This window comes from Balearica regulorum, chromosome 5 (genome assembly GCF_011004875.1).
Source record: "Balearica regulorum gibbericeps isolate bBalReg1 chromosome 5, bBalReg1.pri, whole genome shotgun sequence".
NCBI classification, from domain to species: Eukaryota; Metazoa; Chordata; class Aves; order Gruiformes; family Gruidae; genus Balearica; species Balearica regulorum.
Genome location: NC_046188.1, coordinates 68931051 through 69191823, shown reverse-complemented (window position 1 = coordinate 69191823; position 260773 = coordinate 68931051). Strand labels below are relative to the sequence as shown.

At 46.6% G+C, this 260773-nt stretch overlaps 21 protein-coding genes and 2 long non-coding RNA genes across 30 annotated transcripts; 16 read left to right on the top strand and 7 right to left on the bottom strand.

The window, feature by feature from the left end:
* Positions 1-537: 537 nt before the first annotated feature.
* Positions 538-2032, top strand: LOC104631912 (mas-related G-protein coupled receptor member H-like). 2 transcript variants are annotated; one of them, XM_075755448.1, is made up of 3 exons: positions 538-657; positions 933-1723; positions 1823-2032. In XM_075755448.1, exons 2-3 carry the CDS (start codon positions 959-961, stop codon positions 1874-1876), a joined length of 819 nt encoding a protein of 272 aa, XP_075611563.1. In that variant the 5' UTR covers positions 538-657; positions 933-958; the 3' UTR covers positions 1877-2032. The 2 variants fall into 2 exon arrangements, with proteins under 2 accessions (XP_075611563.1, XP_075611562.1); XM_075755447.1 differs by having other exon boundaries at positions 933-2032.
* Positions 2033-4744: 2712 nt separating this feature from the next.
* Positions 4745-6889, bottom strand: LOC104637655 (mas-related G-protein coupled receptor member H). 2 transcript variants are annotated; one of them, XM_075755445.1, is made up of 3 exons: positions 6646-6885; positions 5883-6306; positions 4745-5656 (listed from the first exon to the last, which is right to left on the bottom strand). In XM_075755445.1, exons 2-3 carry the CDS (start codon positions 6266-6268, stop codon positions 5209-5211), a joined length of 834 nt encoding a protein of 277 aa, XP_075611560.1. In that variant the 5' UTR covers positions 6269-6306; positions 6646-6885; the 3' UTR covers positions 4745-5208. The 2 variants fall into 2 exon arrangements, with proteins under 2 accessions (XP_075611560.1, XP_075611561.1); XM_075755446.1 differs by having other exon boundaries at positions 5182-6306; positions 6646-6889.
* Positions 6890-12902: 6013 nt separating this feature from the next.
* Positions 12903-14080, top strand: LOC104643788 (proto-oncogene Mas). Its single transcript, XM_010313212.2, has one exon. It carries the CDS (start codon positions 13001-13003, stop codon positions 13979-13981), a length of 981 nt encoding a protein of 326 aa, XP_010311514.2. The 5' UTR covers positions 12903-13000; the 3' UTR covers positions 13982-14080.
* A 1894-nt stretch (positions 14081-15974) lies between these two features.
* LOC104643798 (proto-oncogene Mas-like) lies at positions 15975-19413 on the top strand. 2 transcript variants are annotated; one of them, XM_075755443.1, is made up of 2 exons: positions 15975-16322; positions 16863-19413. In XM_075755443.1, exon 2 carries the CDS (start codon positions 16901-16903, stop codon positions 17867-17869), a length of 969 nt encoding a protein of 322 aa, XP_075611558.1. In that variant the 5' UTR covers positions 15975-16322; positions 16863-16900; the 3' UTR covers positions 17870-19413. The 2 variants fall into 2 exon arrangements, with proteins under 2 accessions (XP_075611558.1, XP_075611557.1); XM_075755442.1 differs by having other exon boundaries at positions 15977-16307.
* A 2829-nt stretch (positions 19414-22242) lies between these two features.
* On the bottom strand, positions 22243-23403 carry LOC104643807 (proto-oncogene Mas). Its single transcript, XM_010313235.2, has one exon. It carries the CDS (start codon positions 23212-23214, stop codon positions 22243-22245), a length of 972 nt encoding a protein of 323 aa, XP_010311537.2. The 5' UTR covers positions 23215-23403.
* Positions 23404-26510: 3107 nt separating this feature from the next.
* LOC104631739 (proto-oncogene Mas) lies at positions 26511-27683 on the top strand. The gene has a single exon (XM_010308815.2). It carries the CDS (start codon positions 26697-26699, stop codon positions 27681-27683), a length of 987 nt encoding a protein of 328 aa, XP_010307117.2. The 5' UTR covers positions 26511-26696.
* Positions 27684-32939: 5256 nt separating this feature from the next.
* On the bottom strand, positions 32940-34146 carry LOC142601945 (proto-oncogene Mas-like). The gene has a single exon (XM_075753093.1). The coding sequence runs from the start codon at positions 34125-34127 to the stop codon at positions 33171-33173; it is 957 nt and encodes a 318-aa protein (XP_075609208.1). The 5' UTR covers positions 34128-34146; the 3' UTR covers positions 32940-33170.
* Positions 34147-38713: 4567 nt separating this feature from the next.
* LOC104642702 (proto-oncogene Mas-like) lies at positions 38714-43253 on the bottom strand. The gene is made up of 2 exons (XM_075753092.1): positions 43128-43253; positions 38714-39965 (listed from the first exon to the last, which is right to left on the bottom strand). Exon 2 carries the CDS (start codon positions 39942-39944, stop codon positions 38988-38990), a length of 957 nt encoding a protein of 318 aa, XP_075609207.1. The 5' UTR covers positions 39945-39965; positions 43128-43253; the 3' UTR covers positions 38714-38987.
* A 6559-nt stretch (positions 43254-49812) lies between these two features.
* On the top strand, positions 49813-50769 carry LOC104641045 (olfactory receptor 4S2). The gene has a single exon (XM_010309591.2). It carries the CDS (start codon positions 49834-49836, stop codon positions 50767-50769), a length of 936 nt encoding a protein of 311 aa, XP_010307893.2. The 5' UTR covers positions 49813-49833.
* A 3945-nt stretch (positions 50770-54714) lies between these two features.
* On the top strand, positions 54715-55662 carry LOC142601944 (olfactory receptor 4S2-like). Its single transcript, XM_075753091.1, has one exon. It carries the CDS (start codon positions 54724-54726, stop codon positions 55660-55662), a length of 939 nt encoding a protein of 312 aa, XP_075609206.1. The 5' UTR covers positions 54715-54723.
* Positions 55663-60694: 5032 nt separating this feature from the next.
* LOC104641047 (olfactory receptor 4E2) lies at positions 60695-61642 on the top strand. The gene has a single exon (XM_010309592.2). The coding sequence runs from the start codon at positions 60716-60718 to the stop codon at positions 61640-61642; it is 927 nt and encodes a 308-aa protein (XP_010307894.1). The 5' UTR covers positions 60695-60715.
* A 13563-nt stretch (positions 61643-75205) lies between these two features.
* Positions 75206-76213, top strand: LOC104641048 (olfactory receptor 5F1). The gene has a single exon (XM_010309593.2). The coding sequence runs from the start codon at positions 75206-75208 to the stop codon at positions 76211-76213; it is 1008 nt and encodes a 335-aa protein (XP_010307895.2).
* Positions 76214-90553: 14340 nt separating this feature from the next.
* Positions 90554-91489, top strand: LOC104641049 (olfactory receptor 5J3). Its single transcript, XM_010309594.2, has one exon. The coding sequence runs from the start codon at positions 90554-90556 to the stop codon at positions 91487-91489; it is 936 nt and encodes a 311-aa protein (XP_010307896.2).
* Positions 91490-103393: 11904 nt separating this feature from the next.
* LOC104641050 (olfactory receptor 5AR1-like) lies at positions 103394-104350 on the bottom strand. Its single transcript, XM_075753108.1, has one exon. The coding sequence runs from the start codon at positions 104345-104347 to the stop codon at positions 103394-103396; it is 954 nt and encodes a 317-aa protein (XP_075609223.1). The 5' UTR covers positions 104348-104350.
* A 6486-nt stretch (positions 104351-110836) lies between these two features.
* Positions 110837-112061, top strand: LOC104641051 (olfactory receptor 5AS1). The gene has a single exon (XM_010309596.2). It carries the CDS (start codon positions 110849-110851, stop codon positions 111785-111787), a length of 939 nt encoding a protein of 312 aa, XP_010307898.2. The 5' UTR covers positions 110837-110848; the 3' UTR covers positions 111788-112061.
* A 14918-nt stretch (positions 112062-126979) lies between these two features.
* FTH1 (ferritin heavy chain 1) lies at positions 126980-131749 on the top strand. The gene is made up of 4 exons (XM_075755434.1): positions 126980-127250; positions 129181-129327; positions 130317-130442; positions 131410-131749. Exons 1-4 carry the CDS (start codon positions 127140-127142, stop codon positions 131572-131574), a joined length of 549 nt encoding a protein of 182 aa, XP_075611549.1. The 5' UTR covers positions 126980-127139; the 3' UTR covers positions 131575-131749.
* A 707-nt stretch (positions 131750-132456) lies between these two features.
* BEST1 (bestrophin 1) lies at positions 132457-141646 on the bottom strand. Its single transcript, XM_010309673.2, has 9 exons — positions 141495-141646; positions 140509-140603; positions 139873-140106; positions 138660-138814; positions 137511-137588; positions 135776-135928; positions 135262-135342; positions 134593-134744; positions 132457-134487 (listed from the first exon to the last, which is right to left on the bottom strand). Exons 1-9 carry the CDS (start codon positions 141644-141646, stop codon positions 133290-133292), a joined length of 2298 nt encoding a protein of 765 aa, XP_010307975.2. The 3' UTR covers positions 132457-133289.
* On the top strand, positions 136417-139797 carry LOC142602141 (uncharacterized). Its single transcript, XR_012835866.1, has 2 exons — positions 136417-137247; positions 138230-139797. It is a non-coding gene; the product is annotated as an uncharacterized LOC142602141 (long non-coding RNA).
* Positions 141647-145853: 4207 nt separating the features above from the next.
* Positions 145854-148523, top strand: LOC142602140 (uncharacterized). Its single transcript, XR_012835865.1, has 3 exons — positions 145854-146794; positions 147807-147907; positions 148053-148523. It is a non-coding gene; the product is annotated as an uncharacterized LOC142602140 (long non-coding RNA).
* A 483-nt stretch (positions 148524-149006) lies between these two features.
* RAB3IL1 (RAB3A interacting protein like 1) lies at positions 149007-180144 on the top strand. 4 transcript variants are annotated; one of them, XM_075755435.1, is made up of 11 exons: positions 149007-151347; positions 157475-157709; positions 158168-158263; positions 159805-159882; positions 160516-160731; positions 164117-164245; positions 164358-164470; positions 165366-165389; positions 167269-167368; positions 168381-168447; positions 168845-180144. In XM_075755435.1, the coding sequence occupies exons 1-11, from the start codon at positions 151127-151129 to the stop codon at positions 168925-168927; spliced, it is 1362 nt and encodes a 453-aa protein (XP_075611550.1). In that variant the 5' UTR covers positions 149007-151126; the 3' UTR covers positions 168928-180144. The 4 variants fall into 4 exon arrangements, with proteins under 4 accessions (XP_075611550.1, XP_075611553.1, XP_075611551.1 ...); XM_075755437.1 differs by lacking the exon at positions 149007-151347 and adding an exon at positions 153350-153528; XM_075755436.1 differs by lacking the exon at positions 165366-165389 and having other exon boundaries at positions 150221-151347.
* Positions 180145-185378: 5234 nt separating this feature from the next.
* Positions 185379-205598, bottom strand: LOC104632474 (acyl-CoA 6-desaturase). Its single transcript, XM_010298346.2, has 12 exons — positions 205120-205598; positions 198974-199084; positions 197581-197778; positions 197017-197118; positions 195993-196118; positions 194552-194612; positions 194017-194093; positions 193727-193824; positions 191966-192062; positions 191606-191685; positions 190658-190783; positions 185379-189280 (listed from the first exon to the last, which is right to left on the bottom strand). The coding sequence occupies exons 1-12, from the start codon at positions 205324-205326 to the stop codon at positions 189229-189231; spliced, it is 1335 nt and encodes a 444-aa protein (XP_010296648.1). The 5' UTR covers positions 205327-205598; the 3' UTR covers positions 185379-189228.
* Positions 205599-209723: 4125 nt separating this feature from the next.
* LOC104637186 (acyl-CoA (8-3)-desaturase) lies at positions 209724-226915 on the top strand. 2 transcript variants are annotated; one of them, XM_075755441.1, is made up of 12 exons: positions 209724-210529; positions 218360-218470; positions 218755-218952; positions 219765-219866; positions 220037-220165; positions 221634-221694; positions 221819-221895; positions 222998-223095; positions 223433-223529; positions 223823-223902; positions 224330-224455; positions 225241-226915. In XM_075755441.1, exons 1-12 carry the CDS (start codon positions 210407-210409, stop codon positions 225290-225292), a joined length of 1254 nt encoding a protein of 417 aa, XP_075611556.1. In that variant the 5' UTR covers positions 209724-210406; the 3' UTR covers positions 225293-226915. The 2 variants fall into 2 exon arrangements, with proteins under 2 accessions (XP_075611556.1, XP_075611555.1); XM_075755440.1 differs by lacking the exon at positions 209724-210529 and adding an exon at positions 215377-215669.
* LOC104637184 (acyl-CoA (8-3)-desaturase) lies at positions 225250-251239 on the top strand. The gene is made up of 13 exons (XM_010304569.2): positions 225250-225390; positions 236806-237024; positions 240672-240782; positions 241227-241424; positions 242465-242566; positions 242759-242887; positions 244758-244815; positions 245237-245313; positions 245766-245863; positions 246214-246310; positions 247459-247538; positions 247735-247860; positions 248209-251239. The coding sequence occupies exons 1-13, from the start codon at positions 225352-225354 to the stop codon at positions 248258-248260; spliced, it is 1386 nt and encodes a 461-aa protein (XP_010302871.2). The 5' UTR covers positions 225250-225351; the 3' UTR covers positions 248261-251239.
* The last annotated feature ends 9534 nt before the right edge of the window (positions 251240-260773 follow it).

The window sequence follows — 260773 nt, the reverse complement described above, 5'->3', positions numbered from 1 at the left end:
CGGTGGGCACCAGCCCGGCCGGGACGGCACTGCAGCCCCTGGACCAGCCGGAGCGAGACTGAACCAATGGCTCAAACACCAAATTCCCACCCAGGCCTGATGCACGACAAAGATGGAGGGGAGACGGCGGCGATTCACACGCCGGGAGGCTGGAAGGCAAATGTACGCAGTAATGAACAGTCTCAGAAGGATGCCAACATCAGGGCAGGGTGGGAGGAGGAGACTGGAGCACAATAAAACAATTAGGAAGGTGGTAATTACCAGTCTAATGAGATATCAGGTTGAATCCTAAAAGCATCGAGATTCTTTCACAGCAAGATGTAGCTGCTGCAGTAGTCATCCTCTGGGGTATTCTCTCGGGCAAAACATTTCCTTTCCCGCAAGACCAACAGAAATTTGACAGGAGAAGAGGCTCCGTGATGCAGCCTGTGTCTCTGAAACTGCCCAGTGCTCTCTTACCACCTGACCCATGATCTTGCAGAAACGCCCCAAAGAGCAGCTTTATTTGGAGGCGAGACGGGCTGCTTGGGTCTTCTGAGGACGCGGAGACCCCAAGTTCTCCTTATCTGAGAAGGCTGTGGCAAGGAGAGCCGGAGGGAGGGAGCGTGCCCCGCTCGGACGTGCGGGCAGGTCGGCCCCAGGCTGCTGCCTGGACAGGTAGGGGATCGGGACCGGAGCCCAGCCCGGGGACCTGCTCGCGTCTCCCCAGAGCTCCCTGCAGCCCCTCTCACCACTCCCATGTGCATCCTCCCCCGGGGCCCCGCCAACCTCTCCTCATCACTCACCCCCCCAACCCATCACTGGTGACGCATCTGCCTCCCCATCCCTCCCGTCACCCCCCGCGCCCAGTCCTGCTGTGCCACATCACCAAGCCCCCTCTCCCTGACACATTCTTTGGGGTCCCACTAACCCCTTGTCCGCTCTGACCGCAGCCGGGAACCACATCCTACCTCCCGCCATGGACCTGAACCAGACATCCCTGCCACCCACATCACCCACGCCGACCACTGATGGAGACGACTCGTGCAGGATAGAGGTCACCGACGTGGCCACAGACGGTGTCACGCTGCTCGTCTGCCTCTGCGGGCTGGTGGGGAACGGGGCCGTCCTATGGCTCCTCGGCTTCCGCATCCGCAGGAACCCCATCACTGTCTACATCCTCAACCTGGCCGTCGCCGACTTCACCTTCCTCCTCTTCATGGTCACCTCGGCCCTCCTCTACGTGATGCAGAATGTCTCCTGCTCCACTGTTGTGTCCTTGATGTACCTGAGGTCACTTTTCCTGCTCTCGCTGTTCTCCTACAACATGGGTCTGTACCTCCTGACGGCCATCAGCATCGAGAGGTGCGTGTCCATCCTCTGCCCGCTCTGGTACCGCTGCCGCCGTCCCCAGTGCTTGTCGGCCTTGGTGTGTGCCCTGCTCTGGGCCCTCTCCATCACCGTCATTGCTGCAGTGACTTCTCTGTGCCTGCTGCACGAGCACGAGCACTGCCAGATGGCTCTCATCTCCATGTACGTCCTCAACTTCCTCATCTTTGCCCCACCCATGGTCATTTCCAATGTGATCCTGTTCATTAAGGTCCAGTGTGGCTCCAGGCAACGTCAGCCCAAGAGGCTCTACATCGTTATCTTCCTCACCGTCCTCTTCTTTCTCATCTTTGGGGTTCCTCTCAGCATCTGGAATTTCCTGCAGCAGTTCAGCTACACCAACGTGCCCTCCCAGGTTGTTTTCCTGCTCGCCTGCATCAACAGCAGCATCAACCCCTTCATCTATTTCTTGGTGGGGAGCTGCCGGAGGCGCTGCTCCTTGGTGTCCTTCCAGGTTGCCTTCCGGAGGGTCTTCGAAGAGACGGGAGTTACCACGATCTCCAGCTAATAGGCCACTGTGATCACACCAGCCGTGCTGCCCACCCTGGCTTCATGCTCAGCTGCCCACCCTTGCTCCTTCCTGTGGCTGTGTGTTGGGATGCATCCCTTCCCCATTCCCCATTCCCTATCTGCATTCCCTGTCCCCATCCCCATCCCATCCTCAATCCCCATCCCCGTCTCCATCCCCATCCTATCCCCATCCCACCCCTGTCCCCATCCCCATCCCATCCTCGTCCTCATCCCCATCCTCATCCCCATCCTATCCACATCCCATCCCCATCCCCATCCCACCCCTCTCCCCATCCCCATCCCCATCCCATCCTTGTCCTCATCCCCATCCTCATCCCCATCCTATCCACATCCCATCCCCATCCCCATCCCACCCCTGTCCCCATCCCCATCCCCATCCCATCCTCGTCCTCATCCCCATCCTCATCCCCATCCTATCCACATCCCATCCCCATCCCCATCCCACCCCTGTCCCCATCCCCATCCCCATCCCATCCTTGTCCTCATCCCCATCCTCATCCCCATCCCCATCCACATCCCCATCCCATCCACATCCCCATCCCACGCCGGTCCCCATCCCCATCCCATTCCCATCCCCATCCCCATCCCATCCCATTCCCCATTCCATCTCCATCCCCATCCTATCCCCATTCCCATTCCCATCCCCATCCCCATCCCATCCCCTTCCCCATTCCATCTCCATCCTATCCCCATTCCCATTCCCATCCCTATCCCCATTCCCGTTCCCATCCCCATCCCCATCCCATCCCCATCGCTATCTGCATCCCCATCCCCATCCCTATCCCCATCCCTATCCCCATTCCCATTCCCATCCCCATTCCCATCCCCATCCCTATCCCCATTCCCGTTCCCATCCCTATCCCCATCCCCATCCCCATCCCCATTCCTATTCTCAATCCCACCCCATCCCATCCCATCCACAGTCCCAGTCCCACCCCATCCCATCCCCATCCCCATCCCCATCCCTATCCCCATTCCCAGTCCCACCCCATCCCGTCCCTATCCCCATTCCCATCCCCATCCCCATCCCCATCCCATCCCCATCCCCATCCCCATCCCCATTCCCAATCCCACCCCATCCCATCCCCATCCCCAGTCCCACCCCATCCCATCCCCATCCCCATCCCATCCCCATCCCCATTCCCAGTCCCACCCCATCCCCATCCCATCCCCATCCCATCCCCATCCCCATCCCCATCCCCACCCCACCCCATCCCATCCCCATCCCCATCCCCAGTCCCACCCCACCCCATCCCCATCCCCAGTCCCACCCCATCCCATCCCCATCCCCATCCCCAGTCCCACCCCATCCCATCCCCATCCCATCCCCAGTCCCACCCCATCCCGCCGCCCTCTCCCCGGCTGGCAGCGCGGCGCGCTGGGCTTTGCTGCCCCCCAGCGAGGGAAGAGCCGCGCAGCGGGGACACCCCCCGCCGCCCGCCCGGGGGCCGCCTGCCCCTCCCGCCCCAGCGCCTGCGGCAGCGGCTCTGCGGGGCTCCGTGCGGGGGGCTCCGGCGGGCGGGGCCCGACAGCCCCGCTCCTGCGGCCCCGTCTCCCCCCCCCCCCCCCCCCGCGCCGGTTCGGGCGCTGCCTGCGGGAAACCCCGGCAAAGTCTCCGTCCCTCCCGGCGGGGCTGCGCTGCCCTGCCCCGGCCCCGGCCCCGGCCCCGGCCCCGGCCCCGCTCCTCCCGCCCCAATAAACGCCGCTGGCTCCATCCGCCGCTTCTCGTTCCTCTCCGGCCGATCGCGGGGGCGTGGGTGTGTGTGTGGGTGTGTGGGGGGGGTGTTTTAGGGGGCTGGGGCATCGGGGGTGAACCTCTGCGGAGTGGGGGTATCCCCAAGAAACAGCCCCCCCAAACCTTTCGGGGTGTCCCGGGGTGAGCAGCCCGTAGGGAGGCACCGGAGCCTTAGGCGTGGGGCTGGCGGGGGGGTGGTGGGGGGTGCATGGGGGGGGCGGGACGTGGTAGGGTTGGCGTGGGAGGTGCGGGATGTGGTGGGGCTGGCGGGAAGGTGCGGGACACGGTGGGGCTGGCGGGAAGGTGCGGGACACGGTGGGGCTGGCCGGGGGGGTGTGGGGTGTGCTGGGGGTCCGCACTCATCAGGACGGGAGGAGCACCAGCCCCAGCCGTGCCCGTGGGGTGGTGCGGGAGGAGGCTGCACCGAGCAGCCTGGTGTCCCCCAGGGCAGCCTGAGGATGGGCAACGGCCCTTCCTCCTGCCTCTGCGATGGCGCTGGGGGGGAAACTGAGGCCCGACATGATGGCGTTTGGTCCGGAGCCGCCTGACGCACCACTGCTGGCTCCGGCACCATCTTTCTCACACCCACAGCTCTCCCCACCGCTGTGACGGGGGGCTTTGCAACCGGCTGAGACCTTGGCAAAGCCACAGGGAGGTGAGTGACGCCCCGTGGAGCCCGCGGTGACCAAGAGACGTGGCACCCTGCTCCTGGAAGGTGGTGGCTGGGCTGGGGACCACGGACTCCCCCCCTCTCCTTCCTGCTGCACCCTCCTAGCCTGCTGACAAAGGAGAAATGCTCCAGCCTGTGGAAGCTGGGGGAGAGGAAGAATTTCAGAAGGAAGAGTCCTTCACCTGGCTCACGTAATAATAATAAAAAAATATTTGGGGAGATATTTGCTGTGGCATGTATAAAACAGCCTGGGAGCGCCGTTGTACCCCTGGGCCCATCACACCGGGCGTGCTCAGTCCCAGCTGTGGGCAGCTGGCGTCGGTTTTGCTCCGGAAAGCAAAAGTTGGGTGTGCGTCTCCCCTCCCTCCACCCGCCCCCCTGGCCGGCAGCAGGGCCCAGACGAAGCCAACGAGCGTTGGCACAGGGACCGAAGGCAGCTCGGGGTGCACGATGCTGTTTATTGGTGTCAGGCAGCAGTGGGATACAGGAACTGGGTACCGGCGGGAGGGGACGATGGCCCGGGGGGCTCGGCAGAGCCTAGTGAGGGGCAGTGGTGTCCCCCCACCCCGGCGGCATTGCAGGAGGCGGGAGGGGAGCAGAGCTCAGAGGGGCTGCACAGGCTGGGACACGGGATGGGGAGAGGGGCTTAGGACACCGAATGGGTTTTCCCCCCGCCCTGTAGGTGAGTCAGAGTTTCCCAAAGGCAATGCTCATCCCGAAAAGCAGGGGATTTTCAGGAACACGGTCCTCTGGGGCACGTTCCCCTTGGGGGAATAGTGCCGTAGGAGCTGGGCTGGGCTGGCAGGGAGGAGGAAAGCCGTGCTCCCGCACGCTCCCCGCAGAGCATCCCTCCCCGCATGGACCTCGGCGATGTCCCTGCTCTCCTCTTCTGCAGGGGGCAGAATTACTCCGCGAGAGCGTGTCGGCGGGGGAAATGCTGCAGATATTTATTCATCTGGTTACTCAAGGAAACCCTCAGCCACCGTCCCAGGGGCCTTAAGCAGAGAGGTGGAAAGGCTTCAACAGGCTGGGGCCAGCGCGTCCATCGTAGTATCGTTGCTGCATGCCATGTTGTCTTCCGGCCCCTCAAAGACCCTCTGTAGGGCGACCTGGAGGGATACCAAGGGGCAGCGCCTCCGGCAGCTCCCCACCAAGAAATAGATGAAGGGGTTGATGCTGCTGTTGATGCAGGCGAGCAGGAAAACAACCTGGGAGGGCACGTTGGTGTAGCTGAACTGCTGCAGGAAATTCCAGATGCTGAGGGGAAGAGCGAAGAGGAGGAAGAGGAGGACGGTGAGGAAGATAGCGATGTAGAGCCTCTTGGGTTGGTGCTGCTGGGAGCCACACTGGACCTTAATGAAGAGAATTGTGCTAGAAATGACCATGGGTGGGGCAAAGATGAGGAAGTTGAGGACGTACATGGAGATGAGAGCCATCTGGCAGTGCTCGTGCTCGTGCAGCAGGCACAGAGAAGTCACTGCAGCAATGACGGTGATGGAGAGGGCCCAGAGCAGGGCACACACCAAGGCCGACAAGCACTGGGGATGGCGGATGCTGGAGCAGAGGATGGACACGCACCTCTCGATGCTGATGGCCGTCAGGAGGTACAGACCCATGTTGTAGGAGAACAGCGAGAGCAGGAAAAGCAACCTCAGGTACATCAAGGACACAACAGTGGAGCAGGAGACATTCTGCATCACGTAGAGGAGGGCCGAGGTGACCATGAAGAGGAGGAAGGCGAAGTTGGCGATGGCCAGGTTGAGGATGTAGACGGTGATGGGGTTCCTGCGGATGCGGAAGCCGAGGAGCCATAGGATGGCCCCGTTCCCCACCAGCCCGCAGAGGCAGACGAGCAGCGTGACACCGTCTGTGGCCACGTCGGTGACCTCTATCCTGCACGAGTCGTCTCCATCGGCGGTCGGCGTGCGTGGTGCGGGAGGTGGGGACATGTGGTTCCCCTCCATGGATGGATGCTGGGCAGGCGGTGGGACGTGGTTCCCGGCTGTGGTCAGAGCGGACGGGGAGTTAGTGGCTTGGAGAAGCCAGGGCTGAGCCGTGCGGCCTCTCGCCAGCTCCCCGCGCTGGGAAGGCACCAGTGGAGGGCAGGCGGGACGTGCTGGGGAGGGGAGCAGTGGACATTGGGGGGTGGGAGAGGGCAGTGGGAGGGGAGGGAGAGGGAGGTTCACCAGGAGATGCAGAAGGCAAGCGCAGGGCAGGGGAGAGAGGACCTGGGGACAGCACTGCCTGTCCCCGGGGGAAGGTGGGAGCAACGTAGCTGCTGGCAGTGGATGCTGGGGGAGAGGAAGGTGGGGTAGGGATGAAGGAAAACGTTGCACTTAACTGTTAGCTTCGGTGAAGCAGCAGGCAAGGGTTGTCCTTCCAGCTGGCCCGGGCAGATCAGCATCTGTATCTTGGCATCTCACGCTCCCTTGGGATCCATATCCTGATCGGATCCTCCCAGGACAGTTGCATGAAGAAGAAAGTACTCCGGTCACCAGGAGGTCCCTGCTCCCGTCCCACCACCTCCTCTCCGCGCCCTGTCCCCAGCGCGCCCCTCGGCAGTGTGTGCCGCTCCCCCCGCCGCAGTGGGGTCACGGGGGAGCCTGGAATGGTTTTGTAACTCCAGTTACGTCAGAGCTCCTCTTCCTTGTTTTTATTTATCTTGCTCTTTTTTTTTTTTTTTTTTTTTTTTGCCACAAAGGAAGTGCCTTTTGCCAGAAGCTCCACACGAAGAATTTTGTGAATGATTCCTCATTTGCTTCTGATTAGAAACACTCCTCCCCAGACAACCACCCGCTCGCTGACTGCCTTCCCTCTCCTGCCACGTTTCTGCCATGCTTCATTTCCCTCCCACCCAGCGCACGGCTCCCCAGCCCTCAGCATCCCTGGGGGGGCATCGCCCTTCCGGCAGGACAGTGCGATACTGGCCGTGCCAGCGGTGCTGGCGATGCCGGCGGCGCTGGTGATACTGGCGGCACTGGTGATAGTGGCGGCGCTGGTGATGCCGGAGGCACTGGTGATGCTGGCAGCGCTGGCGGGGCGGCTGGGCGCTTCTCAGAAGCAACTCCTCTTCTGGGAATAGCACGGAGATCGTCGCCAAAACCTCCCCCGGGCCCAAGGGAGCACACCTTCAAACCGGAGCCAGGAATTCGCATTTCTTGTCAGCCTAACGCGGGCTTTGACAGCGTTAAAGTTCTTGTCAGTCTAACCTGGGCTTTGGGCTGGGGTGGGATGGACGGGGACAGCCTGGGAGCAGGCACATACGCGTGTGCGTCCGTAGCACCGTGCATCGGCAGCGCCCCGAGGATTTCTGGATGAAACCTCCCACTCATTCGTTCTTCAGGTATCTTAAACCTCCAGAAACGAACTTCTCCGGCTGCCTTACCGAATTGCTGTGTTGCACATACAGCCGATTGCTCACAACTTACACGTTTGTTCTTAAAGAGATTATCGTGTGCTGACTTCAAGGCTCCTTTTTTTCTTTTTTTTTTTTTTTTCTTTGGGTTTTGTCTGTTTATTTGCTTTGTTTTTAAGGCTAAATATAACATTCTGAGTCATAGTGAGTTGCACTGGAGTTGCTTCACGATACCGACCTGCGGGAGCGGGGAGGAAGCCCTCTATTCCCCGGCCACTAATTACCTGGGCAGGCTGGCTGCAACCCAGCTGCCCTCAACCCCACTTCCAGCTCAGCAACGCTTACATCCACCTCCCTCCTACCGCTCAAGCTGGGAAATATCGATAAATATATCACAACTGGCCGGAGCCTGGGAATTCCCTGCTGCACATGGGAAGGACAGCTGAAAACAGCACTGTCTTTTCAAATTGGTACACGGAGTTCATAAAGAAATGGCTATTTTTATTTTTTTTTGCAATCAGATTTAGTGAAGCAGATGGAGACGTTCGTCTGGGGATCATAAGAATCTGTTTTCTGCCTTTTGGTTCTTTTGTTGCTTTGTTTTTGGTTTTTTTTTTTTTTTTTCTGAATCTCTTCGTTTACCTGATAAAGTGCATAGGAAGCAGAAATCTGGTGAGGCCGAATATTTAGTGTGATGGGATTTTCTGTAGTCTTTTTTTTTTTACAATAATGCACAGGTTTTTTGCTAAATTAACTTCAAACCCTCAAAAGCTCCCCAAGTCTCACCCTCTTCCTGCCGTGCATCACCCTCTTCCTCTTTTTCATCACCTTCCTCCATCTCCTCTTCAAAAGACGGCAAAATTAAATCTGAATATCACAACCGGTGACTGTGTTTAACCTGCTCTTACACCTCAGGGAACGATCCTCCACATAAACCCCCAAATTCTTTCATTTTGTGCAATTTAAGCCAATTCTTAATTGCCAGGGTTACATCCTCTGAGCTGGAGGGACCGGCTCCTTTCTCTCGTGACGTAGTGCCTTTGGATTTTTCTTTCCTCCCTGTGCAAATGCGTAAGGATCTGTGCCGTTTCTTTTCAATCAAGGCTGTGCCGTGCGTGCGAACCACAAAGTATTATCAGTAAAAAAAAAAAAAAAATCAGGGGAGGAGTCGTCAGGAGTTTCCTTATCGATATCAGTAGGCACCTTCTCTCCTACGAGCGCAGAGCTCGGTGCTTGCAGGGGCAGAGATGACTCACTAACGCCGATCGGTATGATTTTGCAGCTCACATAGAGTTTTTCCTCCAAACGTCTATTTTTATCCTAAGAAAACAGACCTTAAGCAGGCAGCATCACCCCTCAGTCGCAGAATAAATAAAAGCAGAACCGTATTTGGATGAGTTTCAGTGAGGAAAAAAAAAAAACCCCAAACGCCTGGGAAGTGAGAGCTATGGATGCTGCGATGGGTTCGACGTGGAGCTGGGCACAGCTCCGGTCCCTGCAGGCTCTGCCTTCCCGGGAGGAGGAGGATGGATGGTGAAGCCCACCCTGCAGCCGCAGAAGTCATTTTTAGCTAATCCTACCATTGCTTTAGCATGAAAAAGCTACTTTTGGGTTGATTTTTGCAGGGGTTGAAGGAGAAGCCCCCACCTCCCCAGCAGAGCTGATGGGGTGCGTTGCACGCGGTGACTATTCCCAGCCAGCCCCAGCGCATTTCTCCGGCAGGCGGGGGTTTCCCAAAGGATGCTGCCCACTCCCGCCGCATCCAGAGCAGATGCTGGCAGTGTGCCGGGGGGGAATTTGGAGACTTGTGGTTGGAAGAACATTTGGGGCAAAGGCAGTGAAAACCGGAGATGGCGGCGGTAATTATTGCAAGCTTCGGCAGCGTCGTTACCACTGGGACACTTGGAAGTTCATCACTAAGATTTTTTTTTCTTAGGCTATTTAAACTATCCTGGGTGAACGGCTTGCCCTTTTTCATCGATGATATATTTCTGTTACTACCCTGTTAGAACCGTTTGTAATTTTGTTCTAATTTCTTATAATTGTATGGGTTCCCTTTGATTGCTGGGCAGGTTGGAAGAAGGTGGGAAATTTCTGCTGGGAAATGAGTTCCTCCGCTTGAGCCCTCTCCAGCGTGAGCTGCAGACGGAGGAATGCCCATTAATTAAGTTCAGTTCGCACACATGTTCCTGTGGTTTGGTGTTTTGTCCAGCTGGGATGGTAAAAGACCATCTCCAACTCTGCTTTCTGCTGGGTTTTTTTGTTGGTTTTGGTTGGGTTTTTTTTTTTTCCCCCCGTCCTGGGATCACAGTGATCTAAAAAGGGGATAAAGCAAACCAGAGAGTTTTCCAGGGAGAAGCTGATCAAGTCTTTCCCGCGGTGGTCCTGGGAGGGAATGGGTGATGCGCAGAAGAGATGCTGTGAGGCGATGACCTGTGCTGTCGGGTGAAACCCAGCCCAAAAGAAATGCATTGCTTCTCTGTGGGGGCAACCGGGCAAAACCCCAGCGGTTATGAGAAGAGCTCACTCGTGGGAGTGATTTCTGAGCACTGTGTGACTTCGAAGCAGGCAAAACCCCAAGTTTAAATAAAGCCTGTGAGTTTGTTTCTCGATATCGCCCCCTTCTCCCCGTTTTTACCATAGAGAGAAGAAACGGAAACATTTCAAACGATGCCAAAACGTCAGCGTGAGGGAATTCGTCACCCTTGTCCCCAGCGCGGCTGTCGCCACGTCACTGGGAGCTGTTAACTGCCAGCCCGAGGAAGAAGCAGAGATTTCAGAGGTGAAATAAAGAAACGGACGCTCAGTCCGGTAATCGTCGTCGTCACTGCGCTGGTTGTCCTCGCGTGTGCCAGGACCCCCGGCCAGGAGCTGCCGTCGGGATCCGCGTCGCCCGGCCCCGTGCCTGGCAGGAGGGGGCTTCCCCAAGCAGCAGCCGTCAACATTATTTATCACATTAATAACAACAACTATTATTTATTATTATTTATTTATAGCTTAATTTATCTGTTGTTTGTATTTATTTGTTATTTGCTATTCATATTTATTATTTGTTACTCATTAATTGTTATTTATTGCTTATCATTTATTATTTACTATTTGTTTACTATTTATTATTATCTACCATCTACCCTTTATTATTTACCATCTACATTTTAGTATTTACTCTTTACTATTAGCAGTAATTATTACGTACTATTTGCTATTGACTTATCACATTAACATCATTTAACATGTAACATTATTTACAAACGATCGGGAAACGTAGCCAAACAGCTTCTGGGCACATTTCTCCAGCCCACAGCAGCCTCTGCCTTACGCTTGGCTGGGCTCTCACCGTCCTGCTGAGGGGTTCTATTACTCCCCCCCGCCTTTAATCTCATTTTCTGTTGAACCCTTCCTTTAAATATAAAAAGAAGCGCGACAGTGCGGAGATGCTGAAGAGCTGGGACCGGTCGGGGTGGGTTAAAACATCGCAGCTCTCCTTCGGTCCAGTTTCATTATCGTTTAAATAAATGTAATTTACTATGGAATTTGGAGGAGCCCGGGTTTCACCCCAAATCAGGACCATTAACTGATGTCAGGAGTATTTCTCTTTCTGTTTGATCGAAGTTGCAGGGGAAGCGGAGTACCCCACCAGCACGCCGCACCCCCCCATCCCTCTGCCTGCAGCCAGGCAGGATTTAGGACGGAGGTGCAGGCAGGACTGCAGCCCCGGGCTGGATGGGATGGATGCTCTCCCAGACGTTTGTGTTTGCTTTCCTTTGCTCTGGACGTCTCCGGATGATTTCTTCCGAGCTGCTTGTTTAGATTTGCTGTACAGCAGACAAGGAAGTGGGACAGATGTCCCTGGCCCCAAAAAGGATGACACGGAGGAAGCTCCTGCCCCGCAGACATCACTCGTGAGCAACGGTCCCCTCCGAGGGCTCATCGCCACATCCTGCAACCTCAGCAGGGGTGAGACGTGAGGACGGGGCACGGAGCAGCCGCCCACCCGCTGGCATCAGAGGAGGGCTGGTCCAGCGGTCTGCGTCGTCCCCGGGGCACGGCCGGGTGCGTCACGCCGTCCCGCTTCCCTCCCGTCCTCCCTGCGGCATGGGGCGATGGAGACGTCCAGCTCAGGTCTTGCAAGCGGGGAAGTGACAGCCGGCAGGCAGCGAGCGTTTCCCTGGGTGGGTGGGGAGCTGGTGGCTTCTGTGTGACAGCAAAGAGGAGGCATTCGCACAGATGGGAACCGCAAAACATCTCAGGGACGTTGCCGCCGGGCACAGAAGAGAAGAAGCGAATGAGAAGGAAGACGGTAATTTCATGCTCAACGTGACGGTAGGTTTGCAAACAGGAAGCTTTTGAGGCAACCAGCAGATCAGTCTGCAATGCCTGTCCTGTGAGGGTGACTCTTTGGAAAGCTGCTTCCGCTGCTCTCAGAACTGATGACCAAGCCCTGGCACGTCTGTGTGCCCGCAGCCACCCACCCCTTTGCAGAAACCCACGACTCTGGTCCCAGGGCCCATTTGGTGTCCAGCTGAGGAAGAAACAGAGAGCCTGCGGGAGGAACCTCATCATGGAGTTACCTTGTTCCTGGTGGCCAGATCTCGTCTGGGAAGGTTTTGGCATGGCAGATTTGTAAAATTTCACATGTGAGCCTGACAGAGAAGACTGGAGTTTGCGGCTCTGGGATACCAAGGCTGTGCAAGGACTCTGCCCTCACCGGACACCCCCCGTGCCTGGTGAGAGGGGTCTGGGGCTCACCTCTGCTCCTGTTGCTGGGGCACGCAGCTCTGCTCTTCCTTGATCTTTCCATTCTTCCCATCCACCTCTTCAGCCCCTTTCAGTCCTTAAAGGGTAAATGGTTCTGTATGTCTTTTCTTTCTTCCTCCACCCCTCTTCCAGGTCTCTGTCTTCTGCCACCCTGGGCCCAAGCTTTTCCCTCCTATTCCTATTCCTATTTCTCTTGATCTCTTTTCTCTTCTCTTCTCTTCTCTTCTCTTCTCTTCTCTTCTCTTCTCTTCTCTTCTCTTCTCTTCTCTTCTCTTCTCTTCTCCTCTCCTCTCCTCTCCTCTCCTCTCCTCTCCTCTCCTCTCCTCTCCTCTCCTCTCCTCTCCTCTCCTCTTCTCTTCTTTCTTCTTTTACCTTTTTCCTTTTTTCCTTTTTTCCTTTTTTCCTTTTTTCTTTTTTATCTGCTCAGTTCTTATGTTCTCTGGGTTGCAGATGTTGTAGCTCATAGAGGAGGGGGAAAGACTGAACAACCAGGGGACATTCACAGTACTGGGAACTGAGAGTCACTAATTTTGCCTTCATCTCTTGCCTTTTTCCAGCTGAGCACGAGAGAGAAAGGAGGAAGATGGACCGACATCTCAACAACACGATCCGTGACTGGCGTGCGATGCCCCCAGCGCCTCTGGAGAGCACGGTCTACGGGGATGGACACAATGGGACCAGGTGCTTTGCAGAACACATCCCTGAAATCGTCACTGGTAGCATCACGCTGCTTATTTGCCTGTGTGGGCTGGTGGGGAACGGGGCCATCCTCTGGCTCCTCGGCTTCCGCATCGGGAGGAACCCCTTCACCGCCTACCTCCTGAACCTGGCCGTTGCGGACACCTGCTTTCTCCTCTGCACATCGGCTTTCCTTGTAATATATCATATGCCCATGCTCAGCTGCTTTCAGCCAGAGCTTTTGCGGGTGCTGCCGCTATTTCACTCCATGGTTCTGCTCACGTACAGCACCAGCCTTTATCTCCTCACAGCCATCAGCGTGGAGAGGTGTCTGGGTGTCCTGTGGCCCTTCTGGTGCCGATGCCACCGCCCGAAGCTCCTGTCAGCCGTCACGTGCAGCCTGCTGTGGGCCCTCGCCTGCGTGCTTGCGGGGCTGGTGTACTATGTGTGCGACTTGGGGCACTCTGACCACTGCTGGATGGTTCTCGGAACCTTGTGCTTTCTCAACTTCTTCTTTTTCATTCCCTTTATGGTTCTTTCCAACGTGATACTCTTCATCAAACTTAGGCGTAGCTCTTGGCAACACCATCAAGTGAGGCTGTACACTGTCATCTTCCTCACTGTTTTCTTCTTCCTCCTCTTCGGCATCCCGCTCAGTGTCCAGATCTTCCTCAACTACTTTATCTACATTAATTTTGTCTTTGAGATCTGCCTGTTGCTGGCCTCTGTCAACAGCAGCATGAATCCCATTATTTACGTCCTGGTCGGGAGCTACAGAAAATGCAGGTTCAGGGGATCCGTCAAAGTGGCTCTTCAGAGGGTCTTTGAAGATAGAGCAGATTCCCAAGAGGCGGGTGAGACCCCTGTGATGGGAATTGCTGCCTAAACCCCTATGGCTGCAGACCGGTGCCTGGAGAGGGGCAGCCCTGCCTCTGCACCCTGGGCCAGCACCCGTAGGAGCAGAGCCCTCGCCCAGCTGGGTGAGCGGGACCGGCAGTGGACAGCCGTGTGTCCCCCAGGACACGGCCACGCTTGGTGAGATTTCCAGGGGCAGGGCTGGTTCCCACCTCAAACTTATCGTTAAGTTATTTTAATAAAAGCGTCTTTCATGTAACTTACTGGTGATTGCAGTTTCTTCCCTTGCTGGCTCCGTGGGGTGCCCTTGCTTATTCTCAAAATTACAGTTGTGACAGTCCTCTCACGCTGCCCACGAGTTTATAATGCTGAAACGACGTGGTCCAGAAGGTCCTGCCTCATCTGTTCTGTTCTCCAGGGTTAACACGGTCACACTCCTGGCCCCCGATCTGTACTTCTTCTGCTTCCCAGCATGGAGATGTCCCAGCTCTTCCTGCCTCTTCCCTCTTCTGGGACCTTGGTGCCTGATACAAAGCACTGAGCACTCACTACCTTGATCCTCAAAAGCCCCCAGAGCAGAGGAGGTGATGGTGAGGGACAGAAGCGATGTTTTCAGCTCCCTCCGGCTTGACATCCCTCCTGTACCACGGTCTGGCAGAGAAAACCCATCTCAGCCTGCCTGATGGAGCCGGCAGCGTCAGTCAGCAGCCAAACCTTCATCCTGCCAAGGGGGGTTTAACTGGGGAGGCAGGAAGGGACAGGCACTGCCTGGTGATCAGCACCGTGCCAGGTTGGTCAGAGGACGGACAGCCAGCCAGCTAGGGGCTGACGGCCGCCGGAAAGCGCAATTCTGTGCACTGGGTGGAGGAGCCTGCGGAGCAAACTGCCAGGGCCGACCCAAGAAAAGAGACGGGAATAGAGGATGGGAAAGTTCTCACAGACGATCACTCCAGGAGGTTGAGCTCTGCCTGCCAGATGGTTTTATTAGCTTTCCTGACACACATAAACAACTGCTACCAAAGCCATAATATTTACAGAATGTAGCTTCCTTTGAACACATACAAACTTAACCCCGAAACAAACAAGTAACTGATGTTTGTAAATCTTGTTGGAAGTCAAAAGTTTAGGTGAACATGCTCAGGATGTTGCCCACAAAAGCAGAAGCTGAGAAACGCCTGGGTAACCCTTTTGCAGAGCACAGGGGTAGGTCTGGCAGCGAGCATTGTGTTGCACGGCATCATGCTGGTGGAGCTCGGCGCTTTCCTTATCGTGACCTGTTTGCACTTGAAAGGGTTCGCTTGGTGAGGGGACGTGAGATTCTGTAGTTGGGGACACAAATGCAGCATCGGCGAGGGAGAGAGGAGGTGGTTCTGGTCCTGGGGTCCCCAGGCGTGCCAGTTCCCGGCAGGAGCAGCCCTCGCCCCCAGATCCAACAGGAGCTGTTTGAATTCCACCTTCACCGCAGTCAGTCTGGGTAGGAATCATCTCACTTAACTTCAGTGCTCTAAAAACTACATGGACCTGTCTGAGGAAACCATCGTAGGTTGCTGACTGACTACAAAGGGAGTGTAGAAGACAACTCAGATGAAACCCATCACTTTTAGATGGCTAAAGCCAAGTGAGAAGCACTGATTCTTAGGAAAAAAAAAAATATTTTCCTGAAATCCTAAGTAATCTCTCTGCTCTCTGCCTGTGCTCTGGTTCATGCACAGATCTCATTATTCAGTTAGCTCCTTGATGCACGTAGTAGCATGCTCTTGGAAACTGTGTATTGAAGGTCACGTAGCACTGAAATTGTGGTATACAAGTGGCAAACCTAGATCTGAATCAGAAATAGAGGTTTTTGAGCAACGCAAAGCTTGTAGCGCAGGGCCTTACACCCCTGGAACGATAGGAGAAAAGTTAAGCCAGTTCAGAGACACAAATATTTTAGGAATGGAGTTGCTTTATAATGAAACGAAAGAGGAACCTGACATGGAGACAATTGCTTTTCCCATAGGTCTAGTTTCCGAGACTCTTTTTTGTTAGTCATTTCCTGTACAAAGCCAAGAATAGATTACAACCAGAACCCTGATACTATCAAATGCAATGAAACAGTTCCCTGTTTGCAAGGCTTGAGGACAGGACCTGCTTGGCTAACACAGAGAAAAGTGCTTTGTGGAAGGACCTGAGAAAGACCCCGTGTTGGACGCTGCACAGGCTCACCAAGGCAGGCTTCGGTCCAGTTTTCCAAGTGATAATTCCAGGAAACCTCACGAAGATCTCATCACAGGGGCAGCAGCTGGCGAGTGCGACGTGATGTGAGTCTGCAGAGCGTCTGCTCCAGTGAAGTTATCCAGGCTCTGAGAACAAAGAAGGTCAGACTTTTCTGGGTGGGTCGTCTTTTCAGCCTAATTGATGCCTCCTCTCCTTGGTTTTGAACTTGTTGGTGCATTTGCACCAAATCTGACTGGGCAATAGTGGTCTCTAGGATATTAAGACCTATAAATATTGTGGAAAAAGGTGGTAGGGGAATACTGAAATGAGTGTCCCACTGAAGGAACCCAGCAGCTTAGTAATATCAACTATAATATTAGATACCTGAGAACCCCTATCACATCCACCCCAAACCCACTTGCTCTTTGACATCCCAACGAACAATCCTTTCATCTTATTATTTCCCTTCTCCAGATCTGTTCTTTTCAAAGCCAGGAAGGAGGCATCTCCCTAGCTTTTGCTACACCTCTGTACATGCTCTTGTGCCAGGCATGTTATACCCATCTCCTCACATCTTGTCTTCCATCTCTCCTGTCCCTCGTTTCTCTCTGTGTTCCTCCACGTAGAAGCTGGGACGTGGCTGGAAAGATCTGAAAAGCCTAGTGTGGGGGACAGCAGAGTTGCTGACATGTCTCTACTTCCTTTCATCCCTCCAGCTGTGTGAAGGGGAAGAAGAAGCAGCAGAGGTTTCGCAATGAGCACGTTGTTCCCTCCCAGCACTGCCAGCTGGAGCCAGCCTGGTGGGATGGCATACAACAGGAGTTGGCATCACAGGCTGCTGAAGCATGAGGATGATGACTACAACTGGGCCGACTGTGAAGCTGCTCACTTGAGCACAGTCCCTGTCACGCTGCTCATCTGCCTCTGCGGGTTGGTGGGGAACGGAGCCGTCCTCTGGTTTCTCAGCTCCCATGTCCGCAGGAACCCCATCACCGTCTACGTCCTAAGCCTGGCTGTCACCAACTTCACCTTCCTCCTCTCCATCGCCATTGCCATTGTGATATTTTACAGCTCAGGGAGCTTTTGTCACAGGCTGGGCTCACAGGGTGTGACAGCTGTGTTGAACATCACCATCCTCTTCACTTTCACCGCCAGCGTCTTCCTCCTGACAGCCTTCAGTGCCATGATGTCTCTGTCCATTCTCCTGCTGGCCCGCTGCCGCTGCCACCGCTCCTGGCGCTTGCCAGTGCTCGTGTGTGCCCTGCTCTGGGCCCTCTCCTTCCTGCTCACCATGATCCTCTACTTTTGCCCTGCAGTGCTCATTGTCTTCGTCCTGACCTACCTCTTATGCGTGCTTACCCTGATTTTTTCCGGTCTATCCCTGCTTGCCGGGGTCTTGTGCTGTTCGTGGCAACATCCCCCAAGGAAGCTCTGTGTTGTGGTCCTGCTATCTGTCTTCTGCTTCCCCTTCTTCACTGCTGATTTTGGTTACTGGCTCTTGCTAAGACTGTTTGATTTTTCTGTTTTTGTCTTTGACACCTCTCTCCCATTCGCTTGTGTGAACAGCAGTATCAACCCTGTTATTTACTTCTTGGCTGGGAGCTGTGCAGATAAGTTCACACTCTCTGTTAGGGTTGCTTTCCAGAGGGCTTTTGAAGACATAACAGAGCCCCAAAATAGAAGTGAAACTCCCAGAAATAACACCATGGAAACAGTTGTTTAAATCCCTGCAGCCCCTTTCTGAGAAAAGATGCTCTAGGGATGGAGACATCCCGTGAGCCAGGGTAAGACAGGGACGATGCCTTCGGTGCGGGTCTGCCGGCAGCTGAACGGAATTAGCTGCAGCACAACAAAATGTGCTGGGTGGCACGGGAACTCCTGCCTGGGGTGGAAACTGGACAGCACGACGAAATACCCGTCGAAATCTTTGTTTTAAATCTGTCCTATGCAATAGTTCTGAGCTTTCCCTGTCTCAAAAGTGAGCTTGCTCTACCCTGCGCACTATTAAAACAGAGCCACGGAGGATCTTAGCTCTTGTCAGTGGTTTGGGGTTTTTTTTTTTGCTGTGTCTGCGTACGAGCAGAGCGCGGGTGGATAAGAAAGCTTGGCACAGCAGGGTAGAACAGTTCCTGGGCTAACCCTTGTGTGTGCATCTCCAGCAGTACAGACACGCGTAAGAATATGCAGATACTTCACATCCAGCTTTATTATCAGGCAAGTAGGCATGTATTTGGGGTCACCCCTGGAAGGCTTTCCCTGAAATACAGTGCTTTTGCTGCAAACTGACTTTTGTCTGCACATTACTTCAGTTGTCTGCATACAAGGGTTTTTGACTCGAACTGCCTTTTGTGGTTCCTCCCACTTTTCTCCTGGCTGTCCGGATGGTTGGCTTGAGCAAATGGGATTTCGCAACCACGACCTGAGGTCTGGATCCATTTCTGGTGTGTCTGTTCCTTGTCTAGAAAAACAAGAGGAGTAGGGTTAAAATAAAAAAAACCCCAAAAGCACAGCCCTGCCTGAAGACTCTGTAAAGACCTGATTGTCCATGTGAAAGACAATACAGGGAGAGGGAAGGAAAACAATGGACTTTTAATGGAAAAGACCCTGTTGAGTGCGTGAGGACTGAGTCCCTGTAGCCTGGCTCAGGCATTCCCTGCACAAAAGGGGTAGTGGCAGCGCCTTCTCCGCTTCTCTCTTCCCTCTGTGTCTGTCAGCCCTTGCTATCAAGGAGCTGGGGGATACACCAGATCTCATTTGCCTGTGAATTAAGCCACCACCAACCATTGCTTTTGAGCCGATTTTGTTTTGATTGCTTTGTTTTGATGCCCTGGTGTCTGGGACCTAGAATGGTGTCGGAAGTTTCTCTGCCCTTTGGCTGGTCCCTCAGCCCAGAGCTACATTCCACCGGAGAGTCTGGAATGAAAATTGATCAGTACAGGTGCAGAGCCATGATAACTAAACCCATAAAACTCTCTGGTAAAAACAAGAAGCTCAGATAGGTGGTGGGCTGCAGGCAAGGGAGATCCTGGGAAGCAGGAAAAGCACATAGGAGGATCGTGGTCCTTCTGCACCTGCCTTGGGAGACACTCCCTGGATGATGGGAGCCCTTTTCCGGACAACAGTTTGTAACTCTGGAAGTTTTTACTTTCCAAAGGACAAGTAAGTGGGAGAGAGGGAGAAAAAAAACCCCCTCTCAACCACAGAAGACTCCTGCCCTGTTCTGTAAAACAACTCTGTTAATAAACACTTCTTAGATGTTTAACCTCATCACGTGTCTTCAAAGCGTGACTCACTGCCCATGGGTTATACTCTCACTTCTCTTTCTAAAAGCAGCAGCACGTTAGTTACCCTTGGATTTAAGGCAGTGGGAAAAGGATGGAAAACTTCCCACTGTGTAAGAGGCAGGAAAATGGGTGGGTGAATACAGGCATCCCTGCCACCTGCAAATGCGATGATCTCCTCTCAGGCTGTGTACCTCCTCCCTGCTTTTCCCAGCAGTCTCCCAGTTGCTGGGAAGCCGCGAGGTCCTTTCTTTCTGATCTTTCCACGTCTGACTGTCTCAGCCAGCCGCAGCCCTCCACCCTACGAGGAGATGCTCTCCTGGCTGTTCCTGAGGAAAGCTTTCAGCACATGTGGGCAGCTCCACTGCCATGGTTTGGCTCAACTGGAGGCTTCTTACAGTGAGATATATCTCTGCTAACTGCGAGCATCCCAGAGAGATGTCATCTGCTGCCCAGGTCCCTCCCAGAATGAATAAGGAGGTCTTGGCACTGTCAACAGATGACTCGTCCCATCAACTGCAAGTTACCTACCTTAGGATGAGGAGCATCATGCTCTGGAGGTACTTGTCCTCCTCACAGACAAGTTAGAGGTTTTAGAATGAGAGGAAATGAGCCATTTTCTGACAGAGTTGAGTCAGCCTTGCTCTGTTCACCAGTGACGAGCTGTGCCATGAAGCCCAGTTGTGGTTTATTCAACAAAGTTCGGGGTCAGAGTTACTGTGTTGGAAACAACAAACAAACAAAACCAAAGAAATCCAAATTTAATTTAGGAGTAGTAACAAAATGATGCCTTAGGTAGGTAACTAGAAAAAGATCAATACAATCAGGATTTTGGAGTGTGTGGTTAGTCATTGAAAAGGCTGTGCAGAGGAGTTGTTCAGCTCCTCCTGAGGATGGCCAGGTTCAGGATGGAGGCACTGAAGGGCTTCACTTGATGCTGAAGCTCGGGAACCAAAGGATGGCCCCACTCCCTGCCAGCCCACACAAGCAGATGAGCAGTGTGATGCTCCTAATTTCTATAAAATTAAGTGGCCCATACATCAGGGTATGTTAATTTTCATATTTCAGGCTCTTTTTGGTCATGGACACACAGGTGTGTTCAGTGGAGTTACTATGCAATCTTTGCTGCGAGCAAAGAGAATACAGGAACTAGAGTCTCTGACCTGCCAAGACCATCTGATCTGGGAATCCCCTGCCTTGCCTCATGGCACGGCTCGGAGCCATGTTTGGGGAATGTTCGGGGAGCTGTGCCAGAGCAGGTTCCCGTCTCAGCCTCCGCAGCTGGCATGTGCCGGCAGTGTTTTTCTCTGGCATCAGAGAGGTGATCTTTGGCATCGGACATCCTGAGTTGCACTGTGTTATCTCACTCTTCACCTTGAAGTATTTCCTTTCCAAAATTGGTGCCTTTTCTGGAAACATAGCTTCCCCCATCACCCCTTCCAAGTACGGCAGAAGAGTCTGAACCCTCCTTTTGGGATGCTTTTGTCCCTGTGGACAAAACTTTTGTGGAGATATTGAAAAGTGAAACATGCCTTAAAATCCTCTCTTGGTTTCCTGTAGTGACTGATAGGAGCAGGGCTGGAACAGATTCCCTGCCGCCTTGCAGGGACGCTTCCTGTGCTGTCCGGAGGTGACAACCTCCAGGATACGATGTCTCATCAGCCAGCTGAAGTCTGTTGCAACAAGCCGTGTTCTCCTGAAGCACAGCTGGAAAGCAGCACCTGGCGTGGACTTCTTGGCATGATCATGAGTGCCAGGAACCTGTCACTCTCTCCTAATCCCCCGGCACTATCAAACCCATACTTTTCTCAGAACGATTTAACCCTGGAATTAAACAGCGTGACAAACTCCCATTTAAAGTACAAGAGAATGCTCTTGCTTCTCCCCCAGCTCTGCAGCCCTGCCCGACGCTGGTTTGCTTCTCTTTCCATCAGCTGGGAGTGCAGGGCAAGCTCTGCTGACCGCATCTTTAGCCAGAAGAGCAAGGATGCTCCATGCGATCCATACCCCTCTCCTGCCATCTAGAGGCATCAACCCCGCAGATGTTTGTGAAATCACCACCAGACCCGTGCTGGATGTGTCCCTCCACTCCCCACCCTCTCCGAGCCCGGCGGGTGGGTGAGCAGTGGGGCCCTGAGGCTCCTGCTCCTGCTCGGGGGAATCTGCACAGGTCTGGAGGAGGCAGAGGGGTTCAGTTGGGCTGGGAGGGGGATTTTGGTGGGCGTGAATTGCCAGCAAGGGTGTCCTGCTTGGCTTCCAGGAGTAAGTGGCTCTCCTGGGAGTCCTCGCCCTCCACCTCCCAGCTGGGCAGCAGCAGACATCTAGGCAGGGCCAGCTCAATGTCTTCACCGCGAGGGAATCGGGGTCAGGAGGGGGCTGCAGTACCCCGCGGACGAGCCACACGACTGCTTCCCACGGCAGCAATTGCCTCTACTCCTTGCTCAGCCTTTCACTTCATCATGGGTACAGTGGTGCCGGTGAGATGCCCCCATTGACCCCCTTGGCTTGCGCATTTTTGCAATCCTTTTTGCAAAGCCCTGCCTTGCTTGGACAACAGAGATGGCCAGAGCTCCCCCAGGGCCTAATGTGTCAGACCTTAGATCAGATCCCCCAAAACACCATGAAACTCATCTGCTGAGCCAAAGGAGCCAGAGTTTATTCGCTGGGGTCATTGCAATGGGCAATACAGCCTGGGCACAGGGACCAAGCCTGGCTGAGCAGTATTGCGCTGGGTCTGGGCTATGAGCCCCAGTGCCTCCATCTGCCAGGCTGTTTGCGAGGCTTCGCATCTCCAGGTCTCCTCGCCAGCGGTGTCTTACAGAGTGGTCTCCACCACAGTGTCCCCAGGCACGCGGCTCTCCTCCTCACTCATCGCTTTCTCTTCGAACACTCGTCGGAGGGCGACTTTACCAGAGACTTGGAACCGGCACCGCCGGCAACTCCCCACCAGGAAATAAATGAATGGGTTGACGCTGCTGTTCAGCGATGCCAGCAGGTAAGACATTTGAAGTATAAATAGGCGTATACCAATATGACCAAGAAAAATCGCCACAGTGAGAGGAAACCCAAAGATTAACAGGAAGATCACACTGAGCAGGATAGCAACATAGAGTTTCCCTGGCTGTCGTCTCTGTGAGCCGCATCGGAGTTTGATGAACATGGAAAGATTGGAAAGGAGTGGCAGCAAAGAGAAAATGAGAAAATTCACAATGCTTATACCTTGTAATAGCTGTTTGCAGTTTATATTGAAATAACAACTAACCAAAGCCAAAGAAACAAAAAGTCCAGCGCGAGCCCAGAGCACCCCACACATGATGCCTGACAAGTGCTTTGGGCGGCGACATCGGTACCAGACTGGGAACAAAACAGACAGGCACCTCTCCATGCTCATTGCTGTCAGGAGATACATGCTGGCAAAATACGAAAACAGGAACAGAACCATCAGAATATAATTGGTCATACGATACTGAAATGACAAAATACAATAGACTGTTGAAATAACGTATAATGTAAGATTAACAAGAAGGAAAAGGAGCAGAGAGAAGTCAGCGATGGCCAGGTTCAGGACATAGACAGTGAAGGGGCTCTTCTTCATGTGGAAGCCCAGGAACCACATGACTATCCCATTCCCCACAAGTCCACACAGACAAATACCAATAAAGACACCTGAAATTGTCAACATACTATAATCTTCTAGTATGCACCGAGATTCATTAACTGCCTGAGAGTCTGCATATCCAGAAGATGTGTAGTTCAGAGAGAAGTCTGTTGTGTTGGTCTCCTCCATGGTGAATGACCCTGCTCTGGGTGGCCACCTTCTCCCTCTCTCACCACTTCCTAGGAGACAGGAGGAAGGAGAAGGAAATGAGGGGCATCGGCGCTCCCAGCACTCGCCATCTCTCCTCACGGCCCCACGCCAGCCCCGGGCTGTGCCAGGAAGGACTCCGTCCCCTGCCGTGCCCAGGACAGTCTGCCACCCCTCCAGTCCTGTCCATGGCCAGGAGGCATCTCCCACCTGCCCATCCCTGGTCTCCTACCTCCTGGTGCTCCTGGGAACAGTGCTGCCACAGGAACTCCAGCACACGGGGCCTCCAGGCTCACCAGGAGGAAGGATCTGGTGATGGCTGCCAGGGCCACCCGCTCTGCTTTGGCCTTGCCCTTTGTGCCTGAGGAGCAAACCTTTGACCAGAGATCACATCTCCTCACAATCTCATCACATCGGTGACAGCTTCCCCTCACATGTCCCATGGACGGCGATCTTGTCAGTAGGAGTTGGCCACGTCACCCCCTTCCTCTCCTCCTGCCGTCCTCCGGCTTTGTCCTACAGTGGGAGGGGCTTCTGGCTTTCACTGTGTGTACCTGGTGGTCCAAGACTTCCCCCTGCTCTCCCTGGGGGTACTTTGGCCCCATACAGGGGCTTTGCCATAATGTGCGGCAAAACCTGGAACATACTGCAACTAACTTAGCTATAGCCCCAAAACCATAGGAGACGACGTCTACAGAGCCAAGCTCAAACAAGATCTTCTGCTTGGAGGCAAAGGAAGAGAGAGGACCACCATGCCAATAAGGGATGATGCTGGCTGGCTGGTTCAGGTGCAAAGTGGGAGGTGTGTGACGGGCATATTGTCCCAGACCAGGAAGCTTTGGGGACAGTTTCTCAGCGTAATGTGCTCTCCTGTTACTTTCCAGCAGCACCACTTGACTGCAGGGGGAAAGCTCCATCTGTCAACACAGGAGGGTACATAAATCATTCCCAGGGACAGAGGATGGCAGAAAGGTGGGAGAGATGAGCCAGGGACCCTCAACAGTGGGAAATCACTGATGTGCAGACATGCAACAGCATGAGGGCTTTGCTCAGTGCCTCTAATGACATGCAAATGGTGCTCAAAGACTTCTCCCAAGTTTCTTCTGGGAGATCGAGGCTTTGCTTTAATGCATCAAAGCATGCAACATAATACTTGTGAGAAATTTGATGCTACAAAGCCATAGAAATAATCAATAAAGGGAAATGTTTTTCAGAGTGGAGGCAAAGAAAGAAAAACACGTGCTGTCATTGTAGGACTATGATGAGCTGATTTTTATAGGCCCAAAACTGTGGGAAAGGGGAATAAAGGGACTTAATCTCATGAAACGTTAGTGAACGACATAGCACACCACACTGCCCATGTGAGGCACTCTGATGCTCTCTTCCAGGGTCCCGAAGGCAACAGCAGGTCTTACTTGCCCTGACCCCAACCATTCATCCCCTTCCCATGGGACCAGGGGCTCCAGTTAGGGTCAGACATGAGCAGCCAGGCTTTGCCTGAGCTATACAGGAGTTGCGCCTGTCTGAAGACCTGTCTCCATCCACTTCTCATGGATGGATCTTGAGCCTATGCTCTAGCCTTGTTTCAAGTCTATCTTCGGCCCCAACTCCTGCAGCTCCAGGCTGGACCCCCTGGGGGGAGACTGTGGACCCTTCCATGTTAACTACTTGAAATCAAAGGATATCCTTGGAAGTCATCAATCTTGGGCATGGCAAGCATAGGCAATAACTCCCAAGAACAGGTATTCAAAAGATGGAAAGCACATGAGAGAGGGAGAGAAAATCAGCAATGAAAATGCCTATGAGCTAAAGGATGAGATTGTGCAACAGGAACCACTTGTAGATAAAAGTGCATTTGCAGCACTATGTACCCTACAAAATGTAATCTCAGAGGAGACACATGCACGTGGGGGATGTGATTAGAAGCAGTGGGCAAAGCCCTCGTGCTGTTCTGTATCTGAACACTGGTGATTTCTCACAGCAAGTTGTGACAAGGCCAGTGCTCACTGGCTGCTGTTGAGGGGACTCTGTTGACATCCCAAGTGCAGGGAGTGGGTGTATGATGAGGCCTGGGGGCACAGGGGAAGGGATGGGCATGACCAGGAGTGGTTCTGCACCGGAGGAATGTTGGGAAGAAGGAGCATCAAGGCCATGGGACTGTCAAGGACTTCTGAGTGGTTTCTGCTGGTTCATCCACCTTGTTGATGGTCCCTGGCTCATCTCATTCATTCTCGTCTTTCTGCCTTCCTCTTGCCCTGCCAAATCTCTTCCCCACCATCCTGTTGCTAATGCAGGCTGTAAAGATAGTGGACAGAAGAGAGCTAGGGGAAGTCTTGCACCACTAGCTTCGCACAGCAACACCCAGGAGACCCCAGCACATTGAGCTGAAGCTGGAGGATGGAGATATAGAGATCCTGACCAGAAGACCACTATACATCAGGGAGTAAGTGATCCATAAAACACTCAACCTGCATAGTCCCAGGCCTGTGCTGTGCCACACTGTGCCGTGCTGTGCTATCCCCTGGCCATGGGATAAACCTGGTTGGTTGACCAGAGGAGCCTGCGGGCAGCTCCCACTGCATGCTGGTGATTACACCACCTACATGTCCTTGCCTTTATCTAAGACTGCTGCAATGGTTCTCATGTGAACATCCTTTTTGTCTGACAGTAGAATGAGATGTTTTCTTTTTTAAGAAAATCTTGTAATATCTCAAATGACCATAATGGGGTAACCTCTCCATGGACAGGATCTGCCCTGATCAGAGGTCTGTTTGATGTTGCAAGACCTGGGCTTTCCAGCACCTGAAAGACCATAAGATTATCTGTGCTATCGTCTCCTTCTTCATAGTTTTAGATCTAGCAAATTGTGTTTAAAATGATACTTTACAGAGTCTGGTGCCTTTCTTAATGGGATCATAACAGGTCAGCAAGTCCTGGTGAAAAACTAGGGGAAGGAGAGGAAGGAGGTGACGTGGCCAACTCCTACTGACAAGATCGCCGTCCATGGGACATGTGAGGGGAAGCTGTCACCGATGTGATGAGATTGTGAGGAGATGTGATCTCTGGTCAAAGGTCTGCTCCTCAGGCACAAAGGGCAAGGCCAAAGCAGAGCGGGTGGCCCTGGCAGCCATCACCAGATCCTTCCTCCTGGTGAGCCTGGAGGCCCCGTGTGCTGGAGTTCCTGCGGCAGCACTGTTCCCAGGAGCACCAGGAGGTAGGAGACCAGGGATGGGCAGGTGGGAGATGCCTCCTGGCCATGGACAGGACTGGAGGGGTGGCAGACTGTCCTGGGCACGGCAGGGGACGGAGTCCTTCCTGGCACAGCCCGGGGCTGGCGTGGGGCCGTGAGGAGAGATGGCGAGTACTGGGAGCGCCGATGCCCCTCATTTCCTTCTCCTTCCTCCTCTCTCCTAGGAAGTGGTGAGAGAGGGAGAAGGCGGCCACCCAGAGCAGGGTCATTCACCATGGAGGAGACCAACACAACAGACTTCTCTCTGAACTACACATCTTCTGGCTATATGGACTATGGGGAAAATATCAAATATGAATGCTCAAGACTACCTTACAGACTGATGGTCTTTGCAGGCATCTGTATGGGGATTTCTCTCTGTGGACTTGTGGGGAATGGGATAGTCATGTGGTTCCTGGGCTTCCACATGAAGCAGAACCCTTTCAGTGTCTACATCCTAAATCTAGCTGTTGCTGACTTCTCTCTTCTTCTCCTGTTTTTTCTGCTCACCTTGTCAATTTTGAGCTTAACAGCAGTTTGTTCTTATTTGTATAATTTTATTTCTTTCTACACAGATTTTTTACTTGTAGTTGAATTTCTGTGCCACTTCTTTGACCTTAGCAGCCTGGGTCTTCTGACAGCAATCAGCGTGGAGCGGTGTATCTCTGTCCTCTTCCCAATCTGGTATCGCTGCCATCGCCCAAAGCACTTATCAGGTGTTGTGAGTGGGGTGCTCTGGGCTCTCGCTGGGTTATTTGTTTCTTCGATGTATCTTAGCTTTAACTTTGCTGAAAGCTATGAGACAGTATTTGCAGGTGTAGCCATTGCAATTTGCATGATTTTGTCATCAATGATGCTGATTTCCAACCTGTCCCTGTCCATCAAACTCCGATGTAGCTCACAGAGACGACACCCAGGGAAACTCCATGTTGCTGTCCTTCTCAACGTGATCTTCTTCTTTGCCCTTGGTATTCCTTTCAGTGTAGAAGTTTTCCTCAATCTTCCAAGTTCACATGAATTATTTCCTGAAAATACGTCTTTTCTGCTGGCGTTACTGAACTGCAGCATCAATCCCATCATCTACTTCCTGGTGGGGAGTTGCCGGCAGCGCCGGATCCAAGGCTCCGTGAAAGCTGCCCTCCGCCGAGTGTTTGAAGACAAAGTGATGAGCAAGGAGGAGAGCCATGTGCCTAAGGACACTGTGGTGGAGACCACTGTATAAGGCGCTGCTGGTGAGGAGGCCTGGAGATGCCGAGCCTTGCAGGGGATGAAGGTCCCCATGCAGTCAGTGCCTGACTGCTGCCAGCGAGGGGAACAATGCGGCAGCTCAGCATGTGGGCACATGGCACAGACCCAGCACAGCACTGCTGAGCTTGGCTCAATCCCTGTGCCTGGGCTATATTCTCCATTGCAATGACCCTCTTTGCCCTGTCCCCAGCGAATAAACTCTGGCTCCTTTGGCTCAGCAGATGAGTTTCATGGTGTTTTGGGGGATCTGATCTAAGGTCTGATACATTAGGCCCTGGGGGAGCTCTGGTCATCTCTGTTGTCCAAGCAAGGCAGGGCTTTGCAAAAAGGATTGCAAAAATGCGCAAGCCAACGGGGTCCTGGTGGGTGACGGGGGGGATTAGTGGTGCAGAGAATAAGACATGCAGTAAAATTAAAATTTGGAGAAAGAGAAAGAAACAGAGAAAGAGAAAAAGAGAGAAAGAAAGAAAGAAAATAAAAAGAAAGAAAGAGAGAGACAATGAAGAAGAAAAAGAAATACAGAGAAAAGTGAGCTGTCTTCATGGTGCTGATGGATGAGATTTGGTGAGACAAGAATCTCGCAGATAAAATCCCATTTGCAGCCCTATGTAACCCACAGATGCAATCTCTAAGGTGACATGCCTGAGAAGCTTCATCAGAGGCCGTGGGTGAAGCCGTTGCATGTCTGCACACTGATGATATCCCAATGTGGAGGGTCTCCCTGTCCAGCATCAGGTACATGCAGTGAAAGCCAGAAGCCCCTCACACGGTGGGACAAAGCTGGAGGACGACAGGAGGAGAGGAAGGTGGGATGTGGCCAACTCCTACTGACAAGATCGCCATTCACAAACCTTTCTCTGTTCAATGATTCCTTGTATGATGGAACGCATGGGAGAGACAGCTGGTCTTGTGAATCACAGACTTCTATGGTTGGCTTTTTTGCACTGTTTTGGTGGGGTGTTTAGTTCTGTGGGCTGCTGGGAAATGCGGCAGGCATGCATTTCTTGGGCTTCCACATGAAGAAGAGCCCTTTCATGGTCTACATCCTGAACCTGGCCATCACTGACTTCTCTCTGATCCTCTTTTTTTGTTTACCATTTGCATTACACAGTGCAGGTGGTGGGTTTTTTTGTTTTGTTTGAACTTCCCAGTAGTTTACCTCCCGTTTCTCTTCTGTTACCTTAGCAGCATGTATGTCCTGACAGGAATCTGTGTGGAGTGATGTCTCTCTGTCCTCTTTCCACTCTGGTACTGATGCCACCACCACAACCACCTGGCAGGCATTGTGTGTGTGGTGCTCTGGGCTTTGCCTGGCCTTTTCATTTGCTTAACTTCTATTTGCTGTAATTTTTACCTAGTATCCCTCTGTGGCAACATATTCAGAGGTGCAGACTTTCTGTTCCCTCATATTCTCCACCCTGCCACTGCTGTCAAACTCAATCCTATTCATCAAACTCCAGTGTTGCTTGCTGAGGTGTCCCCCAGGGAGGCTGCACATAATGCTTCTCCTCTTCCTCACCTTTGCTGTTCCTTTAACTGCCAAGCAAGATTTGGAAGGCTTATTCATTGAACATGATGAACCTAACAAACTCTTGCTCCCTTTGGTCAGTGAATGAGTCTTTGTGGTCTTTTGCAGGATCTAAATCTGCTTTTTTGGAGCTAGGTCTAAATCAGAGAAAGAAGAGAAAATGTTCTGATCAGAACATTCAAAGAAATAACAGGGGGTCATAGCCTTTCTTTTTTGTTTGTTTTTCTTTTTACAGGGCAGCACTTTCACTGAAGCCATTTCATGTTAGTTAACAACCCAAATACTTTATTTCCAGCTGAAGCTTCCTTCAACCATAAAAGAGAAAAGTAACAATAGAAGTATGGCTGTTTCTAACAATACTCTTGGGATATAACTGAAGGAGGATTGGTAGGTATAGGCAGTATCTCTGGTGTTGGTGCTGTAAAGATGGCACACGAACACCTACCTTGGGATGCACATCAAAGAGTTGCCGGGATAGCTAGAGGTACAGGTGGAATTGGGGAACAGGGATAGTATAAAGTGTTTGCATGACAATGGATTTGCTTGGACAGGAGAGATGAAGAAGAATATCCCCAGAGTGCTAAATTCTCATGTGTAGTGGGTGAATCACACAGGGGCTGGTCCTGCTCCTTCCGGAATCACTGGAGAAAGTGGAATTAGCTTTTCTAAAACAAACTTGGCTTTTCTGTCCATTGTCAGCACGCACTAACTTGAAGGTTCTTCCTGTGTCTTAAATAAAAAATTATTTATCTGGTCCAGTCCCCATTTTCTGTCTTCATTTTCCCCTTTATTTTCATTATGATTTGCCTTACAGTTAGTGTTGCTTTTGACAGTAATTCAAGTATTATTTCCTCTGCCACACATTGCACAAAGAATATTCCTGGTTCTTCTCAGATCCCTCCTTTTTGTCAGGAACTTCCCATAAAATGGGTGATGCATATATTGCTGCTCTAATGCAAAGCGCAGCTATGATGGAAACACATCCTAAGGAAGCTCCGGAATAGGCATAATGGACTGAGGTAACAAGATGTATTTTAAGATGGAGAAAATCATATTGCCAAATATCTGTGAAATTCACCAATTAAAACCACAGAACAATAAACCCAAAGCAATTAAGTAGGTGCTAATATTCATATAATTACCAGGACAGAAACAATCTATACAAAATAGGAATATCTGTCAGTGAAAAAGGATGTTTTCTATACTGTGTATCTTTTGAAATTTCTTTCCGTTACTCATATCCTCTACTCAGAGAAGATTAGAAGTCATGAGCATCACTGAGTGCCCTAGAACTTGGTCCTTGTTCAGAAGAAATTGGAGTTCATGAGCTCATTCCTCTTTTGGTTTGAGGTGATGTAAAGAGAGACTCTTTGTGAAAGGTCCCAAGAGATCCCAAGGGGACACATCCACCCATATTAGACTTCCAAGTGACTGGTTGTAAATCAAAAAACATTCACATGAAAATTGTGGGGAAAATCACCGGCGAAAGCTGTTGAAGTTGTAGAATTGATCTGCCTTAGCCCCACGGCAGACTCCCTACAGTACCTAGTTCAGGCCCAGGTGCTGAGAGGAAGGATTTTATTTATTTTTTAATAACTAATAACACACCCTTAGCTTATTGCTTTTACAGGTCTGGTTCTCACCCATTCTGTTTCTATATCTTTCACTAGAAGCCCCCGTGGTCATGGTCCCACTCCCTTTTTTTCCCCACACAGGCTGGGATGTGGCAGCTCCAAGCTGGGACCTGGATAGGGACAGACATTACCAGAGAAGAACAGACCTGGGCATAGGAAAGCTCCTAGTTCCTTTTGCCTCTTAAAGCATGGGCGAGAAAGGGGAGAAAAGGGGACAGAAACACCAGCGAGGAAAGCTTCGTAATGAGTCCTTTCCTCTGACAGAGACAGGTTTGAGGCACTGGGAGTGGTGTATTACATCAGACCCTCAAAACATGACAGAAGTCCTCAGTTTTTCTTCCCTCTCCCACTTTTCCCCTGCTCCAGTGTGGATCTTCCTCAGGCGGCAGTTCCTGTCAGGCAATACCCATCTGCTCCAGTGCGGGGTCCTCTGTGGCTGCAGCGTGTCACCCTTCCCCTTAGTTGTTCTCCCCAATATTTCTCACTCTTTTTCCCTCCACCTCTGCCTCTCTGGTGTTTTCTGCCTGTTCTCAAACATATTTTCACAGTGGCGCCACAGTCTTTCCCTTGAAAGACCCAGCTGCAGCCGCCATGTTGCTGGCTGGAACCTGCTGGAACCTGCTGGAACCTTCTGGAACCGGCTGTGCCCAGTGCAGGGCAGTCCCTCAGCTCCCCTCACAGAGAACCCAGTGGCCGGCACCACCAGCAGCTTACCACAGACACCCCGTTCACACGCACACACACATAATTTTTTATATTTAGCAAACTTTGAGTGTTCCCTGCTCTGGTCCCTCTTCTGTGGGACACACACAGAGGGTCTGCAATCTCTAGCGCCCCCTCTGCATCTGCCTGGAAACTGTTAGGCAAGACTGGAGGAGATGAGACACTGAATTTGAGAAACTTCTGAGGTACATTGTAGTTGAAATAGTGTTGTTAATTCTTTCATTCCTCCGTTCCTACCCTTCCCCCAACCTTTACCTAAAGTCAGACAGATCCCTGTGTGTTTCCTGTCTGTTTGTGGCCCAGTTAGGTTCCATCACCTTTTTTCTGTTTGGGATGATTTCCATGCCCCCATTCCTCTTTTCTTTGTTGCCTTTGAAAGGATGGGGTTTCCAGCTCTCCCCCCGCCGCTTGGTTGGTTGCTGGTTGCACCTCTGAGCATCTGCTTCCTCTTGCTGGTTAGGGCAAACGACTACTTCTCATCTTGCTTCAAAACTGTGAAATCAACAGTGCTACAAAGTCATGTGCAACAGCAGTTGCCCATCAGCCCTGAGGGGAATTGGCATTTTAGCATCAATAATTAGAATCATAGAATCACAGAATCATAGAATGGTTTGGGTTGGAAAAGAGCTTAAAAGACCATCTAGTTCCAACCCCTTGCCATGGGCAGGGACACCGTCCACAAGATCATCTCCTCTAGCAGACCATCTCCCCTAGGATCACATAAGCAGAGGAGCACAGCACCCACACAGATCTCTGGGCCTCCAACACATTGTGAGAATGCTTGCTTCCGTATTTCTTTTTGAAACACTATTTTTTTGGGGGGGGTTGGTGGTTTGGGTTTTTTTTCTGGTTTTTGTTTTTTGGGGTTTTTTTGGGTTTTTTTTAAAGAATAAATGTTGGGGGATGAATGGAGGTGGCTTTTACGCTTTATTGCCAAAAATAATTGGTTTTGAAATTAGTTTTGAGAAGGCATTTTTGACAATATGTGAGCTATGAAGTGGCTTTAGAACTGAGAAAGTTGATGGAAAAGGAGATGAAATGTTGGCTCTAGAGTGACAGCTGAGAGAAAAAAGCAAAGACCAGGCAGAGCCATTTTAAAATGCTGTTTATTAAACTTAGCACCCAAATAGTTGTTCTCCCCAATGTTTCTCACTCCTTTTCCCTCCATCTCTGCCTCTCTGGTGTTTTCTGCCCGTTCTCAAACATATTTTCACAGCGGCGCCACAGTCTTTCCCTTGAAAGACCCAGCTGCAGCCGCCATGTTGCTGGCTGGAACCTGCTGGAACCTGCTGGAACAAAATAGAGTGACACAAATAGAGTGACAGTAAGCAAACTATGATACCCACAAAGACAGTTCTCGTGCTTTACCATAGAGGAGTCTCAATAAACAAAAAAGTGCATTTGAATTTGGAGTTAATACATGGGGCTACAACATAGCTTGGTATGGCCCTAAATTACTCATGTATTGACTTTTCCCACTCCTGGGATCTAGGGCTCAATGGTTTAAAGGAATCTTTATGTTGTTCTCTTTTTCCTTCTCACTCTGTTTCAAAAGGCCACTGGGAAAAGGAGAAATTTAAGAGGACATAGTTATTGTGTCATGGGTTTCCCGTTCATCTTTGTCATCTGCTGAATCTTCAAAAGCCCTCTGGAATGCCAGCCTGAGGGTGAACTTGATTCGCCGATCCCTGTAGCTCCCCACAAGGAAGTAAATGACAGGGTTGAGAGTGCTATTCACGCAGGACAGCACAAAGCCAATCTCGGGGGAGTAGAGAAATTTGTAGCCCAAGAAGTCAAGGAGGATCAGGACGCTCAGAGGCACAGCAAAAATGAGGAAGAAGAGGACGGTGAGCATGATGACGGTGAAGAGCCTGCCTGTTCGGAAGTGTTGGGAGCTGCACTTGACTCTAAGGAAGAGGGTCAGGCTGAAGAGCAGCATGAGGGGCGTGCAGAAGAGGAAGTCCAAGGCGCCGATGGTGATCAGCAGAAGCCGGCAGGTCCTGGCAGAGGGGCGAATGGTACACAAAACATAGCCGAGCGTGTTCAGCATCAGGGAGAGAACCCAGAGCAGGCCGGAGATGATGCCGGACAAGTGCTTTGGGCGGTGGCTTCGGCACCAGATTGGACAAAGGACAGACAGGCACCTCTCAATGCTGATGGCGGTCAGGAGATACAAGCCGGTCCCATACATGAAAAGGTCCAGGAAGAGGAATATCCCAAACTGCACCCCCACGTTGAACTGCATCAGGTACTGAACCGTCTCAATGGCGATGCAGAGGAGATACCCAAAGTCGGCAGCGGCCAGGTTCAGGATGTAGACAGTGAAGTGGTTTCTCCGGATGCGGAAGCCAAGGTACCATAGGACCATGCCATTTCCCACCATCCCACAGGCAGCGCTGATGAGGCAGAAGCTCTCCATGAACTTGAGGACAGCATATGATGCCTCTGTCTTTTCCACAGCTCCACTCTGGTGAGTACGATCAGCCTGGCTTACGTTGCTTTGTGGCAAGAGTGTTATGAGCTCCTCAGTCATGATGAAATACCTCAAATCAAATACGTCTCTCCTTTCTGTATCTTTTGGGATTAGAGAAGAGACAGAGGGCATTTAGTGACTGACATTTCTTTTATTCTTATTGTCTCGGGCCAGATAGCTTTCAGGGGGCATGCATGGTTACTTTCTACATGGGTAACAGGTAGCAAGATGCAAAATGTTGAGGGAAAAAATCATGCAGGAATTTGGGGAGGTGGAGATTGGCTAAGTGTGACATCCATGTAGAAGAAGAAAGAATGAGACTGTTCAACAGAGTAAAGAAAAGGAAGCAGAAGAAAACATTGCTACTTACAGACAAAGCAGTAGGACATGGGGAGGATGTGACTTCATAGTGAGAGTGTGTGTGTGCCTGTGTCTGTGTCTCGGTGTGTGTGTACCAGAAAATGGCACAGCAGAGACAAAGATACTGCAAAACATGTGGATGGTGAGGCATTTCTGAGCCCAGTCCTCAAATGCTTACCTTCTGCCCTGTGCGACTGAATTGAGCTCTCGGAGAAGCTGGGATCTGTCAGCAGGTCTAGAGGGTCTTTCTCTTGGTTTCTGATTTATCCCATTGGATCTTCTGGGAAACACTTTCTGTGGAAAAGATGGGGAAGAGGTTTCAGTCTGCAGATTCAATTTGTGTCTTCTGTGATGTAATGAAGCAGGTGCTGTCAGGAAGGAGTGTTTTCACTGTGCAGAGGGGGATGATGGGATGAAGTCAGCAGCAGATGAGAGTGACTTTCTTTTATGTTATGAAGCAATTTCACATTTCTGCCCCACTTCTCTGGTTGCTCTTACAGTAGGTGGGGAGAAAATTACCTGCCAGGGATTCCATTGTCGGCAGTGCTCTGTGAAAGGCTCTTTGTGCAATTGTACTGGGGCCAAATGCTGTTATGCTAAGGCTGTATAAATGAGCGGTTAGTAGAGATTGTGGAAAGCTCTCAGAGGAATGGCAGTCTGTTTTGTTTTGTCTTTCTTGGAAAATCAGACTTGGTTTAGATTTGATTAATCTGAGCGACAGTATCCCTTTCCCCAATGTTTCCTTCAAGATTCACTTCCTTTGCAATGCCTTACCCCAAATCCTGCCAAGACACCAAGAAGAAAAATGTCTTCTCCAATGTGCCTGGGGTGAGGGAGCCAGATCAGACAATGAGGTCTTCATCCCCTGAGCGCTAGGCATCAGTAATCCTTTCTGGATGTGATCAGCCCTCACCCTCTGCCCTGCAATGCTTCTGAGCTTGCTTTCTTTCACAGTATGTGTAAAAATGTGCCTATTTCTTTCTTCTGCTGATAGGTGGAGCCTCTCTAAATTGCACAGGGCTCTTACAACTCCTTGATGACTCATTGTTCACCTCTGACCCCGGAGAGATAAAGTATTTTAAAAGGCTGACCTGAAAGGGACTTTAGAAGGATAGTAAACACAGCAATTTATTCATAGCAATTAACAGAAATACTGCAGACTGCTGTGTGCCACTTATAAAATGGACAGGTGGAAAGGACTGTTAACAATGTGGCTGTGCAAATTTTGAAACGGGCAGGTGTTGGCTTCAGGGGGACACATGTCCCTCAGTCTTCAGGTGTCACACTGTGAAGAAGCAAGGATCTTTCTCTGCCTCTGCAGTCAGGAGTTGCTTTTGAGCAGACCTGATCCGAATTTTGTGATGTTGTGATTACCTGACTTTGTCACCTCTCTTACTTAAAATTAAACAGAGCTTAAGATCGGACTAAGTCCTTTATCTGCAGCTTCTTGCCTATGGACACTTGCTTTGATGTGTTGTCTTTTTCTGGTCTGGGTAGGAATGGGTGACTCTGTTTCCGACAGTTAAGCTTTTAAAGCATACAACCTGTAGGGCCTAAAGTGGGGTTTCCATAACGTATCTTGGGTCTCACCAGCAAGGCCTGCCAAAGCCTGTTTGCACTGTTGTACCTGCTCTGCTCTTCTTTGTGCTTGATCCCAAGTTGCTCTGTGGGCTATAAGACACCACTTGGCTAAGAGCTGGTGTAACACCTAAATAGTGCACATAATAGGTGTCTAGAGGTGCTTGCCCCTCCTTCTGCCCCCAGTTAGCTAACTCTCTTCCAAAGAGAACGTAACCTTCTCTTACTAGCTGCTGCCCCTTCCTTCCTGTGGCATGAAGCCATATCTCCATGAAAGATGCAAGAGAAGGAATATGGCAGCTGATGCTGGGGAGGGCTGCAAGGGGAAGGCTGCTCCTTTGAGGTGTGCGTGAGGTTGGCTGAGGTGAGGGAGAGAAGTGTGCTGGTTGTTGTAGAAGCTCTAATGAAGAATGGGGTGGCTACTTGAAGGGGAGGGTGGGAATAACTACTGGGGGACAGAGTCATGGGAAAGGGAACCAAATCAAGGCACTGGAAAGTCTTTCACTCTCCTGCATGTGGTGAAAACCAGTCCGTTCTGAAGCATCCACATGCCCACACACATCCCTTCCTCCAGGTCTTAACTGCACCGCAGAAATACCAACAGTAATGTGTGTGTCTTCTGCTGAAATCAATGAGAAAATAAAGATTATTTCAGACTCTGGTGTCTAGGGACTCCTCAGAGGAGTGGAGTAATGTTTGCTGCCCTTGGGGAACAGGTGACACCATCCCTTGCAGGCACTGCATGCCGCTGGCACATGGACTGTGTTGAGGAGCACACTCAACACTTATGGCCTGGACTGCCTGTCTCCTTTCAGCTGTCCCCAGGGAAGCAAAAGTGTGGGCTTTTTTCAGGATGCTGGTGGCCCCTGAGCTATGACCCTTCTCATGCGTGACCGCTGATCTTCTGGATGCCCTGGCAAACTTCCAGAGAGATACCAAGCAATTCAGAGGACAAACTTAGTTCAGATGCTGAGGACATTCTCCCTGGCAGGCTGGGCTATCTTGGTGTTAGTTCAGGGTGGGAAAGCCTGCAAATGATCCCCATCTCCTTGTGGATCCTATCACTGGCTTCTTTCTGACCACAGGAGATACACTGCGAATATCTGGCAGATGCCACCCTGAGAATGCTTGTCTTTTACCATGGATGATTGAGGGTTTCTACAATGGTGGTTTATATGCAAGCATCAACTTTTAGATGTCCAAAGTTGGATGTAAAATGTTCACATTAACGTGATGTGTGAAATGTGTTCACATTAAATGCCGCATGCTTTCATGATGGGTATGTTTAAGGACAAACTGTCAGGATGGAAAGTTTTTCACAGTTTATATTCTGTATGTTTTTATCAGTTGATGGCTGCTTCTGAGCACAATAAAGTTTATAAATACAATTTGTTTTCCTTTTAAAAAAAAGGCTTTTGACATTTTTAATAATAATGGAAATGTTTCAGTTCTCCCAATGATAAAATCATTACAGATATTAAAAGGAAAACATTTTAAACATGTTTTCTGATAAATGGATGCTCTCTTCCCCTCATCAGTACAAGTTAGAAGAAAAAAAAAAAAACCTTACTAAATATAATTGATGACATAGACCTAATCTGAACCATGTATATGCACATTGCAGAACAATAGCATTAAAAATTAAAGAATAATCAGAATGGAACTCAAATTTCAGCTTTCAGGAACTGTAAACAGGAAGCAAAAAGCAACTACAGACATTAGGGTGAACCACTATTTTTTTAAATGGTGCTTTTCAAAATTAAGAAAAAGACAAATGAACATAAAAAAGATAACAGACAATAGAAGAATGCAGCTTGCCTTTAGGAAAATATTTGCAGATGAAGATGAAGGAGGAAGATGACGAGGAAATCTGTAAGGGTTCTCGAAGAAAATTACCTGTCTTTCCTTTTTCTATCAATTTAGGTTAAAAGAGCAAATGTTATGTAGTCTGATAGTACAACACTTCAAATAATCACACCTTGCATCTCAAGGGATTGGGTCTAGACAATAATTTGTTGCAAATTGTGGTATTTCTTTACCTTTCTTCTGTTTTCTATTTTTTTCCCTGTCCTTGACTTTATTTCTCTTGGTAGAGGAGATGTTAGAAGCCACGGGTTCTTATCTGTCCTTCTTAGAGGAAGAAATTACAACCCAATGCATGCTGTAGTTAGATGCAGACACTCTGTTCTGGGCTGGAGAAGGCTAAAATAATATGCAACTCCAGCCCTGTATTTCTTTGAAATACAATAAAAAGGAGCATGCAACTCAGTGCGTAAAGTTGTAAGGCAAGTTGGTAGGGGTTGGAGGCCTTTTCCACTACGTCACAACTCTATGGTATGGAAACCACCCTAGTTAATAGAAGAAAGGAGCTTCTAGGGCATGAATCATTTCACTATTTGAAATGCTTACATTAGGAGGCAAAGAATCGTGCACTCTGTAAGCCACAAAAGGTTGCATGTGTTGCTGAGATACAGGTACTTAAAATTAAGTGAGATGATAGATATACTCTCCTTCCAGGAATTCTGTGGGTGATTTCAACAGGAGGAGGACTGGTTCCCATCTCATCTTCAGAGATCTGAGTAAACAGTGACTGAGAATTTATGAATTTGATATTGTTGTGCTCTGAAAGACAGAGATTTATTAAGTGAGCTGCAAACTCTGGGTAGAATTCCTTTGATGAAATGCAGACATCAAGACATTTCACCTTATCAAATTGAAATCATTTAATGGCCACTGAAAAGAAACAGGGACTTTCATTGTGGTCTTAATACAGGTCAGATAAATTCTGTGGTCCAGATGCTTATGTGTTTTCACTGACCACAGATGGAGCATAAAATAACTAGCTAAAGGGTAGAGATCTACCCTGAAGACACTGTAGGTTAGGTGAGATAAACCTTCCCCAATACCTCAGAGTTCTTCAGTTCTGTAAACTATCTGCCCTCAGCTCCAGATCAGTGTTACTGTGGTAGGCACAGCAGGGTATTAGGAGGACATAGTTATTGTGTCATGGGTTTCCCGTTCATCTTTGTCATCTGCTGAATCTTCAAAAGCCCTCTGGAATGCCAGCCTGAGGGTGAACTTGATTCGCCGATCCCTGTAGCTCCCCACAAGGAAGTAAATGACAGGGTTGAGAGTGCTATTCACGCAGGACAGCACAAAGCCAATCTCGGGGGAGTAGAGAAATTTGTAGCCCAAGAAGTCAAGGAGGATCAGGATGCTCAGAGGCACAGCAAAAATGAGGAAGAAGAGGACGGTGAGCATGATGACGGTGAAGAGCCTGCCTGTTCGGAAGTGTTGGGAGCTGCACTTGACTCTAAGGAAGAGGGTCAGGCTGAAGAGCAGCATGAGGGGCGTGCAGAAGAGGAAGTCCAAGGTGCCGATGGTGATCAGCAGAAGCCGGCAGGTCCTGGCAGAGGGGCGAATGGTACACAAAACATAGCCGAGCGTGTTCAGCATCAGGGAGAGAACCCAGAGCAGGCCGGAGATGATGCCGGACAAGTGCTTTGGGCGGTGGCTTCGGCACCAGATTGGACAAAGGACAGACAGGCACCTCTCAATGCTGATGGCGGTCAGGAGATACAAGCCGGTCCCATACATGAAAAGGTCCAGGAAGAGGAATATCCCAAACTGCACCCCCACGTTGAACTGCATCAGGTACTGAACCGTCTCAATGGCGATGCAGAGGAGATACCCAAAGTCGGCAGCGGCCAGGTTCAGGATGTAGACAGTGAAGTGGTTTCTCCGGATGCGGAAGCCAAGGTACCATAGGACCATGCCATTTCCCACCATCCCACAGGCAGCGCTGATGAGGCAGAAGCTCTCCATGAACTTGAGGACAGCATATGATGCCTCTGTCTTTTCCACAGCTCCACTCTGGTTAGTCCCATGAATCTGGCTGGTTGCAGTTGGAAGGAAGATTGAGGCAGTTGAAGTACTCATAATGACTGATTTCAGACAGACCTGTAAGCAGAAATAAGAGAGGTGGTAACTCCTGTGTGACCTTCCCTTGTGGTGACCTGGTGGTGTTTCTGGATTTGTTCTAGCTCTTTGTAGCCAGAGCTTGATTTAGGAAGGGATTGCTGTGTTTGCACTTGGAGCACAGGGCTTTGAGGCATTGTTCAAAACACTGTATTTAAGGCCAAATTCTACACAACATGTAGCAAAAGTGAGATTGCAGTGTATTTCTCCCTTTTAAAAATTCATTTCTTGAGGGTCCTTTTTGCAGTCAGTATTGGGAAACAAATATCTTAAAAAAGCAATTACAGCCTAGATTAATCATCTCTGAAAAGTACCTCTTGTCTGAATAAAGAGATCCCAGTGTTAACAACTCTGGGATAATTGTCTTTGCTTCATGTAGCTAGGATTAGGTGAGACAAATCTTGTCAAAAGTATCTGAAAGTTCTAGGCAATCAGCATACAAGTTTAATCGGCATGAAAGCTGATTGAGTTTTGTCCTATGTATATGCCCAGAAAACATTGTAGAGAGTACTTAAAATAGCTGGTAGTTTTAAAATAAAGTGTAGTTTAATGTGGTTGGTTGTTCTCTTGGGCCATATGTACAGACAACAAACAAATCAGTCTGACAGAGACAGCCCTTAGTAACTTCAGAGAGAAACTGTAAGAAGTGTATGTGGGACAAAATGTCTGACCTTCACAGAACATTGGAATTATGGCTCAAATAATTATTTCACCCCATTCCCTGAGGCAGTTCGCCCTGCTTCTTCCCTATGATACTGGGATCTGAAGGAGAATCTTAAAAAAAAAAGTCTAAAAATAGATTTCACACCTTTTTTTTTTTTTGTCTGAGAAGGTCAAACAGCTATTAATTTTGACATGGGAAGGTAGAGAAGTGTCTTGAAAGACAGCAGGAGATAGTTAAACAGAAGGAGGAACAAGTCAAAAGAGGGAGAGCTGGGAAGATATGAATCATTGAACAGTCTAACCAGCATGAATATTCTGTTCTCTCTTTGTAAAATGCTGCAGCATGCATGGAGACAGATTTCTATAAACAAGTAAAATGTGACAGATTGAATCATTATTGTTTCATCTCAGCACCCCAGACACACTATCTTCAGCGCTGCATGGATAGAAGCAAGGTAAATGCATGATGCAGGTTATTTCCTCGCCCAGCTGATGGCCTGGAGCCGTGGAGACAATCTTGCCTCTTTAATCCATGGAAGGCACGTATGCCAGCAGTGCTTGGTTGGGAATCCAGCTGGGACCATTACACCTAGCTTTCACCATTAAAAATGCAAACATCTCATTTAACTTTGCCTTTAAAGCTGCTATTTGAATTAATGGAGGTTTATGAGCACCTCCAATGGTAATGTATTTTATCCTAAGATAGGTGCCGTAGGTAGGCATGCAGTCACCTGCCTGTCTTTGCTGACTGCAGATACACTGCAGAGTGCCAGCTTCATCGAGACGATTAGTGTGTGGACAGCTCAAGTTAGCTGAGGTGAATTCTACCCTTAACTTCACCAGGGATTGCAGGATGTGAAACCTTTAGGGTTGACTGAAGCTAGGGAACTTCTGGCACTGCACCATACTCTTATATAGGAAGCTGGATGATTCCATCCTCAGCTGTTATGGGACCTTCTAACATTAAGACTTTGGAGACCAGTGGTCTCTAAAAGAAGAATTTTAGTACATACTGAAAGGGACTACAGAAAACAAAAAATATCATCTCCTTCAGAATGCACAGAATCTCTGTTGTAGCACAGTCTCACAACAGGAACAACCCTGAGTTCAAACTCGCCTTCTCTTTCCTTATCTAAGGAGAGCAGATTACTGCCTGACCAACATCATTAGCAAGGCTATCTCTTCCCTGAACATCTGTAGCAAGCAAATTGAAAAGATACAGCCTTATGACTTTGTTCACTTCCTCACCACCTGCTTTTGTGGTGGCAGCAAATTATCAGACCTTGATTCACAGTAGAAAGCAGCTGAAGCACCCTCTAATTCTGTGAATCAAGTCTGCCGTAAGGAGAAAGGGAGACCCAGTGGTTAAGTGGTTTCCTAGACTTTAGGAGATCCAGTGCAGCACTATCCTCTGCCACAAGCTATCTGTGTAACCTGAAGCAAATTTCCAATTGATTTGAAGAGGACATGAACATTTGAGTGTCACTTAAGCTCTGTGTAAGCCCACTCCAGTCTTCTGACCAGGTGCCTGTTTTAGGAAAGTGGCTATTCTACCTCCCTGCTGCAGTCATCTCCAGAAGGCAACTGATCCCATCCTCCAGAAGTACATCTCTCTCCACGGGGCATTCAGGCAATGACAGGTGATTAGCTGTCTAACTTAAGCTTGTCAAGCATATTTCCTGATGTTAAATGACATTGCCCTGTGCCATTGATCATATATGCATAAAGACTGCCAGGTACAGATATGGCTGGAACGGACACTCTCTGGATAAATGACAAAAGATCAGTAATTTTGCCTTCCACTGTAATGGAAGTGAAGGAATCCTTCTCTGACTTCTGCAGACTGTGGAACAGAATACCGAAAAAGTCACCCACAGTTCTCATAAATTTATTGAGAAAGACTGATTTCTTGTTGTCTCCAAGACACATTCATGTCTCCAAGACATAATCAAGATGTGAGTCTACTTCCTTAATGAAACTAATTAATGAAAGTTTGCATCAAACAGCAGCAGACTGAGTCTAGGTGGTATTTTTTCCCTCTTGAGATTAAAACATCCTTCCTGTGGTTTCCATGCTGAGCACCGTGTAGTTCTTGTGGCAGATGTCAGTCTGAACAGCCTAGACACCACAAAGATGTTTTAGACTATGGACACAAAGTTACGATGTTGTATTTTCTTGGCTAATATTAAGTGATCATTTAAATCTCTGAATAGTAGCATCTTATATTACAGAGGTGTATTTAGAGCAATTCAATAGCACTTGTTCACAGAAAAGGGTTCCCAGAATGAAGCTCCGCTTATCTTGAAAATGATCAATACAATCGCTTACATATAGCAGATTTCTAACTAGCAGGAGAAGAAAATATTTGATCTCCTTTCCTCCATTTTGTCCTCCTCTCTTCCTCTCACCACTTCTCAGAAAGAATGACAGAAAGCATTAGGCAGAGTGCAATGGCAAAGATACCGTCTAGGAATTTCTCACCTTTTTGTGGGTTTCTTGGAACTTCAGTGACTGATTTGCAGCAGCTGCCTGGTATGGATCTGCTGGGTAAAATTGTCATGTGAATTTTATGACATATGGTCCGGATAAAATCCTTGTGCCATACTATAGTGCTGGGCTAGTTAGACACTGTTTAAAAAGCCACGGTCTCTTCAACGTGACATCCGACAGCCAGCCAATCACCATCTTGGGGAAATATCTAGTTTGTTCTGTGTGGTCACTTAGATTTGAACCACTTCCCCCTTTCCTCTTTGCACAGAACCTGTCATTGTCATGGCTCTGGAAAAGTTTTTTTACTGTTTCTTCCTTCTTCAGCCAGTCTCGCAATACAAAGAAAGCAAGAACTGTCCGTACAAAATTATACCTTGCCTCTTGCACTGATGCTTTGTTTCCTACTTGTGTCCCTGAGTTGCTCTAGTTTCACGGTCTTTGAAGAGGATGCCTTACTGCTGCTCAGAGTCACATAGATTGGGAAATCGTCAGTGCTCTTCCATAACACCTGCTGATGATTTCACAACCTTCCTCAGCACAACTTCTCATTCCCCAAGGGCCTACTGTCCCTCCCAAAGTGGCCTTAATACACTCATCACCACAAAGTGTCCTCTTCTGACCCACAGCCTCTCTCACCACAAGTTACCACCCTACTTAGACCCTGCTGCTTCACACAACCTTTCCTGGAGGAGGGTCCACCCAAACTCCATAGCCTTACCACACCTCAGCAGCTACCTCAGCTACACAGCCTCTGCTTGTGTTGCCTTCAATACACAATGCCTGCTTCTGGTGTCAGGAGGTCTTTCAATGCAACTTCACACCCCACAGTATTACCTGCCACTTCGTACTGTCTTTCAGCACAGTCCCTCACCACACCTCAGGCACTTCCTATTTCACAAAATCCCTCTAGACAGCCTCCACCCTTGTGTCTTCTGTGTACAGTTTCACACCTTCCCCCCAAATAGTGCCTCAGCCCCATCCTGCCCACCATCAAATTCACACCTCTTCACCATCTCATGTGTCTATCAAGATTGCCCCTTGCCAGCATTCACTAACCACCCACAACACCTCACTCATCTTCTGACTATGCACCATCCTCCATGTGCCTGAGCCACCACCACCATGGTGTCCAGATCCACGTGCCAAAGTTAAGTGGAGTGAAAACGGAGAAAACGCCTTTCTCCTTTCCTGGCAGTAAGCACATCCGTATAGGGAACTATTTTGCAACAGGAGATACCAGCAACTCTTGATTTGGGCTTGCGTATTAAGTCATTTCTGCTAGTCTGTTTGGCTAGGGAAACAAAAGGAGATGAGTGTGACGCTAGCCAAATTGCTGCCATTTGTGTCAGTGCGTACAGAAAGTGGCAGATCTGTCCCAAATAGTTTAGCAGGCCAGATACCCGATGGTTCATCTTTAGCTTCTTCTGTCATTTATTGTTCCTCTTCCTTTCCCAAAGATTTTAAGACCGTTTTAACTTTCTTACCCAATACTCTGTTTCCTATAGTGACTATTGTTACCCTTTATTAACCTGGCTAGGACTCCAGGCTACAGTGTAAGATGATATTTAAGTTAGAGGACTATTTCCACCCAGAGCAGCATTTAACCTCCTCATTAATTTGGGGATTTCCATTTTCACTGCATGGATCATTGGCATTCTGTGTCGGGAGATGGTTACATTACCTTGGTTGTTATTGGGCCATTCTAAATTTCAAGAAATGTCAAACAAACAAAGTAATGGCCAGTGGATGAACAATTTGTTTATTGATAACCATAAGTCAGAAGCTAGAAATACACAGTAGACTTCAGAGCAGTGATGAGTTTGAGTTGAACTGAGGCATGAATTGGTATATCTGTTTGCTTTATCATGTTTCATTTCATAGATTCACCTTTGGCTGCAGAAGTTTTAAGTTAAGAAAGATGAGGCTCTTCTTGACAGCCAGATTGCACAGAATCATAGAATGGTTGGGGTTGAAAGGGACCTTTAAAGGTCATCTAGTGCAACCCCCCCTACCATGGGCAGGGACACCTTTCACTAGATCAGGTTGCTCAAAGCCCTGTCCAACCTGGCCTTGAACATTTCCAATGATGGGGCACAACTTCTCTGGGGAACCTATTCCAGTGCCTCACCACCCTCATCATAAAAAATTTCTTCCTTGTGTCCAATCTACTCTCTTTAATTTTAAAACCATTGCCCCTTGTCCTGTCACTACAGGCCTTATTGAAAAGCCTTTCTTCGGCTTTCTTATGAGCCCCCTTTATATATTGAAAAACCACAAGAAGGTCTCGAGGAGCCTTCTCTTCTTCAGGCTGAAGTCTCTCAGTCTTTCTTCATAGGACAAGTGTTCCAGCCCTCGGATTGTTGTCATGGCCTTCCTCTGGACCCACTCCAACAGGTCCAGGCCCCCGAGCTGAACGCAGTACTCCAGGTGGGGTCACACCAGAGTGGAGTAGAGGGGGAGAATCACCTCCCTCGACCTGCTGGTCACACTTCTTTTTATGGAGCCCAGGATACAGTTGGTTTTCTGGGCTGCAAGCGCACATTGTCAGGTCATGTTCAATTATTCATCCCCCAGTATCCCCAAGTCCTTGTCTGCATTGTTGTTCTCAATCCCTTCATCCTCCAGTCAGTACTGATAGTGGGGATTGCCCCAACCCGGGTGCAGGACCTTGCACTTGGCCTTGCTGAACTTCATGAGGTTCTTATAGGCCCACCTCTCAAGCCTGTCAAGGTCCCTCTGGATGGCATTCCTTCCCTCAAGCGCCTCACCTGCACCACTCAGCTTGGTGTCATCTGCAAGCTTGCTGAGGATGCACTCAATCCCACTGTCTATATCAATGTTGAAGATATTAAATAGTATTGGCCCCAGTATGGACCCTTGAGGGTCACCACTTGTTGCTGGTTTCCATTTGGACATTGAGCCATTGACTGTAACTCTTTGGATGCAGCCTTTACCTGCCCTAAGTAATTTTGTTCAAAATCCAGATGCCTATTTCAGGCCCAATCCCATCTTAAAATCAGGTCTCAGATAGATCAGGTGACTCAATTTCTGGAGAGATTTATTTCTTTCCATAGGAGAAACTAGAGTGACAAAGACTCAACTCAGCTGACTTCCACAGGCATAAAAGAACTGACTTCCTCCCTCGGTTTCCTCATTTGTAAAAGAAGAATTTTCTTAACTTACTCTGTAATTCGCTGACCTTTGCTAAAACATGAAAGTTCTTGCAAGAAGGTTTATTCACTAGGTTGCCAGTGATGAAATTTAATGCGAAATAGGAGTTGAAGGGTCATCAAGAGGTAACTCAGGCCATCTTCCTTCTCTGTGGAAACTTAATTATGACCACTACTGAGAGAAGTGTGCCTAACCTGCCCTTAAAAAGACTACTGTGACAGGTAACTCTTTACCACCCCCAGAGCATGGTGCCTCTCTCCTTACTACAAGAAATCTCTCTAACTTTTTTCTTTAAAGAAGATTTGGGTTTCATGTGTTTTCTTTTTAGCATACACAAAGATTTAAAAATACTGTTTTATTCTTTACAATGCTATAAAGCCAAAGCAGTGGATCTAATGGACCTCTATACTTGGGAAAACCATAAAGCATGGCTTAACAAAGGACTCTGGAAAGGGTTAACATCACATGCTTGTCCAGTTTAATATTCGGCTAATCCATTGGCTGTTATTTCTACTGGAGAAATCCTGAAATGCCTATGTAATATCATTATCACTGACTGATGGCTATTTCTTTAAAATACGTTTGCTTAAACTTTTCAGCCAGGACAGAATTAATTTCTCCTCCTTTGCCCCTTCCTTTTATGCCTTCCCTTCACTAAGGCTCCGCGCCTCCCTCCTCCAGCCCCAAGAGCCTTTCAGGTGGGAGATTTCCTTGGAGAGGGCTACAGCGTGCTACTTAAGCAGTTTTCTTCTCAGCCTTCTGCTGCTGCTGGGTTGTGAATGCATCATTCGGTGCACAAAAGCCAGGCCACACTATCCAGACAGCCCATCAAAGCAGTTCTGATGTAGACAGAAAATACCAAGATATGCTTGTGATGCAGAAAAGCAAGAAATTAAATTAGATAGTATTATACAGTAAAAGGCACCTCCTAAGCAAGTGTTGGAAGCTTTCCAGAAGCTATTCTTCGTTCTTTAAAGAGTCTATGCTCTCAAACATTCCTACCAGGGAAGGCAGATAAAATCATACAGCCCTTGCACAAAAAATTAGATCTACAAACACAAAGGAGGTAAGTTTTCCAGGGTCTCTGGATTCTTTTTTTTTTTTTTTTTTTTTTGTTTTTGTTTCCTTTCTTCTTTCCTTTACCTGATTTCCTTTGCTCTTTTGTTTCCCTTCTTGAACGAATGTAAAAATACAATAAGAATTTTTCCCTAAAGTTATCAACTGTCTATGGCTATCTTTGGCTGGAACCATGCATAGCACTAGTTCTGTAGTCCCACATCAGGTTTTTTTGTTCTTTCGTTTCCCATTAACCACCTGAGATTTTAGGGAAGAATGCTTGCAATAAGGAGATGGTGCAATTTCTCATCCTTTTTTAAATGTTAGCAGTCCACATTGAATTTATTTTATTTTGCAATCAATTGCATTCTATCATATACCTCTAGTCTCTCCCTGAAAAGATACTTTAAGATATAAGACATAACTTGTGGGAATCTTCTACTGAATTAGTCATTCTACTCATCCTCTCAGAGTCAACAGAAAGAAATAGGTACCTCCAGCATGTAATTCATCACATCTTTAACTAGACAACTAACTTAGGTCATGAACAACAACAACAACCAACTTAGGCTGGTCATGAATTGTCCTGCAAAGGCAGAAAAAAGAGTGCATATGACTGGCTCAGGTACAGGTGCCTACATGATATAAGTCAATGAGGTGCAATGCGGCAGATGAATATATTGTAAAATGTGATTTGGCGGTGGTGACAGGGGCCCTACCAAGAGGGACACACAGTAAAGCTCTCTGTTGCGAGTGGCTTGTATCTTTACAATCCTTTCAAAAATATATACTTTGTTTTAACTTAGGAGTTTCCCATCTGCCGTTATTCAGGAATATAGCTTTCCTTGATCATTTATCTCTTGGTCACTCCTTTCTGAACCACTGATTGCCTAAACATGACACTGGGACTGGTGGATTTTTCTTCCAGTTCTGCTCTGGCCCAGGTGTTTCTCTTCCACTGGCTACTGCACAGCCATAAATACGTACCCATTTTGTCCTGTTGTTTTCTGTAGAAAGCTAGGTCAGTGCTAAGTGAAAAGAGGAGAGATGGAAAGGATCACAACTTGGTAAGACCAAGTAGAAATCGATATCCAATTGTTCTCATTGATCTTTTTTCTTGGAGATATATCAGAAAAGGAATTATCCATGTATATTTTACCCCCTTTCTTGAATATCTTTTACCTACTTTAGTACAGCTGTAAGCACAGGAAAAGTCCCTAACTTTCCCAACTTCCTCTCTAGGCTTTACTTTGTGGGTTTGAGAGCAATTTTGGTTTTTCTCCATTTCAGTGTTTCCTGTGGGTGCTTGATCCGTTTTTGCCTGCACAAGAGTTTCTGATTTTGCTGTAATTTTAAATAGGTGTTAGATAATTTGACTTGACTGAATCATTCCACAGATTTGCTCAGATCACCTGCACAAACAGGGAGAACTGCTTGTGTTTTGTTGGGCAGGATTTGCAATGGCAGTTTTTAACAGCAGTTGATTGAGGTACTTTAAGGGTACAAAAAGGATTATTCTCTGAAGTTAATGGTGATGTTAATTTACTTAGGCTCCTCCTAGTCAATGAAAAAAAGAAAGGGTTCTGTAAAGGGCCTTAGTTTAGCTGTTCTGCCTATAGAAAGACTTTGACCACCAGCTAGACTGGCTTCACTAAACAGAAATTAACCTCTGAGAATATCCCCCAGAGCGTATCACAAATCAGTATAACGCAAAATTCATATAATGCTGGGACAGAAGTTCTGAAAAGATCCTTTCATTCTTCCTTTCTCTCAAAGGAACATTGCTGAGATTTAGAGCAAGATAAATGGTAGAGCAAGTCATATGTGAAATTGTTTGCTCTTTTCACCATGATAGATAACTTCTCCAGAACTCATTGTTCAGTCCATGAAGCTGCAAATTTATGTTTCAAAATGTATACACAAGAGATTTCTTTTTCTCAGTGGGTTTCATTTCCCCTCTGAACAACAATTCAAAGATCATTTTTATGTATAAAATAAATCAGCATTCCAAGGAATATTTCCAGGTGTTCTTAAAAGCACTGTTTTTACAAATATTGTTTTCAAGGACTTGGTGTGCACAGAGGGCAAACATGCTTTTAAACATCGGTAGCCGCTATAGAACTTGAGGTGAACACCCTGGCCTAGTCCTTAGCACACCAGCCATAGATCCAGCCCTTCAACATCCTGGAGGACCAGGATGGAGGAACACATCAGAAAGTGCACCTGTCTCGGTGCGGTAACAGGCACAGCTGAAGTCTTGTGCAAGGAGAATTAAATACTTAGGGGGGGAAGAAAAAAACCACAACAAAAAACCCACTTCATAAACTTAATAATCCTATATATTTCTTAATTTGTATGCACTTCTGCTAAAGAATTCATTATTAATAATGAAAAAAACTGATGAATCATTTGTCTTTATTTTTCCATGTGCCTAGGCTGTACATTGCATATCACCACCCAACTGATTAACATGGAGAATGCAAGCTGTGTGAAGGAATTCATTCTTCTGGGCCTCTCAGAGAATCAAAGGGTGCAGAAAATATGTTTTGTGATCTTTCTGTTCTTCTATATGATTATTGTGGCAGGAAATCTGCTTATTGTTATCACTGTAATTAGCAGTCAACGTCTGAACTCCCCCATGTATTTCTTCCTCAGATACCTGTCCTTTGTAGATATCTGTTACTCTTCTGTCACAGCTCCCAAAATGATTGCCAACTTCCTTGTTGAAAATAAAACCATCTCCTTTGTGGGTTGCATAGCACAGCTGTTTGGGGTACATTTCTTTGGCTGCACAGAGATCTTCATCCTCACAGTGATGGCCTACGATCGCTACATTGCCATCTGCAGACCTCTCCACTACACCACCCTCATGACCAGGCGAGTGTGTGGTCAGATGGTGATCGCCTCATGGGTAGGAGGCTTCGTGCACTCTGTAGTACAGACTCTTCTAACCACTCAGCTCCCGTTCTGTGGTCCTAACAAAATTGACCACTACTTCTGTGATGTTCACCCTCTACTACAACTGGCCTGTACCGACACCTACGCTGTGGGCGTCATTGTCGTTGCCAACAGTGGAATGATAACTCTGAGCTGTTTCATCATCCTGGTCATGTCCTACGTTGTCATCCTGGTTTCCTTGAAAAGTCAAACATCCGAAGGGCAGCGCAAGGCCCTTTCCACCTGTGGGTCCCACATCACTGTGGTGATTCTGTTCTTTGGGCCATGCACGTTCATCTACATACGTCCGTCCAGCAATCTGTCGGCGGACAAGAGTGTGGCAGTGTTTTACACTGTCATCACACCTATGCTGAACCCACTCATCTACACACTAAGGAATGAGGAGGTGAAGAGTGCCATGAGAAAACTGTGGAGTAGAACAGTGGGAAGTGAAAATGAAAAGGTGTAGAGCTGTGGTAACATTTCCAAAGGTTGGGAGAAAATCAAGCATCTTTCACTATAATTTCTTTTGTGTAAATTCCTCCAGAACTCCCTTTCAAAGAACGGCTTGCTGTTAGCTCTTGTTGTAATTAGGAAGACACTGAACGTTTATCTTTTGATTTGAAAGACATTCTGAACTCTGTGACAAGCAGGCATTCCCTTTCTATTCTCTTGTCAACTAGCTCAGGCCCAGGCTGGGGGTCCTGAGCACTAACTGAAACACTAGTTTTTAAATAAATACTATCAAAAATACTGAAAATGTTGTTTGGGTAAACATCCCATTACTTAGGTATAAACTTTCAGATGAACTCTATCTGCTCTGTAGTCCCTTCAGCTGGGAAAGAGAGGATTATGGTCACCTGCTGCTAGAAACAGAGGGCCCTTTCTGCTTGCAGTAAATGCCTTTTTATGAGAACCACATTGTGGTATCTTGAATCCATGGGTTAGCAATTAAAAGCCTGATATTAAGTGCTAGTTGGGTCATTTGCTGATGCAGGTAACAGAATGGGAAGCTTCTCCCCTTCCCCTCCTGGTGCAACAAATCCTTTCTGCAGTGTCAAAGTCAGGTTGGACGGGGCTTTGAGCAACCTGATCTAGTGAAAGATGTCCCTGCCCGCGGCGGGTGGTGGTGTTGTTGGACTAGATGGTCTTCAAAGTTTCCTTCCAATCCAAAGTCTTCTATAATTCTATCTACTTTACCTGTCACTGATGCCGTCCTTCCAACCATCCCCTCTATCCTTCAGCTCTGCCTCAGGTTTTTTATTTTAATGTTTAGACTAATGCAGAATCATAGATCTAATGACAGACACCTCGCTGACTGTAAAAATCAAAGTAGTCACCAAGGAATGAATTTCATTCATCAAGGGAATTTCAAGCACAATTTCATTCATCAAGGGAAAAAAGGAATTTTTTAGGAACTATTCCAGTATGCAAGACAACTCCTAGCCCAACAGAGCACATCACACACCCACACAAGGGAAGAAGTGTGTTTTCCATGGGAACAGCTGGTACACCTGCTATTGCAGGAGGGAAGAGAAGAAACATGAGGATGAAAGACCAAACCAGTTGAGTGCCAGTCAAAGCTGTCACAGGGTGATAAGCTATAGCAGCTCAGGGTCTCCACCTGAGGAGCCACAATGAGACAAGAGACCCTAGCCCTTACCTTGCCAGCAGAAAACCACTAAATCAGCTGAGTGAGGAAAGAAAAGACCTGCTTGGTGCCATCCAAAAGTAACTAAAGCACTTTTATTTCTTCATTTACATTCCCTATAAACACCTGCACCTGTGTTACACCTTAACATGACTTAGGTAGGATTCCAGGTTACAAGGTGTTCCCAGCCCAAGCCAGGGCTTATAACCTTATTTGTATATATACACACACAAAATTATATATATACATATAAAAAATAGATTAATTTTTTAATGCTTTGGGGATGAACACCAAGGTTTTTTCTGAAGGTCTTGCTTCTGGGTGCTGCTGGGCAAATATTCAACCATAGCTTATGGAAGGTGTCATTGAAAACAACATTAGGTCCTCTACACTTCAGTAAGAATTCTTATAAAAACTTAATACTTGGGCTAAAGAGTTGCATTTTTGTTTTGCATTTTCTAAGTAAAAATACCTGGTAAGCAGTGAAAACTAACCACAAACCTTTCTAAATGTCTGAAGTAATTTTCTGGTTTACTTCTTGTTTCAAATTTGTACAGCAGATGTCTAAGGGATCACTGTCTCTAGCACAATTGTGATATTTTTTTTGTGCTGTCAACGTACAATGGTAAGAACAAGTTAAGAAATAAGAACGCATATGAGAAATATTAGCTTAGGGCAGAAAAAAGACTGTGTAAGAGAAATCTTTACTTCAGGAATGTTTGATTGCAAAGGTAAAGGTGAATATAAATCTTGCAAAAGGCCAGGTGTGATGTTTATTTGAACCATTTGATGTTTATTTGAGCCAGAAATGCTCCCAGAAGAAATACATGTGCAATAGTAAGTTGTCTATTTATCTGGACAGCATTAAAAAGTCAGCCAGCAAACAAACAAGTAAGCAAGCAAACCCATGTGCAATGTAACAGTCTAGATGACCACACTCTGACATCACTCTCCGGGGACTACCCTAATAGCAACGCAAAGTACAATTTTTACCTCCTTGTCCACTGATGATTTCTGACGAAACTTTGTATGCCTCTGGGATCTCATTACTCCTGATAGTCTTGTGCTTCAGCTGTGTGATTTACTTTAAATATTTCTGCTACAATTTCCCCATCTTGTGAGAGAGAATTGTTCTCGTAGATGCCTTTGGAAGTTGTTTTTTTGCAGAATGAGAAATGCAGGTAGAGGGGCAGGCTGTTCGTTTCAGCCGCTGTAGGTTTCAGGACTGGCAGAGATATGGACTGCTTTCACAACATGTAAGCAGCAACTTGTAGCTGAGATATTCTGATGAAACCATCTAAAGTGGTCAGAGGGGGTCGTCAGAGAAGCAATAGCAACCAAACTCTTGGAGACTGGCAAATATGAACTGTGTAAGTTTTCTGATATTGTTCCTTTGTTTTGTTCAAGCATGACTGAAACCCTACCTTTGAAAATAGGCATTTCTGGTGAGGGACTCTTGTGAGGTCCCTTTTATGAATTAGAAAAAACTCAGTTACAGATTTTTCAGCCTTTGTTTTAGGCTGAAAGGCGGTGTCTTATTTGCTTTTTTCCCCAGCTATATGCCATTTCACAGATTCACAGATCTTTCCAGAAAGATCTGTCAAAACGATGTTGTCAGCGTTACAGAGAAGACTCAGGAGCTGATGACAGCACTTCCTTTGTACTCAGTTTTACATTGTCTGAGCTGGACGTGTCAGGCAACAATGGTGATGACACACACACTTTGGTCTTCCCCATGGTGCTTTCCTTCTGCTATGGAGGGGCATGGAGATAGGGATGGAGACACTAAGAGCCTTTCCTCTGCTGTCCTAGTTGGTTCCTCTGAGCCCCAGGAGGTGAGGCTGAGAGTTCAGGAGAAAGTGTGAGTGTCCTGTGATTGTCAAATAGCATTCAGACCCCAAAAGGCTTGCTGATGTCACAGACAAGGTTATTACACATTTGCCACCTCTGTCTTCGTGTATAAATTGAACAGTAGAGATACTTGTGTCCTGCAAAGGAATGCTGCAAAGGTGAAGTCATGGGTGTTTGTGAGTAAAGGAGGGTCACCATTCATTACCCCAGTGTCACTACAGGTGTATTTATGAGGTGTTCCACACTAAGTCCAGGACCTAGGTGAGGTATACAAACCCCTGCTAATGCACCATTAATGCAAATTAACTCCAGATTAGTTAATTCATGTACTGTAAGAAAGGTGGTCCAAGAAAACACTGGCCAGCTCTTTCTGTGACTGAACTTATTCAGGTCTATCACAGTCAGAGAGATAATAAGGAATAAGATAGTAAGTTCTGTTGCATTCCTTTAGAGTACTGAAGAGGAAAGTACAATCACTGCTTGCACAAGGACCTTCCTCAGGACATGATCAAAGTGTTGAGACTTGAATTACTTGAATTACTGTCTCTTTTGGTCAACTTTTATTTCCAAATCAACATTATAGGGTAAGAGTGGGTCTTGAGGGGACCTGGTAATTAGTCTTCTTTTTTAGAAGAGGCAAAGGTGAGAACTAGGGTTCTTGAGAGTATTATTTCTACCACCCTCCTCAAATAAATAATCTGAGCTTGTTATTATATACATCAGTAATACATTCTGATTCGGATATCACCTGTTATTCCTTGAGGGAAGCCTTGACTTTAAATCGAAACTGTCCCAAAAAGAAAGCAAAGGAAGTATGCTTAATATTTAACATACCAATGGTCAGTATGCATGTGTATTGATAATGTCCCATGTCTAATGCCACAGCTGCTGTCTCTTTTCTGTGCTTCAGGTCCTCTCTACATGGTGTCTATGGAGAACAAAAACAATGTGACGGAGTTCATCCTCCATGGACTGACACAAGATAAGACAGTATCAAAAGTGTTCTTCTCATTATTATTAGTCTTCTATGCCTCTATCATTCTTGGAAACCTGCTTATCATCATTACTATAAATACAAGTGAACAGCTGAACTCTCCCATGTACTTTTTCCTGAGATACTTGTCTTTCGTAGACATCAGTTACTCTACTGTCACAGCTCCCAAACTCATTTATGACCTTCTTGTTGAGAAGAAGACCATCTCTTTTGTGGGCTGCATAGCTCAACTGTTTGTGGGCCATTTCTTTGGGTGCACTGAGATCTTCCTTCTCACAGTGATGGCTTATGATCGTTGCATCGCTATATGCAAGCCGCTTCATTACACAAATATTGTGAACAAGCATGTCTGTGGCTGGCTGGTGGCAGCTTCTTGGGTGGGAGGCTTTGTGCACTCAGTGGTGCAGACCTTGCTGGTCATTCAGCTACCATTTTGTGGACCCAATGAGATTGACCACTATTTCTGTGATGTTCACCCTTTACTGAAGCTGGCCTGCGCTGACACCTACATCATTGGTGTCATTGTGGCTGCCAATAGTGGTGTGATTTCCCTGAGCTGTTTTGTTGTTCTTGTTGTGTCCTATGCTGTTATCTTGGTTTCTTTGAGGACACGCTCTTCCGAAGGGCGCCTCAAAGCACTCTATACATGTACTTCACACATCACTGTTGTAGTTCTATTCTTTGGGCCATGCATTTTCATCTATATGCGTCCTTCCACCACCTTCTCAGCAGACAAGATGGTCTCTGTGTTCTACACCATCATCACGCCTATGCTCAATCCCTTGATCTACACTCTCCGAAATGAAGATGTGAAAAATGCCATGAAAAAGTTGTGGAGGAGAAAAGTGAAGAGGAGTGAGAAATGAAATAACACAGTGCATGTTTGTAAGATGATGTGAGCTTCAGAAACCATGAGGAGGGAAAGAGAAATGTTCAGGAGAGACTTTCCAGTAATGTTGCTCTGTTTTTAAGCACAGGTGTTCAGAATAGGGCTGACACTAAATTCAAGGTTTTATGTAACTCATCTTCTTTGGAAACTGTCAGTCAAAGGGATGTCAGGTTATTGTCAGCTACCAGACCTGAGCATTGGGGGTGGTATTGTGGCATTTACCTTCAGGCACCTCATAGCTGTAGCTTGGGTATTTGTCTAGGCTTCTCCCGGCATTAGGAGAAACAACCAAGTATTTTGAGTATTTGTTCTTTCTTACTAGCTCCTAAAAGCTTTGGTGAGTAGCACCTCCTTACATTTCTGCACAAAGGACTGATGGTGGTACCCAGCTCCCAAGAGTAAACAAACCTTTCAGTAGGGCACAGCATTGGCAGCTTTCATCTAACATATTTTGATGTGCCAACATGAGGTGTCTACAACTGAGCAAGCCGCTGAGGAAAGTCAGCAGGCTTTGGCTGGCTGGCTGGGACTCATTTCATGGTAAAATAGGACCATGAGAGACGTAGGAGGTTGTATGTCTCTTCATGATGGGTAGAGATGGCCGATAGTACTGAAACACCAGCAAATAAATAAACACCTATATGTAAATATTAAAAATGTTTTCCAGGCAGAGCATCCTATTAGCTGGAGTGTGAACTTTCAGTCAGACAACCTGCAGCTACTCTGTAGCCCATTCAGCTGGGAAATGGTGGACTAAGGTGTTTGCAAAATTGATTGTTGCCTGCTGCTGGAAGCAATCATACCATTGGCATTCCCTTTCTGCTTGCGGTAAATGCCTTGTTCTGAATACCACATTGTCATATGCTGAATCCATGAGTTAGCTATTAAAAAGCCGGTACTAGGTGCAAGTTTGATCATTTGCTGATGCCGATAACAGGAGGGGAATATTCTCTCCTTCTCCTGCTAGTGCAATTTCCAGTAATAATAATTACTATTATTACAGCTCAGTGTCAGTACCGTGATTCAAAAGCTCACCAGGCTAAGAGCTAAAAGCTTTGCTGCAATGGTGAGTCGGAATGTTCCTATTTTTATGTATTTGGTACTTTCTGGTGAATGTGCTATTTACTTCAGTTTTGTTCTCCCTCCTGGCCGTGGTTCCTCAAACACTCGCAATCTAAGCTGTCCAGCGACAACAAATGTAAGACATACAAATTAATGCCCAGGACACTGGATGAAATGTCATGTTTTGGCCAGTACTCTGGTGCTATTAGACTAGTATTACCTAAAGGATAGGTATCTCAGTGGAAATACGAGAATTAAATATTTCTCCATACTGAAATACAACCAAGTTCATAGTTGAACACAGAAAACATTCCTCATCTTAATAAGAATATTATTGTTTGGTTGACATTTTCCTCAACCATTTCCAGTACGGAAATGTAGAAATGCCTCTAGAATCTTATGGCTCTGGGCAGTGTTCTTCTACTGCAAATTGACTGACTGTAGTCAAGGCATGAATTTTCTAAAAACGTCTATTGGCACTAATATTTTGAGAAAGGAAGCAGAGGAGCAGGATGTCCTTAAAATAGTTGACAACTCACTCATTTGCCTCAAGGTAATTGGTGACACATGGAAAAGAAATACAAGTCTGTGTTACTTTACAATGGTAGTAAAATTAGAAGTAAAACAACACTACTCAGACAAAGAATTTTTGTATTTTCTCCATATTTCCAGACAGAATAGGAACAGAAAGACAGAGCAATGACTGACAGAACAGGAAGGGTTTATCTTCCCTGCTTTTAGAGCATAAAACCAGGTGTGTAGTCACCAAGATTTCCTTTCTAGAATTCCAGGTTCTTCCTCACTGGAAGGGGCTACTCCTTTCACCTCCTGAAGATGTAGCAGAAATGGCCATAAAATTCAGTAATCACATTTCTTCATTTTCTAGATTGCGTGCTTTCAGAGACTAGTTTCCTGTCTTGATGTTCATGCCATGTGATGGGTTTACCTTGGCTAGCTGCTGGATACCCACCCAGCCCCTCTCTCCCTCACTGTCTGCAACAGGATGGGGGAAGAAAATGAGATAAAAAAAGCCTGTGGGTTGAGATAAAGACAAGGGGATCTCTTACAAATTAACAGCACAGGCAGAACAATATCAGTTCAAGCTGATTTGAACCTGAGCCATAGTTCTCACTGGCATATCACCACTGATATCTTTGGTCTGCCCAGACCTTCCTTTGTCTTGGGGAATGAACATTCATATCACAGAATCATAGAATCGTTTTGGTTGGAACAGACCTTTAAGATCATAAAGTCCAATTGTTAACCTAACACTGCCAGTCCAACCACTAAACCATGTCCCCAAGCACCACATCTTGTGTCTTTTAAACACCTCCAGGGACAGTGACTCCACCACTTCCCTGGTCAGCCTGTTCCAGTGACTGATAACCCTTTTGGTGAAGAAATTTTTTCTGATATCCAATCTAAACCTCCCCTAGTGCAACTTGGGGCCATTTCCTCTTGTCCTATCAGTTTATATCTCATCCTGATGAGGCATTGATCCAGTCTATCCCTGACTGACTGTAGCTTCCCACCAACACTACCTGTCCTAGTTCTGCAGCTTCTCTGATCTCAAGCAACATTTCCTGGTGCCCAGCACTGTCTCAATGTGGGGATTGGTAGTACAACTTTCCATTTATGTTTTTATTACTAGAGACTTGGGTTTTTTTCATACAAAGGGCTTCTGAGAGCTTAGAAGTGCTTGATGTCTAATCCTCTCTTTGTTAACCTTCAGGACTCCATGCACAGAAAGTTATTGAGCAAATTGGTGTGCTGTTGCACACCAAGGGACCCAGCCACCAAAACTGTTTAATAAGACCCTCGGGTAGCTGCTTGGAGTTCGATAATGACACAGTTCTCACAGGTCCAGCTCCACTAGCGGAAAACTATCTTTTGCCTATGTTCAGTACCCAGTACGTTACAGGAGTATTTATATGTTGTACTGGGATGGGATGACTTTAGGGAGAAGGAAGATGCGAGGAACACAGAGGTCAGTTCAGAAAGCAGTAGAAGTGTTGCCTCATTGGATCTTTCTGTCTAAATGATAGACAGAAAACAGGACATTGATACCATCACAGTAAAATTTGCCTGTAACCTGTCAGGGTAAGAAAAATCACTTGAAAACCTCCTGAAACAAGTTTCTGTGCAACAAGAAACTTAAACAACAGAAAGGATATGACAATTACAAGCTGGAGGAAGAAGAGTGGAACAATGCTGTGACCTGTAGGATGAATAACTTGAAACAGATTTGGAGTGAATGATTTAAAATGTTTTCAGATAACAAATGCTGTGGAGTTCAGACTTGAAAGTTCATGCTGTATCAACATTTAGTAACTGGGTACAGTAGTAACCTTTTTTTTCCTCTCCTTTGCTTATGTTCTTTGTATCAGCCATGGCATATTAAAGCACGTGTATGTGGTCGTGTTTGCTTATGTGAAAGGCAGAGAGAAATGCTTGGTAATCTGTTGAAAAACATGCAGGAAAAATTTAAATACTACTGTGACGTTTTGGTCACTTGGATCCTTCATTTAATATTGATTGCATCGTAGGCATCTAGCATGGGGCAGGTATCTGCTCTCCATTTATACTCAAGGACAGATGTACTATCTTCTGTGGTATAAGTCATCTCACTGTAGTGTAATGATCTAAACAAGGTCAACTGAGTCATGCTTTTAAGATATTTATTCCTCTTCATGGATTGTACAGGGAGCCAGAGCTGTTATGCTCAAACTATGACACCTGTTCTGCAGGTCTCTGTCTAGTACAACGGCAGGGATCGCTATAGACAGTTCACCCTCTCTGCAGCTGGGCTAGCTCTGGAAGATCACCAAGCCCTTGGGAGAAGCAGAGAGGGAAAAGTAGGATCATTTCTAAAATAGTGCTGTGATTTGCAGACATATATTCTGAATTATGCATGAAACAAACCTGTTTGATGGAAAACAGTCTTCAAGAACTACCGGAAAGTAGTAGAGAATAGAGCAGGACCTGAGGAAAGTGCTCAGGTGTTAGCAAAAGGCAACAGAGGTGAATATGAAAAACAGACACTGCTTTCTTAGTAGTAATCTCCTCCTTACTGAGTTATAAACTCCTAGGCAGAAATGAGCAGCTAAAGAATTTCCTGGTGTGATTGTAAATGAAAACGAGCATTCCTCTGCTGGTCACATTTTAACTTCCACAAGATAGTGAGTGTATTTGTCTACCGAAGAACTTTAAAAATTAGTAGAGAAACTGTGCAGAGTGTTGCAGCTTCTGCTATGTTAGAAAACACAATTTCTTCAGGAGAGCATGTTCTGTGAACAGCAGGCCTAAGAGAGCACTCAAGCTACTAAACAGCTGCTAGCTCAATGGAGAGGAATACCAGTGAAGAACCTCCCAGACCTGGTTTCTGTGCATGTATTTCTAGTTTCAGAGTGGACAAGCTAAGTGGAGAGCCCTTTCATCAGTTCAGAGGAATGCAATTAGGAGTAGAACATGGAACAGCTCATGGTGGAGCCATATATCGTAGACATAGTGGTTGAGCATGGCAAGCGTTCGCTTTCCATCACGGCACTTTAAACTCCCAGTAGTTAAAAGGACAGTGTAGCATTTTTCCAGCATTTGTGGCATTTGTCCTGTGAAAGTAGAATGTGATTCCTCTCTGAGAGAATGGGAGCACACACTTTGTCACACCAACTAAAATGCAGAAAAATAGTGGTCAGAGTGAGTTCAGCAGTGAGGGTCAGTGTGGAGGGACCAGAAGTCTGAAAAGGGAGTGGGAAGGCAGGAGTACAGTGGTGAACAGTGCTCTTTGCAAACATTGCTCACCGTAAGTTATGATGTGACACTGTGCTTTCTGTAGCAGGCAGAAGAGCAGTAAATGCATCCTGCTTTCATCATCCATGAACCCTGGAGCTGTAGCACATCCCCTTCTCGTCCTGGTCAGCCCATGACTTCACCCCCACACCTGTGGTATGGGAGCCTGAGCTGAAGCGATGGCACTGGGAAACTTCTCCCGGGTGACTGAATTCATCCTCCTGGGCCTTTCTGATACAAGGGAGCTGCAAGTCCTCTTCTTCACTTTCTTCTTCCTGGCCTATGCCATGGTTCTGCTGGGAAACCTTCTCATCATTGTGACAGTCAGGACTGACCCCGAGCTGTCCTCACCCATGTACTTTCTCCTTTGCAATTTGTCCTTCATAGATATCTGCTGCACCACTGTCACCTCTCCCAGGATGCTGGTGGACCTGCTCTCCCGGAGGAAAGCCATTGCGTTTGAAGACTGTATAGCCCAACTGTTTTTTCTGCACTTTGTTGGGGCATCAGAGATGTTCCTCCTGACCGTGATGGCATATGACCGCTACACTGCCATCTGCAAACCCCTGCACTACACAGCTATCATGAGCCGGCAGGTCTGCTGGGTCCTGGTATCTGCCTGCTGGGCAGGGGGCTTCCTCCACTCCATGGTCCAGACGCTCCTCACAATGCAGCTCCCCTTTTGTGGCCCTAACACAATCGACAACTACTTCTGTGACGTGCCTCCTGTCATTCGGCTTGCCTGTACGGACATCTATGTTACCGAGTGGCTCATGGCATCCAACAGCGGCTTAATATCTCTGGTTTGCTTCCTGGTCCTGGTCACATCTTACACGTTCATCCTGGTCACAGTCAGGGTCCGCTTCACTGAAGGGCACTGGAAAGCGCTCTCCACCTGTGCCTCACATGTGATGGTCGTCACCCTCTTCTTTGTACCCTGCATCTTCATCTACCTCCGGCCCTTTTCTACCTTCCCCTCCGACAAGCACATCTGTGTGATCTACACTGTCTTCTCCCCAGTGATGAACCCCCTCATCTATACCCTGAGGAATAACGAGGTGAAGGCGTCCATCTGGAAATTGTGGAAGCGCTGCAGAGTCTTCTGAGACAAGCTAGGTTTGCAGGAAACCTGGGGTTACTTTCCTACAGACTAATGGCAGATTGGGGCATGGGAACAGGGGTGGAATCCAACATGTAGGGCACATCTGAAATCCAAAGGATGTTTAGTTCCAGTTAAGGAATTTACCTAACCTTGGTTTCTTCAGAGCCATAGATTTCTTTGGTACTCTTATCTGTTATGTTGGCTTTAGGTCCCCTTAGTCCACCTATGGATTTTTCACTGCTGCAGGACAGATGAGACATTTTAAAGGTTTTTACTACTCACATAGCTTTGCAATTATAATTGCGGTTTCTGATGACAATTAGAACATCCTTCTCTGCACCCTCAAAGAGAAGTCAGAAGTACAGAGTGACAGCACTATGCTGTGAGCTTTGTGATGCAGTGAGTAAATTAGAAGTTTTGCTTGGGCAGAGCTCAGATGTTTGGGATGAAATTCTAAAGGAAAAGGAATTATGCTGCGGAATATAGTAGAGTCTGAAGAACAACCATTTGAGCACTGGATCTGCACGGGCGGGAAACATTGAGCAGCCTCTGGACCTTGCTTGGAAAGAGTAAACCACCATTACACAACAGAACTTTGTTTATGAAAAAACATAGAGAAATTTTTACGGCATGGATAATTCTTTTCCCCTGAATTACAAATCAGAAAGATCTAAACAACTGTTGTTTTTGTCAGTGTCTTTTTTCCCCCCTGTTGTTTTGTCTTTGCTTTTCTATGTTTGTTTCCGTGATATTCCTCTGTTTCTCATAAAAATGGATGGATTCTTCCCATCACCACAGCCATTTCTCTGCCATGGCAAGTGATTACAACCTGTTCAAAACCATTTCAGATCCTGTCTTAAGATATTACCTACTGTTACCACAAAAATCTGGTTAGAAAGGAGTTCTGGAGCCTGACTCCTCTTTCCACATCATTGGTGAAAAAAAATAATTTCCCCTACTTCAGCTCCGAAACCATTAGGTGTGTGGAAAAAAAGACTGCTGTCCACAGCGCCTGGCTTTCAGCCTCTTGGTTTTCAGACTGCTTCTTATAGGCATTTTCTGAATTATCTGAAATAACAAAGTTAGTTTATATTTAAAACTGGGCTTAAGTTTAGCAAAACATCATTTCAGGACAATGTGGAACTAGAATATTACAGTCTAGGAATCCCAGAATAGTCTCATTCCAGTTTGGGTAAGCTCCAAAAAAGCTTGCATCAGGTAAACAACAGAACTTTTATGTGTATGTATAGACATCGGGAGACCAAAGGTCTATAGGGAAATCTGGTAAGCAACCCAGTCCTTACCAGAGAGGCTTACAAGCAGTTACACAGCAGCTTCTGCTTAGGTCATACAAGAACTGCTGAAATGTACGCTGAGGTTATTTCCCAATTCGGAAAACAAGCAACTCTGCCTGTGTCGAAATCCACTGTTCTAGCAGAATTGAACAGTAGCTATGACAGAATGATTTGTTTTCCGTCATAAAGAAGAAACTGGAAATGGGAAACAGGTCTTTCACCACTAATTTCTAAAACCCGAAGAACACAAATTTCATACTAACCAATGTAACTGCTGAATTCCCTCCCACAAGAAGCAAGAATTAGTTGGGTTTGGTTGGGGTTTTTTTCGACCTTAGTATGTATTATTTGTCAAAGACCTTTCTTACCTTAGCCCAACAGGGTAGCATGGCTATACATGACACAATATTTCAGAATACATCAGAAAGCAATGGGGTCATCTTTACATTCGGTCACTTGGATCCTCCGATTTGAAGGACGAGGTGTGAGTTTTTGCTTTCTAGACTTTAGCTGTCTGTGCTGTAAGGTATGCGACCTCAGACATAATAACTTGTGGTGTTCATCTGATCTTTAGAGATAACAAAGAACATTTGTGGATCCTAGGGTATGAACACATCTATTCTAAGAGATGAACAGTGCCCAAGAAGTGTTTGGGTTTTTTTTTTTGACCATGAAGAAAGGTTAGACTGATGACATCAGATGCACTCACTTCTTAGTGCAGGTTTGGGTGAGATAAATCAATGTGCTTATCCATATTTGGAATAACTTGGGACAGTCTGTTGCTGAAGCTTATAGCTAGAATCGTGCTCAGCTATTTGAACAGAGTATGTCCTATATCTTGCTGTCACCACATTAATGGTATAGCATTCAATACAATATAACACAAGATAATACATTATCAACAACCAGCAGCAGTAAAGAATAACTATCACAAAGTCAAGTATCTACAGAATATAAGCTCTTCAAATTGTGGGAAGAGAGATATATATATATGTATAACTGATAATATTAAAAATAAATGTCGAAAACGTGAAACTTTCTAAACAGCTTCACTTGTGTGGGATCATAATTTTCAAAGAAATAAATCCAGTACTTTTCTCCCTCTCTGACTTGCTATATTGTGCTTTGCCACCAGATGGCAGAGGCAGATGTGCTAAGTGGCTCTAAATGCATACACCCATACTGGTGTTTACAGCTAAGTTAAAGACTGGGGAGATTTTGTTTGTAGGATTTTCTTTAGACATATAAGGATGTGATTTTTTTAACTTTCCAAAAAATAGTCATAATTCTCTCACACAGCGAATTATTAAAATTGTACAAAGGACAGTATGTAAAGGAAGAAGTGACTCACTCCAGCTTCCTATCTGGGCAGTTAGTGACAGTATTTGGGGAAGAAAACTAAAGAAAAGACAATAGAATTTTGTCCTGCAAGGTATTTTTAATAACTGACATTTCCATCTTGCAGTAATTAAGTTTCTGTACTCCTTCAGCAAACTTTATCCTTTATGAGGGTAGTAATTACATCACTAAATCCATCACAAGCTCAGTGTCTGCCAACAAGAGAACACCGTAAGTTTCTTTGTGCTAGAATGACTTGGGATAGGATTCATCCCACCTAAATTAGGGCATCCCACTGTAGCATCTCATTCTGGAGCCTAGGTGGTTCAAGGTCTCTCAATATATTGAGAAAAAGGTTCCTTTAAAGGGAAAAAACAGAGAGGGTTGAGTGTGAAAAAGTTGGTGCCATCTGCCAGTAAGCATGTACAAGCATTGTCTGAGTCTGATCCAGTCATCCAAGCTGCCTCGGTACTCGGCGGAGAGAGGCAGTTCCTGGAAATGGTTCATCCCATCCTCAGGAAGAATCACTCTTCGAAGATGCTAGTTTCTTTCTTTCTGATGAATATAGAGGAGGCCTGATTAAATAGGTCACTTACATAAGCTAAAGTCCAGGGAGGAAATATTCCTGTATATTTACCCCAAGTATTTGACACGTACAAGTATTTGAGACAATTTATCATGGAGACTTAAGTATTGGTATAGTGTGGAAAATGGCGTTATGGCATGGTACAAAACTGTGGGCTTGGAGGGTAAGGTGGGTGGATTTCCAGGGCAGGCATTTTTACACAGGTAGTTGCCTTTTCAAACATGCCTTGTCCACATCTGTTAAGTGCAGTGCATCCCAAATGTTGTGTGTATACAACATGTCTATACAACAAGTAGGATTAATCTCTCTGAAGTTAAGCTAGGCTCCCTTTATAATAGAGGAAAGAAATAAACTATTTCAGGAGAGAAATAATCATATCCCTCTTACAAACTCATCTTAGGGGTCATAAATTGCCCTCTGGATCTGCTTGTATATAACGTTTCACTACAGAGAGAGCTGGTAACCTCGTTTCTGCTAGGGGACATTTTTTGCATCCCACATCTCCTCCATCTTAGTTGCATCAAAACCCTCTGGTTGTGCTGCAGTGGTGATCTGAGATATTTGATCTGCCCAGGGCTGAAGGAAAGCTCTGGAATGCTGTATGGAAAGAGCTGAGTGGCCACAGCATCAGCTACGTGTCTGTCTTTTGTAGCCATCACTGCGGTACCTAATTCCAATTTAAGACTTGGACAATGACGACACGGAAGACTATAACAGTTTTCCTTTGCAGATTGTCCAGACTTTCAGCCTTGTCACTCAGGAGCACAGAGATACCAGCCCATTTGTTATATCCCCAGGACAGATACGCGGGGGAGACTAGATTGAGAATAAACTTGTCCCTTGATCTCAACCTTGTTTTCCGAGCAGGTGAATTGCTGCAAGGGAAGTGGGAGGCTTTCCGCTTTCTCTCCTCTGGTAGAGTTTTGTCTTAAATTAGCCCTCACTCCCACACCAGTAGAAAAAGGAGGAAGATCAGAAGCATTGATGAGTCATTGATCCTCCTGGTCAAGACAGATTTCCAAATATCTCCCATTTTTGTGCAAATGATATTTCTTTTTAATGGTGAATTCCTACTTCTGTAATCTTCCTTTGTATTAGAGAGAAATGTTGAAATATTAAAATGTCCTCTGGGTCAACTAGGGTAAATTTCAATCGAGAAAAATAAAAATGTATACTTTTGATAATTTTGAATCATTTCAGTAAAGTTTTTATTAGACATTTCAGAATATATATTATAGAAATAATACACAATCATGTAATATTTAATAACACTCTATTTTAAATTAGATAAAACTAGACAGGAAAATAGGCATGAACCATGTTTTATCTTACTGAGGCAAATACTTCAGGGTAAGATACCAACTCCCCAAACTTATCTGGCATTTTGAAACTTGGTCTAAAAAGTAATAATGGATCAGAGTCAAACCATGCTAGCTGACTAGCTAGGCACCTGGGTTTAAAGAAGTAAAAATAACTTAAAATATTCATAGATCAGGATTACTTAAGTCATTGGGAGAAATGTCTCATCTGGTGCAAAAAGCTGGACCTAAACAGAGGACAACCAACCAGATTTCCAGCTGATATGACTGACTGTAGCTCCTGCAAAGACCAAGTAGCCATGGTTAGAGGAAATCACCCCATAACACAGAGGCTGGTCACCCAAGGTTGGGGTAAATGTGCTGTATTCCACTGACACTTCCCAGCTCTGGTGAATCACCACCACCTCTCATAAAATCCCTGGGCTAAATAGTACACCATTACAGTAAATCTTCCAGAACTTCTTGTGTTGTAGAGTATTAACACCTCCGCTGAAGATACCAGGGAAAAAACATTTGTGGTAAAAATAACTTTTGCACCAGTGAAGCCTATAAACCAAATCCTCAAAACAGTGTAAGCACAGTTATGGGAAGCAGGTGGAAAAGTCTTCAGCTGCTGTAAATCAATGCAAGTCTAATCAGAGCCCCTGGTCCAGTTATTCAGCTGATGTTAATTTGTTTTGCTTCTTTGTTCAGCAGGTATAAATCAGGAGTAAGCTCACATTTGAGGTAACTAAGTGCTGTCTCCAGGAAGAGGTCAGAGTTTCTGCTAGCAGAGGATTGCAGTCAGAGTAGGTGAGTAATGGCTCCTTGGCCAAGTGTCTCAAAGCTTGGAGGGGGGCTTCTCTGTACCCTAGGAATGCAGTTGCTTGTGTACAGCTAGAACAAACACTGTGGCTCTCTTGTCAGCTAAGGAACCTGTTTTCCAATTTGTAATAAGTATGTAACTTAAAAAAACCACCAACCCGGATCACTCCTATAGTCATTCAGTCTCTTGAGAAGCCTGTGTTAAGCTAAAACTGTTGCTTCAGAATCAGTAGATTTTTGAATTGAGGTGAATGGTCCTGTGTGTTTTTCTAGGTGAAGGTAGGGAAACTAAGACTGGGCAGCAGGATCAGAGACTGGGCTGGGAGACATATCCCTTCTCAGAGGCAGAAGGGATGTAATGAGTTATCTTCACTGTTTCTCTTACTGTGACTCATGAACCTATTCACAAATCCAGGCTTGGATATTTATGGGATATTGAATTAGTCTTAAGCTCTCCTGCTGTATAGTGTCAGCCCCTCTTACCTGTATCCTTGCAGTGCAAGTGTTCTGCAAAGTGCTCATTTCCCCAAAGACACAGAAACTTGGCATGTCCACTCTAAATTGTTTCTCAGTGCTAGTATTGCTTTGTGCTGAACTTGCCACTGGATAGTACAGTCTAAGTAGTAAATCCAGGAATGTTTTTTAAAAGAGGAAGAATCATGACAAGTGCTAAAGAGGGGAAAAGTGAAACTTAAGTTATTGATCTATAAATAATTCTGCATTTATGTCTGCCACACCAATCTTTAAGCATGCAAGATTTATCAACTGTAAAGAATTGGGAATGTAGTTATCTCCCAGGATCAGCTTATGGGAAGGATGTCCCCATATCTGCATGGGGGTGAGGGCAGGCTGAAACAGCAGAGGCAGCTGTGCTGGATGTGCAGGAGTTTATCTTGGCAATTTCTGATCACCTCACTGTTTGTTACTGTCTGAAATGAGGTTTGCCCTAGCCCTGGGTTGGGGTAGCACTTTGTGCCACTGTCTGCACCACTGCCTGCAGAGGACAGGCCAGTCCTCTGGCTGCTTGACTACATCCTGCCCTCAACTGCACTTTTTGCTCTTGCATTGAGCCTTTGGTTCACTTAGACTTGTGCCTTCTCCTTCCCCTCTGTTGTCATGTTTCCCTTCCCTTCCTCTGTCCTGAGCCAGGATCTTCCCACACAGCCAAACCCACCTCACCACTGTGGTTCACTTTCTTCCCCGAACAGCCCAGAGTCTTCCTCAGCTGAGTCTCTTACTCTGCCCATTCAGCCCATCTTGGCACATGCTCCACAGCTGTTTCAGCCACCCAGATGTGTAGGTTCCCTCACCTCCAGGTGCTGGAGCTGGCCTCACAGTGACAGTCAGGTTATTCTTGGCCCTGAGGTTTTTTCAGCATGAAAGGCATTGCAATATAATGAGGCCTGAGTTGATGGTCACTGGTGGGGGCAAGTGGTGTCTCTATGCGATCTGTTGTGGTGTGAATGTGTTCTGGGGTGCATTTTTGGAACAGGGGACTGAACGCTGTATTTCCAGGTATCTAATTAGCAGCCTTCATTTGGGTCTGTGGGTTGGTACACATGGGGAAATGGGATGGAGATGCCCTTGGTCATTGATACAGTAGGGAAAATGGGAGATGAAATGAGGATTTGGGAGCCTTGATTGAACTGTGGGGTGGGGTTTGAGATATGAGCTGCACTGGCAGAGCTGGAGGGGTTGGCTGACAGACTTCTCAGCAGTTACTTTGGCTGCCAACCCTGAAAGGAGTGTTGTGCAGGAGCAGCTTGAGGGTGGTCAAATAGGCTGTGGAGTCTCCATCCTTGAAGATATTGAAAACCTGGCTGGACACAGTCCCGGACAGACTGCTCTAGCTGATCCTACTTGAGCAGAGGCACTAGACTAGATGATTTCAAGAGGTCCCTTCCAACCTCAATGATTTAAAGATTTAGTAATTCTGTAACTTATGTTAAGAGACAGCCCTGAAGATCTGGAACTTCTCGTTACCAAGGAGACGGGGAAAAAAGGGACACAATTGGCAGTTTTGGGAGGGGGCTTTCCTTCCCCTTCCACCCCTTCAGTAACCAGCTTCCACTGCCACTCATTGCATTTATCAGGATCCTGCCATGTTGTGGTTATGGCTGTTTTGCTGCTGTTGGTAATCTGCTCAAGGCAAAGTGTCTGCTCTAACACCCCAGAAGAGGTGGCAAAGAGACCAAAGTGGGCAGGATTAACATGCTGGACACAATGAGAGACCCTTTGGGTGGTGAGTGGGTGGATATTTGAAAAATGTGTGTCCAAGTTGAATCACTCTTTCTTGGCAGTGTTTCAGTCTTTGTTTTAGTTTGGATCTTGGAGACCACTGAGAAAATTCAAGGCTTGGTCTTGTCTCTCAGTCATGCTCCAGGACATGAGGCTGCAGAGCAAAACCCATGCATCTTAAACTAGAAAGGACCTTGCTGGTTGTGGAAGCTGTGAGGCCTAGACCTCCTCTGGGATGTATAGTGTCACACTTCAATTATTTTACTGTGAAAACTTTTCTTATATGAGGCAGTATGTTTCATAGTCAGTGTCAATCACTGACATTTTTGTTGAATGCAGGATTTCTCTACTGGTGTTTTCAGTGTTACAGTATGTCCCATTAAGAAGAAACATTAGTGCTGGGGAGGCAGAAGGGAAAGTGTGCAAAATGGGCACACCAGGCTGATAATGGCTTTAAACTAAAAGAGGGTAGATCTAGATTAGATAAAAGGAAAAAAATTCTTCACTATGAGAGTCGTGAGGCACTGGCACAGGCTGCCCAGAGAAGCTGTGGCTGCCCCTGGCTCCCTGGCAGTGTTCAAGGCCAGGTTGGATGGGGCTTTGGGCAACCTGGGCTAGTGGAGGGTGTCCCTGCCCATGGCAGGGGTGGGACTGGGTGGGCTTTAAGGTCTCTTTCAACCCAAACTATTCAATGATTCTGTAATTGTTAGTAGATGACTAACAATTTTTTGTCAGCTGATAAAGTCCCTATCAGAACTAGTGTTGAATTTCAGCTGTTTCTTTATTCTGTCTGGGATTGCAAAACTGTAGTTTCCTACTTTTTTTTAATTCCACATGTCCTCTAGGGGAAGTGTGTACTATTTTCTTTGCTTTTCTATGAGGACACACTATGCAGATCATCGCATGTATTGATTTGAAATAATCGCTCTGATTTTGACAAGGAAGCCAAAAACAAATTCCATATGGTTTTTGGGAGCCTGTGTCTCAAGACAAGCAATTTAATATAATTGATTTGTCTCTCCAGGAAACTGCTTGGGATGATTTTAATAAGGCCTCAGTAGATGCTGTTAAAAAGTTGGTGCCTGACAAATTGCAATGGTGCAACTTGGCAAGTGACTTTATAAGTGTGTGTAAATTGGCTCCACTGTGCATTGTTAAAATCAAGTTCTTTCTCTCCTGGAAATTAGCAGGTCTCTGAGCTTACACTTAGGTTTGAGTATTGTCCTAATCTAGAGGACTTAGGTTTGAGTATTGTCCTAATCTAGAGGACAGTGAAAGACCACCTCAAAGGGGGAGGGAGGAGTCCTTTGAAAACTGGCAGGATCTCTACAATACTTTTGTTAAATCCCAAGAAAACTAAAGAAATTGTGGTCTAATCAATTTTGTTTAAAGGCTGTGGGTCAAGCAGGGCTATCTGCATTGCATTGGGGGCACAGCTTTAAAACTGCTTGGATTGGGCTGGTTTCAAATATCACTTTTCTGGGGGGTGACACTGCCAGCTGATGAATCTGGTCTTCACAGCAAAATCTAAACTCAGAAATGGTTCTTGGCAAAAAATAAGGCTAATCTAGAGCTGTCCCAGGGCTCCTGTTCTGTAGAACTCTTCTGGCTGCTCCTTCTTGCCAGAACCTGGCAAATAGGGGACAAAGTTTTGAATAAAATCCCAAATTTTAGAGTCAGGGAATCTGACAGTGAGTACAGAGCCCATCTGTGATGTGAGCTGCAGTGTGGGATTATTCCCTTGTTAAGCATGAAGACAGCAGAATTAACTCAAATGAGTTTATCCCTGTGTCTGAAACACAAATGGTCATTAGAGAAAAAGGAGCATTTTTAGCAGCCAAATCTTAAATCAGTCTGGGTTTATGATAAGCATTCCTAGCTGGAGAGCTCACGCTTTGACAAAGCTTGGTAATACCACAATTGGTCAAAATCAAATCACTTTGGTTGTGTTATGCTGGGGATGGTCCCGGCATGGCAGGAGGGGTGGGTGACAAAGCCACCTCTCTGAATTCAGAGACATCACCAGTGCTTTTGGTTTAAGGTGGTAGGCTTGGGATAGCCCTAATCCAGGGTATCATCAGCTGGTGTGTGTCTGTATTCTGCAAATGGATTGCTGAGATTTTTTTTCTTGATTTGCATTTGGTTGGCAGTTGGGTTTTTGAAATGACTGCTTTAATTATAAAATATAATGTAAGAACTGTAACTTTAAAGTGTGCATCTTCAACTAGGGATTTCCTGTAGAGGTCACAGCAAAATGCAAGTTGAGTTGCAGCCAGTGACTCTGGAAGGCTGAGCTATTTGCGTGAATAAGATACATAATGAGTTTCCACTGTACTGCATGTACATGCAGCTTAGGGGTATGGGATAGCAACGCTTGAGGGATTTATACCATCCGGGTATCTCCAGACTGCTTTGAGGTATTGCAAGATGCTGAATACCTGGGAATTTTTATTATTTTTTTTAACCTTGACACAGAATAGCCTTTCTAAAAGCAACATGTCATGTCTGCAGGTATTTGGGCTCAAGGCCTAATGTTTTTGAGCGATGTTTCAGAGCTGCTGCAATTACTGCATGTGGACTGAGTACTTCAGTATCTAGCGTATGCAGAGGCTACTAAGGCTATTCTTAAAGCATTTATGTAAAAATCACTAGGTTTTGGCAAGCATATGGTAAATAAGGGATTAAATAACAGCATGACAGGCACAGTTGAGGAAGCTTTTGGTAACTGTTGATGATTTTCATTGGAGCTTAAAGGACTATGTTTGCATGTGGCACATACTAGTGACATGTATAGTTCACAGACATAATCCTTGGGGTTAGGCTTTTGTAGTGTTGGGCTAATGACATCACCAATAACCTCATTAAATAGAAAACCTGATTAGATTAGGCTAAAACCATATCTCGAATACCATCCTGTGTTTCTACTTCTAATAGCCCAGCTAAGAATATCCCTGCAAATACATGACTGAGCACTAGATGTAGAGTTGAGAGCCAGCAGCCCAAAGCACTCTCCACAGTTCTGGGTGACTGCCACCTCGATGGGGTCAATGCATCCCACCCCAAAAGAAGCATTTAAGATTTATGACATAACCCTACCCTTGAAGGTGTCTATACTTCCACATGTTACCACACCACCACTACTCAGAAGTTTGCGTTTTGGTGAGATAACTACCTATCACATGTACATCATGCTGGTGGCTGGCAATGAACAGTTTAGCAGAATGTCAGCCTTATGTTGTACTAAGGCTGGATTATCGGTACTGGGCTTTAGATGTAAGGTCTCAGATTAAAAATATCAAAAGCAAATAGTAGGAGGCTCCTTTTTGTGGCCAGTATTAGCACATCTCTTGACTATTGGTACAGCAGTGGACTTTGAAGCCTTGTACCACGTAGAGATTTTGCATGAGATATTGCCCTCTTGTGGCTGTTCAACGAAAAGATGGGCAACTGTCTGTGGAAGTGGCATGAAGCCAGTTTAGGAAGATGGAAGAGCACAGTCTGAGTTCTTATCACAGCTATGGATGAGATTATCTCTCTTTATTGTATCTCTGGAATCCGGGTTTATTGCAAAATGATTAGCTCCATTCTTTGTTGCAAAACTTCATGGGAAGTGTGTCTGGTCGTAGGGCTAACTGCTGTACACAGAGAAAGATCTGGACCACGTGGATTTATTCCAGCCACAGGTCTACACAACCATGGCAGGATAGGCCTGTGCTTTGTAACCCTTGGAGAACTCCAAGTGATCTCCTGACGTATACACAGAAGTCTTAATGTTCTAAGAGATGCACACTGCAAACATAGCAAAGAGGCTTTAAGAATGATTGGCAAATAGTATAATTTATGTTAAGAGTGCAGAAGTTATGGGCAGGTAATACTGGAACAGGAACAGACCTGTTCCTGTACATCAGATGGAAAGTGGTGCTCCTGTAAATGAATGCATAATGCCCGGATGCCTTCTGGAAGCAGAGGGGGATTTTTGTTAGCTCTTCAAAGTAGTACTGGTAATTTTTGTGTTCATTCTTATGTCAGGGTACACATCTACTTCAAGTAGTGCATGGATTTCACAAGTGGTTTATCTTCTGTCAGTTCTGTAGGGGCTATACAAAATGAAAAGGTTGCTCTTGTATGAGAATTTGAGATTGGCCATAAAATCAATGTGGAAGGCATTTACACTGGCGCACAACATGTAACCGATATGCTTCAGGGCAAGACAAGTTGGTTTGAAAACAGTTTGTGATCAAGCAATTTTAAGGCTGTAGTTTAATTTAAAGAAATCGGAACACTGGACTCTTGAGATGTAAAACTTCAGTAACCTGGAATGGCACCTGGGGTGGGCTGGCAGGACCTAGGGAGAATGACACCACCTATTTCTTTTTCCTGGCACTAGACTCAAGCATCAAACCACAGCCCTTTAATAAGGTCCCACAATGTGAAAGTCATAGGAATCAAAGGATTCAGGGTGAAGAAATAGCTTATTGCATTTCTAGTTCACCTTAAGCCTCTGACAATATTCTGAAAAAGCCTCATATATGCAATAAAGGTAGCATCCTAAAAAAGCTTCAGAGACATTCCTCCCCAGATATAGCCTTACATGTTTATAAAACCTCATTAAAGAGGAGGTGCTTACCCTTGCAGTCAAGCTAGTGTGTTTTGCCAGTGCTTACAGATGTCTGTATGAATATTCCTGTGCTGCTAAATCTGGACCTGTTGCTTCCTTAATAGATCGGTGTTCCTGAGTCTACAGTAAAATAACTTTTCTGTCATACGTAGATATTCTAATCCGATGTAGAAAGAAGAAAAAGGATAGTCACGTCTCCTGGAGATACAGATGATTATATAGTACCAGTAATTAATTCTTTGTAGCAGTGAGTATTTCTGTTAAGTCTCTGTTATATTTCACCTGAATAGGTGATGCTGTAATGTAAAGCACTATGTGCCTTTTATATCTGCTGACTAAAATAATTCTTATGGTAGTTTAAGCTCTGACTTTGTTCCCTTTCAAGCTGGAAGCAAACTTCTGTGAGACAGTGAGCCAATAGACAAGCCTGTGTCAGATGGGATATCATAGTCACCTATTTAATTTCTCTGTATTGCTGTCAAATGAGAATGTGTTACAGTATTCACACCATCTCATATCATGCTCTGATCTGCAAACAAGGAAGTGCTTGTGCCAAACTCTGCTTTATCTCTCTGTAGGGCTACTAGGTAAATCATTACCATGAGTACTGAGTTATATTTGATGTAGGAATGTAGGGTAGATGGAAAGATCCTTCAATGCCAAGTCTTCCTAGACTACTTTGGGAAAAGGGCTGGGAGTGGGGCTGAAGTCCAGCTAGATCCTGAAAGTACTAATACTCTCATGGAAGTCTGTAAGGTAAAACTTATAGATGGGAAGGAGGTCTTTAATTGGATGCTACATTATCTCTTTTGATATGCCACTGGATAAAGCAAAAAAAAACCCCAGAAAGTATTTGGGGTATACCACCTGTCTGATTACCAGGGATTTAATTGTTCTGTGGTAGGCATTACTAGCTTAAAATTAGGGCTTTGGCTTCAGCTAGTAATCTAGACTACTTTGGTGATATTATTGCTAAATAATTTATGCTAAAAAGGATGTCTAGAGGTCTGTACTTCACCCCATTGTTAGGTCAGGTTGCTTGGGGCTGCGTCCAACCAAGCTAGCCACCACAGAGAAGGTGTCTTTGTCTTCAACTTTCAGCTCTTCAGTCTGAGAAGATGGCTTGCAAGAATAAAACTTTTTTGTTAATAACCATTAAGGTTAATACCTATATTTTTGCCTTTTGCATTAGCTATATGTGAGCAAAACTTAGATTTTGAGTGTGGCAATGCAAACTTGCAAATGTTTTTGAACTGCAAAATAGACCAAAAATCACCTTCTCTAGAAGGGAGATGCAATTTTGACTAAGTTACAACCTCTTCTTTCTTCCAGGTACACCTCTGCAATTCTTTCTACAATGAAAGATAAGATGCAGGGAGTCAACCTGTCAACAGTATCTGAATTTGTTCTCGTAGGCCTTTCTGATGTTCCAGCAGTCCGTTTTCCTCTCTTTGTGCTGTTTTTGATCATTTATTTGGCCGCAATGGCAGGCAACATCACAATCCTTGTTGCCACTAGCACAGACACCCGTCTGCACAACCCCATGTACTTCTTCCTTGGCAACTTATCCTTACTAGATATCTTATGTCCCACTATCACTGTGCCAAAGATGCTGGAGGCCTTGTTGCTTGAGAACAAGGTGATTTCATTCACTGCCTGCATGCTCCAGATGTTCTTCCTCATTGATGTTGTAGGCACAGAGATTTTTCTCTTGGCTGTGATGGCGTATGACCGTTACGTTGCAATATGTCATCCGCTGCAGTACGTGAATATTGTGAGTATGAAACTGTGTGCTCACCTAGCCATTGGCACCTGGGTAGTAGGATTTTTTAATTCTCTGTTGCACACATCTTTGATTTTTACACTCCTTTTTTGTGATTCTAATGAAGTTGACCAATATTACTGTGATATTCCTCCTATGCTGGCCCTCTCCTGCTTGCCTACTTACAGTAGGGAAGTAGTAATTCTCATAGTTGCTGGGGTCCTTGGAAGCAGTGCCTTTGTGGTCACTCTGATCTCGTATATCTATATCTTGTTGTCTATCCTGTACATGAACTCGTCTGAGAGCAGGCACAAAGCTTTCTCCACTTGCGGGTCTCACTTGACAGTAGTATGCCTCTTCTACGGGACCACCATTTCCACATATGTACGGCCTTCCTCCACCTACTCACCTAATCAGGATAGGATAGTTTCCATGCTCTATGGAATCCTCACTCCCCTGCTAAACCCCATAATCTACAGTCTGAGGAACAAAGAAGTTAAATGTGCCCTGAGAAGAGTGATCAGCCGAGTAAGAACTGCTTTAACAAGACGAGAACATCTGTCAGCCTCTGGCGTCCTCTGGAGCCCTAGCAATTGGATAGGCACTGCAGTTTGACTGATCTTCTCTAACTTTAGCCATCTAAAAGTTAGATGCTGGAATCAAAACTCCTTCTCTGGGCTCCCTTTACAGTTAAAAGGGATAAGTGGGCACTCCAGAAGGCCAACTGGATGGTGTAGCTTTAGGTCGTTATCACAGGAGGAGATGACTTTAGCTGGTAATGTTTTTCTCCACTGAGCACAGAGGAAGCTTAGATACAGGTGTTGGATGTCTATCTTAGAGCATGAATGCTGTGAATTGCTACTGTAGGGACACTTAGATATAAATTTTTCTGTACTAGAGCAGTTTATAGGACTTGACACCTCTTATTGACCACATTGCTCCTGCACAAAACAAGCTCCTGCACATCCTTTGTGGGAGATTGACTGGAAGGAAGGTTCCTTTGCTATCATTTAAGGTCATCAGTCTGGGTGTGAATTCAGCCAGCATGCCAAGAATCTAACTGCAACACCTGCAGTGCCACCAGGTGCAATCTGGCCATGGTTTGCACCATGTACCTCCAAATCAGTCTGCCAGGGTGCAAACCAACTCCCATAAACTAGGGATGTCAACTATGCTGATGTCTATACATTAGACAACTTTAAGACTATGGCCAGTGTGGGGAAAGGGAAGCTTTGCAGGCATGGGCTTTGTGACCATTGCCCTGGCTTTTCTTAGTGTTGGTGACTGAAGGAAGGTTTAAAGAGTGTACTTTAGGTCTGTGTGAGTCCATAACTAGGAACTGTGCTTCACTTCAGGCAAAAAGTGAAGGTGTGGCTGGCAAAAAGGTGGAAATGGATGTGCAGAGAGATGGAGCACTATGCAGTCTCCCCTCTGCATTGCGGCTATAAAGCTGTGTCTATCTTAGCTAAGAGGGTCTATGCTGGGATGATAAACTCCTGCAGCTTGAGACAGACCTCAGGCTGTGTTAAAAGTGCTGTGGCATGGTATTCCAGCTGTTGTGCCTGGTATTAAATAACTGATGTGACTTTGTTTGCACGCTATTCCTTACTAAACCAAATGTCAAGAATGTCTGTCTTAGTGGCCTTTTTTGCAGCGGCTGTCTTGGTGTAAAGGATAAGCTAATGACTCTCCTGCAGGAACTTGTATCTCAGTGGTAACAAATGCACATTCTTAATATTGAACTGTGTCCTGACCTACAGTAAAGTTGGGTTCAGTTTTCTAAACGCAAGTTTTAATGGCATGCGAGATGAGCCAAGGTATCTTTTTCTGGTCTGTAGTGCTTGATCCATAAAAAGTATGGACTACTTAGTCACGTTTTGCTTCCATTGAGTGAAAAGATAGTAAGTCCTCTACTGCCAAATAGGAGATATTTACCTATTAGAGCAGAGCAGCAGGTGTTTACACAGGATTTCCTGTGATTCTTGAACTATGACAGTGGAAACCTTTTTCCAGAAAAGAAAAAAGGGGTGGGGGGGGCTGGCATTTTTTCCAAAGCCACCTGACAAGTCACATTGGTGAAATAGATGCCCCTGAGGCTTTTTGAGAGCACCAGGTTGGGGTGAGCTGTCTGAGGATCCAGAGTCACTTCCAGGACAGAGCAGGGACAATGGGGAGGGAGGGAAAGCCAAGGAAGGGAGAGGGGGGTTCGTGTGGGAAAGAGAAGACGACAATGACCTCCTGCCCCAGCACTAAGTGTTTCTACTCTGCCACCTAAACACACCCAGACTTTTCATTGAATTCACTGCATCCTAACTAGACAGGCAGAGCAGGAGAAATGTGAGGTTTCACTCTCCTGCTCTGCCCTTCTGACCATCTGGGATGTTTTGTCAGTCCTGTCTCATCCTGGAACAGAGCACTAGCTGCTGATGTGGGAGTCAGGGCACCCTTCTGGTGTCTGCTCCTTTTTGATTTGAGAAAAGACCTGCTGTGACCTATGTTCCTGCTCTGAATTCAATCTTAAATTCCCCTCTATCGGAGGAACTGAGGGGGGGAAAAAAACAATCCTGGTGTTCTTGTATAGCATTTTCAACCACAGGGTGCTTCCCTAGTGAAGAAGTGTAGAAGACTCAAGGTAGTAGGTTATATTTGTTCCTGTGGCATCGTAAAGTGGCAACTCTCATGTCCTCCTTTTTGTTGGAGATTGGCTTCTATGTTGGTACCCTGAACCTCATCCTTAGGCTAAGCAGCATGAATAATTCCTTTTCGGCACAACCATCCCTCCACCTAGCTCAGTGAGTTCACAGTTTAATTTTGATGCTCCTGGAAATACACCCATAGTTGAACTCTTCTAGTGCTTAGTGACTTCATGGTCTCCAGATAACACCACCTTGTCTTGCCCCATGACAGTAATAAGATGTCTCTATCCTGCTAAATGCTACAGAGGTAGTATATGTGCTTCCACATATCGGATGACAGAAACAGAGAGGTCTCCACCTTGTCTGAGGTGGAAATTGGACATAAAAGTTCTTCATCCTATTTAAAATGAACCCCCAAATATATTAAATTATGTTTTAGGGATCAGTCATGAAATGTCTCTCTCTGCTCCTTGGGTGTGCATGGTTTGGGATATTGCTGGAATCCTCCATTTCCTTCAGAGTGACCCCTCTTGGATAAGAGGAGAAGCACTGAGGGTTTCTTTGGCCGCAGAAGCAAGTTTGACACGTGTGGTACGGTCAAAAATGCAAGTTTACTGTCTGACTTGGGACTCGTCATCAGGCAACCACTGGGCGAGGTCACATGTGATCCTGAAATCTGTTAAGGTGGTGTTGTGCACCGCTGGAGCTTCCGATGGTGTTTGCCAGTCTGTGGGGTGCCCACAGGTGAAGGTCCTCACCAGGGCTCAGGCCTTGGGTCTGTAGCAGGCAACCCTGGGACCGGGCCACAGCAGACCGGGGTGAACACTTGCCCTGCCAAGGCATTTGCTGTCCCCTGGGGTATCCTTGGGACAGCACCTGTGGTGGCTGTGCCCATCGCGTTGCTGCAGCTGCAGGATGTGCTGGGCAGGGTGCTAGCCTGCAGGGATGCCTGGCTGTTTTCCTGCCTGGGCACGGGGCTGTAGATGATGGCAGGATGTTTGTTTAGAGGAGGAGCTGGAGGAGGCCTGTCCTTGTCCCGCCACAGTATGGCAGCTGTGCTCAGAGGCAGAGCTCTCTGTGGATGGTGACAGTTTCCTCTGCTGCTGGAGAATCTTCTCAGGACTGAGCAGAGGGTGTTTCCACTCAGCCCCTCTGCAGTACCCTGGGCATCCTGAGCTGGGTGCAGGTGACACAGGCACACCTGTCTGGTGACAGGGACACTGCAGTGCTGCTGCCATGACAGGCTGTGTTGTCTGGGGGTCCCTTCTGAACTGGAGGGTGTTACGATGGGAGGGAGCAGAGGTGCCTGGGGTGGTGTTGCCTGTGGGAGGCCAACAGGAGTCCATGTACCTTGAATGTCTGTGCTCCTGGAGGTGTCCTGGGAGCATGCCCCCCAGCCCGGGGAGCTCTCAGAGCTGCCAGGGCACTACCTTCTTGAGGACTGCCACCTTCCCCTTTTGTTGCCTGCCCCTGCCCCACAAGGCTTGGATGCTGTGGTCCCCTGGGTGCTGGTGGTCCCCTGTGAAGGGACTGCATCGGTCAGGCGGTGGAAGCTGCCACCAGCAGTTGTGGCCTCTGCCTTGCAGCAGCCCCGGTGGCTTTGTGGGACTCCTGGAGCTGCAGCCACAAAGCCTCCGCAGCGTGCCCACAGGTGAGCTCCTCGCCAGGGCTCAGGCTTTGAGTCCATAGCAGGGAACCCTGGGAAGAGGACTGATCTTGTAGAGGCTTGCCCTGCCGAGGCATTTGCCATCCCCCAGGGTGTTCTCAGGACAGCACCTGTGGCAGCTGTGCCCATCGCATTGCCGCAGCTGCAGGACGTGCTGGGCAGGGTGCTGGCCTGCAGGGATGCCTGGCTGTTCCTCTGCCTGGGCACGGGGCTGTAGACGGGGACGGGCACTGGGCAGGTGCACGGTGTCATGGAGGTCACCAGGCAGGCAAGGCTTGTCCCAAGCTGCTGCAGCACGTCCTGGTGCGGCTGGATGAGGTGCTTTAGTTTCAGCAAGGGGAGAGAGGCCCTGCATGGCAGCAGGGACGCGGCCCCAGCCTGCTGCAGTTTGGGCAGGGACAGATGCAGCATTTCTGTTGACTGCTGCACTAGCCGGGGGAGCCTTTGTAGCTTGATCTCCAGGTGTTTCCTTGCTGTGTGCATCCAGAGTGTGCTGCGCACCTCCTGGCTCAGCTCCATCTTTGGGATTGTTACAGCTGCTGCAGCATGGGGCTGGCTGCTGTCCTCAACATCTGTCTGGTGCCCGCCTTGGGTGGCAGAGAAGCTCTGATGGCTGACATAATCCTTTGGCAAGATGGAAGCCAGTCCTGCTTCTGGTCCTGCTGTCCTGTTGTCCAGGCTGGGAAGGGCCGGGGGGGCCATGGCTAGGGCCCGGGGCTTCTGCACACTGTGCTGCTGGGGGACCTGCAGGTCCAAGGGAGTGAGCAGTGGTGGGGGGCACGGCAGCAGCAGGGCCAGGGACTCTTTGGTGGGATTGGGGTCCCCCCACAGCCTCCGCACTTCCTTTTCTTTGATGTTGTCCGCAATGGTGTCCGCCTTTGCCTGCAACGAGGGGCACAGCTTGCCCCGCAGCAAGGGCTGCCTCTGCCCCGGCCGGATAAGCTGTGGCAGGACACGGTGGCCCTGCTGCTGCACCACTCACTGCTGGGATAGCTGCACCGGCATGGGCAAGGGCCCCCAGCCCTATTTCCAGTCCTTTCCTGGCCACGTGCATCTTCAGGGCTGACCAGGCTCTGTTGAGCTGTACAGGTCTGATGGAGCAGGTAGACCTTGCCTCCATGAGGACTCCTCCTCCTTGACTCAGGCATGTCTCTCTCAGAGGGACTGAGGCTCTTGGGGGAGCTGGAGAAGCTGCAGCAGGGCAGATAGCTCCACTCCAGCAGTTCCTCCAGGTCCTGCCATGCTGCCTGCCAGGTGCTGGCATCCAGTGTGGCTAAGGTCCTGGTCCCAGCCCATGTGGACAGTACCAGCTGCTGCAACTCCTGGGCAGCCTCGATGCAGTGGGTGCAGCTGGGGCTGTGGCACTGGGGGCCCAGAGGAGTACCTGCAAAGCAGGGAGGGGTTTCCTGAGCTGTGGGGGCCAGGGGCACTGGGACCACCTGGGGCCATCCACCTGGGCTTCTCTGCAGTGGGGCTAGGCTGCTCTGAGAGGCCCTGGCCTGGGGATGCACCTGCACACCCCTGGGGGAACTCACACAGGACTTACATGGCTCTGCTGCCACCACCCCTCGCCTCCATCTCTGGTGTTGTCGGCTCTGGCCGTCACCCTGTGGGCATGGGAGTGTGGCACAGTCACCCACCCGGGGCTGGTACTTGCCAGTGCTGTCCCCAAGCAGCTTCCCCCAGCCCCAAGTGGCCCCGTACCTGTTGGCTATGGCTGATGGTGAGCAGGATGGCCCCAGCAGCCAAGAGCAGGATGCCAAGGCTGAGAAGAAAGTCACTGTCACTCATGGTCTGGTGTCTGGCACAACCACTCTGGGAGCTGCAGGCACCGGGGCTTTGGGCATCCTGCTGCTGCACACTAACAGCTTCCCATCCCAGTCCCAGAATCGCAGACTGGCTGAGGTTGGCAAGGCCCAATCTGGTCCAACCCCCCCTGCTCATGCCGGGCCACCTGCAGCCCAGGACCACAGCCAGGCAGCTTCTGGCAGCGGGACCTGCCGCAGACCCCCAGCCCTGTGCTGCCTCCTTCCCCTCCATTGCTCCAGGGAAGTGGATTGGCAAGACGGCAAAGGGTTGTGGGTGCCCACCGGCTCTGGGAGGGATGAGGGTGGGAACATGAGAGGGAAGGGAAGGGAAAGGGCCAGACATGTTGGGTGGAGCTATCCCCCCTGCATCCAGTGCTGCAATAAAGAATGCCTGCCTTTTAATGCTATGTTGGTGTTATGAGGTTTATTCCCCAGTTTTGGTGACACAGTGACTCCTCAGTCACTGGCCTGGCCCGGGGCATGGGCCTTCCACAATCTGTGCTCCCAGGGGAGCCCTGGGTGCAGGGCAATGAGCAGCGCTGGGGGGCATTGCCACCAGCATGATCCACCATTTCTTCTGGGATATTCCCACAGTGATCTTTTGTGCCTGTTCAGGCACATGCACCAGCAGTCTTGTGCTTTTCACCCTGTCCTTCATGCTCAGCACCCTCAGCAACAGCACTGTCCTCATCTCCTAAAGCTACATCCTTGCTGCTGTCCTGAAGATCTGCTCTGCTGAGGGCTGGCCAAAACCCTTCAGCACATGCACTTCCCACCTGACCTGTGGTCACCTTGTTCTTCAGGACTGTCATCTTTATTTACGTGCATCCCAGCTCCCATTTCTCAGTGGATGAAGACAAAGTGGCTGCTTTGATCTATACCCTGGTGATCCCCATGCTGAACCCTCTAATCTGCAGCTTGGGAAAGAAGGATTTTGAAGGCTGTGCTCAGGAGGCTGACACACAGAAAGATAACACTGGGGTAGAGCAAAACCTTGACACAAGACAGTGCTTGACTGAAGGCCAGCTCCTCACAGCTGCACAAACTGTAATTTTAATCTACCTTTATGTTCTGTTTGCAGAAAAAATAATGTTATCTTAAAATAGTATGGCAACCTCTTTAAGGAAGCACCATAAGACATAGCACTGTCTGTATTCTTTCTGCTGGGGTGTGAGCCAATGTTCAGTATTGGGAAGACATGGTATGCTAGAAATCAGTAGCAGAAGTGACCAAGCAATGACAGAAGCAGGTTGTGCTCTCGCCAGCAGTGACTGTAGAAAACAGCATGTTTTCATCAAATCCATCAGGGCAGGAGGACAAAGAACAGAGTTGCACAAATGAGGCACTGTGGTGAGTAGAGTGCAAATTGCAGAAACAGCCTCGAATATGTCTCGTTTGTACTTATGAAGGTGTCCATTAACTGCACATCATGATGGCAGCAACCCCGCATTCCCTGCCACACAGTTTCTCCCAAGTCCTAGCGCAGCTCCCTGCTCTTCCAAGGCAGCTGGAAGCACTTTGGGTAAAGCAGCTTCTTCCACAGAGACAAATCACTTGCAACCAAATCTTCTCAACTTGCAGAGCCCTGTGTGGTTCCTGGCCAAAGCGCTGGACAGCTTCAGTTGCACATGCTCTTCCTGACCATCTCCAGCATGCCCCATGGGGGTGGTCCCTACCTCATAACAGGTCCATGGTGCCCTATATGAAAACCCACATATGTTTCCAAAGCTGCTTGCTTTACTGGTTGTCCTTCACTTACAACTGAGACCCCTAAATTAAAAAATCTGACTTGAGATCCGCAATAGGACTTACTTTGTGACCTCGTTGAGCTTGTTTGCTTTGTAGAAAGGTGCTTGCTCTGGTGCACCAGGATGAACCTGCTATTTCTATGGCATTTCACAGAGGAGATATGAACTTTATGTATTCATACTTCATGTGAAATACGCCCTCTAACTTCATGCCCAAACAGCAGTGGCAAAATAAATTTGACACTCCAAATTCCTTTACTGTCTGATGCAATAATTATTAGCTTGGCTTCTTCGGGACATAATACTGTGCATTATGCCGTACATGCACACATATGCGCATGAATTTCTGTGCTCTCCTAACAGTAAAACCTAGCAGCCTATTTCAGTCCAGCTTGGTGTGGGATAAGGTCTCACAGGTACATGGTTTCTTGAAGGGCTCATGCATAACTCTTCCTCTTGATTTTCTAAGAATGCTCCAAATCTGGAGAATGCAGCCAGAAAACATCAGAAATTACTCTGGCTTTGATACCCCAGGTGGGGATCATCTCACTTAACTTCACATGTCCACTTCTTAGCTAGTATTCCCTACTTCAGGATGAGGTGGCTTCTGGAGACACTTTAGATTTCAACATGCAGATTGGACCAATCCCTCTTGTTCTGCTCAAGAGCAGAGTTTCCTCCATTTACACTGAGGCTGGATTATTTTTTCCCCAATAGTTGTTGCACTTAATTTGGGTCATTTTATATGACAGCCCACTGGGGTGTAATTAACTTTCCTTTGGAGAAAAAAAAAAAGGAAGCAAAACAAAACAGCGGAGTAGTTTGTAATTGCTTCTTCTGGGCATGAGATATCTCTGGAGACTTATGGAACACCAGGGACAGATTTCAAAAGCAGAAATTGTCCATTATAGATCTTCCAGATGACAGAAACTGCTGGGCAAACTGGAGTGCGCCTTGCTTTTGTAGGACCTGAATAAATCCCAGTGCTCTCTTATGCCTGCGGGATGGCTCTTGTGTTGGACTAATACCTTGAACTAACGTAAACTGTGAACTGATTTTCCAGAGTCTGAGTTTACCCAACATTCACATCCATATGCCCAGCACAGTGTGCCACCTGCGATCTTTCTCCATGACAGTTGCTTTGTACCAACCTCCCAAGCCCTCGTGTACCCAACGTCCCAACTCACCATTTCACACCACAATTTGAATCATCGCAACTTGGGCCCATTTCTAATACTTATTTCTCCTGATAGCTTATTGGATGTACCAGCAGGGACTGAGAGCACACTGGAAGAGGGTTATCAACCTTTCCAAGCTCAGATGGAGACCGCACATAAGGACAGCCAAACACATAAGAGCACAAGCTAGAAGAGGAAGCTCCTGTGAGGAGCAGGGAGTTGGACTCAATGATCCTTATGGGTCCATTCCAACTTGAGATATTCTATGATTTTATGATTTCATAATCAGGATGGATGGGCAACAGGTCACTCAGCCTGTCCCTCCAACCCTCTACAGCAGCATATCTACCAGTGACGGACACTAGCAGCCTCTGCTCCAATCTACCCAAGAGATTATCCTATCCTAAAAAATAGTCGTTTCTATCAAATAGAATTCTTCTTGGGTGATGTAGCAGTTATTTCTTCTCTTCACAAGCAGCAAAAACTTATTTATTCCCCCTCTTTCTTCAGGTCCCTTTATGTACTTGGGAACTGTTATGTATTTCCCCCTTCAACTTCCACAGAAGTTTGCAGCCTCATGTCTTTATTCCTTTGCCTGTCGGCGAGATTTTCTAGACTTTGATCGTTGCTGTTGCTCTCTATGGTGCTCATCTTTTTGGAAACACTGTGCAGTGCCAGACACCACACTTCAGGCGAGACATTGCCAGTGCCAAGATGACAAATGCCAGTAATGCCATTTGTATACATCATTCTAAGATGCTTAAGTCCATTTTCAGGCTTGGTTTAAGTACCTCCTGACCTGCTAGGTCATTTAGCCTCCAAATGCATTGTTCTTTTGTCATCTTTGTCTTTAATCCATTACTAGTCTCCTGAACACCGTAGCCGTCATTCAACAAAGTCAAATAGCAACACGTATCAGTGAGCTTAACAGCTGAATTACTTGAGAATCCAGATAACTTACAGAGGGTGTTCTTTTTCCTTCAAGTATTTGGACAAAGACTGGTGGCCAGTTTTATCCTTCCTTGATGTCAGTGGTTGTGGGGTCACGTAAAGGCTCCCCACTTAGATGACAAAAGAAAATCCCTAAAGCCATTTGTAAGTGGCTTGATTTTTTTTTTTAAGTAGTTCCTTGATGCTGTCAGTGAGTAAAAATTGCAAGAGAATGCCCCAAAATCATGAGAGGAGGTTAAAAAAAAATCACTAAAAAGAAAGTATTTTAAGAATTAAAAATAATTGAGAATTAGAGATTATTTCTGTTCACTTTCTTTGTAAGCCTAGAGTTAGACAGCTCAGTAGCCATGCCCTGGTAGTCCTCAGAGATAATCTTCTAGAGGGATTAGCTCCACAAAAAGACAGTCAGGCACTGGAAGAGGAGCCCAGCAAGGCTGTGCAGCCTCCATCCTTGGAAGTCTTCCAAGACCTGACTGGAGAAAGCCCTGAGCAACATGATGTGAAATCCGTGTTGAAACTGCGTTAAGCAGGAGTTTGGAGGCAAAGGTATCTTGAGGTTCTTCCAACCTGAGTCTGTGAGCAGCCTGACTTTGTGATCTTTTTCTGACTGTGCTGAAGAGCCAGGACCTTTGCACAGACCTCCATGCATACTATGTGATGTAATAACAGCAATGCTAAATCAGCCAGCGTGCTGAACAAGATGTGCTGGTACATCCGTGCATCCAGGCAGGACGCTTCGCTATTCTGCCACTGCTCTCTGCTGGCATAGTGTGGCAGAGCAGCTCCTGGATGTGTCTTCTTTACGGCCCTTTGGAGTGTTTTCTGTTTACCCTACCTCTTTGCTTTAATAGATGCTCTCAGGTGACTCCTGTGCATCCCTTCTCCTCATGTTTGCAGCAATTGTGTTGCTGCTGCCAGTGAGGCGAAGAGTGCAGCAGCCCCAGGTGGAGCTGAGGGTCAGATAACTGCTCCCCTTTCCACGCCATGGCCCCAGGCAGGAAGAAAAGGAAGGAAGAAATGCTACAGAGGAGAAGCCCTTGCTGAATTGCCACTTGCCCTCTGGCCAAATCTATGTTGGCGTAAGCTGCTGCCTACCAAAAGGCTGTGCAAGCCAGTGATGTCCTCCATGGAAGGAAAATGGTCCTCCCTAGATGACAGCATCCTGGAGAAAGCAGACCTGCAGGACAAGAAGGGTTCGGTTCTAGTCCCAGCCTTTTCCCCAGATGGTGTGGTGCACCCAGGGTGCTCACTTCAATGTCATAGAGGCAAACCCGCAGCCACCAAAGTTGCTGCTTATGCTGCAGGGGCCTGGCAGGAGCTGAAGCCACCAATGCTTTCCTTGGGGACATAAGGCTGTGAGTTGTGTGGACACTAGAGCTAATGGATGGCCCTTTCAATTCCCCCAAGAGAGCTGAGGGACACGGCTGGCTCTGCAGCTGCTCCAGCAACCTCAGGCCAGTCTATGGCCAAGTGCATCCTCACAGTCAGATACTGGGGCTCATCCCACTTGGGTTTGGACATCTGACTCTAAGAACCCAAATGTTTCAGCCAGCCCTGTTACGATGGGATGAATCACCTTCAAGAAGTGGCTACCACCACTGGAGGAGGCCCTCAGAAGCACTAAAGAAGATGTATTGATTTTATAAGCAAGTGCTAAGGGACATACAGTGCATCATCTGCATTGCTCAAGAGCTTATTTCCTGAGTGTGCCTCCACCTTTTAGTTTCCCTCACCTTCAAGAAGTGACCTCCCACTGGACCCAGCTAGGAAAACAGCTGGCTACCCTGGCTGGTTTTCCTTCCAGGTTAAAGGAAATCCCAAACTGAGCTAGTCTTGGGTGTCCCATCTCTGGAGGGAACAACTATGCCCTCCATGCTCTTCACATTTGAGTTACCATCACAGAACTGGATAAAATGTGGAGAGCAGGATGTTGTGGTGAAAGCAGAGCTTGATTCTCATACAAATGAGCATAGTTGTGAGCAGACAGCATCAAGTAAGCCCATCACAAGCTCACCTGCACAAGCCAGAGGAGCACAGGGATGCAGGCAGGAACCCAAATCAAGGACTTGCAAGGAACGACCGTCCTGTCTGGGTCCCTCCAAGAGCTGTCCCAGCAGAGCCATCAGCTCCAGTGTCCAGTTGTGAAACCCATCACCATGAGGCACTGGGAGCAGCTCTCCAGATCAGGTGAGTCAGCTATTGGGACCTACAAAGTCCTGGCCAGCATGATGGTCTGTTCCAGCAACTGGAGCAGGGCTGCAGCCTCAAAAGCCCGTACGTCCAGGTGTCAGCAACTGGGGAGAGTGGGATCCAGGGGCAGCTCCTGGGCAGACTGCGTATCTGAACCCAGCTGCTGGAAAATCCACCTTTTACATATGTCTAGATACATATATAGAGACTCTCACTAGTGGACTTCCATCCTGCTCCACCAGAGAGGGGAGCAGGATGAGGCCGTCAGTGCTGTCTGTATTCATGTGGTAGCTCTGAGTGTCTGTGATCTGTGTGGCCAGCCATGTATACACGTACCTACAGATGAACCTACACACATGTATACGTCGTGTGTATGCGTACTCTGTGTGCGTGCATCTGCTGGGAATACATCTTCAGCCTCACTACCAGTTGGACCTGGGGACACGCAGCGGCAGCAGCCTCGCCTCTCTTGGGCTGTTGGATCAGGCGTGATGTGTTTCCCTCACAAAACCAGAAAAGTGAGGATATAACAGCAAATTTATTACTGTATTTTGATTTGCTTTTTCTTTAATATATACACATCCACTTTAACCAAAAAATGCAGTACAAACAAAAGTACATTTAACCTAACCGGCCGCTGCAAAGATAAACACTGATTTCCCTAAACTGACCCATTAATAAACAGTTAATGTAGTTTATTCTCCAGAAAAGCAGGAAGAAAAAGTTTTTCCCATTCAAATCCTTCTACAAAAACATATCGTCTTGAGCTTATTTTTTTCTTGCAAAGTTAAGTACATACGTAGAATTACTTATCCTTCTCACATACTATTTCTGATCTTTTGACAAATTCCCAGAAGATAAACTTCAGAGAGAAATCCCCGCAGGATGTCCTCGGGGAAATCTCACTCTGTTTCCCAGGAGCTATGATGGTTTATCCCATGAGCATGGGATCAATGGGACATCATTCTGGCCTCACAGAGACCGATGGAGCCCGTTTATTGACTTCAGCGTAATAATTGCTGAGTGTGGGTCTGCAAATAACGCAGGAGACCTTTGAAACGCGAGAGGGTGGGTGAGTTTCCGATACGAAGTCATGCTGAATGGTAAGGTGTTGACCGTCATGAGCCTCTGTTAACAATTAAATAATTTTGTGCGTGGACCAAATCTTCCAGCAACGCATGCCTGATGATCCTACCTGCCTACAATTTCACTGGGATGGAGGAGAACTATGAAAAACTGCAGAAGATCTGATGTAAGGTAGGAAAATTAAGGATCTTATTAAGAACCTAGTGATAAAGAATGCAGCAAAGATGCAGAAGAGGAGGAAAATGACAATGCACATTGAATGTACATTGAATAACACTTTTACACATGAATTCACGAGGCATTTGAGTATCACAGTAGACAATAAACACAACAAAGAAGGACTCAGTTTAGCACTGTGTTTAAATCAGATGGCTAAAGGTAGCCCCTCCCAAGTTTGTAATTTTGTCTCGTCCATGCCCCATCTTCAAAATGAAGGGTGGCAAAATTGCTCACCATTATTTTTCAGTTTTGAAAGTTTGTCTGAATCACTGGTATCCAGATAAATGCATGAGAGTCTGAAGTTTTAAGTCTAGCTGCAGACTGTAGAGGACTCTAATGTATATTAACAGGATGAGGGACTGGGGGAAGTTTTAAATCATAATCATGGGAAATATCTGCTCAGGGGTCAGTATCTGGCACTGATCACCATTCTCAAAATACTGGGGATCTCAAAACCAGAATATATACTGACAAAAGGCAGTCTGCAGACATACTTCTCAAGTGTACTTCACTGCATCCCCCTGCCAGGAGCTGCAGGAGAAGAAACATGAATAAATGAGAGAATAAACATGACTACTGGTCATCTTTGGTCAAAACGTTAAAAGTGAAAGTGTCAATCTCCAGGAGTTATTTTCATGCATGATGGTCTGCAGGGAGACAGCTGGGATTGATATCGTCTGCCTTTCAACATCTATTGTGCAAGTGTCAACGTCTGAACAGGTCATCTACCCTCTGAGGACACTCGTAGACAAGGTAGCTCAGAGGGTGAGCAAAAATACCAAGCAAAATAATTCATAATAGCTCAGAAGAGCCAATTTTGTACGTTGCCTGGGAGGCCAGATAGTCAGCTCATTTATAGCTGTGTATAGCGTGGTCATCCAAAGCAAGATGGATCTTGGTTCTAAGGGCTAAGGAATCAATGTCAGAAGGAAGGACTACTCCTAGCCTGTGGCTCAATAAAAAGATACCAGTTCCTAGACTAAAAAGCACAGCTACTGTCCCCCAGGATGTTAAATCCCAAATTACGCTTTCACCTTCTATTAACTGCAGCCTTAAGATGTTTGACATGAACTAGATGTTTGAAATACAGGAAGAATCGTCAGTGTGAACAAGGTTACATGATCACAACTGTGGATAGGACATTTATGAAGCACTTCAGGTGCCCCAAAAAAAATCCTTGTGCAGATATGGGACTTGGAACTGGAAGGGAATCAGATGTCAAAGGAGAGGTTGTGACAAACTGCTTTCTGTTAAGGACTTAAGGGAAAAAAAAACCTTCTAAGAACTGCTGATATTTCTTCCAGAGATGGCACTGTCATTGCAAGAAAAAAAATCAGCAGTTCTTACATTTTTTTCTTTTCCATTTAAATTTGAAGACAGTGTCAGCTTTTTACATTGATATTTATGAAGTGGAAATTGCGTCAGGACTTTTTTCATCCTCTTCCCTCCACATGTCTCTGCAGTGACGTAGAAATGGCTGATGAGAACTGCACCGAGGTGACCCAGTTCACCTTCTCAGGACTCACAGAGCACCCACAACTGAAGCCCATCCTCTTTGTGCTCTTCCTGGGCAGCTATGCACTGACACTACTGGGAAACTTCGGCCTGATCGCCCTGATCAAGGTCAGCCCCCAGCTTCATACCCCCATGTACTTTCTCCTCAGTAACTTGGCCTTCCTAGACATTTGCTACTCCTCCACCATCAGCCCCAAAATGCTGCTGGACCTTCCAACAAAAAACAAAGTCATTTCTTTTGCTGGCTGCCTCACGCAATTTTATTTCTATGCTGTTTTTGCCACAGCTGAGATTTACCTGCTGGCTGCCATGGCCTATGACCGGTACGTGGCCATCTCCAAGCCCCTGCTCTACGAGGTTGTCATGTCTTCTGGTGTCTGCATGAGCCTGGTAGCTGCATCCTACCTTGCAGGGTTGCTGAATGCCATCGTGCACACAAGCGCCCTGCTCCGGCTGTCCTTTTGCAGCTCTTCAGTCATCAACAACTTCTACTGTGACGGGCCACCGCTGTTTGTTGTCGCCTCCACCGACACGTGCCTCAACGAGAGATTAATGTTTGTGTTTGTGGGTTTCAACATGATGGCCACCAACCTGCTCATCCTCACCTCCTACGCCTGCATCGTGGTGGTCGTGGGCAGGATGGGCTCTGCTGCAGGCAGGCGCAAAGCCTGCTCCACCTGTGCCTCCCACCTGGCAGCCGTCATCATTTTCTACGTGTCTGCTACTTTTAATTACATGCAACCCAGTTCATCAAACTCACTGGGGAGGAAGAAAATTGCGTCTATCTTTTACACCATTATAGTCCCCATGCTGAACCCCATGATTTACAGCCTGAGAAACAAGGAGGTGAAGAATGCCCTAAGCAATTTTATCAGGAGGAAAATGTACTGCTGAAAGACGATCTCATGGTGTATTACTTTCCTTTTTTTCTCTCTCCAAGGGGAATGTTTCATGCAGGTCTCTGTTGCCTCCGAAACCATTTCGCACCTCATATGTTAGGGCTGAAAAATTAGTTAGTCTGCTCCCAAACTGTGCCCACTAACATAGCTGCATCAGTCTTGTCTCAAGTGCAAACGTTGCCCAGTTACTCAACCTCCCGTGCAATAAACACGATGCCACTGTGCAAAACAGGGTAAGTCTATGAGCCAGAGGCAGTGACGATCTAGATCTTTACACAGAATCATAGGATAGCAGAAGTTTGATGGGGCCTCTGGAGGTCACCTAGTCCAACCACCTGCTCAAAGCCAGGTCAGTCAGAGAGGCTGCCGAGAAACGTGTGTCCACTCAGGTTTTGAATATTTTTAAGGCTGGAGACCCCACAACCTTTCTGGTCTTTCTGTGCTTGATCACCCTTATAGGAATAAAGTTTTTTCTTATGTTTACATGGAATTCTATGTATTTCAATTTATATTCTCACTGGACACCACTGAGAAGAGTCTGGTTCTGTTTTCTTTATTCCCTCCAAACAGGTATTTACACACAGTGATAAGATCCCCTCTTCTCTTCTCCAGGCTGAACTATCTGAGCTCTCTCCTGGTACAGGAAGTTCTAGTCCCTTAATCCCCTTCACTGGTCCTGTTCCAGCATGTCCTTGTCTCTCTTGCACTGAGGAGACCTGGACACAGCACCCCAGGTGTGGTCTCACTGACTTGACCTGCTGGCAATGCTTTTCCAGGAGGCTTTTGACCTTCTTTGCTGCAAGGGCTGTTTCACAGTCAGCCTGGTGTCTCACTGGACACCCAGGTCCTTTCCAGCTGGTCAGCTTCCAGCCTTTACTGGTGCCTGGAGTTATTCTTCCCCAGGCAGAGGACTTGGCATTTCCCTTTGTTGAACTCCATGAGGTTCCTCTTGACCCATTTCTCCAGCCTCTCCAGGTCTCTCTGAATGGCAGCACAACCGTTTGGTGCACCAGCCACTCCTCCAGTTCTGTATTAGCCATGACCTTACTGAGGGTGTTGTAGCTGGAATTCCCATCAAAATATTTGCAGCTACTTAGAACCATCACTCTTTTTTTGTTAACCAGAACTAATTGTTTCTATTTTCCTTTTTTGTTAAGCAGTCTGACTGCAAAACATATTTCCAGAATGCTTGATGCATATGCTGAATGAGGATGAATTTTAATATCCAGTACTAAATGGAGACTACTTTAAAAGCCATGATAAAATATAAAGTTTTATTAATTCTGAACAAACTTATGTTACATATCTGAATATTTTTAGGCTGAATCATAAAATGTTGCATTAACTTATTTGCTGACCACCACTAGCCTGCAGCATAATACCTGTATAACTTCATATGCTTGAACTGAATATATTTTCTGTATATATAAAGAACACATTAAATGATCTATTAAAATTAATTTTCTGAGTCTTGCCTTAAAATAAGTTTTCTTCTCTGGATTATGTTAAGAGCCAGAGGCACTTTTTCCATTTGCCTAGTTCAGCGTACGAATATGAAACAATGATCAAAAACAAAACCTGGGGCTCTGAGCTGAAGTTAACGCTATTTCCCCTTGTGCACTGCTTTACGTATAGATACGCTGAATTTCATTGATTCTAGGATTCTGTGATTCTGTGTGGGTCACGACCCTGATGGCAACAACAGGTTGTAGTGGTCCTGACCAGCCTCACCTAGTGTTTTCTCCCCCTGCCACATGCACACTCACCCCCTCCCCTGGACTATGACACCCACCCCCACCCCCCCACCCCCCATTTTAGGGGGCCTTCACCGTAGGTGTTGTAACCGTAGGATAGGGGGCCGTAGATTGTAACCAAAGTAATAGGTAATGAAGCTAACTAACCATGGCAAGTGGCAAGATGACCGTGTCAAGATACAATGCTGCTATGTTTTTTGTACAGTCCCTACCCAACCGGACAATAGGCCCGGGAATATCAATCTTATGAAGTAAGGACAGGTGCAGATGTACCTGCACAACAAGGGTACTGCGCATGCCTGCATGAAGGGGATCACCCAGCGAACATGAGTGCAAGACCACTGACGACCACCAGAGACCCCTGAGGACCACCAACTCAAATCACTGAGCATGCGTGACAGGGAGGAGAATATGGAAATTAATCCTAGAAATGATTATCATAGAATCACCTTTTCTCGGGAAAATAATGAATATGTATGTTTTGATCCTACATAACCTGTGTGTTGGCGATCACCTGGCATGCACGTTGGGTGGAGCTATCCCCCGTGCATCCAGCGCTGCAATAAAGAATGCCTGCCTTTGAACACTACATTGGTGTTACGAGGTTTATTCCCGGATTTCGGTGACAGTGTGCCTGGCTGCATCTGTCTCCTGGATGGACCTTGGACCTGTGCTGTAGATGGTTTTATTCCTGGATGGGCAAAGGTAGGTACAACGTATTTTGTCTTCAGCCACATAGCCTTTTGCCTTTGAATGGACCCCCTGGATGAACCCTGAAGCTGGTCATCATCTGCCATGGCTGTGGCTGTTGATGGACCACTTCTGATGTCCCAAGCACTTCTTGCAAGATGCTGAGTGACTCCTGCCAACCAGAAGTTGTTGGCCAGGGGCAGCTGCTCTCTCAGCTGCTGGTGTGATGCACAGATCTGTTATCCTTCAAACTCCAGTGGCAACTTCTGTACCAACAGAGTGGAGGACTGAAAAGGAGTATGCCAACCCATAAACTCTCCAACCACCAACTTCAGGGCGTGGAGTAGTTGTGACAAACTTAACTGCTTTAGAAGTGCTCACTGCCTTTAACAAAGAGGAAAGTTTCCTTCTCCTTCTTGTCTGTGAAGTTATCCCCCAAGGACTTGTTAGGAAGACTGAGGTGGGTTTACTATGAACTCTCTAAGAAGGTTTCAAGATCATTAGAGGCTTCTTCACGATGCCCAGAAGGGCTTGTTAAGCTGATGACTCCTGGGTGGCCGGCCCCCAGGGGAGTTCCTTGTTTTGGGAAGGCGGGAAGTGTAATTTGTGATGGAAATAGATTTAACGACTTAGCTGATGGTGGAGTTCAGGCTGCTAAGAGGCTTCCAGTGGGTCAGGCTATGACTGTTACCTTCATCTGTTGCTAGACAAGGCCTCTTATTTAGTCTCATTAAGGGTTAAGAAATCGCCTGTTCTCCCTACATGTACAGTTCACATGCATTTGTTTGCCTTCTCTAATCAGACACTTTATCTTTGCCCTATCTTCCCTATCTTTGACTCATGAGAAGAATATTTTTTTTAAAAGTCCTTTAGGTGTGGTGGGAGCCTGGGTTGGTCTAGGAAAAGGCTGCTGTCTGGCTCTGGTTACACTTCCATTTTCTGGCTTACTCTGCACTAAGTATCTTTGCATTTATCTTTGTATTTACCTGCTAAAGACTTAATGTATCCAAGGGCTCACTTACACTATCCCAAGAGACCCTGCAGGAGATGCAGACTTCTCCAGTACATAGCCCACCAGGTCCAAACTCAATTCTGGGCTTGCCCAGCTGACAAAATTCAAAGCTAACTAAGCTGGTAGGTGGCTGGAGGATCTTGGTCTGGGGTGGTGCTCAGCAACAGGAACATCTGCCTCTGCTGAGGCTGTGAAGAACCAGTTGTTCACCAAAGTAGCAATACATCCTACCCCAGCAAGGACATGTGCCAGCTGCCAGACCCAAACCTTTCCCTTGGCCACCCTCAGAGGTGGCATGTAGCAGTGGGGGCAGACATCTGGGATCTGACCTTCCCCCAGGGTACCGCGATTTGCCCAAAAAAACAAGCAAGGAGTTTGTCTTCATATGTTTTGTATCTTACATGCATAAGAGTAAGGGAGTTGTTGACGATACACCACTAAATAAACTTTCTCCTTTCCCTGCCGTGGTAAATAATGTACCAGACACAACATACAATCCTTTTAATTTTATCTATTATGGTGACCAGAAAAATGAGAAAATGTTGAGAAAGTTTTGTCATTTACATGTAGCTGAACTGCTCATGTTGGTTGTGGTCTAATTACAGATTTAACAGAAGAATGACTGATTTATACACATTTTAATGCCCAACAGAGTTACTATCCTTTTTAGAACATAAAAATTCAATGTTAGATCAAAAAATTATCTGTTAAAATCCCAGTTCTCCATATCCTTTCTTAACATGAGAAGAAACATGAAACAGACTTCTGGAGTGAAACAATCCTTCAGACACTCTCATTATTAAACAGATCTATTCTTTTGGACAAATGTCCGTAGACCTGTATCCTTTTCCTGCAATAAAGCCAAAATTCATCACACAGACCACATCTAACATTAAATATGTCCAATGGCTGTAACAGATATCTAGGATCTTACGGCATCCTCATCACTATAGCTCCTACTGTTCCTGTTCTGTCTTTACGCTGTATTGTCCAAGATGTTTTAAGTCTTTACTATGACAAGAAAGTTTCAGAGTCGTATACGGTCACAGTTGTTGGATCCTGAGTGTTCGTGCAGTAAAAGGAGAGTAGCAGAATACCTACGTTAATAAAGCTGTGGAAGACACTAATAAATGTCATTTGATATGCTGTAGGGTATCTGAGACATCTGAAGGCGGCCGTCACATTTGATGCAGGGATGTTGGAGAGCTTGTGCTCCTCTGGAATGAAAATTGGACAAATGACAGGTCACACCAGGATGTCTCAAGTGGTATCAGCGGCTAGACAAATTATTTGGATGCCTGGTTGATACAGTCAATGGACTGTAAAGGGTGATTCAGATGCCAGCTAGTAACTGGTAACTTTAGCCGTCCCTGAGAAGCTGAGTAGTCTTCTGGACTTACCTTTGACACTTGGTTTGTTCCTCACTCACTTCAGAAATTTAGATGTATAACTTACACATAAATGCTTATATGTAGATGTCTAAATCTGATGCCTTAACCTGAAGCTGAACCCTATCTTGTGTTTTTAAGACCAAGCAGACTCTCACAACCTGAATTAGCGATTATGCTGTCAAGGGAAAGTGTTGCAAAGTGAAGCATCTTTCCAAAACAGAAACTGTTCTGGAAGGGAAGTTAAGAAATAATCCTAAAAAGCTAAACTCAAGCAGGCAGTTTGCCTCAGCCCAAATTACTGTCTCAGGTATGTGAGATGGCTGAGCCATCACCCCAGTCACTACAACTGGAGGACTCTGTCTCCACTGCCCAGCACCCATCTCCTAGTCACCAAAGGCAGGTGCATCCCTCCTGACTTGAAAAGAAGGATTAAGGTGCCGAAGCAGCCGCCCCTCTTGCCATTGTAGGTACACTATGGTATCCGGGACATCTCTATGGGACGCGCACGTACGATAAAAGAGCTGCAGAAGACTTGTATCATCTGTATCGATTAGCTTTTCACTGGCACCCCTGCAAATGTGGCAATCAGCTCATAGGTAAACACCTCGATTTCGGTGAGATGGGTCTGATCCCTGATGTCTAATGAGATTAATCCAATTCTTATTCAAGACATGAACTTCTAGACTAGGTGGACTCTATCAGTTATGATGTCAACTATCAAAACCTGAATAATATGAAATTCAGCTTCTTTCTTAAGATAGATGTAGAACTTGAGAGACATCTTTCTCTCATTTAAGCACATATATGCACAATCACTTCAAAGTCTGTGCCAAAGCAATCAGCTACATTCAACTTCTGATTCTGTTCAGGCATTTATAATTTACATAACTACACTGCGTAGGCAAAGAACAATTACATTTTGCCTTCAGTAAACCAGTTGTGGTAATGTTTTTGATGAATATCAAACCACAAAATAAAAACCATCCTTCAGGATCTGAAAACTGTAAGCCTCTGGGAGCGAGAAAGGCAATTTATCCCAGCTATAGTATAAATAACTAGAGTGGGATTCTCTGTAGGATTTAGTTTTCTAAATACTTCGGAGTATCTGAGACCAAGTGACTCATGAGAAGTTCCACGGACTTGAGATGTGTTCTTCTAGATCGCTTGCCTATTTCTGCAAATTATCTCTTTATATTATTAACATCAGTAGATTGCACAAGCTCTGAACTTTACATCTTTTGATTTCAAAGCAATTTGAAGGATAAGAGGTCATTTATGTTTCAGAGGTGAGAAAAAGTAGACAAAAATTAGGTAAGTGCTTTGCTCAAAGTTAAAAGAGGTTTCTTAGAGAAACCATTATCTTACCGTGGCATATCCCTCAGCAGTGACAAACACGCCTTGGACCTATATAAATTCTCATATAGACTAACATACTTTAATTCATCCTGACATCTCTCTGTTCAAGATTTGTAAAACTAAAAAATGTTTTGGCTGTACCTGAATATGTCCTATCTGCAAGAAGGTTGAAGCTCATCCAGTAACAGGAATACCGATAGCAGAATACACAAAAGAAGATTGCAGACCCCTTGCTCAATCTCCAGAAACTCTAGATATTTATAGGTAAGAAAGAAACGCAAAGTGGCTTAGTCCTTTACAAAGATTTAAATCATTCAAAGTGACAGAAAAGTAGTGGAAGAATTGAAATCGCATTTCAGAATTTCCCTTTTGAGACACCGTAACCCATTTTAAATGCCAAAGGGAAGTGGTCCTAGAGGTAGCATTGCAATTCCTTCTCGTAAGCACAAACTCAAGTATAATTTTAAGTATTTAAGTCATAAACAATTGTAGTTTTGGTAAAAGTTTTTAAAATTGCCTGGTCAAGACTTGGTGAACCATATGTTACACCTCAAATCTTAAGAGACCAAATATTTGAATAGATTTGTGGGATTTTTAGAGGATTGTCTAAACATGGAATTTTATCCAGTTATTCCTATTTTGAGCCAACTGACTTCCGTGAGGGTGAAACGCAGTATTGGAGACCAATACTCCAATGTCGGTCTGAAGGCATCAGGAGATGCAGAATCTGATACATCTCACAAAGTGAAATCCGCCTCAGACGTCCAAAATTTAGTTATCTAGGTCTAAGCTAGTGACTTTCTGTATAGTTAACAGCGGAAAATAGCCATTTTCAGTGCGCAAGGGAAACAACGCTTCCTCCATATTCAGCTCAAAGGAATCAGAATTTCTAGAGAGCGATTGATTTCTCTGTTTGGAAGGAGGAGGATAAATACTTATACTTGGTGAAATGACTTCCCAAGGGCTGGTGGAGTGAGAAGGCAGTGGTGGAATGGATAGTCTAGATAATTTCCCCTAGCACCAGGTATTCATTTCTGATGAGAGGCCATCAGCTCTAACCCCCTCCTGGAGCTAGGTGCTCATCCAGAAATGTTCCTCAAAAACAAGACGTCCTTTTTTTTTTTTTTTTTTTTCCTTCCCATTGTGCCCATTCACCTACAACACTAGAAAGCGGGAGCTCTGTCAGACAGCTGTGATTTTCTTTGCCAGAGCTGGAAAAAAAAAAACCTAACAGGGAAGGATCGTAATATGCTCGTCCAGTTTCTGATAACTCTTTCTCTGAACATCTATTTTTGGCTGCCATCAGAAATCGATACCCCTGGGCTGACTCGTCTCACACCGCAGAGCTATTCTCATATTCTTACCAGCGGGGCTGCCCTGTTGGAACAGCAGGGTGGGAGTACAGACATCGCCATCACCGAACAGCCAGCTGGAACAGGCAGGAACATGTTGGCAAGCTCTGTTTGGTGATCTTTTTTTATACTGCTGCATCAGGAGAATCTCTAGTCTTTCCCTGCAGTTGTTCGCTCACATCTCTACAAATACAGCCTTCTCTGACATGCTCTTTTGCAGCAAGATGCTGGGAGGAGAAGCTGAATTTCTGGAATGAGTTCCCCTCTAACTGTACAAATCTATCCCTGTAAATGAATAAAACGAGGGGGAGTCGAAATAAAGTGAAGAAAAATACCCCGTATCAATGAAATCCCCATACTAACCATCATCAGCGCGTTTGCACTTCACATTTGCCACTGAAAATCAGACTTCTCCTATTTGCATATCTGGCTAATCTCATATAACCAGCGAGGAATGAAAATGAACCATTTTCATGTGTCTGTTCCTAAAGATAAAGGATTCCCGAAATTCATGATGTGCCTTCAAAAAAATTTCATACGCCTATTGCTTCAATTGGAACCTCGACAAAGACATTGACTTTCACTGCTTAATATAATTATATAGACCAGTTGTAGATGGCTTAATATGCCTCCTGAGCCACTCCGACAATCACTGCCGTAATTCATTTCTCATACAAATACCTTGTATTCTTACAAAGTGTACGTTAGCCAAAATGTAGAACCAGTGCACAAGAATACGGTTAAGTTGTGAGTATTTGTCTTTTTTCTCACTTCTCCGTATTTGCTGTGGAGAAGGCGTTTCTTAAGAAAAAAAGGGTTTTTTCCTTAAGCAAAAATCAAATATATTATTAATGTGTGGGTTTTTATTGTTTGCAATGCAACCAGGGCAGATTTTCCCTATCTGTCTTTCATATGGTGCAGTCAGATATGAAAATGTGCCACATGAAAGACGTTGTGAACGGTTTATTTTTCTCCTTTAAAAATACCATCCAGTTGTGAAATTCGGGTTGGGCTACAGTTCAGGCTTTAAAATTCCCAAGACTGTGAGGATCAAAAAAAGTTAGCATTCAGTGTTCCAGTGCCATTGTCTCCTCCCTTTCTTCTGTATTATTTTTTTAATTCTGTATATAAAAGATAGAATCATAGATGAGATGAGCTGTTTAGGTGCAATCCATAGAGCCAACATAAACACTGAGAACAAGGAGATTCAAGACTAACACATAACTATCATTCACGCACACGCGGTGCAGAGTTTGTTACTTTGGTGCCACTTCAATACAATTGTAGAATAGCCCAGATCGGAAGGGACCTCAAAACATCATCTGGTCCAACCTTCCATGGGAATGGAACCTAGATGAGATTATTGAGCACCCTGTCCAATTGTATCCTGAAAACCTCCAGCGATGGGGACCATACCATGTCCCTGAGGAGGTTGTTCCACTGAACGATGGTTCTTACTGTAAAAAATTTCTTTCTTATGTCAAGATGAAATCTCTCCCAGTGCAACCTGTACTTGTTGCTCCTTGTTGTCTCCATACAGATCCTTCTGAAGAGAAAGCCTCTGTCCTCTTTGTAGCCACTCTTTAAGTACTTTGCATCTTCATATATTAGAAGCTGTATTGCCTCTACTTGGGAAGCTGTGGATCCTTGAAGACTTACTATCACGTAAAGGGGGTATTTCACCTGGTTCAGAAAATGAGGCTTGCGTTTAGTTCTTTCAATTTGGAAAGCAAAAGGAGGGGTTAAATGGCATAGAACAGCCCTCATCAGTGGAGTTCCTCAACTTCTCCAAAAGAATCTAGTATTCTGCTAATTCATGGCCAAAACTCAGCTTTTCCTGCTACTGCTCCCTGACTCCACCTAGAAGCTGCCAGGGCCTTGAGGGCACTAATGGGAGTTAACGGCCCTGACCAGCCTCACCTGGACCACTCCACACGCCCCTGCTCATGGCCCATTTCAGCTCAGTCCAGGGCCATCAGCCCTCCTTTGACCACGCAGTAGGTGTGCCTGGCTGCAGTCGCATCTCTGCCTCCTGGATGGACCCTGGATCAAGACTGCAGCTTTGTCTCTTAACTCTGTTCCTGGTCCGTCTGCCTTTGTTCCTGGTGGCACACTGTGGATGAGCCCTGAACTGCTGTGGCTGTTGATGGACCCCATTGCCAGCCCCTGCAGGTCTGTCCCCCAGGAGTGAGGCACTGCCTGCCCTGGGGTCCTCAGCTCCTCATCCCTTGGGGACCAGCTGGCCCTCACAGCTCCCTGACAGTAGCCATGCAGGTACATTGCAGGAATGTGCCTCTGCTTCTAAACTTCCATGGACTCTGAAACAAAACACTACCCAGACTGTCTAGCCCAGGTATGAAATATCCCTGAGTATCCTCAATGTTAAACCCCTTTCCTTTTTCTTCACAAAAATTCTTGGTTTTAGGGATGGAGCCTGATGTTCTGCTCCATCTCTCCTTAAAGCTACTTTCTCTCTGTTCCCAACACTATTGCATACAGCAGAAGTGACCACGGGCTCTCATTCTACTAGGTGTGTGCATTTTCTGCTCTCCCTCCATGGCCAGGTGGGTAGAAGGTTTTCATTCAGTTTGATGTCCCAGCTGACTATGGTGAAATAATTGCATTGCTTATACCTGGCATGTAGTTACATCTCTTTCCCAAAAGGCTTTCTAAGCTCTAAACCCCAGTTGTTGGCAGAAGTAGTCATAAATACATAGCTTATTGTTGGGAATATAATTTAATAAGAGGATGGGGCCACCTGTGGTGGTCAGGCACAGGGCTTGACCAGACAAACTGACCAGTAGCCTACTTATGGGCCACCAGCCCCTTTTAATGCCTGCCTTCTCTCATTGTCCCCTGCTTGCTCTTCCCTCATCAGCCATGATGCCTCAGTTTCTCCACCACTGTCTCCTCCTAAATAAATGGTCCTCTCTGTTCACTTTCCCATGTTCATTCTAGTTTTGCTACATTCACACCTGAATTTGCTATTCCTGATACCCAGGTGAACTAGGTCTTATGTGGTGTTTCTGGTATGGTTCCTAGGCACCACTGGCTGTGAGGGTCTGCTCCCTAAAGGGTTCCCAACGCTTCCCCTTCAGCCATCTGTGAAGTCTGCCCATCTCTAGCACCTCTGGTGCCCTCCTAACCACTGGTGAGATCTGGCTATCCATCAGGATGCTGTTAACTTGACAGTTTCTCAGTGTTACTTGTTATGTCAGTGGTTTCTCATGTCATGTCCAGTTTTTCCATGGTCTGTTCAGTGAGCCTGACGTCAGGCTAGGGACTAGTCATCCTCCTAAATATCTTTTCTAAGATGACCATTGCCACAAGTGTGTTGGAACCACTCTGTTTCTGCATGGCTAAGATTTGTGTCCCTAATCTAGTATATCTAGCAGGGAAATGAGCAGTTTGTATTTACTTGCCTCTGATCATTATCAAAGGGGTGAAATATGTATCTCCTAAGGCAATTTTTCCTAAGTGTGGAGCACAGGAAGAGCTTCCCAACAAGTATTTTGAGACAAAATCTCTGCTTTTCTCTGCTGCTCCTAAGGGCTTCAGTTGATGTGGTGTGGCCTGGCATTGGTTCTGCTAATGCATAAATATTTGTGAGTGGTGTTCCATCATCTTAGATGACATTTTTCTATTTAAATCCACAGCTGGGACTTGCAGATTTTTTTTGTTGTTTGTCTTTTAAAAATAGATGGGTTTTCTGTATCAGCAAAGGGTCTTATAAAGAGGTCACGTAGAATTGATTGCATCAAGTTGTGTCTGATTGCTGAACCTTGTTTGGGGAATGCACATATGTAGCATTCATTTATTTGATCTTAAACCAGGACTGCTCATTAGTAATGTTAAACCTGGCTTCTGCAAACTTCAGACTACACTGCCAATTGGAAATGTTCCTGGTTTCAAACATTAGTTCAGATTTATTCTTAGCAAACATCCATGAGGACCTTGATCTCCTCTTTGCCCCATCATTCCCTCTTGAACATCTGCCAGAAGAACTAAATAATGCGAGGGATGCTTCTCAATCTGAAAAATACAGTTCCTTATGGAGTGACACAAAGAACAGCAAGTCTTTAAGGTAGGGGTGGCATGTGGGAAAGGAGTGCATGTGAGGTTTTGAGTATAATTAGTGAGTTTAAGGGTAAAATCAGACAGTATAGCTACACCCTGACAGAGGGAAAAGCAAGCAGTGGCTCACTGTATCTTGCAGCAATGACATGCACAAGCACTTGGGTCCTCATGATTGCTGTCTTTTTGATTGTAGTTTAGATGGTCAGTGGCTGATGGAGATGGAAATCCAAGGATGTCTAAGTTTATTTTGTGTAGTTTGACACCCCTTTAACCAGTTTGATTTCTAAAGGAAACAAGAACTTTTTCTAGGAGTCTCTTGAGAGCATCCTTCACCTCCATGTTCCTCAGGCTGTAGATCACAGGGTTCAGCATGGGGGTCACCAGGGTGTAGACAACGGACACCACTTTGTCCTGGTCTAGGGAGTAGCTAGAACTGGGGCGGAGGTACATGAAGATCATAGTCCCGTAAAAAACTGAGACTGATGTTAAATGTGAGGCACAGGTGGAGAAAGCTTTGTGCCTGCCCTCCGAGGAGCGGATCCTCGGGACGGTGGTAAGGATGTAGCTGTATGAGACAACAATGAAAGCTAAAGTGCTGAGTGCAACGAAAGCAGTGATGGTAAAAAGCATGTGTTCGTTGACAGTCGTACTGGAGCAGGAAAGTTTCAGGAGCGGAGGTATGTCACAGAAGAAGTGATTGATGACATTAGGGCCACAGAAGTGTAAACTGAACACCGAGTTGACAAGCACGACTTCATTCACGCTAGCTACTACGTAGGATGCCACAGCCAGTTGTACACAAACCTTTCGAGACGTGGTGGCCGCATAGAGCAGAGGGTTACAGATGGCCACGTACCGGTCACAGGCCATCGCAGCCAGCAGGTAACACTCGGTGATTATGCAGACTCCACAAAAGTACATCTGGGCTGCACACCCTGGCAGGGAGATGGCTTTCCTTTCTTCAAAGAAGTTCGCTAGTGTTTTGGGAGCAACTGCTGAGGAATTACCTAGGTCTACCAGAGAGAGGTGGCAGAGGAAGAAGTACATGGGGGTGTGGAGTCGAGAGTCAAGCCTGATTAACGCAATCATGCCGAGATTCCCCACCAAGGAGGTGACACAGATCAGAAGGAACAGCACAAAGAGAATGACCTGCAGCTCCCAGATCTCTGTGATTCCCAAGAGAATAAACTCATCAACAGTTGTCTTGTTTCTTCTGACCATTCCTTTAATGAACCTGAATCTTTAAGAGGGAGAAAAATCAAAGAACACAACTAAGTTGCAACTCTGGACAGAAGACTAAGTCATAATGATGCTGAGAACGTTGGGCAGGAATGTAGTAGAAGAAAACTGGATGCTGCTTTATTTTAATGGAAATCTAGCTGTCTGTTAGCGTGCAAGAACTGGATTCTCCATTCTCTTGAAGCTTGCTGTTATCCATTTAATACTTCTGTAATGGCAGTCTCAAAGGATTACTTCTGTTCCATTGCTGAGATTCTTCCAGGAAAGAGGAGAAACTTATTTAAAAAGATCAGAATTAATAACATTTCCTCCTTAGTTCTACTGTTAAATTTTCTGAAATGCTTATCTGTGTCCATGGTGCCTAGGAAGAATAACAGGATGATTCTGGTTATCTGCTCTGGTCTTAAATAGCAGAGTAATAAATTGCTCTCAGCTCCTAAGTATGACATTTAAGTTGGCCAGTGCTGTTCTGAGAAGTCCTCATAGAAAGATACCCTCAAATTAGAAAAAAAAAAAAAAATCCATGTAGAAAAGCAGTTTGTGTTAAACATTGGATGATAATTTATTAAAGTTTATTTACTGATTGCAAACATTACACTGCCCCTGTCTTCTCCTTTGAATGGCTGTGATGGACCTTGCTTGAACCTGTTTGTGCTAATGGCAGGAGGAAAGTCTGTAAGTCTGTCCTGACAAAATCACACTTGTTTTGTCCAACGTGAAGAAAGGAGTTGCGTATAAACTGAAAGAAACGTAGGTTCTGACCCTGAAGACAACCTTTATTGGCTAACATCACCTACTGCCTAGGCAGATAACTACATTTGAGGTAGTTCAAGGCTTCATTTGCAGTCGTAGAAAAAAGTAGGCACTTCTAAGTAGCTTACATGGATTTTTTGCCTTAAATGTCTACTGTGGGGTGAAATGAATTGCCTCTTAGAGGTGCAGGCTTCTCATCACTGCTTATAAAGAGCACCCAATGATTAGATTAAACTGTAGAACTCTGTCTCTGTAAGTGATAATATGTAGTCAGACAAACCAGACCATCAGACTCCACGGGCACGTTAAATAACAGCATGTCTATGGGTGAAACAAAGGGAAGAACACTATAACCTCATAATTACCTTTTCATGTCTCTCAAAATGTTGACTTCAAGAAAAATGCTGCTCGTTTTCAGATTGTGGTCTTGTTTTGACATTTCTGTTTAGAGTTCTGTAGAAAATGAGAACTGTTAATTGCAGGTGTATTAAATGAATGCCTGAGCTTGCGTGGTGGAGCTTCTCACTGAAACGATGGAATGATTGAAGTATCTTTTAAGCTGTTGCTGTTTGTGTTGTATTGGGAGTAATTAAGAGTGCACTTTCAGACAGTTAGAGTAGTTCAACCAATTAGCAGCAACTTGCAGAGCCCAACAGCTTGATTGCTAATAATTTTCCGTGCTACAGGAAATTCTAGACAGGTCAGTTGGACCATTTGTAGTGACCAACACTAGGGTCTGTAGGATGAGCTGATGCTGTTAAATGATTCTTTTTTTTGCTGTAACCCCACATTTCAGTGCTCATCAAGGCAATATTAGAACTTCTGTGGATCTTGGTCATTTGAGATTAAGACTTAAGCGCAGATTTAAGTCTTAAACCAACCCTGCATCTGCTGTAACCACAGAGAACGGCTGAATTGCAGCTATGAGAGATCTGCCCCTGCTGAGGGCAGAGACCTCTCTTGTGAAGTACCGCCCTGAATGTCATTTGTCACTCAAGTACAAACTTCCAGGAGCAAGAGTCCAAAAGTCTCCACATCTTAGGAAAAGAAGCCACATGGACATTCACAAGTACGTGTTCTCCTGTCTTCCAAAATAAGAAAGAATCCAGCTCAGGTCAAAACAATTTTCCTCTCTGACCACATTATTTTTTTTGTAGACTTTTAGCATTCCTTATATGAAAATTCATTACTTTTTTTTACTGTTGTGTATATGAGCATAGACTGCAATTCTGTGTGCAAGATTCAAAGTACAGAGTAAGGATAGAGAATAAAACAGTGACACAACCAACGATTTGCCAGATTTTATAATATTTCAGGCTGTGGATATGTTTCCTACCTTGGAAGCTAATGTTAAAAATGATGCTTGCTTTTCCTCAGGAGGAAATGGTCCTAGAAAGCTGGACGCACAACGGCATTTAAAGAAGCTGTGACTACAAGCTCTGATCAAGCAAGCTGTTGTCACATTCTGCCCCTCGGCGCCTGGCGCTGACTGCAGATGAGAAGGTACAAACAGTCAGCAGGGGAATGGCAAGGTCTTCACCATCAACTTCCCTTAAGAGCTGTATGCGTCCCGGTGGGATCCCATTGATGCAAAGGTTGCAGTAGGCTGAGGTCTTTGGTTCATGAATACAGAGCTCATTAGGAAAACAAAAAACTACCAAGGAAACACCCCCCCCACCTCCAGAACATAAGCAGAGGATTCATATTCTCTAGGTAATGTTATTTACTTTGACAATAAGTTGGAGACCTTTCTTTGTGTTGCTTTTTATACTGATGACGTTTTGTCTCTGGCCCCAGATCCTCTAAGTGATGGGGTCATACAGAGCAACAGGCTGCAGAAGATCGCTGGCCTCATGAAACCACCAGCCTTTATACGAGCATGAGAAGGACCTGACATGAAGGGAGGGTAGTCATTATTTCAAGTTTTTGCTGGCCCTCGTGAAACAATACCAACACATGCGAGCTGAATTCCAGTCTGCAGTCTCCTTATTTGATTTAAAGATAAGTTTATGTCACTGGCAGTCTTTCTTGTTGGACCATTAAGATGTATTTCGACTGATTTACAGTCTGCAGTCATCCAAGACAGCCGATTAATACTAGACACATGACTGGTCCCTGAAAGCACAACTGGATCAGAAGAGACACACAGTCTTCTCCTGAACTCTCAGATAAGCAATGTCCATGGTAGCCTATATATAGATCTTTGCGCTCTGGATACTTTCTAGAATTTGAGTGATAATTTCTCTACATGGGTTACCAGAGTAGCCTAGAAGTTAAGCTTACACAAGTAGCTTTTAATTGTTTGAGTGATGAGCCCCATACTAAAAATATCAAATGAAAGAGCAGAGATATGAGTAACAATCCAAATGTGCTTCATTTTCCCCAACTCTCCTGGACAGGCTTTCCCACATCATCCCCCCCAAAAAAACCCCAGAGGATCCATGACATCCCTGTCCTCTGTCACAGTTTAGCCTCTGTCCAGCGTTTTGGAAAATCCAAATAGATCCATTACTGGCTAGTGGAAACCTCTGTGGAGCTTTCCCATCTCTTTACAGACAGTTTGTTGAAATGGGTGAAATAAAAACCTTTGCCTTCCTCCCATGTGATTGCTTTGGTCAATGTCTAGGGTCTTGCCTCAGGGGTGTCATCTGTGAACTCAATACCCCAGAGCTTCAAGGTGTGTTCTTCATAAGTGCTGAGGGATGGAGTATGGGGATAGGAAGGGTAGGGTCCGTTTTGTATAATTTCAGGAGCACAGAATTGAGCTTTGCAAGCTTAACTTAGTTATCTGGGCTTATTTTATAGTCAGTGTAGGGAGGGAGAGAGCAAGACACATCATTTTCCTTAAACTTACTTTACGATGGGATGAGTTGTCCTTCAGAAGTGCTTATTTCTTGCCAATAATAGCTAAAAAACCCCCCAACTAACTTAGCCATCTAAAAGTTATTAATCTAAAACTAGTTAAGATCATTCTCTTGTATTTTTTTGGGGTTCCTCTGACCTCTGGAGCCTTTGAGGTCTGGTGTATTGCCCAACACAAATTGCCTCCAAGTTGTCCTCATCTCATTTAGAAGTTCTTGGAGACTACTGGGAGGAATGTCTTGGGTTGAGATAAAATAAAACCACAAGACCTTAAGTGCTTGCCTATGAACATATATATGTCCTCTGCTGTACGCATGAACTAGCTAGAAGGAAGGAAAAGGCAAGCAATGCAAATGAAGCTTGTCAGCTGGGGAATAATAAATGTTGAAAGAGTTACCCAAGTTTCCTCACAGAAAAAGACATCAGCTGCACATTTATCAAACAAATTAAACATCTGCTAGTGAAGAACAGTTGAATTGAAAGCTGGTTTTAATTGTATCTGTCCACCTAGATAGCTGCTTGATATTCTTACTTCATTCACTGAACACCTTTAGGTCAATTAATATCACAACTCTGCTATGAAAGAAAAAAAACACCACAAATTGATATTGAAAGAGATTAACTACTGTTTAAAATATGAGTAAGGTAACAAGTTAAACTCCTCTCAATCATCCTCTGGGTGTATAATTCCTGTATTACACAGGCTCTTTAGTGAGAACTAGCACCTTTTAACTTGATATGATCAAAAATTTCTAATGATTGCCAGATTCAGTTTTCTAAATTGTCATGATCACTTTGAGGTGCTTTTGAATTTTTTTTTTTTTCTCAAAAAGTGGTTGCTTTGAGGTCCCAGTGGCCTTGCATCCAGATCGCAGGTTGGACTCTGTTTTGATGGCCATCCTCATTTCAGCACTGTTCTGCTTTAAAAAAAAAAAACAAAACCCAAGCTGTTTATGGGTTTCCAGTCAAATGAAATATTAGAAGCATTTCCAAGAGTGTTTACAGTATCTTTAGAGCACATTGTTTCATTGAAACATTTCTACACTGAGACAACACCAGTAGCATTCTAATTGTTCTGCTCTTCCCTTGAGAACATCATGGTCTCCTGTGTCCAAAAGGAAGATATAAAATCTATGACGTTCCCCAAAAGAAACGTTTCCTGCATCCAGGAAAAAAAGAAATATTTCCCTAGCAGGTAAGCCTCCTAATGAGTAAAATTTCCTTCCATTCAGGGAGTTGTGTAGAAATTGTTCTAAGCCAGTTGCCTTGTTGACTGAATGAATTTTGGAGGCACTAAAGGAAAAGAATTGCTGCATCATGATACAACAAAAGAAAAAATGACTGTATCTTTAAAAAGGGGAGAGTTTATTTTTTATTAATTTTTGCACCTAAAATATTGATCTGGGAACTGAAATGTCTTGCAGGTCTTCATCAGAGACCACTGAATTTTTAGCAGCTGGCAGGATTTCTGTACCTAAATTTCTGAGCATGATCAACAGCTGAAAATAAGAAGAAACCGCCATGTGTGTGTAACCATGGAATATTTTTCAGGGCAGAAATGTTCTTTTTTTTTACTTTCCCCAGAAATATCTCAAATTCCTGTTAAAGCGTCAAAACGAATTGTAATGTTATATGGTGTTTAACTGGCCTTGGCTAAAAATAAAACACAATTGAAATTTTGTGGAATTTGTCACTTTATTCTAGGAACGTAACTGGGAGACCTACATCATGACCTGAGTCACCCAAGACGTTTTCTGGAGTCACACCTAGAAAAGGATTCAGATTTTAGGATGCACCATGCCTTCACCAAGAACGAAAGATCTTGAAAGACAAGATCAAAGCAAGCTGTCTAAAATGGGATTCATCTCACTCGAATGTGACCATCTAAAATTTTGGCAGTGAATTTATGTTGGTCATCTGGGCTTCCGTTCTCATCAACAGACCTGCACGTAGCCAGGGTATGATGCATCCCACCTATCCCTCTGTCATGGTTGTAGATGGAGCTGAAGATGATGCGCTCAGACCAACCTTTAGAAAGCCAACTACAGGTGAGATTCGTTGCAACAAAGTTCAATTACACACTTTTTCTGAAAAGGTAAAATTAATACCCAGAATTAGTTTTCTAGGGGACTGAGTAATTAAAATTCAATCAATAATTTCAGGGGGGGGAAAAAAAAAAAGGTGGGGAAAATTTAAAAATATTTGTGTTTGAAAGTTTAAAAACAATATTCCTGGCTTTCTTTTCATCAACTGCTTAACAATTAATCAGCTTGAGGAAAATAACCCCACAAAATATTTTGTAAGAAATCCCAGAATGAGAAGCAATATTTCATTTAAACTCCATGATTTGTGTTTGTTCCAAACTAATTATGTCTTTTTTGTCTTTTTAAAAAATATTTGTTTATATTCCAGCATTTCAATCCATTTTTTCCAGTGTTCAATTTCCCTGCTGACTCAGGTCATTATTAACTCTGCCTGAACTCCTCACTCTACTCTTCACGCAGGTAAATGTATAGCAGTTATTATACTCAAATAATGTTTTTCCTCGAGTGATATATCATACAAAGTCTCTTCTACACCTGCATTATGGTCCAGCTCTTAAATAAAATCCCACCTGAGGCCCTATTTCATGTAAATGATGCAATATGTCTGATATATAGGAAGGAATTCCACATAAAGTATGTTTGTAAAGCTCTTTAAATGTCCTCCTAAGCTTTCCTCTCAACGGACATCATCTAAGCCACTGGATTCACTTCCACTACCTCTATCTTGTGAAGGGCGTAACGTGTTTGTGCGCTGCTTACCCACTAGGGTTGACTGATCACCTGAGAAATCTTATGTCTGCGATGCCAAACGCAAGGTAATGCAATGCCTGAAGAAAACTGCACCGCACTGACCGAGTTCATTCTCTTGGGTTTCACTGACCGTCTGGAGGTGGAGATACCTTTGTTTGGGCTCTTTCTGCTCATCTACGCCACCACTTTGGTGGGGAACGCTGGCCTCATCGTGCTCGTCCAGCTCAATGCTTGCCTTCATACCCCCATGTACTACTTCCTAAAAAATTTGTCTTTCTTAGACCTTAGCTGTTCATCTGCCATTGCTCCCAAGATGCTGGTGAGTCTGTTAGCGCAGCAGAAGACCATTTCTTTAGTCGGTTGTGCAACGCAGATGTTTCTCTTTGCTGCCTTCGCTGATGCTGAGTGCTTCATTTTGGCTGCGATGGCCTATGACCGCTACGTGGCCGTATGTCATCCTCTTCTCTACACTGTGGCCATGTCCCGCAGGGTCTGCACCTCCATGGTAGCTGGGGCTTATCTCAGCGGGGGTCTGACCTCGCTGGTGCACACGTCTTTCACATTCACGTTGTCGTTCTGTGGCTCTAACGTGATCAACCACTTCTTCTGTGACATTCCACCGCTGCTGGAGCTCTCCCGCTCCGATACGCACATCAACGAGGTCCTCCTCTTCACCCTCTGTGGCTTTATACAAACCAGCACCTTCCTGACCATCGTTGTCTCCTACAGCTGCATCCTCAGCACCGTCCTCCGGATCCACGTGGCAGATAGGAGGCACAAAGCCTTCTACACCTGCACGTCCCATCTGACGGCCGTCGGGTTATTCTATGGCTCCCTTCTCTTCACGTATTTACGGCCCAGCTCCAGCTACTCACTGGACACAGACAAAGTGATCTCTGCATTTTATACCGTCGTCCTTCCCATGCTGAACCCCCTGATTTACAGCTTGAGGAACAAAGAGGTGAAGGATGCCCTAAGGAGAACAGTAGAGAGAAGAGTGTTTTCTCAGTGATTTTCTTAGAAGTTAAAAACTTTTAGTGCGTTTCTGGTGCAATACATAATAAAACCAGAAGCGATGGGATCCGCCTGACTAAATGTAGATGACTTGTTTGGAATAGCTACATCTGAACTAGCTTCCCCGGTTCATTTTCTAGTTCCTGGAAAACAAGTAGTCAATTTAGGAGGTGATTCACGTTATAAAATAGAAGCCCAGGTTGGATGGATCCCATCCCTGAAAGATCTCTTTCTCCTCACTGTCTATAAAAGTAGTTCTATCCCAAATACAGCAGAAAGTTATATTTTTGTAGCTTAAAATTATTGAGACAACTCTTAAACAAGATGTTTTAAAGAAAAGTCCAATTTGGATAACTACTAGATAACTCACAATACAGTTTATCATCTTTTTAGGACTGGACTTGTTCACGTTTCACCAGGCGTCCTTCCCGCCTGTTCTGCTCCCACCAGACATCTTTCATGCTTGTTCTCATCCCGTGTTCTTACCTAGACGGTTTTATTTAATATTTGCACGTGTTTTTCCATAATCTGCCTCTGCCTCTATACCACAAGCCCTTGTTTCCCTTCTCGCGGCATAATTATTTTTTCATTTCTGCTTAGTTGCGTTACAAAATGCTTGTTGATGGTTATGGTATAGGCAGCATCACAGTGTTACAAAACACGTAGGCCGATGTCAGGATACACTTTTGTAGTACGCTGGTGTCTGGATTCAATATGAACAAATATTAATTACATCTTGCCTAATATACTGGTACAGCATGGGTGCAGAGGGCCTCTGCCCAGTGTTTCTTGTCATTTCAGCACTGGACCCTTTTTCTGTCGGCTTCCCACTTGCTGGTGTCCGTAGAAGCCCTTCTGGTTGCCCTTGTCAATTCCTCGTCACTCTAATCTGCAGCTGAACTGCAGGTTTCCCAAGCCCATCCTTTGCAAGCCCACGAAATGCTCCCGTGTTCCCCCTCGGGAACCTGTTTCTGCAGAGTGGTGGTGGTGAAGATGGGGAATGGCAGCTGCCCCCCCTGCCAGGCAGGCAAGGTGAAGATGAGGAGCAGGACCTTCAAGGTAGAAGTGTAGTCAACAGCTTGAAGTCCCAAGTGGCAGCCAAGTATGGGTGGCATCGCTTGAAGGAACAGCACTGGGGCCCCGATCCTGCTCAGCATCAGCACCATCCGTCACCAAAACAAAGGGCAGAAGGCACCTCGGGGAATCTGCAGGGAATGGTGAACGGGAGGGGGAAGCAGTTTGTAGCCATGAAGGCAGGATTAGACTTCAGAGGAACCCTTGATGAGCTGGAGGAATGGGGCAAGAGGAACCTCCTCAAGTTCAGCAAAGACAAGCACCATGTCCTCTTCTCCCCGAGCGAGAACAACCAGGTGGGTTGAGGACCCGCTGGTTGGAGCAGCTCAGCCGAAAAGCACCGGGATGCTGGATGGTTCCCCGAGACCCCTCCCAGTCCAAACGGTGCTGTGGTTCCTAACACAAAGTGGTCCTGAAGACCCACTTGACTCGGCCCTGGGTTTCTTCATGTTCTTTCACATGTCCCCACCAAAAAATACATAATCATGGTGTTTTGTGAAGAGTGAAAATGGTAATTTCTCAGGTTGGCAGCCTCAGTGGAAGAAAATTCTGTGTGTGTGCCTGTTAGGTACAAACAGCAGCAACAGCTGTTTGCTTCTAAAAGTGAAGATGCAATTTAATACTTCTATGAAGTTGCAAGTGTTGTATTTGGTGCAGCTTCCATTAAGAAGGTATACCAAGTGTGCTCCTCTTTACCTTCCTCCTATAGATTGTAAATATCTCTGTAAGCTTCCCCCTTTCATCTTCTCCCCAGCTTTCGGGTCCCTCTCTGTCCAGAATCAAAAGCCCAGCTCTAAGATGGCCCAACTGCGCAAACGTGGCTCAGGCTGCTGAGAAAACCAAGCTGAGGAAAGAGCTGTGAGATGGTCTGTAGGAAGCTACAGTAAATCAGAGGCAGAGCTGGACTGTTCAGTCTGGAGTTGCTAGTAGCTCACAGAATCAAAAGGACAAATACCAGCACAGAAATTATTATCACAAAGAGAATGAAAATAGGAAAATGTTGTGGTTTAGCCCCAGCTGGCAGCTGAGCCGCACGCAGCCGCTTGCTCGCTTTCCCCCCCAGCCCCGGTGGGATAGGGGAGAGAATTGGAAGAGTGAAAGTGAGAAAACTCGTGGGTTGAGATAAAGACAGTTTAACAGGGAAAGCAAAAGCTGTGCGCAGAAGCAAAGCAAACCAAGGAATTCATTCCCCACTTCCCACGGGCAGGCAGGTGTTCAGCCATCCCCAGGAGAGCAGGGCTCCATCACACGTAACGGGGACTCGGGAAGGCAAACGCCATCACTCCAAATGCCGCTGCCCCCTTCTTCCCCTCAGCCCCTTAGATGCTGAGCATGACATCATGTGGTATGGCATATCCCTTTGGTCACTGGGGTCAGCTGTCCCGCCTGTGTCCCCTCCCAGCTCCTTGTGCACCCCCAGCCTCCTCGCTGGTGGGGTGAGGAGCAGAAGAGGCCTTGGCTCTGCGTAAGCACTGCTCAGCAGGAACGAAACCATCCCTGTGGTATCAACACTGGTTTCAGCACAAACCCAGACCACAGTCCCGTACCAGCTATTGTGAAGAAAATTAACTCCATCTCAGCTGAAAACAGGACAGGAAATAATCATAGAATTGTTTTGGTTGGAAAAGATCTTTAAGATCATCAAGTCCAACCGTTAACGTAGCACTGCCAAGTCCACTGCTAAACCATGTCCCCAAGCACCACATCTACTTATGTTTTGAATGCCTCCAGGGATGGTGACTCCGGCCCGTTCCAGTGATTGATAACCCTTTTGGTGAAGAAATTTTTCCCAATATCCAACCTAAACCTGCCCAGCGCAACTTGAGGCCATTTCCTCTTGTCCTACTGCCTGCGAATTGCCACTCGTTACTGCCGGTGATCAGTGAGCTGGTGTTGGATGTGGCGAACGATGGCAGCTTGGCAACGGTGCCTTTCTGCTACGGGGAGGAAGGCCAAGGCCTGCCTGGCCAGCGGGGACCCCTCTGTATCCCATCAGAGGAGTGACCACACAAATGCTTAACCTGGAGCCTGTTAGATCCCGGCTGCCATTCCTGCGGACCCACGGCCGAGCCCTCGCTGGGCTCCTCAGCACCGGGCAGCCCCAGGCCTGGCTGCGTGTAACCCGGCAGCAGAGGCTGCTCTCACCCCAGAGCGCTTGGAGAACCCAGTCTGGGAGCTGGCGGCTGCCTGGGCTGCCCCCGGCCCTCCTTCCCCCACCTCTGGCGGAGGTTTGTCGGGCACCAGCACCCCCACAAGCCGCATTCGCCTCAGAGGGGATCCCGCCCCCGCGGCCGCCATCTTCCCCCCGCCCGCTCCGGCCTACACTTCCCAGCATGCCGCGCGCGCGGCCTCACCGCCTGGCGTCGCTGCGGTGACGCCATCACCCCGCGACACTGAGGTCTGATCCCCATGGCAACACCGGGCCGGCCCCGCAGGGCCCGGGACCCCCGCCGCGGTCCGCGGGCAGCCCGGCGCCCCCCCGCACAGCCTGCGGGATGCCGGAAAATACCGGAGGAGAGCCGCCCCAGGTAGTCCATAGCACCCCGCCGGATCGCAGAGGGCTCCCGGAAGCGGCCCAGGGGGCCGCCACTCCGCCGGGCACTACATTTCCCAGCATGCTCCGGTGCAGCAGCGCATGCGCCCCGCCTGTCTCCCCCCCACGGAGCCTCCTGATTGGCTCAGCTGGGGGCTCCTCGGCCGGCAGCGCCCCCTGCGGCCCGCGCGGCGGCAGCGCAGCCGTGGCTCCCCCCGGTGGCGGCTCGGCGCAGGTCGGGACCCCGCAGGCCTCACCGGCCCGGCCCGGCCCCACCGGGGCCCCTGCTCGGCTTCTCCTCGGCCCCACAGCGCTGTGTAAGCTCCGTCCCGGGTCCCAGGCCTGGCCTGAGCTACCCCGCTGTTGCCTGGAGGGAGGCCGGGCTGGTAACGGGGCCAGGTGCTGCAGGGGTGGGCCAAGGCCCGGTGCCGGGGGGGGTTCCCGCTTGCCTTGCCCGGCTGTCCTGGCCCCTCTCGCTCCTGGTCCTGTTGGGCGAGGAGGTGCCCGCGGGGTGGGTGCCGGTTTCTGGTTCACGTTTCTGCTGCTCGTGGGGGTAAGCGGGGTGAGGAGCAGGGCTGGAAGGAGGGGAAGGGCAGTTCGGTGCCGTGCCCAGCCTGTCTCTGGCTTAGGACCGATCCCTTCCTCCCCTGAGGTGCGCTGACACACCAGGGGCCTAAAGCTGGTACGAATACTTACGTGGCTGCCTGGTTCTGACAGCGGAGCGTTTTTTTAGTGACTCGCAGGGTGTGCTCGCTTGCCGCCACGGCAAGTTGAAGTCGCGCTGAGCTGGAGGAGCTCTGGGTCACGGGCTGGCGTTGGTTCGAGAGCAGGGAGATGCCCCGATGTTACAGGCAGTCTGAGGCAGATAGATGAGGTGGAAGTGTCACTCAGATTGGTTCTGCTAAGGGAAAGAAGATTCAAATGAGTTATGACACAGTTGCACAGCTTGAGGAAGCAGAGCTAATGTATATGAAGACCAACAAAGTGGAAAGTACTTATAGGAAAATGAGCTTTTGTGCTTTATGATGACAGGATTAGGCAGGTGTGTTAGCCGTGCAAATAGTAATGATACTGGAAGGCACCGCTGGCAGTTGGCAGCTTTCTGTTGTCCTTCCTCCTTCCCCAAATTCTATTAAATCTCTGTGTTTTGGGGGGAAGGGCTTGAAACGGGAGGAGGAGGGGTACTGGGAGTCACGACCAACTTCTGACTGTGCAAGTTGTTGGCTGCAATCCTAGTGCTGTAAGCCAGATGGGAATGATAACAAAGTTTCTGAAATCTTCCTAGAAAGAGCTGTAACGGACAGCATTCTTTGCAAGACAACTGAACTCTGAAATTAAAGTTAAGCGCTGTAACCTTTCACGTATCCCCTGACTTGCCGTGGAATGCAAGGACAATCCGCTAGTTTTCAAAGGTGAAAAAAGATGCTCTTTAAAATTTGCTCTTGGCAAATGAATAGTGCCTTTCTTAGTTTGGTTACTGCAGACATCAGGCAAAACACGTTGTCTGAAGATGAAATGCTAGCTCGTTCTCAAGAAGGAAAATGCTTCCCAGTTCCTAGCCCTTAGGGTTTGGTTGCTTTCGTAGGTGCTGTTGCTCAGTCCTGATACTCCCATCTAAAAGATAAGCAGAAATCGACTGAAAGAGAGGTCTGGAGGACATGGGGAACGGGGTAGAACTGTCTCCTACCAATTGTTTGGAAGAAGGCACTTCTGAAGGACTTAGTACAAGAAAAGAAAGTTTCCAGTAATGATGGCGTCACTTTCTCTTCCCGTTCCTTCGTGCATTGGTGTTTCTTATGCTGGATGTGGCTGTAGAAACAGATTTTCTCAGTCCCCCTCCTTCTTCCTTTTCAGTCCCCTCAATTTCCAGCTTTTTTCTTACTTTGGCAGCTGTGTTATTGTAGGCCTCTGTGCAGTTGTGTTACTCTGATGTGACTATGGGCCCGTTTAGGTTGAAGTAGTTTAGGAAATACTCCTTTGTCCTGTACCGAGCCACTTCTGGATTGAGCTGCTTTTCTGGCCTCTAGAGTAGAGCAAGAAGGTATTGAACCCTTCCTACCTGAGGAAGTTTGTGATGACACAGGACCTTGCAGGCAGGACTAAGCTGACGATGCAGACATTTTCAGTAGAAAACACTGGAACTGGATGTTCTTCTTTCCTTTACTAGGCTGACAACCACGGCTCACCCTGTTCATCTTGAAACGTTCACATTTACAGGGAGGGAGGTAGACCCTAGTGACTCCAAAGTATATGAAAAGATGAAGAAAGCAGAGAGTAAACACAGGCCTTTCTTAATGAGTGAGCTTCTGGGCAAATAACGAAGGTAGAGAAATAGTGGAGGTCTTTTGTAGGGACTCGTGTGCTGCCCTAATGCTACTCTGTGGCTCAAGAGCATGATCTTTCTTTGGACCAGTCATAATTGCTGGCAAAGTACGCATGGGCAGTTCTGGCTCGTGGGGTATCTTAAATCCAGAATTGTTTGTTAACAGGGCAGTGAAACAGCCTTTTCCTTGTCTGCGGATCTGAATTGATTGATCAAAGAGGAGCGAGATAAGAGTGGGAGTTAAATAAGCACGAGGTTTGATGGCAAAACCGTTTGACCCGTGCTTCTGAGAGCGAGGCAGTCGGGATAATGAGTGAGCATGGGCAAGGACCTGGACTTCTTTTCTGGGAAGCTCTGCTGTAGTGAGGCTCTAGGAGCAGGGAAATAAGTAGGAATTGCCTATGTTGGGCACCCTTCACTGCTAGTTAAGCCTCGCTGTGGCTAGCAATCCAGTCGCTTACGCATTCCAGTAAGAAGCTGGTAGCTTTTTTGTGTGGTCATGCTGAGCTAGCTCATACAGCTGAACTTTATTGACAAAATTTCCTGGATTAAGTAACAATGCTGTAATTCTGGCTTATTTTTCTTCCTAATCAGAAATTATGTTTTCCATGGTGTGCTAGGTAACATCCGCATGGTTTAGCATCTGAGCCACTCCCTCCACCATCCTGTTATTTTAGCTGATGTCAGCCTGTTGCTCAATCTGCACCTCCTGACTGGAGAAATGCTTTGGAACAGAACTCATTACAGATGCTTCCCTTTTGGGCCTGATTTAACATCTTCACTGCTTAATGTCCTGGCATCTTGGCCGAAGGTCCTAACCCTGCCTCCAGTGTGTTTGCTGCCTCGCTGACATCGGAGCGCATCAGACATGCACCGACTGACTTCTATGAGCCAGGCTATGGTTGCCTCCCATTTTGTTGTTGCTTTCTTCCTTTTCTTGGCTTCCACACACACACTGGAAACTTAAATTTCACTTGCGGAGGTGTTCTGGTGGGATCATGACAGCCAGCAGAAATTCAGAGGGCTTGACTAAAGAGAGAGTTACATGGACCAAATTAGGCACAGGATTTATAGCCCATGCAGTTTTGGGAACAAATGTCTTGGCCACAGCAGGTGTGAGGAAGCACCCTCTGTTTTCAGGGAGGATGTATACTAGCTCTCAAGGATCTGGCTATGGCATTTGAAGCAATTCACTTGTCTCCCCTGCCTTGTGCTTCCCATCGCTACGGAGCCTGGGCAGCACCCCTGATCCACCTCAGCATGAAGGCATAATCTGATGATTGAGCTGATCTAGCAACCTGCTGTCCTCCCACCCCTGATTTTGGAGTCTGTCAGATCCATCCCTCGGCCAAGCCCTGGAAACTGGCCAAAAATGGTTAATTTTTCCTTTTTTTTTTTTTCCTGCTAGGTTCACAAGCTGAACTGGGCTGCAGAGACCCTGATGAATACTGAATCTAGTGTGCGATAAGCAGGGTGGCTGAAGACAGGGAAAAGAGGTAAATAAGAAGGGGGGGTGTGTGTATGTGAGGAATGCAGTCTCCCCTTTTTGACAGCCTCAAGCTGTGTGAATGTTTCAGCTGCACAGTGTAGCTTTACTCTGAGACTTCTGCTGTCTTGTGGCTTGTGTCCCTTTCACAATGGCTTTTAGAAGCAACCAAGAGCATCAAACAAAAGACGAGGAATCTAGCCTGTGCTAAATAAGTGTGGAGCAGAAATCTTTTTTTTATTCTTGTTAGACTGGAAAGTTCCTGATTTGGCTGGTTTCAGTCTTGGTCATCGCTGCCTACTTAGACAGGTTTTGGGCAGTGTGGCCATGCATGACTGAGCAAGCCTAATCATAGCAGAGCAACTGAAGGGAGGAACTGATTCCTTAGACCCGGCAAAGCATTCCTCTGGCTGTCTTGAACCTGAAATGAAGCTGGCTGCTATCCTAGAAAAGTCTGAGAGCCTTGCAGATGAGACTGATCATAACAGCTTTTATTGGAAGTATCTTTCCAGCATGCTGACCAAAAACACAGGGCAACATCAGCTGGTGGCCACGGTTTAAGAGGCTGGTGGTCTGCCTGGGTTTAATGGTTCTTCCTAGTCTGTTCAGCAGAAGGTCTGCCAACATAGTTAGTTGTCTGACTGACTGTTATCTCATTAACTCTTCTCTGTTGGTTGCTGAAATGTTGCTATCTGTGCGCATGGTCCAACATCTGCTGAGCTGAAGACGACGACTTCTACATGGTCCTAATATCTGACCCTATGTATTAGTATCAAGGTCAGGTCTTGCCTCAATACAACCTGCTCTCTGTCTGGTTTAATTGTTTTTTTGTTTCCCACAAATACTGGGTAGAGTAAGTTTGAAAAGGGAGAACCAGGTTCTAAGGTCTTGGCTCTCCTTTTGTTCAGTTTGTTCAGCACACGGGGCAGAAGCGGTTATGGGAAAAGCAGCACTGGATCGCTTCCCCACCAGCTGCTGCTGGCTTGTGGAAGGAGCTGTGTCCAGCTCATCCAGAGGTGACTTTGCAGGGGCAAATACTCCACACTTCAACACTAGCTGGCTGCTCCACAGGTAGCATACGTGTAGGAGCAGATCTAACTTGAGTCCCTTGAACTGCTTTTAAATACTTTTACCCTGAAGGTGAGGTGCTGGATGTGGCTTAGGAGGAAATAACACCCAGCAGGAAATAACACCCAGCAGGTGGGTGTTTGTGCGGAGCTGGCGGAGTTGTGGCTGCATCTCAACTGCCCAAACCACACGGGTGTTTTCAGTGTCCCTTTACTGCGTAGCAGGAACCAGTTTTTCCCACAGACTGTTAGAAAATTCCTTCTGCCTTTTACTTGCCCTCACCAACCTATGCCTCACCTCAACAGAGAAAATCCTTCTAGTTCTTCTAAGCCACTAAGAAGATCTAATCTCTTCACTTCCTCTAAATAAACCATAAAACGAGTTCCTGGAGAGACCTGCTCAACAATAGCAGTTCAGAGGTGCCCCTGCATCAGCATGTCCTCCCTGAGAGAGATCATGACATGGGCCACCGCTTGTTTTTGTGGTGGAGCTGGTGCTTTATCGGGCGGGTGCATGTTCTGTAAGCTAGTGTTTAACTGCCAGTTCCCTGTAAAAGCTTGTTACTTCTCATCATGCTTGAAAGCATTTGTCTGCCTGCCCCTTTTTGGGTGGCTAAATATAAAAGCACACACCACCTACTCTGGAAGGCTTAATGCTGTATAATTTCTGTTCAAACTTGATGCTGCACCAACTGTCAAAATGGCATCTCGGGGATGAGCAATAATTATAAATACAAGCATGCATTGGCAGATGGATAGCCTGGTTTATGGGCACAGTCATGGGATAAGGGAAGCTTTTAAAGAGCTGCGTGGTTCCGCTTCAGATCTGCTGTATTGCTGCCTTACTTCCCCCACCAGCCTCTGTCTCTCGCCGACCTGAGTCCAGTGCCACCACTTACTTCTGCGCGATAACCCTACGATGTGCTGTGGCACTGTGCTGGGAGCTGCGGGCTCCCTGCGTGGCACTGGGGGCCAGGCGTCGTGCTGTTTGTGTGCCAAGTCCAGCGCGTGTGCCTAAGATGCGCTGTTGTGCATCCTCGCAAAATTAACTGCTGGCCTCGGCTGACAGCCTGATGGATAGAGAGGATAGACCGCTGTTTAAAGTTGGTCTCACTCATAGATTCCCAAATGAAACCTCATCTTTAAAAAACATTTCGCCTGCGTATCCGGCTCAGAATGAAAGCTGCCCGATCATTCATGAAGGCTTGAATACTTAGCAGTGTTTTGCAGGGGAATTCATGATAGGAAGGAGGTGATTTTTGGTGTATTGAGAAATTTCCCTATGGTTGTTGACTTTAGCTGGGTGGTTCTATTTGCAAGCATGGTTTTTTTTCCAGCTTTTCAGTATCTGAGGAGAAGATTAAGTACAAAATAAATAGGGAACGAGAATGATACCCCCGCCATTCCCTTGTTTTCAAGACTTTGTAGATCTGAGAGGGTAAAAAAGTAGATCATGCTACAAGAGGATGATGACAGTATAGTAAATGCTGTGGATTGTGGCCTGTGGTGGAATGTCAACATTAAACTAATTGTGGCTTTTGTAACTTGGCCAATCTGTCTTGTGAAAGTTACAATATGTCCCCTTAGTGCACAGGCTGTTGTTGGGATCAGAGCTCGAGCTTTTAAGTCACAGATAGTGGAATCACTCTCGAAATTAGGTTAAATGGGGCTGATACATACTAGTAAATTCCTCAAATTCTGCTTCTGACCATGCCGGGCACACAGAATTATTGTATTATTAACATTGCTCTTCCTCAGTCTCTTGCCTGTAAGCACATTTTTAGACGCATGTCAAAGAAGAAAAATTAAAAGTGTATTACGAAAAAAAATTGAGAATTACGATCTCAGGCATTTTGTTTTGACTGTGCGCAAAAACGTTCCAGAGAGAGAAAAAAACCCTGTAATACAACTTAGAAAATGTTTGTCTAAAACGGGTTTTATATTACTTTTCTACAAAATCCTGTAGGACAGACTGCTACAGATGATTTTGTCTTTGGGACATTTTTCCTCTAGCAGAACAGCTGACTGTTCAGTCATCTCCTCAGCAAATTTCCTAGAGTAACTTCAAATATCCGTTGTCTTTCTGTCTTAGGACTGTGGTTCCAGGAACTAGCAGTTCTGCATAGCCCAGTTATTTGAATTCTGTGCCATAAGTACTCAGGGAGAACCTGTTGCCTAAAACCTGAGTTTCTCACATGTAGAAACTTTGGAACCTAAAAGAAATGACTGAAAAATTTTGCACAATGTTTTGCCCAAGGAGCTAAGGGAGAAGTTTGCAGTTAATTGCGACTCCATTTTTAGGATATCTTAGAGAACAAGTGGAACCCAGATGTTTTTAGTAAACGGCTTTCAAAACTCACAGTTGAGATCAGTGTCAAATTTCCAGACACATGATCAACCTTGGAGCCAAGTTTAGGGTTGCCTTTGTGTTTACATAAAGTCTGTGAGCTGAATTACACTGAAGTTTTGTGGGTGGAATGGAAGTTCTCCATAATAAATATTTGACTGGATGCAGAGTTTATCTTATTTACAGGACTTTGAGCTTTGAAAAAAGGTCACTGTACTTTTGTTGATGTGATATTTGAGGCATATTCCGCTCTCTCGCGCTCACTGGATTTGCAACAGTTGTTGCTTTTTTCTGATATTATTCTAGCCATTAAACTAGCATGGCAAAAAAGCAAGCATTTTAAAGCTAGAGGGGAACCATTTCTACAGATGATAAATGAAACATTGTGTATTCCTGAATATTCTGGCTTGTCCAACTACAGTGAGCTCTGTGGTGACATCAAAGGAGCCCTCTTGTTGAAGGTCTAGCTAGATGCCTAAGTCACATGCTAAATTTTTGCTCAGCAAAAATCTGGCTTGTGTTTTAATAAGCTCAGAATTTACTTTGTGCCAGTATTGCCCAGTATCTGTTTAAAAGTCATGTTTTCAGCCCACAATAAGATCACTGCCATCATTTGGAAAGATCATGCACAAGAAGGGCACAGGTAGAGTCAGTATGAATGATAGTAGAGTGGGTGTAAGAGTCACGGAAACTTTCCCTTTTTTTAATAGCACACCCTAGGCCTTACCCTATGCAAAGTCTTTGCCAATGTCAAACACTCTTGTCTGCGCAAACTTGCTGTAACCATGTGTTATTCCCCGTAAAACCCCTCTCTGGGCTCCCAAACTAACAGCTATTTACCCTTGGCCCAGGCTGGGACTCCCTCAGACAGACAGATGCACATGTGCGTGTACACACACGATGCGTGCCGCTTTGCTGAGATACTCTGCGGTGTGTGCAAACAGAGTCTTGCTGAATTTTTCTATATCTAGGTCCACCAATTCTCTGACTTAATCATCTTCTGTATGCCTATGGAAACATTCATCAAAGAAGCTTAGATTATTTTTGCACGCTTAACTTGTCCTCCCCAGCTGTCCTATGAGGAAGCTAAGCGTTACTGTCCCTAAATTGGCTGATACTCGGTCTGTGCTCTGTGTATAATAGCTCAGCTGTAAACAAGAGAGCTTGCTCCATTGTTTCTGATGGGATCTTATCCAAGGGAAAACAGAGATTGTCTTCAACAATTTGAAGTTTGTGTAGGCAGACAATACATTGACTTTTGCCTGTGGGCAGCATGAAGCATGCCTCTACTGCAGACCAACCAAGCAGCTGAGAGCCGACATGAATTAAAGTCATGCTGCGCATGCGCTCTGCTGAGAGCATGGATCAGTCCCTGGGCAGCTGTGACGTTGGTGTGTAAAAGCGTACTGAAAAAAAAATTTTTTTTATTACCAGGCTCTTTTTCCTGCATGCACCAACATCTTTAATCTTCTGGATTTGAATGAGAAAAGCCAGGACCTCCCCTCTAATTAAAACAGTTTAATGAATAATGATCAGGTGTGCAACTATTAGCTACTGAAAAGAACATGATAGAAAGGAGTGTGCGAAGCATTGTCAGATGCAAAAAATGAGCTTGCAGTTACTGAATGTGAATGTCATTTGATGGGAAGTCCAGCCTGAGTATGGTAATGCTTTAGCAGGCTTCTTCCCAAGAATGCCTGTAAATGCATTCTTCAGAAAGGAAGGCACAAGATAAAAGAAGGTTTAACCCAAGCCATAGGAAAACAATATGAAATTAAAATCAGTACAAAGTCAAAATTAAACCATAATGTGACAGTAGTTTGAGAGTCAGTTGCACAATCAACAGAAAAGGTCTGGTATAGCTGAACCAAAACTCTTCTAAGACCAGAGAGCTAAACACTCCTCGTGTTGGTCACCAGGATATCATGACGCATGGCTGTACAATCCAGCACGGCTACGTAAATCTGTGGTCATCAAAAATGATGTGTGTGTACGTGCAACTTGCAACTGATCCTGAAAGCAGAATGTAGGACTTCCCTAATCTTACCAACACTTAATCGGGGGTGGCACAGACTGTCCAAACTACGGAGCAAATATTATTTATGGACTATTTGCTCAGTTATTTACAGACTGTGCTGTTGCACAGCCTTTGCATGAAACAATGAAAGAAGGATTTATGCAGGTTTGGTCAGGGTGAGATTGGAAAAAATAAACAGGAATAGCTTGCAATCTATAAGCTGCTGGGCAACTTCTGATAGGTCCAAGCGTGCCTTTGTCCGTCACAGGCAAAAAGGTGAGGTGGAAAGAGCAGGAAAAGCAAACATAGCATTAAAAAAATGGTTTAGTGTTTTGTAGCTTCAAGGTTAGTCTTTCTGGAATACTGATTTCAATGAACTGCCAATATAGTGTTAAGGTATACATGAGTCGGTGCTTCAGGAGGACGACTCCTAACTCTTGGCAAGCCTCTTCAGCCAAACGCAAGGTTTGTTTGAGGTCCCTGCAAGCTCGCGAAAACATTACAGCATGAAAACAGTAATGCAAGTCCGCCCAGCAGTTACAACTTTTTACATAAGCATTTGTGTGGGAGGGGAACAAATTTCAAATGTACCTGGCAGCCAGCTGAAGCGATAGCTATGACCCACGTTAACTTATAGATCTTAATTGCTTCTGATGGTTAACCGACAGAAGCAACAGAAATCAGTAAAACAAAGGAAGCCATAGGCTGCCTGTTTCCTTCAGACGTTCAGAATGCCTGGAAAAGTGCCGTTGTGCTGACACAAGCCTTGTGCTGCCCATTACACACAGACAGACACCTATGCAGTGATGCGTGGGAAATCACACATTGCCCGGAAGGTTCAAAGGCTGAATAAAACTTTGTAGAAAAAAACTGGTTAGAGGAAAATTGATTTAATCTCAGTTTACAGGCTGAGTAACTTCTGATATTTCTGATGAATTTCAGCATTAACATTGTCTGGCGTAAAAGCCTGGATTTTAGGAGCCTGATGTTACGGGATGATCTCGGTTCAAGTAGGCCGTTTCTAGCCCTCAAGGTTGCACTTATATCTGCTTAAAATTTCTGAGACCAGAAAGTAAAAGAATCCATTGTTTATTGAAAATAAATGACTGTACAAACTGCATGCCTATGGTAGTACTAAAAGCAGCTGAAATCCTCTCATTATCAGCAGGCTCGTTTTTGCCATTTGACCTTTGATTTCTGAATTACCTCTTTATTATTTGGCATTATGTTTGAACTGACTACAGGCTCCTATCCTGAACATCACCATCAAGCAAATCGAACATCTGAGGGCAAGAAATGTTCGTTTCTCACCAACCTCCTCATGTACGGTGCCTTCAGTGTTCACTGGTGCTGACATCCAGCGTGCTTCCTTCCCCAGGCCGTTAGCAAACACCGACAGCCATCGCTGCAGGTGCCCGTTGATAACTTGGAGCAACTTTGAAAAGCGACGGTACTGTTCGGCTGCGTTTGTCCATTCGTGTTCGGTTAAGTCGTCAGGCTAACCAAGAATTTTCACCTTTATTTAATTATTTCTTGCATTTCTTAGGAGCGTTTTTGAGGCGGTATCCAAAGGGAGGGCCTGGTCACTGAACGGGGGAAGCCTGAAAACTCAGCGGGTCTCACCAGTGAGTCACCCACTGCTTCACTGGGGTGGCGAGGCAGGGTCTGCAGCTGCCATTGCCACCCAGCTGACCTTTTATACTGGTTTCCAGCCCCAATTACCTCTTTCAGAATAACTAAAAGGAGAAGAAAAAAAAAATGCGCTATGGCACTAATTTCTTCCTTCCCAACACTGCATAAATTAAGCAGCTCAAACGTTTACTATTAGAGTTTAAAAGCTCTAACGCCTTTTTTTTATGTCGGTAAACAAACGCGTTCCAGTCTCGCTGCCCGCAGGGCCGTGAGAGGCCTGCGCCTGCAGCCTGCTCCTTCCCTGGGTGGGTCGGGAGCCCCGCGCTCTCCACAGACACCCCCAGCCTCCAGGTTTGGGCTGGGACAGGGGGTCGGCTAAACCTGGACGTGTGTGGGGGGGGGGGTTTGCCAGTTTTGGGGTGGAAGGCTGGGGGGGGGGGGGGGGGGGGGGGGGGGGGGGGGTGGGGGGCGGTGGCAGCCCAAGCAGCCCTGAGGCACGGTGAAGGCCGCAGCCTGAGCGTCGCTCTGGGAAGGGGCAGGGGGAAAGGGGGGGGGCGCGCGCGCAGGCTCCGCCCACAGGGCGTGGGGGTGGGCTCAAGGCACGCGTCGCCGGGGGAGGTGCTGAGTCACGCTGGGCTAGCAGAAGCGCGGCGGGAGGCCCCGCCCCCGGGGCTGCGCGCGGTGACGCTGCGGCACTATAAAAGGGTCGGCGCGGGGCGGCCGTTGGTCAGAGCGTGTCGGCGAGGCTGAGCGGAGCGGGTTCCTGCGTCAACAGTGCTTGGACGGAACCGGCCGCGCTCGGGCCCACCGCCACTACCCTCCCCCCCTCTTCGTCGATCGTACCCACCGACTCACCCCTTAAGGCAGCGACATGGCAGCGCCACCTTCCCAGGTGCGCCAGAACTACCACCAGGACTGCGAAGCCGCCATCAATCGCCAAATCAACCTGGAGCTCTACGCCTCCTACGTGTACCTCAGCATGGTGAGCGGCGCGGCGGGGGGAACAGGGGTTTGTCCGGTGTGGGGATGGAGGAGAGGCGTGGGGCCTGCCGGGGGGGGGCGGGCGGGCTTTTCGGGCCTACTCGGGAACGCCAGCGTCGAGGCGGGGGGGGGGGGGGGTTAGGCTAGCCCCGGGGGGGTGCGGGCCCACCCGGTGGGGTTTCCCCCCCGGGAAGGGGTCCGGGCCCGCCCTGTGTTTAGGCCCTGGCGGGGTGGGGGCTGAAGTGTCGCACCTTGTTGTGTGAGGCCTGCCTGAGGAAGGGGGGAGTGGCAAGGGATAAAGGCGTAGCCGGGGCCGGGGGGCCGGCTGTCCCGTGCGGGCTCCCCACGAAGTGAGGGGTTTGCTGGCGCTGCCCGCTCTCCGGTACGGGCTCCCCACGAGGGACCAGCCGCGGCTCTCCACGCACGCTGGCCGAGCTGTCTGACCGGCTTGCGGGGAGGGGGTGCGGGCAGGGCGGGGGGGCTCCCGGCTGCCGGGCGGTGCCTGCGGGCGCAGCCGTGCTCCTCCTCCTCTTCCTCCTCCTCCGGGGCGTTCTCAGCCTTCCCCTGGGGGTGGGGCGGCCGCTTGTTTTCTGTAGGTGAGGCCTTTATCTCGGTGGCGAACTCGAGTTACACGTTAACCGCTCTCTGTCCGTTGCCCTTGGCAGACTTGTTATCAGCACAGCTCAGCAGCTTCCAAGCCCTTGGGGCTGGGCTGGATAGCGGGGAGTTGACTAACGACGCGATTGGCACCTTTCCCACAGGCGTTCTTGTCTCTGAGGCAAGGTTTTTGGTTCCTAGTTTTTGAAGTGAATCGGTAGGAATCCGTGGTTTCCTTGGCGTTGGGCTTATATGTCTCACTTGGCATGAGACTTCATTTTTACCCATAGCTGAGATGAGTAACGTTGGTCCAAACAGCAGCTCTGACCTCTGTGCAGCAGTCTTGGTGCTTTAGACGTGCAGGTAACTTGAGACTGTCTTGTGACACTGTAGTATGTTGTGGCATGTAGGTGTAAACTTTACAGTTTGCTTCAGTGTTAGTGTGAAGGTCTGAACCTCAGCTACAAGTTAAATGTAATTATGTTGGTGGATGATCTGTGGTACGTGGAGCACCAGTGTCTCGCAAGCACTAGTGTCTTGTGTTGAACCTCCAAGCTGCTGGTTTAAGAGCAGAGAATTCTGTAGTAGTTTGGTAAATAGCTGGCAGCTGACACAAAGCTTTCCATTGAATCCTGCCTAATGGCTCTGCCCAAAGAGCAAACAAGCTGTGTGATGGCTTCTAACTGCTGTTACAGTTTCTTGGACTTTCAAAAAAGTTTTATCTTGTATTTGCTGTTGAATATGTATTTTAGTTCAGTTAAGCTTTTGTTTTTTAAATGTGATACTGACTTTTTTCCCCCCAAAGTAGAAAGTGTACTACTTAGTCTAAGCCCTGATAAGCCTAGTGAAGCATGGGAGCTTTATTGCAGAACTACCTTAAAGTTCTTGGCCACCCTTAATTGGTACTGTACGTCAGAATCTTGACTTGTAATCACTGCAAACAAAGGGGGCAGGTAAGGTTTCTCCTTCTTGAAAAAGGCTTTTCAAGTCTGCTGTGTTTAAGGCATTTGAATGCTGCTCAGAACAAACATCTGTGTGGTTTTTACTATCTTCAGAACTGAACCACAAATACCATTTATTTGCATCCCTGATGTTCATGGTAGGGAGACAAGTTAAAATTTATCCTAGTCAGGAAAATCTAACGTGCCTTTAAGGGAAGAGTTTTGCCACGTTGCCTTGGTGTTGTCAGTGCTACTGCTAGCCTTGGGTTGGACTCCAGCCATCTTGAAGCAGGGCTGATAGGTGACATGTCTGAAGTCAAAGTATGGACTTGGCTTTGTGTGGCTGATGGAGTGAGACTTGGGGTTTTGAGCATGTAAATTCTTATTTTTCAGTCCTACTATTTTGACCGGGATGATGTGGCTCTGAAAAACTTTGCCAAATACTTCCTGCATCAGTCTCATGAGGAACGTGAGCATGCTGAGAAACTGATGAAGCTACAAAATCAGAGGGGCGGGCGCATCTTCTTGCAGGACATCAAGGTGAGGAGTGGAGCTATGGGTTGTCCTCTCTAATGCAGAACTAGACTTGTGGTCTGTCTCCAGGCTGGAAGGGGAGGAATTTCCCTGTGGGCCTTCTCCCAGAAGGAGCAGCAGCTGACAGTAGATAAGCGTACTGTATTGCTGTGATCTGTGCGTGGTGCTCCGCTCAAAATCTAGAGATGCGTAGTAATTTGATAATTTGTGCTGATTGACTAATAACAAGTACTTCCTGTGTAAGAAGAGGATGCCTAGCCCTCTAGGCTTGCTGTGGGGTGAGGGTACCTAGAACACAACTAGTTCATCTACCTTAAATTTAATGGCAAGAACCTTTTCTGTCCTGTATGCTGTTTTACAGAAAACTCTTGACTTGCTTGCTATGGGAATAGGAAATCTAAAGTTTCCAATTGCTTGTTATGGCTCACTGCAAAATTTCATAGCGCTGTTTTATTGAAGTCACTTCAATTAGCTTATTCAGAGCAGCAGAAAGTAAGCAGTGTTGTAGGGTCAGTTTAATACAAGACAACTCATCATGGGGAAAACAGAAAACAAAGTAAGTGATGGGCACTTGAGAAGAATTTCCTTGCTTACTAGTAAGTCTGAGTACTTGTAAACACCAGATGATGCTAGGCTGAAGACTAGACTTGCTTGTACTGGTGTCTTAACTGCCTCACTTCTGAGATTGTGCCCACTGCCTGCTTACATAGGCAGATGTTTAAGGCATTAGATTGTATCAGGAAGAAGGTAGCTCTGGTAGCTGTCTTGCCCACAAGAGGTCAGTGAACATAACATGAGGGGAACCTAGGGAATAGGGACAGGTCTGGGACTGGAAGTATGTATTCAGTTCTGTTCAGAGTGTGTGCCAAGCTTTTGAAGATACCCAAATGCCTGAACTTGGCCTAAACGGGTTTTGAGACCGATCTGACAGACTTTGCTCCCTAATGGTTTGTGGGTACTTACAGAAAGTATGGTCATGTGCTTTCCCCTTCTAGAAGCCAGATCGTGATGATTGGGAGAACGGACTGACCGCAATGGAGTGTGCTCTGCACCTGGAGAAGAACGTGAACCAATCACTGTTAGAACTGCACAAATTGGCAACTGAAAAGAATGACCCACACGTAAGTAAATGCTGAAGCTGAGAATGTAGCTGTGTAATGAGGGGGTTTGTATGTGTCTAATGGGGTTTGGGAGAGAGTTGTGGGTCCCTGCTGTTCCTAAAGGTGAAAAAAGGGTGTGAAGTGGTGGTGCAGCCTTTCCAAAGGGAAGGGCCCAGGTATCAGCCTGCACCTTAGCTGTTTGGCAGGGTTATTGACGTCTTTTTCCAGGAGGACCAGTTGTAGTGTGTTGGGGTGGCTGAGGCCTGAGTACAGAACTGTGGGTGCATTGCTTTGTTCAAACCCTTTTTTTGCTATCATGTGAGCAGCATTTTGAAGAGAACAAATGTATTAAGCTCTATGGAGAAGGCTTCTTTCTGTGGGGGATGAGTTCTGTCTTTAAACCAGCAGATGCTTGGAAGGCTTTTGGCCTAAGATGTTGGAGTCACTTCTGAATGTTAGAAGCCCTGACACCTCACAACACTGTCTGAAAACATGGATTTCCTCACAGATTGGAGTTATTGGCAAGGCTGGATTGAGATGACTTAGTATCAGAAAGAGATCAGTGGGTGTCTGAATCCAAGTACTCTTGGAAGTGCCTTGCATAAGTTAGAGGGGGCTCTGTTTAAAAAGAAACACCACCACTGGACCATTTTCCAGGTGTATGAATCAAAGTGCTGTGCAGTGGGGGCTTCTAAATATGTTCAGAAACTTTCCTGTTGCTTCCTGTAGTGGGGAAGAGGGGAGGCTTCCTGAGCTGACACTGTACTGCAGGGTTCTGGAGCAAGTGTGCCTAGATAAATCTGCCTCGCTCTTGTCTTGTTCTGGCACTGCTGAGGCAAAACCAGAGGCTTCTTCCTGTCGAGGATCTTCTGCGGCTTTGAATTGTCATTCTGTATCTCCTCCTTTCCCTAGAGAGGATTGGTGGGATTTCAGGTCCAGGATAAGCTGTGTTCAGGCCTAAATTTAAATTCCTTTGTCTCCCTTTCAGTTGTGCGACTTCATTGAGACCCACTACCTGGATGAACAGGTGAAATCCATCAAAGAGCTGGGTGACCACGTGACCAACCTGCGGAAGATGGGGGCACCAAAATACGGCATGGCAGAGTACCTCTTTGACAAGCACACCCTTGGGGACAGTGACAATGAGAGCTGAAGTCTTGCCAAAAGCCACCCTGTGGGTTTCAGTGGGACTCCTACTTTACTGTCCAGCCATGCATGCATCTTCTGCTATTTAGATAAACAGTTCTCATATTCTGTACCAAATATCACCCCTCTTTTCTCTTGTGTTTTGTGTATTGCCCTCCATCCAATAAAGTGACTTGGTTCAAGTTGGCTTTTCCTGTTTCTGTCGGGAGTGAGAGGCCTTTGCTTGCAGGATTGTGTGTGCTCCGTAGTCTCTGTTGTGACAGTCAAGTCGGGCATGGATGAAGGAATGTGTTAGAGGGATTAGATTTTACTTAGTGCTTTTATAAAAAGTGACATTTTTACCAGTCTGGTGGGATCTACTGCAGGAATTGTTCGGTGACTAAAGCTGTGTTTTTAAATGGCTTTGCCACCGAAGCTGTTGCTGTAACAAATGCACGAGGAAAGGAAGGCTTGAGTATCTATCTGGGCTTGCTGAATTGGTCCCTGTGAATTCAGATGAGGCTGCTGAAGGGTGAAGTTGGCACCTCAGTAGGCATCGTGCTTGTCTGACAAATGGCACTGCACTTGTGTATGGAGAAAACGTACTGTGAATCAAGATTGGAGAGCTGTGTACTGTAATCAGGCTGAACTGCAGCGGCAGCGCTGCAGGAGCTGTCTTGAGGACAGCTGGGAGCTGCGGGGTGGTGGTGGCAGCAGCATCTGCCTGGGTCTAGCTGCTAAACTTGGAAGGCAGAGAGGGTAGGCAGCTGCTGGGAAAGGGAAGTGGGAGGTAAACCTGTCATGTGCCCCCTGTGATGGGGAGTTCTTGCAGCTGTTTCTGAAGATGAAGTAGGAAAACAATGTGGTTCCTCTAAATTCCTATTGTTGCGTGGAAACTAAAATGAGGAAACAAAACGGATGGTCCTGGACTTCAGCCTTGCTTTTATTTTCTTAGGGAAGACAGTAAAAACTCATAGCTGTATGGTGTCTCCTACCATGCAGAGGACTTCTCTGAGCACTGTCAAATCAGTGGCAGATGTGATGTGGAACTTCAAATGGAAGCAATGTGCTGGGCAAATACCATTGACTGCAGCCACCAGTTTGAGTGGACACCTGCCCTGCCTTAGCCTATTACTTTTCCAGTGCTGGCAAACACCAGCTAGACATGACTTCCAGAAGCACTATGGGTTTGCATCACAAATGATGTCACTTGCTTCAGTCCCTTACTTTCCCTGGAGTATCTTGTTAGTAGTGCAAGTCCTGCCTGAGACTTGTTATGGGTCTTGTGAGAAATGTTAACAAAAAGCTCAAGTTCTAATTCTTGCTGTGATGAGGAAGGGAGACGTATCGTAACTACATTCCTCTTCTGTTCTGAGCTACGTCTGCACTTCAGGTTCTTGAGGCTGGTACCTGCTGAGCTAATCCTCTGCTGATGGGTACCTGCAATACTTAACGCTCAAAGTCTTATTTGTTGTTCTGCTACAAATAGAAAGGGATTTTTTGTTTGGTTTGGTATTGTTGCGACACTGAAGTTGTGCCTGCTACTGTACCTGAGGCCGGTAGCAGTGTGTCACTAGTGCTGGCTTTAGCCTAGGCTGGGCTCTAGCTGCATGTTCCAGCAGTAGGTGGTAGGCTGCACTGCCCTTCTGTTGGGGTGAGTGCCAGTGTGGCCAGGTGTAAAGATACTGCAATGTCACTAATATGGCACGTATCTCAACAGAACTCTGTGTCTCTTGGTCTCTTCTAGCTGTACTGATCTATCTGCTCTTCGCATGTGCTTTCACTGGTCTCCATGATGACTTCCATCAGCCCCACGTAGTCGCCTTCGGCTAGAGAGATGCCAGAGTCATTGGGGGACGGACTCTCTGCTCGTCTTGGCTCTTTTGTAGGGGGAGCATTAGTGCTTCCGTTTCCAGTCTCTCTCATGGCCCTGGAAACCTCTGCTGAATGCTGGTCTGGAGCGCTGGCTGTATCTTCTAAACTTACGCTGTGAGCATCAGGGCCCGTGTTCCCCATGTGGGATCTCGCCAGCACGGGAGATGTTACAGGAGTGAATGAGAAGCAGAGGGAGGCACTGCCTCCGGGGGTTTTGTTGCTGGGGGTGTGAAAGGCACTCGAATGCTCAGAATTGGGGGTGGCCGATGCTGCGTTCTCCAGGGTTAGCCAGGGTGGGTAGGAACCTTTCAAGCTCTTCAGACTCTTGAAGCTACCGTGCTTCTCGTGGTCTGGGGACTCTGCCAAGAAGGGGAACTTAGGGCTGTCTGATGCTGTGGACTGAGCTCCTGGACTTCCTGTGGTGGCAGCTTCCCTGCTTTTGCTGTTAGAGTTGCTCTTTTCTTCTACTGTTAAAACCAGTGAGTCAGGACCTTTGCTCCGATCTGTTGGCCAAATAAACGTTTCCTTTGCGCCTGAGCCAAGGGAGCTCTGGCTTTTATACGTATCGCTGACTCTGGAAGGCGAGGAGTTGACAATGACATCCCTAAGAGACGTTGAGCATGCAGCGATGCTGGAGAGTGCAGGAGGCTTCTTGCGGCCTTGGCGTCTAGAAGGGAAGATCATGGGGATAGAGCTGATGGGTGTCTGTGGAGCACTGTAGAAACCAGATCTCTCATAAAATGGGGTTGACATGAAGGCGTCAAACTCCCTCAGTTTTCCATCTTCGCTGTCCCACTGCTCCTGTGAGCTGGAGTCTCCCCTCGGCTGATGGATGCCGCAAGGGCTTCCAGACTTGCCCATGTCTTGGTACGTGTAATGGGAGAAGGGGGACGTGGGGTCTCCTCGCCTGCGCAGCAGGTTCATCCGGGAAGAGGACCTGGAGAAGCTTGGTGACTGGACACCGAGGAGGCGGCCCAGGTGTCCCAGTAACGGTGTGGAGTGGTTTGCCTCCTCGTTCTCTTTAATTTGCTCCAGGGGCTGGAACTCCATCTCTTCTTTCTGCATGCTGGGAAAGGTGAAATGGGCTGTTACGCAGCTCTTACTCATCAAGCACAAGACCTGATCCAAGGTGTAAGTGTGGCCTGTTCTGACACCCTGTGGTTGCATTCACCTGATATCAAAAGTTGAGCCAAGGAACGACGGGCGCTTGTACTCAGCAGTGGCTGCGGTGTAGGGTGGCTGCGGATCGGGCTCATTCCAGTATAGGTCCTTCTCCAGGATGGGTAAATCCTGATGCATCTCGTCCACTGCCATAAGGGAGACCTGTAGGGGACAGCAGAAACGTCACACGAGGTGAGCAGAATTCTGTGTGCCTGTTATCAGTGGGCAAAGGAATGAATGCAGGACAGGAGGAAGCGACATAGCGTGGAAGCGAGGCAAGCGGCTGGGTTTGCTCTGTGGTTTCCTGTCACTTGGGTTGTTTCTCACACAGAGAGATTTGATGAATTGGAAAGAAAGTGATGCTGAAGGAGACAGGAAGGAAATACGTTCCCTGGGACAGAAGGGCTCAGCGTTAGGAAGGGCTGAAGGTGGAAAGTTACTGCATGGAAGAAAGCAGAGGCAGCCCTTTTAGATACAGATACCGGGTGGAAAAAGCTAGGGAGAGACAGGAATGATACAGCTTCTCCGCCCCATGGCAGGCAGGGGAGGTGGCCGGCAGAGCTGTTGCAGGAGAACTTTGTGACTGTACTGATGGAGCTTGCTAGACCCTCAGGTGCAGTCCTGCCTTAGTGTTCCTCTGTAGGTCAGGCTCACCTGGAGGATCCTGCCTTCAATTTACCTGCAGGTTCCTGTCGATGAGCCAGTTGGTTTCAAAGTCATCATCGTCCTCCCCAAAAGGGTTGATGAGTTGCTCGGCCACCTGCATGTGGAGAGCACACAGCGAGGGTCATCGTGGTCATACCTGCCCCTTTCCCTGCAGGGAGAAGGCCTGTGGGGCAGAGTCAAGTGTGATGTCTCCTGAATTCGGAGCAATGCTGTTCCTCCCAAGGAGGGATGGGTTAGAGGAGGCTTGCAGTGGCTGGGAGACATTGGTACACAGAGATAACTGCCCCTTGCTCACCACTGCTGCAGGTGAAGTATAGCCCAGTGCCTCTCTCTTTCCCCAAACTAGTCAGGACCAAAGCTTTTAGGAAAGGTGAGATGCTCAGAAACTAAGAAGGTCTTGGCAATACCCACAGCCCCCATTGACTCCCTTTTTTGTCTGCCAGCACCTGGGTCCCTGGTGAGCACACACTGGGAAAAACCCTTGGCTGGGTCAGATTCCGGCTCCAGACGTATTTTTGTGAACTTACCTTTAACCAGCCAGCGTAGAAGAAGAACTGCAAAAATGTAAAGACAGGCACGAAGAGATCTAGCTCATGGCCAGGATATGCTTTTTCTGGATCCAGGAACTGCCGCCCGATCAGACAGGCCAGGAAGAAGCTGTAAACAGCCACGGTCACCACCTGGGAAAGATGCCAGGGGACACACCAGATGAGCTCGAGTTCCCAGCATCTCTCTTCAGTTCCACCCCACACATCTCCAAACAGCAGCAAACTGCTGCAGAGCTGCTGGCTCCGGAGCCTTTCGAAAGCCTTGGGTTCGGTTATGACAGGCTTCTCCTCTGCTTTTTGCAGGAAGATGCATTTCCACTGCAGAAAGCTTTAAACGTGCCCTCTGCCCTTTAGCTGTTACATACACTGTGTTTTATTCCGTGCTGTCCCTGGAATGACATCTGCGTAGTCACAGAGAGAGAGTGACAGAAGAAAGCACGTAACATCCTGGATGGAAAGAGCTTAAACAACTGACGCGTGGCTACGTGGTGGTCCTGCTGCTGAAGTTAAGGGGTGCTGTCAGCTCTTTTCATTCTTGTCCTTGCCTCTCCTGAAAACTGTCTCGAGCCCCTCGTGGCTCAGCCCACGCTGGCAGGCCACTTCCAAGTCAAGGAGGGGAACCCTGGCAGTAGCTCTGAACTAGCTCCTCCTTTCCTGGTCCTCACGCTAGCCCTTTTTTATATTTGCCTTCTTGCTCGCCCAAATTTCAGGCTACAATGAGCTTTGTGCTCTTCTCTGTAACCACGGGACTGGAAACTTCCCCTTTTCTAATGAAAAGCAGCTGAGGCTCCTGCGTGGTTTCTCGACACAACAAGCAAGAGGGTTCCAAACAAACACCCAGCATCACAAGACTCTCGAGCTAGCCACGCAGTTCCTTGCAGTGAGCAGCACGGGACTGTTTCATGATGGGCAGCATACAGAGTGCATGGAATGATGGACTGTAATTGTGGATGGGCACCCAGTAAAAAAAAAAAAAAAAAAAAAAGGGTCATATACTGCAGAGAGGGCAAAGGCGTGCTGTGATATTGATCCCAGTGTGCAGGACACTGGTCTGCGCAGGGATATAGTTTCCCAGTGTGTTCCCCGTTAACCTTCAGCGCTGCATGAACGGAAGCAGTTCCCGTTTCACGGTGAAGCGCATTAGTGTTATCTGAGCAGCTGGATTGTATGAGACAAAGGAGCGAGCTGGTGCCGAAGCGTCTGTCTGCATCGAGGTTTGCATCGAGAGCGAGCTATTAAACAGCTGAGTACGCGTGCACAGCTCTCTTTCACGCGCGTGGCACAACTCCATCGGAGCTGCCCTGCCTGCTGGAGCAGCTTTACTGGCAGCCAGATCTCAGCTCTGCTGAGCAGGAAGAAATCATTTTGGGGACGCGCTCCCTGCAAGGCAGTGCAGAGAGTGGATCCGCGTGTGTCTGTGTTTTCCACGTACCCGTGTGGCACACGTCATGGTGAGTTATCCCTGGGCAGCGTGTGTTTCTGTAGAGGTGGCTGCGTCCGAGTTACGGAAAGAAGGCTGGGCTGGGTGCGTGCTGCTGAGCTACGCGTGCGAGAGCTGATGTGCGTAGGTGGGGACGAGGGGTCCGAGTGTGTCTCGTGTCAGCAGGGTGCGTGTGTGGGTCAGGTATAGGTGTAAATGAGGGTGCTCCTTGTAGCGTGGGGCAGCGCGTGCCGGCAGGCAGCGGAGCAGGAGGTGTGGGGGATCCCTTCTCACCTGAGTGTAGACCAGGGGGATGCTGATCCAGTCGTACCCGTAGAGTCGCCCGCACTGGCTGCGCAAGGTGTTGAGCTCCTGCAGCGGGGAAAAAGAACGGCCTGTCGGCATAACTTTGCATCTCCGTGCTGGGGACGCTGAGCCTCTTACGGCCCCATTGCCCTTCGTTGCTCCAGTCCATTCCCTCCTGCTCACACCTCCTCTGGAAGGGGGGGCTCAGCCAGGACTCCTGCTCCCTTGGTGCCCAGCCTCACCCCAGCAGACCACCAGCAGGGTCTCACGCTTGCCCTGGAGGAACTCCTTGCTGCCTGGGTGTCTTCATCTGAGCCCAAGCTCCCTTCCTAGCTCACTTCATAGCAGAGTTTTTCTCCTCACAAAATGAGCAGCCAACAGGTTAGGCAAAGAATGTCTCGGGAGCATCGATTTCTCTCTCCTGACTATATAGTGAGCCTAGATAAACAGCCCAAAGGGAGATCGATCTCTCTGGGCAGATGAATCTCACTCCAGGCAACAGCCACAATGTGACTTTGCACATGAATACCAGGAAGGATGAGCTGCTCTGGACCTTTTTTCTCTGCAGCTGGGCAGGGATCATTGCCAGGTCCTGCCTGTGGAGCATGGCCCGCTTCCCAGGACTATCTCAGAGTTTTCAATAGTGAAGTTTTCTACAGGGACCTTGGTCGTTGGGGATTCTTTTGACCTCTCCTGGTCTCTTCCAGATACAAGATTCCTTGTGATTCCTTGCGGCTTTCCATCTGTATCCTAGACACCTCCGCTGGCAACTCTTGTTGGCTGCTCTGGAGTGTGTGAAGGCTGGAGGAAGGCTGATCGAGGACATGGGTGTCTCCCATTACCACACCGAAATGTGAGTCCCGTGGTTCCTCCCTGTCCCACATTTGAGAAAGACGTCATGTTCCCTTTGCTTCTAATATATGTGACATTGCTGCCATGTCAGTAGGCCATGAAAAGCTCTGTCACGAGCTGGCAAGTGGCAGTGGGGGTATTTCCCATCAAAGTTAATGTAAGATCCCCAGGGACAGGCTCGGCTGACTGTCCTACCAAACCATGCCTATTAGTTGCCTGACCTCTGGAAATCCCTGTAGTTCCACCCAGAGGACTGGATGAGGACCTCTCGCCTCTGTCACTCACGTTCAGGATGCCTTGAAGCAGCACGCTGTCCCGGATCCTCCCCTCGTTCCTTGCTTTCACAGCCAGATTGGAGAACCACACACACGGGATCCAAAACTTGTTGTGGGGGGAATTCAAGCTCTCAAACTTCTTGTGCTCTTCTGGTGTCATGAGGCCTGGGTGGAAAAGAGTAGGTGGGAGAGGGGTGGCCATAGAGGGCAGAAAGGAATTGATCTGATCTGAAATGAAAACATCTAAATATCAGGTGGTCACCTTAGCTCTCCTTAAAAATCACAGGAAAGACTCAGGCACTCAACCTTTGGAAGACACACAGAAGGAGAGCAAGTCTTCTTGTTAAAACATTGAGTTACAGAAGTGTGAGAGGCAGGCTTTATCTCATTTCACTTTGGATGTCTGCAGCATATCTGATCAGATCACAGTCAGCAGGCGATGAAGTACTGCTGAGGGTGCAGTTGCCTGGTGCACTTGGACATTTGTTAAGAACGGGATAACTTGTGTGCTAGAAGGGCCTGTTTCTCCATCTGGATTGCAAAGGGAACCCAGTGGACCAGGGCAGGTGCTGACATCTCCTTTTGGACAGACTGGGAAGTGGTGTACCTTGGGGAGCATCTTCAGAGAGGATTCAAGGAGCCCAGCAGTTAAGATCGGAGGTCTGAGGCTCCAACTCCCACCTGCCCAGTGGAGAACTGTTGCCCTGAGGGAGGACAAACATACCACATGGCAGGGGTCTGCTCGTGCTCCGCTACAGGGTCATTTGCTACAGAGAGCTCTTCTCTTCCCACGCACGCTTTCCGTGCAGGGCGAGCAGCTCCCAGCGAAGCCGCTGCACCACCGTTACCCTAATCTGATCAGCCAGGGCTGCCCTGTGACCTGCAGCATATCTGTGTTCGCAAACCGGATCTTGACACTCTCCTTACCTAAAAAAATGTGGGCAGAGACCCTTCATCTTTCAAACAAGCCTTCCAGCCACTAGTAGGAACAAGCATGCTGTGTGCAACAGGGAAACAAACAGTTGATTATCTCAGAAGAGCAGAGCTAGGGGACGAGCAGATGCTTAGCACCCGCTGCAGACATCAGCTGAGCGCACTGCAGCACTATCCCATCTCCAGTCCGAAAGTCACGGGGCTCTTCGCCCCCCCCCCCCAAAAAAAGCAGCAAGATGCTGCCGTCTGCTTGGTGCCAGAGCTGTGCAGAAGGCAGTACCAGTACTGACCTGCCCTCACGACATGCTCCATGCTGGGGAAGCGCTTGTAGACAGCAGTGCTGACTGAGCGCAAGATCAGCACGCTGCACAGGTTGCTGTACCGCATGAGGGTGCGACGCAGGAGCCGCCCGTACTCGTCCTCCCCGTCCACGTTGCAGGAGACCAAGTTCATGATGCGGTCTGGCCATGGGATGCTCTCGTACTGAGCCCACCAGCGGGACACCACCAGAGCCACGTAGAAACCTAGAGGTGAGCTGAGCAAATTAGCCGTCCTAAAGGAGTGGGAGATTTAAATGCTCATGTGTAGGAAGGCTGGTACTGCTCACACAGGGATGCAGGCGTGCCTGGAGGGCAACTCAGATTTCCATGCTAAAGTTAGAATCTGGGTGTCACGGTTTATTTGGTGCTACTGCCCTCCTGGCAGAACACGGGACATGCTAGCACATCTGGCCAGTGCGAGCTGTGTGCTGGGGGCATACCTCACAGCTGCAACACGGGATGATGTATTCTGCTTGAGGAGTTATACAAAGGCAGAGGAAGGGATCTGCTCGGCGAATCGTGCCTGCCTGCAGAGCTATATCAAACCAGGGAGGAGAAATGCCGTCCCTTTCCCCTCCCCGCGTGTTCCCAGACAGAGCTCCTTACCCAGCACAAAGGACACAGGGATTAGCTCGGCATAGCTGTTGCAGTAGAGCGCCAGCTTCTCAAACATCAGCCTTTGGCTCTCACTCAGGATCAGCCTAAAAGGGAGAAACAGAAGCATCAGCCTCAAAGAAGGGTCCGTGCCTTGTTGGGCCTGCCGGGATAGGAGTCTGGCAAGGGAAGCCGAGGATGGGCAGTCACGACACCGCCACGCTGCGAGTCTGGGGATGACATGAGCGAACAGCCCTTGCAAGCCTGGGACATCAGCCCACCTCCCCAAAATACCCTGCTGACCCGTCCAAAGGAGCCAGGAGCAGTCACTGACCGTGTGGTACATGATGGAGTCTGATGTCAGGGACCACCTCAGTTTTTCTTACGCAGGAGAGTGCTATGTTGTGTCGAGGGTTTACCTTGAGATGCGCACCGCGGTTCACTCAATATCCCGCAAAAGGTCAGTCCAAGCTCCGCTCTTAAGCGAGTTCCTGCCTTTCTGAGAGCCACTTTCCCACCTCCGTGCTGCAGCTGAGATTGAACCAGCGAGAGGACCTCCCCGCCTTTCCTCACCAAAACCAGACCAGCCACAGAGTACAGTTGCCTTATCAAAGATGCGCGGTCCCAGAGCTGATGTTTGCTCTCAAAAACGTACCCAAGGTATCACCCGTTGTGTGACAAGGGAAGCTCTCTCCTAAAGCTCCCCACTGTGGGACAGCTCCGGTTCAGCCTTGATCTCCACTGATCTACACGCTATTCTTCCGTAGGTAATCATCCAATACAACGTTTCATCCCGGGGAAGAAAAACTGTGTTACTTGCCAGGACAGAAAAAGGAGATTTGTCAGCTGCTAAGCCATATTGGAGCAGTGAGGAAGGACCCTTCCTTCCAGCTCCTCTTCACCAGCATCACTGGCCCAATCCTGCGTTCCTCAGTCGTCCTGCCCCAGGACAGGCCAAGAGAGGGGCTGTGTTAGTGTCAGGGTGTAAGGACGCTTACCTGTAGACAAGACTGATGGTGAAGTAGAGAGAGATGAAAATAAGGAACTCAGAGTAGAGAAGTTTGTAGATACTTCCTTTCCATTGGAGCAGGAGCTGTGAGAAGGTGCCTAGGCGGGCGTCAGCCACACGGTTGGTGTATGTCACTGTCATCACAGATCCTAGTGGAGACACAAAAGGAGCAGATGTTGAAGCTGCCAGGAAGTTTGCACAGAGGGAGGAGACAGGGACGCTGCAAGTGTCCAGCAAGCAAGATGGAAGGGAGGAAGAGAGAAAGAGAGAAAAAAATAATGAGATCAAAAGACAGGTAAGATGCAGTCAGTGATATAGGAGAAAATTTATGGTAGGCAATAAATTTGGTGAGCTTGCCATCTTTTCCCTGTCTTTGAGCTGCATGTGAGCTGGTTACAATGATAGTGCATATAGTTTCTGGTGGAGCCCTTGGTTCCTCGTGTTTGATTGTCAGCATTCCAGGGGGGCTGGGTGGATGGACTGGACAGAGCCCACGTGCCGCTCCCTCCCACAAAACAGTTGTTTAAGATTAATTCTCAAGGTCACAAACTTCAAAGTCACTTATTTCTACCAACCACCCCCCTTTTTTCTTTTTTTTTAGTGGGTTGGGTTTTTTTGGGTTTTTTTTGTTTGTTTGTTTTTTTAGTTTTTGCTTCAAATATGTTGTTTCTGTAAATCTGTTTGTCAGGAAGTGTCTTCCTGGAATACTGATGGACAAAAAACCCCCATCCTAAAACCAAAGGAAAGCAAAAACCCCAGAGAGGAGAGATTTCTTGGTACTGATCCAGATGAAGGTACCCCTGGAGATTTGACAGTTTTGGTAGCATTTGCTCAACAAGTATAGCTGTCTTTAAATTTGGGCTGAGGGCTATATCTGGACTATGCTGGCCCTAGTCGTGCAGGCAGAACAGCCCTCCCTGTTAGAGAATTGAGGGACGGAGTTTGGCCAGAGCACAAATTCCAGCAACTCCACCTCCCCTATCCTTCAACCATACGTTGCGCAATAAATCACGCTGGATGAAAAAAGGCATTCAGGCTCGTGAAACGCTTCCCAACCACGCAGCATCCCCATTGCACTTCTTCTAGTCTAACCCTGGATAAATAATTCTTTATCCTCAATTAATCACCAGACTCACATTCATATAAACCAGAATTTGTAAAAAAACTCAACCAAACAGACCAGTGTAATCCATGCCAGGCAGCTAGGTGAGTGATCCCTTGGTTTATAAATAATTATCCAACATGAAACTATTGGTAGTTCTAAATTTTAACATGTTACCAGGATGTTACACAGACATTGCTATCTAACAGAGGCAATAATGTTAACAGTTATGGGGCTCGGGGCTCTTCCCTCAATGATGGAGACAAAGCAGCACTTCAAGGGACAATCCAGACCTTACTGCAGCTGAAGGCAGGTAAGTTTATGTCCATGCTCCTCGTTTAAGCATCTCAGCGAAAGATCTACAGTTAGGTGGGGACAACCCAGGTCCCAGTCTGCTGGTGCCGCAAAGAAAAACAGCAAGCTCTGTTTTGTTGGCTGCTTCAACCAAATAGCATCTTTGTCCTGGGTTTGGCTTTTCGGTGCTGCTCCTCCTTTGGGTTTCCCTGTCACAACTCCCCTCTCAAGGTTCTATCGGAGGAGCAGAGCTGGTACCTGCCCTGCCGAGAGCTCCCCAGCTGCACAAATGCACCTTTCACTAGAGCCTCACGTATGTTCATGCCGTTTTCATGTGTATTTCTGGCCAGTGCGCGGGACTTAGCGGAGTAGTATTTAATTGCCCTAGAGACCGCACACACTTGGGCTGTACAGATGAGAAATGTATGCAAACACCCATAAATTTGTTGGGGGCTGCTTACAGAAAGCTGGCTCTTTTCTCTATGCTTCCGATCTTGAAAACGCTCAGGGAGACTCTTTGTTGCGTAATTCAAATACAGATTCGCTTTTTACCAAACATGGAAAACTTCAGCTCTTGTCCATGTAAATAATGGATGTCACCTACCTCTATGCAGTTCTGCTCCGGCACGGGATATGGGGCTTTTCCCAATGCTTTTTCCTCCAGCCCTGAACGGTTAAGGACTGCGCCGGGATGTCACTCGGCAGCTGGCACAAAGTACCATTTGGGGTTGAGGTACGTGGTGGGAGGTGACTCACCGCAGCACCGGCACTGCCACACCGGAGTCGGTATGGGGAGGAAGAGCCATCCCCTGCACAGTGCCCGCTCCCCAGGGAGCTGCTGCCTGTCGCTGCCTGCATCCGCCTGCCCGATCCATCCGGACTAACCATTGCACGTGGAGGTCAACTGACTGTGGGAGTCCACAGCAACCAAGATCCCGCAACAGCAAGCCTGCGTCGGGTGCGTTACCCACCGCGTGAGCCGGCAGACAGACACGAGCAGCTATTGCAAAGACGGAGAACCAAGCAGGTAGAGTGGACAGGTGGAGTGAGAGGAGGTCACGGATAGGCAGGAAGATAGATCTTTGGAGGAATCTATCTGCTCTTGGGAGGACTAGATACTTACAGTCATGGGCTCCTGAGCTGCACTGGAGGCTGTGGAGGTTTGGTCCCGCACGTGTCCTTGCTGGGTCCTTTGTGGCCCACGCCACCGCCCGCCTCCTCGTGCCCCCTTGGCTCATGGAGGGGGGGGGGGATTGAACCTGACAGACACGGTGTGCTAAGGAGCCTGAAACCCACTTGGGAGCTGCAGCCGGTCACTTGATGCCGTAATCCTTCCTCATTACAAAAGAGACTCTGTTGTCTTTTGCCCTGTTCCCTTCTAATCTTCTGAGTAAGCCCTGCGTGTTTATAGAGGCGGCCGGAGGAGGGGGAGGCAGGGCTGGCTGCTCCGCAGCTGCTGCTGCTAACTCCTGGCACAGCCATGGCGGCTGCCAGGAGAGAGGCATTTTCCCTCTAATTCTTTCCTGTTTGGTCCCTTTCTCCGTGTCACAATCTTACAGGAGCCCCAGGAGATTAAGCAGGGCTGGAATTTTCCATAAAGGCTATAAAATGTGTCACCCTGGGGGGGCTGCGCTGCCCTCTCTTCCCTGGGGAAACTCCTGGCTCCGTAGGTCAGTGAAGGACCCAGACCATGCTCTGCCAGGCTCTCGGTAGATGTTTCTCTCCAGCTCCTCGCCGTCTCTGCTGTCCCTGGATGAGTTTGCCATCTCTTCCAGCTGTGGTTTGGGTGCTGGGCACTTCCACTCTGCCACTGGCTCCCTGAGACTCTTCCTGTGTGTTCACTTTCTTTTCCGCCAGCTTCTGCAGCGGCGCTTGGGGCTGTCACTGCTCTTTCGTGCATGCCACTCTGGGAAACACAGCTCCTTGTCCTTGTCCTCAAGCCTCCACCAAGCCAGAGAACCTGCCTCTGTCTCTCCAGGGTTTTTGGTCCCTTTTCTGCTCCCATGCTCTCTCTCACAATTGTGACCATCCTTCCACCATCTCCTGCAATCTCTCCCATCAAGTCTTTAAGACATTCCCCTTCCATGAGGCTCTGAATCCAGGTCCTTTCTCACCAAATCAGCCTTGCTGTGGCATGCACCCTTCGCTGTCAGCAGGCTCCTGGGCAGCAACCGTGTGTCCATAGGCACAGGACTTTGCGCAGCCCACAGCTCTTCAGGAGGACCTCCATGTCTTTCCATCTCCTTTCTGCTCACCCCTTTGGCAAGCTGTTTCGGTTGGCCAAGGTAACAGCATCTGCCCCCTAAACCCCAATATTTCCTCCAGCCAGGTCTTGCTGAGCTGCTCCAACGTTCAGTGGCCTGGAGACAAGGAGCTGCTCTGGGCCTCCTGGCCTCCATCATTTGGCCAGCTACGGAACACTGTGGAGGGGGAACATAGGTCTGATCCCTGCAGGGAAGAGCAGCTGGAGACCCAGGCTCCTCGGTGAGGCTCTGTGGGATTGCCACGTGTGGTTTTTTCACTGTTCTTTCCAGCAAGCAGGCAGCAAAGTCTCCAGTGAAATTAAATGAAGAGTTAGTTCTTGTAATAACCGACTCTCCCTTGTGCTGCTCTACGTGCCTGTGTCTGACACTGGTTTAACAGCAGCAGTGGGGATTAATTTATCCAAACCGTAGGCTTCTCCTTTCTGCGTGGGTGAACCTAGACAGAGGGAGGGTTTTGTTTCACTCTTCTCCAGAGCAGGTGCTGCCTGGCTTCTGTCTATCGTGGGGTTCTGGCGCAGTCCTGGGAATTGCTGTCAACGGTGGGGAGTGGAGAGTTTAAACGGTGGGGAGTGGAGAGTTTAAAACATCTGAGGTTTTAATTCTGGTGCGGGCTGTAGTGTGTCGGATTACCTCTAGTCCTGATTCCTTTTCGATAAAAATGGAGGGAATAATCCTTGCTTCTGCCTGGCACCAAAACTATGGAGCTCTCCTGACTGCTGCTTGTCTCTGGGTGGAAACTGCTCTGTATTGGATCGCATGATATGCAGAAGGACATGGGTACACATCTGGTGGGAGGAAGTTACCACATCTGGCCAGGCAATTGGGAGGCTGCCGCACCATGCGTTAGGAGAACGGGTATAATTGCAGGGGAGAAGGGATGGACCTGGAGCGCTCGTCCTTACCAGAGTCCTTCCTGCATCCCTGGGTGTGCCGCAGGTCCCTGGCCCTGGAGCCCCCCTACCAGGGATGACTCGCTCTGGGTAGGTGGGAGGGCAATGCAGAGGAGAAAAGACAGCACGATGCTTCTGGAGTGTGAGATACAGACCTGGCAGGAGAAGCAGAGGCACATGGAGGGGCACTGGGAGAGCCCCACATTCAAGGTGTGGAACGAGATAAGGGCTCTTATCAGTGGCCAGAGGCTAGTGAGTACGGGGTTGCCTCACTGGCCCAACCACAGCAAACTCACCGTACTGACTGAAGGAGCACGTAGCTTTGCATCTACTGCCATGAGCAGCTCAGGGGGAAAGAGAAGTGTCCACCAGGACCGAAACACCCCAGCTGTCCTCCCTTTCTGAAGCCTTGCCCTGGGTGAGCAGCGAAGCGGGGCTGCTGTTTCAGACCCTGGTGTGCCTGCCCCCGTGTGAGTAGCATCTCTCTGGGTCAGGAGGTGGAGTGCCCTGGTTTTTCTGAGGCTCTGGGACAGTCTTGTCCTTCAGAGGTGAACTTACTGCGTCATCTGCCCTGTTATGGGGCTGAGCTTGCTATGATGACCCTGAAATTTTGCTCCTAGGTTGCGGCTGCTCCCAAAAGGCCGTTTTTATGGCCAGGATCACAGGGTTGGGACAGGGTCTCCAAGTGATTTAGGATCATGACAATGTCTTGAAACACCAGAGAGCTCTGTGAATGGGGGTAAGAGCTGGGAGAGCATACGGATGGACCCTCCCAAAGGCAAGGAGGTATCCAGAGAGAAGGAATTAGTGGACAGGCAGGCTGAGACAGTTCTTGAGGGTCTCAGTGCCCGAGCCCTCGTCCCCACACGTGGCAAGGGGATGAAAATGGTTCAGGTGAGACATTTGCCAGATCTGTTGCGAGTGGTTTGGGTGCTCCTGCTGAGTCTCTAACATGAAACAGCAAAACCTCAAGTGCCCTGCTCTTTGTGGAAGATGTGCTGGCATCTGGGGGACTCTGCTGCCCTCCTCTGAGTGTAGCTCAGCTGGCAGCTCGTGTGGTTCAGAGCTGCTGTTAGGACAGCACGAAATATTTGTGGAATTTAATACGAAAGTAAATAACTGAGGGGGCAGCGGATGGCAGCGCTGCTTGGCTCTCTTTTCACGTCCCCTGTGGCCTCGGTCCTTGCGGGCCGTGAGGAAGACGCCGGTCTGAAAGCCTGCCTTGCACAAAAGCGGGGAAGCAAGGAGGTGCTGACATCCATCCTCCGTCTCACAGCCCTGGAATCCTTCTCATCTTCTCCATTTTACAGATGCAGAGATTTAATTACTGTGACGGGAAGCGAATCCCCGCTTTGGGAATCCCGAAGGGCCACTCTTTGTGCTGAGTTAGCTGCAGCTGTCTCTGGGAAAGGCACGGTGCCCTCCTTGCAGTCTCCCAGAGAATAACAAGTGCTTTTCTCAGAAGGACGCTGTGGTTCCCGAAGCTTGGTGAAATCCCTTTCCCTTCTCTGGTTTCAGTGCTGAGATAGACACGGAGGCAGCTGGCATCAGGGGCATCTCTCAAACTGACGTTCCTTCCTGGAATCTGATGCAATTAAAAAAAAAAAAAAGTGGAAAATATCTGAGGGGGTGCAGTTTTGCACAGACAGGATTTACCCTGAGGGTTGAGCTGGCCATGAACGTTTGAAGAGGATGCAGTGACCATCAGTGCTTTTGTGAGGACCCCCAGACTTCTTCCACTTATGTCGCAGGATTCATCACTAATTCTGCACCATCCTTTGGGGGGGCCCTGGGAGCTGGGGGCACACTAAGGGTGCTGCCTGCCCCTCGCAGAGCTCTCAAGCTCCATCTGGTCATTTCTTTCCTCGTGTACTGTGTGCTGTTCTGACGTAGGGAGGGGATAATTTGCTGCTCTAATGGAAGAAGCCGTGTCCCTGCCAGCTCTAAGGCTTTTTACAAGTGTCTCTCGGGTTATTTATTTTTTTTTTTTTCCCCAGCTCTGTGGCAAATCAAGAGCCATCTGGTAGCACTAAGCTCCCTACTCCTGTGAGGTGGAGTTGGCGTGTGTGTACAAGGAGCCATCTGGGATGGCACGGACCGAGCTGCGGGATGCCTGCGAGTCCTGGACAAACAGCTCAGCACACGGACAGACTGACTGTACCTCCCTGGACGTTTGTTTCTTGGGTTTTTTTTGCCATCACTCCCTGACACACCTAGATATGTCTTTGCCCAGAAGACATCAGCAGTATGTGAGAACTACATCTCCCTATTGCTTCAAGGTTTCAGTGCCAAGCTCCGTATCTCCCTGCAAATCCAAGTGCCAATCTCTGCCTGTCCCTCTGCATTTTCGCTTTTGGGGGTTCGGAGGGTGACGTATCTCTCCCTCTGACGTTGCACTGAGTTTCTAGTTCAGTTTGTACAGACAAGAAAAAGAGGGAAGAGTCCTTAGCGGGGTCCCCCTTTTCTTGCCTTAGCCACCACGGTGGGGATTAGGTTTCAACGGGAGGACCGAAAGTGGTGGTCCTGGGGGTCACTGCTAGGGGCTGCCTGCTGCCTCCTCGCAGACATTGTGGGAAGGACTGAGAAGTTTCTGGTCAGAGAAACAGTGACCAAATCAGCCAGCAGAAAGGAAGACCTTCCTAAAAAGCTGAGGGACAATCCTCCTTTCTCTCTGAGTTTCCCAGCTGCTCTTCATCCTTTTCCATCTGGTGTCTCTTCCCCCGGATTCAGGCTGAACCCTTCTTTCAAAGGATGCTGCTGAGCGCGAGGCTGCTCTCTGTCAGCCGCCTGCAGCTGAGAACCAGCAGGAACAGAAGTGCTTCCCGTGCGTCTCTGCTCGGGGCCACAGCGCGACTGCTCTCAGCAGCACCCATCTGAGCAATGGTAGCCCCCCCCCCCCACCCCGCTCTTCTGGCTCTCAGGAGCTGAACACGACGCTTTTTTCAGTCTTCTCCTTTCACCCCTTTGCTCTGGAGCAGGGGCTGCACTTTGTTGGGTGGTCAAGGCCGATTCCCCCCCACCGTGAAATCGGTGATCCCAGCCATCCCAGGGGACCCTTGCTGAAGCCCTTCCAGCCCGTTGAGCAAACATGCCGCACAGCTGGCCGAGGCAGGCAAGAGGGAGGGGGGCGAGTGGGTGGATGAAGCCTGGAGTTCTGGGCCATTTGTTTTCATTCTCATTTTCATGGCAATAACATCCGGGCTGGGTTTGCTGGGTCAGGGTTGTAGTCCTGCTTTCCAAGCTAGAAGATAATCCCTGTTCTTCCTCCTTTCCTTCCCAGCCTGGGTCTGTATTTTTCTTTTTTTTTTTTTTTAATTGTAGTAGGATCTGAATCCATGAGCAGACAAAGCAGCCCAGAGGAGGCTTGAGCCCTCTCCCACGACTGGGAAGCATCTGTGCTGGGCAGGGTGTCCTAGCTGAGAGCTGCTTTTGCTCTGCAGGTCAGGCTTGCACCTTGTTTGAACCAAACTCAGGATTTTGAGTCCTGCTTTTCATTTATGACCCATTTAGAGGAAGATGTGGGCGCTCCGGGAGGAAATTTGCAGGATCAGGATGATGTGGAGGCAGAGAGCTTGCTGTCTACAAGGAGGCAATTAGGACCACCAGAGACAGGTCCCACCAAATGGGAGTCTCTGCTTCGCTTTGGTGGTTCCCCAGTTGCTCAGTCCATGTGCATTAGTGTCTGCCTCCACGTAGCCTGGGCTGAGAGGAGATCACCGGGGACCGGTTTGGGGATGCTCCAGATGTGACAGGGGTCTGCTCGGGGTTGCCGGAGGAGGTGTTCAGGCTGGAGATGCAGAGCTGGGTCAGAGGATCCGATGGAGTGCCACAGGTGTATCCCTGTGTCCGAGAAACCCGGAGGAAGCATTGGGGGGGGGTCCTTTCCTTTGTGAAAGAGCTGTGCGGAGCAAGGGACCTGGCTGGACCTGACTCTCAAGAAGACATAGAAAGCATTAGCAAGATGCTTCTTTGCCTGGAGGAGATGGGAGGATGAGACACAAAAGGTGAAGAGTCAGGGAGGTCAGTAGCTTGGCAAGGCGGATCTGCAGGAGGGATGTGAGAGGAGCGGGGGCGAGCGGGTACAAGTGACGGAGCAAAGGCAGCAGAGGTGGGGAAGATGTGGAGGGGAAAAAGGGTGACTAAAAATGCCTGTGGCGGTGGGGAGGTACCGTGTCAGCGCCTGCACAACAGGTATGTGCCATGCTGGGAGACTTGCAGGAGGCAAAGTGGATTTTAAGACACTTCCTTACGCAGAGGTCAGTGATTTTTTTTTTTTCAGCTTCCATGAGATGTAAATGGGAAATGACGTGGGAGAGAGCACGGGACTTCCACGGTGTGAGGTGAGGGCACTGGGTTAGAGCTCCCACCTGCACTGAGACCTCAAGGTCGTCTGGTGGTTTGTTGTCTCTTTAAAGCAGCGGTGGGAGACAGGTCTGTGTCTCACCAGCTGCTGGGATGGACACTTTGGGACACTTCACAACGGTCTGGGGGACAGCTAGCCTTGTGCAGCGGGCGTGGAGAAGGCAGTGGCTTTTCCTACCTCAAGGCATCTTGCGTGATAACCCTCAGCCTGGGAGTGATACGGGCCAGCCGCATCGCCTGGTTATGGAGAAATCTCGGGGTCTGTCCAGGCTTCCCCAGTAGCTCCGCCTGTCCTTCGGGGCTGGGAGGGAGGGGAGCACGTGCCACTCTCACCTTGTGACAACTTATTTTTGCAAGCGGCTGGGATTCAGCATCTCCAGCACATCCCCTCTTAATGCTTCCTGTCTGCATTATCAGTGCTCGTTCTTCCTGCCTTTGTCGGATCCTGGAAGTTCTACCTTTCTAATCTGAGGACCCTCCGTCCCTGCCAGCCAGGCCTTGGGAGTTAATTATTACAAAGACTAATTACTCCTGGTGCTGCCTTGCAAAGCTGAAGATCTTTCCCCTCCTCCCAAAAGTTCCCTGAAGATAACAAAGGTTACAGCCATCGACACAAACCTCTCGGACCCCATGCTCCGAGACTTCAGAGCATGGGGTCTGCCTCTGTGGTCACCACGGATCCTGGCCATGAGGCATGGCAGGGCTGTAGATGACCATGGCCACCCAGGAGAAGCTGGGACAGGGAGTTGCTCCCCGTGTAGTATCTACAAGAGGTACAAGGATCACCATGTCTAACTTGCCTGCCTTTAGCGTTGTGTCCGGCAGCGAGGCAGAGGATGGGGCAGCTGAGACCGGAGGAGGAGCCGGCCCTGCGTGCGAAGGCTCGGAAGGGACACCCCTGCCTGGAGGAAAGCCCAGGGCAACGGCAAGGTAGGATGCAATGGGAAACGTGGGGGAAGGACCAGTCTGGAAAACATACCCTGAGGTTGGGGCAGGTTTTGGTCCAACAGAGGCACTGTCGCCAAAATCGCCGCGCTGCCAAGCCAGAGGTGATTGTGGGATCCGCTGTGGGACCGGGGTGACAGCAGGAGAGTTTCGCCCTTTTTGTCCTGGCAGACGGACGTGCCCCCAGGAATGGGGATAATGGGCTGGGCGCTCCCTGGAGCACTTTCTGGGGAGGTGGGAACCCCACCGTGCTGTCAGAGGCAGTTGTCTCTCTGCCTGTGGGTAATGCCCCAGCGTGAGGGTGAACGTCCCAGAACCCATAACAGCTCCTCCCGATTTCAGTGGCGGGCTGTGGCATGGATCGGTCGTTTCCCAATGCCCCAGGAATCACCCGGGGTTGACCCTGGTAGTCCCTCTGTGCTAGCAGAGCAGAGCAAGCGAGGAAAAAAGCTTTCAGGATGAGTATGCCACGGGGAAAAGGGGTTCCTCCACGCGCAGGCGGTGATGCAGGAGGGAGAACGGGCGGACAGAGAATGGCGTGCTCCCCTTGCTTTGCAGAGAGGATGTAAACCAGTACGGCCACATCATCACCTACTGGGAGAGCTGCCCGGCTCCCTCAGCCTCCTGGAGACAGCGAGTGCGAGGATGAGCTAGCTAAAAATTGGAGCCACAGCATCCAAAGTCCAAAGCTCAATAACAACGAGACCGACTTGTCTGATGCACGTGAGGGTGTGGAAATTCCAGGGCTTTCCCTGAATGCCGAATTTAAAAATCCTGCTCCAGTCCCACTGCTGCCCCAGCACAGTCATTCCTCTGCCCGGCCAGGTTTCCCCCGTCCTTTCACTTTCCTGTATCATACCATTTTTAACTCCCGGGCTTCCCCCGGAGCTGTTTCAGCAGTCTGAGGGTGTGCTCCGTGCCACGGAGGGATGGTGCCTTTACGGGAAGCGTAACGGTGGTTTCAGTCGCTGGCACCGGTTGGTTTGGATCCCAGGGTCCCCCAGCTGTGCGGGCTGTAAATCCGCCGGGACACGGCGGTGGCACAGGGACACGCATGGCACGTCCCCGTTCCGTCCTGCCCGGGACACGGCAGTGGCAGGGACACACAGTAGCAGTGACACGCGTGGCACATCCCCTTTCCCTCCCGCCCGGGACACGGCAGCGGCAGGGACACGCAGTGGCAGGGACACGCGTGGCACGTCCCCGTTCCGTTCCGGGGCCCGGGACACGGCAGTGGCAGGGACACGCAGTGGCAGGGACACGCGTGGCACGTCCCCTTTCCCTCCCGCCCGGGACACGGCAGTGGCAGGGACACGCAGTAGCAGTGACACGCGTGGCACGTCCCCTTTCCCTCCCGCCCGGGACACGGCAGCGGCAGGGACACGCAGTGGCAGGGACACGCGTGGCACGTCCCCTTTCCCTCCCGCCCGGGACACGGCGGGGCAGCAGCGCGCAGTGGCAGGGACACGCGTGGCACGTCCCCGTTCCCTCCCGCCCGGGACACGGCAGCGGCAGGGACACGCAGTGGCAGGGACACGCGTGGCACGTCCCCGTTCCGTCCCGCTCGGGACACGGCAGCGGCAGGGACACGCAGTGGCAGGGACACGCGTGGCACGTCCCCTTTCCCTCCCGCCCGGGACACGGCGGGGCAGCAGCGCGCAGTGGCAGGGACACGCGTGGCACGTCCCCGTTCCCTCCCGCCCGGGACACGGCAGCGGCAGGGACACGCAGTGGCAGGGACACGCGTGGCACGTCCCCGTTCCGTCCCGCTCGGGACACGGCAGCGGCAGGGACACGCAGTGGCAGGGACACGCGTGGCACGTCCCCGTTCCGTCCCGGGGCCCGGGACACGGCAGTGGCAGGGACACGCAGTGGCAGGGACACGCGTGGCACGTCCCCGTTCCCTCCCGCCCGGGACACGGCGGGGCGGCAGCGCGCAGGCGCGCCCCCTGCCGCGCGAGCCGCGCCGGGGTCACGTGGTGCCCCCGCCGTTTCCCCCCCTCACCGTCCTTCAGGCGGTGCGGCGGCACCGGGTACGGCTCCGGCTCCGGCTCCGGGCATGGGGGCGGCCGAGGGCGCTCCTCCGCCTCCGCCGTGAGCAGCAGCAGAAGCAGCGGCAGCAGCAGCAGCACTGGCAGCGCCGGCGGGACCCAGCATGCCGCGGGGGTAGGTCCGGGAACCCGGCCCCGCGGGCTAAGAGGCTTGTGTGGGCGGCGGGGCAGCCGTTAGCGGCGGGGCCGGGACGCGGGGCCTGGCTGGTGGCGGGGGGAGGCGGCCGGGCTGTGAGGGCCCGCGGTGTCTGGCGGCCGGACCTGCACCCCGAGCAGACAGGGCTGGGAACCGGCGGCTCCGCGGGGACCGGGTTGCCCCCCCCCCCCCCGAGCCTGGCCGCTCTGCGGGGGCCCGGGACAAGGGCGTCTCGGCGGGCTGAGTTTCCCCTTGGGACTTCCATTGGGTTTGTTTGGTTTGTTGTTAACACCTCGCAGCCGAAAGCCTCCCTCAGGGCTCTCCAGACGTGTGTTTGTGCATGCCGTCATGCGAAAGGCAAGTCAGGAGGCAGAATAAGGAGGTACCGTGTCCGCCAGCGACCCGCAGACATAAGGACGCAGTGGGTGATTGAGACAAATAGAAGAAACACAAATTGTGTGTTATGCTTTAATAGAACAGCCCATATGCTTTGCTTCTGGGAGGTGGTGGGGTGGTGAGCGGGCTGTGGACCGATGCCGATTCGATGCCGCTTCGTGTCGGTGCGGTACGGCAGCGGTCAGGCTCCTGTCCCGTTCGGGATGGAAAGTCGGGGGCCTCTTCGCAAGCCTGAGGGTGAGAGAGACCCACAGGCTGTTTGTACGGGAAATAACCCTGTCAGATCAGCACTGCGGGAAACATGTGGGGCCCGCTGGAAAAAGTGCGGATCCTGCACATTTTTTTGCTTCTTCTACAGAATCCAACTTTAGAAGGTTGTGGGGTGCTTTTTTTTTTTTTTTTTTTTTTTTTTGGTGTAAGTTTGCATTTCTTCTGTCTGTGTGGGACCTTTAGGATATGATACATTTTTTTGAGAAAACATAGCCACCAGTCAGACCAGTGATAGCAAGAGAGTGCGAGTGTACGTGGTGGTCCTTTGGTTTGGTCTCGAGGGGGGTGTACTTCAAAGCTTTGAAGAGATTGGGGCTTGGCTGGGCACCAAGGCTTCCGTGGGGATTCTGTTTGCATGGTGTGGAGAATGCTCTCCTCTGTCATAGAAGATGGGATGATTTTTCAGGATAGGGTTTTTGGTCCCTTGGCATTACGGAGTGTGGGTGGGACTGTTCCGTTCCTCTGTGTCCTCCAGTTTTCTTCCATAACATGTGGAAATACACTGGAATACCTGTATCCCAAGACAAACAACTTTCATCTGAGAACTTGAGAGTCGTAAAGAAACAGATTTTTTTTTTTTCTTCCTGATATGTATGGGTTAGATTGGCTGTCTTAGTATAGTGGACTGTTGAATGTCCCTTTTCCTTCTTTATTTTTTTGCCAGCTGCTTGGTTTTGAATCTAGCTTTTCCTCTATGCTCTGGGTTTTTTTTTTTTGTTTTTTTTCCCCTTTTGATCACAGAAGCTGGAGGTGCTTGAACTGGCTGGGGCCCTTGAAGTGTGTTTCGTGCCTCATGCAGGAGAACCCGGAGAGATGTCTTCTCCGCAACTTACCCTGTCTAATCTCAAAAGTCCACAGCAAAGAGTGCTTCCACTGTGCCACCTGAGAAACTGTTTAACTGCTGAGCAAACCTCTCCATTTGGCATGCTTCCCCTGCTCCAAATCCATTGCAGAGAACCTCCCCTGATCTCTGCGATGAATTGATCTCATTAAGTCTCCACCTTCCTGTAATGGGTTTCATTCCTTTGGGTCATTCTCTGGCTTGATCCCTCCCCTTCCTTAGTGTTTGGAGCCTTTGGAGATCTCCTCATCCTGTTAGCAATGTCATTGTTTAGGTAAGTGATCCATGCTAGCTAATCTTGACCTTTCTTAACAATTTTATTTTTTCTGTGCAGTTCTGCCTTTCCTCTGATTAACCAAACATGCCAACAGAGCAGCCTAACTGGATGGAGCAGGCACTGCACGCTCTGGACACCATGCAGTTTGCACTTGCACGCTCTCTCACACCTCAAACTGTAGAAGCCTGCCCAATCTGGGAGTTCCCGTTGGTCGTGGCTCACTCAGGCGTATCCCTCCACGTTTGTGCATGTTGCTTTTTATCAAGCAGTCCCAGTGTGCTCAATAGCTCAGGATGAATTATCTTTGCTTGGAGGCACTATCTGTCCTTTTTCCTTTGGCCAAAACTAATTTTATTTTCTTGCCTTTTCCCCAAGGCACCCTTTTGTGTTATTTTCCACACTTCCAAATTTAGTAGTATCACCAGGATAAGCCTCCCCTTCTAGATCTTCCCAGTGACTGTTTGCTGAACCAGTAAAACCAAGCGAAGTCAACGGGACACCAGTTCGTTCCTGTCCTTTCCTACCTTCTTAGCACTACTGTGTGACCATCCTTCTGGTGCTTTCCCTTGTTCATGCTCAACAGAGAGGTCAGCAAAATTTGTGATACCAACTGCGTGTCCCCCACCCCCAGTTCTGTAGGCAAAATGCTGTCCAGTTGTTATGGCGTAACAGTAGGGATGATCCTGTGCTCTTCGTCTTCCAAGGATTCAGAGAGTTTTCCACATGTGCTTTTCCACACGCTTTCCTGTGGTACCTGAGCTGAATTAGCTGGTAGCTGTTGCTTCTTTCCCTCTTTGGAAGATGACTGTGGTCAAGAAGCAGTAGCCAGAAGGAGTGTGCGGGAGGAGGGATTGGTGCTGTGCGTGGAAGAGGATCGCACCACAGCTCACCTAAGGCTTGTGACCCAGAGATAACCGGCAGCAGGTTAATCTGTAGCACAGCGTGCGCGTCCTGCTCAGTGGCTGGACGTGATAGAAAACTTCCATGTCTGCAAGGCTTGATCGTGCTCCCGCTGACTTCAAATGGTGGAGTGACCACGTGAGGACAGCTCAATGCATGAAGAAGGGGTGATCCATGTGCTCTAGGCAACACTATGATTGCAGTGCCCTATCACGCAGGCACTCAAGCCTATGTTTTCCTCTCATAAGATGCCAGCAGCTGCAGAGCCTACTAAATTCACCAGCTTCTTCCAGAGTCTGTGTTAGCCTGTTCACAGCTGACAAAGTGCTACTGAGCACTGGGGAATGGTGTCCTGGGTGACTCTTCTGGTTTCATCTATTGCATCTTTACTTGACAGCCATCGAGACTGAGAAATAGAGTTTCAGCTCAGTGGGAAGACAGTGTTTTAGACTCTCTTTGGGATTTGGTGGGAAACCAGTAGGTTAAAAATGTAGTTTTCACCTCTGAAGCAGGGGTGGTGGGGGAGAGGAAGGCTGGGTTTGTAGCGGAGGGGATTAGTGCCTATATATTGCTAGGGAATGAGCGCGCTGTACTGTCTTTTTCTTGCTACTCCCCTTCAGCTTAGCTTTACCGGTGTCCTGAACAAGCCAGCTGCAGTCTGTTTCTCTCTGAAAGCAAGCAAGAACGGGATTCCTGGAGCAGCTGCTTTAGTTCTTCTGCTTCATCCTGAGTTACTATTATCTGAGACATGCTGGTCGACAAGGGTGAAACCACGAGTTACTAATAGCTTTGGTTTGCCTACTAAGTTTTTTGTGTCCAGAATTAGCTAACTGAGGGAGTACTCACTGTTGAGTAACCAACCTTTCTTAAAAGGAGTGCAGGCTGGGCATCTCAAACTAGACTTGGTGTGTTTCTTAAAGATCCCAGGATAGGAGTGGAGATTTCTCCCAAGGTCTTTATTTTAGACCGTCATCTCCTCTTCCGTCGCTGATCTGGAAGCGGTCCGTGCCAAAAGGGTGAAGCACTTCAATAGGGAGGCAGTGCCTGCATGCAGGGTAAAGGAACTGCTCTTGCTGGACACAAAGCAGGTCCTCTGAGCCAGTCCTGGCCTCTTCATACACCGTCACCCTCCCTGCCTCCCTTCAGTGCCTGGGAGAGGCTGGAGGTAGATGTGTGGTGCATGTTAGAGGAAGACTGTGAATTGCTCCCCTATAAAGTTTCACTGTACTCGTACCCCACAGCCAGGCCAATTTTGAGGAAGACAGCCAGAAGCAACCAGCTGTGGGACACTGGAAGCCACTAATGCCATCCAAAGGGAGCAAGGAGGAGCCAGAGACTGGATGCCAGGATGCTGGAGGTGTGGATGAGACCCAGTCCACCGAGCAGCTCAATGTGTCGCGTCTACGCAGCTCTTCAGTGGAGATCCGTGAAAAGGGGTCTGAATTCCTGAAGGAAGAGCTGCACAAAGCGCAAAAGGTAAGGCTCAGAGTTTGTGAGAACACCTGAGGATAGCAGCACAGGTTTGAGCAGTGGGGGTTTTCCTAGAGGTGGTGCTGAGGGGAGCAGGGTTGGAATGTGGCTGTGCTGCAGTCTGAAGCGGGCAGAAGAGGAGAGAGCTTGAGCTGAGGTGGTCATAAAGCGCTTTGGAGCAGGACATCAGTTGCTAGGTTGACTCAAAGCCTCTGTGCTAACATCCAAATTAGTCCTGGAAACCTGCTGCAGAAAGCAGCTTGAGGCAGGCAGTGCTTACTATGGCAGAGCCTCCTTGCTAATGGTAAAGGAGCAATTCTAGCCTGAAAAGCCTGCTACAACCTGTGGAGGGATGCCTTTGGTGACGCGGAGCGTGGTACAGAGGCTAGCGACAGGAGGCAGGCAGGCATCAGTGCTACTGGGTCTGCTGTGAGCTCATGTGTCCCTCTCCATTTCCTCAACAGGAGCTGAAGCTGAAGGACAAAGAATGTGAGAGATTGTCAAAAGTCAGAGAACAACTGGAGCAGGAACTAGAGGAGTTAACAGCTAGCCTATTTGAGGTACCACCCTCTTCCTTTTCCCATCATTTCTTAAGCTAAGCTTACAACCAACTCCTTTAAGACAGGCTTTCCCTGAACTTCCAGCCATCTCCTCCCAGTTTCCTCCTTTCCCCTGTTGTTCTTTCCCACTTGGAGAAGCAGAGCTGCGTAGTCCTGCAGGCAGAGCCTCAGAGCAGGGGCTTGTACCCGCTCCTGGGGAGCGTTTGCATGCATTTCTTTTCCCTTCTAGTGACTGTGGGGTGGCATAAAAAGCACAGTAGTTATGGGTCTGTACATCTGGTAGCAAAAACAAATGTGGGCATGCCTGTAGCTGGATGTAAGCGTAGCTCCCTGTCCCTTTCCTGTGCCTGCTCTGTAGTCTGGACAGCAGCTGCTGTGCAATAAAGATGATTCCCTGGCTCATGCCAGCCCTTGCTTGGGGTGGGAACAAGCTGGATGTCCTCATATACTCTGCTCCAGTGAGTGTTCAGAAGGCCTGTTGGTTATTTTTTTTGTTACGTGATTCTTGCCAAGCTCTATCCTGGCAATAGCCCATTTACCAGCAGCTCTAATGTCTGGATCTGACTGGGCAGTGAGGAAAGCCAGAGCCCATCTGTACTTTTGAAACACAGGCTGGTGCTGAGTGTAAGGGCCTAGAGAGCATCCCCCTCCTGGAGATTTGGCTGCTGGGGCTCAGGGAGAACTTAGAGATAGTGCAGCTGAGGGATGCCCCTTCCTTTGGTGGCCTTGGACAGTGCTTCCCGGCAGTGCTGCGGGGAGGCCCCAGCTGGGATTTGTACCACTCCCCTCTTCCTGTGGGAGATGCTTTTAAGCTACCTTCTACTGCTTGGCCCCCACCTGAGCTACAGCTCTGGCTGTGTTACAGCCATGCCCAGAGCTCTGCGGGCTGGCTGCTCCGCAAGGGAAGTGGGAGCAAAGTGCAATAACAAGTCAGGCAAGAGCAGTGACCTCATCAAGCCAAGACATGGAGCAGCAATCTGGATCAGGATCTGTGCCATAGACAGTGATTGGGGTCAGAAAACAGTCCAGTGATCAACCAGCAAGCCTGCAGTGACAATGCAGGCCTGGGGTCAAGTCAGGAAGCCAAGCCAGTGAGTCTGAGTCAAGGTCAGAGTCACAGAGGTGTTGGACTGGGTGCAGACACAGCTGCTACACAGCAGTGATGTTGCACAGGTGGGTGCTAGTGTTAGAGCCTCAGTTTAAAGCACTTCCCAAGGGCAAGGAGGGGGCAGGTCCTTGTTTCTGGCTTTCTTCACAGCAGCCCGTATCAGTGAAGCAGATGACCTTGGACTCTAAACTCCACTTTAGCCAGCTACACTCCCAGAAGGGGGACGCACTCCAGGCCCTGGCACTGAGAGCCTTCTCTGGGAAACTCTGGGGGAAGGCTCGTCACAGCTGACAGTAAAACCCTTGGATATGGCAGTGATGTCTGTCCCCCTGCTTGCTTGTGCAGAGCATGTGATATGGCAGAGCTTTGGCTTGCCCTGGTGGCTTTATGAGTTGGAGCTGGAACAGGCAGACTAAAATTCTCTCTGGTCCAGGAAGCGCACAAGATGGTGAGAGAAGCAAACACTAAACAGGCGGCGTCAGAGAAACAGCTGAGGGAGGCACGGGGGAAGGTGAGAACTGCAATCTCAACGACTTGATCTCTCTGCTAGGTTGGTGCCATCCCTGCTCAGCCTGGCCATGGTGCTCTTTGTTGGCTGGAGGAGAGTAAAGTGCCTGCAGCTCAGTCTCTCTGAAATGCTGCATTTACTCTGTTCCCTCTCCAGCAGACACTGAGTGAGGGGGGGAAAAGGCATCCTTGCAGTCTGCTGTTGATCCAGCTCCCCTTTGAGAAATGGACGATGCCAGAGGAACCACAGAGAAGCGATACGCTGTTTAATTGCCACTGTGTGGGGATGGTTGGAGCAGGGAGCTGGGGAGCTGGAATTTCCTCGGAAAGCTGCATCACAGGGCTGCTCAACTGGTTCCTTCTTGAGGAGAGACACATTTCTTCTGGGTTATTGGGTCTAAAAAGAGCCTGGGGCAAAATGTACTCAGACTGAGGAGCAGAGGGATGGGTTCCTGAATAGCTGCTGTTTAGCCCTGTTTAAAATTCTGGGTGATGGTGGGCATTTGGGAGAATGGGGAGAAGGCTTCTTGACTAGGCTTGTAGCTGATTCCCTGTGGCTTTAGTGTTTGGTGGGCTGCGGCAAGCTTAAGCTCAGCAGGTGCTGAAGGTGCTGTTGACTTTTGCCTTGTCTCCTCAGATTGACATGCTGCAGGCAGAGGTAACGGCTCTGAAGACGCTGGTGATCACATCCACGCCTTCCTCTCCGAACCGGGAGCTGCACCCTCAGCTCCAGAGCCCTTCTAAAGCTGTCTTCAGGAAGGGCCACGGGCGAAACAAGAGCACCAGCAGTGCAGTGGTCTCAGCTGCCAGCCAGAACGTGACTCCAGAGCCAGTCAGTCATGAGTGCAAAGAGGTGGGTGAGGGCCATTCACTGCATCGGCCTTGGAGCCACTGCAGTCACTGTGTGGCTTCTGACTTGGGCTTCCTGGAGACCTCTGTGGTTTCAGTGTTGGGACAAGCTTTCCGTGCAATAATCTGGCTTGTTCCTTAAATTTGTGCTGAGGCAGGCTCTGGAGGATTTCCGTTTGCGGAGATTTCCCCTTCTGGGAAGCATGTTCAAGGCTGAGTCAGGACAGCTGCTAAAGGAAGCGGTTGAGGGATCCCTGGAGGGCATGGACGGATCCAGGAGTTACCAGGGTGGACATGTCAGGAGTTGCTGAGCAGAAGCCAGTTGTTTGCTGCATCTTGCCAGTTGAGTCCACTACCTCTTCTGGTGTGATTCGCTGTTGTTTCTTCTCTTAACCTAGTTTGTTTTGGACACCAGGACGCCTCTGTCAGCTTGTAGTCTCTGTCACTTGTTTTGTGTTCTTGGGCATGTCACTGTTCTTCCTCTTCTTTGCAAAGCATATATTTAATGAATTAATTTTAATTCCTACCTCACTGGAAGGAACTGGGCAGAGGAGCATACAAAGCATTTGTGAATATCTTTCAAACAAACCCTGTTTAATTCCCTTTGATGATCCTTTGATAGTTCCCCACTTGCTGTGACCGTGGGTCTAAATAACGCTTCTTCCTGCTAGCAGGAACTTTCCGTCTGGGAATTTTCCACTAGCCAGATATGTACACAGCTGTCCTGGGGAGCAAAAAGGAGGCAGCTTATGGCACTTGGTCAGGAAGAATGAAAATAAGTGAGAATGTGGTGGAGGAATGTCTCCCTAGTGATTTTTTTGGGGGGGGGGCGGGGAGGGAGCTGCAGTCTCTGTCACGAAGATTTGTTGAGGGAACACAAAGGCACCTGGTCACTTGGCTTGTGTGAGAATGTATGCAGAAGGGCCACTTGTGAAAATAATACTCTCACCAAACAGGACCGTGCTGGCAACACTGGTAACGTCTGCTTTTGGCAGTGGATTCAATGAATGTGCTTTGTCAGCTGCGCAGTGCTCTTGTAGCTAGAGTTTGGATGAAATGCTTCAGGCAACATTGGCTATAGCCATTGTCCTGAGACAGCAATAGCAATGAGAGATGAAGATCTTTAACTTTGATCACAGACAGAGGGGAACAAAGGCTATGTCAGAAAGAAAGCCAAAGGGAAAAAAAATCAGTTTGGTAACTGTGAAAGCCTGATGCACTGGTTTCTCTTTAGTCAAGCAGGGAACAGTCCAGATATGCTGAAAGTTGGGTGTCAAATATAGTCAGCTAGAAGCTGCTTAGAGGGCCAGGAAGAAAAAGGTTTTAATTTTTTTAAGGTCCCTGTGGCCTCTCCCAGTGCTAACCATTCCTCCAGTCAGAACAGAGGAGCTCCAAACTGAGAGCCCAGTTTGGTGAACCACTGACTACCCTGTAGAAGTTGCCCTCTGCCTAGAGTAAGCAGAGATAACTTTTGCCTGCTGGGTAGTTCATTTTGCTGTTCTTGGCTCGGTCTCAGCAAAGCTTGTGTTGACAGTCTTTAGAGAAATGCCAGCTCTTGTGACTTGCTTGTTAAAGCCTTGGACGTGTCATTTCTTTGTGTAGATAACTTCCATGTGGTGCAGATATCCTGGGGCTTAAAATCCCAGGGCTACAGCTTCCAAAGTGACTAATAATTTTGAATATCAAGGTGGTGTGGTTTTTTGTTAACTTGTTAATATCTCTCTCTCAAATTCCTCAGTGGCCTATGTGAGAGGTGATAAAAGGGAACCTGGCATTCAGAGAGTTGGTGCTTGATGGTCTATAGGAAAAACATGCCCCATCTTAAATTAAGCCTAAAAATGACAGAATTTCTGTTTCTCTTTTGCACCTCAAGTGGAAGTCAAAAGGTGTATTTTGTGGCCCTGTGATGCCTTGATCAGCACGCTTAGTTCCCTGGAAGGGAGGACTTGAACCTTTCTTTGTATCTTCTGTTTTGTCTCATGTTTTTTACCTCCCTTTCTTGTCTGTCTCTAAACCTTTTCCTTCACTGTCTGTCTCTTTCTCTGCCCTCAAAGTCTGGGTTACCTGCTCTCCTCTCTCTGCTCCTTTGTATCATCCCTGGGAAGGCTATCCACATCACCTATGAACCAGGCTGGCAGGCCTTGGGGGCAGATGCTTCCTCATCCTTGCAGCAGGTAACCTTTCTGGGGTTGGGGAGGGGTGGGACCCATCAGCCTCTCGCACTTTCAGCCTTTCGGATCTAGCTTCCTTTTATGCTAACTTCCATTTTTATTTTTATTTTGGTTTTGTGTTTTTTCTCCATTTGGTTTTCCATCTTGTGGCTCTGAAGCTGTCTCCTGGTACCAGATGAGCAGTCTTGATAGCATAGAGCAAGTGTGCTGGAACCCAGACCTCTCAGCCTTGTTCACTCATGTTCTTTGTGTTGCTCAGCAGGGTTTCTTTAGTTTTGTTTTTCCTTTTGGCAGCTTTAACAGGATTTGCTGGCCTTTTAAGGATGTGCCCATCAGTCAGGTTGGTGGTTTGGCTAATGATCCATCTGGGATTTAAATGCCAGGTCCCAGAGAATCTCCAGGACTGACGTATTTTCAGCCAGACAGAAATGGAGGGAGCAACCTTCCCGCTGGCTCAGGGGATGGGAGCAAGCTCTGTTCTAGGTCACTTTCTGCTGAGCAGTGATAATGCTTGTGGGCCCACCTGTAAAAGGCAATGAGCAGACATTAGAATGGGGAAAGCTGTTCTTACGCTTTGGGTTCCCTTTGGGTTCCCACACTCAGCTTGCCTCTGCAAGCCTGTGTGGCTACCCAGTGTTCCCGTTAACTTCTGCGACTCCCCAAATACCAGTGTTCTGGACTTGGAGTGGTCTTTAAAGGGCTGGCACACCCTGTGAGCTCATACCTGGGCTCACTGAATGTAGTCCTGCTGATGGCTGTTCATTAATAGCTTTTTCCAATTCATCCTTTTCTGCAGCAATCCTTTCTTTACAGAAGGGTTCTGCCTCCTGTGTCCTGGGTGCCATTGTCACTGTGCTTTACCATTTGTTGGCTCTCATTGTTCCTGTCATGGGCTGGGTTGGCACTTGGTCTGTTCGGTGGTTGTGTGGTGGCTTTCCTGCAGCACAGGTGCTGCCCTGTCTTGATGGAAGGTGGGATAGAGAGGTGCTTGCAGGTTTCTGGCAGAATAAGCTCAGTCTGCCACAGAACTGCTGATGGGTGGGAGATGAAAGGTCCTTGGAGCAAGCCAGCTTCCCTCAGGCACTTCTGTGATGTCTGAGCCTTTCTAGATGCAAAAGCAGATGTTTCATAGTTAGGTTACCTGCATAGTAACAGATACCTTCTGATACGGTATCTCTCCCTCCACCCACCTTCCTGCTCCTCGTGGACTTGCTGCAGGTCGATTCCATTTTATTTGCTGAGTTCCAGGCCTGGAAGGAATCTCCAACTTTGGATAAATCCTGCTCCTTCCTGGACAGAATTTATCGAGAAGATGTAGGACCTTGTCTGGACTTCACTAAGCAGGAGGTGAGTGCTGGAAAAGGAGGGCAAGAACTGTGTGGTCGGGCAGCACCAAGTTGCACCTTTGTGGAGGTGACCTTTGCACGTTCATATCTGCACTCATTTCTTTTTGCCACAGCTGTCGGAGCTGGTGCGAGTGGCTGTGGAGCAGAATACACTCACCATCGAGCCGGTTGCTTCCCAAACGCTGCCTGTGGTGAAGGTGTCAGCAGAAGAGTGTGGTGGGCCAAAGTAAGGAACCGTGCTTACGCTGTCTTCTCCTCTCCTTGCTACCGGTCTTTTTGTACCATTGAGTGGAGTTTGACCAGGCCTTGTGCAGTCAGTGGAGTTGAACAGTTCAAAGGGCTCAGCTGAGTGTTCTCCGAGCTTGTGACCCGTGGTAGTTCAGCTCAACTCTTTACATGAGAAGGGGAATTAGCTCAGCTGCTGTACTGTAGTTGACTGTTTTGGGGGATAACCTAGTGATGTGTTAGTGCCCTTGGCTTGGGAGAGGTTTAGGTATTTTTTTCCCTTGCAACTTGTTTAATGTTCTCTGAAGGTGTGTTTGTGCGTAACCTAGGGTGAAAGGATTAAGTCAGAGCTGTGCTATGTCATGTTCTTGCATCTTGTGAGGTTTGAGCTTACCTTGCACTCCTGCCCTTGCTGGTGCACAGCCGTGTTAGAGCCTAGGTCAGAAGAGATCTCTTGCTGCGTATCATCTTCCCCACCTGATGCTGTCACCTTGCCATCAGAATTGGGGCTATGACCGCTCCAGAGCTTGCGTGACTGTATCTGCTGTGTCAGACAACTTGAAATTTGCCTCAAAGAAGAGGAGCTCTAGCAGGAGTGATGTGATCTTCCAGACTAAGATAGGGGATTTTACTCAGCTATTGAATTTAAGTTCAGTCAGGGCTCGCTCTCTTTGTTCTTCCCTCCCTTACCTTCAAGCAGAGCACCTTCTAAGCAAAGGTGTTCCTGTAACAGTAAATGCTACTCACATGCAGGTTTCCTACCACGCTGTTCTGCATTTTCTGTCATTTCTAGACAAATTGTTCCATGAGTATGTCTCAGGCCTGTTCCAAGAACAACCCATCCTGTGTTTATCCTTATCAGTTTCCTTTTGATTTTTTTTTTTGTGTCTTCGCAGTGGGTTCCGGTCACAAATTGTAACGTAAGTGAACTATTTATTTTTTAGTCAGTGATCAAAGATCTCTAATCCATTAACAAGTTACTAACTTAGTACAACTTAGCAACTTTGAGGCTAGAGCTGAACTAAGCTAACTTTTTAACCCTGTTTAATTTCCATCCAGACAGGATGGTCAGGAATCTTGCTATTGGCAATAAAGGATGCAAAAGGAATTTGTGCCCCTTTGTTTCCCAGATGCAAACTGCTGATTTTTATGGCAACTTTGGACCAGAAAGGAGAAAGCTGGGAGGTCCCTGCCCAGGCTGGGACCTACCAGACCTACTTATCTGTACTCTATAGTAAAGACATCAATGCAACAGTTTGAGGAGTCGAGATAGGCAGGGACTGAGTTGGCCGCTAAGTGACATTGCCTGTATAGTATCAGAACAAAATGCTGGCCAGGAGGTGCTGAAGACAGCTGGCTTTCATGATGGCATGTCTGGCAAAGTGCCCTGGGGTGTTCACATGCTGTGCTTTAGGTTTCTTCTAGCTATAGTTGTGATAGCTGGGGTTACACCAAGTGGTACCAACCAATCCAAAAGCGACCAGTAGAAGTCTGCTTTTTTCCCAGTGTGCTGCAATGCTCAAATTTAGGACCTCTTTAAGGTATCTCATTTACAAATAAGTCATCTTGCACCTTCTGAGGATTTGATCCCTCTAGGTTGTGTTAATATTTGGGCTAGGATTGCTTCTCATTGCATCGGAACACTTACAACCTGTGCTTCCACTCTTAGCTAATATTTGCCTTGATAGCAGTGGAAAGCAAGCACAGGTACATACTCAGAAGCTGTCTGAAACATCTGCTCCTGTATGTTGTCATCTTCCATGACCCACAGAGCAATTTTTTGCAGCTGGGGAGTGACGTCCCTCTTCCCACCATGCAGGCACTAAGTGTTTGGGGAACGTGGTGATGACTATGCAGCAGAAAATTCTACTTTACTGCTTTAAGTGGTGATGAAGGAAGGGCAACTGGCTGGTGCTGGGAACCGTTTGTCTTGCAAATAATAGAAGGAAATGGCAAGAAAATAGAGGCATGCTGCACCTTTGCTGATTTACGTCTTTTGATGGTCTCCTTGGGAGCTGAGCTGTCTTGAAAAGACAATTTTCTTCACTTGATCTGAAGTCTCCTTAAAATTGTGAAGCCAAGCTTCTTCCTTGTCTGCACAAGAAGGGATTGGCTTGTTCTTTGGAACTGCAAGACTTACCCAGAGCCCCCTGAAGTCAGTACAAAGTCACTCCAAGTGGCTTCAATTAGAGTAGCTTCAAATCAGGCCCAAATTAATTAATAGGATCCTAGCATAAAGACTGCAGCGCGGCTTGTTTTGAGTTCTTAGGACAAGCAAATTCTGCTCAAATGCTGGATTTATCTGTTTTGAGGCCAGGTTTGGTCCCCAGCCGGCATGTTTGCATCCCATCAGAAAAACTGATATGCCTGAGCAGAACTCCTTCAGCAAAAGCCTTGCCTTGAATATGGAGGAAATGTGCAGAGACCAGATGACGTTTGTTATACTCTGCTGCAGCCTCACTTCTTTAGTATTTTCTGTGGTTTTGTCATGGGCTGTGTGCCAGGGAAAGGGTACAGCCTTGGTTTGCTTGGGCATGGAATAATCATGGTTCCAGCTATTTAGCCTAAGGTCTCCTAAACTTGCCATTTATGGAATCTGTCTAGGAGCAAAAGGCTCACATCAGTCATGGTTCAGTTTGGTTTTTTTTTTTTTTTCCTTCTTCATGCTGACTGACGCAGGTCTGGCTTCTGAGCTCCCACTTCCATCTCATGGGGATAGTCTGGAGGTTGTTGAATTGCTGTACTCTGCCATGCCACTGGATTGTTGAAGGCTGAAGTGGTTTTTTTCCTTGCCTGCAGGAAATGTGCTCTGAGTGGTCTCCCCAGGACTTGCAAGCACCGCATCATGCTGGGGGATTCTGGGAATTACTACTACATTTCACCATCCTGCAGGGCCAGGGTGAGTCTTTCACCTTCCCAGGGTGCCTCCACCCTCCAAAATTGTTCCAAGCCCTGAGATGGAGCTCTTGAGGGTCAGGCCTCAAACTGACGAAGACCTGTGGGGCTCGAGTTTGTCCCTGAAGTTGGGGGTTGCTCTTGGTTGATGATTAGGGTGCTGGTTTCCAGCCCTGCCTCAGGCTCCGGTGCTCTGCCTTATGTTCCTTCAGGCATCCTCTCTTCAGTGTGTTTGCTTTCCATGGTTTGATTCAGGACAGGGCTTTGATTGTTTTGCTTTATTACTATTTTTTAATTCTCCTTTGTAAAACACAGTAATTTTCTGCTCTTTAAATGCTGGCTCTTGTTACTGTTCCAGTACATATCAGTGACTCAAATGGTTATGAGAACAAACTGTCCTTTCTTTGGAGGGAAGGGAGAAGGTGAATGATTTGCTGTTGGGGCTCTGATTCAACGGAATGGTTTAGAAGTTTATTCTTTCCTGAGTTGCATATCAGAAGAGCTGGTCCTGCAACATGTGGCTGTTTCTGAGACAAAAAGTTGGTTTTGTGCTTTGTGCATGGACTTAAGTTGACTAATTTTTGTCACTTGCACCAAAGTACCCTAACGTGTCATGAACACCCTCACCTTCCTGCACACGTGCTTTCTGCCCAAACCGTTAACTCCAAAGATTTTCATTCAGAGACAGTGCTCTTTAAAGGAAGATTGTGTTCTTTGCTGACACATTAAACAGCGATTACTTATGTCTCAAATATGCAGTAGATTGGAGTTCTTCCCCAGTGTGTCTCATGGATAGTGTAATATCTTGGGATGGGATTGCAGATGCCCAGAATTTTGATATTTTTTTAATGAGCTTTCTTCTTAACTCTTTCCATCTGATGGTATGGGTACTATTTCTCAGGTGCTGAACACTAAGATCTTTCCTGCTGGGTGCTGTGCAAGCCTCTTGACAGGCAAAGCAGTTCTGTAGCTGACTTTTTTTTTTCTCTCTCTCTCTCTTTTCCTCTCTCCCTCAGATCACAGCGGTGTGCAACTTTTTCACATACATTCGCTATATCCAGCAGGGCTTGGTGAGGCAGGATGGTAAGAAGGGATAGTAGCTGGCTGTGGTGGGGATGTCTTCTGTGGGCCATTGGGACAGGAATGGGGCCAGCTTGGGGTACCCTGAACTCCTTGTGGCTTTGAGAAACAGTTAAATGACAAAAAGGTATGAGCAGGAGAAGTAGATGCACCTATTCCTCGCTCATCAGCTTGTTGGGAACTTTGCCCTGGGGTGGAGCTGGTAAGGGGTGACCTGATGGATCTGTCCTGCTGGACCCTCCAGCACATCTGCTTCCCTTGCTTTGGGGATGAGCCTGGCTGGGCTGCACTGAGCATAGCATAACGTGAGGTGGTGTCCAGCTGTGTCTTGCTTACTGATTTTTTTTTGGTGTGTTTTTTTTTTTTTCCTTCTTTTCCCCTCACTTGTTTTGCTTTGCAGTGGAGCTGATGTACTGGGAGGTCATGCGGCTGCGGAGAGAGATGTCTCTGGCCAAACTTGGGTTTTATCCCAGTGACATGTAAGCAGCGGCCTGAGCATGGAAGGAAACTGCTCCTGTATGAATGGCTTGTCAGACGTAGTCTGCCAAACAGACGAATGCCGTGCCTCTTCTGCAGTGGGCCTTGCTCCCTCCCCGCCCTCCCTCCGCCTGAAGCTGATCAAGGAGCAAGAAGCACAAATTCTACCTTCAGCTGTCTCACTTCTCCAACTGTGACTGGAACGCAGCTGCCAAGCTACCCCCTCAGAGCTGGGCTGGCCCTGGCTGCTCTGGGGTGGCCACCTATAGACTGTCCTCTATGGAGTCTCCTGTATGCAGTATATATCCATTATTTTTTTTTTTAAACTTTTGTTTTTATATGCAGTCTGCTTTGGCATAGTCTGAGGCCAGCTCTGTGCGAGGCAGGAGTCCTGGACCTTCTTTGTAAGCAAGTCTTTCAGGACAGATGCTGGCTGTCTGTCCATCTGTTCCACTCATTGTCTGGGGTGGAGGGTGCTGTGCCCAGCCGTACACCTAGGTCCTGCTGAGCACTTACTTCCCTGATGGCCCTGTAAATGCCAGCAGCACACAATAATCTTATGGAGAGCCATGAACAGCCTGTTTCCAAGTACTTCCTCGCTCCTTTTAAAGGAGCCTGCAAGAGAAGCTTTCTGCCAGCTGAGTCACAAAGAGGGATTTGTGTTTGTGCTTTCGATTTGGCACTGGGTAATCCAGGCTGGGGGAACAGCCGGAGCAGAGGCCAGAGCTGTGCACCTGGGGCCTTGGACAGAAGAAACCGAGCGGGGAAATTGCATAACTCGCAGCTGCAGGATGTTTTATCCTGATCCAGAGAATCTGCTGCAGTTGTCACAGGCAGATGTGGACCTTGATGGGTGCCCTGTGACAATCCTTGGTGCAGAAGTCCCCCGTGGTGCTCTTGGATACAAACCTTATCCCCAGACAGATGCCTTTGAGCTGTTCCTGCTCTCAGAGTAGCTTTAAGCAGTACTGGCCCCGCTGTTAAGATAGAAACCATGGTCCCAGGCTGGGTTCTTTATGTCTCCAGAAGGAGTATGCCCAGGCTGGGTACAGTCTGGAGGCCCCAAAATTTTCTCCCCAGTATTGCATCAGACCTAGAGATGAGTGTCCGCTGGGAAACCCGGCTTCTTCTGGGCTGCCGTCCCCGGTGAGGAGATTTGAGACATCTTTGTGTGCATGTGAGGGATGTGACTGCTGTTCCTGTATGCCTCAAATGTGCTGGGAAGGATGTCACTAAAGCTGTAGTAAAGTGGAGGTGCTCTGTAGCCCGAGCTCAGGCCCAGGTTTGTCTGTACAGAACTGTGTTAAAGCCACGGCAGTGTTTTGTAGCCAATTTAGCCTTTTTTTTTCAGCGATTGTGGAATCAGCTCAGCCGCTACCCACCCTGGGGGGGTTTCATCTCTCATGGCATTTCTGCACTCTCGACTGGCATGTCACTCTGTCCCTCTGCCGTCATTGCAACTCTCATCTTAGCGAGTTGATATCCAGAACTGGATCACCATCCTCAGCTCCATCAAGCGTCATCCTCTCCTGGGAGATGCTACAGTAGGAACTCTGTATCTTCAGTGGAAGAAGATTAACTGAGCTGCTGTGGTTTCATCCAGGGGAGGGAGGAATAGATGGGGAAGACAAAAGTTTTGGTTTGGAATCTAATACAAGGACAGCTTCACGGCAGATCTGAGAACCTTCTGTGGAAGAACCCCACGAGCACAAGCTTTCCTGTCACTGAGCACACTCGCAGTATGCTGCCGAGTTGCTCCTCAGGGGACTCCTTTCCTTATAGCTATACTGGCGTGTGGTATTGTTTGCAAAGGGTTAGTAGCTATGTGAAACTTGAGTCGTCATCTCCAGAGCTGGGAGAACGTGTTCCTGACAATACGTACTAGCTTTGAATCCACCTCCTTCAGCTCAGGAAGGCCTGACCTGTAAGTCCAAGTTGTTAACCCCCCAGCTCTGCTTTTGCTTCCCACAGCCGAGTGCCCAAACTCATGCTGCTCACCCTAGCTACATGAGTGTGTATATCTGCTACTCTTCACCAAAGGAATATGTTTCAAATGTGGAGTAAAAGCCTGGAAAATACATCTTTGGCAAGAGTCTGGCTGAGTCTTGAGCTAGTGATAAACCTGCATCTCTTTTGGTGGTGTCTGCAGACTTGTGGCAATTTGACATCAGCTTTTCCAGAGGGGAAATGTCTTTTCCCAGCTGCAGATTTCAGCTCAGGTAAATTCTGTCCCTAGCAGTTTCTCCTTGTATCTGTTCCCCCTGACCTTTTGATCTCTATGTGTCATCCTGTGCCATTAGCTGCTACATTGCACAACAGACGTGGCTGCATTGCAGCACTGGGAAGGAGATGATCTCTGTACGTAGGAGATGATCTCTGTACGTAGGAGATGTTTTGGTTTGTGGGATTTCTGCCTTCCCCCCCCCCAGTGTCACTTTGTAAAGCACTTTGAGATGAAAGGAATTAGAGAAATGCATTGTATAAGGTTGTCTTACATTTAAAACAAAGCAGAGAGAACAATTTGTAAATTAATATGAAGTCACTCCGTTAACAGCGGGATGGTTGCACCCTGCTCTTTAATAAAGGAAAATAAACATTTGCTATTAACCTCTTTAAAGGTGTGGCTGCAGTTCTAGGGTTGGGTTGATTGGGGGGGGTGTGTGTGGTGGCCAAGGGAAAAAAAAAATCACGTTTGGCTGGCATTGTGCTCTCTGCTTCTCTTGCCACCATGTGTCCTAAGGGCCTGGGGTTTTAATGCTTTTCTTCATCCATCTGCCTCTCCTGCAGCTGGCTGCTCCCAGGTGCTCTCACTCAGGAAGTGACAGGGTTTTATCACAGGTATTTCTTGGGACAAGGCAGGCCTGCGTGGTTCTTGCTGAGTGATGCTGAGGTCTCTTCCGGCTCAGTTGCGCTCTGCTTCAGTTTACTGGCTTGAAGCATTGCGTGGGATGTGCTGGCCGTCCCAAAAGTTGGCTAATTCAGTGATCTTCCTTTTCCCTCGCAGGGCTGAGCAGTCTCCTGCTTTTTCCACCATCAGCAGGTGGAGGCAGAACTGTGGTGGGAGCCTTTCGGAAGCTGCCGTTACCAATGGGCCCGGCCCTTAGTGGCGTAGAGTGAATGTTTCTCTGGAGACTTTTGGGTCATGGACTCCTCTTTGGCAGGTCTTGTCTTGGCTGCACGGGGGCCTGGCACTTGGGATGCAAAGGAAGGAGCTGGCAAGCGAGTTGTAGCAGCACTGGGGACTGAACTTGCTCCTGCTCTTCAGGTAGTTCCCCCCTGCTTTTAGCTGCAACTTGATTTGAAAAAGAACACCTTTTCTTATCTGAAGGTAGGTCCGGCTCCTGCAGGCCCTTTCTTGTCCTTTATAGATGGAGAAGGGGGGCTGTGGCTGGGTTCCCCTGGCCCCAGCCCAGGTGCAGCTCTCTGTGCCAGGGCAGAGGCAAGCGCCAGTGAGTGATGGCAGCTGGTCGTGGGTGCAGCGTGTGCCTGCCCTGCAGCAGCTCTTGGACTCCGCAGGTTGGGAAGTTGGGTCACTCTGCCTTCACTAAAATAATTTTTCTCTCTTCCTGTGTTTAGCTGTGGATGTTAGCATGGAAGATCTGCCATAATTTCTTGGTGATGGCAGTGGAGGGAAAAGGCAAAACATCAAATGCCTTTGGGAAATGAAACAGAGGGACAGCCAGAGCAGAAAACAGGATTAGACCTCCTGGTAGTAACGGTTCTGGGACCTGGGGCTTCTCTTACAGTAAAGGTAAACTTGCATGAGGATAAGAGAAAGACTGGCCCCAGGGAACCTTGTGTCTCCGGGCGAGGCAGTGCTGAGGTCCTCCCCAGCCAGGGGCAAGGAATCTCTGAGCACCCGTGGGCTTCCTCTGGGTTTGTGCTTGATGCAGAGGTGGTCAGGCCTTTGCCGTTTTTCCTGGTTGTATGCAATCCTGCGACCCAGACACTGATGCTTGTGGTGACAGAAACATCACCATGACCTTCTCCACACTGTGTGTAAAGCCAGGAGCTGGGATCCTGTGTCGTCCCTACTTGGGGTGCCCTGAGACACTTAGCCAGGGCCCCCCCAAATCTCCCTGTCATCCTTTTCCCTTTCCATTCCTGTGTAAACGTGGGCGTTAGTGCCTCCCTCTGATGGGATGAGCTGCCCTTCACTGCTGTTCTCAGGCTTCCCTGTCCTGCTCAGGTTGGTGAGGGTGCATAAGATTTTCCCTGTCTGGATTCACACTCATTGGCATTTGACATCACGGGAAGGAGAGAAGAGCAGCGCTGGAGGCAGCTCAGATCAACAAGTGCCCAGAGGAAGGGGCTGCCACCTCTGGGATGTGGAGAACCCCAACAGATAGCAGGGATGCTTACCCAAAGGTCTTATGCCTTTCTCTAAAATAACGTTACCATTTTTCAAACAGCGTTACTATTTTATAGGACAAGTAATCTGGGCGTGGAGAAGGAAACCAACTGTTTATCGCAAAGCAGGAACAGAGCTGGTGGTGTCTGCCCATCCTGCTTGTCCCCTCACCGTCAGCGCTGGAGAGAAGGGGAGCTGCCAGGAGACCCAGAACAACATTCTCCTGGATGGATGTGGACTTCAAGGAGATGGCAGGCAGCCACCAGGACCGACAGCAGATATGATGGAGTATTTAGAGGGCTGTCCAAACTCAAAGCTGTGTCTGCAAATCCCTTCCCTGCTCTCCTCTTTTTCTCTGGAGGTTTGGTCCTAGCCCCTGCAGCATGGCCAAGCAGCCACAAGAGGGCACAGGCAGACCAGGCAGGGACTGTCCTCCCTGGCTGTGCACCCTGCGAGAATGGAGCATCTCCAGGGTCCTCCCTCACTTCTCCTCCTGCCCCTGAAGGCATCGCACCTACTGACCTGTCTTCTGCAGCCTCTTCTCAGGTGTAATTTCTGCAGCCTTCCTCTGCTGCTGGCAACGGGAGTTGATGTTAGGTGGGTGCCGTTCTCCTCAGGCAACTGGAGGGTAAGTCTGTGATGTGGAAAGGAAGGATTTGGACTTCTTTAAGGGATCCTTGGTTAAGCCTGAGGAATGTTGCAAAGCACTGAGGATGGCCAGGTGAGAGACTGTGAATGTTTTCCTACGTCTGGTTCTTTGGGTGTAATGTCCTTGCTAGAATCAGTAGGGATTGCTGTTGAGAAGCTTCCCTGGGGCTGGGAGCTGAACCATGAGCTTGGCTCCTAAGCTCTATGGTCTGAGAAGATATCAGCCCTGTCCCTTATCCCCACCTCTTCCACCAGAGCTTTTCTGCTGTTTTGCCTCTCAGAAATAAACCAGGATCCAGTTGCCAGACCCTTTCCATGTCCTCTGACCAGAGTCTCTGGGTTCTCTTGTACATGCTGCTATGTGAATAGCATTTCTCCTTGCACCCATTTGCCCCACAACGTAGGGCCTGTTAGCTGGTCCTGGGCCAAAAAAGAGCTTCAAAGGGGTGGTAGTTCAAACATCTGCCTTTGTAGATGTGTTTGACTTGCTTGAAGGACAATGAGCAAAGGCATGGGAGAGGTTTTTGTTTTCCTTCCTCTCTTCCTCCTAAATCCTTTTCCCTGCCATAAACCATAAAGGTGATTTTATATTGTGTCTGGAGTTCCGTGTCCATAAATGAGCTTTTGGGCAACCCCCTTTTGCATTCTCATGCTCTGTAAGGTGAAAAGCATGTGTGTGTGACCTCGATCTCTTCTTGGAGCTCATGAGGGAGAGGGCAGGTGGGAGCTGACTGTCTATTTGCCCTGGAGATGCCCTGGTAACTGTAGGACTGGAGAAGGGTGTGCTGCGGAGGACAGTGATCCTCAGTTATCCCTGTGACAATCCATGCAGAGGCTTGGCCAGCTTCAGTAAGGATGCTTTGTGGTAGTACTAGAGACATATAGATGCACCAGGACAAATGTACACATAGCTTGATAGTGTATCCATCGTGCCACCAGCATCTTCATCAACAGCCTCTGATGTTTGTTAGTATTGTCAATAACCAAATTTACAGGATGTGAGGTGTTTTGGAGTGGCACCAAAACACGGATGGTCTGGCACTTCAAGCAAAAGGGACCAGAGATCTTCCTGTGTTTTTTTTCCTGCACCGGTTCTAGTGTGGGTTATCCTGGGTGGTATCAGTTCAGCCATCTGTCCTGGAGCTTCACTTTCCCCATCTGTCGAACAGGGAGATGCTTAGTTTCCACCATGAGGTAGATATTTGGGGCACACCGTTTAGGACAGCTTCTGTCTAGAGCTCTAGTAGGAGTGCTAAGGTGTGTACGTACGCTTGATATATTTGGTCTGCTTGTATGTGGGGCTCTGAGCATTTGTACGTGTATTCATGGCTGGGAGGGACAAGGGTCTGCAGGTCCAGAGTGAGGCATCTTAACCTGGACTGCAAAGGAGCCTGGGTTTGGACCAGAAAAGAGATATTTGACATCTCTGATGGACGTTAGTGTTGTGCACAATGAGGTGCTTTTAGGTACTTAGATGTTCATACATGTTTAAGTGCAGAATCTAGGAGGCTTTGAACGGCAAGAAGAGAGAAACCAGGATACGGGACCTAGAGATTTGGTTGCTCATGGCAGTTCCCTGCGTCTGCTGGTCCTGTCCTTTATCCTGCCTTCAAAGTTACTCAAGGTTTGCACAGGGCTGTAAATCAGGCTGTCTTTGCACAGTCGGTCAGGCTGTCCCCACATGCACAAAGAGATCTATGTTTCCAGGAACCAACAAATGAAAGGGGTTTTTTGTTTGTTTCAGGTGCAGACAAAGAAAAGGGAGAAGGTAAGTAGATGGCTTCAAAGTCAGCTATTTCAAGGCTTTCATGATGACTAGTAACCTTCCTTTATGACAAAGGTATCAAACTGGCAAGGATTACTGCAGAATAGGCAGCACTATATCAGCCGCAGGGGAAATTCCAGTCGTTTCAGAAACTCGGGGAGCATTGCCCTGCCAGGAAGAAGTCGATGTCCTGGCACAACTCTAAACGTGCACGTAGCACTGAGGGCTGGGGCTGGTCAGCCCTGCCAAGGCAACACGTTCCTTATAGGAGCAGTCCCAGTGGTGCCACTGGTGCTGGAAGCCAAGAGGTCAGTTTTGCTGTTTATCATGTCAATATTTCCATGTTTGTGCGAGGGTTATTGGGCTGAGCTGAAAGGAACTGAAACACGTTGACTTTAGCCAATCTGTTAACGGCAGATGGACTTTGTGCTGGTTTACGTAATGTTTACAGGATTGTCGGAAGCCAGAACGGGCCCCCAGTGGGGTAATTCCCATTTGCAAGAGATGTGTTGGATGGATAGCAAGATGCCTTCTAGCCCTGCTTGCTCTGTGGCTGCGATGATACCCTTCAAATTTTGGTCACCAGTGAAATACCGCAGTTGCACACCTGTTGCTGGGGGCTAGGTCAAGCAGAAAGATAAAGTATGCCGTTATCTACTTTGTGTTGAGGTTGAGTGGACAGGGCTCAGTGGACAGTGAGGTCCCATCTAGAAGAGATGATGTGTGCCACAGGGAACTGCGGTAAAGCAGCTGCAAAGCCTGTGTACCAGGCTAAGCAGCAAAGGATCTTCAGCGTCTTCTTCACAGCAGGTGTCCAAAGAGACCGACCCCCCCTTTGCTTGTCAAGGGGCAAATCTGAGTTGTCGGTGATGCCTTGGCTCAGGAGATGTGATAGCACCAGCTAGTATGATCGAGCAGAGAGACCGCAGGAAAGTTTGCGAAGGAAAAGATAATTCTTAGCTTCCTTTTGGCGAGGTTGAACTTGAAATGATTCCCCTTGTGGGAGCAGATATCGGACCGGGTTAGCTGAACAGGAAAAGTTGAGTCATTGGCACGTGTCTGGTTACTTAGAAATAACGGAAAGGCAGTTTGCAGCAACTGGTGCAGGAGTAGTGAGCCCCAAAACAGCTGCCCATGGGACTGTCTCGGAGAGGGGAGCTGTGGAAAGGAAGCTGAAAGAGAACTTGGGGGTGATCCCTAGAAAGCGTTTCAGTGAAAACTGTAGCACTTGTTCATGTGCTACTTAGAGAGTTGTCAGTGATACTCGCGTGGGCGCACGGAACCTCATGAGCTTTTTGTACAATACCAGAGACTTCGTTAACATTTCCTATTTATGCTTCCATTTGAGTTCTGGGACTGCAGGTTTTCCTCTGGCAGACGTAGACGTGGTATTGGCTCAAGGACAGCTCTTTGCCCTTAATTCCCCTGGCTCATTGTGCTAATTCTGCTCCGTTAATCACCTTAGAGTCAATTTAAGATGCCTCATGCCTATGGACATGTATGTCAGTCAGGGTTCAAAGACACCTTTGCTCTTTCTGCATCAGAATTGCAGCTGGGGCTGGAAGAGGGGACTTGTCCATTGCCTTTGGTGACCTTCCCCTTTGTCAGGCCAGCTGACAAAAATGATAAGGAACAAAGCACTGATCCAACTTTCGGTCAAACTGGCGACAGTGCAGTGGGCTTGACAAATAAAGTTTCAGTGGGAATTGCAGCAGTCTCTAATGGTCCCACGAGTGGATGACAAGCTGGGTGAAGTGTTGGGGCCACCCAAAAAGACTGACAGCTCTGGCTTGCATTCAGCCTAAAGACTCTTCTACACTAGGAAGGCTGACAGAGGGGACGTGAGGACCAAACCTTGTTCATTTAGCACTGAAATGATATGCATGTGCCTGAGAGAAGACCTCGTGTTTAACCACCTGCTCAGGTTGTCTTTCCAGCCCCCCGTTCTTCTGACCAGACCATGGGTTCAGTGATACTTCACTCCTGGTTTGCAAAGGGACTCCTGGTCTGACAACTAATTTAGACACATCAGATGCTACAAGAAGCTCTTTAAAATCCTCTGTGACGATTTCGAGTTTCCCTGTCCTCCAGATGTGTTGGCTTGGGCTGGTGCTCCTGGGTCCACAACTGAGTGATGGGATAAAACTTATCTCCTTTGCAGCAGATGGTTCTTTCATTTCACAGGATATTTGCACAGAGGGAAGAAAACTCTGGAGGTAATTTATTCCTACTCGCTGCTCATGGCTGGGCTACACGTGAGTTAGGTCAGGCCGGTCAGTGCCTTATCCAACTGAGTTTTGAAAACCCAGAAGTAATTTTGCTGTTGTCAGCAGTAGTGTCACTAGCTTCTCTTCATTACGCTGATTTTAAAAGCCTGGCTTTACACGTTCAAAATGCACAAATATCTTAAACCCTCTTGCAGCTGCAGCATGTGTGCTACCACACTCTGACTTGCCGTCACTGTCTTGGCAACACTGCATCTGTGAGAGCCTTTCTGAAACATAGGTACATTTACAGAATATTTTAACAGAGACCTTGAAAATTGTCCCTTTCTGTTTAGAAGTGGTTACAGAGACGTTGCGGAAAGGAAATTGCTTCTTAATCTATATCCCCTGTTTTTGTGTGTAATTCATTTGGGCATCACGGGGCAGACTGATGCAATGTCTCTTTGCGTTTTATTTATGGATTTTCAGTTATGCAGACAGAAATGTTCTTAAAGTCGTAGGATGGTTTGGGTTGGAAGGGACCTTTAAAGACCGACTAGTTCCTGACTTGTCCAAGGTGAGAGACAGACTCTTATGCTGCAACATTCAAGCCCAGGCATTTTGTTATTAGGCAAATTGTTGATTTTTTTTTTTTTTTTTTTTTTGCAGGGATGTGAAAGGAGTCATGATGCTGGAATGCTGCTACGCAAAACTAACACTGTAGCTTTAAAGCCTTCCTGGTGATGCCTTGCCCTCCAGTGATGCTGGCTTGCATTTCAGTTACATACCTTTACCGAATCGGATGTTTAATTTTAGCATTTTGTGAGCTTCAGCATGATTGGGAGACAAGAACGAGCAAGGGACTGGAATTGGTATTGGCAGCAGCACTTTCATTTATGTTCACACTTTGAGTGGGGTTTTTTTTTCCCCCCTGCCTGAAGAATAGGCTTTTCTGCTTAGGTCCATTTGGGGCCATGGGTATGGCCTAAAGGACTGTTGACTTGCAAAGGGCAATAATTTCAACTCAGAGTGATTGATCTGGAGTTGCTCATAGGACCAGGAAGAAGGAGGAACTGGCTCCAGCTGAGAAACCAACGGCATCTTCTGCAGATTCAGAAACCAAATTTTCAGGCTTTATCAGGCATCTGTAAGCAAGGATTATTTTTTTTTTTTAAAATACAGATTTTTCTGGACTAATTCTAATGGCATTATGATCAGACTAATTACTCTGCTAAGCATGTTCTTTTGGTCTCAGCCACCACTTTGCCCATTCAGGGGCAATGACTCCCAAAATCACTCAGAGACCTTTTCACCAGAGGTGGTATGCTTTCCTGACCTGGGATGTTGTTTGGCACAAGAGGCACCTGAAACAATTTCCGTAGCTGCTACATAGACTTCTGGTAGAAGGGCAGTGAGATGGCACAGAGAAGGGCTTACGTGAAACCCATGAAGACTCCCAGTGAAGAAGGTTGATTTGGGCTGGACCCAAAGACTGTCAGGCATTCCACGCACACGGGCTCTGGCTTTCTGCTGGTCACCATAAAAATAAGAGAGAAATCACAGAAGAGAAAGCGCAGTATGGTTCCTGTTTTATATAAAACGGGTCACTGCTCAATGCAACAGAGGAGTGCAGATCTGGTAATTGAATTAAACAAACCAGACAAGTAGACCAGCTACACCCATTTCAACGAGGATGTATGCAATCACAAGCAATTACTGTGATGAATCTTCTCATTGTCATATACAAACTCAGCACCTGGCCAATAAGTTGCGTAGTTGTTTAATTGTGCTAAGAATGATGCTTCAGGCAAGGGTGGTGTTTCCAAGTGAGGATCCTTCTCATTGACCTTCTTCCCACTCGTTTCCTTAGAGTCTTGAATTTCTGCTGAGCTTCCCTTGGCTTCTTCGGCTTGACCCAAGTAGCCTGTGCTGGAGATTCAAACATCAGTGGTTAGCAGTGAGTGGAAGAGCTCTGTTACAAAACCCCGGGGTATTTGAGAAAGCAGTCATCATTTGCACCAGTGGCGCTCGTATTTGCAGCCAAGCATCCTCCAAGGCAGTTCGGTAGCACCTTAATTTATAAAACACAGCTTGCTGACTTGGGTGGAGTCCTCAACTATAGGTACAGCCTAAGACTAACGTCTTTGTCTCAGGGTCAGCACTACATGTAGTTGTAGCAGGTTATTGTCATTCGTGTTAGCATTCTGAGTGCTAGATACCCTTATCTTTTGGCTCACAATTAACCCTGGGCTAAACCCCCCACACACACACTTTCCTCCAAACTGGCTAATTCTGATCAAGAAATGCAACAGAAGTTATTGTGAGATCCTGCAAGTATTTCTCTGACAAAACTGGGCTTCTCACCAGCCATCTGGAACTGGGTATGCGTGCTGTTGAATTCTGCAGCAGGCTGATGGACAGTTTGTCTCCCTGGGGTGCTAGGAAAGGCATTTTGATACAGAGAAAAGCTGTAACCCAGGACTTGTTCAGCAACTAGAGAAGGCTTTGAGTCTAACGCCTGTCTGCCAGGGAGTCCGTCTTCTTGCTGAGGCTAGAAAAAACATTGACCGAAGGTAAAAAGTTGGAACATATTAATTTTATGGTTCAATTTTATATGGCTGTCAACACATAGCACTCATTAGCGTGAAATGGTAAATTTATCATCAATGCTCCATAATCCACAATCCATAATCATCAAACTTGCACCATGATGTTTTAGGAAACAACATTAACTTTCCACGTACATCATGAGCTGGCCTGCGTATCATAGGATGGGATCCCAGCTATGAGGATTTTTCTGTGTTTCATCTTGCTGGTCACAGCTGGGTGGTTGTGGCTTTTTCTGGAATGCATTTTAGTAGTTGTTTCCCCTGCCAACAGGCTTTTTGGCCTCTGTTCCCATTTCCAGTAGTTAATCTTACTGCTCAGCACCACCACTGGTTCTCAGCACAGGGCTGAATGTTCTTCTGTGAGGAGCTGGAGCGGCTTTATTAAAAAAAACCCCTCATTTTAAAAAAAATGCACTGTTTGGCAATGCACTGCTCACATGTAGATTTTTTGTGTGTGTTAACGTAACTGATATGCTGTAGTAATAATTGGACGGACATTTTGGTCATTTTGCATTATATTTATAGGGAATAGAGAAGTATACGGTAAATATATTGAAGCTGCTCTTCTGGATCTGTGAACTTTTGGACTACTGCATTTTCCTATAAACCCACATCGAAATGGATGTCTGCTACATATCTTTATTCAGGATTACGGAAGACTGTATTTAAATTAAACCTTTTTATATGACTCAGATGCTCAGCTTGAGTACGCTGCTGCTCAAAGAAACAAGGTGAATTTAGACAATTCATGGACCAGTCCATGATCCATGTAGAAAAGATTCCTTTGTAGTAAAGATAAATCACCTCTTCTGCAACCACAGTAGTGTATTTATGTTCAGACTCGATAGATTTCCGACTCTGAGTCGGGAAGTAAAGGAGTTTGTCCTGTAGCTCTGGTTGGAGTAATTGTTTTTGTGTTGCTTCTGGTCAGTGTTTAGGAAATGAAGTCCACGCCTATCCTAATTCTGTCAGCAAGTGAAATGTGAAAATAGTAACTTCTGTACACAAACGGGACTTTCTCATAATTATCTCCTTCTCCCTGTCTCATTTATCAGCAACAGGCTGAGCAGCATCGTGAACCTCCTGCTCTTTGAAAGACTTCTTAGCACCTTCTGAAAGGACTCCATAATGTTTTACTCCTTTTCTCCTCTCCCTCTCCTCCTTTGTTAATGGTCTAGTCAGAATTCTGTAAAATGTTCCTCACGTGTTTTCCTCGCTCTTCCTGGCTCCGCTCCTGGCTTAGCTGGTGAGTCCCTCCAGCTGAATTACCGGATTCCTGCAGTGGCTGGGCACGGCGGTGCTTCTAAAAACACACGCTTTCAATAGAAAGTGATCAGATTTTTAACCGACGTAGCTGGGGATCCTGGAGGATCTTAACGTCTTCCTGAAGAAAAGGAATGACATCTTGATTCAGACCTCAGTATGCTTGAACGGCGAATTTCCAGGATGCTGGCAGCGCCGTGCGGTGTTTCTTGCCACCGCTCTGCTATGCACAGGAAAATCGTGTTCAATAGGTCTGTCCCAGGGCAGTGTTAGCGTTGCCATGGGGGAATGATTCACCCCCTGGCTTGCTTTTCAATTCTGGAATTCTGTATTATTCCCTTAATGCTATTTATAACGCAGTTTTCAAACGGATGGTGATTCTGTGTCTGGAAATGTGAATGAAATATTTGCCTTACAAGAGACTAGCAACTTCACCGAGAGCCTGTTCTGTAGAAACTGCAGACAGCCAGGAGAGAGGGACAGCGTAAGTAGGACGTGCTATGGAAATGTTTCTGTATTATATTTGAGGAATTTAGATTTTTTTCAAGCTGCACAATAAATATATGATAATATGATATAACCCCAGTGTAAATGCCAAACTAAAAATTGCGTTTCTTCAGAGAAATGCACTTGTCATTGCCTTTTCTGAATAGAATTTAAAAAAACCTGTTGCAAGGAGAGACCTATGTGACCACGTATCTTCTTGCACTACCTAGGCAAAAACTGTATGTGTGAGCACCTTGAACATGTTTCTGACCACACTGATGCCACATACTAGGTATGTTGTGAAACCTGCAGTTTCCCAAGACATCTGGAATTGGACCATCGCAGAGTAAGTAAAACAGATGATTTTTTTTTTTTAAAGCAATATTGCTCATGGATGAAGACTTCTTTATAGGTCTTGCCAATCATAAATCTCTAATTTTTTTTTAGGTCATTAAGTAGCTTAAAATAGTCAGAACTGATGAACTTGATGCCAGGCATGTGAGTATTTAACATAAGAATATTAGGTGCATTTTATGGTGATTTCATGCCTTAGATTGCTTACCACCCGGGTGCTAATTTCAAGGGAGGGAGGGAATTGAAGAGGCTTAACTTCAACCAGCCCATGGAAAGTTTAGTCTGTTACAACTCACTGGCACTTAAAGTCAGATAAATTAAAAAAAAAAAAGACAACCCAGCCACTTGTGCTACGGGGTTCACAGGGCCACTGTGGTTTCCCAAGTTCCCAGCTGTAGGATGAGCTGAACTTTGGCTAAGCTGAGCCTAAGCTTGTGGAAGATAAAACTTGGAACACTGGCCAGCTTGATGCATTTTGACTAATGCCCGTGGATTCCTAGCAGAGCCACAAGCCCTGTGTAAAAGCAGAGAGGGTTTTAGCACGGCTGTGAGATGCGGCTGGAGTGTAGGCATCTTCATCCAGAATGTGAACTCAGAACTATTAGATCCTTGTTCCCCTTCAAGCTGTGTTGCGTTGGGATGCTCAGAGGTTCTGGGAACAGTTGTACTTCCAGGGAAGAAAGCCAGGTGACATATCAATTTGTAACAGTTCATTTTTGTGTAAGAGCTCCCTGTGTTTGTAAAAGGGGAATGTGTTTATTCTAGGATCAAATAAAAGTCCCAATAATGGGGCAAGGTAGGGTCATTTTCTACTTCAAGTTCTATGACTTCTCATAGAGTGCTTTCTGTGCAGGATGAGTTTACCTATGAAGCAATTAACGTGTACTCTGGAAAACAGTAGTGTTGACTTAGGGTAACAGATAAGCATAGACTGGCCTTCCCCGACTATCACTTTGTCTCCTGACCTAGAACAGCCTATGTGCTTCCTCCTCACAGCCTCTGTCCATTGTTGTGTGCTCCTCTATCGGATGACATGGTTCAAATGGGTTTATTTGCAAGAACCAACAGTCTCCCAGTTGTGTTGAAGCCTTTGGGCTGACCTAAAGCCAACTGAAGCATTGGATCAAGTTGATGGACAGAAAACCTGCTGCAGGCTGCTTACCATCGCTCTGGATGAGCCATGAACAGGCAGAGAACTGAGGTCTAGACAAATTGTAAGAAGCTTCTACAGAAGTTTTCACATCAATTTTGTTCCCAGCTGCCTCCCTGAATGGCCTGGAGACTGATTTTGAATGGCCGGGCAAATCTTTTTACTGGAAGATCTCAATTTCTTTGGTGTTTGTTCCCAAGATGAAGATAAGCAGCACCATTGTTCCTGGGCTGTGCGAAGGCTACCAAAGAAATCTGTCTATCAGCAATGCTATAAAAATAATTTCAATAATTTTACCATGTGAAGTAAAAAAAGGACCTTCTGCAATCACCAGCTAACAGCTTGTCTATAAAAAAAAACAAAGTTAGGAAAAACAAGGCAAGCCATAATCAGCAAGTCTGATCCCAAATGCTTTTCTAGAGTTTGCTTCCACAGTGTTTATAGGTCTTGGTCTGGGATCTGATTTTGAACTGGTAAGAACAGCAATTACAAGACTAAAGCTGAAATTCAGACTTGAATCACCCTTTATGCCACATCCTACCCCTGACCCTTTAAGAATTCTGACTTTGAACATATCTTCTTGATCTCAGAGCCAGACCTCGATGGTGTCATTCACACCTGAGCAATGTCCTAGCTAGTTTAGCTTGGCTTTCCATGCTACCTGCTACTGGGTTTGTATTGCAGAACGTGCTTCGAGAGGAGACAGATACTTTGAGCATTGCAGTCGCTCTGGCTGTGACTGGAAAAAAACAGATAAAGCATTTTCATGGTCAACAAATAGTTATGATTTTATTGAGCGGTAGAATACATAAGAAAAAATTGTTCCTTTTGAGTTACTGAAATAGTTTTTTAAGAATGAAATAATCAGGAGCTGTCCTAGAAGGAATGTGGGTTTTGATGTTTTAACAACTCCTAGAAAAACTTGAAATGTTAGGGCTTTGTTAGGAAAGCCTTCTTAGGAAAGCGTCTACTAGAAGAGGGCATGGCTAGGATGTGGCAGCTTGTTACAGAAAGGAAAGGATGTCTTTGCCCTCATGAAGACTTAAAATCCAGCCAGTGTGATCAGCCCCCGTAGCAAGGAGTGATGGTGCCTGGAGATATGTCCTGATGAGGCTCTGCTGGTGCTCTCAGCCCTATTTCGGTCAGCAGTTGGGATCTTAGACTCCTCAAATCCACGCTTAAAGGAAAAAAATCAGTGCAAGTCCCCTCATTCCCATTGCGTCTCTGGCTGGAAACATGGGGCTCGATTTTGTGTTAGTTCACAAAACTCACAGAGACCCGTTGTCCTTCAGCGGAGTTAATTTTTGTTGCCGAAGGTCTAGGCTACAGCTTTAACCTACCTTAGCCAGAGTGCAGGAGAAGCATGTGGAGGACTGAAACGCACTACGGAAGGGTCACTACTGCCTGGGTGACCCCAGCTCACCACCAGCACTCTGGGGCTGGTGTCAGCCTCTGCCGTCCCCTCTGAGCCTGTGCTCTGCCCTTTCTTGCCCCGTGTCTCCAGCAGAAGCTGTTGTCCAGGCAGATACTAGCAATGAATGGGAGAATATGGGGCACCTGATTTCGAGTTGGTTTTTCTTCTCTCTCCAAACCCACGGTATTTTTTATCCCACTCTGTCATGCATCCCTCCCCAGCCTTTTCCCTTCCCACTTTTCTCCTATCTCTGTACTTCTCCTCCCAAAACACATGCCCATCTTTCTTGTGCCCAGAGGCTTCTCTTGCCTTCGCTGCATTTGTTTCACTTTATGCCTTTCCCTGCCAACTGTCTCCAACCATCTTGGTCCTCCAGCTTTTGCTCCGGTCCCCACTAACAAGTGCCTGAAGCGAAGCAAAGCCAGTCCTTTCCTGCCTTTTGTTTTATTATCTGCCCTGAAACAAACTCTGTGTTTCCAACTCGTGGCCTCTCTCCGCTGCCAAGTGCTCACGCAGGCAATGATGTTGTTTAGCTGGGTTAAATAAACCCTGGCAGGCTCCCAGCATGTTTTACAGATTATTTTTTTTGTGTGTGTGTATATGCGTGTCTCAGTACAGTACAAATGAATGACCTTTATCGAGAGAGAGAGAGTGCAAGATTTCACCTCATTATTTTCACAGAAAATAGTTAGTTACAGTCCTCAGAAAGCTGGGCAAAACTGTACTTAAATTTCTGTGTTTGAACCATTTTGATGGATAATTGTAACGTGCAAAGGGACGCTCATCTGTGATTGATTGCTGCAGTTTGCCCAGGTTGGAGACAAAGCCAAGCAAGGTCACGTGAACTTTATATCCACCTAAGTTTGCATTTTTACTGAAACTTCTGGAACATCTCCTGTAAACCTAATTTCACTTTAATGCTACTTAAAATGATAACAAAGCAGATTGCTCCAGACTTTCAGGGCTCTTTGTCAAGGATCTGTTTGACCTGCTCCAGTTAAAGGATGGAGAACTTTGACATCAAGGCATGTATGAAACAGTTTGAATTCCAAGAGAGGGATGGGGGTTTTTGGAAGGAGGGGAAGAAACTACATGAGCCAGAGAGATTTTGCCTGAAAAAGTAACCTGCATCTTACACTTTCACCAGACAAACTTTTTGCACATATCAGTTCAATGAATAAGAAAAATATGTGGCCAGTTGCAAAGGGTTGGTGACCTGTTCTTTGCAGAACAGACCTTTCTCCCTTGCAATAGCAAGGATGATGCAGGACGCCTGGAAATCAATTCTGACTATAACATTGCACAGTTTTTATTTCTGGATTTGAGCAACTGAACATTTTTTGTGAGAAGGGATTTTTTTTGAGAACCTGAAAGAAGCAAGTAGCTGGGGGAGAGTTAATATGAAGATCTCTCCTGTTCCCCCCCCTCTTTTTTTCCCTTCGGTATTTTCTGCTAAGGTCTTGGGGGGAAAAATTGCCCATTTGCCTAAAAGTTGGTCTTTTCTTCTGCAGATCGTTGCAGCATGGTTGCTCTCCTTCAATGTTTCAAGTTCTTTCAGCCATCATCAGAAGTAGCTGCTGTCTCCTAGGCACCATTAGGCCAGGCTGTTTTGTTGGCAGTACTTTGGGTTTTTAGCAGAAAAACAGTTCTTCCAGTAGACCAGTCAGTGGCAAAAAGGAAGCCAAGCTGCTAAAGCAGGACTATTTATCTAGGCTGAGCTACCAGTTTCTTGCAGTTTCTCTAGGTGTTAAAAAGCAAACAGTTTCACAAGAAGAAAGGTAAGAGGGGACAGCGCTAAGGAGGAAGAGGCATCGGTATTGAGAAAACATTTGCTCTGGAAATAAGAACTGGAGGGGTGAAAAAAATATGAACTGTCAGAAAAATAAGCTGAATATTTAAAAGATTGTGCTGCTGATGCTACTGGGTGCTTGTGGTCATCCTTGCTGGAGCAGAGATAGAGAGATACATTCAAGGAGTCACAAAAAGATGCATGTATTAAGGCAATCTTAACAATGTTAGCCACAATCCCAGGCTAGTCCGTTACTACGTGTCTGGGAAATTACAGCATCCAGAAGGACGTTATTGTTTATGGTATTAGAAATCAACTATAAAATCTGCTCAAAGTCTGTTTGAGCTTCAGACACCCCAGAGACAGTAGCTTTTCATCCTAACCCTTCATAGTGCTATATTCAGGTATTGCCAGCTTAGGGGTGGGCAAGAACACCAAAATAAGCCCTTTACAAACCATAAGTAGTACTAGTTTAAGTTGCAGTCCTGCCTATGAATTTCCCATCTGTAAGCAAAGAAATAATCTCATCTTATTCTCCAAAGAGAGGGGTGGGAATACTTTTTTTCGCCTCCCCCCCCCCCCCCCCGCAGTGGCTGGCCACAGTCCTGGAGTTGTCTCTGTTCATGAAGAGCCTTGCTGAATTTGTGGGACTCTATTAGCATTCAAGGATTTAATAGAGAGGATCCAGTTTCAGAGCTGAGCAAAGTAATGAGGCTTGCAAAGTCATTGCCTAATAACTAGAATATCCCTGTCAAGTATTTTGAGTGAGCAATGAGACAGCCTTTGGAGCTGGAGACTGCTTTTGAGACCATAAACTAAAGAGTATGTCTCTTCAGTTGTGTTACAACCGAATCTAAAGCCCTCGATTTATTTGGGATCAGGTTGCCTGTTAGAGAAGCACCTGGAAGCTGTTCAACCATACCTTCTGATAAGCCATTCATGCATTTTGGTAATTAGGTGTTGGGCAGAAAATAGAGCGTTAGACAACTTGTAAGAGGGTTCCACAGAAGGTTTCTTATCACCAGCACAGCCTGGTCAATTCTGTTCCCAGCTGCCTCCTGGAAGGACCTGGAGCCAGGCTGAAGGGTTGGGCAGCTCCTTCTTTTGCAGGAAGAACTCATTTTCTCTGATTGTTCCCAAGAGAAGGGTAAACAGAGCCATTGCTCCTGGCCTCTGAGGAGCAGAAACAGGTTTGGTTTCTGCCAGGCGTGTGCAGACAGGCAGAGCCGTGTGTTTTTGCAGCACGCTGCCTAACTGCTCTGCTGAAAAGACCATTTGTGGTTACGCTGGAGCACTCGCAAGTGCAATTAGTAAGTTTTGTTTATGTGGCTTCATTTGGGTCTTTTGTGTAAGTTACAACCGTAATGCTGTGCCAGACCTGTTGCTCAGCAAAGAGAAAATAGACCCTCTCCTAAAGGAAACATTTTGCTGTTTAAGCCCCCAAATCTTCCACGGACCCCTGGGAATAGGAGCTGGTCATAAAAATACAGCTACATTAACCCTGCTGAGAGGTGGTTAGACGTTAGTTGTGCGGGGTCGGTGTCACAGCTTTTACTAAGGTGATGCTATGATTAGAGAAAGAAAAGAGGGAGAGAAAGGAGGGAGCCCAAGACAGCCGGGCTCTGGGCAGGGCTGAAAGCTCCATCACGGTACGGCCGCTGCCGGTCCCCGTGGGCTGCGATTCCTGCAGGCAGGGCTGACGGGCATCGCAGCCCACCAGAGCTCCCCGGTGCAATGGTGATCATGGACCATCTTATATATATATATATATTTTTTTTTTTTCCTTGATAACAAAATGAAACTTTGTGCTGAGCTCCCTTCTTAAGCAAATATGGGAAAGAGGAACGAGGCGTAAGCTGTCTGGGGTATCCTGGGATTGTAAATACTCACTGAAGCCTAAGGAGTCTTATGCGCCTGTGAGTCAGAGGCTTGTGTGGTTTAGGTAGAACTAGAATGAGTCTTGTCAAGAGAAGGTCAAGGTTGGATATTAATGCCCCTTTTTTAAACACTCCTTCTCTCCATCCTCTCCCAACCTTCTGTTTTGTGCAATACTGGCATTGCTTTTCATCCTCTGAAGTACATTTTAAATCTGTCTGGATTAAACAGGTTGCCTGGGCCCATACCAGTAGCAGTTCACAAGACAGGAACCTCCCCTCCAACTGCGCACGTAGATATAGACCAAAATCTGAGAGTAAAAGACACACGTGTGATTCCCCCCCCCGCGCACCCCCCCATCCCTCCCTGTCACTCACACCTCCCCATTAAGAATCGTGTTCACTTATGGAGGTAAGCATCCAGCCACAGATCTCCAGATTTCTTTAGGGACCTGTGGAAAGAAAACAAAGAGAAGGTGGTTTGGCGTGTGAATCTTCCCTCTGTTGGGTTTTTTCCTACAAAGCAGCATGTTACTGAATTTGAGTATGGATCCTTAGGACGCTGAATGTCTTTCCCCAGTATAGCCTATACAGCAAGAAGAGCTATCTGTTTTGCTCTTCAGATCCTCAAAATGATCAGTTTGAGACTCAGTAAGCAAGAACTTCACCTGATGCTCACTGTGTTATCTGTAGACCCTCTGGCCCCAAATAAACAGCAGAGGAGAATTGCCTGTGCTCACCACGTTGCACGTCTGAAGGAGTTTCCCCGCCTCCCCCCAGGAATTCTCCTGCAGAATTTCCCATCTGCATCAGCTCTGCAAATATTATGTGACAGATCTGAACTGGTTTGGGCCCAAAAGTCAGCTGACAAACAGAATGCTGCTGGCGGGAAATGTAGCTTTATATTATTTACGGGAGATGATCCTTCTACTGGGAGGGCAAGTAGCTGCTGAGATGGTTTCTGAGAACTTGTGTAGGGACGTAGGGATGCTGGGCATCAGCCCCTGGGTCTCGGTGCTGCCTGCACTTCCCTGGGCTAATTGGAGAAGAGGACCGAAGGAGGTTTTGAACCAGTTTTCAGTCCTTTTGCATGTGTGGCCAACCTGCTTTAATTTACATTTGCTTAGACTGGTTTGACAGCCGAGATCCCTGGACTGCAGGATGCTTTCTCATGTTCCTTGTCATGAATTATTCCCCTTGGAGTAACTGAGACAGAAACATTTACACAGAGTCTGCCTGACAAGGACTATTAGGTTAGTCTGTGACTATGTCTATAGGGGATAGCACTTTGCTGCTGGCAGGGCTCAAACGGGAAACGGCACGGGCTGTAACCTGACTCATTCCCCTTTGATTCATCTCACTTTGCAGCCTGAAGATATGCTGCCAGCTCCCGAAAGCAAGAAACACCAGCTAGCAGAATAGCAGTTTAAAAGGGTGTTGTAAAAAAAAGGTCCCTATTAGATCAGCTTGTACCCATCTAAATGCTAAGTATTTGGTACTTTGATAGCAGTGCTCTGGTTGCAGAAGCTGCTCTGGGGGACAGTTATTTCTTTCCCCCCATGATGTAGTGAAGCAGCTTCCAATCTGTTGTCACCTGGTGTTAGTCCACTAAATCAGTGGAGCTGTGTCATTGCTGCTGTGGGTCAACATTTCTGCAGGTGTTCCTTGGACTGCGATATAAAGATTATTCACCGAGTGACACCAGATTACAACATATTGACATGGTATTTTGACAAGTCTATAGTGTCCTGAATTCTCTGTACTAGAAAATATAGGATGTTCATGTAACAATGAATTGGAAGCTGCAGATGATGCTAGAAAGACCTTACCCGACAATGTCTACGAATGCTTTTCCAAGAGGCTTCTCTTCATATTGGACTCCATACTTGGCACATAATGACTTCACCAAAGGTTTCACCTTCCAGAAATTGTGCCGTGGCATTGTTGGAAACAGGCTTGAATAGAGAAAGAGAAAACAAACCTGAGAAAACTCAAGAGACTAACCCCAAGGGATGGGCATCTCTGCCTGCCTCCTCATTGAGGCTCATTATTAACGCCTTCTCCTCAAGCTGTAGAAGCAGACACAAGAAAGAGAGGCACAGAGAGGTATCCGTGCTTTACGGTCCTCTGCTTCAAGGAGGATTGTGAAAACTAAATGCATTGATTTCCCACCTCTGGAAGTTCACAGAACAGAGAAGCAGGTAAAGAAGAACTTGAGGTCGCCTTGCCCTGTGCTGTTCAATGGAGATTTCCTAAGCTGACTTTCAAACCAGTCAGCTTTACCCCAAATTGCATCTCTTTTACATTTTGTGTTGTCACCAGCAATAGACTGTCCATATGGCCCTGGTTTTAATATCTTTCCTGAAAGCTGGTACCCAGCAGCGTACGTGGTTCCACACAGCTGTCACACGCTATAAAACACCAAAGTGCTTTTACTCAGGGAAAGGAGATTTCTGAAATGGATACTCAAGTTCAAGTAGTTAGCTTAGGATTTGAGTCCATTGCCACCGTAACTGGTAGATATGTTCCACTGAGTCCTAACTGAAACCCCAAATTAAAATTGTGAGAGTTAAAGCTGAGTATTTGGTAGCAAGAGAGAAAGATGCCATGCCTGTAGTAGAAGCAGACTATGACCCCCAGTAGACTGGCACTCTTTCCTTGGCATATAGCAGTGCTCCAAAGATCCTGCCCCGACCCACACAGCAGACTTTCCCTCCCCTCAAGCCCAATGTTGTGACAACCAGGTAACGGCCAAGCGATTCTGGGTCCGTACTCACTGGTGCTCGATTTGGAAATTCAGGTGGCCGGTGAACCAGTCGTTGAAAAAGGACTGCTCGATATTGCAAGTGGCTGCCACCTGTGAAGGCAAGAAAGCAGCTGTGAAGATTAGTGAAGTCCCACCCTAAAACCAGAAGGAAGCTCCCCTTGTAGGGGCTGGCGTGTGTCCTACTGCTCTTCTGAGCCGTGGCACTGCAGACGGCTGCCGTGCTGGCTCAGGGAGAACATCTGCATGAGAGTGGCCATGGATGGAGACCACACACCAGTACCTGAGGATAATGGTAATCCATCTGCTCTTTGAGTAAATTTCTAATCTGTTTTGGGGTGAGGCAGGGGTATTTTTTTCCCCTCCCAGTTACCTGAGAGCTAAGCCAGTCTCTGTGCTTCTCACAATCAATTTCCATGGGAATGTGATTCATCTGGGTGACCCACACAAACCAGTGACTCTCCAGAAACCTTCAAAAACAAACAGGCAAAAAGCACGGCAATTGGTAATGCAGAGCAGGGCGTGAGGTGAATGGAGTGGGGCTCACAGGAGACACAACCTGCGAGTATTTCTCTGAGGTATGGAAGTAATGCTTCTCTATAGAAACCAGAAAGAATCACTTCTGTGATGAATTTCCCTTCCCCTCTTTATACTTCTGGTTCTAACACAATTATGATTAAATGCAAGCAGGACATCCTGCTGGGCTATCCCTCTCCCTTGGAACTGGATTGATCTCTCGCGCTACTTTTGCCTTTCGTTAAATGAAGATGATGCAACTCCCTGAAAAAAACCCCAAGCCTCGATTTAGAAGTTCTCAGACCTATTTTCATCTTTCCCGTTGCTCGATGGATATATAGTAATTTCAGACTCCACCTGCCCATTGGTGTTAGCTTTCTGGGTGGCAGGCTTAGCACACCGGGGCTCCCTGCTTCTTTCTTTTGCTCCCTTAGTACCTTTACCGTAAGTCTCAACTCTGCCTTGAGCTGGGCATCATTTTAGAGCGGCTCATTTATTATGTATGGTATATAACTGCATTTTTAGCATCTGTACAGTAGTCTACAGAAATGCACTTCCTTCTCTTTACCCAAAGTAGTTTCTGTATGCTGACTTAGATGTATGGTGACAAGGTAGTTATCCAGAAGCATCCTTGTTCTGGTCTTTAGGCTTGTTTTCTGAAAGAGCAGATGATCTGAATTTGCAATTTTGCCTTTCTTCTTGCACTTTTGGTTTAATCAAAATGCAGAAGTTTTGGAAATAATAGGTTGGTTGTAATAAGTTTTTCAGCTTGATTTCAGACCGAAAAGGTTGCCTACACACTTACACAATGTATGTCTCTTGAATCTCCTGTTTTCCTTAGGTCCAAAGTGTTTCGAAAGTTTGAAAACTGAAGTCATGAACAGTGACTTTAAATTTTGTGGAGGGAAAAGGTCTAATATTGGGAAGGTTTTTGTACCTCTGTTGCCTTTTCTTTTTACTCAAAAAATATTTGTTTGTTTGCTTGCTTTTAGAAAATGTTTTTCACTGTGATGAAATGTTTTCCTGGGACTAACTGCCATCCTTTGGGACTAACTGCCATCCTTTGGGACTAACTGCCATCCTTTGGGACTAACTGCCATCCTTTGGGACTAACTGCCATCCTTTGGGACTAGCCAGAGTACAGGCCATGCAGTCCTCCACCCTGGGAGAAGTGGTGAGTATTTCACTTACTGGGAAGCACACACAGTGCTCAGGAGGGCTCATGAATTACCTTCCCAGTAAGCTGGGAGGAGGGTGGCCTGAGGGACTCTGGAAGGGTCCAGCCTTGACCAAAGTGGAAAAAAAAAATGCATAAATGTTTTAGGATTGGGCAGTGCGTGAGAACAGGGAATGAGGAAAGAAAGGAGAATCCTGCCTGAACCATCACAGGGGGAGGGGAAGATGCTGAGGACCTGAACCAGCTCTGCTGCGGGGAGGTAGAATTGGGGGATGATAAGAGGAGAGTGAAGCAGTGAGAACACCCAGGATAACACACAGTGAGGTCAGTGATTGCAGATGACCTCAACAGGGAAGGCTTGTGGGGCACAGCAGAGCTGAGACTTGGTTCGTGTGGCACTAGAGGGAGGTGGGAGCAGCAGGGAGACCCCTTATCTCCTACCTGACAAAAGTGAGGAGAGACAGGGATCCCAGAACGCCATAGAATGGGATGTATGTGATGAAGTAGCGCATGTAGTAGCTGATGGCCCAGGCTAGGTCCTAGGGGAACAGAGAAGACATTAGGCATCAATTTGCCTATCTCATATAATGTGTCCTTGCTGGTGATGTTAAGGGCGCTGGGTAATTAATACAGCCAAGTGAGACCCCTGCCCACGGCCTCCCTCCCTGCTCAAGTGTGATTTCTCGTGAGCCAGCCAGACCACGTCAAGATTGAGGGAACGTTTCACTCACCGCCCAGAACCTGCGCCTGATCATGGTCGAGATGATTTGGATTTGGAAATACACGGGGATGAGCAGAGGCGGGAAGACTGCAAAGCAAAGGGAAATGTTTTGGCCGTCAGAGGGGTGGAAAGGCGTGTGACATGAGTGAGCCAGTGATTTAGGACTGGTTCTAGGGAAAGTCTGCCTAGCACCGGTGAGAGAAGTGAGATGAAGAAGGGAGGCTCCGCTTCACAGCCAGTTATCTTGGCTTATCAAAGAGCATTGACTGGCAACATGCATTTTTTTCCACGGAGCCTTTCACGCAGAGGTTATTTCCCAGTCCCAGTTGTTTACCTTGCTTTACACAACCATGCTGGCAATGTTCAAGAAGCTCGGATATCATTGAGAACATACCAAACTGATTCTGGGACCTGCACAGGGGATGGTGGTCCTGAGGCAGGGAAGGATGAGTTGACACTTAAGGAGTTGCTCTGCTAACACGGTAGGGGCTGGAAAGGTGAACTGGCATTCAGGGAAAAAGGAAGAGTGCGGGGCAGATACTCACTGAGGAAGAAGTACTCGTGCTGGTGGTTGTAAGGCAGGTACTTCAGCTTCTTCTTGCCATACTGCAGGACACAGAGGAGAACGCTCAGGCTTGGATTATGACACTCACATGTAAGAGAAGATTCTCTGCAATACTTCTTTATTTACTGACTGGGGTGTTTTCGCTAAATTCCCACAGCAGTAAAGGTAAAAAGTGTTTTGGTACGGTTAAATATCTTGACTTTGTAATTGTGCTAGGTGTAAATTCCTTTTTAAAATCTTCTGGCTTGATATTCCGATAATATCTTTGTACTCAAGAGCTTGATGGTATTTTAATGCATTTCTCCACCTTCTGTGGTAGAACCACAGTCTGCTTTTAAACTCAGTTATCAGGCGCAAGGTTTTGCAGTGGGTTGTACCCACACGTTTAAGAGCATGATACTGATTTACATCTTCTAGATAATGGCTTTTTTGTACCCCTGGAGAAATCTTTCAATTTGGTCATATGTAAGAGCCCTTCTGCCTCTTGAAAATGCTGTGTGTGCAAGACATTCTCTATACATGTTCATATACAGCATGTATGGCCCCTACATGTGTCTGGAGTTATTTTCTCAATAGTGTAAAAGCTGGCTGAGAAACCATTCATTTTTAATGTTGTATTCCCCTGTACTTGCTGCAGATGTTTGTTTGTTTGTTTTCTTTGGTTTGTTTTTAAAACTAGAAATCCTTGTTCCATTGTAAAAAACAAACAAACAAACAAAAAACCAAGGATGGTAGATGGCTTATATCCTTTGTGTAGGTTTTTATACAGTAGGCAGAAAATATTTTGGCTCTAGAAGGACAGATTGAATTAAAATCCCTTAACATTGCCTGTTATTTCATGTGCAGCATGTCAGTACACGGTTAAGGTAAGAAAATATTGCTTATGCAAGCAATATCCCCTCAACTGCATGGCAAAGGCTTCAGTGTAGAGACCTTGCACAGATTGTCTGGGGCACAGCTGGACTGATTAATATTGGAAGATATTTGCTGTGGAAAAGGAAGATCAGTGTTGAAATGTTCTTGATGAAGTGCTGAGGAACACCATCTTTTCCCCTCACATTGATATTTCAAGCCTGCAGGATGAAGTTGTCTTTAACAGCTTTCTACTTTCTTTCCAGTCCCATCTTCATTGCTCTTCCCAAGCTATCCCAAAACACTTTTTCCTGTGGTCAATATAGGAAATGGATAGGGAATTATACAGTTAATCTTGCTCTTCAGCCCAAGGTTTGTGAAGATGTGAGAGCCAAACTCCTCTTAGACAACATAGACAGATGAAATCCCTGGATGATGCATTTCCTTTTTAGCATTCCAGGAAGTCTTAAGTCACACGTACCAATACTAGCCAACTCCTGGTATTGCACAAGCATTTTCTGAAGCCCTTTAGGACAATGGTTTTCCACGTTTTACCCACTTTGCCTTACCTCAACAGGCTGTGTATCTCCAAGGACAAAAATATGCAGCATGTTCACATCTGGGTCCTTCTTGAATATGTTGGGCTTGGCATGGTGTTGGAAGTGGCGATGGTTCCACCAGTTTGCAGAGGCACCCTGGGCAGATACAAGAACAAGGAGTTAATCCATGGAGAAGTACAGTTCCTCCGATGGTAGGGTTACCTTTTTATAAACTAAACCAGTGCCGCTTTGACTATGGCCAAACTGTTATGTGCTTTTGAAACAGCAACGAGCAGTGTCTCAGCTGTCAGTTGCTATGAGACTGCTGGTTTCAGAGGGCTGGTTTGCCCTTGCTAAGGATCACCCATATTGAAAGAACACGGGATAAATATACCTTGAGTGAGTTGCATGTCACCGTGTCTTCCCACATGTGAAGTTGTTATTAGCAGCTGAATCATAGAACCATAAATTCATTTAGATTGGAAAAGAGCCTGAAGATCATCGAGTCCAACCACTAACCTAACACTACCAAGTCCACCACTAAACCCTTTTGCTGCCTTACTGATTATTACACTGTTTTGCCTCTGCTGCCTGTGCCTGTGAGGAGCCAGACAAGATGAAGTGGGTTTGGAGAATGGGCAAAGCTATGTCCCACCCTCTGCAAGGTGGACGCTGAAATGCGTGGACTGCACTGGGCCTTGCCCAGGATAGAAGTTCTGAAGGCATCTTGAATGGATGGGATGTAGCAGGATGGGACGTTTAAAAATATTATACCTTAGTGGAGTGCGTGGTGAAAATATGACAGGGTTTTATGCAATTTAATAAGCTTTGTCCTCAGCTGCTACCACCGAAGCTTGTGGAACTACTGTGTTCTCTAACAGCTATGGTTGCGCTCTCTTATCTCTTCTGCACAACAGCTCCATGTGCAATGGTCACTAACTTCTCTGTGCATCTGCTTGCTGTGGAAAGGTGTAGAGCTGCAGTTTCCTACTTTGATATAGTCAAAGTGACTGCAGGTGTTTCCACAGTGCCCTGGGCCCATAATGTCCTTTACCTTCAGGTGTCCAATGACAAACTTGTGGACGATGTGGTTCCAGGAAGACTTCTTAAAGACAGAGAGGTGTCCAAAATCATGTTGAAGCCACCCTGCCTGGGCCTGGGATGAAGGGAAATCAAGTAGTTAGGAAGCTGTTTGAAATCAGAGTTAAGAACAAAAGGAAACGGAGATAGAAGGCAAATTGTGAGTGTGTAGAAGAGAGGGAATTAACTGAATTAGGAAGGTGAAGATCTCTGTTTTCGTTCTGGAGGGGAACATAGAATCATAGAATCATTCAGGTTGGAAAAGACCCTTAAGATCATTGAGTCCAACCATAAAGCCAACACTGCCAAGTCCGCCAACATGTGGAAGGAAAGGTCAAAGAGGTGACAAAAATGCGTGAGCCACAATCAGCAGCGGGTAAGGGTGGCCAGAATCTTCTGGCACAACAGGGACAGGTGTGTTGTGAATATTTTTTACTGGTGTGAATGTTTTGCACTGGTAATTAATCTAATATGAAAAGTTCAGTGCACACTGGCCTTCTGAGTAATTTGCATAGCCAGGATGCTCTGTGCTTCTCACCTGGGAAGTTGTAAGGATGCAGGCGAGGATAAGAGTTGTGATCCAGCCAGTACCGAAGTACGAAACCATTAACCAAGCCAGAACTTCCATTGCAATAATATGGCCCAAGTAAAGAGAGAAGAACAAAGGATTTGCTCTGAACAAGTTCATGTCCTCTGCTGTCTTCCTCAGGGTCCGGAAATCCTCCACCAGCTGGGACTGCAAAATAGTCATGCAAGACAGAGAAGATAACTCATAAGTCTGAATGTGCCTGAGCAAGGAAGGCCAAGTTCCATGCCAAGGACCCTGGTGGTTTCTTGGATAGGTTGGCAACTCCAGAAGTAAGGAAGGACCTGTCTCCATAGGCACACTGTATTCTGGCTTTTCATGGCACTTTCCTATGAATAAACATCCCGGCTGGTCTGAGCCCACGTCCTGACCTTTTGCACCTTGAGCTGGGAGAGTAATTCAAGCCCGCTACTGTGAATCAGCGGCACTACCTGGCTCTCAGGAGAGTTACATCAGCTGATGACTCTCATCTGAATGAGCTTTACAAGTACTGAAGAGGCAGCTGGACAAAGAGACATTTCAGTCCTATTACTTCTGCATAATTCCAGAGCTCTGACGATGAGCACCCAATATCAGAGCACCCGTCATCTATTTAATATGTGGGTCAGCTACCGTGCAATCATTCATGAAGAGCATTCCCGGGTTAATGCAGGGTAGCGTCGTCTCTTCTATTGTGAGTGATACAGATATATCATAATCATGGCCAGTCACAAACAACGGGACAGGATTGGGTTTCGTGGCAAGAGCTAGTCATGCCGTGCACTGTGCCTGAATAATGAATGAACGGACTGTCTGGGAGGGAAACAGAGCTGCCCTGAAGATGCGGAGTGGGTGGAAAAGGTACTCGCTGGGTTGCTGTTCCTTAAGCACAGCCACCAAAATGAGACATCTGGTTCACCTCATCCATAGGTGCCTACTGCTTGTGCCATGTACGGCACAAATGTGGCTGCTCTCCAGAGCTTTGCTGGTACTGGGCTCAGCAGGATAAGCCAGTTTGAGTCTCAGGGAGGTACTTCCCTGGGAGTTAATCTGTCAGAGGGAGCTGCAGAGCAAACACTGAAGGAGGTTCGAGTTTTGTTGAGGTGGTGAGCAGCTTGTTTGGAAGTCTTTTCAGACTTCTTTGCCTGCTCCTCTCTTTCCCCCATAACAGGCAAGTGGTGCCATGTGTTTTAGAGCTTGGTCACCAGAGAAGGTGACACCAGTCACTTTTCTCCCTCTCTGGAGCCACCTGTAGTGAAGAGACCTTTATAATCTGCCTGCCTCTGACCTGGAGGATATCCCCAGAGGGGAAAAATAGTGGTGGAACATACCCATCATAGCCCCCAGCTCAGAAACAAATACTCACATTTTTATCTCGGTCCTGGCTCGGTTCCCCTGGAGCAAGCTCTCCAATAAGTAATGGCTTGAGAAACTTTTGCACCAAGGTGGGATTGATATGGAAGGCCTGGAATGCATCCTGGAGTGGAAATACGAGTAACTGTGTGAGATTCAGGAATAAACTGTTGTTTCCTACTCATTGTGTCATTCCCATCCACCTCCAGCACTGTCCTCTGCAGTCATCCCCCCATGTTACTGTGAAAGGTTGGTGCCAGATGGACTTCCATCTCTGTTGTTGCTCTTCCGTGCAGTACTTCTACTAGAGGCTGATGAATTTGCTTATCTAGTAGGAACCGAATGGTGAGCTCTGGGATGCTATCTAGACATATGGTGAAAGGCACCTCAAGAAATTTTTTCTAAGCAACTAAATACCTAAATCCAGTTAATTCCCTTAGAAGGTAGGCAGAGAGGAATTTGTGCAAATCCCCACTAGGATATAAATACCCTTTGAAAGTCTGCTGCCTGGAAGCAATTCAAGAGAGGGTGACTGTGGTGACTGAACCTGGACCTGACTGCAGATACAAAAAATCTTACTGTTTTGGCCAGACCTGTAGCTCCCAGCACTAACACAGCTGAGGAAAAAGTGGTGACTTTTCATTTTGGAGACTGCGTTTCTCTTTTTGTTCTGTAAGATGACTAATTGAATGCTATCTTGACTTTTCTTTATTCTAGAACCATATTCCAGCTATATAGGCATTCTATCTCCATGCAAGTCCAAATAAAATGTCTTAGAAAGGAACCAACCCAAAAGCTCGGCTGTATACCAGAATTTTAAAGCAATAGCTTTAAAGTGCTTGCTATCAAAGTTTGCAGTGGCTACGACCCCACTCAAAAAAGCACTTAATACCAAAAAGCAACTTTATTCATTACTCTGAAATATGTTAAGGAGCTTAACAGTCTTAAAGACCTGATAGTTGTCAATACATGTGATGAGACTTCTTGTAATTTCTACCGTGCTGTGGTATACAGCTGCTCGTATTAAGACGCCCATTAATAGACCACTTGCATATTTGTGTTCAGTACATGCCTTGAACATTGGGTAAGTTTTTCTGAAGTCTCTCCAACATGTGATAATAGACATAAATAGCTTGTTAAGATTCAGCATCAGAATCTAATTGAGGGATGAAACTCAATGTTGATGAAACTTGTGAAATAAATCTTATCCCATATACTCCTGAGGCTGGAAAAGCAAGAAACCTAGCTGGAATAATATTTTTTCTTATGTATTTTCAAGACTTCTTCTAATATGGAAAGACAATGCCTTCTTTGTAGTCTTTTTGATCCTGGCATTCATGAGTTTGCCTGGCTCTTCTTTTTCTGGACTCCTTCCCCTTTCCATAAGTCTTTGTTTACCTATATGCTATAGATGCCTGATGGGAGCATATATTTGATGCATCTGCTTCTAGTAGTCAGTTCTTGCACACTCCTTCTTTCACATAGCATGGCTTGAATTTTAACCCCAAAGATACCAGTAGGGACAGAAAGTTGACCAACGTCATAAACTTTTACTCTGCCCTTGTCCTTTTCTTACTGCACAGAACTGGAGTTAATGCTAGAAATTCACCTAGGAGGGCTGTAAAGATGTAGTTCCATGAAGTGCTAGGACTACTGATACAGAAAAAAACCAGTCAAAACCAGAAGTCAGGAGTACCGTGCTTCAGCCGTTCCACCTTTGTCCCATTGCCTCACAATAGTAGGGACCAAGTAAAATCTCACTTCTGGCTCTAAACAGAAAGGGCAGGCTGGAAAGTGCTTACCGTGTCCAGCTGACCCTTCTGGGAGTTGACCTCCATCAAAAGTCTAGCCCTGGTGTTCAAAAGTACCAGCCAACAACCTTGGTCCCAAAGTCCACCAAGATCAATAGAAACTTTCACCTGATTCCAAGACTTTGGATTGAGCTTCATAATAATACTCTGACCATAGTTTTGCTGTGGGAGTCATAGAAGGAAGGCGAGTGAAAGCTGATCTAAGCCGTTTAACTTGAAGTTAAAGAAACGATAGGTGAGAAGTTGCAGCAATGGTGGGGGGAGAGGTGGAGAGATGAGCTAGCTAAAGGTGCAGGAGAGAAACAAAGCTCTGTGGTACGATTTAAAGATTATAAAAGCCATAAAAATGCCAGAGGCTATGGGGGAAGAAGTAAGGAGGGTGGGGGAAAAAAAAAAAAGTCAATTCAATGGGAGAGCAAACTGAAATGCCAGAAATGAAACTGAGGTGCACTTCTGTAAAGCACCAGAATTTCCTAGTTACTCTCAGCTGAGCTCTCACGCCAGTACCAAATTACCCAAACTATCCCCTTTTGTAACCAATTTTGGGGACAAAGTGATCCCTGTTACCACAGCGGGGAGTTTGGATCAACTTGTCCAGGTCCACACATGAAGACTGCATCACCGGCAAAACTTTTCCTGGCACAAGTGAGACTGGTGCTTTTTGACTGCATTGGGTTAGCCGCTGGTGTTACTTTATGGTGCCCAAATGAAGGTAAAACTCTAGGGCCAGCAAAGCTGTCTCTACAGCCCTGTGCTGCAGACGGTTTGGAGTTTCCCCTCCAAAGAAATATTTGTCCCGAATCATCAGCTTCCTTCTCTAATTTAAGGAATTTAATTTGCTTTACCATAATTTCTGCATACTTCACCCTCCCTGGTTTTATCCTCACAGCCCATCTGAGGTTAAAAAAATACGATCTTTTCCCTTCTGCAGACAGGGAATGATGCACTGAAGAACTGACTTGCCCAAGGTTACGACAGAGGGCTGGAGCAGAACTCTTCTTAACTCTTCTTTACTAGTGCTCCAGTTATTGCAGCATTTTCTGCTCTTGGACCCATAAATGTGTCACTGAAATGTTAGGGCTGGTTGCTAGTTTCCTTCCCTGATACAATTTGCAGATGATATGAAAGAAGAGGGAAGAGCAGAATGAGTGGGGAAGTGAATAGCTGACTGTACCTCCTGCAAGGTTGTGCAATTTTGGGGGGGGAAAAAAAAAAAAAGTGGGAAGAAGGGGAAAGAGGGAGAAGGTGAACACATAAGAAGCATTAAAGAATGTTGACTTATATTATTTAAACTAATGGGGGGAAAAAAAAGTCTTTGGAGGTCTGGCCTGATCACCGTGACAGAGATCTCGCTGCTTTGTGTTGTATTAATTGAGGGGGACTCAGAACAGCAGGTTCTGCGTGACCACCTAGACGGTATTTTTGTCTACCTGCCAGTAGCCTATCTGTTTTCTAAACACGCTTAAAAATGCTCCATCGTGACTTTTCCAGGGAGAATTCGCCTCTGCCTCTGCACATAATAGTCTCACTTCTTTCTGGATGGGATGAAAAGGAAAGGTTGGAACTGGTCAGAAATGCAGTCATGCATGTCAAAACACAGTTGTTACTCAAAACTACACTACCTATCTTCTGCTTCACTGCTACCGCAAGCCTATGCCATGAAGGAAATACTGGCAGCAGGAAAGTTTTACCTTCACTGAGAAGTGATACACATCTGTGTCTTGGCACATGTAGAGAATGGGCTTTTTCGATATAACCTCCAAGCAGGAGAGAGAGTAACATCTCCTGAATGCTCTTACCATCATCGGAGAGAAAGCTACAGTGACGGAAGTATTGCTTTTTTGTTAGCTACATCTCATGCATCTCCTTTACTAATAGACCCTGAATATGAGATACTGCCTGAATTTTGGAATTGTCCTCAGTTCTGTACTAGAGGAGATAAAAGGCAGAAGATAGTCTCTGGGAAGTGCCATGGGATATTCACACCTGACCTCCCAACTTTGTGGTCTATTAGCCAAATAAGCTGAAGCGCCTGATGGGAAGTGGGCAAGCGGGAATTACTCCAGCTGCTTTTGGTAAAAAAAAGCTTCATATTATTGAGGTGTGAACCGTACCTGAGCATTGATGTCCTTAGTGCAGTCAATACAAGGATGTTCTTTCACATCCTTGAACGTCTCTGAAACAGACTTCAAGGTGCCCTTGCACACTCTTTTAAGTCTTGTTCATTTTCTGAAGGCAACTGTGCATGATGTGATACCAGAACAGGTTGTCCCAGACTAGTATGCTGTCTCAGCAGGTTGAAGTATGGCCTAAAATGAATGAATGCTCAGTGTTGTTGGTACCTGTAGGGGAAATTCGTGCATAAGCTCACCTGGGCACTCCTAACCTGACTGGCATGAGTTAAGCGTGCTGAACATAACAGCTGCCATGGAGGCTTCTCCGTTAGCTACCTCGTGAGCATCCTGAGATTAATTAGCTCACACGTCACTAAGCAGGGTATCTTTAGGGTTGCCTGGCGTAGATGTGGAGTCCAGTGAGTCTGTCAGTGGGCAGCTTGGGGTAGATGGATACACATGATCCTCTAGAGGATCGGTCCGAAATAAATGGACAAGATGCTGAGGTTCCTTGGGTGCATGGTTGTTGGACTGGAGGTCCTAACTACATGCGGTGCCAAGGAGAATCTGAGAAAGATGGAAGTCATGTAAGAGCTAGGAATATAAACATGATAAACTGATTTTTTTAGCATTGCCTTTTCCTTGTCCTAAGCTCTTCCAGTTGTGATATCTTGCAACACAGAACAAAACTTGAGAGTTAAGCCTTGACAGGGTCGAGGCCAAGGATTTCTCACCCTGAATGAGAGAAAGATTTTTTTTTTTGGCAGTAAACTGTTATTCACTGCAGGGAAGCTGGAAACCAGATGCCAATTCTGGTTTAGTGCTCAAGAGTGGCAACGAACAATTTCAGAGCATTCTTAAGACCATGCCTTCTTGGAGAGCACTCTGAGTATAGTGGGATGCAACGGACTCAGGGGAGGCGGGAGGGGGACCAGCAGTAGTGGAATCACAAACCTGTGTTTACAGTCTCCCCTGTAAAGATTCGAGACAAATGCAAGAGCAGATGCTTTTTGGTTTCTAGTGGAGATACTGGAGTTAAATTCTTGGGGATAGGAGTCAAACTCCGGTTTCAGCAGGCCAGCGTTTAAGCAGCTGAAAGTAAAACCTGGCCCATCTTTTTGACAGAGAAAGTTATCCGTTCAGAGGATTTATTGGAAGGGGACAGGAACGCCAGAATGCATCTCCGTGCTTCAAGGAAAAGAATGGAAAATAACCACAGACCACAGGCAAATGGAGACTGATGGAAAGCGTTAGTAATTCCTGCCAATTAATTCTGCCACACACAGAGCCTCCCTCCTTGCTGAGGTGTTAAGAGCCGTGGGAGACGAACAGTTAATGTTACAGCTTGGTCTCTCCTGCTGCTTACCATGCACATATTCGGAATTTAAATTTTATTAACTATGGGCTAATGCCCTGGGGAGAGAACATGCTCTCTGGCTGCACTTCTGAAGAAGGTGGCTTTGAGGGAAACTGCAGACAACAATCTCTGAGGCAATTTGTTCCTTTTTCAAGGGTTGGGGTTTTTTTTTTGTTTTGTTTTGTTTTGTTTGGGTTTTTTTTAAGTTGCTGAAACATGAGAGGTAGCTGAACCCAGCTATGAAGTTCAGGAGCAGCTGTAGCAGCAGCAAATATTTTTTTTGTTTGGTTGGTTTTTTTTTAAATGTAGAAACCTGTAACTAAATTCTCTAGAGAATTCCCTCCTGAGGAAAAAGCTAAAAAGCTCCTTGTTTTAAAGCCTCAAGCTCACCCTCCTCACAGAAGCAACTTTGAAACACGGACCGGCCTCTCGTTAACCCTTTCTTGTGCTTGGCTGCTGGGACTCTGCACGTCATAAGCTACACACCAAAGAGGGGAAGACTTGGGACACTTTGCTCATGGATTCAGCTCTCCAGGCACAGCACAAACAAGAGACAAAGACAAAACAGCAGGACTTAAAGCCGAGCCGAGCAATCTCTACCAACCAATCTTCCAGATGCTGCGAATTGCCATGGCTCAACGGAGTTGATCGCCAAGGAGTTGCATCAATTTGGACCAACCTTTTTGCTCTTAAAAGCAGCGAAAGAGATGAGCTGGGTGTACAGCAGGTGTTAGAGAGATGGGGAGAGGGAGGCAGACAGCTGGCTGCACAAAAGCTGGCTCACTTCTCAGTAACCACCAGGAAGGCAAGGACCTGTCAGAGGTTGCTGATGAGAGCTGGGAGGCAGCCGCCTGCGTGTCCGTGCGTGGGTCCTTACCGTGGCATCTTCGCCGGCGCAGTGGCTGATCACTCGATGACCCCCCGGGTGTCTGTTTGCCCACTTGGTGACATTATAAACCTTTCGCTCTATCACCAGCCACTTGTCCGTCCTCAGGTTGTGTTTCTGGATCTCCTCCCAGGTGTAGAAGCGGATCTGCGCCTCGGGCTCCTCCGACTCCCCTCCTTTCTCACCCCCTTTCCCCATGGGGCCGCTTGCTTCTTTGTCTTCTCGCCAAAGGGGGGAACCTGTCCCTCCACTTCTTAGGGATGTGCCGGAGGGGAAGAGCTTTTCTTGCGTGATTTAACTCAGCTGATCCCCTGCCCTCTCCCTTTGCCTTCGCTCATGTCCTCCCTTCTCTTTGTCTCTCGCTGCCTGCCCCTTGCAATCTCTCTGCTCGGTCGCTTGCTCGGAAGTGCCCCCTAGGCTGGTTTTCCCCGTACTGATGCACTTTCTCTTCTCACATAGCCCTGTTTTGTGGGAAGCTCGGCCCCTTCCACCCCCACTCCCCGCAGCATCCTCCTCCCCCCCCCCCCCCTTCCAGCATCCTCCTCCATTCAGTACCGGTGAGGTTTCCACAGGGATCAGCAGAGCTCCTGCACCAATCCCGGCCCTCCCGCCGCCGAGCTGGTCCCTGCCATTGGTTCTGCGCGATCTTTCGAAGCGAAAAGCCGGCTGCCGGCCAGCCCCAGCCCGGCCCCGGCCCCGGCCCCGGCCCCGGCCCCGGCCCCGGCCCCGACCCGCCCGGGCGCCGCCGCCGCCCGCTCCCCCGCGCAGCGGGAGCCGTGGGACGGGAGGTGCGGGCATGGGCATCCCCTCTTCTCCTCCTCTCTCGTATTTTCTTTTCCTCGAGATTTTGGCTCCTGCTTTGAAAAGCTTCCCTCTCCCCCCGCCCTTTTCCTTTTTTAATTTTTTTTTTTTTTATTTTTATTTCCCCCTTCAAATTTCACTTTACTTCTTAGTGGTGGGCTTAGAAAAGAGGTTTTTGGTATTCTGCCTGAAATTAGCACTGTTTCGCTCAATGTTGTCAGGCTGAATTACCGACTCGATGGCTGTCAGCCTTAACAGTTTCCTTTTGTCGAGAGGAGAGCTGCTTGACAGCAGGCTCAGCTAGAGATCTCCTGCTCGGGGCGATGCGTTTATGAACGGGTGGGACGGTGTCATCTTTTCTTTGCTGTGGGGCACTTTATAATGAAGTAATCCCCGTCATTAGGTTATGCAAGGTGTTGCAGTGCGAAGGCAAGACCAGTGGGAGAGCGTTTTCACTGCTGTCTTTCTCATCCAGGGCAAGGCAGCTGTCACCCACAGCTTTCCTGGCGATAGGTATTTTTTCTTGTGGCCGTTTTGCGTTAATAAGTGGAAGGTCTATTAACCCTTTCTGTAGAGGCACTGGCTGATTCTAGGCAGATTTCATATACAAACGTTTTAGGGTACAGACAGCACACCCTAAGTTACAGCACAGAAGCATTTTTCTGTTGTATGATCAGATCTTAGGATTGGATCAGATCTTAGGATTGGCTTCCAGCAGCTCAGACCTTTTTTTTTGTCTCATCTTTCAATAGCACTGTGTTCTGACCTGGTCTGGAAAAGCAGGAGAAGCAACCCACATGGTTAACCATTAAATATTTCAATTCACAATGCTTATTTGCCGTCTAGCCAACTATCGTATCATGTTGCCGAAGGATAGCATAGGGTACGAGATCACGTCCTTCAGTGAAAGCCAGAAGTGCCTCCAGTCCTGGTGCTGTTCTCCTTCTGTCCAGCCCCAGCCATAATTTAGAGCAGGCACAGACAAGAGTGCTCTGGTTTTGCCTGAAGGAGCTGACAACAGCGAATATCTAAAAATTTCTTGCTCCTCTCCTTTTCTCTACCCATGCTCCCTACGCAGGCAACAGGAACGGAGACTTCACTTCCGAAGGAACGTGCGTCACTTCTACACCAGTGGGAATCACTCTGCGCCGCCTTTGCGCCGAGGCGTGCCATAGGTTTCCTCTGTTTCTGCCTGGTCTTATGGCTGCGCAAGAACTTCAGCCTATTAAAGAGTCTTTTCCTGTGGTGTGGGGTGACGAAAGTCAGAAACGAAAGGAATGTTTTCCTAAGACTTGCTCGTTTTATTTAGTTTGGTTCAAAATAGACTTCTGACAAGGATAATAATAAATGCCAGCACGACACTGCATTAAGGTGGACCTGAAGCTCATTGCTTGTGATGTGGGAACCACGTTTTCTTTGCTGAGGTCTTTGCATTTCAGGATTTTAATCCTGTAGGTGTATCCGCATATCACGTTGGATGCTTTAACCTTTGTAATGCCAAGGGTGTTCCCTCTGTAGCCCGCTTTTCCCTGTAACCACACACCTGGAGGCTGCTGACCTGGTGCTTTTACTGTGTTATCCAAGTGCCCTTATCCTCCGGGCCTCGCACTGATGCACTCTGACGTGTTTTTCTATCCATTATGGCTGGTTTCTCCTAAAAATCGATTACCCTGGGTACGTGAATCATCCTTTCTTACCCTATTTTTCTACCCTTTGCTTTGCAGCTTTAATTTATAACTTTAAAGCCTACTGGATATTACAGTAGATAAATAATGTATATATCCAATAAATACTACTTGTACGTTACGTGTGCATGGAGCATGCAATTCCTGCGCCTCGCCAAGTGTGCTCCTGTCAGAGCTAATGTCATCTCAGGCAGGAGCAACCAGTAATGAGTTTAACTGGGTTTTGATGAAAACTGTATTGTTACTGTTGGAAAACTGCTCTGTGGACTCCCTGCTCCACCGGAGACGATGTCCAGAAGAGGACAATTGTCTGGAAGATCCCGTTGCTTCTGTTCCTGGCTGATCATTGGGAAGATGGTTTTCCTTCTGTCTTTTTTTTTTTCTCTCTCTCTCTTTCTCTCCTTGTTTCGGTTGTGGGGTTTTGTTTGGTTTGGTTTGGTTTGGGTTATTTAGTTGGTTTTTTTTCCCCTCCTTAAAACAGCTTTGAGGTCCATGTATGCCATAGATTGGGGATTCAGCTAAAAAAAAAAATATCTGTGCATATAAGCCTGTCTCAGCTTTCACTGTGCAGGTTTATAGGAAGAAACCTTGCCAGTAAATCATTTCTCTGTTCCGTCTGCAGGGTTTGGGGGTGGCGATGTGAAATGTTGAGCAGCCTCATTGACGGAGCGGTGCAGTAATGACTTCTGTACCAAATACTGCATCCTGAAAGGGAAGGGTACGTGAGACCACCTGATAGAAAGAATATAGTGTTAAAGTTGTACTTAAAGAACTCCAAAGGCAATGAAGCAAGAAATGATGAAGCAGCAAAGTCACGGACCCTTGTCATGAACATACATCCTGCCTTTTTTTCTTCTTTTCTTTTTTTTTTTTTTCCAGATCATCACTTCTCTACCTTTTGCAATCTGTAGACCTTCTTACAAGAAAGCACAATCAAGGAAGGTGAACAGAAGGAGATAAGGTAGATAACGTGGCAGAATATGTTTAATTTAATGACCTCACTTTGAAAATCATTGCCTATAAAGATCTATTACTGCTTTTCATTTATAGAGTATCTGTTGGATTATGTGAATTACTTCAACATTTCCACTATTGGTAGCAGTTCAGAGCAAAGACCTAGTAGCATCTCTTGCTCTGGTGCTTCTGCAGAGTAAAATGGTGTCCAACTGTAAATTGATGAATCCTGATGATTTTCCTGTTAATAGCAGCTGAAGATCTGGTTCTCTAAACTCAGTGACTGTGCTGAGAGGGACAGTAGCTCTGCTTCGAGCCAGGAGGTTGTATTGTAGCCCTCCAGAGGTCCTTTGCAAACTGTATTACTTTATAAGTCTATACAGAAGAAGATTGCAAGGCTGAAGAACATGGAGAAGTCTAAGAAGATGGAGAGGGCCACTGGGCAACACAGGGAGCAGAATAAGAAAACATACCACGATTCATTATCTTTGGGTGCATTTCTTCAAGCTTCACTAATGATATTCTACTGTTAGAACGGAGGAGGGATCCACTACCAAGCCAGATTTTTTGAACGGAATTTAATTTCCAAATCCATGCGATAGTTTTGCTTGTTCGGTGTCCTAATTGAAGGTTGTGTCCTCTATGTCCAAAACTTGATTCAAAGCCACGACTTCTTTTGACTCGTAGAGATAAAGAAAGATATGTATTACTGGTAACTCACAGTATTATCTGATGGTCATAGTCCATCGGGTGACCGCTCCACAAAAGGAATGTATTAGCGTTACTGAAATTGGTGGTTATTTTGTATACAGCAAACTTTATCGGTCCGTCCATGGAAGCTCATACTTCAGAGCTGATGACTTTAAGCAGTGGATAATCTACGCAGGGCTGGGTACATATGCAAACGCTGGGCTTGAATGGTATATATTTGCCTGAGCATGCCCTCCCTCCTGAGCAACGGGCTGGTAAGGAGGTGGGTACGTTTTGGAATTGGCTCTTATACCTGTTAGATGGACATAGACGTAAAGTCTGCGCACTGAACTCCTCATCTGGATATTTCACATCGATAATTGTGTAATAACGTAATGACAAATCATTGAAAGGTGCTTATTAGAAAGAAAAAAAAAAATCAAAAAAATCCCGGTGCTATCATCTTGCGGCACAGCCTGTAACGCTGTCAAGGCTTTACGTGGCACTTACTTGTTCTAGGTTTTGTTCGGCTCCTGGGACACAAACCAGCCACGGCAAGGAGGGGAGAACAGACTCTTTTCTGTGGCCAAGTAGGTGAAAGGCTGCTTTTGTTGCACGGTGTAGCTTTAACTGCACAAAGAGCTTGTGTGAGGGACATAAAAACCCTGAGTTTAATCGGGTAGTCACGAGATGGGGGGGGAAAAAAAGGTGAGAAACGCGACAGGAAGGAAAGCGTGGAAAAGGGGATACACGGAGAAGTGCAAAGCGGGAGAGTTTTTGTAGGGGCCACACACAGAAGGGGTATGTCTGCTCTTCAGGGTAACGTAGAAATACGTAGGCTAACTTGAGTAAGTGAAGGACATCTTGCTGGGGAAAAAAACCAGGGCAAATTGGTAGCTCAGGTATCTTTACCCAGACCTTTTAAAAGTGTTTTAAAAAATTTAGTAGAAACCTCAATTTTTGTGTTTGTTTTCTCATCTCTTATAGACTTTTATGCAGAAGTTGGTATGATCAGAGAAGTTTCTTTTCATCTGACTTTTAGAAAGGATTAGAGTCTCCATCAATACCTGGAGGATGACTTTGACAGCAGCACCCAGCCTGGCACCAGCACATGGAAACGCACTGCAGCTGCCCAGTAATTCTCATGGATGCAGGGAAAAAAATCCTCCTTTTTCTCCAGTTTAAAAAGCACAAGGTCCATCTCTGGCCACTTGGTAAGGCCGGATGGCTCCGTGGTACGTGGTGGGAAAAGGAGGCGGCAGGAGAGAGCGGTGAGCAAGGGGTCCGTGCGAAGGACATGGAGCAGGGATGTGAAGGGGATAGAGGGGATGGGAACTGAGGATATTGGGAGAAAAATAGAGGGAAGATCAGATTTAGCTGCATCTTTGGACTTGTAGCTACCTTTAGTTACTATGCAAAGGAAAAATAGATGTAGGAGAGAAAGGACTCCAGGTTTTCCCTCCCTTTCACTAGAGAGAAAGGCTGAGGAGCTCTGAACTTGGGCTGAGACAGGGGAATAATAAATTCAAACACAGTGGGAAACAGCTAAATGACCTCCTGACTGGGGAAAGGGGTGCTGGAGCACGGAGCCTGAGGTGAGGGAACACAACGGGTAGGTAGGGATGCCGTTGCAGCATCACTTTAGTAACAAAAGTAAACTTCTCCTCCATCCCTTAGGGGCAGATGCAAACTTTTCCTTCTTTCCTAACTTTAATCAGAAAAATACCTATTGAAAAATAGAGTTTTCAACGTAATTTTTTTCAGTTATTCTGTACAGTACTGGTCATTTTGCTTCCTCTGCTCTGTTACATAGCGCATGATCATGTGCTACTAGCGTTAGCTAATTAAGTTGATGTATTTTAATGCTATTGAAAATGAAGACAAAAATGCTATGAAAGACATGTTTGGTATTTTCCTCTGACATATTTTAGCATTTTGAAGGGAGTTGGCAACACTTTTTCTAGTCATGGGAGAGTGGCTGAGAGCTGACTAACTTTACAAGGCGACCAACCAAGAACCAAACAGAAATTCCCATTGTATTGCCATCGCTGGCATGAATTTCACATTCCGCAGTGAATCTTGGATTGGCCGTGTGGGATTATCAGGGTCAGGGCACAAACTGGTCCGGATGCCAAGGAAGCAGAGTACATAATCACACTTGTTCCGTAGAGAAAGGAGCAGATGTTGCAAGTACCCGTCAGGGCAAGAATAAGGAGAGAAATGCTCTGTTCTTAATGCTGCCTTGTCAGTATAATCTCATTTGTAATAATTTGTAATGAAAAGCCCATCCTACGGTTCTCCTGTTATCCTCAGATTCTTTCCTTTTCTCTTTACTCAGATTTTTGCTTTCAAATCTGAAAAACTGTAAACAATTACTGCCTTACTCCCTCAGTTACTAATCTTAATTTACATCTTCCGAAGGACAAAAAAAAATACACTTATTTTTATCTCGGCAACCCCATCCCTTTAAGTATAGTGATTCCTGGTTGCTTTTTCTGGCAAGATGTAAACTCCTCCCAAATCACAATCTTCCTCCGGTAGTCCGCACTATAATATATTCATTCTTTCCCTCTGCCATGTATAATTTTTGCATCTAAATTTTAACAGTCAGTTGTTAGGGCAGACTACCAGAGCAAATACTCCACGCAGAAAACAGAAACACTGTTTTTATGCAAAACCAAGAATTTATTGTCGGTTTAAAGTGTTAGCAATCCAAACAAATAGTTCTAGGTACAATACTAGCTCATCTAGTCCAAATTATTCGAGTATTACAGCTCATTCCCAATAACGCAACAGTTGACAAGAATAAAGGAAATAAATCTAGTATCTACCCTTTTTCTGGTGTTACTCTGATCCTTCCAATGCACCTGGATTGGATCCTGCGCCTGGCGCGGGAGTGGGTTACAGTGAGCTGCCGAGAGTTTCACGGTTTTGAAGTATGATGCTAAAAATTGGTGGTTTCCTCCTGCATTTGCTTCATCAGCTGTTTTAATCGCACTGGCGACAGCCTGCATCTTGTAAGTCTTCACACCACAATCCCCATGCGCCCTGCATCTTAAGCTTTTCCTAGGCTGAACAAAAGCCAAGAACCTTCTTTTAGACTTAAACTGTTTTTCAGCATTTGTTAGTTTTCCTTTAAAACCTCCTATTTTCTATGGGTTCAGATATCACCAGCTATTATTCTAACTAATTTTCCCCTGCTTCAAGATGGTAAAATAAAGGCTGCCATCCTTTCAGTCCATCTCCTCTGTTTCCCTGTATTACTGGTTTGGTCACCAGATGCCCGGGTACCCGGTGATCCCTCATCACCCAGGTCATTTAGGGACGTTAAAGTATGTTACAGCCAAATCACGGTAGTGACATAAGGAGTTTTAATATTATTTCCTCTGACTTTTGGTCATCTAGGCTGTTAAGAATGAATCGCAGAAGAAGCAAAGAGCATCTCTTACCTCCCCTCGGATTTTCAGTGACCCTCGATAGCGTGGGAAGCTGGGTCACAGCTAGATTGTGGCAATAAGGAGAAATGGAGATGGGAGTAGCGAAGGTAAAACAAGGAGTCAGAACACTGAAAAGAAGAAATGCTGTTGGAAAAGGAGAGCAGCCAGGGCTGGTTTTACCTCGTTAATTGTCTTCTGGGAAAGATTGACTCTGTTAATGGCACCAGTCGCAGCTGGACGCAGGATGCTGGTGAGTCTAGAGCGGCAGCTGGTTTTCCCTTGCAGTCCTTATTACAAAGACGTCATTCTTGGCTCTGTGAGCCCCACTGAGATCCTGAGTAGGGCAGGAGAACCAACCACTCTTGACGCCTGGCAGCTTGCAGCAGGACACGAAAACCTTCACTGCTTGGAGTCGGATGATTCAAACAGCCTCCGTGGTGTCTTGTCTTGGGCTGAATCATCTACGGAGGGGAAAAGAAACAGAGCCTCAGATTTTATATCAGAAAAAGCTTTGAAGGTAATTCCAGGGACTGCTGTATAATTTGTCTGGGAAAGTATGTTAATAAGGTGTTGACATCCCTTATGGCTTCTGGGCCTGCTGAAATCAGAGGAGGCATATGAGGGGAACAAGACTGCAGTTTATCAAGCTCAGTGATGCTTTTTGGCTATTGTTACAATCCCCGAAAACAAGTTTCCAAAGCTTTAACTTGTGTAGGAAATTAGATTTTTTTTTTTTTTTTGGTCAAATGTGTTGTACAGGAAAAAGAAAACTGACCAGTGCCTCCTGTATTCATGATGAATGGTCAAACTAAAAATAGGAAGTAAATTTAGGACAATTATACTTTTGTGCAACAGATAATCAGAAAAAAATAGAAATTAAAATAATTACTGCGCTGTTCAAATTATAATGCTTAAATTTAAAAAGATGCAAAACATTATTTATGAATGTCTTTTACGGTTATGTCTCCGAGATGCTCAGCGGTCAACATACAAAGCAACTTCTGAGTTTTGCTGAGATCGGGAGAGAACCTTTTCTTTCATGGGCGACGGTGCAAACGTGTATAAGCAGGGCTGCCTTACTCAATGCATTAGCTGTGGCCTTGCGAAAGGAAGGGAAATAAAAGATGTTTGACCCAGTGTTTTGCAGGCACAGAATCCCAAGCTAGAAAGACGTGATGTAGCCATCAGGTGATGTTCGGAACAAGAAGGGATGCTGTCTGGTGGCTCTTTGTTTCTATGGTTACATTCAGCTGGAATTGCAGTAACTAGGTCAGATTGGAAGGTGTGAATGAAAACAAAGAAATTCGGAATCCCTAATGAGAGTTCAGAGAGAAGACTGTCGCTGCTAGGGAAAGCAAGAAGGGACCTGAATGTGGAGACAGGCATTTTAATGCACATTTGTAAGGTGTGTGTATGAAATCCCACACAGATGGATCTGTCTATTTTAGCATCATTCGCTCTTCTATCATTATTCAGTAGCCTGTTGTACAAAGAATCATCTGCAGACCACCATCGAGCAGAGGTATCCTGTGGGATATACCCGCGGTGACACCTTTCCTCCCTCCGGCCGCACATCCCGGCGGCAGCAGCCAAACGTGGCCGTAGGAACAGAAAAGGCCGTGGCAGCTGGAAGGGAAAGGCAGGACAGATGGAAGAGCGGGAGAGATTTGCTGGAAAGGGGAAACAAAACCACGGGCAGGGAAGATGAGGCGTCCTCAGCCCAGAAGCGAGCAGAAACAGGTTGCCAAAGTGGTCTAAAAAGCAGCAGCTTGGGTGTGAGCCGCACTGCTGAGCCTACGCATCGTCCCTGGGTTGATGGCTTGGGTCCTTGGCTTTTCTGCTTTCTCCAAATCCCGTATCCGGGTCATGATATAATTTTCCAGGCGGTGTCTTCACCTGGCATTTAACGCTGACCACCAAGCCTCCGTCCTTTCCAACTAGCAAGTCATCCAGGACCAGCCACTTGGTATTTTGATCCCTTTCCCGTGTTTCTTACCTCCTCAGTGCAGGACTTGGCATTTGCTTATGTTAAACTACGCGATGCTCCTGCCAGCCTGCCCATCTTTCTTGCCCTCCAGCGTATCAACTGGTGTCGTCGTCCCCCCCCCCCGCCCCGGGTTTGATACAATCAGAAAATCTCCAGAAAGGTGCATTTATCCCATTTCCCTGGTCGGAAGTGAAGGCATTTCAAGAACCCTGGCATCCTTTAGGAATGAATGCATCTCGTAACCGCCTACGTTATGAGCGTGCCAAGACGATGAGGTCTATAGGGTACCCTCAAATATGGTGAAAATAATTGCATCCCGTGCCTCCGGCTGCACCAACGGGATATCACAGCCCGTAATTTATTACACCCTGGACAGCCGAAGATCCCAGGCAGCTGCCTCTTGCAGGGGCCCGAAGTTTTCTCCTCTTCCGTGATTTCCACCACCAAAGCCCACGCCTGCAGCTGGGCTGGCTGCAGCCCCGGAGCACGGCGGGGCTGCCCGGGGTCCTGCTCGGAGCACGGAGCTCCGCTCGCAGTTCGCAGCGCCCGGCCATAGCGCGTCCCCCCCGGCCCCCGCAAGGGGCGGGCACAAGGGCGAGCTGGGCCCAATGAGCGTGGGGGAATAGAGGGAAGGCGGGGCCTGAGGGCGCGGGGAGCCAATGGGAGGCGGGCCAGCGGGCCGGTTTTCAAGAGGAGGTTGGGAAGCGGCGCGGAGGAGGGGGGACTCGGGAGGTGCTGGCGGGGAGGGTCCGGCCGGGGGCCGAGCCGAGCCGAGCCGAGCCGAGCCCAGCCATGGAGGACTCGGAGCCCGGTCGGGCGCTCCGGCGCTTTACCTGGGAGGAGATCGGGCAGCGCAGCGGACGGGGGCCGCCGCCTCAGGAACGGTGGCTGGTGATCGAGAGGAAGGTGTACGACATCAGCAACTTCTGCCGGAGGCACCCGGGAGGCTCCCGGGTCATCAGCCACTACGCCGGGCAGGACGCCACGGTGAGCGGCGGGGGAGCGGGCGGCGGCGGCGGGGTGTCCGTCCCCGGCTCTTGCAGGGTATCCCGGGGAGGGATGGGGAGGGGGATGCTGGGGGCAGGGGCAGAAGCCCCTCCGCTCGTGCTGCAGGCAGCGCGAGGCGGCGTGGCGAGGGGTGCCGCGCGTGGAGGAGGGTCACTCGGGACGGAAACACGGAGCGGGGGGCGAGTGGCAGAGGCTCGGCTGTGTTACACACGTTCTACGGTGTCGGCCCTCGCATGCAGAGGTACGTACTGAATGCAAGGTGGTCCCGGGTCCCGGGGGACTCTTTTTTACCAGGTGACATTTCTGAAGGAATAACTCAAACGTGAACAAATAGGGTGTCTGCGACCGGGCACAAATCTGGGGGGGAACCCGGTGGTTTTTTGCACACGTATAGGGGATAAGAATACTCTTGGTTATTACACGTCTAGTCACAGGCCAGACGTGAACAGAAACACCCGAGATACTCGCGGTGACACTGGCGCGTGCACAGGTAGAGTTGTTGTTTGCAAGCGTACGAACGCGTTCGGCCTCCCCTAACTTTAAAAACTCGCCACAATCTTTCCAAGAGATGGCACTAGTGCAAAATATTACTGAAAGTCCTATTTCAGTCTTTTTAAAAAAATAAATACCGTTCACGTCTGAGTGCCAGTGACTGTTGCAAAGCGAAGTAAACGTCGTTTGAGTTGGCAGCGGGGCGTGGGGTAATTTTGTCAGCGTATTTCCTTCCTTCCTTCGTCTGCTTATGTCTTTCACGAAAGAAAATGTATTTCTCCGAATGTAAGTATTTAGACCCAAGGGCAGGTACGGGATGTTGAAGGTACCTCTAGAGTGGTTTTGATGGCCGTATGAACTTGAGATCTCGCGCTTTCCTTCACTTCATCGTACGCGCGTAATGTAAAGCTGAAGATGATACGTGAATTTGCACGCACTTCATGAGGTCAGGACGCACACATGCGGTTTTTGCAGCTCCGTTGCCATTGTGTGGTCAGAAATGGGTCGGTGACAGCGGCCAGACGCGGGGCTGAACACAGTTAGATGGTCAGATTGCAGCCAACTGTATTCTTTAGGCGTTATCATCTGTGTCACTGCCGGGTGCAACCGGACTGCTGACCGCTCAGGAACCCGAGCCAATAGATTCCACTTTTTCTGACAGTTTTGTCCTGGAAATGTAAAGAATCAGGCTCCTCAAAACCAGAAAAACCGGAACGTAAAGAAAGAACCCGTTTAGTTCGCCGTATGCCGCTAGAGTGTTGTGATTTCTAGAAGGTGCAATCAGCGGTGCCTTAACCTCCCGTTAGGACTGCACTGCCAGGTTTTACAGCCTCCACGGAAAGGATTGGTCTAAACGTATGGTACCATCCTCCTCTGATCTGGCCACATACTCCTCCCCATTTTTTTTTCCTCTTCCAATGAGGAAATGCAAATGTACATTCTCCTCTTCCCCTCCTTTATTCACATAAGCCTGAGCAGAGAGGATGCTACATCCGAAGTACAATGGGGCTGACCCAGAGCTGGCGACATCAACTGGTTTTGTTTTTTTTTTTAACCCCTTTCTTGACTAGAGAGCTTTTAAAAGGACAATTTATTTTAAAAGCATGCAATGATGAGCTAGTAATTATAGTGCTGAACATTGCACGGTGCAGGAAGCTTCCAAACTGATGCGCAGTGGGCAAATACTGTCTCAGAAGAGAAGAGGCATCCTTAGGCTGAGGGAGATGGTGAGGTATGTGTTAATTTGGACACAGGGAGAGAAATATGCAAAAGGAGCTAAATGGGAGGTTTTCAGTAGGATCTCAAGCTGCCATGTGTGCTCAGGGGCTTCGTAATCTAAATATAGTGATAGAGTCTATGGTGGTAACAATCACTAGTGATTTTTTTCACCTGCCTCCTTGGTTGTCATGGAGGTTGACATTACATTTAAATGAGAAAAGGAACTGATTTCCCTAACAGGGATCTTTTGAATGGTAAAAAGGGGAAAAAAAGGCCTTTTCGTGGGACTCTGCAGAAACATGGAGGGGAACCAGATGGGGACCAGGAGGCAAGCAGCAAGAAACCAAAACTATTCTAGGAAGATAGATAAACCAAAACTATTCTAGGCAGGGGGGGCATTGGGGATTGCCAAGGAAGTGTGTCTGGAACAACGTGGGGCTTTTGAGAGATTGGTGTGGGTCACCAGAAGCTGCCATCACCTGTCAGTGTCCTGCTCGTCCCATTATTTTTCCCAGTTCAGCTAGCTGATTCAGTTTTTATGCTAACATCTTGCCCTTCTCCCTGGTCAGACTTTCATTTCGGGATACGGGGCCTGAGGAAAAAGAAGATGGAAGCTAAAGACAAAATAGAGACAGAGGTGTATGTGGTTGAGATGATATATTTTGAGGTTCAACAGGGTACGAAATTTTCAGATTCAGAAGTAGGAGGGGAATGAGCCCGTATTTCTTGGTGACCTGCACTTAACAGCATCCAGATAGAAAACACTACAGAGAATTCAGCTTCAAACGATCATTTATGGTGTGAAGAAAGCAGTAAGATTTGTGGCAGTAAGATCTGGTTCAGCCAGCTCCATAAGTTGGGTTGCTTTCTGCTGAGGCCAGGATATCATGAAATATATTTCTTCTGCTGCCACCTGACCGATCGTTTTTCTTCATCCCATTCCTGTGTCTGTATTCCAGGACCCTTTCATAGCATTTCATCTTGACAAGACACTAGTAAGAAAGTACATGAGCCCACTCTTAATTGGGGAACTTGCACCAGATCAACCCAGCTTTGAGCCCAGCAAGAATGTAAGTATCTTAAAAACCTGATATTTGGGTTGAAATTGTGCTATTTAACATCTCTGCTAAAGGAAGGATTCCCCGTACATAAAATGATAGTATCTCCTAGAATCACTGAGTCGGTGTGAAGCTTCCCCTTGACTTCATGTCATTATCAGTAGTCTCAGTGAAGATTTGTCTCTACGTGACCCTCAGCTTTTCCCCATTGTAGTTCCTTCAGAGGGAAAACTAAGCTCCAATTTGAGTTCCTGAGACATTTTCAGACCAGCAGATACCATTGGGTCTCCCCACAGAAAAAGCTGGTGGAAGATTTCCGTGAACTCCGTGCAACCGTTGAGAAGATGGGGCTTCTCAACCCCAACCGCGCCTTTTTCATCCTGTATCTCTGTCACATCTTGGTGTTGGATGTTGCAGCTTGGCTCACCATCTGGTATTTTGGAGCATCCACAGTGCCTTTCCTCTTCTCTGCAGTGCTTCTAGGCACTGTCCAGGTAAGCAGCTAGGCAAAAAAGAAGCCCCGGAAACACCAAAAGCCAACCAATTTGAGACTCAGATTCTCATTGCCATAAGCACAGGAGAAATCTTATCTCCGTGGACTTCCCAAAACTCTGCTTCTCCCTGGGTTCCACCAAAGGGGCAAAATTACAGTGCCACGACACGCTGCTTTGGTAGAGCGGGCTTTGCCCTGCTTTTTCCTTCCCATAGTCCATCAAAGCCCTCCTTATTCCCAGCCTTCTTCATACAATGAAAGCCACGCTGCACTTCTGAGGTTCCCTTGTGCCAGAACTCCAAGGCACTGTGCCGGGGCCAAGCCACCATGTTCCCATGGGAACTTGCAGCGAGTTAGAGGAGAGGGCAGAGCAGCTATTTCTCCTGCGGCCAGCTGATCCCCTTGGAATTACAAGTACTCGGAGGAGGCAGCGGCAAGCTGCTTCTTAAAGGAGACTTTGTTGCCGATTTCAGTGCAGTTTTGTAAGAGAAGAAATGCTGTTTCTGAGCTGCGTGACTTTCCCCGCCCCCCCCCATTATTTTTTCCTTCCTCATGTGAAAACAACTATCTGGGACTAAAAGTCATTAGGCAAAGCCTGGACTGCACTGGTGTAGAGTAAAAGATAAGTGTTTGGCTTGGGTCTTACTGGAAATGCTCTTGCTATCCAGGGATATGTTGCAAGGAGCGTGGGAGCGGGAGAAGAGAAAGCCCTTTTCAGATGCAGAGCCTCCTGACACTTCTTTTTCCCCAGCAGCACTGTTTTGTTTGGGGTTTGTTGGGATTTTTTGGGTTTTTTTTTTTTCTGAATTCCAGGCCCAGGCTGGCTGGCTGCAGCATGATTTTGGACACCTTTCAGTCTTTAGCAAGTCGAGATGGAACCATTGGGTGCACAAGTTCGTGATCGGCCATCTGAAGGTGGGCATTCAGTGCTGAGAGGGGCTGCTAGAGCCTTGCCTGGGGTGCTCTGCAGCCAACCCCAATCTCGGTATAAGAAGAAAGCAAATGCGAGGAACTACTGGGGAGGGAGGACTGAGGGTAGGAGATGCAACTTCTTGATGGCACTTTCTTCTCATCCCTTCTTGCAGGGAGCACCAGCCAGTTGGTGGAATCACCTCCACTTCCAACACCACGCTAAACCCAACTGCTTCCGAAAGGACCCTGACGTTAACATGCACCCCTTATTTTTTGCTTTGGGAAAAACACTCTCTGTAGAGGTGAGACCTGGTGAAGGCTGGGAGGTTACAGCGTTAGGATTCCAGTTTGGAAAGCTGCAGAGAGCTTGGGGAATAGTGACCGGTTGGTTTGGTCAATGGGCTGTCTCAGTATTTTGGAAATTTGGAAAAGGTGCAGCTTGGCATTAATGGCCTTTGAAAAACAAGAAGAAAAAAGATCCCTACACATCACTAGCTTCCATATGCTTAATGCTGCAACTGGGTTTTTTTTAATGGGTTTTGCCCTTATACAATCTTGCTATGGGTTAAAATTTTCTAGATTTATTCTGAAGGTTTAAAAAAACCACCAAAGCTGCTTCTGTAAATTGAGAAGTACATCCAGAAAATGGTTTGAGCTGACCTGCTGTTTTAGAAAGTGATACTTTGCCTGCCACTAGTCCCTAATATTCCTTAGTAATACTTCAATACTTCTGAGTTTTTTTATATTCTTAAAATTTCAATGGAAGTTACCTTTGCTATGTTTTAAAATAAGACTGAAATATTTGTCACAATTACAAATTCGTATTTCTCTGATGAGAGACTTGCAGTTGTATGAAGATAAGATTGCAAGTTGTTCTCTTTACCAAGATCAGCCTTGACTAATTGTAGTGTTTTGGGAAATGAAGCAGCAGATGACAAGCAAGGACTATCTGGAACATTTACAATTACTGATCGAAGAAGCTATTTCAGCGGTCTCAGTCTGACAGTGGGTGTCAGACCGGGTCCCATCTGAGTCCAGCTCTATTTCTGGTATGACTCTGAAGTTAATTGAATGGCTTTAGCATTTGCCGGTCCTTTGAAAAAATAGTTATATAAATTCGTAGCGTCACCTGGCTTAAATGCTCTGATTTGCATTGAAATTAAGGGAGGGCTGCTATTCGGAATTGGTTTGGACATGTACAGGGATATAATGGAGATCCTCAAGGAAGCTGGTGACGTGATCTGTTATGCCGATACAGCGAACACTGAAAAATTAGCAGTCTCGGAGGGAGGATAATCTATTCACTCCTGGTCCTGTGGACGCAGTTTAATGTCTAGATGCTCATTTCTCTACTTTGGAGGCTAATTGCAAGTAGGTGGGAGTTCTACACACCGTCATCTTTACTAATAGTATCGTAGGTTTTTTTCTGAAAAAAAAAAAACCCAACAAAACAACAAACACTCGTGGGTTTCGGTTTAAATGTTGTTAGGCAACTGTGCCCTCTGTAGGGAAAGAGCTTCCAGTGCACGTTGGTGTTTGTGGTGCAAGGGACTACCCAGCCTCTTCTGCATCCAGGGCAGGCATGGGAACTTATCCTAGCAGTCACAGGCTGAAGTTCCAGGGGATGATGAAGCCAATAGCATGGTGAAGGGTTTGGTAGGACATCTCTTTCAAAGGTTCAGAGGTATCCAAGTAGGCGTTTCATCAAATGTGGATGCACAGGTGTCTTTAGTTGTCTTCACAGCCTGAGTAATTTGCTTCTTTTAACAGCTTGGTGTACAAAAGAAGAAATTCATGCCTTATAACCACCAGCACAAGTACTTCTTCATCAGTGAGTAACCCTACCCTTTTGCAGTTCCGTGGACAGCATTGACTCAACCCTTGCCTTTTCCAGCCCACCTCACTGAGCTAAGAGGGTACAGTTAATGTCTCTGCAATCTGTTTCTCCACTCTAGTTGGTCCCCCAGCTCTGGTGCCTCTTTACTTCCAGTGGTACATATTCTACTTTGTGGTACAGCGGAAACAGTGGGTGGTAAGTCATCTCCACTTTGCCAATGGTGGCTTCTCCTTCTTTTATGGATACATTTCAGTGCAAGAAATCACTGGAAGGACCTCTGAGCTGTGTATCTCTGTGGCAGGGGGTGTGGGTAGTACACAATCTGGGAAATAATGTTTGCTGGTGGGGGAGAGAAGGGTACCTTCCACACAGCCCTTCTCCTCTGTAAAAGATCCGTTCACAGTTGGGTGACTAAAGATGTTCTCTGATGTTCTGGCTCGGTCCAGGGTGTGTGAGTGGCTGGAAGCATTCCTTCTTCTGCAGAGTTGATGTTCATACAGAACTTGTCCTTCAGGTAGCATGAGAGTCTAGTTTAAGGTAGAAGCAGTCATTCCGGCCACTCTTTTTAGTTTTTCCCAAACCAATACAATAAAAATTTATGGGCACAGAAAAAGGGGAGAAGTAGCAGAAAGAGGATTCAGTGCACCTCCGTTTTGCACAATGATATATTAAAAATCAAGTAGCTTTCAGGTAGCCTAAAACGGAATCCTCACGGTTCAGTGTGAAGTGGAATAGGGGATGTGTCGTAGACTGTTTCGGAGTTGTTAGGAAGATTGTAAGGGGAAAATCTAGGACCTTGAGAAATAATATGGTTTCTAGAGACTTTAGAGAGAATGCAGAAAAAAGATGGCTTTTCTGTGAGACGTGGGGGTTAGAGACAAGGCATCTTACTGTTTTATTCTTGCCTGGGAGGTGGGACAGTCAGGAGAAAATGAACAGGAGGATGAGATGGAGGTAAACCAGAGCTCTTCATTCTTTTCATTGGCTAGGTTTTTTGTTTTCTCACTGCTTACTTTCTCTTTAGATCCAGGGGAAGATGTGATGCGTTGGAGCCTGTCCTCTCTAGTGTTTGCCCTGTGCTGGGCTCATAAGACCCAGATAATTCTCGAGCCCAGGAATGGCTGGGGAGTGGCTGTGTGTCAGATTGCTTTGTGATAGGGCCGGGGAGGAAAAATATATCAGTAGAAGATATTACAGGGGAGAAGATATAAAGGCAGTGCCACATAGAGTGGATGGTAAATTCAGAAGCCAGTAATTCGTACTCTTAATGAAGTTTTATCTCTTCCCCATACTACAGGACCTGGCCTGGATGCTGACCTTCTACATCCGATTCTTTCTCACCTACTTGCCCTTACTGGGGGTGAAGGGTATCCTGGGCCTTCATCTGTTAGTCAGGTATCATTCAACTTGTAATTCCTCCATTTTCTCTGCGCAGTTTCTATCGATCCTTCATGCCAGCTTTTCTTCAGCCTCCTGGTTATCTTTCGCATCGGGTCCCTATTCTTCTTTCTCCTTATGCCTTTCAGGAAGACAGAGGTGGTTGTCTGTCAGGCATGTGTCTTGAGAAGGTAGAAGGTGTGTCTAGGTCTGATCTGCTGACCAGGTGTTTGGGGTTCCTGGTGTTCATTTTATCAAGCTACGACTAGCTTGTATGTGTACAAGTGTTTCGTACTGACTTGTTCCGGCATAGGTGTGAGATCAGTAATGGTTTTGTGTGTGTCTGTATGCACAGGTTTATAGAGAGCAACTGGTTTGTCTGGATTACACAAATGAATCACATCCCAATGCACATCGATTATGATAAGAATGAGGACTGGTTCTCTACCCAGGTAAGACCTTTCCAGAGACCTGTGTCTTTGAAGGTGAGAAGTTGTAGTTCTGGGTACATAGTGCCCAAGAGAGCTGGTCGCAGAAGTGATGGGAACTGAGAGAGGAAAACGTAAGCAGCTTGTCCTCGCTGTGTGAAGCGAGTGTTGACTGGAGATAGCTCTTGGAGTTGCTGTCTTCAGCCAGGAGGCACGTCGTGATGAGGAACTTGTACCTGATTACCGTTGTGTTTGGGACATCTAAGAGAAGGGGCATTCCTAAAACAACACTTAAATGTTACTGTTTTTTCTCTCAGCTCCAGGCAACCTGTAATGTTCATCAGTCCTTATTCAATGACTGGTTTAGTGGACATCTGAACTTCCAAATCGAGCACCAGTGAGTTGAAGCATGGGTCAGGGACGTGGGGGGATTTCAAGGAGTGCTAGTTACGCTAGGTCTGAAGGGCCTACAAGGTCCCTGTCTCTATATCAGCTAATGCAAGAACAAAAGATACCGTGGGTAAATTTTGTGCTCTTTTATATGGGGATGGAATGGGAACTCCAAGTGATGGGTCAGAAAATTTTTGGAACACTGGTGAGCACCAGTACCACTTCAGATACGCGTAGCATGGCACAGGAGTGAGAATTACCAGCCTCAGTAGAGATTCTGGCTGAAGTGGCAATGAGAGGGACCGCTACAGAGCAGTAACGGCTGTGGGCGCAAGGGGAGGTTGAGGCACTCTGCGGCTTCGGCACAGAAGAGGGGCAGGAATTCTGTGGGCTGATCACGGATGCCATTGAATCACCATATTCTTTTTCCACAGCCTTTTTCCTACGATGCCTCGCCACAACTACTGGAAGGTGGCCCCTTTGGTGAAGTCCTTGTGTGCCAAACATGGTATAGAGTACCAGTGCAAGCCATTGCTCACCGCCTTTGCGGACATAGTGCAGTATGTATCAACCTGCTGCATTCCCTAAGCGAAAGGTTTCCCAATATTGCGGAGCGAATAAGCGAAGGACGTGGGAAGGGGAGGGGCAGCCAGCTTGGATCGCAGAAGTTCTGTGAATAGCTGTAGATAGTATAGATGACTATGAAAGGGATTGGAAAACTTCAGCCGTGGCACTGGTTTCAGTAGCAGCAGGTAGAAAGTGTCAGTAGGAATGACCTAATGGAGAACTCCTTTTCTTCAGCTCTGAAGAGTTAGAGGTCAGTAGGATGCCGGGTCTGGTGCCTCTGTCTCTGAGTATGCTCCGGGGAAGGAGGTGTTTTCATAAATATGAGTTTGAACTGTCATTCATTCTTTCTTTTTTCTTCCTTTCTTCCCCTCCTTGCCCCTCAGATATTTCTTACTCCGTTGAAAAGACATGTGGTTCTCTCCTGCCATGCTCGCTCCTTCTGTTTTCATTCTAATTAAGTTGTTTGCTTTAGCCTCGCAGTCTTTGTCTGATGTAGCCCCAGTGGTTTGGTTCTTCATCTTTTTCCAGGGAGCTGTAGTCTACATTGTCTTAGCTGTGAAGATCTCTGAGCAACCTGATCTAGTTGAAGATGTCCCCGCTCATTGCAGGAGGGTTGGACTAGATGACCTTTAAAGGTCCCTTCCAACCCAAACCATTCTATGATTCTGTGATCTCCTTTGCTTAATCTATAGACAGGAATTCTTCCCACAAGGCTTTGTTCCCTGAACGCTGTATTTCATTACCTTGTTTCTAAGGAAATGTGGTTCTCTCTTGGCAGCTCTTTGAAAGATTCAGGGGAGCTCTGGCTTGATGCCTATCTACATAAATAAGCAGCAGTGGATCCTTACAGAGGAATTCCCCACCCTTGTTGCCTCCTGTGGTGGTCACCATGAAGATACTGCACAGAGGAGAGCTGGCTAAGCCAGAGGTGGGGAGGTGTCGCAGCTTAATTCCACTGATGAATGTGATTAATATGATTTTTTTAAAATATGTGTTCTTAATTCTTCTTGTGCTTCTTTCATGCCTCTTCTCTGGTGCTGAGTTACGGGGAAAAGCTGAATGGAGGACATTATGTTCCACCAAGCTGGAGGCAGCTTTGGGACTGGGAACAGATTCCTTTTTGTCTGCTGGTACTTCGTTTGCTGGGTATATAGAGGGGAGGCTCGTACCTAACATAGGCTTTTGTGAGGCGGCTCTCGTTATGAATGTAGTAAGAAAATTGAGGCAGCGTGAAATCAAAGAACACGGGAGGTATTAAATGTGGAAGCAATGAGGAATTGTGTAGGTACAGTATTTTCAAATACCTGTATGTAATTAACAGTGGCAGTAGAAGTGCCCAAACCAAGGGGCAGTGGGGAGCATGTGAGACCCCAAACCAATTTGTATGTATGTGGGTGAGGTGGAGAGGATACAGGCAGCAGTTCTGTAGGAAACAAGCATGAGGAAAAAGATCTAATTAGAGCCCTAATTGAGGTAGAGAAACAGGAAAGTGGAGGTTATTCCCCAGGCATGTAGATGTGAGAGCTTGGCGAACCATGTTCTGTGGCAATGCTGTGGTGAAGGCCTCCAAGTTATTTGCCCATTTGTAACCTCCCATGGAGTCTGTGCAAGTGCTTTCCACAGTGGTGTACTTCTGAGTGTTATTGAAAGTCAGAAGAGACAGAAATATGGCATGTCCATACTCGGGATCCCTACAAGGGTGACGAAAGAAGCAAAAGGGTAATTGGTCTGTGGTCACCTGAAGCTTCACTCTTTTTTGAGTGATTTGTTAAGCGCACTCATGACTTCTGGCCCATGGAGGAGGAGGTGTTCCTGTCTGAGCTGCAGACAAATTTAATGAAGTTGTAAAAGTGTTAGGGGTTGGGGTACTGTTTCAATGTGTTCAACTTTTCAGTTGGCAGAAGTCAGCGAGCTGCGTACCCATAGGCACGCATCAGCCAATGCTGCTGGTCTTTCTCTATTGGATGAGGTGCCTTCAAAACACACTCCAAGAGGGCACGTACTCTGTGGTTTATTGGATTTATAGCCTTACTGCATTTCCTGGTGTCTTTTCATTTACCACGCTAATGTTACAGATGCCAAACTAGGATATAGCACCTGGCATAGCACTAATGAAGATGGGTCCATCACCCTGTTACCTCAGTGACAGGTGGCGGGTTGATTTTGAGGAAGATATGGTGCTTTTTCTGATTAACATCCAAAAGGAGGATGGCTTGTGAGGGAGTGGAAGAAATGCATCTTCCCAGGCTGAGAGTGTTGTTAAGCACAGAATAAAATTGCAATGGAAACATTAAAGTGATCATTAAATCATTGATACCTGTTGATAAAGAACATAAAGAAAATGGGCCTTAGTTACTCTTTTACCTTGTTTTTTCCTACTCCGTTTCTTTCCCTCTTATTATTAGAACTGTTGATGGAGGAAAGTCTAATAATAAAATTCCTTTTCTTACCAATTGTTGCTGTCATCAGAGTAAAATATGTCTCCGGAAGAGTCCACACGTGCTAAAACGTGGAACAAATGCCTGTCCGCAGGTGCAGAGAGAGAACTGTCATAAACCTCTGCGTCTGTATTTTGGAGGAAGGGAAGAAGAGGAGGAGGAAGCTGATGAGCTTGTGTGAAGTATGCAGTGTAACCAATTAACCCAAATTAATCCTACCAAAACAAAACCATGCACCAGTTCTTCCTTCAGAAGGAGGAAAGGTAAAAAAGATGTACCCCTCATTTGTGGAAGTTGCATTACTTTATATGTGGAAGGCATACGTGTTTGATGAAATCAAGAACTGTTCTGTAAGCACTTAAATTCAACAGGCAATCAGCTCTCAGATGAAACTTCAGTGGTACTGCCAAAAGTTTCCTCTGACCTTGCAGTGTTGACCCTAAGCCACAAAGAGCCAGAAGTCTTCTTACGCTAGTCAGGAGAGCTATTTAACATCTCAGCTCCATAAGGAGCTCCAGTCCCCCAGGCTAGGCTCTTCATACGTACGGGGAAAGCTGGACAAGTGGGGAGCTGCCAAAGGTAGGCAAGAGAAAACACTGAAGAGAAGGAAGTCTTCAAAAAATCCTCTAGAAACATCCTGTCTCCCTCACTCAAGGTTCACAGCTCTGAATTTTGTCCATCATCTAAAACCATGCAGACTGTCCTGGTAGCAAGAATGCTTCCATCTCATGTTTTGGCCATAATTGCCAGGTTTGAGAATAAAGTTTGCTCCTGCTCTCTTTCTGTGGCCCAACAAACCTTTAATTTGGGCATGCAAGTAGAATGGTTTCAACAGGCAAGGACGGTACTCTTCCTCTTTTGTCTAGCCATGGAGATACTTATAAAAGTTCAAGAACTTCCAGTGTGTTTTGAAGGAAGACAGCTAGACTTCAGCTCAGTTCACGAAGCTTTTAAAGCACTTACCAGACGGATTGTGACAAGTGAGGTAAGTAGAAGAAATGCTGCGTGTAGGACAAGTGGGCCATAAGTGTTCAGCAATGTTGAAGCGCTTGGTGTTTCCCAGAAAGTGGATTTTTTTTTGAATGCCCAGAGTCAGAACATTAATTATCTGGATGTCAAATTTTGAAAATTCAAATAAATTTAAGCTACCCCCAGGGCTATCATGATCTAGGACTTAACAGTTTTGAAGAGAATAATGTGTCTAAGTTCCACCTTAGTGCCTAAGACTGGAGACTCTTGTGTTTTCTCTGCCACAGTAAAGAGGAAACATCCACAATACGATAAACCAATTGCCTTACTAACCAGGAAAAATAATACGTTTATGACAGCTCAGGAGGAGAAATAAGCTGGATGACATTTTTCAATTTCTGTGGTTACTCTGGGCTGTTTAGAGTCTACAGTGGCAGATTACTCTGAGACTTCTAATATTGAAATTTTGCAACAATTCTAAAGTGTAAGTCCAAAACCCCTTTCAGGTTCTTTGAACTTGTATTGGGATAGACCTTCTTGGAACAATACCATCAGACCCAAATTTGCCGTTTAGTAGAAGTCATTTGGCTTCACAGTTCAGCCCTAAAAGATGGAACCTTTGTGAAATAGCCACAGGATGGCAGTCAGGCATCAGAAGGGAGGGAGGACTTCCAACCTCACCAGGAACTGAAGCACGAGTGTTTAAAGCCTCCGTCTTGCTGCTAGCCTACTTTTCTGCTCACTTAAAGGAAATAAATATGAAATTAAGGCACAGCTCAAAGAAACTTTTGACCGATGTGAGAATGGACCTCCTAAAACTCACTAACCAAAGCTTTATATCCTCATCTCATCCTCTGTAGTAGGTAAGACCATGTTAAAATAACCTTTGCCTGTAAGCAGGAATATCTTGTTGGACTTCTTGATTTTGGGTCTTTATTTTAGTTCGGCCTAAACACTAGGAAATGAAAGGTGTGTTAAATATCTAGTACAGATTTAATAAGCATAAAAATTAATTCTCTCTGAAGATCTCTCCAGTGGATCTGATCATGAGGTAGGGGAAAGTAATTAACCTTCTGCTGTCGGTAATTGTTCAAAGCCAAGTAACCACTAAGCATTCACATGTCCTGTACTTCACATGCTCTTTTTTTTCTGCCACATTTGTGACAGGTTAGGCAATGAATTATTTGAATTACATGGTGTAAGGAGAGATCTAATGAATAGGAGAATTGTTAAAAAAAACCCAAAACAGTACTGTAGCAAAGCTTATTTAGGGATGAAGACGGAGCATTTACACCCAAGGTGAATCCATGGGATTTGGATGTTGGGAGAGGATACAGTCCCCAAAGACCTTCAAAGGAGAACAAATCCATCAGGCATTTGCATGGGGTCTTAAAAACTGCAGTCTGACGTTCATAAGGCTTTGAAGATTATCCAGTTAAGTGGAGTATCATTGGACAAAGATGTGGCTCCAGCCCAGAAGAAATTAGTTTTTTCAAATCGGGGAGGAACATTTTCAGTGATGGAGTAGCTGGAACGATAAAAACGTTAGGGTGATGTTAAAACAGTTAAGGGTGATGGGGCAACTGGAAGAGGAAAATGCTGTAGTTTTCCACTTCCCAACACCCACTTGTTTTGACTTTTTAACGTAACGAATGATCTGGATTTGCAATCCTTGCCCAACCCATGCATGTGTTTGCTTCCATTATCCTGAATTCCTAAAGAGGTGAAGTGTGGTGTTTATAGAAATTTCTCCATCTTTAGAAAAGAAGGAGAAATGAAGATGATTGTAGGTCCATCCAGGATAGATAATAAATGCAGCTGAGCCACTTAGAAACAGGATGATTTGTTGCTTCCCAAAATAGGTTCTTTTATAAGGAGTATAAAAAATTTCTTAACAGGTCAGATGTAGAAGACTAATGTATTGATGCAACACTACTCATGGGTGGGGAAAGAAAGAGAATTACGTAGCATTGGAAGAGAGTTTGTTGGCCCGACTGTGGTTTCTGTGCGATTTACATCTGCTACAGAGACTAAATTAAAGTGTTCAGAAAATGGTGAGGAATTTCTACAAAGAAAGTTTTGAAACAGCAATAAAAACTAATGCACTTATGAGTGCTTATATAAAAGGCTGATTATGATGGTGTCCTTCAGGCAAAGTGGTTTGCTTCTGTGAGAAGCTGTAGTGTTGTAGAATTGGAGGATCAAGTGACACAATGCTTTTTTTTTTTTTCCCCAGGAAAATTAGCTTAAAATATACCTCAATAAATAAAATATCATCTACCAGTCCAGTTTCTGTCACTGGAATGCTTGTCTAAGGACAAAAGAGTCCTTGGAACATGAAGTTTATGTGTGTCTGACGCCTCCACTAGATGTTCTAGGAATACTGTGGAGACATACCCATGGTGAAAATTGCCCTTCCATTTTGGTTGCTGGAGGCTTCGTTTCACAGGTTCTGCAATACAATGGTAGCAAATTATGATCTGCCACCAGAGATAAAAGAACCAGCAGGTAGGAGTATATATGCACCCATATCAGAGCTACATGCCCCAGCTTCACTCCGCTGGAATTGATTCTTTGCTGATTTTATTTAAAAGAAAAGTTTGAAAAATGAAAGGAACTAATCATTATGGTTAGGTAGAGTAAGGAGCAATGACATGAATATAGAGGAGTCTTAGGGTATAAAACCTTTATGGGACTTACGGTCCTAGCAAGTAGGGGAGAAATGAACTCAGGAGAGCATTTTGGATTGATAAGGAACTCTCTCTGAGGCAGATTGGGAATGCAAAGAATAGGGAAAATGTCATGGAAGTCCAAGTAGGAATTGCTAAAGTGTCAAAGAAAATTAAACGTTGCAAAAGAAATAAAAGCAAGTAGCAAAAGCTTCTTCAGCCATATAAATGAAAAATATGATGGACCTCCTGGTGGAGAGGATAGGATCTAGAAGCTTAAGGTTGATGCACAACTCTGAATCAAAATGCGTATGTTACCCTGCTAAGAATATACGCCCTAATAGGTGTCTGAGGAAGAACGGTGTAGGAGGCAGATGGTGAAGGGCAGAGAATTTAATTATGGTCGACTAGTGCAGGAAGCAAGTTGAGCAGGATCCCTGCCTCATACGTTGCAGAAATTGGAAGGTGGCCCAAGACCCACAGAAAGGACAGAAGGAAGAAGGTGTTCCGTGTGTAAGCTGTGGAACCACTGTGGGTGTTTTAATCCTTGCTTATGCCATGTTGTTCCTAATTGGTGTTGCACAAGCCATGTATTAAAAAAAAAAACCCAAAACCAACTGTCAAGCATGCTCACCTTTTGTAGAGTTTTTTGTTGGTGGATGCACAGTTTCATATCCAGTGGGTGCTCTGCACTGAACACAGAAAATGCTATAAAGATAGCATTAGTCTGAAAAAACAACCCCAAACAGGTGCCAGTGGGAAAACAAAATGGGTTTGGTACAGGCATTTAACAAGTATAGGTTGAATTATTCTGTGTCTTAATTCCTCTTTGTAACAATATATAATGCTACTCGTGTGTTTGAGAGGGGCTTTTTAACAGCTGTTAAATTCAGAATTTATCATTTTAAACCAGCTGAATTTAGATCTTAAAGCCACAGGAGAACCCCTGGGGTTCTGATGCCTGTGAAGTTGGAGGGTGAAGGGTGTATTTCATGGGAATTGTAGGTTAAATGAAATACACAAAACAGAAATATTAATTACATGGTGATTGTTGAGTTTAATATTGACCCTCTTTAAAAAGAATTTGTGTGAGTGTTTGCAGACGATGTGTGTATGAGAAGGCCATATTGGAATTGCAATAGCAAATTGTGTCAAGTTGTATAGCTTCATTGCGCAGCGTTGCAGCGTCTTCTGTGCAGGGGTTTTAGTAACTTCCACAGAAGTACAAAAAATTTATATAATATAGTTCAGTGTCTCAATGCAACTTATTGTTCTGTGGGGATTTTTAGATGAGAGGGTTCACAGCGCTTATTACAGAACCTAATTTTACACCTCATTATAATTAACATGGCATCCATCTGGGGTTTTTATTGTTTACCCATAAATACAACCCAAAGTTAGGTGTGAAAGCAAAGTTTGCCGCCACCCAAATGGTGGTATTTCGTAGGTGTTTTTTTTTCTCTTTGGAAAAAGATGTAAAGATTGCTTTCACAGAGGAAAAAGACCCCTGTGTGTTAGCTTACTACTGAAATCTGAATTAAGGAATGAAACAAAGTTAATACAGACTTTGAATATCTAAACAAAAACTAAACCCCTCAAGGCAGTGAAGAGAAGAGAGCAAACTTGACTCTGTGCCCTACAGAAAAAAGCTGAGCTTTCCTTTTGGTTTCTCTTCCCATTTCTGAAAGCAGAAGATGATGTTCCTGAAAAGTGGCCCCACCTGAGATACAGGGTGGTGCCTCATTAATTTAGAATATACTAAAAAAAGGAAAACTTGGTCCTTTTCTCCTCCTGACTGACATGCTGTCTTTTAATGTTCCTATCAAGCAAATTACTGGATTTTTTTTCTTTCTCTAAAACATTTCTTCAAAACAAAATGTTGCACTCTGCAAAAGTTATTGTCTGTTGAAAAGATTGTGGGGATGTTTCAGAATGTGGCCTTGTCCTTAATTATGGATTCCCAATTAAGTTTTGTGCCGGAGAGAAACTAATTTTAACGATTTCAGTTTCCTTGCTGTGTTTGGAAAGAGACGTGCCATGGTCACAGAAGAGAGAGTCTTGTCTGAAGGTCTATGAAACCCACGAAGGAACATCATCTCTGTCTACAGGAGTGGGAGCAGATGGATGCAGGTCAGCTCCCTGCCGGAGGTGAGAGCCTCTTTAGGGCAGAGGGTCCACGAGCCCTCCTCAAAGGCAAGGTGCTCTTCCACCATGGCTTCAGACCAGCCATGGCAGGGCAGGAAGACTCAGGTCTGCCTACATAGAAAAGTGCAGCTGTAATTGTAGATGTTTACCTCCAAGGTCATCCTTTTCAAACTCACTGTACTGTTGACATCTAACCCTGGAGACATGTACAACCCATTAGCTGTCTGTCTTGGATAATCTAAGTTCTCCTTCTGGGTGAGACTGTACAGCTCATAAAGTAGATGTTCTTCATCCAGGCTTGCCCAGGAGCCTCACTTGGTAGGTGTTCTCACAGCACGTGTGACAGGCTCCATGCAAAATTTAGTTTCCATAGAAAAGGTGGTCAAGAGAACCATAGGTGGCATCCTGTATGACAAAATTACTCAGAACTTGGAGGACTTCTCTGGAACAAGAGATTTTCTTAGAAACAAGATGCTTCAGTGTATCTTAGATTATTTTTTTCTGGGCCACTCTGTGCTCTGCCAGTTTATCGCCAGTGGATTAAGTGTAAATTGCAAACATTTACGTGATACGGGATAAAAATGTTGATGCAATAACTACCAGTTCAGCAGTCACGTACTGGCTTTCTGGAAAACTGGAAAACTGTGTCAAGTGCCTGTGCAAGGAGACTCTTAGTCACAAAAGCAGCGATGTAGAATAGCTCTGTGCACGTGTCCTAGCTCCCAGATACATATGACATGGGGTTTGACAGGTGTGTGGGTAGCTGTTGCAGAACACCGAGTATGGTGTAAATTCACTTTGACTGATTTCTCAATCGTTTCTCTGGGTGAGCATGGCTGTGGCTTTCTCTATCCTTCTGGGCTTTTCCATGCAACTCTGAAATTTGTTTGGTGACCTGGATAACACAGAGACAGCTTCTGCTTTCAAATCGGGAAAAGACTTGTTCGAGACTTTTTAATCTAACGTAATATCGATGGGCGCTACAGGACCATCTGGATGGGATCTGATGCTAAATAAATTCAGGCGTGAAATACTATGCACACTGTTAGAATGGAGGACAATTATTTTAGAGTTCCCAAACTTAATTCCTCTAAGTAACACCAGTGGTTTGGTGGATACTGGCGCCCAGAGTGTGTGTTGGCAGTGGTGATTACCGACTGTGTGTAGGCAGAGACATCCTCTATTTGTTCACTCCAGTGGGTTCCTGGCTCTGTATTCTCCAGCTCCTTGTAGCCCAGAGTCTAAACCCACGTTTTTATCTACTTCTTTTCAGGTAGCTGCTACATTTACAAGTCTGAATAGAAGATGATGGGGAGGGGGTTTTTTTTTTGGTACTTTCAGCCAGCTATGGAGTCACTTGAAATTGTTTGCATGTATATAAAAAAACCCCACATATGCAGAAATTTGCAACAACTATTGCATATTTTATTAGCACCACCTCAAGTACTGAACAGGATTTGTGTAAGACTACACAGATTCCATGCTAGAACATGAACACATCATTAGTATGGACACTCTTAACTTTTATTTAGAGCAAGATAAAGGATTACAAAATGCAACATGACAGCACAGTAGAAATTATTCCTCCCATTCTTTTATCACTGCCTTCTAATAGTCACATTTCTCTTTTACCTAAGGTGGTTCAGACATTGCTACATGTCAGGAACTTTAAACAGTTGTTTTGGGCTTGACTGATTAATTTGCAAGATGTTACATGATTTAAAGAATTAGAATTGCATAATTTACAGTTGCCAGCCAGAAAGACTGCCCACTCCATGCAGGGCTGAGGGCAAGGCGGGTGTCTCTGCTATCTGAGATTTCAGCTGCCTCTACCCAACTGTTTTTGGGCTACTGTTAATTCACTGGGAAATATAAGGAAGACAAAAACCATTTGCCACTGTGATTGCAGTCTGAGGCTTGTGCAGAGTGCGCTAAGCAAAATTATTGTAAGCTGAGAAGCTTCATCATCACTTATAGCACAAATATCCCGTGAACTCGATTCCAGAGTCCCTTAAGGACAAACTCTTCAAATTAAAGTTGTTCTATATAAATTAAATGGTACCTTTCTCCTGATGCAGAGGCCTATCCGACCATCTCTGCTTTGATCATCTCTTGCTTAGGCTTCCTGCATGCCATCTGCTTGGGAGGCAGGGAACGCAGCCATGATTTCACCTCACCCTGCTGAGGCACCTTGATCAAGAACATAGTTTGCCTTTCTTATCTTTTTGTCCTTCCTGAAGCCTACAACTTCAGCTGAATTTTTTCAGCCCTTCTCAGAATTGGGAGCACAAAAACAACCTTTTTTCCTTTTTTTTTTTTTTGAATCACAGTATGTAAATTGTTTGCGAAACTCACTGTCACAAGAGCTAGCTGAGACCTAGAACTGTTAGGTTTCAGGCAGGGACTGGGCAGCGTTGTAGACAATATTTTTGGTTAGAAACATAATAAATTTAGAAACATAAATAAAAAGTTTGGGGTAAGGTGGAAAACTCATGATTTGGGATTTAATTCAGTGTTGCATTATAAAGGGACAGGATGGAAACCTAATGAGGACAGACTATAAGACTATACCATATCTGCCTACCTTGCTTGTACCTTCCTCAAAAGCACCCACGGCTAGTAATTTTGGATTAAAAAAAAAATAAATACAAAATTAAGAGAATCCAAAATCTCAAGTAGGGCAATATTTCATATACATGGGCTTAGTTTTTTCTGGGTCATCTGCAAAATTGATGTGACTTCATAGGAAACGTGGCATTGCCTTCTCTTTGCTATTTATTACAGCTGAGAACTCTTACCTCTTTACTGCACAGCAGATCCTCTCTGAACATGAGAGATATTTAGACTTTGGCTCTACAAGACTAATACTTAAGTAAGGTTAATTATGTAAACAGTGCTGTTTTAAACATAATTTTATAAACTCCTAATCTACAGCCAAACTGGGTGTTAACTGTTGTTGTTGTTATTGTTATTATTATCATTATTCTCAACCCCAAAATCTTTTCATGTCTGTTGTTGACTTACGAATTAATTACTTGAACAATGAGATGATTGAATGACTGGAGTATACACAGGAAACGCTGAAAACAGCTATCTGCAAACTATTGTCAATGTGCGAGCTAAATTAATTGGAGAGAAATAATGATTTTTTTAATGTATTCTTTCTTTGATCTGGTGATGTTTTGAACAACGTTTTTAGTTAAGAAAGACACATGAATTTGGCGTGCCAGGGACAACACAGAAAATTTCAAAGACCAAGGACAATGTGCAGTTTTTGGGTAGTGACAAGACCATTAAAAGATACCTTGTGGAGAGATTGCAGACCTTGGAGCATCCTCCTGTTTTCACTATGCTAGTGTACGAGTTGGCTCCATGCCTTGAAGGCAGGAATTACAGTTGAATGAGAGATATTAGCAAACACATTTAATAGCAGCTTTTGGCTCTCCACACAGGCTCCTTTACAGCTTTACATTTTGGCGCTATATGACAGTATGAAGCTCCACTGTATGGTAAATGAAGGATTTCCCAACGTTAATGACTGATTAAGGGGTTACAGGATGCTGAAAGTGCTTCAGTTTTCTGAGAAGGTCACTGAATATTTGCTGTGGAAGACCTGCCCACAGCCTTCCTCAGATTTCTCTTCTGGCTAATCCTCAAATCGACTCAGCAGTATGGAAGCAAGTTAGCAGCTTACCTTATCCAGTACCTAACGCTCTACGCAGGTGCTCACGTAATAGTCCTTTCTGTCATTTTGCCATCTCATTTAACTGAATAACAGATAACCTGCATAAGTCTTTCTATTTATGCACCTCTGTATTCAGTGAAGTAGTCTACAGTTCTCATGAGTAATGAGACCTTCCAAAAGCAGTTCAGAAAGGACAAGAAGGAACAAGGCTTTTATTCAAGGGTGTGTCGAAGCGTCTGGTGTGAATGTGGAAGAGGAGGGAGCTGTGGGAGGGTGTGTTTGGGCAAGGGGAGCCAACCAGCCCTAGAAGCACAGGGAGTGGCTTGGAGTGGGACTGTATAACGGGCAGGCTGAGATGGTTCACCCTCTGCCTGGACACGGTGCTGCAAAGCTTAGACTAGTGAATCTCAGCGCTGACTGCACATCTACCCGTACAGATGGCTCCACAGACTGGCTCCACGGAGAAGGAGACACGACCTGTTTCAGCCTTTCTACAGCTTTTCACTTGGGAAGACATCAGAATCCACAATGGCCGTGGCCAAGGTCAGGAGCAGTGGCTGGTGATTGACAGGAAAGTTTACGATGTCAGTGAGTTTTCCAAACGCCACCCCGGAGGGAGCCGAGTTATTAGCCACTATGCTGGGCAAGATGCTACGGTAAGATCTAGGAGAACAGTGGAGGAAGATGGTTCCATTGTAAGGGCAGGATGACATGGTGGGACTCCAGCGGAGACTGCTTGTGGCAGTTGGCACTGTCCTTGACCTGATAATACAGCGGACATGCCTGTGCTGTCTGTAAAAATGCACTTCTGGTTACCGTCAAGGTCAGAGTTACCTGCTGTGCAGATTGTAAAGCTCTGTTTAGGCTCATTACACCCAGTTGTAAACAGAGCAATATCCATGCGGGTTGTCCTGCCACTAGGCATGATCAGGCAAGCTGTCTTCCAGATGCCTGAGAAGTGTCTCTGTTGCAGCAGCGTGAAAGGGAAGAGGGTAGGAAGCAGCATGCTCGGTGCGTATTTTTATTGTAAAGGTTTCTCTTTCAGCGTAACGTGGATGTGAGCAGCGATGAGCAAATGATAAAGATAGAGCATGGGTAGATGGATAGATAAGATAGATAAGGAGAAGGTAATAGCCAAATGTAAAGTAATTTGGGGGCGGTGAAGCAAGAGAAGGGGGTACTCAAGGAAGTGACATTATTTTGTACAGGCAAGTGGAGGAGGAGAGTCTTGAGCAAAAAGGCTATTTCAAAGGAGGGGGGGAAAGAGCTAAAATACAGGAAAAATGGCTGAGAAAGCAGCAGAATGATATTTGGCTGCAGAAGAGAAGGAAAAATTCTACAAATAATCAGTATTTGAAAATAGGTTTTCCAGAGATCCCTGCAAAATTTGTTGATTTAGAGGGTTTCTCTAAAATAACTTGTTGCTTGTTGACAGAAATAATAAATTCTAAGCAGATCTCACAGACTGCTGAAAGTAGATACTGAATTTCTGAATAGTCAGAAATACACACATTAGAAACACAACCAGGATTAGGGCATGAACATGTAATGTGGGAGACATAGATTTAATTCTTGTCACGACAAGACTTCTTGACTTCAATTAGACAAGAATGTGCAATTGCTCAGGTTTCAGTTTGTAAGATGGAATAGCACTTCCTAACTCATGGCCCAAAATGGATCAGATCAGTTATTTTTCACATTTCATTCCTTTCACCATATTGGAAACTGAGGCAGAAAAATACCTAGTGTTCTCAGATGAAGAAAAAAGAAAGCTCCTGAGTCTTGTTGGTTTTCTTCTCTAGCTCACTGACTGGCAGATAGAGCCCTGATTTAAAGAGAGGGTTGTGTGTCCATTTAGGCAGGACCTCCATACCATGGTGTGAGGTTGCAACCGGTGCTGCACCGAGAGCTGACCGAAGAAGGGACGCTAATCCTGCCCGCCATCCCAAGCCAGCCCAGAGATCCCTGTAGCCTGGTGCCGTCTCCTGCAGTTTCTATTTCTTTACAAAAGGAGTCAAGGAATACAGAATGCATGGAATGGTTTGTCCCCAAGCTATGTCCTCCCAGCTTCTGCAGCCCCCGGTGTCAGCACTTGCATGTAGATTATTATGCTTTATAGACAGCCAAGCGTTTTAACCGCAGTGAATTTGTCTGGTATGAATGAGTTTAAAGAATGACCTTTGATCTTACTTGTATTTCTTATTACAACAATATTACAATCTGGTTTTCCTCATTATTACTTTTGTGCATTTTAAACCTACTTCCTGCTAGTTTAATTATTGTGTTATGAAGACAGTGGATAATTTTTCCATCATTTTCTCAATGCTACAGGTGGGGTTTTAAAACTCTTTAACTTGTTACCTTTTTTCCAAGGCAGTCTCCTAGTCTGAAAGCAGTTCCAGAACTCTGTTCATCTTTTTTTTTTTTTTTTTTTTTTTGCTGCATCTAGTTGTACTATGTCCCTTTGAAGACAGAACGACCAGAACTACACGCGGTAGCCAAGATTGTGGGTACACTGTGGATTTATGTTGCAGCATCATGACATTTTCTGTCTTGCTCTCGATTTTTATTTTGCTAATCTTTATCATTCTTTTTGCTTTTAAAATGCTGCTATTGTTCATATATTCTGAGAAATACACACTTTTACAGAAAAGCAGGACTGGAAGGTGTCTCAAAAGATTGTCTGGTGCATGATTTTGCCTAAAGCCAGGATCCAGGATTTTTTTTTCAAGTACTCTTGACTACGCTAGAGCTCATAATTGTGTGTGTGTGTATATATATATATATATGGTGAGAATTATCTCCCTCTAGAGCTCATAATTATACATACATATAGTGAGAATTTTCTTCCTCTATGTGGATTACTTTGTAAATATAGAGAATATGCATTGCAGAACATTACATCGATGTCAAATATTGGAGGTTAGGTGCGTTGCAGTTGATAGTCCTTAAAGTTAATCTCTCCTAAGATGATAATCATGGCCTAAGAGCAGGGAGGAGAAATGACAGGTTGCAGGACTGAAAGGTTTGCGTTTCTGTGATAAGAATCTGTGATACTGATATTATGGGTAGGAAATTCTGCTTAAAAGGATTCTGGCTCCTTTTTCTAAGCTGCAGTATACATACTTACAGCTTGACTCAGCGTTAGAATTCCTGGCAAGAGGGAGCTACATAAAAATGTATAAAAAACTGTAGGGTGAGGGGCACAAAATCATGATGGAAAGATTTCCCCAGTCCTCTGGGTCTGGACAGAGTTACTCATTTGTCACTGTGACAAAGAGCCACTAGATATCTGTAGAAAGATCACCTGTCCAAAAAGTCACCTTGCTCTGATTTCTAGACTAAAGTACTCGGAGATAGACTGTCTCTAAACACTCCAGAGGAATGTCAGACTGCACAAGGAAAGTTCTCTGTCCTCTTCCAGGGAATTAATCCTGTCTAGACATCTGCAGAGCTTTTTTGTGTCATCATCACCCACATTGATTTTCAGAGCCAAAGTCAACAAGTACCTGGCTGCTCAGACACTGAAGACTTTGTTGTATCTACTCTTTCTGGAAGACAAAAGAGTATGGTCAGCCTCTTTACCTCTCTTCTGGAAAATTCACTGAGGAACATGAGCTAAAGAAGAGTTTTGGTTTATCTGCAATGTCATCCTTTGTTCCATAGTTTATATTTGATTTTGAAATGGGTATTTCAAATGGTTCTTGGTCAGACCTGTTTGTGTCACTAGTGTTACCCCGTTCCCCAAAATCTGGATCAGTCTGCAAACTTACAGGGAGCTGTAAGAGATACCCAGTTAATCCTGCTGTGTATGGAGCTTCGGCTTAGCTTTCCTAAGGCCCTAGTGTAGTAAAGACAGGATTTTAAAAACATCGTTTTTTTTCTCCTAGGCATGGCAAAGAGACACCTCGATCATTGACGTGTTTTCCTCCTCCTGGGTCCTATCCACAGGGCAGGGCTGCTGGCTGGAGCCTTCTAGGGAAGGACTGTGCTGAAACAAGCAGATGAAAGAGATGTTTCCCTCTGCAAAGAGTTTTTCATCAAACACTTTCATGTCTATTACCAGCCTCGCCCAAGTACCTTTATGAAATCTAGTTTCTTGAAACTTTTCCAGCTTCCTTGGGCCAAGCTCCAGCTGATGGCAAAGAACTAGAGGAGCAAACAAAGGGAGAAAAATCCAAAAGTCTCTGGAAAAAGGAAACTGGATTATGTGTTGTAGCAAAGACCTGGAAAAAGTAGCGGCTCAGCACCTGGTGTTTAGTCACATATCCTTTCTTACCCCCTTCCTTTGTGTGTTTCTCAGGATGCCTTTGTAGCATTTCACAATGATAAGTCTCTGGTGAAAAAATACTTGAAATCTCTGCTGATTGGGGAGTTGGCACCAGATCAACCCAGCTTTGAGTCTAATAAAAAAGTGAGTGTCCTAGAATCCAGCTGTGGGAATGGCTTGGGCTTCAGTATGGGAGGAGAAGGAAAACAACAGAGCTAGCAGAAATAATTTCTGAAGCAGCGTGCCTGACACTGTGCCATAGGTTGGGTGGTGGGGGAGGCAGCTGGCAGAAGTCGTGCATGGAAACATGCGCTGTCCCAGAATCACTAAATCCACACCTGGGTGTGAGGAATGAGCCCCAGAGCCCCAAACTCTGCTCAGTTCTTCCCACTCGATGTCTCAGTAACAGAGCCTGTCAGCAACTTGTTTTCCAGTGTCAAAGCAAACCCAAGATCTGTTGATCTCATGCTCATTTTTGCACGGAGACCCCTCTGATAGAACATCTCCTCTGACTTCCGTGGCTACTACTGGGTCTGCTATGTTACATTTGTGAAGTAGACTGTGCATTAATCCTCACTTTACCCACAGAAATCCCTTTTAGAGGATTTTCGTGAGCTGCGCTGCACTGTTGAGAAGATGGGACTTCTGAGGCCAAATTACATCTTTTTCTTCCTGATTTTCCTTCACCTCCTGGTACTGGATGCTGCATCCTGGCTCGTGGTCTGGTACTTTGGGATATCCTTAGTGCCTTTCCTGGTTGGCATTGCATTCTTCACCATTGCTCAGGTAAACTGCTGACAGCTGTTTGACACTGCAGACATGTTTGGTTCTTCCAGATGAAAAGAATTAATGAAATGTTCTTATCCCAGGCATTGCTTTACTGCCTCTTCTTAGACTCTTTTATCTGGCCGAAGACAACAAGCACGTTCTACATGACAATTTTTGTTGCCTCCAGCAAATCTCGTTTTGCTGACAAGCTGCTCGCTAGGGTTGGTGGGGTGTTGTGGAGCTGGCAGTTTCACAAGATGGGATGAGCTGAGCTAATCACTTACCCCAGCAAAAGAGGGAATGTTTCATTCCCAACTCCACTTTTGGCTCCGTGTTCCTTCTGTTTACTGTCTGATGGCTCTGGTGTTTGTTGGGTCTTTTATGGGCCAATTACAGTCACGAACCCTGAATAGTTTTCTGCTGGATTAGTAAACTGAATCATAGAAGGGCACGATATGTGTCAGGGTCGGTGTAGGGAAGGAGGGAATAGGACTTTGTGGCCCTTAGAAGAGAGAAATTGGAAGGTGAGGGGAGGAAGAAAGCAAGATTTTCTTAGTAGCGCTGAAACCTTAGGTTTGCTCAGACATCCGTGGAACAAGTGCAAAGTAACTAATTTTTTTAAATAATCTGTTCTATTTGCCTACTAGCTGCTAAGGCAGATACTCCTCAAAGAGCATTCTTGTATTTCCATGGGAATATGAAATGCAATGAAGCTATGGATTTGGAAATTCTTACACTTTCTAGCTGGTTACTTGGAAATTATATATTTGCGATGGGAGCAAAAGGTGCCCATGCTCTAACAGTCAAATTAATTGCAATGAGGCCTCTCTACTTTCCCTTTAGCTGTTACAATAAAATCAGTATCTGGAATTGAGCAGCTTTAGTGGACAGTAGCCTGGAATGAAGTTCTCAGCACTGAGCACATAAGACAGCAGGTAGTGTTTCTTCCCCAACCAGAAGGAAGATGCACTCACACAATGAAGTTGCAGAGAGTCCCGAGATAAATTAATGCAACGCCGCTGTGATTCTGTTTCCCCAGTGATCCTTTTGTCTTCCAGATCCAGATGGGCTGGTTCCAACACGATCTGGGGCACTGCTCTGTCTTCAGGAAGCCTAAATGGAATCGACTTCTGCAGATTGTTGTGATAAATGTTCTGAAGGTAATTGCCATATTGCGGGAATATTCTCTGGGGCTAACCTGGGCCAAGCAATGAATGGGAGTGTCCCTACATTCAGGCCATATCGCCTGTGAGGGAAGTGTAGCGCAGTCATCAATAATAGGTGGATAAATAGTGATGTAATTGTTGATGTTGTTTGAGTTTCAATCCCTGGTCTTTTAACTTTTCCTGCAGGGTTTACCTGCCAGCTGGTGGAATCACCTGCACAACCAGCACCACGCCAAACCCAACTGCTTCCGCAAAGACCCCGACCTCAACATGCACCCTCTCCTCTTCAGCTTGGGAAAGACACTCTCCGTGGAGGTGAGCATGGGGATGTCTGGAGAAGCAAAGAGCTGTTGGCAAGAAAGGTTTTAAAGACAGAAAGCTATAGAATGAGGTATAATCATAACCCAGATTGTGCCTTTCAGCATAAACTCATGGTAAGTTCCAAAGTGTTACAAGGTCTGAGAGTCTCATGTGCTGACTGGTTATTACGATGCTTAAGCACCAGCTCCTGAGAAGCAAATTCTTAAAATCAGTGCTTAAGTTCTCTGTCTTGCTAGAAGAGCAGGGTAAGCACCTTGAAGGCAGCCCAAAGAATGAGTCAGTCCACTTGCATTAGCGTTAGAGGTTCTTAGTGATCCTGTAGATAGTGAGTCAGATGTTCGCTCTGGGTCCTTGTGGCAGTGGGAGCTGTTTGGCACCTAAATCCTTCAGGACCAGTATAGCTGCTATGCACAAAACACAAGCGTAGCAGATATTATTTCTTAATCACAAACTGTGATGCTTTCATAAAAATAAAACCCATGAACAGAGTCTCCCTGCATCCTTACGGTTTCTGATATCATCGGGATAGGCAAGGTGTCTTTTGCCTTTTCTTTCCTTGGCAAATCCAATTTACTCATGGGGTGATGAAATGGCGTCTATGTTCGATAACCAGCCTCTTCAAATAACGTCTCACTCTCCTTTAGCTGGTAACAAGGAAGGAAATTACAGCTCTCCCAGACATGTGGAAAATTCCAACTCTGCTGTCTCAGAAAGACTCCTGTAAAGAGTTTATACAAAATACTTATTTACAGAAAACTGTTACCTGCAACTGGGAAGGATTTTGTCAGTGGTCTTCCGAGAGATCTTTTATGGCTATATGTTACCATGAGCATCTAGAGCGAGCTGGCTGTGCTAAATTGGGTTTGCTGGAAGTGAAAAATGGAGGAAATTAGTCTTCCTGCTTTTTAACAGAAAAGTCAGGCACACTGTGGGTGGCCCAAATGGATTTCGGTGGTTTCATTTAGTCCAGTTCATTTGATGTGTTTCAGTTTTGATCCAGTGAAGACATCTTTGAGGTGTTCAAGGCTTTTTTTCTGAGTAATAGGGGAGCTCTAGAAATAGGTTGCTTTACCTTCTCCTTATTTTGTCCTTTCAAGAATCATGAACACAAAATCTGCAGATGATGTTGAGAACCCTTTTGTGCAAATAGTGAAAAAAATACACTGGGAGGAAATAAACTGACTTACTCTTTTTGTAAATATTTCATCTCTTTGCTGTTTTGTGTACTTTGAAGGTGAAATATTCAACAAAACAAAAAGGCAGATGTCTTTAAAGAGTATTTACTACTTTGATCTTGCTTGTGTCATTTCTGGCCGCTATCTCCTTTATTACTCAAAAAATATGGGATGTCTGCATCCTACCTCTTCTGATACAGAAATTCAGATGTAGCTTTCACAGCAAACACATCCTGCGTTCATCACCCATCACATTTCTTGTCTTAGTTTTCATGTTAATAACCTGTTCCTCCCCGAGCACCGATAGTCTCAGCACTCTGTGGTGAATACGTGGAATTGGTTCAATTGGCCTTTCATTACTGGCAACTTCGCCTACAAAATTCAAATGACTTGTCAGCATTTTTGTGATTTTTGAGCATTTTTGTATCCTGCCACGGTTTTGGAACTCTCCTAAAAGAATGGCTCTGTTCTGACATCGGCATAACGTTGATAACTGGGTACAGAGGCTGAAATGAAATCTGCTTCTCTGCATTGCTTTGCAACTTCAGCACCTGCTTTTCAAGAGGAGGGGCTGAATTAGAGACAGTAAGAGGTAGCTCTCGATGTGTTCATTAGACAGGAATACGAAATACCTTATGAAAGGTCTCAGGCCTCCAAGTGGCCTATTACAATGTCTTTTCGTTTTTCAGCTTGGAAAAAAGAAGAAGAAGTTCATGCCGTACAATTATCAGCATAAGTATTTCATCTGTGAGTATCTCCGCTTCCTTGCAGTGCTGTGGGAATGTCACCTAAAAATCATGACTGCATCTCCTCCCCAAAATAAAGATGTTGTTAAAGATTATCCCATGGAAGTCACAGTTTCAGGCAGCTTCCTTCACGTTAAAGAAGGTTCATGTGAGGAGGAGTTGTCCCTGATGTCTGTGTTAGGATTATGTGATGTTAGGTACTAGGTAGGGGTGTGAGGAAGAAAGGGATGGGAAAGAAATGAAGAAGTGGTGAGATGAAAAGAGGAACAGAATATGTTGACACATGAAAGTTAGTGCAAAGGGAAGACAGCAATTTTTCTTCCACTGGAAAGAAGAATCTTTCTTCTTACAGAAGAATATTCTGTAAGATTTATGATGCAGTGAAATTGTAAATGTCTCTCTGTTTTCATTCTTTCCTTCAGTACTGGCCCCACTTGCACTTGTACCCTTCTTCCAGCTGTCTATATTCTACTTTGCCATCAAGAGGAAAAAGTGGCTGGTAAGCACTACTTGCATTGCCTATAAAACCTTCAAAAAATGTCACCGCTCTGCAGTTATATTCACCGTCACCTGAGGTGATTGTGGGGTTTAGGATAGAAAAGGCTGATTCTAGGCTTGCTGCAGCAGGAATGCAGTCAATGGGTCCAGGGAGAATTTTTTAGAAGAGGTTTTTTTAGCTGTATAAAAGTTAACAGAAAACTATCAGACCTAGACAGAGGGCTGTTTGCTGATGGTAAAGTGAGTGCTGTGGGAATATTTCAGGGATACGCTCAACTTGAGGCAGAATGATGATGTGGAGCTTACTCTTGATAAATATGAGATCAATAAATAAGAACATTTTTAATACTGCAGTTCAAGTAAAGGGGAGATGATGGAGTGGAGGGAATTCATCAGCAAAGGCTTATTTTCATCTTTTTTGGTTGTTTTGTTTTGCTTTGTTTTGTTTTACAGGACCTGTTATTGATTGTGTCTTTCAACATCCGAGTCTGCCTCATGTATATCCCTTTAATGGGATTTAACAATTTCATGGTGTACTACTGGCTGTCCAGGTAACAGCATACCCAGAGTCCCCATGACTAGCATTTGTAAACAGTATTGAGCTTCGATGGCAAGAAACGAAAACTAGTCATACTCACTACAATTTTCTCAGAAATAGTCAACCAGGAAGAAACAGTGTAACTTCAGGGTGGTGGTGGTGGCTGCTCAGGGACATCTGCAAGTACAGATAGAGTGGCTCTCAAAAGCAACCCCCAAAGTTAGGAGGCAAAGGGGTAGATTAGAAAATCCTAAATTACGTAAAAATGTTCTTTTACATAAGGTGAGACTCAGGAAGGTGTTTTAATGGTAAATTTGGATGGGACTAGAGATATGATAAGTGTTTCTGTGTTTATCTGCCCAGGTACCTAGAGAGTACCTGGTTTATTTGGGTGTCGCAGATGAATCACATACCAATGGACATTGATTATGATAAGAACAAAGACTGGGTATCTACTCAGGTGAGAATCTCCTTTCTTCTGGAAGAGTGGGTCTGCAGTTCTGAATTATAGGACGAAGACAACATTGTTGTTCTTAGCTTTAACGCTGCGTTAACGAGGTTTGTCCTTGCCGTGAGTTAAATAGGCATGAATTTCTGCAGTAGTCAAAACACTTAAAACTTTAGTTGGAAAACAGGACATTTTAAAAAACACAACTATTTTTCACTGAAAGGTTTTGACATGTTTTTCACAACACTTTTCCTACCATATTATGAAAAAGTACTGGTGGAATAACAGTCAATCTCCTTTTTAGGCCCACTAAAGAGAAGCAAAGTGGGACTTGATATCTTTCTTTTTTTGCCCTACAGGTTACAGGTTTACTGCAGATAAGACAAACCTGACAAGATTTAGGTCTGATAAAAATGAATATGTAAATACAACTTTACTCACATCTGTACTGCCTCCAGTAGTATAATCCCTCATAGCGAGTTCTAAGCATTTTTCCTAATATTAAGGGAAAAAGACCCAGCCTGGTATTCATCTGACCAAATCTGGATGCCTACATCTGAACACCTGCTACGTTCATTGGAGAGAAAGAGCCAATTCTAGAGCGTGATCTATCTTACTCTAAAATAGACATCTAAATCAGGGCAGATGAATGGCACCATGAAAATGGCTGTTTTTTTCTCCATTAACTCTAAAGTGGTGAGCTCAGATGCAGATTTCAAACTAAAGGTGTGTAGATCAGGTGAGATGAAGCCCGTGTACACAGATGCTTGTCCTCATACTTTTGCATCTGACTCCACTTGTACTAGTTTGAGGAGGCCAGAAGAATGGGTTTTTGTTTTCTTTATTAGGCATCTTTTCTTTTCATCCAAGTGAAAGATGTGAGGTGAACCTCTTAAAAGAATCACAGTTGGGGTTGTGGGCATGCCAGCGAAGAGGTTCTTTTTTCTGAGCAAAGAGCTAGTTAAATTCAACTATATCCCATAAACCCATTTCAATCTAGACTTTGTTTAATTCTTCAGAGCAATGATGGCTATAATCCCTGAGTCTACCTTGCCTTTTCTGCTAGACGAGGATGAGTAATGATTTCTGGGGTTCAGTTAGCAGCCTTGCAGAAAAAGAAAAGCTAAATCATGTATTTATTTGGTCTTTTTTCCTCCCAGCTCCATGCAACATGCAATGTGAAACAATCTTTGTTCAATGACTGGTTCACTGGGCACTTGAACTTCCAAATTGAGCACCAGTGAGTATGATTATGGGGAGAAGAGTGGGAATAATATGGGTCACTTAAAAGTGAGATAGGCCACGTAGTCTCACATGAAACCACCTCAGGAGACCCTTTGCTCTCCTTCTAGGGGAGGGCAGGGAAATATTTTGAACAGAGGGAACGGAGAGTGGTGCAAGCAAAGTCTTAGAATAACTCTTGTTCAATTCTGCAGCCTTTTCCCCACAATGCCTCGACACAACTACTGGAAAGCAGCTCCTCTGGTGAAAGCCCTTTGTGATAAGCATGGCATTGAGTATAAAAGCAAGACTTTACTGACAGCCTTTGTAGATATTTTGCAGTAAGTATCAATTAACAAGATAGTTTTGTGCTGTAATAATATGCAAGTGAGGGACATAGGCTACGATTTCAAATCAACATCCGTGGAGAGATCAAACCTGGTGTTTCTTTAGGTTTTTCTAAAGGCACTTTTAATTTTCAAAAATTTTCAAAGTTTCAAAGATTTTTTTTCCTCTTCCTTAAATCCTTTCAACTCATCCCCTGCAGTCAGATTTTGCTATGACATGTCCACACAGATTTTAATCCATTTTTTCAATTTACTTCTTTTTACATCTAAACTACAGTTTGCTTCCCATGAAGTTGAGTATTGTCTCCCCATAAGTGATTTTTTTACTTTCTGTTCTTGCAGTTCACTGAAGGATTCTGGGGAGCACTGGCTTGAAGCGTATCTGCATGGATAGAAACTGGCAACTCTCAAAGGGAACCTCTTCACCAGACAACTGCTGCAAGGAGTCACCGCAGACCAACCATGTGTGTGTGTCTTCTGGCATAGAAACTCAGGAGCTGGGCAAAGCTAATTTCAGTAAGAATGGGTGGAAAAGTAGGTTAAAGATAAATATTTTTCTTGTTCCAAACCATGAACCTTTATTTTTCCTGCTCTTAAACTCAGCATTTAGAGCCGTGATGAACTGCCTTTAAAGTGGGGAAAACTAGCTCTTGACTTAGCTTGATCAGTTTGCTTCATTGGAGGCACCAGTTCATTGCTTATGGAAAAAGTTTGAAAGGAAATTCTTCATAGAGTCATAGAATCATAGAATGGTTTGGGTTGGGGACCTTTAAAGATCATCTAGTCCAACCCCCTGCCATGGGCAGGGACACCCTCCACTAGTCCAGGTTGCCCAAAGCCCCATCCAACCTGACCTTGAACACTGCCAGGAATGAGGCATCCATGACTTCTTTGGGCAACCTGTTCCATTGCCTCACCACCCTGACAGTAAAGAATTTCTTCCTTATATCTAATCTAAATCTACCCTCTTTCAGTTTTAAACTATTTCCCCTTGTCCTGTCACTACAAGCCCTGGTAAAAAGTCCCTCTCCATCTTTCTTATAAGCCCTCTTTCAGTATTGAAGGGCAGCAATAAGGTTGTCTTAGTGCCTTTTGGCTCAGTGGCTCAGTGAAAGTGGGATAGGACAAAGCAAACTGCAAGAAGTCAGGACATATTAGAACAGGGATATTTAAGGGATATTCTAGAATAGATAAAATAAGTGTGCAAAGAACAAGATGGCCTGGGGTATGTCCCCATCGCTATTGGTCATACGTACACAACTTGCTCTAACTACTTAGGTGTTACAACTGCTCATGGATTGTATAGGGAGGCAGATAACTAGATGCTAAGTTTTACACCTGTAATAGCTGGTTTGAATACAGTACGTAGAGTCTGTATAGCATGTATTATTTATATGCATAAATACATCTATATATTTTAATTGAGTGGTGACTGTGCTGCCTGATAAGCTTTCTGATGTGGAGCAGCTTTGAATAAGACCGAGAAGCCTAGGCACCGAGGAGTAGGTCCAGATTGCAAGGGTATTTAGGGTACTCTTGCTTTTATGGACTTTTATATATATATATTAATTTTTATCTAAATGCTTACTTCCCAGTGATTCCAAGGACCTGTGGGCATCTACCTTGGTTGTTAGGCAACTAAGTACATTTGTGGCTCTGTTCCTATATCCAGGGGAGGAATTAAGTCATACCTAATTCTGTCATCACACGCGGGCCTCTTTGGGCATCGCAAACTTTTCTTCTCTTTCAGCATCCCCAAGAACCAGCTCCTTTCCTGCAACTCTCTCTTACTGGTTTTGTACCTGGTATTTAGCAATTTTTTGGCCCCGAGAAGGACCTAGCCTCTCCCTGCTTATGGTCAAGGAAAGCTTCTGCTAGTGGAAAGTGTAATGACCATCTGTGTAGAGGCACAGTAGCTCTCCAAGAACACCAGAATTTGAGAGAGACAACAAAATGAAGAAGCTAGGAGTGGGCCTGTAGTAGAATGTGTTCACTGAAAGTGCTTTAAACCTTATGGGAAAGGTAAACTGTAAATGAGGAGAGGTGAGCATTGAATAACAGTCAAAAGAAATGGAGGAGGTATGAAAGAACAAGGAGATGTGTGGGTATCAGTTAATAGCAGGAGAAAAAGGAGGGGGAAAAAAGCTGAGTGGTGATAAGATGGTTATTAGGAAAAGCTAGAATATGGGAAAAAAGAGAAATTATGAGAATATCAATAAAGCTCCGCTTCATGATTTTTAGATTGAAAGTCAATACCTGTTTTGGAAAGCATGCATGACCTCTGATTAATCTTGCTGATTTTGCAAAGGAATGATGAATCAATGATGACATTTTCTAACATCATTTATAGCTAATATAGTCCATTATGAGACAGTTGAGCCAAAACCTGTATTGAACTGTATTCACCTAACTGACCTGAACCCATGAATGTACTCTGTAATGGCAAATAAGTAGACAATTTGCCCATAAAAGCAAAGACCATGTGGAAGAAAAGTGGTTCTTCTCCTCTGCCATCCATATCCAGAACTCTATGCCCCAGATTTCAGTGGACAAACCACCCAAAGGAGGAAAACGTGCAAGATCTTAAAGTGAGATTTCACCATGATCAACATGACTCATCTGCAACACATTGATGAGCAATTCACATCTATTACAAGCTACAGACAACAGCAGCCACCTTCTAGGGAGCAAAGCCCAACACACAAAGCAGGAGGAGTTTGGACTTTTTATTTTTGCCTTTGTTTTTTAAGAACATCTCCATTTATTCTTTTTATTTATATTTTTTGTGTGTATGTGCACATACTAATAACACTGTTCTGGGTAATTCCTAATAATAGCTGACAGATGTCATTGAAAAGGATCATGATTACAAAAGTAATTATTAAAAAACTGCTGTGAATGTAATTTCAAAATCCCTTCTAACTAGTACCTAGACAAGTTCTGTGTTCCCAGATCCAAGGTTGGTTAGAATGAGGAGATCGACCATTATGTGTAACAGTAGTAACATTTTATAAGTATTTAAGTGCTAGTACTGTCTGAAGATGAATGCAGGGATTTCACTGCATGCTGTATTTGGTAATACATGAAGACATTTTTAAATGGATGTCTTGGTGAAGGTAATACAAACAGTAAGGATTCCTACATTTTTTTACCAGTGAGACTTGAAAGCTCTGCTGATTAGATCCCGAGTTCCACTGAAATCCTCTAAATAAAAGACTGACACAAAATGGTTCTTTCTGATGTCAGTCTCATAAATCGAACTGATCATTTGTTGCATTTAGTTGGCATTCTACTCATTTGAACACTAATTTACTGAGTGTGTCATTTTGCAACCTCATTTTAATTAAAATGTTTCTGTTAATTGGTTCAACAGGCTGCTCTGTGTGATTATTCATTTGTGTATCTATTTCATAAAGGTTATTAACAATTAAGCTGGTTTACCTTTATCATATTCTAGCATGGTTCACAAACTTCAAGGGGCCAGGGTAACACCTGGTGAGAAGTTGGCAAGCCACTTCATTTTGCATTTGCACTGTGTCTTCTGGAGACTGTAATCTTATTCATGATATTTTTCATAATTGTAATATTCCCTAAAAGACAGCATATGCAATCTGGAATACCTGGAAGAAAGAAGGAAATTTGGGAAATATTTTCCAGAATCCTTCTTGCTCCAGGAGTTTATGCTGAGATTCTGCTAGTAGTGTTTTTTCTTACACAAGTAGAGCAAAAGACCCTAAGAAATGTGGCACGGTCACAGATGGTTGTTAGGAATTGAATTGTGCTCGTGTAAATATAGTGTGTCATGCAGAGTACTTCAGCGTGCTTTTTTATTCTGCAGCAATTCTATGCCCAGCTTGTCATAGTAATTCAATGTTTAATTCTAATTGAAATAATGAGAACCAAACCCCTTGATATTGTCCAGCTTGTATATCCAACTGTATTTGCATCCTCAAAGTTCCTTAATTCAGGGATTTAAGGTAACTTGACAGTCATAATTAGTCAGCCTGTCAAACAAAAATATTTGCTTCAAGGTGTTGCCTTTCTGAATGGTCAAAATTTCAAAGAAACTAGAGGCTTTTGAGAAAAAAATATAATCAGAAGTGCAACCTCTACTAAAATGCAGTTTTGAAGAAAAATTTAAAAAATGCCAGTTTCCTGGCATTTCAGTAATCTTGAGTAAACATAAGCATGTATAAAGAAGGTTGAAGATCTAGGGCATATGTCTGGAAGTCTTTCTGGTTTTGTTATCAGAGTGAAATGCAATATTCCAGAGGATTCTTGAAACTGATGTACAGAGAGAACTAAACCACTTATGTCCCTCTTCTTTCTATTCCAAATGCCAAGTCGCTTCTTCAAGCCACCATTCCCTTCGTCTCTTCTTCTAACTGACTAAGCAGGGTCACTTCTCACGAGTTTCTCCCTCAAAGTGGTAATGGATGCTCTGAGTCTATCTCCCTCCCTCCATCATCAAACACTTCCCATATTTGATGGTGTTTAGGCTTTTTAATGAGAAATATAGACAATCTTTTATAGTAAAAGGAGGAAGAATGTCATCTATCTGTTATTTCTTCTTCCATTTACTTTCTTATTCTCATATTATGCAACTCTAGTGTTTTCCTTTCACTTCTTGGCTTTTCCCTCAGTCTCCTCTTGGATAATTTTGATCATTGCATCTTTTAACTCTTTTCCAAATGGGTTTCCATCAACCTCTTTTCCACCTTCAGCTCGTGAATATTTCCTGTCTCCCCGTGATTAGACAGACTCGAGGCTTTCTATCCTGTAGGTTGTCTGAAAGATTTGAAGGATGCTGACTTGGTGGCTGTTTGTATGGATGAGTGAAGTCAATGAAGCTTACACAGACTGAAAAGGATTATGAAGCTTTGGAGATAAGGATAAGCTTGGATTAATAAAGCTTATTTCATGATGAAAGGGAGGCATATATGGTTACATTCCCTCTCCTAAATTTGTGTCATTGCTTTTGTATCTTTCTTTGGGCTCTAGATTTAGGGATGCAATTGGATAAGATGGTTCGGGTGGAATCTGACTGCAATACTTTAGAAATGGAAAGAACAACTCCTTTTCTACTGATGTCTTGCTCTGTGTAGCAGGTCCTCAGCTTAGCACCTGCCCTCTCTCCTCCCACCAATGGGTAAAATGATTCCCCTATAAGACTTGTTCTCTGATTCCTCTTAACACCCACCCCTTGCAAAAAAATTGCTAGACTTCTTCAGCAGGTTGCATAAACTCTTAAATAATTGATGGATGGACAACTTATTTGTCGCCTGACCTGAAGGAAATTACAAGGTATACATATAATGTATATCCATTAAGAGACAGCCAGAAATAGAGGCAATATCTACAATGAAGTCTGATGACACAGGTGACTATATTCCAGCTTACCACCTAAAATGTCCTTTCTTCAGGTGTTGTCTACAGCTGGCTCAGTAGGTGTGTTCTGCTATTACTCTAAAGCTCTTTAAATGCTGAGCTATGCTCCTCTGCATGTACAGAACTGCCTTGGTCTGAGCAATTTTCATCTTATCACCCACCTAAGGGTGGGGCATATTTGGTTTTCCTGTCTGCCATATCCCCTGAGGGGCCTGATCCCATAGGCATGCTCGGGACATGCTTGGCATACTGGCAAGGCTGTGCTTTTCAGAGAACGTTTATGTTTGTTTTCTTTCTAAAATGGAGCTGGAAGAGGTGATCCTCCATTTTTTCATAAAACGATGGCTATACAGTTATTATGGCAATATAATTGCCTAGGTTTGATTCTCTCCCTAGAAAAAGTGATTCAAAGCCATAATGCCCACCTCTCGCCCACGTATGGACTGGATGGTGACATGTTCCCCTCTCCTTGGAAGGTGCACCACAGTGCAACAAAGAATTCAAGACTGGCAGAACTGTCCTCACGTTTATGGCATTTCTTGTCTGGTTCTCAGAATACTTCTTGGGCAGGAGTGTGATCCCTGTTTTAGATGCTTTCTATGCCTTAGATTCAATGACTACTGATAATTGGAAGAGCAATTTCCATCCTTTGTAATTGCATTCATAAGAGCAATACAGCCTGGGCCCTTAAGTTGTACTTCTGAGCCCATCCTTGCTCAAACTCCACAAGGGACTAGAAAATGGTGTGCCAGGACAGAGTCAATTGTTCAAATGTTGGTTTTCAGTATCCTTTTTGAGGAAATTGCTATGAAGGGACATGCCCTGTGCGCACACTGCAGTCTGAGAAGCACTGTGATGGGTTTCTGGTACCGGGCAGAAACAATTTAAAATGAGGACAGTGCCTCTCCTGTCTCCCCTTCTGCACTCATTGCTGCCACCGAGAATAAAACGACAATGTACCTTGAATACTAGAGGAGGAATAGTTGTGTGCAGAAGTCCAGGACAAACTCAGAGTGAGAACCAGAGAGATTACTGGAGAGCCTACAGAAGCTTGTGCAATATGAAGTGATAACTTCTATAATGCTGTTGTAAGAGCTAGTTGGAAACATCTGTTATGATATATGATGTCTTCTGTTACATGGTGCTGGTAGAGTCAGCTGCAAGGTAGAGTCTGAATGAAGCCAACATGCTAATTCCCTGCTTCTCAACAATCTGTTTGGTGCTGAACATCCCAGCTTTGCCTTGCAGCATCTTCAAGAGCCAGTAATGGGATCTTTAATGAACTGTTGAGTTCAGGTGGTCATCTGGACACAGGGGAATAAAGTGGGGAAGAGGCTGGTGTGGTGAGTCTACATTAACATGATACGTCATGCAAGGTAGGCATTCCTTTAGGACTAGCAGTGCTATTTTATTGACAATGTGCATAGGGATATTGCCAAATGCACTTACATGAGAATAGTGTAATCTCTGTGCTTAATGGATGTAACTACAATAAGAACTAAAGATGAAGTCAGATATGCTCTCTTTAAGATCTGTGAGTGTAGGTAGGGTTTTTTTTCCTCAACACTTTAATGTGAACATAGGAAATTATCTAAGTAACAATAAAACTAAATGCATTTGTTCAGCTCTGGCAAAATAAAACCTACTTTCACCACTGGGATTTTGCACATCAAAGAAACCAAAAAAATTGCTAAAATAAAGGCGAAAAAAGTGTCAGTACTTGCTTTTCAGAAGGTGCCTGTATACTTGAATTCTCTGGTTTTCATACCAAGAAATACTCAGCTTGCAAAACCCTGCTCGGGAGGGAGAAATAATCAGAGATGATTTTCCTCATGACTAAACCAAATAGGGTAGTAACCTACAGCAGCATTTGGGCCTTTGCAAAGTTCAACCTCAGCTGCCCCTGCTCCAAAGTTTATTCCTTGGAGAAACCAAGTAGGATTATTAAGAGGATAAGAAGATGGAAGGACATGTTCTTTCAGAATTCTGTGTAATAACTACAGTATAATAACAGGAACTCTGTTTCTTATGTCATGGGGTATCAGAGGGTCACTCAGATTGGTTTTCTAAGTGCCCCTTTGTGACAGCAGCTTCACTCTGCTTCGGTTTAAGTATCTAGTGTAAAAAATGTTATGTATTTTAGAATAACCTATTTATCACTGCACAATTCTTGTGTGAAAAAAGGTGTGCTGCTATGGTTTTATACCAGCACAGTATGGAGAACATTGAGTAAGAGCAAGCTAATTATGCAAATAAAGCCTATATACTGTGCAAGAATTGCTGCGTACAGAAATCTACGTGACCTTAATTTTCACTCTGACTCATAATTCCATTTTTGTGAACAGAACTGCGCATGGCAGTTGCATACAATTCGGTCTGTAACTGGGGCTTGCTTACATGGGCATTTCTATCCTTTTACAACCTCTTACATCAGTGTCACACAGACTGGTTAAAGCTTCAATTATTGCATCTATGGGGCTACCTAGAATAACACACAGGCATGAGGTGGCGTAAGAGAGACCATGTTAGATCAGAGCAATATTCCAGCCAGCTCACTGTCCAAAAAGTGGATGCCCGAAGAAGCATATCGAACCAGATTCAATAGGGATTAATTACAATGTCTGGTTTGTTATCATATATGGACTGAATACGCGGTGACTTATCCAATGTGGGAAGGGAAATAACAACAGCTCTGGGCACGGAGATTGTTGCTGGCAGTGATTTAAAGGGTAGATCTCCTCAAGAATTACTCATTCGACTCCCACTGACCTACTGGGACCTTTGAAATCCCCTCCTCATGCTAGATGTCCCAAGTGTTAGTCTAACCTTCTATTCCTCTTGAGTTACGAACTAGCCTAAGACACTTTGGGCCGTTGCAATGGAAGTGGATTTACCAGGCTGCAGCTCCTCATGGAGCGGAAACAGGATTTGTCTTCATTTTCTAACATTTGTTGAAGTGGACACTAGAGCTACACACAGTAATAATATATATGGAAAAATCATCACCCCTTTGTTTCTGTGTAATTTTTCCTTCCTGTGTATTCAGAGAACGCACACTCTTAACTGTAACATCACAGTAGGAGCTTACCTAAAAACAGAGAGCTATGCCATTAAAAAAGTGATCTCAAACTAAGATTCCCTGTATTATTGCTGTTATGTCAGGGTGAGCAGAGCCAACCAATTTTGGAATGTTGTATCTTGCTTTCTATCAGGGCCTGCTGGGATTTCTGATGTGCTGTTTCAACACACCATTGTGAAGCTCCAATTTGCTGAATCAGAAACGCTTTTATACATCAGCCATGCACATGAATGAGCAAAGCAGGCTTGTGCTGCCCATAAAAATACACATTATAATAGCTTTAAATGTCAGCTGTGGGACATGAGCTAAAAGTTTGATATTGCAGCATACCAAATTTGCTCAATGTATGGGATGATGATGTAAGCCTCTTAACCCTATGAATAAAATCGCAAGCTGTGGGCGTGTGAAAATGAAAGAGAGGTTCTCAGGGTACTTTTTAATCCTTTTTATTAACTCACTTCTTCTTTTGACTGCCCTTACCGACTTTTATATAAAAAAATACCTTCAGTAAGAAGCTGTGACATGCTGACAGCCAGTGAGATGAAACTCAGCCTTCAATCATTGTGTATAATTGTGCAGAGTGTAAAATATCTGTGTCGACTGTACCCCTCAGCTTGGTGTCATCTGCACATTTGCTGAGGGTGGCCTCGATCCCTCTGTCTGTGTTGTTGATGAAGAAATTAAACAGTACTGGCCCCAATACGGACCCCTGAGGGACACCACTTGTCACTGATCTCCATCTGGACACCAAGCCATTGACCACCGCTCTCTGGATGCGACCATCCAGCCAATTCCCTATCTGCTGAGTAGTCCATACATCAGATCCATATCTCTCCAACTCAGAGAGAAGGATGTTGTGGGGGACCGTGTCAAAGGCTTACAGAAGACCAGACAGATGATAGAAGTAGCTCTTCCCTTGTCCGCTGATGCAGTCACTCCATCATGATATATTCATTCCTCACTTGCCAGCCTTATACATTACAAATTATTTAATATTTTTTGTTTACTACTTATGGTAAAAAGCTACTATAGACACAAGCAAGATGAAAAAATTCAAAATGGCAGCCTATATTATATTGGAAAAAATTTTCATATGTGTAGCTTCTTTTACAGCTTTCTCGACACCAGGTTGCTTTGGTGGTTTTGCAACAGCATGGGTTGTCCCCACTATTTGCCTGCTAGCATGTTTAAACTTGCAGAAATCATGTTCATTCTGTTAAATTAATTGTGTCCTGCATTTATTTTTGATTTATAAAGTAAAATGAAATATTAAAATCTTCCAATTGAAATTGGGTTTCTGGCCCTGCCTTTACATCCTTTGAAGTACATGGAAAGCCTCCACCTTCATCTAGTGGAACGTAGCATATGTTGCGTGAAGGATGAAAGAGGAGCGATGGGTATGTGGACCGAAAGCATGCAAGTCCAGTGTTGAGCCTCAGAGGTGCTGCGGAAGGTTGGAGAAGTTTGCATCGTGTAACAATATCTGTAGGTTGTAAACCCAAGCCATGTATGTGAATTTTATTTACTGTGCAGGAAGAGCTGTAAGCAGGGTTGTATGCAAGTATTCATGGTCTAATGCATATAGTAAATGGCTGGGATCAGCATGGTGTTGGAAAAGGAATCTTCCATCACCTCTCCCTGGTTGAGGCTTAAACTCTGCAGTATTTCCTGCCCGAGTTGTCCTTCTTTGCTAGATTTCTTCTGCAACAAACTACTTATGTTGAGTGCAAGCTCCAGGTGTTGTTTTCTGTTTTGGACAAAAGGCAATATGTTTCATTTTTAACTAATGTCTTCTTTTTTTTCCAGTAGGGACTGTTAACTTGCACCGTTGCTACACTTACCAGTGAAAAATCTGAATATCCCCAGCTAGTTTCATTGGAGTTGTAAATATGATCTGTGTAAGTTATCTTGCCACTTTCATCTCTTGCTAATAACAACTTATGAAGGGATTTACCTCTGGGCTACTATCTCCAGTTTTGTTACTGCTGGTATTTTGCAAGAGTTTCTCCCCACTGTAAGTCGATTTGATATAAATACTGGTGGGAGATCAAGTATAACGCCTGGATTTGGGCAGTTGGACTGTTCCTGTGTGAGCTGTCCTTCTCTGTAAAAGTCTGTTGTTATTTCTTACCACAAGTACACCCAGCATCTTACGTGTGGCAGAGGAGAAGAGATCCTAGCTAATTTCTTGCAAATCTATTGAAAGTACGATGAAAGTAAGAGAGATAGTGGCAACAAATCTAAGCAGCTGGCTCTTCCAGGGAGCTGTACGAGAGCCCTGTTCCCTATCCTCGTATTACGATGCCTCTCAGGCCTTGATCCATCTATTGCAGTCCTTTTACGTTGCCCTCTTCATTCAACTCAAGTGGCTCTGCTCCACTCACTTGCTTGTCGCAGCAGGAGAGACAACCCCAGGTTTGGTTCTACACGCCAGGGTGGTTTCTCCTTTCTCATCAGCGTTCTCCTTGAGGGGTTGTTTCCCTCGATCATGCTCCCTAAGTCTGTAAAGTCATAACCTTTCTGTGTCCACCTCAGGGATCCTGTTACCTCCTTTGCTCTCTGTGCCTGCCCAACATTGTTCTGACCTGATTGCCTTCAGCTCCGGTCCTCCTTCTACCTTTTCTAAACAGAGTGCACTTTAACATGGCATGGACCGATTGCCTGGTGTCAGCGTGGCTGGGGCTGGTCATGGGAACAAAAGCTTGCTTTCCATTTTTTTTTTTTTCTTAATGAGAGTGTGACTTCGGAAAAATCTGTGGAATACAATTTCCTTTGCTGCTGCTTCTTCAGAACTGCAATTCTTGTGGAGCAGAAGTTTCCTGGAAAAGGAATATTCTTTTGATAGGCAAGTTTTGAAATATGACCTCAGATATTAAAAGCAATGTTGAGGCACTGCTGCCTTGTTTATGCAGACTATTTTATTGTCTTCCATGAGTGTGTTGTCACTGTTTAGTTGCATGAACCAGGGTGTGTCTTGCATTCTTCTTGCTGTAGTGTCTGACTCTGCTGACAGCAATATAATTCCTCATCTCTACCAAAAAAACTTAACATGTCTCCCACTGGTAGAGCTACCCTGGGGACAGGGCAAGGTTCCATGGATTTTAAATAAAATCTATGGCAAGACAATTGGGGGTTGTCTCTAATTATAAAATCATTTGGGTTGGAAGGAACCTTTAAAGATGATCTAGTACAACTTCCCTACCATGGGCAGGGAAATTTTTCACTACATCAGGTTGCCCAAAGCCCCATCCAACCTGACCTTGAACAATTCCAATGATGGCGCATCCAGAAGATTTACTCATTTTTGTGCCCAGACTACTTTGGTTTGTTAATATGAGAGTTTTTAAGGTAAGAGCTCTACAGATGAAGAGAAAAATTAAGCAGTGATTAAAATCAGATTCTGTAACTCTACTACAGCAGAATCTCATCATCCCACATATCTTTTTCACACATTGATCTTCATAATCCTTTTAGGAGCTGGGAAAATGCTACATCCATTATAGGGAGAGAGGTCTCAACATCTGCCTCTAAATGGTTTGTGTGTGCAATGACTCCTCTGTTTTTATAAGATGACTGTGACAGAGAAGGTAACTAAGTCCAAATTTCTTGCATCACTGGACTTTGTGAGAGCAAATGGCCGTATAGATGTGTCTGTTAATATGAAGGGAAGAGACTCAGATGTAAAAAAAGATGAGGAAGAAATGCAAAATGGCAAGTTAGAAACAGGTTGGAGACCTTCAAAGATGAGTGTTTGCACCAGGAAGAGAAGTGGGCTCAATCCCTTCTTACTTGGCTCTATCTTTGTCTTGTGTCTCAGCCTACCATCTGTTACTTCTATCACCTACTTTCTCTGTAAGCATTTCAGCATCCTTTCACATTTCATTGTGATATTAATGTTGATGAAAAAATACACCAACTTGGTGCTAACTGGTGAGCTGGCACCTGATAAGCCCGGTGCTGAGCCCAAAAAAAAAAAAAAATAATTCTACATTTGTGTTAATGAGAGCTTGCTCAGTGGGACTGCCAGGAGAAGACAGTAAGACCCCCTTGTATTTACTGGCAACTGGATCTTCCCATTTACATTGCCCTATAGCTTGGACTCACTCTCCACTGAGCTCATCTCCAAGCTGAACTTGTCCTTTGGGTCGTTACCTAATAACAATTGGGCAATGACAATTATAGCGTCATTCCCATCTGGAACTGGGAGGAAAATCTGCCTGCTCCAGGTGCTGGCTAGCTCATGTGCTTACTAAAGCCAAATAGTAACCGTGGGAATGTGCTCCCCCCAGTGGCAAATACGTCAAAATGAAAATGAAATGTGAAGTTACCTTATTTTGGAGTGTATCTGCTACTGGGTGTATTTTACCTCAAGTCAGGAGTCAGCTGTTCCCCTTATGACTTGAAGTGAAATCAAGCTTTTTAAAATTTATTTACAAAGTG

Excerpts from the sequence above, each read along its gene's own strand:
- LOC104642702 (XM_075753092.1), bottom strand. The coding sequence starts at position 39,944 with ATGAGTACTTCAACTGCCTCAATCTTCCTTCCAACTGCAACCAGCCAG.
- LOC104641045 (XM_010309591.2), top strand. The coding sequence starts at position 49,834 with ATGGAGAATGCAAGCTGTGTGAAGGAATTCATTCTTCTGGGCCTCTCA.
- LOC142601945 (XM_075753093.1), bottom strand. The coding sequence starts at position 34,127 with ATGACTGAGGAGCTCATAACACTCTTGCCACAAAGCAACGTAAGCCAG.
- LOC104641050 (XM_075753108.1), bottom strand. The coding sequence starts at position 104,347 with ATGGTCAGAAGAAACAAGACAACTGTTGATGAGTTTATTCTCTTGGGA.
- LOC104637655 (XM_075755446.1), bottom strand. The coding sequence starts at position 6,268 with ATGGAGGGGAACCACATGTCCCCACCTCCCGCACCACGCACGCCGACC.
- LOC104632474 (XM_010298346.2), bottom strand. The coding sequence starts at position 205,326 with ATGGGGAAAGGGGGTGAGAAAGGAGGGGAGTCGGAGGAGCCCGAGGCG. Across the intron at positions 197,119-197,580 it reads GCATCCTTACAACTTCCCAG|GCCCAGGCAGGGTGGCTTCA; the intron begins GTGAGAAGCACA and ends CCTTCATCCCAG. Across the intron at positions 194,613-195,992 it reads GAGATACACAGCCTGTTGAG|TATGGCAAGAAGAAGCTGAA; the intron begins GTAAGGCAAAGT and ends TGTGTCCTGCAG.
- LOC104643798 (XM_075755443.1), top strand. The coding sequence starts at position 16,901 with ATGAGCACGTTGTTCCCTCCCAGCACTGCCAGCTGGAGCCAGCCTGGT.
- LOC104643788 (XM_010313212.2), top strand. The coding sequence starts at position 13,001 with ATGGACCGACATCTCAACAACACGATCCGTGACTGGCGTGCGATGCCC.
- LOC104641048 (XM_010309593.2), top strand. The coding sequence starts at position 75,206 with ATGCAGGGAGTCAACCTGTCAACAGTATCTGAATTTGTTCTCGTAGGC.
- LOC104631739 (XM_010308815.2), top strand. The coding sequence starts at position 26,697 with ATGGAGGAGACCAACACAACAGACTTCTCTCTGAACTACACATCTTCT.
- LOC104641049 (XM_010309594.2), top strand. The coding sequence starts at position 90,554 with ATGGCTGATGAGAACTGCACCGAGGTGACCCAGTTCACCTTCTCAGGA.
- LOC104641047 (XM_010309592.2), top strand. The coding sequence starts at position 60,716 with ATGGCACTGGGAAACTTCTCCCGGGTGACTGAATTCATCCTCCTGGGC.
- LOC104643807 (XM_010313235.2), bottom strand. The coding sequence starts at position 23,214 with ATGGAGGAGACCAACACAACAGACTTCTCTCTGAACTACACATCTTCT.
- RAB3IL1 (XM_075755435.1), top strand. The coding sequence starts at position 151,127 with ATGACCATGGCCACCCAGGAGAAGCTGGGACAGGGAGTTGCTCCCCGT. Across the intron at positions 157,710-158,167 it reads AGCTGCACAAAGCGCAAAAG|GAGCTGAAGCTGAAGGACAA; the intron begins GTAAGGCTCAGA and ends TTTCCTCAACAG. Across the intron at positions 160,732-164,116 it reads TCAGTCATGAGTGCAAAGAG|GTCGATTCCATTTTATTTGC; the intron begins GTGGGTGAGGGC and ends GACTTGCTGCAG.
- LOC142601944 (XM_075753091.1), top strand. The coding sequence starts at position 54,724 with ATGGTGTCTATGGAGAACAAAAACAATGTGACGGAGTTCATCCTCCAT.
- LOC104631912 (XM_075755447.1), top strand. The coding sequence starts at position 959 with ATGGACCTGAACCAGACATCCCTGCCACCCACATCACCCACGCCGACC.
- FTH1 (XM_075755434.1), top strand. The coding sequence starts at position 127,140 with ATGGCAGCGCCACCTTCCCAGGTGCGCCAGAACTACCACCAGGACTGC. Across the intron at positions 127,251-129,180 it reads CCTACGTGTACCTCAGCATG|TCCTACTATTTTGACCGGGA; the intron begins GTGAGCGGCGCG and ends CTTATTTTTCAG. Across the intron at positions 129,328-130,316 it reads TCTTCTTGCAGGACATCAAG|AAGCCAGATCGTGATGATTG; the intron begins GTGAGGAGTGGA and ends TTCCCCTTCTAG.
- BEST1 (XM_010309673.2), bottom strand. The coding sequence starts at position 141,646 with ATGACAGTGACATACACCAACCGTGTGGCTGACGCCCGCCTAGGCACC. Across the intron at positions 140,604-141,494 it reads ACCATCAGTCTTGTCTACAG|GCTGATCCTGAGTGAGAGCC; the intron begins GTAAGCGTCCTT and ends TCTCCCTTTTAG. Across the intron at positions 138,815-139,872 it reads GGAGCATGTCGTGAGGGCAG|GCCTCATGACACCAGAAGAG; the intron begins GTCAGTACTGGT and ends TTTTCCACCCAG.
- LOC104641051 (XM_010309596.2), top strand. The coding sequence starts at position 110,849 with ATGCCTGAAGAAAACTGCACCGCACTGACCGAGTTCATTCTCTTGGGT.
- LOC104637186 (XM_075755440.1), top strand. The coding sequence starts at position 215,475 with ATGGAGGACTCGGAGCCCGGTCGGGCGCTCCGGCGCTTTACCTGGGAG. Across the intron at positions 220,166-221,633 it reads GAAAAACACTCTCTGTAGAG|CTTGGTGTACAAAAGAAGAA; the intron begins GTGAGACCTGGT and ends TTCTTTTAACAG. Across the intron at positions 221,896-222,997 it reads TACAGCGGAAACAGTGGGTG|GACCTGGCCTGGATGCTGAC; the intron begins GTAAGTCATCTC and ends CCCATACTACAG.
- LOC104637184 (XM_010304569.2), top strand. The coding sequence starts at position 225,352 with ATGAAGATACTGCACAGAGGAGAGCTGGCTAAGCCAGAG. Across the intron at positions 237,025-240,671 it reads ATGCTGGGCAAGATGCTACG|GATGCCTTTGTAGCATTTCA; the intron begins GTAAGATCTAGG and ends TGTGTTTCTCAG. Across the intron at positions 245,314-245,765 it reads TCAAGAGGAAAAAGTGGCTG|GACCTGTTATTGATTGTGTC; the intron begins GTAAGCACTACT and ends TTTGTTTTACAG.